At 48.0% G+C, this 216371-nt stretch overlaps 8 protein-coding genes and 1 long non-coding RNA gene across 15 annotated transcripts in view; 2 read left to right on the forward strand and 7 right to left on the reverse strand.

Annotated features, from left to right (window-relative positions):
• The window catches only part of LOC114680767 (prostatic spermine-binding protein-like), a 4002-nt gene extending 735 nt beyond the window's left edge, over nucleotides 1–3267 (reverse strand). The window contains exons 1-2 of the mRNA XM_028853924.2: nucleotides 3201–3267; nucleotides 2987–3092 (exon numbers count right to left, since the gene is read on the reverse strand). Of these exons, the coding sequence (XP_028709757.2) occupies nucleotides 2987–3092; nucleotides 3201–3255 (161 nt within the window). The 5' untranslated portion in view covers nucleotides 3256–3267. The remainder of the gene's footprint in view (nucleotides 1–2986; nucleotides 3093–3200) is intronic.
• Nucleotides 3268–23221: 19954 nt separating this feature from the next.
• LOC114680813 (serine protease 30-like) lies at nucleotides 23222–26961 on the reverse strand. Its single transcript, XM_028853990.2, has 6 exons — nucleotides 26524–26961; nucleotides 25587–25613; nucleotides 25308–25473; nucleotides 24943–25214; nucleotides 24405–24565; nucleotides 23222–24228 (listed from the first exon to the last, which is right to left on the reverse strand). Exons 1-6 carry the CDS (start codon nucleotides 26570–26572, stop codon nucleotides 23974–23976), a joined length of 930 nt encoding a protein of 309 aa, XP_028709823.1. The 5' UTR covers nucleotides 26573–26961; the 3' UTR covers nucleotides 23222–23973.
• Nucleotides 26962–47936: 20975 nt separating this feature from the next.
• Nucleotides 47937–52291, reverse strand: LOC114680768 (brain-specific serine protease 4). Of its 2 annotated transcripts, none has more exons than XM_037201244.1 (6): nucleotides 52090–52291; nucleotides 51365–51391; nucleotides 50722–50893; nucleotides 50295–50569; nucleotides 48911–49068; nucleotides 47937–48366 (listed from the first exon to the last, which is right to left on the reverse strand). In XM_037201244.1, exons 1-6 carry the CDS (start codon nucleotides 52208–52210, stop codon nucleotides 48160–48162), a joined length of 960 nt encoding a protein of 319 aa, XP_037057139.1. In that variant the 5' UTR covers nucleotides 52211–52291; the 3' UTR covers nucleotides 47937–48159. The 2 variants fall into 2 exon arrangements, with proteins under 2 accessions (XP_037057139.1, XP_028709758.1); XM_028853925.2 differs by having other exon boundaries at nucleotides 50295–50572; nucleotides 52090–52289.
• A 30440-nt stretch (nucleotides 52292–82731) lies between these two features.
• Nucleotides 82732–93483, forward strand: Prss27 (serine protease 27). Its single transcript, XM_028853927.2, has 6 exons — nucleotides 82732–83001; nucleotides 87030–87056; nucleotides 87667–87829; nucleotides 89049–89320; nucleotides 89573–89742; nucleotides 90226–93483. Exons 1-6 carry the CDS (start codon nucleotides 82857–82859, stop codon nucleotides 90517–90519), a joined length of 1071 nt encoding a protein of 356 aa, XP_028709760.1. The 5' UTR covers nucleotides 82732–82856; the 3' UTR covers nucleotides 90520–93483.
• Nucleotides 92493–118396, reverse strand: Kctd5 (potassium channel tetramerization domain containing 5). Its single transcript, XM_028853960.2, has 6 exons — nucleotides 118100–118396; nucleotides 105147–105255; nucleotides 104149–104240; nucleotides 102277–102372; nucleotides 100390–100515; nucleotides 92493–94219 (listed from the first exon to the last, which is right to left on the reverse strand). The coding sequence occupies exons 1-6, from the start codon at nucleotides 118349–118351 to the stop codon at nucleotides 94190–94192; spliced, it is 705 nt and encodes a 234-aa protein (XP_028709793.1). The 5' UTR covers nucleotides 118352–118396; the 3' UTR covers nucleotides 92493–94189.
• A 219-nt stretch (nucleotides 118397–118615) lies between these two features.
• On the reverse strand, nucleotides 118616–192965 carry Pdpk1 (3-phosphoinositide dependent protein kinase 1). Of its 2 annotated transcripts, none has more exons than XM_037200906.1 (14): nucleotides 192872–192965; nucleotides 153862–154131; nucleotides 149562–149604; nucleotides 149183–149320; nucleotides 145323–145467; nucleotides 144522–144619; nucleotides 142170–142245; nucleotides 138440–138508; nucleotides 138081–138177; nucleotides 136890–137063; nucleotides 134328–134545; nucleotides 125604–125661; nucleotides 124560–124712; nucleotides 118616–124211 (listed from the first exon to the last, which is right to left on the reverse strand). In XM_037200906.1, exons 2-14 carry the CDS (start codon nucleotides 154072–154074, stop codon nucleotides 124095–124097), a joined length of 1599 nt encoding a protein of 532 aa, XP_037056801.1. In that variant the 5' UTR covers nucleotides 154075–154131; nucleotides 192872–192965; the 3' UTR covers nucleotides 118616–124094. The 2 variants fall into 2 exon arrangements, with proteins under 2 accessions (XP_037056801.1, XP_028709792.1); XM_028853959.2 differs by lacking the exon at nucleotides 192872–192965 and adding an exon at nucleotides 184046–184197.
• Nucleotides 184337–187197, forward strand: LOC119086937. Its single transcript, XR_005090347.1, has 3 exons — nucleotides 184337–184446; nucleotides 184552–184652; nucleotides 187032–187197. It is a non-coding gene; the product is annotated as an uncharacterized LOC119086937 (long non-coding RNA).
• Nucleotides 192966–198390: 5425 nt separating the features above from the next.
• Nucleotides 198391–207959, reverse strand: Amdhd2 (amidohydrolase domain containing 2). 5 transcript variants are annotated; one of them, XM_028853874.1, is made up of 11 exons: nucleotides 207713–207895; nucleotides 207342–207478; nucleotides 207124–207263; nucleotides 201316–201370; nucleotides 200985–201197; nucleotides 200819–200907; nucleotides 200592–200736; nucleotides 200414–200521; nucleotides 200202–200270; nucleotides 199231–199332; nucleotides 198391–198641 (listed from the first exon to the last, which is right to left on the reverse strand). In XM_028853874.1, the coding sequence occupies exons 1-11, from the start codon at nucleotides 207793–207795 to the stop codon at nucleotides 198553–198555; spliced, it is 1230 nt and encodes a 409-aa protein (XP_028709707.1). In that variant the 5' UTR covers nucleotides 207796–207895; the 3' UTR covers nucleotides 198391–198552. The 5 variants fall into 5 exon arrangements, with proteins under 5 accessions (XP_028709707.1, XP_028709708.1, XP_028709706.1 ...); XM_028853875.1 differs by lacking the exon at nucleotides 207342–207478 and having other exon boundaries at nucleotides 200985–201119; nucleotides 207713–207959; XM_028853873.1 differs by lacking the exon at nucleotides 207342–207478 and having other exon boundaries at nucleotides 207713–207959.
• A 36-nt stretch (nucleotides 207960–207995) lies between these two features.
• Nucleotides 207996–213220, reverse strand: Atp6v0c (ATPase H+ transporting V0 subunit c). The gene is made up of 3 exons (XM_028853878.2): nucleotides 212965–213220; nucleotides 208832–209015; nucleotides 207996–208741 (listed from the first exon to the last, which is right to left on the reverse strand). Exons 1-3 carry the CDS (start codon nucleotides 213041–213043, stop codon nucleotides 208537–208539), a joined length of 468 nt encoding a protein of 155 aa, XP_028709711.1. The 5' UTR covers nucleotides 213044–213220; the 3' UTR covers nucleotides 207996–208536.
• Nucleotides 213221–216371: the final 3151 nt, after the last annotated feature.

Here is a 216371-nt window from a genome sequence, read left to right on the forward strand (position 1 = left end):
ACATTCTGAGCCTGAATGCTTTGCAGGTCTGCCCAAGTCACAGTTTCCCATCGGGAGCCTCCTCCTCTGTCTGACCCAAATGAGTCAACAGCCACAATGAGACCCCTCTGCTCAGGTCAGCAGACCTTACAGGCAGAGACCAGGGAGACAGGGTCATCTCTCCTAGTGTTGGCAGGAGGGAACAGGAGAGCCCTGGGAGCTGTCTACAGAGCAAAGAAGTTTTCTAAATTATTGCTAATGTGAACTTCCTTCTCTTGCAATATAAAATACATACCAAATCACACCACAGGTAACACTCAGGAAGGATATCCAATTCAACTAGAAATTCAGAAAATCATGAGTAATTTCCTTTGTAAGCAGATTTTGTGTTGCATGGTTTATTTGCCTATTTCTGACATTGATTTATTATTTATTTTGTGTGTGTGTGTGTATGTGTGTCTCCATGCAGGCTCACATGTGCCAAGGCCTTCGTGGAGGTGAGAGAAGAACCATTGGGATGTTGTTTTCTCCTTCCACTGTGTGGGTTCCATGGTTCAAACTCAGTTCAGATTGGCCAGCAAGCACCTGTATCTGCCAGAGCCATCTTGCCAGCTTTAACTTCTTTAGTGGTCCTGGAGACCGAACATAGGGTCACACATGTACTAGGCAAGCCACTAAACTATAGTACCTTTCCTCTATCCAATCTTTCTTTCTTTTTTCTTGATTTGAAACAGGATCACACTCTGTGGCCAGGATTTCCTTGAACTTCTTTCATGGTGGAAATCCTCCTGCCTCAGCCTCCTGAGTTATGACATTATTATCATGATCATCCTAGCTGGCCTCCAACCCTCTGTCTGCTTTCTATTATGAGACAGGGTTTACTAAGTTGTCCAGGTTGACCCTGATGGGCTCTGTAGCACAATTTGGCCTCACATTTGATATTCTCTAGCATCAGCATCCTGGGTCACTGAGATTATAGGATTGTACCACCAGGCCAGCCTCCAATATTGCATTAAAAACATAGCCATAGACTCTCCAGCAGTTGTGAGAATGTGGATAGAGGATTCTAAGCTTAAAACCAGCCTGGGATCCAAATGAAACCCAGTCTCATAAAATTAATGGCTAAGACAAAACACAGTGGTATGTCTTGATTTCAACCTCCAATAGCACAAAAGTGGTAGGGGAAGAATAACCCATGTAGTCTGTTCTGAATTGTTTGTGTAGGCCATGTATACATGTCTGTTTACCTGTGTTGTGGAGGTCAAAGTTAGGTGTTGGAAACATTCCCGGATCACTGCCCGTGTGTGTGTGTGTGTGTGTGTGTGTGTGTGTGTGTGTGTGTGTGTGTGTGTTGTGGTGGTGGTGTGTGTGAAGTGGTGGTGTGTGGGTTGTGGTGGGGTGTGTGTAGTGGTGGTGTGTGGGTTGTGGTGGTATGTGTTGTCTGGTGGTGTGTGTAGTGTGGTGATGGTGTGGTGTGTGGTGGTGGTGGTGTGTGTGTGTCTGTCTGTCTGTCTGTCTGGGATGCATGTTTTGAGCATGCAGTGGCTTACAGGGAAATGACTATCTTGCTCTCTGGATATCTGTCTTATTGCTTGGAGACAAACTCTCTCACTGAACGCAAGGTCAGTGTTGCAGCTAGACTGGCTGCCCAAGAGCTCCTGAGATGTTCCTGTTGCTGCCCCAGTGCTTAACTCACAGTCCCCCTCCATCTTGCCAGGCTACTCCTTCCTTTTACATGGGTTGTGGGGATGCAACTCAGGTCTTTGTGTTTGCAGAGCAAATGTTCTTTCTTACTTTCTCTGCCATTTTCCCAGGTATGCCACCTTATTTTTCCTGGGCAGAGTCTCCAAGTGACCCTGGAATTGCATTTTGGGTAAGATTCTGGCCAGCCAAGTCATCAGGATCTCCCTGTCTCTGCTCCCACAGCTTGAGGTTTACAGACTTGTGCTGCAGTTCTCAGCTTTCACACAGGTCCTGGGGACCCAAACTTTAGGCCTCGTACTTGAACAGCAAACAGTTTTTCTCCTCAGCCTTCTCCCTGTCTCCCAACCTCGAATGTTTAAAGGATTAAGATGACCTCAATATTACACAGGACACATAGTAAAAGGATAGTCATTGATCATCTGTGCTGTGGGATGTCTTTCCGTATGCTGTGAATATGGGTTGCTACCATTGGTTAATAAAGAGACTGCTTCAGCCTGTGGTAAGACAGGTTATAGCCAGGCAGGAAATCCAAGCTGAGATACAGGGAGAAGAAAGTGAGGGGAGATGCTCCAAGCCGCCAAGGGACCAAGAATTACCAGAACACAGTAAAGACACCAGATTCAAGGCTATACATAGATGAACAGAAATAGATTGATTTAAGATTTAATAGTATCTAGCAATAAACATTAGCCATAGACCAAACAGTTTGTAATTAATGTTCAGCCTCTGAATGATTATTATAAAATTGGCTCCTGCATATCTCGAGCAGACCCAAGAAACTTCCATCTATACAACTGAAATTCTATTAACCTTGGGGACTGTGCTTGCATTTAACAAGCTTGGCAACAGTAGCACAAGGCATTTCAGGCACTCTAGGTGCACAGCAGACCTCATGAAGAAGAAGCTGGTGAGGACAGTCAAGCTCTGGCCTGTCCCTAGGGAATGGTTGACTTTCCTAGAGCAGAGCAAAAGTCCAGAATAAGAGAGTGAACCTCACATCATTTCATATCCTGTGAAGGCAGGGACGTTTCTCAGACCATGTAAGCAGTTCCTGTGACTGCCAAGGAGCACTAGGACCACCAGAACTATGTGGAGGAGGGACCCTTCAGCCTCTATGATCCTTTCTGAATCACAAAGTCGGAGGTACCTCTCCACCTGCCTCCCTGAGGATTGTCTAGTCCTACCCGAGCCTGGGCATTCCAGCTCTGAGTGGGCTAGCTCAGGTGAGGGTTCTAGACAAGCCACAGGAGCAGGCACAGCTGGGGAGTACTACAGGAAGCCAAGGAGGATGAAAACTACTCACCCCTTGAGGAGTCTGGCCCCTGTATAGAAGATCCGAATGGACTTGATTTCCCCCTTCCCTTCATCAACAATGTAGAAATAGGTGCCGATATTATTGCCCTGTATATCTGGGGAAAGTGAGGCAGAAAACACTCAGGGCCACTCTCACACTCGAGACCCTTATGCCAAGAGAGGACACAGGAGGTGAAGGCCACAAAGGAGGCTCAGGTACTCACTCTGGGCTCTGCAGGTGGCACCAGCAAGGAGAGCCAAGGTCAGCAACAGCAGCATGGCTCCTGAGGGTTTGGGGCACAAGTGTGGTGCTTAGAACCACAGGGAGATGACAAGACTTTCAAAAAGGCTCTGAGGAATAGAAACCAGATTTGGGATTACAACACCCCAGATTGAGACAAGGGAACATTTGGGAACCATCTTTTTTCACAGTCTCTGAAGGCTTCAGAAGGGCCCTGGAAGGGTTTCACCCACATGCCCACACTGCAACCCCCCAATGTCACGGTGCTTCCATTCCAACTCAGCTCTTAGCAAGAGATCCCATGATGTCATATCACACTGGGCTCCCCAAAGTCTAAAGCTACTCCAGGAGAAACCCCACATTGCAAACCCCTACGTCTGTCCCTTATGGTTCAGTCTCTATCTGGCTCAACACATCCTCTGTTTCCCCTCTGGCCTCTCCTGCTCCACCTCCTGCCTTACCTGTGCTGTGTGGTCTGAGCCCCTTGGGTGGTTCCTTTATACCCTGACACCACTTAACTATAGTACCTGTGGGACCTCCACAGTCCCGCCCTTCGCAGGGTTTCCTGCAAGAATATGTGTATATTTCCGGAACATCCTGGGACTCTATTTGTGTTCCTCATCTCTGTTTTTGAACAAATGAACCTCACAGTCCATGCTGTCCTCTGCAATTCTGTTGAATCCCACCAGGGCACAAAGGTTTCAGAACTGAAAGAGGGAGAATGTGGTCACACTGTTGATTTCTATAAATCCAGACCAAGCAGGTTCCTACAGTCAAGAAATAAGATTGTCCCCAGTACACGAGATGTGCAGAGTCCTGAGCATGTGTGAGGGGAAATCAGATGCATCCTGCTCATGGCTTGTCAGGGAAAAAGTGTCCAGGTCTGTACTGGCAGAATGTGCCACATAGGTCCCACCTCCCATCCTTTTATGGCTTGTTACCTGAGATCTTTTCAGAGTTTTCACTTAAAACACCTGTGTCATGCATATCCCTTCCAGACACTGCTCATAGCAGCTCCCACCAACTGAGCAGACAGAGTTCTCAACATAGCCCTCAGTCCTCCAGGCAGCCCTGAGGCTGGCCTCACTACAGTGCCCATTTTATAACCCAAGAAAAGGAGGTACCAAGTGGTATAACCCTGGTGTATCAACCTCTCCTTGGGACCCACAGATTCTTTCTGCCTCCACCCCTCTGGGACACATGCCTATCCTCTAGTTCCCAGGAAGTCTGGTCCAGGTGGACAGTTGTATCGAGGTGGCCAACTCTACCCTAGCACTCATCCTAGCTTGAATCTTTTGCAGGGTCTGTCCAGCTCACCGTTTCCCATCTGGGGCCTCTTCCCCTTTCACCCCGAGGAGGCAGCAGCCACATTGAGACCCCTCTGCTCAGGCAAATTGACCAGAGATGGACCTTGACATTAGTGGGCGTTCTCTGTGACCAGCAAGACAGAACCTACTCTACTGGTGTTGTCCAGGGGAGTTGGAGGTCCCTGGCAGCTGTTGTACTAAGCAAAGAGGAGAAGTCCCCTCTCCACGTCTTCTAGACTATTCTTAAGCCCAGGTTTGTTGTTCTGACTTGCTAAACTGCATCCCAAATTGGCCAGCCTCCAAGGAAATGTAGAAAGGATATCCAATTCAATTTGAGTTTTAGATAACCAATGCATAATATTTTTTGTGGAAGTATAACCCAAGCATTTACCAATTTTTTACTTGTTGCACATTGTTTATTGAATGGGGGTACCTTGTGCCATGGCATGCTTGCAGAGGTCAGAGAACAGTTTGTTAAGTCAGTTCTCTCTTTCCATTGGGTAAGCTCAGGGACCAACCTCAGACTGCCAAGCTTGGCAGCAAGACCCTTACCTGCAGAACCACTCCAGGCCATGAACTACTTATTTTGAAGTTCAGAGAGTTGAATAGAGCCTGACATAGGTTGTCTGTCTGTCTGTCTGTCTTTCAATCTGTCTTTCATTGTCTTTCAGTCTGTCTTTCAGTCTATCTATCTATCTATCTATCTATCTATCTATCTATCTACCTACCTACCTACCTACCTACCTACCTATCTATGTACCTACTTGTTTTTTAAACAGGATCTCACAGATTGAGATTAAACAGATTGGCCTTGAACTTCTTCATGGTGGAAACCTTCCTGCCTCAGCCTCCTGAGGGCTAACATTATGGGCATGAGCCTCCATGCCAGGCTCAACCCACTTTTTACTTTATATTTTGAGACAAGATTTCCACTAAGTTGTCCAAGTTGACCTTGAAGTGACTCTGTAGGCAGATTGGTCTGGATTTGTGATCCTCCTGTGCCAACCTCCTGGGATTACAGGATTGCACCACAAACCAGGCTCTAAACATTTCGTTTTTAAAGTATAACTATAGCTGAGCGTGGTGTTGCCTGCCTGTAATCTCCAGCAGTTGTGAGGCGGAGATGGAACAATCCAGGCTGAAGGCTAGCCTGGGTTACATAGTGAGACCCTGTAGACATAGCACAAAATTAAATATGCTTCTGTTGTCATTACTGAAGTGTGTGCATGCATGCATGTGTTCGAGCATGTGTGGGAGCACATGCATGCTACATATGCATGTCACTATGCAGAGGTCAGAACAGGACACAGAGTTTCTTCTTTTATCTCTGTCTACCTTAGTGCCTGGTGACATGTCTCTTACTGGCCTTCCAGTTTTTCCCCTGGGCTGGCCGGCTGGCCAAAGGGCTCTTGATATCTGTCTGTCTGTTTGCCTACCATGTCCCATGGTGAGGGTATAGACACTCATAGCCATTCAGGAATTTTTTTAACCTGAGTGCTGGGTGTCCCAACTCAGGTCCTCGGGGTTGTGGAGGAAGTGCTCTTACTCGTGGGGCCTTCTCACCAGCTCCCCAACCTTGTTTTTTGAGGCAGGGTCACTGAACCTGACGCTTTGTATTTGGGCTAGAATTATGTGGGTGCCGGGAATGCAAACTTGAGGCCGTACACTGCCCAACAAGCATGTTTACTCACTGAACTATCTCCTCAGTACCCCAATATTCAGATTTTAAAGAATAAGGATATGCTAAACACTGTACATGCCAAGATACCTTTCAAGAGTGTTCATTGTTTGTCTGCAATTTGATTAACCTGGGGGCTGTGCTTGTATTTGCCAAACTTGGCAATAGTAACCCAAAATCCCAAAATCCTTAGGGTGCTGTAGGAAAAAGGCAGAGCCCTAGAGGTGGACACTGATGAGGACAGTCAAAATCTGGCCTGTCCCAAGAGACTGGTTGGCCTTCTGGAGCAGAGCAAAGGTCCAAAGAAGGGGTCTGCATGCCTGGGGTCTGCAAAGCTCTCAGCTCACATGAGCAGTTTCTGTCACTACCAAGAAGCCCTAAGGCCACCAGACTTAACAGGAAGAGAGACCTTCCAGCTTCTATGATCACTACTGATCCCCAAGTCCCTCCCCATGTCCCTCACTGATGAGGGGTTGCAGCCCTTCCCAAGCCTGGGCATTCCGCCCTGAGTGGGTTAGCTCAGACCAAAGTGAAGAGCAAGAGGCATGGGTGAGGAAAATCAGTGAATCTGCTAAGTAGATAAGCCACAGGAGGTGGGCACAGCCAGGACATGCTAAGGAAGCCCAGGAGCCTTAACCCTCCTCACCCCTGATGATGTCCTGGATTTCCACCCTGCTCATAACATCTGATTGCCTTGTGTCTCTGAAGAAAGGGAGACAAAATGGAAGGCATTAAGAGAGAGCTCAGAGCCAGTTCCTCACCTCCAGAGTTGACCAGGTAGCCGTGTGGAGGCCTGCGAATTGTGGAGACAATGAAGAAGACAGAACAGAGTCAAGGGGATGGCCAGTCAATGCCGGACAGTGCCTGAGTTTATTTCACAGGCAGCTTATATATAAACTTGAAGGGCAGAAGTAGAACAGTGCATAGCATAGGCATTCAACCATTGTCTATCCTGTCCTTGGGTCAAGGAGCAGGCCATTTCATTTTCTATCTTGATGTACCTCCCAGCTGGATGTCAGCAGCCTGAGGCCAGCAGCAGCCTGTGTCTAACTAGACAGTGTGTTCCTTCCCATGGGCTAATCAGGACTTTCTCACAGCCCTGGAGCAAGCAAGCCTGAAGAACACTATTGACTCATAATAGACTTCAGATTCAAACTTGGAAACTGAGTCACCGGCTCCCACAATTCCTCTTTTTTTAATATTTGAGTTGAAGCAGTAGTAGTCTAGATTGTATATCCTTTTTTTTTTATTGATTACATAGGCTGATTTTCCATTAGATGAGCCATTAGTAAAAATCAAAGCAGCATCTTTTATTGGAATTTCTATATTATTTTAGGAAAATTTAAAGAATTATCCATGCAAAGTGTAATAATTTACCAGCAGGAAAATGATTATCAATTTGACCTAAAACTTGAACAAAAACAATTGCTCAAGAATCATTATTTTGAAATAGCCAATCAATTTGTTGTTGAGTGAATGGCATATTAATAATCTCAGGCTCTTTGCCAAAATATTTTTTAGATTTAATTTGACTCTTTTGTATTAGACATGTTACATGTTCTTAATATGTATTTAACATTTTAACTGATGAAAGAGGAAGATGTAACCATAAAGGAGGACTGTTTTGTTATAATATTGCTGAAGGAGTAAGTCTAGTGGCCAGGATATGTGTTTGTCAAGGTTGATCCTAATCAATGAAATGTATTTGTTGACACTGAATAGCATTTTCAACCTGTGAAAGAACCTGTCTTTTTTTTTAGTTAATAGTCTAGGAGAATTAGCATCATTATCTCCTTTTAAAATATCATTTAAAGGTTCTAAATCATCAGTAGATAATTTTTAAATAAGATTGCAATCCTTGTTCCACATCTAGTATCCTCCTATGAGTGAGTACATACCATATTTGTCTTTCTGAGTCTGGGTTTCCTCACTCGGGATGATTTTTTTCTAGATCCATCCATTTGCCTGCAAACCTCATGATGTCATTGTTTTTCTCTACTGAGTAGTATTCCATTGTGTATATGTGCCACAATTTATTTATCCATTCTTCAGTTGAAGGGCATCTAGGTTGTTTCCAGGTTTTGGCTATTACAAGCAATGCTGATATGAACATAGCTGAGCAAGTGCTCTTGTGGTATGATTGAGCATTCCTTGGGTATATGCCCAAAAGTGGTATAGCTGGATCTTGGGGGAGATTGATTCCCAATTTTCTAAGAAAGCGCCATATTGATTTCCTAAGTTTTTGTACAAGCTTGCATTCCCACCAGCAGTGGAGGAGAGTTCCCCTAGTTCCACATCCTCTCCAGCATAAAGTGTCTTCAGTGTTTTTGATCTTAGCCATTCTGACAGGCGTAAGGTGGTATCTCAGAGTTGTTTTGATTTGCATTTCCCTGATGATTAGGGATGTTGAGCAATTCCTTAAGTATCTTTCAGCCATTTGAGTTTCCTCTGTTGAGAATTCTCTGTTTAGTTCTATAGCCCATTTCTTAATTGTACTGTTGGTCATTTTGATGTCTAATTTCTTGAGTTCCTTATATATTCTAGACATCAGTCCTCACATCACCAGTGAGGCTACCAGGAAAACAGGACCCCAAGAAAGACACGAGGATTGCCCAATGACGGAGAAATGACTGAGATCTACATGAACAACCTGGACATGAGTGGGAGCAATGAAGGGCGAGGGTCGAGGGAAAGAGAGCGGGAGATCCAAGCTGGATCAACAACAGAGAGGGAGAACAAGGAATAGGAGACCATGGTAAATGAAGACCACATGAGAAAAGGAAGAAGCAAAGTGCTAGAGAGGCCCACAGAAATCCACAAAGATACCCCCACAAAAGATTACTGGCAATGGTCGAGAGACAGCCGGGACTCACCTACTCTGGTGATGGGATGGCCAAACACCCTAATAGTTGTGCCAGAAACCCCATCCAAGGACTGAGGAATCTGGATGCAGACATCCATGGCTAGGCCCCAGGTGGAGCGCCGGGAGTCTAATTAGCGAGAAAGAGGAGAGTTTATATGAGCAAGAATTGTTGAAACCAAGGTTGGATAAAGCACAGGGACAAATAGCCAAACAAATGAAAACACGTGAGCTATGAACCAAAGGCTGAGGGGCACCCAGCTGGATTAGGCCCTCTGAATAGGTGAGACAGTTGATTGGCTTGATCTGTTTGGGAGGCAACTAGGCAGTGGTACCAGGTCCTGTGCTCATTGCATGAGTTAGCTGTTTGAAACCTGGGACTTATACAGGGACGCTTGGTTCAATCTGGGAGGAGGGGACTGGACCTGCCTGGACTGAGTCTACCAGGTTGATCGCAGTCCTCGGGGGAGGATTTGCCCTGGAGGAGGTGGGAATGGGTGGTGGGCTGGGGGGCAGGGGAGGGGGGCAGGAAGGGGAAGAACAAGGGATTGTTATATAGAACTGAATGGTATTGTAAAATAAAATAAAAGGAAAAAATAAAGATTATAAAATAAAAAAAAGATTGCAATCATTGAATATCCCCTAATAACTTCTGAAATTTATTTAAAGTTTTTAATCTTTTTTTTAATTTTTGATGCTTTAGTTTTTCAGGATATAATATATATTCTAAATATTGAAAAGGCAGAATCTTCAACTATTTTTGGAATTAAAAACCAATCAGAATTAACCTAATATGGTTAAATCTCCCACATATCTTATAGTTTTCCTTTTAAGTTAGTATAGTTTATATCTCCTTTGGCCTTCTGTAATTTTCATGTACCTTTAGGCTAGGCCTTTTTCCATGTCCTTTTGGATCAGCCAGACATAAACAATTTTTTTTAATTTTAGTCTTTGACTTCACTTGCTTTTTAGAATACATGCAAATTTCCATCAAAGTCCTTTTTCTTGTGGTTTCTTTCCAGCACTTTAGAACATTGTATAGGTATAACATTTCGTGCATATATAGGTATGCATATATCATAATAAAAACTTATATTTGCATGAATATATAAAAACCTGAATCAGTGTGAAACATTTGATATCAGTAGCTGGTTTTTTTTTTAAATCAATGAAGAGGCTCAACACTGTTTTAATATGGGGAAGAGGGCATGTTTATGTTTTTTTCACAGGAAGAAAATAAACACTCATTGCCTGAGTGTTTAATGTGATATATGGAACAGAGAAATCCTGGTCCTGATGTTGCTGATGGACAGCTAGAGGTGCCAGAGTGAGACCTATTGGGCCTGTGTTCCTGATCCACCTGTGTTACATCCTGTGATTTGGGAAGGAAGGGAGACTGTGGTCTCAGTCAATGGTACCCGGCTATTAGATTAACCTGCCATTCAAGAATTCCTTATTGCTCAAAATTTTTGTTATTTTGGATATGATGAAATAATTCATTTATGTTTTGCAAACGAAATATTTCTTTAGAGGGATTTTTAGGATGTTTTCAAAACAAATAATGGGGCATGATAAACTATGTACCCATTATACAAAGTTTTTGCTTCCCCAAAGTAATTAGGTAAGTAATATTTCACCACCTCAATGATTTCCTCTATGCACAAAATAATTATGAGAGTCTAACAGAACTTTGTAATGGAGGTGATGTACTGGCATTGTTCCTTTAAAGTACAACATCACAGGGACACAGCAATATATTCTTGATTGGTCTGGAAATCAAGATGATTATAATGACTCTTATCCTATGTCTACAGCTGAATCTTGGGACCAAGGACTGTCAGATGGAATTTGGTATTCCAGTACAGTGTTTTCACAAACTTATGTTGGAAACTTGCTCCTGCCATGGGGACAATGGCAGGACATTCCAATTCATCAAAATCCATTTGTCACCAGGCAGCAGTGGTTCATGCCTTTAGTCCTAGCACTAGGGAGGCGGAGCCAGGTGGATCTCTGTGAGTTTGAGGCCAGCCTGATCTATAGGGTGAGATCCAGAACAGGCACCAAAAGTATATAGAAAAACCCTGTCTCAAAAAACAAAAACAAAAACACAAAACAAAAAAACCTGTTTGTCTTTTGATTGAGACTGTTTTAGCTTATGTAGATTGCCCTATGTCCTTTTAGTTGGAGAGGTAAATGTTTTTATAAATAGTTCTATGTTTACTATATCATGTTTTAATTGCATTTTGACTAATTATATTTCTCAAATAGACATTCATACTCATATAATAATGTTAAAACAACCTTCTTTTATAATAAAGACAATATATATAAATGATCCATGATTTGATGATAAATGGTTACAAATGATTAAAAAAGCTTTAGATAGATAAGAGCATGTTGTTGGATTAGTTTTAGCAGAAATTGCAGCCCTTGTTACCATGCTTGCTACTACTATGATGGCTTTGTCTCAGTCCTTTCAGACAGTGGGTTTTGTTAATCAGTTATCTAAGAATGTTTCTATGACATTAAAAACACAAAAAGATATAGATATAAGAATGGAACATAAATTGAATGCTTTATATGAGATGGCACAATTTTAGGGAGATGAGCTCCACAGCCTAAAACTAGAATACTTTTAAAATGTTATGATAATGATGAATGGATTTATATTACATCTTCTATATATAATGAAAATGATGTTGGATGGGAAAGGGTTACGGCACATATTAAAGGAATTTGGCATGATTGTAATGAATCTTGAAATTTGGCTAAATTACATCAAGAGATTACAAAAATAAAAAAGGCTAAATTAGATTTTGATATGGCTAAAACAGGTGAAAAAATGTTGCAACAATTTAAAAAGCCTATTCCATCATGCTAATCATTTACTTCACTCTCAAGTTACATTTTAATTATTGGGATATGTGTCTTGATAGGATTAATTTGTTTGCCTATGGTTTCCAAGCTGATTACAAACTTGCTATAAAATTGGGCTCAGAACTTCATGTAGTAAAACTCCACATATTCCCTTGATTTATGATACCAGAGGATGATAACCAAAGACAGGTAAGTTTTCTTTGCCTCCTTTCAACCTAAGACAAGACATGAATTATGGAATTCATGCTCCCATAACAGGTAAGATTGGAGTGTGGTAAGGAAACACCTAACACAGGCATGGTCATCTGGGAGTCTTAAAATAAATAAAAAAGGAGGAATTGTGGGAGCCCATAACTGACTCAGTTTCCCAGTTTGAATCTGAAGTCTATTCTGAGTCAATAGAGTTCAGACTTACTTGCTCCAAGACTGTGAGAAAGTCCTGAGTAGCCCATAAAGTCTCCTTGAAGGGCTGTGAGAAAGTCCCAATTAGCCCATGGAAAGGAACACACTGTCTATCTAGACACAGGCTGCTGCTGCTGCTGGCCTCAGGCTGCTGACATCCAGCTGGGAGGTACATCAAGATAGAAAATGAAATGGCCTGCTCCTTGACCCAAGGACAGGGTAGACAATGGTTGAATGCCTGTGCTATGCATTATTCTACTTTTGCCCTTCAAGTTTATATGTAAGCTGCCTGTGAAATAAACTCAGGCACTGTCCGGCATTGACTGGCTGTCCTTTCCACTCTTGTTCTGTCTTCTGCGTATCCGCATGCCTCCACTCAGCTACCTGGTCAATTTGTCAGCTAGCTCTGACAGATCAGGACGTGGGAAATCAGGGTTGTACACCAAGTGTAAGAATTCATCCTGGGCTCTGCAGAAGAGACTAGCAAGGAGATCCAAGGTCAGCAACAGTAGCATGGCTCCTGAGGATCCAGGAGCCACAGGGAGGCGGCAAGACTTTAAAGAAGCTCTGAGGGAAAGACATGATTTTAAGAGGTCTCCAGGACCCAGATTGAGACAAGGGAACTTTCGAGAATTCTCTTTTTCCACAGTATCAAAAGGCTTCAGAAGAGCCAGGGATGGTTTTATCCACATGACCACACTGCATGACCCCCAGTGCCACTGTGCTACCATTCTGACAAAGCCCTCAGCAACAGGTCCCATGTTGTCAAATCACATTGGGCTCCCCAAAGTCTAAAGCTACTCCTGAAGAAACCCCACATTCCAAACCCCTCCATCCATTCTTGCCACCCCCTTTTAGGAGGACGGGCTCCTGCAAACCCATCTGGGAGGCCCCATATGGGAGAGGGAATCTGAATTTGAACTTGTCCAGGGAATTGGAGATTTCACAGAGCATGGGACTTTGGCCTGGGAACAACCACCTAGGATGTTTTGGGCCATGTGAAGTGTTTCTGCCCTCTAGTGTACAAAGTCAGAGATGCGGCTGCGCACTAAGGAAAAGCCAAGCTCAGGCCCCTTCTCGAGAACCCCTTACCTCTTTCCTTACATTTCTTTAAGTCAAGGACTAGAATCGCTGGCCTAGAGGGTGAGCTAGGACAGAGGTAAGCACAGAGCCATGGCAAGACTGAGCTTAGTAAAAATTTGACTCTACAGAGTATGACTGGGGCTCTTCAACCTGCCCAATTCCACTCCCATCCTGCTCAGGAGTGTTAGGGCAGGGTCTGTTTCCTAGGGCTCCAAACCTAAGAGTCTGTACTCCCCATAGACTTTATGTCCATGCTCCCTAGTCACTCTGAGGTCTTCAATTCCATTTATACATTGTGAGAGTTTAACAAATATATTTTTATTGTAGTAAACGTGCCAGTAAATTCATTATTTAAAAAAAAGAAAATTTACTATTTAACTCGTCCTATTTTGTATTTAGTTAACTTAAAATATACTTTTATCTTATGTGTATGAGTGTTTTGCATACACATATGTGCATGCATTGTGCCCTTAGATGTCAGACTAGGCCATCAGATCCCCTGGAGTTACAAATGGTTGTGAATGTGGGTGCTGGGAACTGGACTTGGTTCTCTGCAAGAGCAACAAGTGCTCTTAGCCAATAGGCCATAGCTCCAGCCTCTATTTAATTCACTTTATTTGTTTATTCTTTTTTTGAAACAGTGTCACTATGTAGCCCAGGCTAACCTAAAACTCATGGCAATCCTTCTGCCTCAACTTCCCAAATACTGGAATTACAGGTGTGAAGTCCCAGGCCTAGATCATTTAAACCATCTTAAAGTATACATTGCAGTGCTGTGCCACCTTCCACAGGGCTGGAGCTTTTCACTATCCCATGCGGAGCACAGTAGCCTCCTCAACACTTCTCATTTATGTTTAATGAGGTATTTTTATTTTACGTGTATTTGAGCTCTTATCTGTCTGACCTTTCCAGAGCGATGTCTTCTGCCTTATTGCACACTGCTGTTCATGTTTGGTTTGTGGCTTTGTCTAGCTCTCTAGGACTTAATTGCCCTACCCTTCTTTAGACTTCATTACTCAGTTGTATTTTCCTGTTCAGAGTTAATCAACTTCATTGAGGTTATAACTTGTCAGCAATAAAAAGCATGTGTGAGTCAGGTGTGGTGAGCACACCTGTAATCCCAGCACTCAGTGGGCCACAGTGGGAGGGTCTGAGTTCAAGAGGAGCCTGAGCTACAGAGTGAGACCCTGGGTCAAGATGACAAAAACAAAAACAAACAAACAAACAAACAAAAAACAGCAGCTATGATGACAGTGAAGTTAGACAATGTTTAGCAAATCTGCACCGCCCCCCCCATATCCTCTGCTACCATTAAAAGTGGAAAGTTTACCTCCCAAAGTTTCCCCAGGCATTCAATGTCCCCCATCCTGAGTTCCAAGCAACCACCAACCTGTTTTCTATGACTGCTGACTGGTTTTGCCACCTCTAAGATGCATGTAAAAGGAGTCACCAGGAGGCACTCTTGCATCTGGATTCCTTCACTTGATAATGCATTTCTGAAATTCATCTGTGTTTTGTAGCTCAGTAGTGTCCTACCTACCTTTCCTGCTGCTGTGACAAAATATTCTGACAAAAGCAACTTGGAAGAAGGGTTTATTGTCACTCAGAGATCAAGGTACAGTCTATTGTGAGGAAGTCAAGGCATCAGGTATTTGAATCAGCTAGTCAATTCCCATCCACATAAAGAAGCAGAGAGCTATGAATATAAGCTGCTTCTCAGTGCCCTATCTCCGTTATATAGACTGGAAAACCTATGCCCAGGGAATGGCAATCCTTCCCACATCAATTAACATGATGAAGATCATCTCCAGAGGCTTGTCCCCCATCTCCCTGGTGATACTAGATTTCATTAAGATGTCAGTAGAGATTAACCAGCATATGTAGACTGTAGGTTTTTTTGTTGTTTTTTTTTTTTTTTTGATGGGGGGGGGGATGTTTTGTTTTATTTTATTTTATAACCCAGTTTTTAAATAATTTGCCAAGTGATGAACATTTAGGCTATTTGTTGAAGACTGTTAACTCTTGGGGGCAGAAGCTTTTATTCATCTTAAAGTGAAGTTGATACCTCATAATGTAAGTGAAAACATTTCAAACAAACTGCCAGCAGGGCATGATGGCACACACCTTTGGAGGTAGAAGCTATTGGTCAACCTCAGCTACATGGCAATTTCAAGGCCAGCCTGGGTACATGAAGGAAAGAAACTGCCAACCAGCTCTCAAAGTGGCAGGAGCTGGGGTGTTCCCCCCAGAGTGTAAATTCTCCACTCTCTGTCCTTGCTAACAGTTGGTGATGCTAGTCTCTTTCATATGGACTCTCTTACTCATTTTCCCAGAGTTGTGCCCAAAACACTGGAGAGAAGGACCAGCAAGTGACTGGGCAGATAGAGCTGCTTGCTGCCAAGCCTGAACGACTTTGATCCACGGGACTCATGTGGTGGGAAGAAAGAATCAGTTCCCAAAATGTTTCCTCTGACTTCCAAACAAACACACATGCATATACAAATTGATCCATCAATAGATAAATATATATATATGTATAACTTTAAAGTACTAAAAAAAGGAGAGGGAACAAAAGGAAGACCTCTCCCTTCCAGGTTCTGCCTGCTTCTACCCATTGCTTTCACGGGATATCTGCACACCTGTGCACATAAATAAAAATAGACACAATAGAGCTGGGCATGGTGGTACACACCTTTAATCCAGCACTGAGGAGGCAGAGGCAGGCGGATCTCTGTGAGTCTCAGTCCAACCTGGTCTACAGAGTGAGATCCAGGACAGTTAGGGCACTGTCAAAAAAAAAAAAAAAAAAAAAAAAAGATAAATTAGTAAACATATAACAAAAAGAAAAGTTTAGAAAAACAGAAAAAGACATTTTGGCAATGAGCGAAAGGGAGTTGGAATAGAAAAGTCTATGAAAAGCCAAGAGCTGGGGCTGTAATCAGCTGGCAGAGCGCTTGCCTACTATGCAAGAAGCCCTGGGTTCAATTTCTACCACTGCATATATCAGATCTGGTTATAAACATCTGTGATCCCAGCATTTGGAAGGTGGAAGCAGGAGAAACAGAAGTTCGAGATCATCCTTTGCTGCATAGCAAGTTCAAGGCCAGCCTGAGATAGAAAAGACTCTATCTCATAATAAACAAATAAGTAAAAGTTCAACAAGAAGTGATGGTTTAGCCGGTGGTGGTGGTGGTGGTGGTGGCGGCGGTGGCGGCGGCGGCGGCAGTGGTGGCGCACGCCTTTAATCCCAGCACTCGGGAGGCAGAGGCAGGCAGATCTTTGTAAGTTCAAGGCCAGCCTGGTCTATGGAGTGAGATCCAGGAAAGGCACAAAGCTGCACAGAGAAACCCTGTCTCAAAAAAAAAAAAAAATGATGGTTTATACCTGTAATCCCAGTATTCCGAAGGCTGCAACAGGAGGATTACCACATGTTCAAGACCAGATTGGGCTACAAAATGAAACACTGTCTCAAAATTAAATAAGTTCCATTAGCCACAAAGTCACTGGTGTGTGTGTGTGTGTGTGTGTGTGTGTGTGTGTGTGTGTGTGTGTGTGTGTTCATGCAGGCATGTGGAAACCAGAGGACAGCCTTAGGAGCTATCTTGCTCTTTCACACTGTTTCTCGTTGGCCTGGAGCTTGCCAATTCAGCTAGGCTGGCCAGGATCCTCCTCTCCTGCCTTCCCAGAGCTGGGATTACAAGTGCAGGCTACCTTGTCTATTTTTATTTGTTTGTTTGTTTGTTTTGTTTTGTTTTTATGTTTTTAAGCACAGATTCTAAGGATTGAACTCAGGTCCTTGTGTATGCAAGGCAAGAACTTTACTGACTGAGCCCATCTCCCTAACACCCATTTTGTTTTTGGTCGGGTTCTCAATAGCTCAGGCTGGCATTGTACACAAGACAATCCTCTTGCCTCAGTCTCCCGAGTGCTAGGATTATAGGTATAAGCTAACATGCTGGTAGAATTTGAAAGACACAAGGAAAACCAGGACCTGTGTCCCTGATGGCTGGGATGGGGACCAGAAGGGCTCAGTCCTCAGCTGTGTTTCCCACCCTTATTGAGGAAGCTTCCGGCAGGCTCTGCATCACACACTGGCACCATTGATGCCTCCTGCTTCCTCCAAAGTCTGCAAAGGGACTTTCCTATAGCTTTGTGCTCTGAGTGCCTGGCTTGACTGCTACCTGACCTTCCTGGTCAAGCATCCAAGTTCCAGCAGTATGTACTTTAGGTCAGCCTTAGTGCAGGCAGACTTTGAGCATGAGTAGACCCCCTGTGCTATGCTCTGTCCTCCTGCCAAGATTAAAGTTATGGTGCATGCATTGCCTTTTGCCTGCACAAACCACTTGGAGGACAATCGAGGCTTCCTGGGAGAGTAGACCCGGACTGTATCCCATGAGTCATCATATGTTTGAGTGCAAGTCCTCAATAAAGCCTTCTTCCGATGCTATCGTTGGCCTTTTTGTGATTTTTATCTCTCTGAGTGAAAAGCCCAGAGCTGAGCCAGTAATACTCAGCAGTAGGAAGGAGGAAGGGGGTTGAGACAATGGTGAGGAAACCTGTGGACACAGAGCTCAGGAGGCTGCCTCCTGCTGCAGGGTCTGGGCCTGGGCAAGAAAGTATCCTATGAGTTTTGTTTTTGTTTTTTTGTTTTTGTTTTGTTTTGGTTTGGTTTTTTTTTTGTTTGTTTTTTTTAATGAGAGGATCAATGGATGGATGGTTAAGTGGATGTGTATGTAGATAGATAAATGGATAGGTAGATGGACAGATGGATGGACAAACAAATAGTAAGATGAATGATGGATAGATTGATAAATAGATGGATGCAGAGACGTATAGGTTAATAGGTAAGTGGGTGGATGGATGGATGGATGTACAAATAGGTGGCTGGCTGATGGATAGGTGGATGGAAGTATGGATAGATTAAAGAACAGACCAGCATTCAACATGTACCAGTTTTGGAGCACACATTTTATATTTTTACAACATGTACCACGTTACCTACTCATTTAATTGTCATAAACACCCTGTTGGGGAGATTAATTCTGATTTTTACAGATAAGGATGACAAGGCCAAGAGAGTGGAAGTAATATTCTGGAGAGGCATGATACTGAAACCCAAATCCTGTTCCTTCTATCACCTCCTTTGCAGGTACCAGCCCAGCCCAGAATCATGAGGAGAATGGCCTTTCCGAAGCCTCCTATATCCCCTGTGCCGGAGGCCTCAGCCTCTATATCCTGGAGTGCCTTGCTTGGAAACCTGGAGCCAGCCACACATGGTACCACTGGCACAGCCCACGTGTCCGAGAATCACTTCTCACCAACTCACTCCCTGTTCAGGGAGGAGGCCATGCTAGCCTCGGCCATGGACTCCTGCTGGGAAAGGCCCCACCGTTTCCGGACTTGGCTCCTGGTTCAGTTCCTCATCTCAGCCAGTCATTCCCTGGTTTGACCTTTGGACAGAAATCTTGGGTCTTCTGGAACATTTGAGTAAATTGTACCCATTTCCTTATTCTTGTTCTGGCTTGACCCTGAGGGTGTGTCTCTGTGCTGTCTGTGTTGGCCATGACTATCTCCTCTTGCACAACGCAGAACTGGACAGTTCTGTTACAGACTGTCCAAGAAGGAAGCTGTCACTAGGTCTGTGTCTGAGGGAGGCCACCTAGATTATATGGACAGTGCAGCTAGCAGAGGACTCCTGAGAGGAGTCCCTGTGTAGACAAGGATGGGAACAGCCACCTGGGTGCCACACACAGCCCAACTCCCCCCCTGGGTTCCCAGCTCTTATATCCTTGACCTCCATCCCAACCCAGCCCCTCCTTGCCTGCTACCATAGCAGAAATGTCCATTTTCAAAATCCTCTGGCAGGATCACCCTGGGAGGGAAGCCGGACTAAGAGAAGACAAAGGGACTCGGGTTTGCACGCAGCCAATCCCAGGCTGCAGAAACTGTGTTTCCCTGGGTGGCTTTAGGCTCTTTTCTGTAACCTGTTGTTGGGGTGAGGGGTGGAGATGAGGAGCAGCCCTTGGAGGGTGGGGTGGAATATGCCACCAGGAAATGAAGGTTGGGCTACAGAACTCGGGCCCATGGAGCCACACACAGGCACACACAGATGCGTGGAGACACACTTAGCCTGGGTAGAGGGGATCTTAGAACCAGGCTGTGTGGTCATCTGAGGAGCTAAGTACTGTCTAAGGAAGGCTCCCCTGTGGAGACTTCCGAGGGTTGACTGATGCAGGGGTAGGGTTGCCTGTTGTCATGCATTAAGCAGGAATGCAGATTTGAAACCGGACTTAGTGGTGCACCCCTGTAACCCCAGAAGTGAAAGTGGGGTTGTTAGGATTCCAGCCACTCCTCCAGCTGTATGACTGCACGTGCACAGTTCAGTAGCCAAGTAAGGGGTCTTACATCCTACATCATCTGTGCGCTGCGTGATTGCCATGCAGTCATGCGATCTGTGCATGCATGGCATAGCTCCATAAGCCCACATGCGCATGCGCAGGGGAACCCTTAAAAAATCGGTCACAAACTCCTCCCCTCTCTTCTGCTCTCTCCTCCTCCCCCTCTCTCTCTTCTCCTCACATGTCTTTCCAACAGGCCTGGCCACGCTCTCTTCGGTCCCCCCCCCCCCCCCGTCTCCTAATAAAGCTCTGATACTGGGTTTTGTCGTGCCTCGTGGCTTTTCTCGCACAATAACAGCGCCGCTTAATAACACTGTGCCACCACACCACTAAAACCAAGAGGGATGATCTGGAGTTCAAAATCATCATCGGCTACATAGTAAGCTGGCTCTAGTACGAGCTATACAAGATCCTGCTTAGAAAATAAATTTTAAAAAAAAATCTGGAAGGCACAATCGAGGCCTTTTCTTTTGTTCTACTCCATGGTTGTCTTGTTTACTTATGGAAGGTAGTTATCGTGAGGCATGAGGAGACAGAGAATTTATTAACAAGACACTTGACCCTTGACATCAAGAGAAAAGGAGGGGGAAAGTAGACACTGAAAAGCCAAATCCTTCACCAGACATGAGCCCTTCATCCTGGAAGGACAAATGGGATAGAGCTGAGTGCAGGAAGGGGACACCCAGAGAAGAGTTCTGATCTCTCCCTCTGACCTGGGTAGCTGTGTGTGTGTGTGTGTGTGTGTGTGTGTGTGTGTGTGTGTGTGTGTGTCTGTGTGTGTGTGTCTGTGTGTGTGTGTGTGTGTCTGTGTTCAATGTGCATATGCACATATGTACGTGTGTGTGGAGGCCAGGAGTGAAGCTTGAGTCTTTTACTCCAGGGCTAGCAACTATTTTTGAGACAGGGTCTCTCACAGGTCATCTCTTTAGGCTAGGCTGGCTGGCCAGGGAGCCCCAGAGGTTCTTCTCCCCTCCTCCACACCACTCAGATCACTGGTGCTTGCTGCTGCATGTCGCATCTTCACACGGGTGCTGGGGTTCAAGCTCAGGTCCTCATGCTTGTGTGGCAAGCACTTCCCAACTAAGCCATTCCCCTGCCTTTGGCATTGGCCCTGGGCCAGCCTTACTGTGGCGCATTACAGGCAGCCACCTGGAGTGGGCAATGTTTCCAGAAATGGAGGGTTGACCTTGGGGAGCATGGATAGTCCTCTCAAAGAGGGCAGCCATCCCCTCCATGCCCCTAGCAGCCCAGCCAACTCATGTCACACAGACAGTGTGAGTTTCTCAGACTTCCAAGGAAAGGGTTCAACTTTCGAATGTCTCTCTGCCTGAAAATGATTATGTGTTCTATCAGGTGACCTTTTGTACATCTACTAAACCCAGGCAGAGGACACTCACCACCAAGTAGGTAATGGCACCCAAAGCTGTTGTGAGCAGTACCTACAGTTGCCAGCAGGTTAGGAGAGTGTGGGAGATGTTCCACAGGCCAGAGTTGGCAAAACAAAGACTCTCGTGGCCATGGCAACTACATGCCAAGGCTGACGCCAAAAGTATCAAATGGTTCCCGGTTCTCAGCTTTACTGAGTCGTGATGAATATGTGTATATTATATATATACTTTTGAGACACTTTGAAGAAAGAATGGGGGTTTTGCTAGTAACCACACAGGAGGGTTGACAGGACAGCAGTGATTCTAACTGTGAAGACAGGATAGATGCAGGCAACTTCCAGGCCTGGACTTCAAAAACCTTCTGGGGCAAAGGACTTTTTTTTTTAATTTTTAAAGACTTTATTTTTATTTTATGAATATTGGTGTTTTGCCTACATACATGCAGTGGCCATAGAGGCCAGAAGAGGGTGTCAGATCCTCTGAAACCATAATTACAAACAATAGTGAGCTACAACGTGGTTGCTGGGAATTGAACCCTGGCCCTCTGGAAGAGCAGCCAGTCCTCTAGACCACAAAGCCGTCTCTGCAGCCTCTAAAGGATTATTTTTATTAAATCTACCATTGTGTTCTTTGCACTTTGGAGAATGATCTATGGTAACCGTGCCTTTAGTTTTAAGTGAGTTAGATCATTATGTATATAGTAAGCCAAAGTAAGTGAATAAATAACAAGTGATTGAAAGCAAAACATCATCAAGTTGGGTGCTCAACACATCCCATCCAGGGGAGCCCTGTTGAGGGGCTGGAGTCCCCAATAGAGAGTCCTGGCAGAGCAGAGTATTCCCTCTGGTAAAGCCTCCAAGTAAAAGAACAAACAGCAACGGAGAGATGACATCATGAAACAGGTCTTCACAACATCCAATAGGAACTGGGTAAGTTAAGGCAGACGCTGGATTCCCAGTGTGCTCTCCCTCCATGGCTGAACTTCCTGCTGCTCTTTCCCATGCCAGGCACTTTCATGTCACGAGATAAGCAAGAGAAACCATTGCTGAAAATGCTCCACTTTCCAGCTGTTCCCAAGGGCACAGGTTTGCACTGTTTGCTATGGTATCCTGCCTGTCCCGGAGCTAGAGGGGCCAGCTCATTCCTAGACAAGGAGGTTTGCAGGACATTTAAACATGTTTGGGTTTTGAAGTGGGGTTCAGTTGTCCCCAGGCAACTCTGTTCCCAGAGCCAGCTTCTCAGTGAGCTCAAACAGCACATGACAACTTATCAGTTTGATGTACATTGCATATGGTCAGATACTTTTGAAAAAGACAATGCAAATGAATTTATAGAAAAAACATGAGAGAAAGGCAGTGCCGTCTGATGCATACCCCTGCATCTTGTGATCAGACCCAGCAGATGGAAAGCTACTCTGTCAAAGGATTTCTTAAAAATAGGTATCTTATTTTGGGGGCTGGAGAGGCGGCTCAGTGGTTAAGAACACCAGCTGTTACTCCAAAGGACTTAGGTTCAATTCCCAGCACCCACATGGCAACTCACAACTGTCTATAACTTGAATCTGTGACTCTAGTTTCAAGATATTTGAACAGAGCCAAGTGGTTGTGGTGCACACCTTTAATCCCAGCACTCAGGAGGCAGAGGCAGGTGGATCTCTTAGTTTGAGGTCAGCCTGGTCTACAGAGTGAATTCCAGGACAGCCAGGGCTACACAGAGAAACCGTGTCTCAAAAAACAAAACAAAATACACACACACACACACACACATACACACACGCACACGCACACGTGCACACACACAGAGACAGAGGCAGAGATCTGAATGGACACTGGCACTGCACATGCAGACAAACCTCTCATCAAGTCTTGTTAATAATGATTTATTTTGCCGGGTGGTAGAGGTGCATGCCTTTAATCCCAGCACTTGGGAGGCCGAGGCAGGCAGATTTCTGGTCACAGAGTGAGTTCCAAGACAGCCAGGGCTACAGAGAAACCTCATCTCGAAAAACCATAATAATAATAATAATAATAATAATAATAATAATAATAATAATAATTTATTTTATGTGTTTGTGTATCACCATGTGTATGTCCTCGGAGGCCAGAAGCAGGACCTCCTGCAGTGGTAAGCTGCATGATGTGGGTTCTAGGAATCAAATTCTGGTCCTCTGGAAGTCCCTTAACTGCTAGGCCACCTTTCCAGCTCCATGGTAAAGGATTTCTATTTATTTATTTTGTCAGAACAAAGATGCGTTATGAGCGAAGAATAAGAGCCAAGTGTGGTGGTTCATGCCTCTGGTACATTCACTTACATGGCTGAGGCCAGCGTGGGGTACATAGAGAGACTACCTACGGTGCAGAAGCACAGGTTCTGATCCACACCTGTTGGACGGAGATTTTATCCCGGGCAGCTGGTTGTGTGACCTCAGGAAGTCCACACACCCTCTCTGAAGGAAGCTTCAGGAAGCTTCCCTACTTCCCCACGGCCGCACTGTGTGTGACTGACAGGGTTAACACATGTAGAGCTGAACCAGGACCAGGCCTGTGGTAAGTGACACGTGAGCGGCTGCCTGTGTTTGATGGGATGGGTGTCTGTGTTCCAGATTACTGTGTCCTTAAAACTCTTCATGTCACTTCAGCCTCTGACCCCTCCCCGCCTGTCACCTGCAAACCCACCATTTGAGACTTACTTTCTCAGTGTCCCCTCTGAGCTTCCAAGTCTCCCGTCCCACCAGGAGAGGATCCAGAACTCTAGAACTGTAGTTCACATGGCCCCTGGCAAGGCTAAGGCCAGCAAGACTAGCATCAATAGTGGCTGAGCCTCAGAGGCTCTGGAGTGGCATCCGCAGGTGTCAGAGGGGGTCTCTGCCATGGTTCTCTGAATCCAGTCTACATAAGCTGGCACCCGAGTGTAGACACCAGGCCTGTATGGCCGAGCACAGCCAAATCCCCAGCTGGTGATCCCAACCTGGATCCAGGAACTATTGATGACACAGACCAGTGGTCCCCCAGAGTCACCCTGAGGGAGAAGGAGGAGAGTCCGGTCAAAAACAAAAACACTTTATAAAAACACTCTCTGCCAAGGTCACAGAGGCTGAGTGAGCGCCCTGGTCTTCCTCGAGTCCCTGGGATGTGGGGCATGGATATGACTGTGAGGTGGGGATGCCAGGGAGGGAAGCAAGGGGCTCCTGTCACCTGGCAAGCGTCTCTCTGGCCCTCTGCAAAGCCTGCACAGAGCATGTCTGCCTGGATGAGTCGCTTCCCTGACAGGCTGCTCTCTGGGAGGTGGTACATCTTCTCACACTCCTCTGAGTCCAAGAGAGGCACGGCTAACTCCTGGAGGACACTGGACAGGTCTGTACCAGAGAAAGGCCTGGCCTGAGTACACCCAGACCCACTGGAACCCCTCCCACCACGCAGACAGCACGGACCTCCCGCCATTTTTCTGTTCTCTAGTCCCTCCCATGTCCCAAAGCCAGGAAGCGGAGTCTGGGAGCAGAGTCCAAGTCCAGTCTGGCCCGTGAGTTGTGCCAGCTTCCATAATCTCATGGCTGCTAGGCCCCAGCTTACCCATTTCTGCAGTAGGCAGAATCCTGGACCCTGAATGGAGTTTCCCAAATCTGCCATGAATGGGCACCGTGGCCAAGGCAAAGCTCACAATTTGGAAGTACATCCCCTAGTCAAGCCTTCCCATGGGCAGGAGTAGGGACTGGGGATAGACATATTCCCTCACCTCTTTCATGGGTGGACCCCCAGCCTGTTACCCAGCATAGAGTCCCGGGGGTGAGAGGCGCGTGGGCTTCTGGGAGGCAGACAGCAGTGAACTGAGAGGACTTCAGAGGAGTGTTCAGCTGTACCAACGCAATATCTCCACTAGACGTGTCTTCCCAGAGGTAGCTGGGGTGCACAAAGATGCTCCTCACAGCCGCCAAGGTTATGGGGGTCTCCAGAAGAGAGAGTGTCAGTCCTCCGACCTTCACACTGTAGAAGCTGGGATTCTGAGACCTAGGGAGAGATAGCCCCAGCCTGTTGAGGCGTCTGTTGAAGAGGGACAAGGTGAGGAGAGGGGCAGCCACTCTGCACCCCTACTCCACTTACCTACGGAAGCAGTGGGCAGCTGTGAGCACCCACCCTGGGTGGATGAGGGAGCCCCCACATATGTGGCCCTCTCCAGCTATCCACAGGCTGACCTGCCAAGGCCACTGTCCTTCCTGAGCATCTTGGCCACCCACGATCTTCTCAGCATCTCTGGAACGGCCACACACTGCAGAAGGACCTTCTCAGAAAGCCAATCCCACCTGGGACCCACTATCTCCAACATCTCCTTCCATCCCCTGCCCTGGACTCTTCCCTGGGACAGTCAGGGCCGATCATTACCTGAGGGCAACACGTCCCCTCGTCCTCCTAGAAAACAAGAGAAAGTTTCTCAGTGGGCTCTGGTTAATGCAAGACACTCACACTGAGAACAAGCGACTGAGTGCTTGGCCCTAAATGGGACATCCGTCTCTACAGGAACACCCTCCCAAGCTCCAGACTGTCTCAGAAGAGCAGGCAGGAAGAAGGAAAGCTGTAGGGTGAGGAAGAGTACTGGGAAATGCTGTCTTCTGGACATGCTGCGGCTGAGGCTCTCCGACAGCCCCTCCCAGCAGCTGTAGTAACCTGCATAGGACCTGCCCAAGAGCAGGCAGTCAACACTCCCAAGGCCACTCCAGCTGAAGGACTCAGTTGACGGCTGACAGGTGAGGGAGAGTAATTTTTCTTTGGGGAGGTGTGGCCACTGGTAGGTGGCCTGTGCTCCTGTGGATGACCCCACACCCATGCCCACATGGACAGCAGTGTCTGGACTCGGTGTGGACAACCAAAGAAGAAGGGGGGGAGGAAGGGATGATGACGGTGGGTTAGAAGAGTTCCTTATTGGAGAGTGCCCAGGGGAACTGAAGAGAGGAGGATAAGAGACGGATATGATCAAGATAAATTACGAACACATGAAACTCTCATCGAACTTTTAAAAAAGAAAACAAGAGAAGGGGTCTGGGGTCAGCATTCCATCCTCAAAGTCATCACCCCCATGAGACGAGGCTCAGGGACGTCGCCCCACTCAGGAATAGCCACCCAGGCCCTTTGGTTCTCTCTCCTCTTGCCTCCCTCACAGGGTCAATGGACATATGGGTTTTCGCCTCCTACTTTGAGCCCTCTCCTGGTTGTCCAGGGAGAGCAGCTGAGGATCATAAGGAAGCAGGATGGTGGAGGAAGAGTCCTGAGGCCATCCTGGGGGAAAGGAGCCGGGGATGGCTGAAGAACGAACACTCCTTACCTGGTAGCAGCAGCAGCAGCAGAAGGATGCACCTTGCCCAGGACTTCATGGCTCCTCTCCAGTCCTCAGCACAGTGGGGTCAGAGTCCTTGGCTCACTCTAGGGGAGTGATGTCAGAGTTTAGAGGGAATCAACCTGGAAGCTAATTACCTGACCAGGCCTGCCCATTCAGGCTCCCATCCTGCAGTCGCGGGGATGTGGTTTGGCGAAGGCCAAGGAACTCGTGGCTCATCGGGAGCCAGAGGCGATAGGAGCTGTGTGTCCGTCCACCTGTGTGGTTAGCATAGGGAAGTCTCACCTATCCTCAGGAGGGTGGGGGGACCCCCACTGCCCACTTTGTTTAGGAAACCCAGGACTCTGCCTACGGCTGCCAGCGGATGCCAGCCCTCTCTGCCCCTCACTGGACTCATAGAGATGAGCCAGGAACACCTAACTCCGGACTCCCCTCTCACCACGGTAGCTCATGACTCTCTCTTGGCCAACCCTATTTAAGAAGTAGGAACCCCTGGGAGGCCTGGTTGGTCACTATGGAAACAAATGTAGCCAGGGTTTGCCCTCCAGTCCAGGAAGTATCAACTCAGAAATACTTGCTGTTTTCCAGGAAGTTAATTCCTGCGCTGCTATGGATATTTCAGATCTCCTTCCCCAATTCTACAGTCAAAAGTGACACTCAGGTCAGTCTCCAACCTTGCTGAGGACACTGGCATGCCCTTGGTGCCTCACAAGGTCACAAGCCAGGGTTCCAATGAACCCTCGGTGGAATGTGACTAGTTCAGGGATCCTACATCTCCATTTCTGAGGCGTCTTTTGCTTTGACAGCCCTCCTGTGGCGCTGGCCTCTTAATCCTGATGGCCACGGAGTCTCCTGGCCTCCAGTTTTCCCAAACTTCCAGGGCAAACTTGGCCCGGCCTCATCTCAAATACAGAGACAGGCAGCTTTAGCATCTCAGGCTCACGCCGCCCACTGGCTTCTCAGATCTCAGAATTCTACTCCATGGGGCCCTTATGCATCTATCTCTAAATGTCAACAGTTTCCAGATCTCCCTAGTCTCTTAGCTGTAGTTAACTTGCCAAACATTTAAAATCTTTTTGCCTTTTCAGGTATCTAGTGAACTTTAGACCAAGCTGATTTTCCTTGCATAAAATTCATTGTTCATGTAACACAGGGTTTCGGTGACCTTATGGCCCCTGCTAGACACACCTGGGTTTGCAGTGTAGGGCTGTGTCCTGCTTTTCTACATTTGTTCCTAAGTTCTTACCTCTGAGCCTTACGCACTCACTCATCTGTGAAATGAATGCTTCCCCCAGGAGCCCAAAGATGGTAACCTCATTTTGAGCCTCAGTACAGGAAATGATGTCAAGTGATGAAATATATTGAATAAAATATGAAACAATGAGTTCCTAATGATGCTACAAAAAAAAGACCTGATTTGTCTTTCTTGTACCATGTTAGGAAAATAACTCATTATGTTGAAGATAGTCAAATAATAAAGAGCATTGGATCCTGTGGAAGAATTCTGTCTATCAAGTGAATGAGGCACATTAACATGTTGCAATCTAATGAATTCCTTGATCAAAGCCACAAACTTCAGCAAGTGCTCTCATGACCTCACGTGTTAGCCACATTTCATCACTGGGACAAAATGCCAGAGCAAATCAACTCAAAGAGGAAAGAGTTCTTGTAGGAGACCTGGAGATCTCCATGCTCACAGGTAAGCACTAGGGGAAGCTGGAATGTTAAGCTCACAGATTGGTTCCTTCCAGGGAAGGAATGAAGACCCTGGTGTCCACCCAGAAGGCTGGGAGTGGCTGTGCTCTCTAGTCTGGTGACCTCTGCTCTATCTGTAAGGTCAGAGACTTTTCCCGAACTGGACCCTCCCCCAGACCCTTAGCATAAATTTGTTTTTCTCAGTCATTCTGCAGAACCTATTTTACAAAGGGGTGGGGTTTGTTTTTTTGTTTGTTTGCTGGCTTTTGGAGACAGGGTCTCACTATGTAGCTCTTGCTGACCTGGAACTTATTATGTAGACCAGGCTGGCCTCAAACTCACAGAGATCTCCTTGCCTCTGCCTCCCAAATGCTGGGATTAAATATGTACCTCACCATGTCCAGTTTACAAAGAGTTTCAATGTAGTGTTAATCCCACTGGCTGAGACTAAGGCACTACCACAATATTTTAGCCAAATTTGAAACAAGCTTTATTAATACAGGCCAGAACAATGGACACTGGCCAGGTCCATACCTGGGATTCCCAGAGTATAGCCATGAATTACGTTAGTCAGCTGCTTGTAAAAGCAAACCCAAGCCGAGTGGTGGTGGCACACATCTTTAATCCCAGCACTCGGTGTTGGTTAAACAACAGCACTCATGGCTGGCCGCTGCCGGAAGAGGCCATGCCGACAGAGGAGAGTGCCGGTTGGTGGAAGAATCACAACCATGGTTACCTTTCTAGAGCTTTATTGGAAAAGAGGGGGAGGAGAGAGACAGAGAGAAACAGAGACAGAGAGAGACAGAGAGAGAGAAAGAGAGAGAGAGAGAGAGAGAGAGAGAGAGAGAGAGAGAGAGAGAGAGAGAGAGAAGCAGAGAGAAAGAGAAACAGAGATACTGCGTGGAGGCAAGAGAACGGAAGGAGAGAATGCAGAAAGAGAGAGTGTGGAAAGAGAGAGCGCACAGAGGGCACTCCTGCTTTTTAGGCTGGGATGCCATCGCAGGCTGGTGACGAAATTAGGGACATAATCCTTACATCCGGGAGGCAGAGGGAGGTGGATCTTTGTGAGTTTGAGGCCAGCCTGGTCTTCAGAGCGAGTTCCAGGACAGGCTCCAAAGCTACACAGAGAAACCCTATCTGGAGAAAAAAAAAAAAAAGCAAAACCCACAAGGCTACAATACTTCCTGCCTTGGTCCAATTGGGCCAAGTATACATCTTGATGTACTTCCTGCCTGTGAACAGGTTGGTTGTCTCATCTACATGTGATGAGACAACCAACCTTTATAGAAATGATATGTGGCTTGTTATCTTACAAGAACAGCCCCTGGCATTTTAGGAAGTTATCTGTCCTTGAGCAAGTGGGGTTGACAGGTTTATATTTCCTTGGGCAAGTGAGACTTAGAGATAAGAGGCATTTTTGTTTTATAGAAGTCTTAAGCACATAATGTAAACCTAAAACAACTTTAGCCCTCACAGTAACCATGTCTGCTCTGTATCTCACTTTGTTCCTCAGGGAGATTTATGTATGCTTTGTCATACACATGGAATTGAATTATCAGCAGAAAAGTTTTCACCAAATTGTTCTGTGCTTAAATATGCCTAAAATAAACCAGACAGTGGTGGCACATGCCTTTATTCCCAACACTCGGGAGGCAAAGGCAGGCGGATCTCTGTGAGTTTGAGGCCAACCCAAGTCTACAGAGCAAGTTCCAGGACAGCCAGGGCTACACAGAGAAACCCTGTCTTAAAAAACAAACAAACAAGCCTAAAATAAACTACTTGGGGTCAGATTCTCAAAGTCTGAACCAACACCAGCTACTGAGTTGTGTTGAACTGAACTGACTTCTTGCTTCCTGTGGATCATCTCTCTGCAGGCCTGGGAAGGTCACAGAGGACACCCTCAAGTTCTAAATCCAGGGCTCCAGGAAGTTGGCTCCACTGTACTCAGCCTGTGCAGACAGAGCATCCTGGTAGAAGGGTGTGTCAGAAGCAAGCTTCTCTCAGTGAGTAAGAGTGTTTGCCGTGCAAACATGAGCACCTTAGTTGTGGGTATAACGAAACAGCTCTCGAGAGGCCTTGGTGGGTTGTGGACCAAGGTGCCCTGAGGCGGATGAGACATGCCAGGTGGGCACAGCAGACAGTGCAAAGTTACATGGCAGACGCAATATCCATGTGGCAAGTTTATTTGGGAGAGGGTAGAGAGAATGGAGGGAAGGAGAAGGGGAGAGAGAGAGAGAGAGAGAGAGAGAGAGAGAGAGAGAGAGAGAGAGAGAGAGAGAGAGCACGCTACCTCTGGCAAGGTGGGTTTAAATGTAAGATGACATCAGGACCTAGGCGGGTCTCCAAGGGGTGGGTCAGAATACTAACAGGAGGTCTCACACAAGTGTCTGTAACCACAGTGTGCCCCTCCCTGCTGGAAGAAGGAGACCAAGGCGTCTTCAGAAGCATAAGTCTGTAAGTCTGGCCTACCCAGTGGGAAGAGACCGTCTCAAAAAGGACAGGCCAGAACCAACCCACAAAAGTTGACCTCTGATCTCAACAGGAGTGTCATAGTGGCACACGTGTGCCTACACCTCCCACAACACACACACACACACACACACACACACACACACACACACACACACACAGCCGGGCATGTGGGGAATGAAGATGAAAGGGTCTCTAGGGTTTGTTGCCAGCCTAGCTTTGGGTTTAGTGAGAGACCCTGTTTTACCTGTGTGCACACGTGCCTTCTCCCTCTTTAAAAAAAGAAAAAAGAAGAAGAAAAGGCTATGGACCTTTTCATTCTGTTTGTCCATTTTACAGATAAAAATGAACAACAAAATCCTAAAGATGCAGAGTAAGGACTGGGGATGTAGCTCAATTAGCAGGGTGTTTGCCCAGGTTCGGATTCTGTACCACATGAACTCGTGGTGGCCGTGCAAGCTTGCAATCTCAGCGTCTGGGAGGAAGAGACAGGAGGACTAGGAGTTTAATGTCATTTGCCACACAGAGAATTCGAGGCCCGCCCAAACAATAAATAAAGCTTGACTTAAAAAAACAACCAAACAAAAATCCTCAGAGTGGAAACAGCCAGTCTCTGAGTCACGGTCAAAGGGAAATGTGAGGTAAGGCACGAGAGACGGCCAGGTGTTCGTTTCGAAACTGAGGTGATCTCGTGAGGTCAGCTGTATGACCGTGCCGGCTCCTCCAAGGTTTGCAAGTGGAGACTTTTGTCCCTAGGGAGGGGGTAGTCCCTATTCCTTCCCAGCAGTCAACAGCCCATGGAGCTCACGCCTTTCCTGCCTCCCCCGGAACCCTAACTCACAGCTGCCCCACCAGAGTCCTGAGACTCCAAGTTATGTCCTTTTTACGTCAACAGTTTCTGAGCACCAATCGATAAAGCAACCAGTCCCACAGGAGGGACGGAGGGACACCGGGCAGGTCTGGCCGTGAATGAGTAGAGCAAGAGAAGAATTGAAATGACATTTGATCCAAAGCTATGAACATACAGGTCAGCTGGAGCTGAGGCTGCTGCTCTGAATAATGAGAGGGGCAGGCTTTTATTAGTTTGGGGGATGGGTAGATTCTTGTAATTCTCTGCTGGCCAAGGCACAATGTCAAAAGATGTCTTCCTTCTTGTGGGAGGCACAGGTCAATTGGAAGAATGGTCAGCTCATTCGAGAATCTGCTGAGTTCCTCTTGCTGCTGGTGCCATGGTCCTGTGCAAACATCCTGGCCCTGTGGTTCAGCTGGGCCTGATGACAGGTAAGAAGCAGCTGAATGATTACACACAAGGGTGGGGTAGAAGATACACGCTAGCCCCGACATGCAGCAGACCAAGTTCACCGTGTGTCACAGCCTTGGACAAAACATTCCTCCAATGATCCACACATCCACACAGACTCAAAAGTTTAGGCTGGGAAGGGGGAAGACACAACGTGGAGCCAGAGATGTCACCATCAGATCTCTGAAAACCAAAGCGAAGTCAGTGCTTTCAGGAAAAAATGGATTCAGGTCAATGAGAAGGAAGCAAAGCAACCGTTACCATAAGCCATCCGCCACAGGCGTGCGGTCTCCACAGCAAAGCCAGTGGGAGGCTGGCAACGGGATTCCTCGCTTGTGACTTGTCACTTTTTTTTTAAATAAGGTTTGAGACAGGAACTCATACCTAGGCTGGCCTCAAACTTGCTGTGTAGCTCAGGCTGGCCTTGAACGTTAGTCCTCCCGTCTCCACAGCCTGAGTATGAGGGTACAGGCATGCTCTGCCACACCTGGCTCGGAAGGAGAAGAGGTTTTAAGGTTGATGGAGGGCAAGTGAAGCTAATGGGTTTGGGGTTCACTTTTCCCTTGGTAACTAACACTAAGTTGATGTGTTTCTAGGGGGCCTTTTATGGGTGGGTTTTTTTATTGCAAGCACACAGAGACCAGACATTGACCAAAATAATCAAACCAAACTAAAAGAATAGCTTTGTGGGCTGAGCATGCAATGTACTCACAGGTTCATGTTTCACTAGCTCTGTGTGTGTGTGTGTGTGTGTGTGTGTGTGTGTGTATGTTTGTGTTGTGTCTGTGTGTGTTTGTGTGTGGTGTGTATGTTTGTGTGTTGTGTCTGTGTGTTTGTGTGTATGGGGATATGTTTGTGTGTCTGTGTGTATGTATGTTGTCTGTATGCATGTTTGTGTGTCTGTGTGTATGTCTGCGTGTTTGTGTGTATGTTTGTGTGTCTGTGTGTATGTCTGGGTGTGTCTGGGTGTATGTTTGTGTGTCTAGTGTCTATGTGTATGTTTGTGTGTTATGTCTGTGTGTTTGTGTGTCTGTGTGTATGTTTGTGTGTCTGTATGTATGTTTGTGTGTTGTGTCTGTGTGTGTGTCTGTGTGTATGTTTGTGTGTCTGTGTGTATGTTTTTATGTTGTCTGTGTGCATGTTTGTGTGTTGTGTCTATATGTGTGTGTCCGTTCCTGAGCACACATATGCCACAGTGTACACTGGAGGACAGAGAACATCAGATGTCACTTGAACCTTGTGGGTCCCAAGGATCTAACTCAGGTCAGCAGATGCCTTTAGCTGGTGATTCTCCCCACTCAGCTCTAGAATCCCTAGGAAGTGAGGCTTAGATGGAGGGAGAGGGTCACAAGGGGTGGGTCCTGGGGAGTGCACTGTCCTTGACTCCTTCCTGTCATGTTTTCTCAGCTTCATGGCGAGTCTGGGTTACATGGTCCTGCTACCATGATCTCTGCCGTGAAACTTGGAAACTATGAACCGTATCAAGTACTTCTTTCCTTAAGGTGCTTCTGTCTGGTATATTGTCGTGGTGAACAAGAAAGGGAACCGGCACAGAAGGGTTCCCCAGTTCCCACCAGGAACCCACTCCTCCCTGGGTATCTGGACCTGGCCTAGGACACTCTTCTGATCCCTGGAGAAGGTAGGGAGGTCTCAGTAGAGAATGAACTTCTGCTAATGAGAGAAAGTGAGGCTCAACTGAGAAATGAGAAAAAAGGAGAGAGAGAGAGAGAGAGAGAGAGAGAGAGAGAGAGAGAGAGAGAGAGGGAGGGAGGGAGAGGGAGAGAGAGAGGGAGAGAGAGGTAAGCCACATGATCTGCCAAACAAACAAACATGCCATAGCAACCACCGATAACTAACAACACCACTAACATTTATAACCATGCAAGGACATTTTTGGGGATACCAATTACACCAAAATGAAAAGATAAAAACTGAACCCCAACAAGCTAAGAATAGTTCTTCAGAAAGACAGTCAGGGCTGACGACAGCTCCACAGGTGAAGTGCATGCTGCCTGAGTTAGAGCAGCAGGACGCGCAAGAGAGGACAGACTGCAGCGAGTTGTCCTCTGACTTCCTGTGTCTGCCGTAACTCACGCCTCACTACCCCAACACACAAAATGAACATATGCTTGTGAATTTTAAAGAGCTATTTTTTAAAGGTTTATTTATTTATTTATTATACAGTGTCCTGTTTACGTGTATGCCTGCAGGCCAAAAGAGGGAGCCAGATCTCATTACAGATGGTTGTGAGCCACCATGTGGTTGCTGGGAATTGAACTCAGGCCCTCTGGAAGAACAGCCAGTGCTCTTAACTTCTGAGCCATCTCTCCAGCCCCCTAAAAAACTATTTTTTATGGGGAGTGCACTGTCCTTGACTCCTTCCTGTCATGTTATCTCAGGCATGGTGGTGCATGCCTTTAACCCCAGCACTCAGGAGACAGAGGCAGGTGTATCTCTGTGAGTTCTAGGCCAGCCAAAAGCTACATGGTAAAACCATATCTTAAAACAAACAAACAAACAAACAAAATCACCATACCACCATTACCACCAAACAAACAAAACAAGGAATCTAGAACATGTTAAATAGTAATAATTGTTCTGAGAGAAAGAGAAAGCAGGGAAAAAGTGAGGCGGTGGGCTCAGGGTGAGGTGGTGGGATTGGGAGCTACACCATTATAAATATCAATGACCTGTGATCAGGAGTAGGAAGTGAGGAAGTGGACCACAGGTCATGGAGGGAGGAGAAGCTATGAGTGCAAAGGCCCAGAGGCAAGGGCTTGCCTATTGTGTTCCGGGAAATAGGTAGGAAACCATGGGGCAGCAGTGAGGTGGTGGTCAGGAGAGAGGCGGGTCTGGGGTCATGCAATAATGGGGGACAGACCACCAAAGTCTATTAAACCAGAAGTAGACTTTATTCCAGAAGAAAGAAAGAAAAGAGAGAGAGAGAGAGAGAGAGAGAGAGAGAGAGAGAGAGAGAGAGAGACAGAAAGAAAGAAAGAAAGAAAGAAAGAAAGAAAGAAAGAAAGAAAGAAAGAAAGAAAGAAAGAAAGAAAGAAAGAAAGAAAGAAAGAAAGAAAGAAAGAAAGAAAGAAAGAAAGAAGAAAGAAGGAAAGAAAGAACAGAAAATCACCACAGGGCACAAAAGCTTATCGGCTAGCTGAGACCACAGCCAGTGTTCAGGATTCTGAGGCTGTGGTGAAGGCGTGGGTTCCAAGCCCCTTTTTATAGGAAAGTGAGCATCAGGCATGGGATGCATGCTAGGTGTCATGTAGAAACATCTATTAAAAGTTAACTTTGGTCCAGGCAGTTGTTGGCTATAAGGGGTAAGGGGGTTAAAAGTTAACCCCTGGCTGTTGACAGAGGAGCTGGCTGTAAGCAGAACCACTGTTAGAAGTTTTTTGTTATTTTTTTTCACTGCTGTACAGTTTAATCTTTAAAAAAAAAAAAAAGAGCTTTTCACGTCTGCTGCATGGCATTCTCAGCAGTAAGGCAGTAAGGGCAGTGCACACGTTAGTCCTGAACCGACTGTCCTAATTCTGCCCTGTTTTAGAGTTCTCAGCAGGATCCCACCCTTGATGCAGGCAGAAAGTGCAGAGGCATTTGAATGGCTCGTTTTCTTCATTTCTATTTCCATTATGACTTCTTAGTTTCCTTTCAATCCACATAAATCTTTTCATCCTTGCTACAGGATCTTTCTGCACAGTCAGTAGTGTGTGGAGTCTTCTCCTGGGAAAGGCACTTTGGACCTCTCTCAAGATCTTTTCACTATTGTTCTCCACCAGTCTCAACTTCACTGGGGGGTGGCGAGAAAAGAGAATGGAAGAACTAAATGGGTAAGAACTTGAGAGGAACAAACTGAGATGGGGAAGAACTAGATTGAAGGGCTAAAAGAGAGGACTATAAGAACGAGATGGAAGATGAGGTAGAGCCAGATGGGAAAGAACAAGATGAGGAAGAGCCAGATGAGAAAGAAGAAGACAGGAGAGGAGCTGATAGGGGAAAGAACTAAATAGATGAGAACCTAGAAGGGACAGAACTAGATGAAGGAATTAAGATAGAACCTAGAGGGGACAGTAGATAAGTATAGAGAGAAATCAGGCAAGAAAGGAGCTAGACATGAGAGCAGAATAGAAGCTGTGTAGAGAGAGAACTATCATAGAATTAATAAAGTGTATGAACTAAGGAGTCTCATGTACATAGATTCATTTCTTTTCATCAAAGATTAATTATCAGCTGGTTGTAGATTCTTCCCAGACCCTGGGAGGGGACTATCAAGGGACTGGACCCCCATAGTGCCCGATACAAAGGAAACTCCATTTCCCCAAATTCTGGTGGTTAAGCAGAAGCCAGCATTCCTCAGGAACTTGAGAAGCCAGTTGCACTCTACCAAAAGGAGCCATTTTTGGTATGATGGGACAAATGACTACCTCTTAGCATACCAAAGCACATGGTGGCCTCCAGGCTCCCTCAGCATCTCAAGTACCTGTTACACATTTCAGAGTCCAGGCTAGCATCCAAGCTCTTCTCACCTCTGAAAGAATAAGTGGTGCTGATGGCGGTGCTGGTTACCACACGAAAAGGTCACGAGGCACTGCCACAACTACCTAGTAGCAGAGCTTTATTTGGAGGAAGAGGGGTCAGGAGAGAAGAACCAGGCCTGCGGGAGACAGAACAGAACAGAGAGAGAGGGTGGGGTCTGCGTCCGGCTTTTTAAGGGTTCCTGGTGAACATGCACAGGCTGACTTACAGAGCTACACCACGCATGCACTGATTGGATGATTATGCCGTGCACACCAGCCCAGATTGATGATGTAAGTTGCAAGCCCCTTTGCTTAACTCCTGAACTGCGCATGTGTGGTCATGCAGCTGGAGTGAGGGCAGAATTCTAACAACCTCCTCCTCTACCTGTAAGGATTCTGTCCTTAATTATGTCACCATCCTGCAACGGCATCCCAGCCTAAAAAGCGGTGGGCCCTCTGTGGTGTGCCTCTCTCTCTCTCTCTCTCTCTCTCTCTCTCTCTCTCTCTCTCTCTCTCTCTCTCTCTCTCTCTCTCTCTCCTCTGCCCCAATAAAGCTCTAAGAGGTAACCATGGCTCTTGATTCTTCCGATCAGCACTCTCCTCCGCTGGCATGGCTGCCACCAGTGGCAGCCAGCCATGAGCGGTTTAACCAACACTACCCTCAACTCCCCCAGCTCATTGGCTTCCCTCTTCCAGCTACTCATTCTCCTTATAACCCTGCTATGTCTTTGTCTTCATCTCTCACTCCACCCCACCCCATTCTGCTCCTGCTTCTCCCCTGGCCATGTTCAGTCCTAGTGTGGACGACATGGTAACCACCATTGCTACTTGAAAAGTTCCAGCATTTCAAGTTTGCGGATCACAATTCTCCAACACCCTTTTACTTTTGTTTTTAAAGATTCTACTATGTGTTATGGGAGTTCCCTTTTACCTTTTCCTTTGGGAAATTTTGTGTGGGCTTTGAAGAATGAAAATGTATCAAATGGCAGCCTCTCTAAACAAAATTATTTTTTTGGAAAAAAATCCCTGCCATTGTGAAACCGTATATTGTGATAACTCTACCCACACAAGTTAACACCAAGCTGCTAGAAATTTTAGATAAGTAACATATGCATAATAAAATAAGGTATACTTGATAATCGTGATTTATAAATTCATAAAGTCTCATGTTCAAGTAATATTTGTCTAGCTTTGTCTTTGCTCACTTTAAGCTTTAGCTATATGGATAAAGACATATAAAATGCTGCAATATTCTATAATGGAATGTCTGGTCACCCTGAGAAAGTCCTTTTGCCAAGGTCAGATGTTTAGAGAGAAGTCCTCATTGCCTCAGGGGCTTGAAGAAAGTTCCTGCTTGCTACAAAGGGAGTCATTCTCCTCTGGCCAGAGGAACTTGTGGCCCTTCCATTAACACATGACTGTGGTGCCTCCTAACTTGTCAAGGTCAATGCTAGCTTCCTCAGTCTCTGATCACAAGCCACACCTTAGCTCCCTGCCTGCTTCCTCCCACTTAATCTCTTGTGTAATTACCCAGGATAAAATGTGTGTCCTTTTCTCACTAAAACTGCAGACATCCCCACTCACCCTCAGATCGTATCAGTCTCCTCCTTCCCTTTGCGGACTCCACACCTCCTCTTTGGGACCTGAACCCCCTGGAGATGGTCTCCAGAACAGTCTACTGTTCTCCCTCTGCTCTGGACTCTTGCAGATGCCTCTGGCTGTTCTCTGTCTCCTCGTTAACCATGTCTTGGAGCGGTCATGCTGATGGTTCATACACCAACAACTGGGAGTAGCTAAGGAAAGGCAGGCAGAGTCCAGGGAGCTCCCCAGGGTAAAGGCTGCATCCAACTCTATCATCTCACCCATGGCTTTGGAGTCTGTTCGCACGCAGCCACTGGGTTGTTGGATTAGTCACTTTCTGCTTTGTGGCAAATTACCTGGTCAAAAAAATTCAAGGCAGAAAGGGCGTATCTTCTGTCCTGGTTTGAGGGTGAAGGGTGCAGGAATATAGAAATATAAAATTGTAAACCTAAAAACATAAATAAATAAAAGCTGACAGTCATCAGCTCTAAAGGTTAACTTCTAACAATGGCTCTCTGCTTATGGCTAACTCCTCTGTCAACAGACAGGGGTTAACTTTTAACCCCCTTGCCCATTATAGCCAACAGCTGCCTGGACCAAAGTTAGCTTTTAATAGATGTTTCTACGTGACTCCTACCATGCACCTCATGCCTGATGCTTTCCCCCTTACTATAAAAAGGGGGCAGAACCGTTGCCACAGCCTCAGGATTCCAAAAACTGGCTGTGGTCTGTGGTCTCAGCTAGCTGATAAGCTTTTGTGTTCCGAGGTGATATTTTTTGTTTGGTTGGTTGGTTGGTTGGTTGGTTTTTTCAAGATAGGGTTTCTCTGTAGTTTTGGAGCCTGTCCTGGAACTCGCTCTGTAGACCAGGCTGGCTTTAAACTCACAGAGATCCGCCTGCCTCTGCCTCCCAAGTGCTGGGATTAAAGGTGTGCACCACCACCACCTGGCGACATTTTTTTATTTTTTTTTTCTTTTGAATAAAGTTTGCTTCTGGTTTAATAGACTTTGGTGGTCTGTCCCCCATTATTGTGTGACCCCAGACCCAACAAGGTTACAGTCCATCTTGGTGGAGGGAGTCATGACAGGGGGCACTTGAAGCAGCTGGTCACATCGTAAAGAGCACAAAGCAATAAATGTCAAGTGCTCAGCTCACTTGTTCCATTATACCGTCCAGGAGCCCAAGCCAGGTAGACTAGTGCCACCCACAACAGGCAGGCCTTCCCACCTCATTCCCCCAGACGCATGCTCAGCAGCCCATCTCCCGGGTGATTCTAGAGTTCATCAAATTCACAGTTGAGATTAACGTTACAGATGTCAACTTGTAGCCTCATGGTCATAAGGCGATGGCTGACATTTAGGCATTGAGAGGATGACAGGGTGACAGCCATCTTAGAGAAGGGGCAGACAGGGGGCAGCAGGCCCTGGACAAATTATTCTAAAAAAAACAGCAGAGGATGCGCTGCCCTTCCGCCTCTAGACCCAGACAATTAGGAGTTACACAAAAATGAGTTCCAGATACTTCCTGCCATAACCTAAAGGATGTGATATAGCCTAACTGGCATAATAAACAAAGCACCAGATATGTCCTGTGAGATGTTTTCTACTGTTATAGATTGTATACTATAGCGGTCAGAGGGAACTAGTTTCCTGCAGATAAAAATGGGATGTCTAAACGTGGTGATTTTATTTGTCCTTTAACAAATAAAGCTTGCCTGGGGATCAGAGGAAAAAGCCAGCCACTATATTAAACATAGAGGTCAGGCGGTGGTAGCACATGCCTTTAATCCTAGCATTCAGAAGGCAGAGATTCATCCGGACCTCTATGAGTTCAAGAACACACTGGGGCCGGGCGGTGGTGGCGCACGCCTTTAATCCCAGCACTCGGGAGGCAGAGCCAGGCAGATCTCTGTGAGTTCGAGGCCAGCCTGGGCTACCAAGTGAGCTCCAGGAAAGGCGCAAAGCTACACAGAGAAACCCTGTCTCGAAAAACCAAAAAAAAAAAAAAAAAAAAAAGAAAAAGAAAAAAAAGAAGAACACACTGGGAACAGAGCCAGGTATGGTGGCACATGCCTTTAATCTCAGCACTAGTTAACCACAGAGGTCTGGAAGTCTGTACAGACAGACAGGAAGCTATAGAGCTGGGTGGAAAGAGGAAGTGATGTAGTTGGGCAGAAAGAGGAAGTAAGATGGTAGGCATATAAGGCATAAGTATACAGGAGGTAGCTCTCTTGGGCTGAGGATTTCCTAGCGGTAGGAACTTGTGGCAAGCCTGTTCTATCCCTCTGATCTTTCAGCTTTCACCCCAATATCTGGCTCTGATTTTTTTTTTTTTAATTAATAAGACCGTTTAGCAATTCAAGTTACAAACTATCAGAGGAAACGGTCTGCTGGTGATATGATGGCAGGACATAAACTGCTGGAGGAGATGGCGATTTCCTTGTGTTGTGCCCTCGTCGCAAGACCCCCAAGCAAGACACCACAGAGCCAATATCCGATGCAAGCACACAGAGGGCTTTTTTTTTTTAATGCCCTGGGGCTTGGTCTGTATTCCAAATACTGGACAGCCCGAGCACTCACTTCAAGGGGTTTATATAGGACAGGTTTACATGCAGAGAGTTACATATCTTGGGATTGGATGGGAGGCTAGGGGTGAGGCAGTTCTTTGAAGTTACTGCTGAACTATGAGCATGAGGTTACTGATGGCTGACAGGATTCAGGGTATCTGCAGAGACATACATTTTTACTCCCTATGTCCTGCTTTTGCTGAACCCAGGATAGATACATTCAGATTTATTGTTCCAGTCCTATTTTCCCATAAGTTCAATTTCTGGTCAGTTGAGTCCATTATTCCCCATATCCTGTTTTACCAAGTCCAGGATATATAGATTTATTGTTTCAGCCTTATCTTCCCATGAGTTCAACTTCTGGTCAGTTCTAAAACTGCTGGTCAGTAAATACCTTTGCATCGGGCAGGGAGGGGGGGAGGAGGGGGAGTTGTCTCTCAAGATGGCCACCGATTTTTCCCTTTCACTTGCAGCTGCAACTCTCCAATCAGTTCAGACCAAGGGTCTCCAAACTGAAGTAAGCACCAATCCTGAGCTTGTGACTATATAGAGCTGGGATTCCCCCAGACCCCTGACCCTAACCACTATAAAAATCCTATCCTGTTACTGCCTGAGGTCCTTCTCACTCCGCCACTGCGACGGATGGACAAGAGGCCCAAGTTTAAACTCTTGAAATAGACTCTTTGCTTTTGCATTTGGATCGGGCTCTTGGTGGTTTTCTGGGGACTTCGGATTTTAGGTGCAACAGGCATTACATGTGCATCCATGACTGATGGGAATGGATGCCCCCAGCTGAGTGTGTTCCTTTTATCAGAGAAAAACAGTCTTACTAAGAAGCCACTCATCTCATTGGTCAACAGTCCCATAGAACATGTGACCTAGTGACCTTGAGAGACATTTGGAAAACGTAGTGTCTGGGGTGGGAGAAGCGAAGGAGAAGGATTGGGAGAGGTGTTGGCTTAGCAACAGTGGAAAAGTGCTGTGGCTAAGTGTGTGTTTTAAAATCCTTGTCCTGGCCGGGTGGTGGCGGCGGCGGTGCACGCCTTTAATCCCAGCACTTGGGAGGTAGAGGCAGGATGATCTTTGTGAGTTAGAGGACAGCCTGGTCTACAGAGAAAGTTTCAGGACAGCCAGGGCTACAGAGAAACTTTATCTCAAAAAAACTAAAATAAATAAATAAATGAATGAATAAATGAATGAATAAATGAATGAATGAATACCCTTGTCCTGTATGTGGAGTGGAGGAGAGCTGAGGACTCAGTGAAAGGCTCCTGAGAGACTAGGAGACAAACAGACTCCCTGGCAGACAGACAGGGAGGGAGAGGGGGCCATGGTTAGGCAATAAAGGCAGTAAACTCCAAGGTGGCCTGCTTCTTCTTCACCCTCTGGACCCGACTGGAGACAAAAGCCTGGCAGCTTGAAACTAAGGCCTTGTGGGCTTTTGTCTCTCACCAGCAGGTGCCCCCTGCAGGTGGACTGGCTGATCTCGGTCAAGGCCAGAGCAGAAAGTGTCAACCAACCACCCTGTCTTTCCTCCAACTGACCAACCTTAAATTAGGGGAGGGAAACACTTAGAGACTTTAAGATCCCAGGCCTCAAGAAGAGCTGGATGTTTTGGGCTTCCTGAGTTCCCCTTCTGCAGAGGGTCTTTTTCTCTGTGTCTGCGTGCGTGCGTGAGCTTCCTCACCCCAGAACATGTTGTGCCCAGGTTGCAAGGCCCCCAAGCAAGACCACCACAGATCCATTATCCGATGCAAGCACACAGAGGTTTTTATTAACAATACAAGCAAGCTTGGTCCAACATCCGACACAGCAGGTGGAGGAGAACGGCCCCGAGCACTCACTGTAAGGGGTTTATATAGGAAGTTTACATGCAGCTTGGGATTGGATGAGGGGGCTGGGGTGAGGCAGTTCTTTGAAGTTACTGCTGAACTATAAGCATGAGGTTACAGATGGCTGACAGGACTCAGGGTATCTGCAGAGACATACATTTTTACTCCCTATGTCCTGCTTTTGTTGAACCCAGGATACATACATTCAGATTTATTGTTCCAGTCTTACTCTCCTCTAAGGTCAACTTCTGGTCAGTTGAGCCCATTACTCCCCATATCTTGTTTTGCCAAGTCCAGGATACATAGATTTATTATCCCAGCCTTATAAGTTCAATTTCTGATCACTTTTAAAACTGCTGGTCAGCAAATACCTTCGGAGGAGGGGAGGGGGAAGCGTCTCCCAAGATGGCTACTGATTTTCCCTTCACCACCACTGCCTCTGTCTGTTTGCTGTACCCAAGATTTCTCTTCTGTAGACAGATTTTTCTTTGGGCCACCAGCTCACAAATAATGACACAGAGACATTAATTACGAAAGTTTGGCCTTAGTTGGGTTTTCCCCAACTAGCTCTTATAATTTAACTAACCTATATTTTTTGAATAAATATGGAGAGAGTGCACAGCCTTGTCTTGTTCCTGATTTTAGTAGAATCGCTTTGAGTTTCTCTCCATTTAATTTGATGGTGGCTGTTGGCTTGCTGTAAATTGCCTTTATTATGTTTAGGAATGTTCCTTGTATTCCTGATCTCTCTAAGACCTTTGTCATGAAGGGGTGTTGGATTTTGTCAAAGGCTTTTTTAGCATCTAATGAGATGATCATGTGTTTTTTTTCTTTCAGTTTGTTTATATAGTGGATTACATTGACAGATTTTGGTATGTTGAACCATCCTTGCATCCCTGGGATGAAACCTACTTGGTCATGGTGGGTAATTTTTTTTTTTTTTGATGTGTTCTTGGATTCGGTCTGCCAATATTTTGTTGAGTATTTTTGCATCACTGTTCATGAGGGAGATTGGTCTGTAATTCTCTTTCTTTGTTGCATCTTTGTGTTAACCTATATCAATGGTTTGCCTCATGGCTCAGGTTATCGCTGATCTGTACCCTGTGTCTGACTTCTTTAGAGTCTCACTGGCATCTCTCTGCCTCTCTTCTTCCCAGAGTCCTCTCTGTCCCCAGAAATCCTGCCTAACCTCTTCCTGCCCAGCTATTGGCCATGCAGCTCTTTATTAAGCCAATCACAGCAATACATCTTCACACAGTGCACAAATATCCCACAACACCTTGCTGCCGACTGTTGTGTTCCAGAGTTTTCCTGCCTTTTCATCCTTTAACTGGGAAAATGAACCCAATCATGACCCCTACCTAGACTAACATTTCCCACATTGGATGCAAGATACCAAGATAAACTGTGGGGAACTCATCCAGAATGTGTCCCCTTTAAACCTTGCAACCAAAACTTTGCACTGGGTTGGAGGGAAGGTCCCCTCAAGAGTTCATAATTCAAGGAAAGAACCAGGAGAGAAGGGGGTAGCGGGGGCACCTAGACCTCAGGGCCACAGCAGGCAGCGTTCTTACTGTGTCAACTTCTGTCACAGGCCAGAAGGTCCCCACCCAACACCAGAGAGGATGTCAGAGCTCTGCAAGCGGGGTGAAGGCTGAAGGAAAGGCACATTTGCTAGTCAGGGGGGTCAATCCTCCAAGACTGCCCGGTAGTCCAAGGGCTCCATCTGCAGCCCCCAGCGAGTTTTATGGCCCTTTATCCAGAGCAGGACATGTTCAGGGCAAGTTCTTCTTGGGCCAGAGTCCCATGTGTACAGGGAGGCCTGGAGATATGGCCTCGCACCCTGAACTGGGCATGCACCCAGGAGTAAGAGCCATGGAACTGTCGGACTGTGTAGGACATGGGACACGTGCTAGAGAGTCCCCCATGTGGGGAGGAGTCTAGAAGATCCCGGTGCACTCAACTCCCCCTTCCCATGCTGGCCTTCCCTGGAGCCCTGGACCCCCAAGGCCCTCCTGCTGTCGCCGTCTTGGCAGAAATGAAGAAACTCTAAAGAAACTTGCACCCTTCCCTCTGACAGTCAGACCACTGAGACAATGGGCTTCAGAAATGGGGCTTTTGCCAGGAATCCCACTCTGGCACAGGCAAAAGGCAAAAGCCCTGTGCCAGCCAGGCATGTCTCTGGAAAAGAGAATTCGTTCACACAGCTTTTCCAGTTGGTCAGGCCATCTTGATGGAGAGACTGGAGCTGAGCTGGTGATGGGCAGGACTGAAAGCACAGAGATTCTGGGGTTCATGAGGAGAGAGAGGAGCCCCTCTTCCTGGAAGCTAGATGAAGTCTCTTGCCAGGTGGAACACAAGAAACCAGCACAATTGAGAACCAACTGCTTGAATCCTCTCCCCTTCCCAGCTGTAAACCCGCAGTTCTCTGGGAATTTCTCCAGAAACCCCATTCAGTGAAGGCCATGTCCTAAACCTCTAGGGCTTATTATTACAATTCCATCTGAGGCATCTATAATTTCCGTTATCAAAAGAGATTAAGGGCTGGAGAGATGGCTCAGCAGTTAAGAGCACTGGTTGTTCTTTCCAAGGTCCTGAGTTCAATTCCCAGCAACCACATGGCGGCTCACAACCATCTGTAATGAGATCTGGCGCCCTCTTCTGGCCTGCAAGGACACATGCAGGCAGAACACCGTACACAAAATAAATAAATAAATCTTTTAAAAAAGAAATTTTTTTAAAAAAGAGAGAGAGAGATTAAAAGTGCATACAGGGGCCTGGGGGGAGGAGGGTCTTAGCAATCTTTTGATTTAAGTTGAAAATGGCCAAAATTGAACATGTGGCCAACACTAAGACAGCCAGTTGCAACTGTCCCTAGGGAAGAAAGTTGGACACTCATGAGCATGCTACTTTCCTGTGACTCTTCTCTAGAGGCCTACATTCTTACTTTCTTCTGAGGAATTCTCTTAACACACATTTAAAGTCTATATTAAAATATCTTTAATAAAGTCCCTGGGGCTAGAGAGATGGCTCACTGGTTAAGAGCTCTTGTTTCAGGGCTGGAGAGATGGCTCAGAGGTTAAGAGCACCGACTGCTCTTCCAGAGGTCTTGAGTTCAATTCCCAGCAACCACATGGTGGCTCACGACCATCTGTAATGAGATCTGGCACCCCTCTTCTATATACTAAATAAATAAATAAATCTTTTAAGAAAAAAAAAAAAGAGCTCTTGTTTCCCAGCATCCACATGGTGGTTCACAGTCATCTGCAACTCCAGTTCCAGAGGATTTAGTGTCCTCTTCTGGCCTCCATGGGCACTGCATGTATGTGGTACACATATATGCAAACAAACATACACATAAAATAAACATAAATAAATCTTTTTTGAAATCTCCAACTCTGTTTCATTAATACCATCTAGTTCTGAAATTACTTTCAGCATTGAAACCATGAATCCTGGTTTGGCATCAAGGTCCCTAAAAGATGAGGGGAACTCAGGCCAGTGAGACGAATCAGTGGACAGAAAATTGCCCTTTGACCTTCATGCGCCTACATACATATACGTACACAATTAATTAATTAGCTAGTTATTTAATTTGAGAAAGATTAGGGGAATTCCTCAGGCTGCTGAAGAGGACAATATGGAGTTGGGTCTATGTTCCCTCACCACTGCCAGCACATTTGGACCAGGAAAGCATATCTCTTTCCCTCTATCTAAACCTAAACTTCACGCCAGTACCCCAAAGATGACCTTAGCGGGGCACCAGCTCTCCTTATTTTTTGTTATTCTCAGTGAGGCCACATTGAAAGAGATCTCCACTCTCTTGTTTGTTTACTTGACCTATTGAAGACTGGCGGCCAAGCTTCGCCTGCTGGAGTCACTGGCGACTCTGTACTATGCTTTGGGAACAGCTGAAGACTGACTTCCCACCCTACCTGAACAGCCATTGACTGGGGGCCCCGGGTAGCTGTCGAGGGGACTTCAGCGAGGGTGATATTGGAGGGAGGACGGACGGACGGACAGACGGACAGACGTGAGGGATGGACACACAGGCCTGGGGAAAACAGGGCCAGAGTAAAGGTGTGAAGGGCAGAAACAGACAGAAGGGGAAAACTAGAGAAAGAGAAGAATAAAAGAGTGGGCAAGAACCAAGGCAGCGGGGAGGGGCTGAGGGCTCCGGCAAGAAGACCACCCCAGCTCTGCAGATGGAGGAGGGCAGAGTAGAGAGGGCTAAGAGCTTGGGGACAGGAGCAGGAGTTAGCAGCAGGGGAGAGCGACTGAGGGAAGGAGAGCAGCCAACAAGGGAGGGCTGGGAGATGGGGTGGGGGGCGGGGGTAAGGGGACGGTGCAGATCGGTCCCTCAGCTGGGCATGTGCTGGCACCCGGGGCACCTGAAGCACCGAGCACTCCCAGCTGCGTCCCTGACAAGCAGGTGGCCGGTTTGGGCTGTTTGTTTTTAAACAACATTTATTACTTTCTAACAATGGAAGAGCAGAAGTCAAAACAACACCGGGAGGGTGTGGCTGGTGTGTGGAGGGGGGCGGGACTTGCCTCAGCTGAAGAGGCCCTGGTGCCACCAATGACGTGTGTGGATGGAGCATTGGGAGCAAGTGTTTCCGAATTGGACTCTACAAAGCACACAGCACCCACAGACCTGGACAGCGTTGTTCTCCTGGACATGTCACCTCTGCCATTCCTGGTGGGAGACATTGTTTAGCAAAGCTGTCTCGGTCACCTGTTGGAGCTGGCCCTTGTTTTGGGTGGCTCTCCAGGTACCAACCACTATCAAGTCCACACTCATCCAGCCTGTGACCCAGCCACCTCACAGAGCAGCTGTGAGAAATCCAAAGCCCAGGCCGGGGGAGGGACTCGGGCCCCGGCTGCAGGGCTGAGGGGCCACAGACTTTAGTCCAGGACGTTTTGGAAGCCACACAGCCTCTCACAGCCTGGATCATTCTGTCATCTGCTCCATCCTCCAGGAAGACAGGTGAGGAGACTCAAGCCTGTTGCCTCACTGTTTTTCACCTCCTTGGTGGAGAGGAATTTACAGCCTCCGTGGAGAGTCATTCTGAGTCAGCGATGGACAGGTGGAGCGGCTCCCCCAGGTCAGGGAGACAAGGGCTGACAGAGGCTGGCGGGGACAGTTGCTTCAAGTGGGGAGGGGCCCGGATCTGGCCAATCCCCATTCTCACAGAGATAAGCTTCTGCTTCATCCCGCACTCCTCAGGACAGCACAGGCAAGTCCTCCGGCCACAGTCTCCCGCCTCCTTCCCACCTGCTGCCTCAGAGAAAAGGCGAACAAGAGCAAGGAGAGGCCAGGGGTCGAGCTGGAGCTGTGGCCAGGCCCAGATACAACTGCCGACATTTTTGTTCCAAGTGGATTCTTGTGTCAGCGTCCCCATACATGGGAAGAGTAAAAAAAAAAAAAAACAAACAAGAACTGAGAATAAATAATTTATTGAAACTAGAATAAATATGTGGGCATGGTTACAAATAACTGTAAAAAATTATCATTAACGCACACACACACACACACACACACACACACAGAGTCCTCGACTGAGGGGTGGGGCCTCGCTGTGGGCGGGACCGAGACTTCGGAGGTAGAAAACATATTTACAGCAGAGACCACCTAGAGGCTGTTCGTCTCCAGATCCCAGCTTAGGAGCTCCCGGGGTCCCCTTTGCTCGCCAAGTGCCCGCGCAGCTGCACTCCTTGCACAATCCTCTGCACCCAGAAGCGGTGAGCTAGCAGGCTGGTGTAGACACCGGGTCGGTTGCGCTCCGCACAGCCCTCTCCCCAGCTGATGATGCCCGTTAGTAGCCAGGAGTCATCCACCTGGCACATCAGAGGACCCCCAGAATCGCCCTGAAGAAAAAAAAGAGAAATCAGGCACCCACACCGGCAGGCCGTGTGCAGAGCCCGGGTGTCCTTGGAGGCTGCAGTACTGAGTCTGTGGAGGCCCTGGCAGAACAGACCTTCCGAACAGAACCGCTTCTGGTGGCATGTCCTCCCCACCACGACGAGAAGGAGGACATGAGGCCACTTCCGTTTTACAGGTTTAGAAAGTCCTTACACTAATTGGCAATGTGGACACTGCAGCCGGCCGTAGGCTGGCTCCCTGGGGGTAACTGCTCCACCATACATACTACCGTTCTCTTTTAGTCACAGGACTGGCCCTAGAGGACAAGGGTTCTGAACCACAGGGCCCTCCTCAGAACACCAGCAGCCAAGGTGCTCTGAGGATTGTACACAATCCACGTGTAAACAAGAAAATGAACAGCCCAACCAGACTAAAGGGGGCCCAGGCAGAGGTGGGAGAGAATGTCCCTCAGGAGATTGAGGGAGGAGGCGTAGAAGTGATGGAGCTTTTGGGCCTCCCAGTTGGGGTGGACAAAGGGTAGGTGCTCACCAGACAAGCATCCCGCTCCCCTTCCAGGTAACCAGCACACAGCATGTCCTCAGTGATGGCTTCCTGCCCGGCACCCCGCCAGTATAAGCGTTTGCAGATTTCTGAGTCAATGATGGGCACCTTCAGCTTCTGAAGGGTCTGAGGTTCGGGCAGGGGCACTGGGAACAGAAGGAGAGAGTTGGCCCAGTGTGTATATCTAGTCCCTCTATTCACCCAGCAGCGTTTCTCAAAGGTAAACAGATCCGCTCTACTGAGCTTTCCCAAGGTATTTTCAGGAAATCCTAATCCCAGGCTCTCTACCTCTTGACCCAGGGAATTCAAACATGGATGTGTAGCTCTAGATTCTGTGTCTTCAATAATCTCCCTGATACCCACAGAGGGCTGCACAACAGAATGGTGTTTCTTGACTAGGACTCTTGTTTTTCCTGCAAAGGCAGTGTGCTCAGTATCCCCTGGGTTCCGAATCCCATCAGCCCCACAGCCTCTTGGAATTAAGGTGCAGACCCCAAGGAAAGGCTGCAGCTGCAGGCAGGGTCCAAGCATCTGCCCAGGCCTGAGCAATTCTCTGGACTCTGGTTAAGGCTCTGTCTTTCTTCGCTGTCATCTATGCGCAGTTTCCCATTCCTGGTCTCTGCTATGTTATCTTTCATAGATCATTTCTGTTTGTTTGGGCTTCCCCCAGGCTCTGTCTATCTAGCTACCATCTGCTTTCTCTTGCTTCTCTCTACCTCTATATTTCATCTGGTTTGTGATTCTAGATGGTATTTTCTAAACCTCCAGAACTGGTTTAAAAATTGTGTTTTATGGTGATGAAGACTACATTTTCTTCTGGGAATTTTGCTTGCAAGAGATGCTGCCACCAGAGGGTGACGTTTCCCACTTGGAAAACAGTGCTGATTACATTTCCATTTTCCCTCCCTCCATTTCTACCCATTCTTGTGTCAATGACTTTGCAAATCCCCCCCTCTCTTCTCTCTCGATAGGGTCTTTCTATGTATCCCTGGCTGTCCTGGAACTCACTCTGTAGACCAGGCCAGCCTTGAACCCACAGAGTTCTACCTGCCTCTGCCTCCCGAGTTCTGGCATTAAGGCCTGGGATACCGTGCACAGGTTTTTCTTTGTTCTTTCCTTTGTTGTTGTTGTTGGTGGTGGTGCAGATCTCTATTGTTGCTTTAAAAGATAGCCAAAGATTCCTTTCAACTAGAGATGGCCTACAATTGGCGGTTGAGTTCTTGTGACTTCCCTTCCCCCAACGCATCTTTTCTTGTCTCTGTAGTGTACATGCGGCCTCCACCCTCTCCTGCTCCTGGTATCTGTATCTGGGTGGCACCCACCCTCTGTCCCCAACTATCTCTGACTCTGAGTTAGAGGGAACCACACGCACCTCCGTCACGGATGCTTCCCCAGCCTGCAATCCAGCAGTCAGTGTTGGGAGGGAGCCGGACAGAGGAGTCAGGCAGGCAGATGGGCAGGATCCGCTCAGAGAACTGGATGGAGTGTTCTAGACGCACGAGAGCAATGTCTGCACGGGTTCCCTCCTTCCAAGAATACCTGGGGTGGGGCAGCACCCAAGCAATCCCCACTTGCTGGGACCTTGGGCCTGGGTTTCCCAACTGCCAGGCCCCCAACAATACTGAGAACAGAGACGGCTTGTCCACGCTGCTGCAAGAAAAGGAAAGGGGGAAATGTCAGAGAGACCATGCCTGGTAGGAGGGCGATCATGATCCCTGAAGAGCCTGGACAGCCCCAAGCCTGGGGCAAGAAACAAGAATGGGTCCTGGAGAGTCAAGAGCAGGCCTGTTTTCACATACCTCTTGAAGCAGTGGGCAGCCGTGACCACCCAGCGGTTGGTGAGCAAGGAGCCTGCACAGTGGTGGGAACCATTCTTGAGGATGCTAACAATCCAGGGCCACTGGGCATCCATGCTGTCCTCACCACCCACGACCCGGTTCAGCTGCTGAGGCTTCCCGCAGTCTGGGGGCACTGGCAGAAGGGATGGAGTTTCCCGTCATCTCAGCAGACACAGTTGTCTTCTGACTTGCCAACCCACCTCCAAGCCCTCCAAGATCTCAAGCCTGTGTCCCAGCCCAGTGTGTGTCCAGCACAGTGTCTACTGCTGGGTGAGTCCCTGCCCTGTCCCTGTCCCCTTTAGTTACCGGAGAGGGGGGTGGGAATGGCCCTTTCCTCCCCTTCTCCAGCCCTGTAGCTGGCCTTCCCTCCCACTTCCCTTAAAGATCTATTTGGTTCTCTTGGCTCTTACCCTTCTGCTCTTCCAGCCTTTTCTCCTCTAGATCCATCATCTTTTCTATGCCCCGCCCCATGCTCTTCATCCTTGTGTTCCTTCCTCTTCACCTTTGTGCTCCCCTCTGACTGCAGTCCCCACGTCTGACCCACCCCGTAGAGTGACATACAGAGACTGCCCATGCCACCCCCACCCAGCCCGCTCACACTCACCAGGGATGTGGGCAGCACTGAGGGTAGCTGAGGGCAGAGAGAATAAAGAGAGTCAGGCCCAGTGGTGAGGAGCCCTGTGCCCCATGCCTAGGGGACCGCGGGGGGGCCCCCCCCCCCGTCCTCTCAGACTCATCCAGGGTCCTCAGTACCTTCACACACACACACACACACACACCACAGGTGCCTCCTGAAGCCCTGCTTGGGCCAAACATCCTCAGACCCCTGCCTCCCAGTCCAGCAGTATTTTTTTCCACCTTCCCGAGAGTGGGAAGAGAGCTTAGGACGGACACACACAGCATCCAGGTTTCCTCCTCAGCCCCCATGAAAGCCTGGGCAGTTTTTCTATTCCAAAACAGAAGGAGTAGACCCAAGATGGAAACCATGGAGGGGGAAACAGAAGACGGAGGACACAGGGAAGGCACACAGACAGGTAAAGACCCACAAGGACGAGAGGAGTTCCTGAGCACTGCGACCAGAGCACTCACCCACATTCAACCCTCATAGCTGCTAGGGAAACTGAGGCACAGAGCATGGAGGTAAACAACATGCCAGAGGAAGGGGACGGAGATGGAGGCACAGGGAGCTGAAAGGAGATAATGGACAGAGGAGAGAGCAGATTCAAAGGAAGGTGCTAAGCCAAGAGGCAAGCAAGGAGGAGGGACTGTGGGCAGGGAGGAGGCGGGAAGAGAAGAGGTGAGGAGGAGCAGCAGGTCCTTGGGGCTCACCTGTGGAAGTCAGCAGTACCAGAAGGGTTAAGATCCTGAGCTGGTCCCCACCCAGTGCTGGGGGAGGCCTGGAGATCACCACAGCTGGTAGGGGTGGAGCCGTGGCAAGGCTGCTGGCCATCTCAGAGGACCTAAGGGCTGTGCGGGTTGGGGCTGGCAGGACAGGTGGCAGCAGTATGTAGGGTTCCCTACAGGTCGCCCCAGGTTTTATCCTGTGAGGAGGAATGCTGTCAGACCAGTCCCCCAGCTGGTGACTGGGCCACCCAGACTGTGGATTAGGGAGGAGGTGGGGCTGCCAGGAGGAAGCGACCGGTTACTGGGGCTAGGGGCAGTAACTGGATGGGGGACTCAGGCTCAGGCTCCAGATGTGTGCCCAGGATGCACCCTGTAGTGGGGCAGTAGAGACTTGTTGACTGTCTAGGGCATGGCTTTATCATTGACCATCCAGGTAAACAGAGATCTCTGTAGCTTACAGAGCGTTTGGGGGTGTCTCAACCTGGAGTGGCCACAGCCGGGGTAGAGAGTGTTGGGAGCCCCTGAGGCCTTTGGCTGGGCCTTGCCAGGGGGACCTTGCTCCTTAACGGCCCATGTCCAGCACCCTGGCTGCTTCCATGACTCAGTCCAAACACTTGGGGCCCTGGAATCCCGTTAGCCCACTTCCCTGAAAGCTGTGACTCAGACCCCACGGGGGAGGGCATGATGGCCTCTTGGCCATTTGGCCAAGCTGTCCCTGGTGCTTCCTCCCAGTTGTCACTGCAGGTGAACCTCAGGTGACTCACTTCTTACCTGAACTCCAGGGAGCAGACCAACCCTAGAGCAGGATCCGTGGCCTATGCCCCACCCCCCACACACGCCTGGGGAGAACTCACATCCTGGGACCCCCACAAAGGGCTGTGGAGCTGAGTTTGGGAAGCTGGGTTGCTGTGGGCTGATGTGGATTGTCCTCGACTCAGCGTCCTGCATTATTAGTACCACCCTCACCTCAAGCCGGAACCTGCAACATCCTCTCAGACAAACAGGTCCCTCTGCCCAGTGTGAGTTTCTGGGACCAGACCTGGTTGTAAGAGGAAATAAGGCTGAATGGAAACAATACGGAAGTCTGAGGGTCTGTACCTCTCTTTGTGCTGTCCCCAAGTCCCCCTCCCCCCAAGATTTAAAAAAAAAAATTGAGCTGGCTCAGGGAAGTCAGTAGACTGGCCTCTTGGTCCACTTGGGAGCTCAGGGTCCCCCGAAGGCTCAGAGGTGCCTGACCCTCCTGGGTGCAGGTCACATGCTCTGAAGAAAAGACCCTGAATTAGCTGCCTGAGATCAAGTGTGGGAACAGCGACAGTACTGCTGCTCCCAGGGAAAGAAAGAGAGGTTGATCTTTTTCTACCCGTGGGCCAGCCACAGCTCTCTTGGAAGTTCCCTGTCGTGTGTCTCCAAGCTGCCCGGAGCTGGCCCTGCGGGACCATGTGCTGCCCACCTCGGTTGTTTGGGACTAAGGTGGCAGCAGGCCCGGTTAGCACAGGGATGCCCCCTCTCTGGCAAGGTGATGCCCTGCATCGCCTTACCTGGGCACCGTGGGCTGCAAAGAGACTGGGGTGTGTGCTGTGGGCCATTGTGTGGTGAAGGAGGCGCAGGGCAGGTTAGGGTTAACCTCAGGCAAGGTGAGGTGGAGAGCCCCTGCCCCACCCCATGCCAACCATGCAAAATGTGTGGCCTCAAGAAGCCCAGGGGTACATTCTTCTCCCTCCTATGATTGTGGGCGTCACTGCAGGAGCAGCCAAGAAGAGGCCGGCTTCTCTAGACCCCCCCAAGGCTACAGAACAAAAATGTAGGGACACTTGCCTCATCATGTATCCCTCTCGGGGCTGCTTCTGCGCCCCCAGCTGCTCCCACACTTCTCTAACTCACCCCCTTGTGACACAGAGGGCCTCGGCCACCCCAGTTCATCCCACAGACATTTCTCGGGTCCCTGTTGTTTGGCAAGCCCTGTGGCAGGTCACTGGGACATCCAGTGAGGAATGGGGCTTGGGTCCTTCACCCAGGAAACTCACATCTCCTGGGGTGAGGGGCAGATGAGTAATAACAGTGAGATGGGCAGTAGCATGGACCTTGAAATGTGCTGTGACTCCTTGAGGGGAGGGTGTCTCCCCCCGCCGTTCTCAGATCCAAGCCTGTTGCCCACTGCACACGGGGGATCAGTAGATGTTTGTTGAGTGAATAAGTGGTTGTAGAAGATAAGAGCTGGAGACCAATAGCTGCAGCCTCCTGCCTCTGCGGTTCCTCTGGAGTCATTGCCCTGGGGACCTAAGAGGCATGTCCCCAGTATGTTGTCTTCTTTGAGATGGGTGGCCAGGAAGAAGCCCCGAGCACAAGGGCTCTGTGGGAGTCAGAGGAAGTTCAAGAAGCTAGATGGAGATTTCCTGATACATGCTCTGGGAGACACACCCCCTCTTCCTGCCCAGGGGTCAGCTCCCCAATTCCTGGGATGTGAAGAGCCAGTCCCTGAAGAACAGAGATGGAGCCCCTGGCATGATTCAACATTCAGCAAAATATTTACGGAGGGCCTCCATGTGCCAGACTCACACCCAGCCTCCCAGCTGGGCATCTTCACGCTGTGCAAGAGATGGATGAGGTGCCCAGCCCTGCCACCCACACCACCCTCCCTGCCAGCCTGCTCAGGGATAGCAGCCAGTTCACACTGAGGTGTCGGATGACTGATAGGGCTGCGGGAGCATTTCCATGTTAAGAACAGCTGCAGCCGGCAGTCCTGAAGCCAGAAGCATGACTCACCAGTGGTGGCGGGTCAGACGTGGGCATGGGAGTCAGGGGACATACTCTGAGCAAGGTTATCCACGCTTGCTCTACCCAACCAAAGGCTACAGGGCACCGCCTCCGCCTGCTGGGGCTTGTATGAAGTCTCAGAATCATCAAAGTGAGTCAGCAGGCATCACCGAGCACCTGGGGTCGGGGGTCAGGGAGGGGGACACTGCCCTTAGTGACAAACCAAAACAACACCTGCTCTGGTGGCTGAAATGGAACTGAAAAGTAAGTGAATCCACCGGGGTGGCCCCTCACACCTGCAATCCCAGCACAGGGAGGCTACAGCCAGAAGATCTCTGTAAATACGAGACCAGCCTAGGGTACGTAGTAAGTTCTAGACAAGTCTGGGCTACAGTGTGAGAACCTGTCTCCAAAGCGTATGATGGTGGAGATATAGCTCGGTTCATAGAATGCTTAGCTTGCACAAAGGCCTGCGTCAACCCCCAGCACCACATGAAACAGGACATGGTGTCACATGCCTGCCATCACTTGGGAGGTGAAGGCAGGAGGGTCAGAGACTCAGGGTGATCCTTGGCTACATGGTGAGGTCAAGGCCCATCCTGGGCTATATGAGACCCTGATTCAAAAAACGCACCAAAGCAAAATAACAAGTTACTTGTTCTAGTGGATGTCGGGCACTTCCCAGATGATTTAAGTTTCATTATACCACCAACCTGAGCCTCAGTCCATCCACCTGTGAAAAGAATCAGCCAACTGCATCATGGCCTCAGAAGAAAAGGCTGAAATGGCTAGGAAGGACTGAAGGCCTTGCAGGATGTGATGGTTAATCTTCATTGGCTAGGCTTGGAACCACCTAGGAGACACACCTCTGGGTAAGTTTGTGAGGTGTTTCCAGAGAGAATGGATGAATCAAAGGGGAAAGGAGGAAGCCAGCTGATGGTCAGTATCCATCTCGCTCTGTTTCCTCATGTTCCCGCTGCCGGGCCTTCCCAGCCATGAGGGACCGTTTGTCCTCAAATCGTGGGCCAAAATAAACCTCTTCCACAAGTTAATTTGTAGGGGTTGCTGCCAGAACTCTTTTTTTTCCCCCCCCATGGGGCTGGAGAGATGGCTCAGCAGTTAAGAGCAGTGGCTGCTCTTCCAGAGGTCCTGAGTTCAATTCCCAGCAACCACACGGTGGCTCACAGCCATCTGTAATGGGATCTGGTGCCCTCTTCTGGCATGCAGGCGAACACTGTATACATAATAAATAAATCTTTTAAAAAAGATATTTTTAGCCGGGCAGCGGTGGTGCACACCTTTAATCCCAGCACTTAGGAGGCAGAGCCAGGCTGATCTCTGTGAGTTCGAGGCCAGCCTGGGCTACCAAGTGAGTCCCAGGAAAGGTGCAAAGCTACACAGAGAAACCCTGTCTCGGATTAAATATATATATATATTTTAAACAACCCTTTTTTTTTTCTAGAGAGATGTAAAAAATATCTATCCCCTCCTTACAGGGTTCCAGTGACGATGTACAATCCCACTACAGTCCGAGTTGTGGAACCAATGAGTTCACCAGGTTTCCTTACAGATCAAGGATGATGCTTACTCCACAGGAACATGGATGGTTCTAAAGCAGCCACGCCTCTGGAAAGTCTAACCCTGCATGGATGAGGACTACCTTACAGCTTCGTAGATAGAATGCGCCCTCTTAGTAAAGCTTCCTGGTCTGTATATTCTAGCACCAAAGGCCACAGGCAATTAGAGCAAAATTACATAGAAATGGCCGGGCAGTGCTGGAGGGAATGGCTGGACTCTGGGTGCTCACCCCTCCTTCTGTAAGGGGACATCAGCAGTCATCAGGCCTGACCTCAGAGCCTCCTACAAACAGTCACAGCTGTGTTGATGAGGATGGTGGCTGACATACCCAGAAGGTAGCATTCTGCAGCATGGGCATTTTGTCAGAGTAATAAAAAAAAAAAAAAAAGGAACTAATGCAGAAAGTTGGAACCAATAAGAGGGCCATTGCTGTGATGAATCTGACCATGTGGTCTGCAGGCCTTTGGACTGGTTTGTGAGAGGAATGTGGAAGACTTTGGTCCTGCCACCTAGAGAAGCTTTAGAATGCTGTAATCAATCTAATGGTCCATTCTGGTGAGAGTCAGAAAGACCAGACAGCCAAGAAAAACGTGAATCGTAAAGGCTGGGCTCGTGAGATTCCAGAGGAAAATATGACTCTTCAGAACTGGACTCGTGTTATCTTCTGGCAGAGGATGGCTGCATTCTTGAGTAATGAACTAAGTTGTTTAGTAGGATGGACACAGCATCCAAGCTGCAGCATGCTTGCTGCTCGCTGCTCTTAGTCAGTTCTGCCAGGAGAAACTTCTAAATGCGAGGGAAAGGTGCAGTTTGGTAAGGAAAGGAAGGGGAGTTTGAAGACGCAGGAAAGATGGCTCAGAAAGCAGCTGTGAGTGCGAATAGATGAGCACCATTATAGAGAAACTCGGAACTCTGTCCAGAGACAACGGAACAGGTGCCCGGGAGACGAGGCAAGGCTCCCACTTATAAAAATGAAGATTCACATGAAAGAGGAGAGCCTGGATTGAGGACGCCACTGAAAGGGTCCCCTGCTAGAAAGCTGCCTAGGCAAGTGTTTTCTCAGGTTCAGCTGATAAGGCTCACAGAGCCCAGACTACACTACGAGCTGGGAGCAGAACATCACAATGGCATCCACTTAATGCCCAGATCATGGAAGCTTGCACCAAGGTTCCAGAAAAAAAATCACTGAGGCCAGCTAGTATGTGGCAAGGTTGACTTCCCTGCAAGGAGGCTATTCTGTAAAGCTATGAAAACGAACCCTAAATTGTAGTGGGGACCCTAGGGCGGTGGTTCTCAAACTGTGGGTCGCAACCCCTTTGGGCCCAACAACCCTTTCACAAGGGTCACTGATCTGATATCCTGCATGTCAGATAGGTACATTACAGTTCACAACAGTGGAAAATTACAGTTACGAAGGAGCAACAGAATAACTTTATGGTTGGGGGTCAGCACAACACAAGGAACTGTATTAAGGGTTTACAGCATTAGGAAGGTTAAAAACCACTGCTCCAGGGTGTTGGCTGTGCCAGGGCTGGGACATCCACCAAAGAAAACTGCAGGCACAGAATAAAGCTGACCTGAGAGAGGCTAAATGTGCTACAGGCTGCAGAACTGGAGAAGACTACCCAAACCTGCTGGAACCAGATGAGGCCACCACAAGCCTCATGCCACACACGGAGCTGCGGGGTTTTCCCTCAAAAATCTTGATCTTGCTTTGGTCCAGTTTTCCCTGGCTACCCCCACATTTCTCCCCTTATGGAATGGGACTATTTACTCTGTGCCATTCTCTGTCTCTGTCTCTGTCTCTGTCTCTGTCTCTCTCTCTCTCTCTCTGTCTCTCTCTCTCTCTCTCTGTGCAGATTTATGTAAGCACAAATACAACACGCGTGTGAGCCTACCCACTTTCTTCACTGTGCAGCCTGGTGTTGGCATCAGTGACTCTGACCCCAGCTCTGCTGCTCTTTCGATTCAAGCCTATGAGGGAAAGGGGTGAAATGGTACGGATAAAAATGACGGGTTCGGGGATCAAATTCAGTAAGAGTGGGCTTCTGATTTGTGATTGTTGGTAGGGTTTGGAATCTCCTAGCAGACATACTTTGTGGCCTGCCTAGGGTATTTCCAGAGAGGTTTAGCTGAAGGTGGAAGACACAGTTTGATGTGGGCAGCACCATTCCGTGACCTGGGGGCCCAGACGGAATAAAAGGGGGGACAGGAGAAAGCCTGATGGGTACCATCATTCTCTTCTCTCCGCTTTCTGACTGCCAACTTGATGCAACCAACCTCCTCACATGGTCATGGCTGTGAGCCCTCTGGACTCCGTGCCTTCATGCTGTGAGGAGCAGTATCCCCGACCCACCCCCCAAACTGTGAGCCTTTCTTATGTTGTTTTTGTTAGATGTGCTGACACTGTGATTAGACAGGGAGTGAGGAGCACAGACTGACCCACTGGGACATGAATGCTTGGGGAGCCTAGTCTGGTTAGCCCTGGGGATACTGGGTTACCACTGAGGGGACACTGATCTCAGATGACCTTTTATCACCTTCCTGTGAGGATGTCCTACCTTCTGCTTGATCACACTCCCAGCTGTCCTGAGAACTGTTGCTCTGGGAAACTGCAAAACATTGGGCTTCTCTGCCTTTCAGAATCACAGGTCTATCAGGACTCCAACCCAGTCCTGGGTTGGGGTCCCCCCCTGAGAGCCCTCCCAAAGTCCATCCCCTCATGCCCTTGACCTCACATTTTCTTTGTCTTCATGTAGGCTCCTCTAAGTCCTTCCCAGGTCGTCCCCAAACCTCTGTCCCTCCTCCCCTTCCATGAGAAGCCAACTGGGTTAGTTACTTCGCTGATGCTGTGATGAGACACCGTGACCACTTGTAGAAGAGTTTATTTAGGGCTTACAGTTCCAGAGGGTCGGAGTCCATGGTGGCGGAGCGGAAGTAGCAGGGCAAAAGGTGGTGGGAGCAGCAGCCGAGAGCTCACTCGAGTCTTGATCCACAAACAGGAAGCCAAGAGAGCTCACTTGAAACTGCAGGAGTCTTTTTGAAACCTCAAAGCCCGCCCCAAATAGCATACTTCCTCCAGCCAGGACACACCTCTAATCCTCTTCAAGCAACCATTGGGGGCCAAGTGTTCAGAGACTTAGGGAGCCATGTCATTCAAACCACTGCACCAACCACGCCCGACTCTACACTGCCCCACAGCTCTCCTGAAGGGTGGGGATGCCAGGATGGGGGCTGGCACACCATGCAATCCTTCTTCCATTCCCTCTTTCCAGTGTTGAGCAGTGCAATCTGGGAACTTCCGGAGAATAAAGCTTTCTCTCCTACAACATGACCTTCTCAGCACTTCCTACAGGTGGAGATTAAGCATCGCTCTCCGTGCTCAGCCTGCCTTCCTGTCCTCTCAGGGATCCCTCCTGGTGGGGCCTTTAAACTCCAACATACCATCTCACACCTTCTAGACACAGGGCTTAGTTATCTGACTCTCTGGGCTTCTAAGAGCTCCATGATAATCACGTGACTGCCAGAGCATGGGGCTGAGAATGTCTTCCTGGAATATACAGCATGGCTGGTTCTTGTGTTCCACCAAGGGCTTCAGGCATTTTTCCTAGCTGCATTTATCCCTGCCTTTGGGGCTCCCTGGAGCCCTTACTTTCTCTGTCTTCCCTCGGTGTTCTTCCCTTCTAGAAGTTGCCTCAAAGGTGTGTTTACAGCCTTTGTATCTCTGACAAGTTGGCTGAAGTCTCCAGTGTGATGATACACACCTGCTGTCCCTACACTTGGGAGGCTGAGGCAGAAGGATCTGGAGTTACAACCGAAGCTAAGTAGAGGAGCCCTATCATGAGAAAAAATAATAATAATTTTAATAATAAAATAAAAGCTTTATAAAAGAAAAGAGAAGTTGGCTGTTGGAGTTCTGAGATGTTAATCGCCTCTTCCACTTTGACTTCCTGGTTCTCATGGACAATGTCTAACAGCCTGGAAGCGGGTCTGGGGGCGAAAGCGACCAGCCCTCCCACAAGAGTATTCCTGGGCTGTCCACTCTGGGCTCCAGGAGACCCCACCCCCACTCCCTGCTCCCAGCCTGCTCCCCTGCTTGAGAGAGGAACATCTTTCCACGACTTCTTCATAGGTGACTCATGTGCTCTCAGGTGAGCTTGGAGTTCCCTTTTCTCTCTGTTTGTCCTTAAATTCACAGGCCAATTAAAGGAACACATCTGCCTGAGGGTGGAGCTCAGTGATCGATAACTTGTCTGCTATGAGGAAAGCCCCAGATCCCAGCCTCAGAACAAGATTAAATCTAAATACAGACCGATAGACAGACGTGGTGGTAACATCTGCTCCCACAAGACCAAGACAAGCGGACTGCCGCTGGTTGGAGGCGGTGTGGACTTCACAGGGTCCAGTCAAGGCAGGATCTGGACTCAGTAACATGGAATAATGATGCTGCAGATGGGTTTGCTAATGTTGGCCCTGCTTGCTGACAGGAACTGACAACTAAATATCCAAATAATCTGCAGACTTCAAGTGACTTACATCACATTAGCATCTTGATATCAGTTGTGCTCAGTAAGGCAGCAAATGCCACGAAACAGCTCATCCCCTGGACGAGATGGTCCAGAGGGAGCCAGGCACAGAATCCAGCTGGGGACATGACCCAGAGAGAATGGGCTATGGGGCACACAGGGGTGCCCTTGGCCAAGCTGAACTGTTCCTCACACTCCTGATGACTCATCCTGACTCATTGGACAAGATGTAGGACCTCTGAGTTCCGAGATAGAGGTCATGGCTGGGGTTATCTCTTGGTCAGTGCCTTTGAGACTCACAGGGGAGTGAGAGACTGGCCACATCAGGTTTTAGCCTGGCTTGAGGCTGGGTGCAAGGTAATGGCCCCGCTTTAGTTCCAGGGTGAGCTGTATATATAGCTGGGAACTGCATGTCTCTGCCTTGGGGGGCATCTCTGAGCCATGGCCCAGCTGCCCCCCACCCCAGGTGTGACTTGGGCAGCCACGTCATGCCTGCCACAGAGGAAACATGGAGAAACTAGCTTGGGCCTCCCCCGCAGGGTGGGAACCACTTCCCAGCCTGTTCCTCCTCCCCATCTTCCCTCCAGGGAAATGAGTGGTTCTGCTAATTGCTGCTAATGAGCAACTTGGGGCCAGTCAGTGTGGCTGCTTCTGCAGCCAGGAGGCTGACAGCGAGGGTGGGGAGCTGCAGGTGTGTGAGAAGAGAGCAGCAGTGAGTGGTCACCCTGTGTGCTGGGAGTCACTGACCCCCCTTCCCTTCCACACCTGTCCCTTCGAGCCAGGACCTGGGCACTGGAGCCTGACCTTTGACCAGATGTCTCAGAGAGAGACCTGCGAATCAGATGCACTCTGGGGCTTTCCTGGCTCAGATATTGGCACCATGGTTCCCCAGTTGCTCAAGACTTGGGTTGGGGAATCATCCTTGATTCATTTCTTCCTCCCACCTACCTGTCTCCCACATTGCACGAACACCATGAAGGCCTGGCAGATGCCAGTGAAACCGGGCACTGTGATCCATGGGCACAGGCCCCACAGGTAAACCCAGACCCTGCAACGGCCTTCCACCCCAGGCTGTTCTGATGGAGTGTGGATAAGCTTCACGAAATAGATCGGATGCAGAGACCCACAGCCAGACATTAGGCAGAGCTCTGGCACCCCACAGAAGGTGGGGGGATTGTAGAAACCAGAGGGGTCGAAGAACAGCAGAGAACACGGCCCACAGGATCCACTAAGCGGGGCTCGTGGGGGCTCCCAGAGACTGAAGGGACAGTCACAGAGCCTGTAAGGGTCTGAGCTAGGTCCTCTGCATACATGCGGTGACTGTTTAGCTGGTTTTGGTTTTGTTTTGTTTCGGGTGTTGTTGTTGTTGTTTGTTTTTTTGAGATAGGGTCTCCCTGTGTAGCCTTGGCTGTCCTGGATCTCACTCTGTAGACCAGGCTGCCCTCGAACTCAGAGATCCACCTGCCTCTGCCTCCTAAATGCTGGGATTAAAGGTGTGTGCCATCACCACCTGGCTTTAGTTGGGGGGGGTGGGTTGTGGGACTCCTAACAGTGGGGGTGGGAGTGCCTCTGACTTTTTTTTTTTTTTTTTTTGAGACAGGGTTTCTCTGTGTAGTTTTGATGCCTGTCCTGGAACTCGCTCTGTGGACTAGGCTGGCCTCAAACTTACAGAGAGCTGCCTGGTTCTGCCTCCCCGGTGCTGGGATTAAAGGCGTGCGCCTGCTCTTGGGACCCATTTCCTCCTACTGGGTTGCCTTGTCCAAGCTTAATACAAGGGTTTGTGACTAGTCTTATTACATCTTGATATGCCATGTTTGGTTGATATCCCTGGGAGGCCTGCTCTTTTCTGAAGAGACATGGAGGGGGAGTGGATCTGGGGAGAGGAGAGATGGGTGTGGGGGCACTGGGAAGAGTGGAGGGAGGGGAAGCTGCAATCTAGATGTATTGTATGAGAGAAGAAAAATGAAAAAGAAAAAAAAAAGATATGCATTAGGGCCAGTGCAACGGTTCAGCTAGTACAGGGCGGCACTTGCTGCCAGGGGGTCTACCCCAGAGGTTCTACCCCAGGGGTTCTACCCCAGGGATTCTACCCCAGAGATTCTACCCAAGAGGTTCTACCCCAGGGGTTCTACCCCAAGGGTTCTACCCCAGGGGTTCTACCCCAGAGGTTCTACCCCAGGGGTTCTACCCCAGAGGTTCTACCCCAGAGGTTCTACCCCAGGGGTTCTACCCCAGAGGTTCTACCCCAGGGGTTCTACCCTGGGGGTTCTACCCCGGGGGTTCTACCCCAGGACTCACATGGTGGAAGGAGAGAACCAACTCCTGTGACTTGTCCTCTGACTTCTACATACATGCTGTGGCACATGCATGAACACACACACACACACACACACACACACACACATACACACACACGTAATAATAACAAAAATTCAAGGTCATCCTCAGCTATATAGCAAGTTCCAGGCCAATCTAGGCTACTCGAGACTGCCTCAAACAAACTTAAGCAACCACTGAATCTAGGCATTTCCAATGAAAAGCCTCTAACAGCTGCTTTAGGCTGGGGAGGGTCCCAAGCCCTCTCAGCCTGCTGACCCCTCTGACCCCGCTGACCCCGCTGACCCTGCTGACCCCGCTGCCTGCTCTGCCTGCTCTGTGTGCACTGCTCTGGGCTCCTTCCTCGGCCGCCACACTGATGCCCTATCTCTGCTCTGCCCCTTTCATCCCAAAGCCTTTGCACATGGCTATGTGCCTGAAGAGGCCCCGCCACATCCAGAGTTGGCATCCTCTCTATTACTCACCCCTGTGCGGAAAGGGAAGGCAGGCTGGAGGTGGCCAAGGAAACCACTGAGGATGGGCGGCAACGTCTGCTTTCCAAGTCTCTGGTTAGAGACGAGCGAGGCACGGGAGACAGTTGACCAGCACGCAGCTGACACGGAAGCACACAAGTCCTGTGCGCAGGAACGTAAGCCGGGGCGCCAACTTCCCAAACTCATGCCCCTCCTTTGACTGGAAACACGGGTGATTTTGAGCATGTCACAAAATACCTTTCAATTTTATGTGTCTGAGTATTTTGTGTACATATATGTACGTGTACCGTGTGTGTGTGCCTGGCGCCTGGGAAGGTCAGAAGAGGGCATTAGGTCCCTTGGAACTGGAGTTACAGATAGTTGGGAGCCACCATCTAGGTACTGGAAACCGAACCTGGGTCCTTAGGAACAGCAATAAGTGCTCTTAACCGCCCGCCATCTCTCCACACCAGGCTGAAGTATCTTGACTGGGTCCTTCACTGACTGATGAGACACATCTTTGAGATGATCCTAGGAAAGCCATCACTTTGCCTGTGGAACCTTTTGTGGAGCACTCATTTCTCTCGTTAAAGCTTGTTTGTTTGTTTGTGTGTTTGTTTGTTTGTTTGAGACAGGGTCTCACTATGCAGTTCTGGCTGTCCTGGAACTCACTCTGTAGACAGGCTGGCCACTAACTCAGAGATCTGCCTGCCTCTGACTCCTGAATGCTGGGACCAAAGGTGTGCACCACCACCTCCAGCTCATTAAGGTAGTCTTAAACTTGTTTATTGTGATTTTTTTTTAATTTTTTTTTGAGACAGGGTCTTGCACTGTAGTAAAGGCTTACATATATCTCACCATGTAGCCCAAGCTAGCCTTGAATTGCAGCAATCCTCCTGCCTCCGCCTCCTGAGTACTGGAATTGCGGGCGTGAATTAACAGGCCCATATTAATATGTTAACAAATTGTTCCAATTATGATCCCAGTGGCGTGACTACGAGAAATGACTTTGAAAGATCTTGAAATGGACACAGAGCTGCTGGGCATCATCCTTGGGAATAATCTCATCCGTGGGGTTGTGTGGGCCTGTCTTCTGCTTGGCTTTTGTCCCCTCCATTTGACAATGAAAATGACTTCAGGGTCCAGCAAGATGGCTTAGCAGGCACAGGTACTTGCTACACAAGCCTTACCATCTGAGTTTGATCCCTAGAGCCCACATGAAAGCAGAAAGAACCAACTCCTCTAAGTTGTATACACACACACACACACACACACACACACACACACACACATTTTGTGATTCCAAATACTGTATTTGATTGCTCTGTAAGATAACAATTATTAAGATTTATTTTTATTATTTGTTGTTTATGTGTATGTGCGTGTCTATAAGCATATACCTAAGGTATGTATGGATACCCGAGGAGGTCAGAAGACAGCATTGGAGCCTCAGATGCTGGAGTTAGAGATGGTTGCCAGCTGCCCAATATGAATGCTGAGAACTGAACTTGAGTCCTCTGAAAGAGCAGCAAGCACCCTTAATCAAGCCCATGCCATGCCCAGTGTCTGTCTGTCTGTCTGTCTATGCTCGTGGATCAGATGTGTTCTCTCAGCTACTGCCCCAACACCATGCCTGCCTGTCTGCTGCCATGCTCTCTACCAGGATGGTCATAGACCTACCCTCTGCAACTGTAAGCAAGCCCCCAAAATTAAATGTTTTCTGTTATAAGTGGCCTTGGTCATGATGTTCCTTCACAATAATAGAATAGCAACTAAGACAAACAAAACACTCGTGCACATAAAAAATAAAAAAATATTAAAAATCACTGATCAACCAATTAAAAGTCTCACATTTTTTACTTAATTAAACAAGCTATAGATGATATATTTTTCTTTTTATATTACTGGAATCATACTGCTACACTAATTGGATTTTAAGTTGTAATATAGTCTGGCACCTCCACATGTCCACAAGCCATTCATAAGATGGTTATTAATATCTCTATAATATTCCATTGTAAAATGCAACAGCATTTGCTTAAGCTTGTATCTTCTCAGACTGGACACTCATTCCTTTTAACTGTTACACATAATGTCTCAACAAAACCTGCTTTAAAAAAATCTTTGAAAGCATCTCTAATTACTTCCTCAAGTTGGATTCCTAGAAGGGAATAGCTAGGTCAAACAAAGGCTGTAAATTAATTTACAGCTGCCAATGACGTAACGTATCAGATCATGCGTGAGGAAAAAAGTGATTTTCCTCTCTCTCTCTCTCTCTCTCTCTCTCTCTCTCTCTCTCTCTCTCACACACACACACACACACACACACACACACACACACACACATACACACACAAATAAATAAATAAATAACTCTTTAAAACATAAGAACAAAAAGAGCCACTGCCCCGAACCTCCCAGGGTTGCTCAGTGCCTGCTGCTTTGGTTTCACACTAGGCTTTGCTCAGATTTGCCAAAAGGGTAAATACAGCTGCAGTGTGTGGTGCAAGCCTTAAATCCAAGCACTTGGGAGGCAGAGACAAGCAGATAGTTCTGTGAGTTCTGGGCCAGCCAGGGTTACAAAATGAGACCCTGTCTCAAACTAACTAGGTGATAGGTAGTTGGTGCCTGCTCAGACAGGGGACTTCTGGGGTCTCCTGCAAACTTGTTCTGATAGCTCCAGGTGTAGTTGTTTTAACTCTTGACTCTTTTGGGGGTCCCTCCACCTAGCTCACAAATAAATCACACAGAGGCTTATTCTTTCTTATAAATGCCTGGCCTTAGCTTGACTTATTTCTAGCCAGCTTTTCTTAACTTAAATTATCCTGTTTATCTTTTGCCTCTGGGTTTTTACCTTTCTCTTACTTCTGTATATTTTACTTTCACTCTTACTCGGTGGCTGGCTGTGTGGCAGTGTGGCTGGGTGGCCCCTATTGTCCTCCTCTCCTTGTTCTCTTGTTCCTCGATCTTCTCCTCCCAGATTTCTTCTTCTATTTATTCTCTCTTTCTGCCAGCCCTGTCTATACTTTCTTCTGCCTCACTATTGGCCGTTCAGATCTTTATTAGACTAATCAGGTGTTTTAGACAGCTTCAAGAGTTAAAATGCAACATATAAGGATGCAACACATCTTTGTATCATTAAAACAAATGTTCCACAGCACAAACAAAGGAAACACATATTAATATAATATTCTACAACTTCCAGGCGTGTTAAGAACTGCTTGCTAGGTGGGCAGTGGTGATGCACGCCTTTAATCCCAGCCCTCAGGAGGCAGAGGCAGGTGGATCTCTGTGAGTTCAAGCCCAGACTGGTCTACAGAGTGAGTTCCAGGACAGCTAGGGCTACACAGAGAAACCCTGTCTCCAAAAACAAAATAAAAACAAAACTACTACTACTAATAATAATACTAATAATATAGAACTACTTGCTAAATACTGAGTACAGGAAGTAACTCAAAGGAGTCCCAGGCATCCTGGGCTTGGATAGTGGTTAGTTTTTCTAATTTCTTCTGCTTCTTCTCAATCTGAATAACTCCAAGTCTTCCCAAAGTTGCCTCCTTTGGACCCATAATTTCTCATGATGCTTGTTGTTCCAGATTCACAGTTTGCAGGACTGAAGTGCCCCCAGAATCTTCTGGAACTTTGTCCAAAACAACTGCAATAGCTATGGGGACTGGAGAGATGGCTCAGTGGTTAAGAGCACTGGCTGCTCTTCCAGAGGTCCTGAGTTCAAATCCCAGCAACCATATGGTGGCTCACAACTATCTATAGTGGGATCTGATGCCCTCTTCTGGCGTGCAGGCGGACATGCAGACAGAGCACTCAGAAAACTGAGGTCGCTATGCTCACTGGCTTCCCCACTTCACTCTCCTACCCACGTCTGAGGTGGCCCCAGCTCACACAGCTTCCTAGTAGGAAGGCCAGGACTCAAGCGTCACAGGGCCTTTTTCAGATCTTGACAAGCTTGTAGCATTTCTAGTTTTGAAGTACTCACCAAGTAGGCCTGTACATTTCCCCTACAAAGGGGGCAATGAACTCCTGATCACATGCTTTGTGTTGCAGTTCACAGGTGGACACATTATGTTCGGAAGACATTTAATAACAACTGATTCATTACTTTGACACAGGAGTAAGTTTGAGTCTCAGCCCTTTACCTCAGCCCTTCTTTGTTCTCATAATCAGAAAAACACACCCAAACATTAGCCCTCTCCATGAATGCCCTTACTCCCCCTCCCCAAATATAACCCCACACTAAACTGGGATAACTAACAGGATGTCTCTGGGTACAAATAACAGAGTCCACCCCATAGCATTCCCCATAACTTCAATAAATAGATAACATAGTTGAGTGTAGTGGTATACACCCGTGTCTCTGCCCTAGGGAGATGAAGGAGGATCAGGAATTCAAGCTTAAACTGGGTGTCTCGTCACTTTTCTGTTGCTGTGACAAGACACCATGACCAAGGCAACTTAGAGAAGAAAGGGTTTATTTGGGGCTTACAGTTTCAGAGGTTAGAGTCCATGACCATCATGGTGGGGAGCGAGGCAGCAGGCACTGGAGCAGAAGCCGAGAGCTCACGTCTCAAGACAACCACTGAGGCTGAGAGAGCTAACTGGGAATGACCCTGGCTTTTGAAACCTCACAGCTACCCCCAGTGACACACCTCCCCCTGAAAGTCACACCCCCTAATCCTTCCCCAAACAGTTCCACCAAGTGGGGACGGTATTCAAATCTATAAGTCTATGGGATCCAGTCTCATCCAAACCACCACACCGGACTACATAACAAGTTTGAGGTTAACATGGGCTACATGAGACTGTTAAAAGAATAAAATAAACCACAGAATTCCAGCTCACACTAGGTGAAGCTATGCACGTATCGTGACTTGACTATTTTAGGGAACACATGTCCAGGAGGGCAAACTTTGTAAATAACCTCACTGCTGAGTTCAGGAAAATCCACTGAATCACAAGATTCTCCCAAGGCTCTGTGAAACCCTCCTACCATGACACACTAAAACAATCTTGAACTACTAGAGTTTACTCGTGTCCTCACATGATCCTAGCCAAACCTTACCAGGTCTTGTAGCAAAAGGCCCGCAAATCTCAGTACCCCGTTTCTGCCCTCTCTATCTGCATTCTAGGATTCTTAGAAGACAGAGCTCTTCCTTACCCCTGTGTACAACAAACTGTTACTGTACCAGTTAGTTGTTCTGGAAGCTAGTCACCTGACAAGGAGAAAGAGGCTAACAGGGCCTGGATGTCAAGGAAGCAGGCATGTCTCCTGAGGAAACCTTGGCCCAGCAAGTTAAACGCTCTGACCAAGGCCATGCAATGGTGGAGTTACAGAAGAGCCCAGGCTTCCTTCTCTACACCTCCGGCCTCAGCTAAGCAGGGCCCTGTCCTGTGTGGCCCAGGTGTTGTCCACCAGGGTGACTCAGGGGAAGTGCTCCTCCCAAATTATCCAGCTGGGCGAAAATATAAACCAAGAGACCGGCAGTTAATTAACTCCAGTCAATTAGTGTCTGGACTTCTGCGGATGCCCGGACAGGGAAGTATGGTTACCACTCATGCACCGGATGCCTGGAAGGAGAGTGGGCCGTCTTCCAGCAATAGGGGCAGCCGGGTGCCTTACAGTGGCTGTCGGGGCTTACTCGAATGCGGGGGTGCTTAGCACAATGCTCACAGACAGCCTGATGACCAGGCTGTGAATGAGGCCACAAACAGCCTTTGGACGTCCTAGGATCCTGCCACCCCGGTTCGTGAGCCGGAAAGAACAGGAGCGAAGACCCAATTTGCCACTTCTCAGGTTTCCAGCTGCAAATCTCTGTGTCTGTTGCCCCCTAGCGGCCGGACGCAGCGCCTCAGGCTTCGATGCTCTGGTGACTGAACCCATATGCATAGCAGAGCCTCTAGAGCCGATGCTGAAATTCTCGTTAATTTTGCAAAATGAATATTAAAAACATTTTAGGAGAATTAGCCTAGCATACTCAAGGCTCTGAGTTTAATTCCCAACAAACACACATACACACACAAGCCTACACATTTGGAGGTTCGGGATATAGCTCATTTGCCTACAGCCTGCAGGAAGCCCTGGGATCTATCCTCACTACTGCAAATATAATTGCGTGTGTGTTTGTTAAATATTGAATTAGGAGGCTGGAGAGTAGGCTGGGCTGATTGCTTTCCAGAGGGCCGGTTCAATCCCCACCACCCACATGGCCACTCACAAGTACCTGGAAGACCCAGGAAATCCGATGCCTGTTCAGGCCCCTTGTGCACCAGGCACATGGGTGATGAGTAGATACCGAGCAGAACACCCATTCACATAAGTCAAATTTCCCAAATTTTTACATTTCATTAGAAGCCCGGCATGAGGCCTTCATGAGGCTAAGGCAAGGTGATTGCTGTGAGTTTGAGGCCAGTCTGTGTTCTAGGCCAACCTGAGCTACAGAGTAAGACTCTATCTCAAAAAAAAAAAAAAAAAAAAAAAAAAAGTTTTGGGGGGACATAGATGTTTCCAAGCAGAGGAAGAGAAGAATGGTTTGAAACGTCTGAAAACTTGGGAACGGAAAGTGAAGGCAGGAGGTGTGGTGGAGAGGAGCCGGGGTGGGCGGCAGGAGCCGGGGTGGGCGGCAGGAGCTGGGGTGTGGCAGGATCAGGTCTTCACTGTCATCATCACCTTCTCATGACTGCCATGTGTCGCAGTGAGGCTTTGGCAAGAGGCCTGTTCCTCCTCCTCCAATGTTAGAGAATCCAGGAACACCGCATTTGCTGACTCTGTGCGCCCTGAACACTGGGACCTGCACCAGATACCAGGCGGCAGCCAGTGGAAACAATGATAGCCTGCAGCTGCCCTGTGCGGGACCAAGACCCATCTGGGCCCCCATCTGGGCCCCCGTCTGGGCCCCCGTCTGGGCCCCCGTCTGTCCTTACCTGTGTGTCCCTCTCCTGCACTTCTTTCCTGCTAAGAAGCCACCAGCTTGTCTGTGGGTGTGTGGAGGCACTGAAGGAGGTTTGGGGAGCCCATGTACTGTATGGGGGTGGGGGGGTTGATGAGATAAAAAAAAAAAAAAGAATTTCAGCTTCACAGAAAACAAGGATGGCTGCAGGAGTTTATTATCTAAGTCAAACTTTTAATCATGGGGGGGGGAGCTCCCTGAGACAGCAGATGTGAACCAAGAAACCCTAGGTAAGTGTAGAGCTTCAGGTAAATCAAGGAACTCATTAAGTGTAAATGCACCACAGGCGGACATGGCTCCGGACACAGCATCTGAAAGGCAAACTTACCAGGGTATCTCGTTTTATTTTACTTTTAAGTCTGGCCACTTCAGAGCAGCGTGTCCAAGAACTCCGTGGGACAAAGGCTAAGTGCTGACCCAGGTAATTCGGCCCCAGCGCTGACATGGGGAATGTTAGCAAAGGACTAAATGCTTGGACTCCAAGGATCTGCCCTCCAAGCTCTCTGTCCAGCAAGAGAGAACGGTAGAAAGACAGTGTCTGCACAAATCGACTTGGCTGTAAGCTGTGGGGAGACAGGCATGGGAGCTCCAGGAGAACCCACAGGAAGACACTCATCAGCTTGCCAACCACGGAGGCTTTTTTTCTAGAGGGGTGGGGGTGTCCAGCTATGTCTAGAAAGACAAGCACAAGTTAACCCTGAGAAGGCAGCTGAGTTAGGGTTACCATTGCTGATAAATCATCATGACCAAAACTTGGGGGGAAAGGGTTTATTCCAGCTTATATTTCTACATCACAGTGTATCTTCGAAGGAAGTCAGGGCAGGAACTCAAACAGGCCAGAAATCTGGAGGCAGGAGCCGATGCCGACGCCTAGGCGGAGTGCTGATTACCTGCCTGCTCCCCCAGCTTGTTCTGCCTGCTTTTTCCTAGCACTCTCAGACCACCTGCCCAGGAATGACACCGCCCACGAGGGGCTGGGCCCTCCCACACCGACTGGTAACTGAGAAAATGCACTACAGACTTGCGAGCAGGTAACTCATATGGTGGCATCTTTTCAATTGCGAGTCCCTCTTCTCAGATGACTCTAGCTGGTGTCAAGTTAACATAAAACTAGACAGTAAAAGTGGCCCCTTGTCAACGTGACACACTAACACAGCACTATGTAAAAATAGCCTTTCTTTCCTTCATCCCCAAGAGCTCAGATTAATATCACGATATAGACATAGTATATACAACTTTAAAAGCTTCACGCTTTCTAAATTTTCAATACTTCAAAAACTCAGTCTCTTTAAAAATATCCAAAGTTTCTTTAAAAATCCAAAGTCTCGTGGGGCATGGTGGCACACACCTTTAATCCCAGCACCGGGGAGGCAGATCTCTGCATTTAAGGCCAGCCTGATCTACATAGAGTGTTCCAGGACAGCCAGAGCTACATAGTGAGTCCCTGCCCCTGCCCTTTGAAAAAAAATCCAAAGTCTCTCTGAAAATTCAGTCTTTAAAAGGTCAAAGTCTCTCAACTGTGAACTCCTGCTTAAAAAAAAAAAATCAGTTACATAGTTTCTTATTTCAAGAGAAAAGGCATTGCTACAATCTGACCAAACCAAATCCAAAGTCTAAATAACTCAGGGCCCAGTGTCTGGGATTCACTCACCATCTTCTGGGCTCCTCTAAGGAGTTTGGGTCACTCCTCTGGCTCCACCCTCTGCAGCACACTCAGCTTGTCTTCTAGGCTCAGACTAACTCCTCTGCTGTTCTTGGTGGTCGTCCCATGGTACTGGCATCTCCCAAATTCTGGGATCTCCTGCTGCAACTGAGGTGTAACATGCCCCCAGACCTTAGCACAATAGACTCCATGATGGAAGTGCCATTCAGGCTATAAAACTCAGCATGTAGACAGCACCACCTTCCAAAACTAAAACAAAGACATAATAATACAATACTAATAATAATTGTAATAATAATACCATATAGTTCTGGGAAGGTCTCTACATGTGCTAACCTTGCTTTTTGGCTTCTGTAATTCCACTTCTGGCTAACTGGGCTTGTTAATCAATTATGCCAAGCCAGAACATGGTTTTTGTGTTTAAAATCTCACACTGAGAAAGGCTCAACACTACACTGGGATCCCAAACACCCAGTATAGTCACGGGCCAGCTAATAAAGTCTTTCTATTGGTTTAAACCCATGTTGGAGCAGCCTTCCCTGGGGAATACCCCACAGCACAGGTTGTACCTTCACCAGTGGCCTCCGCTGGCCTCTTGTCAGGGACTCCCGCCCTGCCACACAGTCCCAAGCCTCAGCTGCTCTCCATGACCCCTTCATGCCTTCAAAACCAGCATCACCCAGGTGACTCTTACACATCACCAAATTTGGCTGCCAACAGGAGATGCAGCCTTGGCCCCCTTCAGGCCACAGCTTCTATGTGCCAACCCTGAGGAAACACTTCCCAGAAGATTTCACCGAAGTGAGGCTGCTCTCTTAATCACAGCTGATTCTCCAGCCCCAGCTGACCAGATATTCTTAATTCAAAATATCAAGTAGTCCCAATAATCTTTAAGGAGCTCTCAAATTTCCCTCTGAAGCTTCACAAGACAGGCCTCCATCATCTGTGTTTCTCTCAATACTCTTTATCTTCCACAGCACCCACAGAATAGTCCACAGCGCTCTGAGCAGAACTCAAGCCAGGCAGGAGCTGATGCAGAGGCAGGTGCTGCTTACTGGCTTGCCCCACCCCTTGCTTGCCCAACCTGCTTTCTTATAGCATCCCAGGACCACCTGCCCAGGAATAGCACCACCCACAATGGCTGGGCCCTCCCACATCCCTTAGTAATTTAGAAAATGCACTATGCCATTGGTGGTGGCACTCAGGAGACAGAGCCAGGTGGATCTCTGTGAGTTCGAGGCCAGTTTAGTGTACAGAGCGAGATACAGGATAGGCACCAAAATACACGAAAAAACCCTGTCTTGAAAAGAAGAAAGAAAAAAAATTCACTACAGACCTGCCTAAGGTAAATCTTACAGAGTTTGTTTGTTTGTTTTTGTTTTTCCAAATAATTGAGTGTCCCTGTGGTGATATACTGTGTACCCTAATAAACTTGCCTGAGGATCAGAGGACAGAGCCAGCCACTAGATAAGACATAGAGGTCAGGCAGTGGTGGCACACAACTTTAATCCCAGCACTTGAGATCTCATGCCTTTGCTTGGGAAGCACACACGCCTTTAATCCCAGGAAGTGATATGGCAGGGCAGAGAAAGGTATATAAGGCGTAAGGAAACAAGAACTCACCCTCTTTAGGCTGAGGATTTCTTAGCGGTAAGAACTTGTGGCTGGTTGCTCTGCTTCTCTGATCGTTCACCTTTCACCCTGATATCTGGCTCTGGGTTTGTTTATTTTTTTTATTAAAAGACCATCTAATATTCGAGCAACGTGTCCCTCTTCTTAGCATGGCTCTAGCTTAGTGATTGTCAACCTGTGGGTTTGGAACCCATCTGGGGGTTCAAGCAATCCTTTCACAGGGGTCACCTAAGACCATCCTACATATCAGAAAATTTACATTATGGATCATAACAGTGGCAAAATTACAATTATAAAGTAGCAATGAAAATAATTTTATGGTTGGGGTCACCACACATGAGGAACTGTTTTAAAGGGTCACAGCGTCAGGAAAGTTGAGGACCATTGCTCTAGCTTGTGTCAAGTTGACATAAAACTAACCGGGACAAAGCCTGAGACTCTGATACAGAGTGCCTTAGCAGAGAGGAGCAAGCCATGGCCAGAAGTCAGAGCTGGTGTACAAGTTGATTCCTGAAAACCGAGAAATCCACAGAGTCTATTTAATGAGCAAAGGATGCCGAGCGGTGGTGGCGCACGCCTTTAATCCCAGCACTCGGGAGGCAGAGGCAGGCAGATGTCTGTGAGTTCGAGGCCAGCCTGGGCTACCAAGTGAGTTCCAGGAAAGGCGCAAAGCTACACAGAGAAACCCTGTCTCGGAAAACCAAAAAAAAAAAATTAGGGGGTAACTCACTACAGCATGGGAGATTTACCAGAGGGTCCAGGAAAGCTGAGCTATGTCCCACGCTGATCTTCTGTCTGGTCCAAGCTCTGCTGGTCAGTCCCAGCATCTGAACCACGAGGGAACCAAGAGAGCACTGTGTACGTGCATCCCAGGTCTTAAGGGTCCCTAGCAGCCACATCCCAGGGGCAGGTACTTCAAGGTCATAGGCAGGTGGAGCAGTTACAGCTGCCTCTCTAGGGGCAGTGCTTCAAGGTCACAGACAGAACAGCTCCCCACCACACTACAGTAAGTGGAAGGACTGTGGGGAGCTATGTGAGGGAGACCTGCGGAGGCCAGGGAGGGGCTGCAGAGGTGAGCTCGAGCCATAGCCCAGGGCTCTGGAAGTGCCAACAGGAGATGGTGAGCGATTACTATGTGCTTGATAAATGTATTAAAAGAGGAGGCCATCAAAAATTAACTAACAATCATGTTCTTTTAAAAGAGGAAGCCACGGCTAGGGATGTACCTCAGAGTGCTTAGCTACCATGTTCAAGGCCCTGGGGGTTCCAGCCTCGGTACCGCAGAAGAATAGGAGTAATGTAGAGAAGCAGGAGGAGGAAAAGGAAATGGGGAAGGAGGAAGAGGGGACTGCTAAGGAGGTCAAGATCTGGGTCTGTGAAACCATGGATTGGAAGCTCGCCGGGGAAACTGAGGAAAGCTGACACTGGAAAAGGCTGAGACTGAACAAGAAGCCCGCAGCAGGGCTGGGTCCTTAGTGAAGCCGAGGGTGCGCTTGAGGCCCTCGGGTTTGAAACTCCCAACTCGGATTGGTTTCTCCCACCTTCCTTCTGTGTTCTGGCCAGAGCAGGAGTCTGAGTCTCTAGTATGGGAAGTGTGTCTGACTCTACATTGACACACACGATAGTGTTGTGCCCACGTCTGGAGACCCCTGAGCAAGACCACCACAGAGCCGATATCCGATGTAAAACACACAGGGGTTTATTGATAACAAGCAAGCCTGGGCTTGGTCTGTGTCCAACATCCAACACAGCGGGTGGAGGAGGACGGCCCTGAGCTCTCATGGTGGGGGGTTTTTAAAGGGAAAAGATGCAAGCAGGGTGGTACAAGCCTTTGTGTCATATGATTGGATGAGAGTGTGTAATCTTTGAATTTACTGGTTGGGGGTTACAGTTATCATTTTTGGACAGGCCTGGACAAGTCCCAGGCTTTGTCCTTAAGCTGCTATGGAGGCTGGCTGGCCTAGCACGTACTAACTGTAGGGGCTGACTCAGTGGTCCAGGTTCTGTCCTTGACTCATGCACATAGCTCTACGTTGGTGAGGGGTCCCAGACAGTAAACAACTGGCTGAACCTTGAGCAGTCAGAGTATATGCAGAAAGGGAGCTACTGCAAGGTAGCTACTGAAGTATGTCTTTTATTCACAGCCCTCCCAGAAACTGCTTGCTCAAGTCTCAGGAAACTGAAATTGAGGCCTGATCTCTGAGAGAAGACTGAGCAGCCTGTTATGGAGTCTGCTTGGTCCTCTCAATAGACAGACAGACTTTAACCAGGTGTGGTGGCATATACCTCTAGTCCTAGCACTAGAGAGACTGGGGCGGAAGGAGCCAGAGTTTGAAGCCAGGCTAGACTATATAGGGAGACCCTGCCATGATAGATAAGACACCTTTCTCCAACTTAAAATTAGATCAGCGTAAGACATCTCTGTACATATCTGGCTGTCGGGGTTTGAACAGGAAAGTAATCTGGAACAGGAGTTATGTGTAAGGATTTGTTTTGGTGTGACTTTTTCAGGGAAGAGAGGGGAGATGTCCCCTCACAGACTTCTGGCACCAACATGGACTGAAATTTACGGTAGCCAAGAGGACTGGCGAGGAAACATTTAGCATGATTCTGGGGCAGAGGGAGGGGACGAGGGACTGAAGCCACATCGAATTCCACATCTCCAGCCTTGGTGTCATGGGTGACCTGAGGCAGAGCTGGTGACCCCACCCTTGCTGGGCCTGGACTCTGAACAGTTCTGGTGGAGGAGAGCTGGTGAGGACTGAGAAGTGAGACTACTTCTAAAGAACAGTAAGAGTTTTAAAGGGGCTGAGGGAAGAGCTCAGTGGAGTGCTACTTCCCAAGCTTGATGTGGGGGTGTGAATTAAATTCCTAAGAGAGAGAGAGAGAGAAAGAGAGAGAGAGAGAGAAAGATATCCAATATCAATTTCTGGCCTCCACAGGCTCGCGCGCGCGCACACACACGTACCCACCCAACATATACATACACATTCACATACTTTTTTTTAATAGAAGAAAGAATGGAGTCGGGTGGTGGTGGCGGCGGCGGCAGCGGAGGCGGCGGCGGCGGCGGCGGCGGCGGCGGCGGCGGCGGCGCACGCCTTTAATCCGAGCACTCAGGAGACCGAGGCAGGCGGATCTGAGTTCAAGGCCAGCCTGGTCTACAGAGTGAGTTCAAGGACAGCCAGGGATACACAGAGAAACACTGTATTGAAAACAAAACAAAAAAAGAAAGAAAAGAAAAAAATGAATGGAAGTGAAGAGAAGAAAGAGGACATTTCAGGCAGTACTCATCTGAAGCAAGCTACACATAACAGAACTTGGAGCAGCTCTGGGATCCCAGGCAGCTTTTCACTGCCCTATGCCACGTCCCTCCAGGAACTGCCACTGCTTCCTCTCCAGGCTACTATCACTACCGGGTCCCAGTTAACTCCCCAGTCTTTCGGATTCCTCGCCTTGCATCTCAGGTTTTCCTCAGCTGAAGTCTTGCTGTGCAGGAGCACATCCTTGGTAGCCGAATCAGTTAAAGAGACAGTGTAGCAGCCCAGTGCATGATGATGCCAATCCTCCCAAATCAGTGCTCCAACCATGACCTGTGCCCTCCAGAGTCCAGCACTTTGCCATTCTGGAATCCCCTTTGCCATCATGGTGGGAGCCTTCTGCTCCTCTGGTTAGGCTGTTTTCTATAGCCCACCTCTTCCGCTTCCTGGGCTCGTTCCTTTGGTTGGAGTCTGCCTTTCTCAATAGTTCCAAGTTCAATGGCTTTCAAGAGTAGCGTGTAGAGGAGGGGCAGAGTTGTGGGGAGCTTCATGCAGGAAGCAGTCTCATGCATGCCTGAGAGAGTGGCGTCACCATTTCTCGCTTCCCAGACCCCTCCTCTCCCTTCCATTAAGAACTCCTGCCCTGTGGCCATGTGCCAGTCACAGCGCAGGAGTGAAGTAGAGTCAGGCATTCCTACCTTGGGCTTGTCCACAGCAACAGGGTAGAAGAGCTTTGGTCCTCTAAGATGGGGTTCCCTGAGGAGAGTCCAGGCAGCAGCATAGTCCCAACTGGGGTAGTCATCTCAGAGTCCTGAGCTTGCAGGTACCCCAGAGATAGGCAGTGACCCTGGGGAGGATAGGCAGGCAGTGCCACCGTGGCCTGCAACTCAAGTCCCAGGATTCCCCTACCATGACAACCCGCCATGTCCCCAAGTCTGGGTTGGTTTCCTGTCACTTGCTCTTGAAAGGGAAACACATGACTTCAGAACTGCTAGGAAGGGCCAGATACAGTGCAGAATTCCTTTTGAGGTGATTTTGCTACTCATGTTATGAAATTAAATTTTCCTGGTCAGGTATGGTGATGCACATCTGTAATGCTAGTACTCAAGAAGCTGAGGCAGGGGGATGGCAAGTTCCAGGTCAGCCAGAGCTACACAGAGAAACACTGTCTGGGGAAAAAAAAAAGACATTTGTTTCAAAGTCAGAGAAAAAGAGAGAAGAAAAGAAGGAGGAAATGGAAGTGGAAAAGAGGGAAAAAAGGGAGGAGAGAGGGAGGGAAGGAGGGAGGGAGGGAGGGAGGGAGGGAGGGAGGGGGAAGGTGCTGGAGAAATGGCTCAGCAGTTAAGAGCACCTGTTGCTCTTTTGGTTTGGTTCCCAGCACCCACATCTGGTGTAACTGCCTGTAACTCCAGTTCCAGGGAATCTAGCTCCCTCTTCTGGCCTGAGCACTTGCACACATGTGGCACACACACACAAACACAGACACACACATATAAAATAAAAATAAAATCTAATCTTCCTACAGTTGTACTTTCTGCAATTCTTTGTTTTTCCTTTCTTTTTTTCCTTCCTTCTTTCCTTTTTTTCTCTCCCTTTTGGCTTTTTGTTTGAGACAAGGTCTCTCTAGTCTATGTATCCCTGGCTGTCCTGAAACTCACTCTATAGACCAGGCTGGCCTCAAACTCAGATGCACCTGCCTGTGGTGATGTATTGTGTACCCTAATAAACTTGCCTGAGGATCAGAGGACAGAGCAAACTACTAGATTAAAAACAGAGCCAGGCAGTGGTGGCACTCACCTTTAATCCCAGCACTTGAGATCTCGTGCCTTTGCTTGGGAAGCACACACGCCTTTAATCCTAGGAGGTGATATGGCAGGGCAGAGAAAGGTGTTTAAGGCGTGAGGAAACAGGAACTCACTCTCTTTAGACTGAGGATTTTGTAGAGGTGAGAACTAGTGGCTGGCTGCTCTGTTTCTCTGATCCTCAGGCAAGTTTATTAGGGCACACAGTACATCACCATACCTGCCTCCTGAGTGCTGGAATTAAAGGTGTGCTCCTCCACACTGGTTTGGTTTTGTTTTGGAGATAGGGTTTCAGGTACCCAAGGCTGGCCTTGAGCTCCATGTGTAAATTAGAATTACCTTAAGTGTCTAGTCCTCCTGTGTTTCTGCCTCCCCAGCGCTATGGTCTGTGCCAGGGCTTTATACATGCTAATCAAGAACTACCAACCAGCTCCATTCCCAGCCTCTCTGCTTTCCATTTCCCCTGTATCACAAGTATTTCCATATTTATGCACTCTTCATAGAAATATCATTTTTATAAATCTAATTCAGAGGTTGTATTTATTTTATGATTTATTTATTTTATGCGTATGAGTGCTCTGTCAACTTTGTGCCAGAAGAGGGCACCAGATCTCATTACAGATGCTTGTGAGCCACCTTGTGGTTGCTGGGAATTGAACTCCGGACCTCTGGAAGGGCAGCCAGTGCTCTTGACCACTGAGACATCTCTCCAGTCCTCCAGAGGTTGTATTTAAAACAAAACAATTTGTTTATTTGTTTGAGTCAAGGAAGGTCTCATTATGTAGCAGGAAAAAAAAAACTTGCTTTTTTTTTTTTTTTTTTTAATTTTCTGCCTCAGCCTCCCAACTGCTAGAACTACAAGCAGGTTTAGTTTTGCAAATGTAACATCTTTAGTCAAAATACGTTTTCACAGCCTGGAATACATAGTGAGTTCAAGGCTGGTTTGGGCTATATAACATAACCCTTTCTCAGGATAAAAAACAACTCCCCAAGGCCAGTTCTGTGCTCACCCTCTGACCCACTTCCCTGTGGCCTTGCCTAGCAGCATTCTTCCAGGCTTTGCTGACCTGCAAGTGACAACCCAGGGCCCTTTACTGTGGCTTTGATTTGCATTCATTTAATTACTAAGGCAAACATTTCCCAGCACATGTGTTAGCCAAATGAGTTTCCTCTTCGTCACCCGTCTATGTGCTTTACCCACTTTACCTTTAGGATTCAGCGGGGTTTGTTTTGTTTTGTCTCGTTTTCTGACTAATTTCTTTGAGCACTCTGAGTAACAATGGTGCCATTATCCAACCATGTTTCCCACGCTGATTTTTCTTATTGTTTGCCTTTCTATTTGTAACCGATGTTTGTGTTGTTAGCTTGTGAGCCACAGCTCTTTTCTTTTGGGATAGCTACCATGACCTCTAACCTTGGAAGGTGCTCCAGAGGACGAGTGAGCTAGCTCGTGCTCTCTGCCAAGCCCATGGCCCTGAGTGCTGTCCCTGGAATCCACACGGCGGAAGGAACAAGTTGATTTTTTCAAGCTGCCCTCTGGCTGCCTACACACACACACACACACACACACACACACACACACACACAAACACACACACCTTCTTGAACACATACTAAATTAATAAATGTAATGACATTTAAAAAAAAAAGTCAAAATGCTCCAAAGGGCTCTTAATGTTAGGAGAGATTTGATAACAACCTTTCATTTCTCTTGTCTGGTGGTGGTCCGCGTGGAGACGGCGTCTAGCTTTCTGCTGCTGCCCGCCTCACCTGCTTTGTGCTCTTAGCCTCTGGTCCAGGACATTCTAGTCCAAGGCCACGCAGGGGCAGCTGGGGACTAGCCCACTGATAATGGGAGGGACCCACATGTCTTCTCACGTTTTCTCACCAGCCCAGCTTCCTCTGGACCCACACACTCACTCCTGTTGCCCGCCTCACTTCAAGGCAGAGTTGTATGTAAAGTAACTGCTTTTAGAAGAGAGAAGAGGGAGAGGAAAAACTAGGAAGGCTCCAAGAGGAAGCGTTTCGCTTCAAGGGGTCTGAGACTGCCTCAGAGGTAGGGCGGCTTGATCACTGGATAGCTGGCTGATGTGTGGCTGCCCAGTTGCTTTGAAACATTTAATACAATTTATTATTAGAACTGTCCCCTCAATCTTGTCTCCCTGCCATGTGCATGATGCAGAGTGAGCCCTTTATCTGCCTCTGCGCCCTGTTCCTAAAACTACTGGGCATCTAGGTGCCCCTTATCCAACACTTTCATGAGCAAATGCTGGAAAGAAGGAACAAATAAATATAAATGGTTATACACGCTTTTAATTCCAGCACTCGGGAGGCAGAAACAAGTGGATCTCTGTGAGTTCGAGGCTAGCCAGGTCTACACAATGAGTTCCAGACCAGCCAATCTAAAAAAAAAAAAAAAAAAAAAGCAAATAAAAATAAACACAAATGAATGAATGAACAAACGAACGGATGTATGAGTCTGGAGTCCCCTCTCTTTCCACAGCTTGGTCTTCTAGCATCAGAGGAGCCCCATTCCTGAGCTGCCACCCCGGGACTGCGGGGACCTGGTTGTATTGGAGCTCCTCTCCGGAAGGGTCACCTCTCCGGAGGGGACCCTCTGTATTGAGAAGGTGGCATCCTCTGGGGAAGTCCTGGAAATGGATGCCGCCACCTCCAGGGAACAGGGGTTCCGGAAGAGCAGACACTTGTTGCGCAGGGACAGGCAGAGCAGACAGGGACCACACAGGAGTGGCGACGGCCACCAGAGGGCAGCACTGCACAGCAAGCCCGGGAGACTGAGACCACAGCACTCTGTGACCCTGCGCTGCCCTGTTGACCTTCCGACCGCCCCTGGCTCACACCAACAGGGTGCGACGCTGCACATCCTCCTCACCAGCGGGGAAACTGAGGCAGGCAGGGCTCGACCCCGCTGTCCAGCGCCGTTCCCTGGCCTGGCGGGATCTGCTGTGAGACATCCAGGATCTGGTTCTGTACCCAGTTCGTGGCTTGGAGGGAGTGGCCTCCTGAACCTCGAGTCCAGCTAGGACTGATGTCAGTCTCGTGCCCCAAATAACTTCCTCCTAGGGACACTTCCGCCGCGGCCTCACGTCCTGGAGCCCGGCGGGCGCACCCAGGGCAGGAACTGGACAGCCACCCTGCCAGTCACAATGCGGCCTTCCCAGAACAGCTCTTGTCACGCCCAGAAGGTGCACCTCCAGACTTGGGGGGGGGGGCGGTCCTATGCCCTGAGCCAATCCGCAGATGCGTGTGCGTGGTCCAGGAGCGTGGGCGGGCGGGGGGGGGGGTGCACAGGGGCCAGTCGAGGTCCCCCTTTCTTGGTTGAACAGGCAACCTGACCTTGGTTCTTCAATGTCAACGTTTATACTCACGCGTCCGGATATAAACCCCAACTTTAGGTCACTGATGTCAGGTAAAAAGTAGGTGAACAGGTATCAAACGAACGAACGAATGAATGAATGAATGAAATGGAAAGCCTCTGGATGGAGTAGACTCCGCCAGTTTAGGTGGATCCTGTGGTCAGCTGAGGGAGGCAGCCAACAGCCTTTGTGGTCAGCTCACATGGGGAGAGGGGGGGGCGATATCTTGCTACCAGAATCCTGAAGTGTGCAGAGTAAGGGGTCTGGCCCCTGGGGTTCAGGGCCAGGTCATGGAGCTGGTGTTCTGGGCACCTCCTTCCTCCTGAAGAGGCACTGGGCAGGCAGGGTTGACAGGTTGGGCGGCATAGCGAGCTGACTGACACTCACCTCCAGCATAAAACCTCGCTTCATGGAGCCTGCCCCTCCGCAGCAGGACGGACAACTCCTGCCGCCGCTGCCCAGGGCTCAACCAACCCCCAAGCCAGAGAACATGAGGCGGCCCCGCACCCCTGGCCTGCTGCTGCTGCTGCTGCCGCTGCTGCTGCTGATAGCCGGTGAGTTGCAACCCAAGGGTAGCTCCTCTGCCACCTCTCTGGAGGGGACCCTCTGTGCTGCTCTGAGCTCCAGTTGAGCCCCCCGCCCCCACCCCACAGTAATCCCTGGGCCTGAGTCTGAAAGGAACCTCCTCAGTGATGGGGTTCCCAGAGAATATACTCAGGTTCCAAATATTCCACCTGGGGGAGCTGGCTGGGGGCCTGTGGGGGGATCTGACAGAGCATGTGGCCACGGCCCCTCAAGGCCTCTCAAGGACTTCAAGACAGTGGTTTGGCTAGAGCCGCACCCCCATCCTCCTGGGGCTCTCAGTGTGCCATGCTCTGAGCTTGTGACTCCCCTAGAGGCCTAGTGTCCCATTCTTCAGATGAAGAGACAAAGCCTCCATGCCTCTAGGATTTGAACCCGAGCCTGCAGGCTTCCATGTCCCCGGGCTTATGTGAACTGGGGTTGCCATCTGAGCCAGGGAGCCTTCGGAATCTGCTGAGGCTCAACAGGGAGCTGGGGGCAAGAGCTGTAGGCCGCAGAGGGTCCCAGCTCCTGCTACAGAGACAGAGGCCCTGCCCATCCCGAGCAGGGGTCAGCAGGTTCTAGGCAGGTGCTCTGCCCGTCAGCCCTTCCCTGGGAGGCGGACTCCTCTCTACCAGGGAAACTCTCCCACATTCCTAGGCCAGATGGGCCAGCCCAGCAGCCACCACACTTCCCTGTCCTCAGTTCACCTCCCCGGGACAGGCCAAGTCACCTCAGGCCACGTCTCAGCTAGGGCTCAGGGGTAGGAGGGCATACGTGGGCATCTCTACAGGGATGCCCCTAGCTCCCCCAGTGTCATGGAAGGTTTCTGTCCATGTCTCTAGCAGCAAGGACAACGGCTTTGAAAGCCATTTCCACTGGGTGTGACATTGCAGTAGCTCCCGTGGGTGGACCAATTGAGGTCATTGCCAAAGTAGAAACAGCAGACTGCCTGTGGCTCACAAACAGCTGCAACCTGAGGCTGGACCCCTGCGTGACTTGCTCACTTCAGCCCAGGGTGACCAGCACCCCAACAGTCCTCTGGATGGTCTTGCCTAGTTTCTTAGACCTCAGTCACTCCCATCAGCATCAGGGGCCTGGAGGCCAGATGGGCATAGACTACGACCCTGGCTGTGCCTTCCACCACTGACAGGATGTCTCTCTATCCCTCCACACGGTTTCCGTGCTCAGGTCCCTAGAAGCAGGCTCTGTGTTTGCAGATCTCCGAGGCCTGAGCTCTGGGTGCGATCACATGCCCTGGTGAAGGACAGAGAGCCCAGAGAAGCAGGGGAGGCACCCAAGACAGTACAAGAGGGGAAGAAAGGCTTCTGTTGGCGTCCGCACTCGAGTGGACCCGCAGTAGGACTTGTCGAGACTGGGAGCCTCGGCCTGAAAGGACTAAGCTGTGGCTGAGACCATGGGTACCGGGTCAGGAGATTGGCAGGAGGGAAACTCACAGAAGGCTCCTGCAAGCTCCTCTGGGGACGAGAAGGGGGAGGCTCGCACACACCTGTGCCCTTGGGGACAGAGGGCAGCTAGGCTGGGCAGCATTGCAAGCTGGCTCTTCAGGCCTGGAGATCAGGCCCCAATGGAGTTCTAGCAAGTGTGCCTGGAGGGCCTCTCTCTGGTCACATTTGCACTTTATTTTTTATTTTTATTTATTTATTTTGGTCTTTCAAGACAAGGTTTCTCTATGTAGCCTTAGCTGTCCTGGAACTCTCTTGGTAGACCAGGCTGGCCTCGAACTCACAGAGATCCACTTGCCTCTGCCTCCTGAGTGCTGGGGTTAAAGGCATGCACTACCACCACCCAGCTTCATTTTGTTCTAATGTATCGCTCTGTCTCTCTGTCCCCCCACCCCGTGTGTGTGTGTGTGTGTGTGTGTGTGTGTGTGTGTGTGTGTGTGTGTGTGTGTAACTGTAGGCAGACCAGAAGGGGTTGTTGGAACCCCTGGGTGCTGGGAACTGAACTGGGATCCTCTATAAAACCAGTAAATGTTCTTATACAAGGAGCCACCTCTCCAGGCTTTTATTTATATTTTATTTTATTTATATGAATGTTTTATTTGCATGTATGTATGTGTATCATGTGCACATAACGTCGATGGAGGCCAGAAAAGTGTGTTGGATTCACTGGAACTGGAATTAGAGACAGCTGTGAATCACCACATGGGTGCTGGGACCTGAACTCAGGTCCTCTGTGAGAACACTAAGTGCTCTCAACTGCTGAGACAGTTTATTTATTTTGAGACAACATAGCTTCAACTGACCCATAGTCATTGTGTAGCTCAGTCTGGCCTTAAACTCCATGCAACCCTCCTGCCTCAGCCTCTTGAGGGGGGCATGCTGGGATAACAGGTATGAGCCACATCACTCCATGCATTTGCAATGTAAAAGGGCACCTTGTGAAAAGAAGCTCCCAAGCCAGAGGTCCAGAGCACAGCTCTTGTCTCCTGTGACCACGACATGTGCTCCTCTCTGCTTGATGTCCTGCTCTGAAAAGAATCTGGTCCTGCCCTGAGCAGTAGCTACTTCCTGTTCCTCTATATCTGGCACTGTGATAAAGTATCATGAAAAAAAAGTAACTCCAGGGAGAAAGGGTTTATTTTAGCTAACTACTCCAGGTGATAATCCATCATTTCAGGGCAACGAGACTTGGAACAGCTGATCACATCCAGAGTCAAGAGTCAGAGAAATGAATGCATGCTTACTCGCTTGTGTTTAGCTCAGTTTTTTTTTTCACTCTTACACAGTTCAGGACCAACATCCGCTGTGCTTAGGAACTGGTGCCACCCACAGTGGGCTGGGTCTTCCCACAACTTAAGACAATCCCCTGCCAATATACCCACAGGCCAACCCAATGTAGACAATCCTTTATTGAGACTCTGTTCCCAGGGGGATTCTAGCTTGTAACAACCACACACACAACTAAGACACATCTACACCCTACCCCGTTGTCAAGCCCACATTCTGCATTTTGTCCCCCAGTAGCATTGAGACTTGCACAACTGGGAGCTCCACAAGGAAGAGGAGAGTCCTGTGACATCCTTAAGGACTCTGGGCACCATTGGCCATGTGTGGCTCAGCATGGCCATTTGCTGTCCCTGTGACATTCAGCATCCTGAAGTGGTTTTTCTTTTCATCCTTCCCTCTGGGTTCAAGTGTTGGGGCTTAGATAAAAATGTGACCATCAAGGTGGAGGGCCTGACTGTGCACACACACACACACACACACACACACACACACACACACACACACACACACACACCCGGTTCTGATAGGCCCGCCCAAGGGAGCAGTAACTAGGAAAGTACTAGCTAAAAGTCTAGGGTGCCTGGGCTCAAACCTGAGTCTGGATTGGAGCTTAGGGGGCCTGGGTGAAAGGCTGAGGAGTAAGTAGGTGTGAGTGATGGACCCCGCTCCTGGTGCTCTCAGACCTGCTCTACTTGTCCCTCACTTTGATGGTGGTCCAGGAGAGGGTCATGGTTGGCAAGAGGGCTCAGTTCTCAGGAAGAGAGTCTTGAGAGGTTGACCCTTGGCCTTTGCTAGGCCAACTCTACTCCCATGAGAGCAGAGTGGCCATGGGTGTCTGGACCTCAGTTGGATTGGGGAGAAGCTGAAGGAGACTTGCTCATTCTGGAAGACTTCAAGGAGGCCCTGATGGATAATGTGTGGAAGCAGCCTCCAGGGTTTCCTGTCGTCCAGAGCTGAGCCATTAGTGGGGGAGGAGAGGGAGATAGACTCTAGACTCAAGCTCTAGAACTTGAGGTCCAGGCACTGTTCCCACTCCATATTGCAAGACAAGAACTGGGGTGAAGGGTGCAGGAAGAGATCCCTGTGTGGGGGACAAGGGGGGACAACCTGACCCAGGCAGGGAGGTCAACCCACTTGGCCACAGTGCTAGCTTTCCTGGTTGTCCTCTCTGTCCTCAGTGGACAGGGACCTCTGAGGAGGCAGAAGCAGGGAGGAACAGACCTTGGCTTGGCAAAGTTGCCCTGATGATCCGCTCTGCTCACTTTCAGGAACTGAAGGGGCCAGAGCTCCGAGAGGTAAGTGGGATCAGCTGAGATGCAGGAGGGACTGGACACATACAGAAAGAGAGAAGGAGCGGGGGGAGGGAGGGAGGGAAAAGGAGAGATGCACGGGGCAGCAGAAAAGCCAGCCAGAAGTGGCTGAGCAGAACTTCCAGAAGGCAGAGGAAGAAGAGATCTCCCATATGATCAGCAAAATAGGACATGGTGGAAGCATCAGGGGCAAGTACCAGGATAGGGGACACCTTCCCTGCTGTACCATGACTGTCCCCCTGGTCTACCAGCCGTGTGGAAGACATGACATACAGACATCCTTCAGGGACCCACGTGTCCAGATCTGGGATGGCAATCTCCCATGTTATTTCAACCTTCCTGACCCCAAGTTGGGTCCTGTCACCTTGACATAAGTGAGGGGACCAAGGTTCCTGGGAAGGCAGAACTAGAAAGGATTAGCCTGTATCAAAACCAACTACACTTGGGCCTCTGACCTGCCAATGTTCTGAGTAGCTCAGGAGCCAGAAAGGCCTGAAAACTGACAGGAAGTGAGAGCTGGCATGTGGGGTTGGGGAAGGAGTGGAAGCCATGGAGCCAGGCCCCTCCCCCAGAGAGTGACTCCATGTTTCTCCAGCCTGCGGGCACCCAAGGATGTTCAATCGGATGGTAGGAGGGGAGAACGCCTTAGAAGGTGAGTGGCCCTGGCAGGTCAGCATCCAGCGAAACGGGACCCACTTCTGCGGGGGCAGTCTCATCGCACCAACATGGGTCCTCACCGCTGCACACTGCTTCTCCAAGTAAGTGACCCTGGCCCTTTCTGTGTCGCCAGTGGCTGGGACAAGACAGCTCTGCATGACTGTTCAGCACCGAGGACAGCACTGGCGTGAACCCCGACCGTCTTGTCCAGTAACACCCAGTCTTCCAAATTTTTCCTTTAGGGAACTGCAGAGATGGCTCAGTGGTTAAGAGCACTGGCTGTTCTTGCAGAGGACCAGGGTTCAACTCCCCACACCCACGTGGTGGCTCACACTGTCTACACTTCAAGTTCCGGGAGATCCAACACCCTCTTTTGGCTTTAGCAGGCTCCAAGCCTGTACACAGTTCACTGACGTACATGCAGGCAAAACATCATACATGTAGATATTTAAAATTTTCCTTTAGGTCCAACCCTAGGCCTCGAAGCTGCGACCACTGCTGCAGCTCTTGTTCCGCCCGTGATACCTGGGGTCCTGTCCCTACAAATGCTGCAGGCACCCCTGACACACACCTCCCTCTCCCCATGCTCCCCCTACCTCAAATCCAGAACTCTCTGGCTCTTGGGTATCGAACAAGCCCAAGATGTGAAACACACTCTCCCTCTCCCTCCCTAAGATCACCTAAGAAGACTCACCACTCACACATCCATGTGAGACACTTGGCCCTAGGATTTCAGGGTCCCCAGACATAGTTACCTCTTTCCTCATAGATCTGCAATTCTTTTCCTCCTTTACTTATTATTGTGGGTTTGGGGGGGGGTCATGCGTCATGGTGTGCATGTGGAGGTCAGAAGACAACTTTTGGGTTTTCTCCTTTCCCCCACGGGTTTTACTAATAACACTCAGGTTTTTAGGGATGTGGGAAGCACTTCCACTCGTGGATCCATCTGGCCAGCCCCTGCGGTTATTCCCAAAAGCCGGTGTTTCATTTAGAACCTCGAGCTCAGAGGTGGCCTACGTAGGGCTCAGAGGCAGGGCTTGGCCTCACCGCTCTCCATAGGTGTAGGTGTATTACCACAGGTGTTTCGAATAGTGTCCCCATCTTACAAACGAGGAAACTGAATCACAGAGAACTTGTTAGGTCACTGACCAAGGTCACCTGGTAGCCAGGGAGAGCTGGGAATCAAAGGTGGGAGGGCTTCGGTTTCTACAGCCTTAAACATGGAGATGACATTGTTGAAGGTAGAGCAGTGTCAGACTCTGCCGTGGGCGCTCTCCTCCCGGGGGAGGGCGCTCACACCAGCTCTGCTCTTCCCATCAGCACTTCAGACATCTCCATATACCAAGTCCTGCTGGGGGCACTTCAGCTGCAGCAGCCGGGACCACACGCCTTGTATGTCCGTGTGAAGCGGGTGGAAAGTAACCCCCAGTACCAAGGCATGGCCTCCAGTGCTGACGTGGCTCTGGTCGAGCTGCAGGTGCCTGTGACCTTTACCAATTACATCCTTCCTGTGTGTCTGCCGGACCCCTCCATCGTCTTTGAGTCGGGCATGAACTGCTGGGTCACTGGCTGGGGCAGCCCCAGTGAACAAGGTGAGGGGACTGAGCTAGGGGAAGACAAGGGATAGGATGGTTTTCCTGTTGATGCTGGTATACACACATGATCGCTTCTCGCTTGGGTGGGGCAGGTATATGGATCAGGCGCTGAGGAGGGAGGGAACAGTCCCATCAAGTTCTGAGGAAACCCAGGGAGGGAGAGAGCCAGCTGTGGTTCTTGAGAACCCAGAACCTCGGGGTCCTGGTTAAGACTGTCCACTGAGCTGCAGGCTTCCTTTCCCTCCCCAGACCGACTACCCAACCCACGAGTCCTGCAGAAGCTTGCTGTACCTATCATTGACACACCCAGGTGCAACCTGCTGTACAGCAGAGACACCGAGTCTGACTTCCAGCTCCAAACCATCAAGGATGACATGCTCTGTGCAGGGTTTGCAGAGGGCAAGAAGGACGCCTGTAAGGTAGGGTGGTAGGGCCAAGCCGCTGGAGTGGCGGTTCTCAGCCATCCTAACGCTGTGACCCTCTAATACAGTTCCTCGTGGTGTGCGACCCCCAATCACACACTTTCCATTGCTATTAATAGCTGTAATTATGCTAGTCATGAATCATAATGTAAATATCTGATATGCAGGATGGTCTTAGGCGACCCCTGTGGAAGGATTGTTTGACTCCTAAAGGGGTCGCCACCCACAGGTTAAGAACCACTAGAGGGAGCTAGGCCCAGTTCGAGAGGTAGGCTGTGGTTCCATTACCCGAAATGAGATGAGCCAGTCTTGGCTCTGCATTTTGAACACACACCACACTGGGTGTATACCGCAGACAGGCAAGCTGGGACATTACAGCAATGAGCAGGCTTGTCCGAGAGGACCGCTGCGGAAGTGCCTGGGCTCCCGGGGCTGTGGCGAGCCCCGGGTGGGCTCTGACGGCCCTCTGCTTCCCCACAGGGTGACTCTGGAGGCCCCTTGGTGTGCCTTGTGGACCAGTCGTGGGTGCAGGCTGGGGTGATCAGCTGGGGAGAGGGCTGTGCCCGCCGGAACCGCCCAGGCGTCTACATCCGTGTCACTTCCCATCACCAGTGGATCCACCAAATCATCCCAGAACTGAAGTTTCAGGGGAGGGCCGACAGCCCGCAGCAGCAAAGAGGCCCCCGAGGCTGGCAGCACTTGGAGAACTCTGCCCCCTGCCTGGCTGCCCATGCAGTCATGCTGGTCCTGGTAACACTGCTCACCATCCTCTGAGCCTGCCCAGGCCAGGCAGCGGAGACCCACCCACTGTACATTTGTAAATAGCTCGATCCCCCATCTTACACGCTAGCTACTTTTGTTTATGTTCACTTCCAGAAAAAAGAGCGTCATGGCCTAGGTGGGGATCCTTGCTGGGCTCTAGGCGCCACGCTTTGAGTTGGGAAGATTTAGAGAGCTTGGTTCCTGGTGAGAGGAGACCCTTGCAGGCACACCCAAGTAGGACGTTCCTGACCCAGTTTCCCTGTTTCCAACCCACGACTCTCACCACCTTGAATACCAATGCTGTTCCCCTTCCTGCACTGTGGACGGTGACAGACACTGGTGGGAAGCAGGTCACAAGATGCCAAGTGCTTCAGGAGGGGCCATGCAGATGGGTGGAGGGCATCCTGGGGGCACAGCCTCCTTTCCCAATCCCACACTTCTCTAACACCATCACACAGATCTGAGGGCCACCAAGAACCTGTGCGTTCTCCTAACACTTGAGGAGCCCCTTCCAGGGGGCAACCTGTACCTCGTGTTCTTCCCTTTCCTACTGATCCAGCCCCTAACCTTCAACTTCGCCCTCTAGTGACAGAGTGGGGGAGAGAAAGGGACAGGGCACACACAAACCGTGCTCTGCTCACACCTAGTCACACGTGTATTCACGGCATATCCATCCACATGCTCACACAGGCAAACCCGTCTTGCCTCAGATAGACCAGGCACTGTTACGTACTAAATGGGTGACCGTATGGGTGTGATGATGCTGATGCGTGGCCGTTAGTCTCAGCACTCGGGAGGCAGAGGCAGGGAGATCTCTATGAATTTGAGGCCAGCCTGGTTAGCTTGAGTTCCAGGACAGACAGTGAGATCTATCTCAGAGAAGAAAATAAAATAAAACCCCGAATGGATCACTGAGCACTAGCAGTATACCAAACCAACATGAGGAACCCCCTAGGGTCCCACTCCCACCGGCCACTCAGTGGCCTCTGTGGATGGGCTGTTTGCCGAGTGCCTTCTCTAGACCAGACTGAGTATCTGGTCTAAGAAGGGTTAGTTACTCTTCTACTCTATAGAAGAAAACTGGAGCCCAGACAAGGGGACAGGACAAATTGTGGGGATGCTGAGGACACCCCAAGGCCAAGCTCTGGGACATCATGGTTGCTAAGCATTGGCCTGAGGCTCAGAGGCTTGGAAACTGACCTGGCATCTTTGTGATTTGCCTCAGGAAGCATGGCTCTGTCCAAAGGTGCGGGGTGAGGCCTGTTCCCACCCACAGATTCCGAAAGCTGCCACCTGGGCCTTGGCCTTTGTGCCTTTGTCTGGGCCTTGGCCTTTGTGCCTTTGTCTGGGCCTATGGGCACCAGCCAACCAGAGGTGTGGTCCTGCCCCAAGCAGCACCTTGGCAGGAGCCCAGGAAATGGGCTCTGCAGAATCGAGTAGCTGTGGACTCACTTCAGGATGTCCCCTCTCCTTCCCCAACTGCTCCTTTCACAGAATCGGCAGGACTGCCCGAGCTGTCCTCACAGCTGGCAGCCTGTCTAAGGCTGAGACTAAATGGCCTCCGTTTCTCGTTTTCTGCTCAGACATCCCATGTTCTAAGCTGTGTCAGCACAGAGAGACCTCTCAGAACAGAGTCTAGACCCCCTCCCCCATCCATGTTCCCAGGCTATTCCCAGAGGAGCTCGTGGCCCAGACACCTGAGCGCTGTACAGGAGCCCCTTATCTCAACCTGGGCAACGGGACAGCCTTGTTGTACCCTTGGGTCAGTGAGCCACCAGCCCGGCTGCATCGGCTACACAAAAGGACACAGGCTACACAAGGCTCAGGGAACAGTCTGTGGACAGCAGACAAAAACAAGCCCTCAGGGAAGCAGGAAAAGGTTGCTTTCTACAAGAGCGAGGACATCATTCTGGTCTACCAAGACACACTGCACAGGAGGAACAGCCCTTCTCCACACTCCAAGGCATGAACAGTCGCTGAACGCATTCATAAATACACAATTTTATTTACTATTTTCAGGGGAAACTTAGGCATTAAACGATAAGCTGATAAAATACGGATACCTAAAAAAGTATAAAAGTATAAATATCCCCTTAGAATTTTAGTGAATTAAGTTTTAATATCATTAAATTAAAAAACAAAAACAAAACCCCCCACAAGTCTATCTACTGTCAAAGTCATAAATCAAACAATGCTAAGTATCCAGCAACTCCCCAGAGTATTCCCCATGGCCAACAGCAGAGCCACTGCCTCCAGGGCTGCTGAGGCCCAACCAACCCAATAGAAAGGTTTTCATGAATCATTTAAGCCAAACATTTAACAACATACAACAGACCTTAGGAAAGGACGAGGTCAGTCCTAGATGCTAGAGAACTTAATTCATCAGTTACTGGCAGAGGAGAAGGAAGAGGGCCTAGGCAAGAAGTTTCCGGAAGCATTTGAAACAGTGTTAGAGGCTCTGACTTGCACTTGGCAGCCATGGCGGTCGGGTTGCACAGCTCCCTTGAGAAGCCAGGGGTCAAGAAGCACAGAGCTTGCTTGCTTGGGCCAAGTCTGTGGCTTGCTACATCCCTAACCAGCTGAGAAAGATGGGTTTCCAAGCTGCAGGCGCAGCCCCTGCAGGGACCTTAGCAGCTGCAATGTCATGTCGGGTGTACAGAGCCCATGCAGGCCGCGCAGTCTCAAACACTCCCGAAACCCAAGAAGAACTGCATAGTTAGACAAGGAAATGAGAGCCAGTGAGGAGACATGTTTGCGCTGTAAACATCCTGAATGTTCAACATGACCTGGAGTGTCAGCTCCAGAAGCCAGGTGGACAGGCCTCCTGCCCCAGCCTCCGTCCCAGGCACAACAAAGGCACTGGTAGGCGCCAGCCCCCCATGAGCCCACAGGTGGGGCGTATGAGGCAAAACATCTACCTCCCTTAAATGATTTAACAGATCAATCCAAAATGTAGCAACACTTTTAGGCATTTCTAAAGAGTATAAACACCGGGTGGTCTATCCACACTTTAAAAAAGGGATACAAAGTCCTCTTGCCTGGAAAATACAAATGGAGAAGCCTTGATGATCCTGGGCTAGCCTATAGGCCATTAGGAGAGCCTGCCTCTGAAAGGGTGCAGTCCGGGGGCGGTGCCCAGAAGTAGTGATAATGTGGAGGCTGCCTCTGTCAGGAGCCTCAGCAGAGGTCAAGAGAAACCAACCAATCATGCCTGGAGGCATAGCGGCCTCCCTGACCCAAGGATGAGGGCCCGGCGCTCACCAGAGATGAGCCACGCCCTACGCCACAGTGCACTGGACAGGAGTCGTGGCATCCGCCCCCCTCCTGGCAAGGCCCAGGCTGCTTGTTGCAGACTGTGTGTAGCACCAAGGACCTTGTCCTTCAGATCATCTTCAGGAATGCGTGGGCTGGTCAGCAGCATTCAGTCCCACGGAGCACTCGGAAAGAACAGAGTGAGGCCACAGAGACTGCCAACCCAGCCCCAGCTGCCTCCCTGTGGGGACGACCGGCGTGACAGCTGGGCTGTCTCTCGCCACCCACATCTGAGGCAAAAAAGGATCCACACCCAGATCTCTAGAGAAATGATCAAAAGCAGGTTTCTTCTCACTGCCACGCTTTCTGCACATGGCGATTCACTTTATCTTGGGGAAAAGAAAATCATTTCTTCAGCTGTCAGTACTCCTCACATCCTTGAGCCCCGTTCTTGCAAAATCTGAAAAATATGAAACATGGAGTGAGGATGTAGGCCCTGACCAAGAGCCCTGTTCAAAGTGCAGAGTTCAAAGGAACCTCACTTGAGGCCAGGACCTCAGCTAGGTAACAGGGAGATTTGTACAGTGGGTGGCTGACATGAGCCTCCAGACCCCTCATGTCCAGTAGATCAACCCCATCCCCCTTCCTTTATGAGAAGGTCTGCACCCCTTCACTGGCCCCAGACCTCTTCCTGACCGCAGAAACCCTTCCAAGCAAGGTCACGCTGGAGGCCTCCATACCCAGTCTGCTCACTGCAGCCTCTGCTGCCTCCTCACCCTCTGCTCCCACTCTGGCTGAAAAGCAGGGCACTGGCTGCCCAGCCTCCTTAACTACTACACCGTAGTCAGCTGTAGACTCAGCTGGGACGGAAGTCCCTGGCGGCCTTCAAAACATGCTGGGGCTGGGCAAATGCTGCTGAACCAAACCCATAAAACGAGCCTCTAGTAGCCTCTAGGGCTGGGACAGGACACGACTCCAGGCAGAGCTTCAGACCAGAGGAGCCTCACAGGAAGCCATTTGGCATCGACTGCCACTGTGAGCAACCCTACTACCGGTCTGGTGCAGTGGGAAGAGCTGACTCTGGGAGGCTATGATGAAGGGCTCAAGAGAAGGCCAAGTTCTCTCAAGCTGCTCCTGCAAACCCACCAGCACCCCAAACACCATGCCTGCCCCTAGGCCAGCCCCACAAAGAGCTGTGGGAGGCAGAAATCACCACTCTAGCACCTCAAGGGGGAGCTTCACAGGTCTATGAGATAATGCTGTTCCCTAGTCTGACAATGGCAAGCTCCACTCGGTGGACAATTTCTGAATTCTCCAGGACATCTGGAGGTGACCCTAGGTGCCACCATCTTACTGGGGAGCCACGGTCTCAGTCCCCACCAGCCCTGAGCAGAGCAGAGCCAGCACAGGTGAGGGTGTGGCTGGCAGAAGTGGTCATGGGAGTGCCTCTCCAGAACAGTACGAAATCCTGAAGGGGCTGGGGCTGAGCTCGTCAGGACCTACAGCAGCAAGACCAGCATCCTACACGCTGAGGCCAGGCAGCACTGTCTGCCTGGGGTAGTGCAAGACTACCCTATGCATGTCCTGCCTTCCCCAGGGAGGCCCGGCCACATGGTTTCACCCTGCCATCTGGTGTCGCTCCAGGTGTGCCTTGTGGGCGCCACTATTTTGTTTCCACAAGCCCAGAATCCCAGAGCTAGAGCCATCAAAACACATTCTCTAAAGACTCTCAAGAAGTCTGGGGCCACTGAAAGACATCTCCCCTCCCTCCAGGGCTCTTTCGAAACCTCTAAAGCCTGGGCACCACCACCACCCCACCCCCCCCTGACCTTCTTCTCCAACAACAGAAGGCAGGTATGGCTCCCTGGGCTTCTGTCAGCCCCACCATGCCTCAGGTTGAGTGCCTGTCACAGCTGAGAGTCTTCCTACCCTGGTGGTGGCAGAACCCCTCCAAAGGGATGTCACAACTGAGGTGCTGAGACATAAACCATGTCCCCATTTCAGACACTGAAAAGTGAACAGGGGAACGGAACATTTATCTCAGTATGGCTGGAATGATTATCCTTTCAGCCAGGTATGATGATACACGCCTAGAGTCCCAGCTACTGAGGAGCCTGACACAGGATACTGACCTAGGAGTTTGGGAGCAACCAGACTGGGCAACAGAGCCAGACCCTATCTCTTAAATTTCATGTTTCCTTTTACCTTTTAAATGTATTTATTTATAGACAGGGTCTCACTGTGTAGCCCAGGCTGGCCTGAAACTCACATAGAGCTACCTACCTCTGCCTCCAAGTGCTAGGATTAAGAGTGTGTGCCACGGTATCTGGCCCTCTTACCTTCTTATAAGAAAGTTTAAACACTTACTTTGTTGTTGTTGTTATTATTATTAGTGTATATGTACGTACACATGCCACACCGTGTGGAGGCAGACGACATTCCAGAATTAGTGCCATCCTTATATGGTCCTGGGGAGTCACAGCTGGGCCAGCAGGCTTGCAAGGCTTTACCCACTGAGCCGTCCCATCAGGCCCTTGTTCTGTTTGGTTTGGAGGAAGGGTTTCACTGCACAGCTTAGGCTGCTCTGGCACTCGGAACCCTCCTGCCTTAGCCTCCTAATCCTAAGTATTGGGATCACAGCTGTTTCACCATGACCGCTTCACAGTGAATTCTCTTGAAGGGCTAGATCATAAATACGCTGAGTATCAAGATGCCTCTGTGACATAAAGGTACAACTCCAGATGGCTGGGGGTGGTGGCACACGCCTTTAATCCCAGGATTCAGGAGGCAGAGGCAGGTGGATCTCTGTGAGTTCAAGACCAGCCTGGTCTCCATAGTGAGTTCCAAGCCAGTCAGAACTATACATAATAAAACTGTCTCCAAATAGACAAAAAAAAAAAGTACAACTCCAAATGGAAAAAGCCATTCTTAGTTCCAGGGCTGAGAGCACTCCTTGCTAGATTCTCATTGCTTCCAAAATGCCCGCCCAGATGCCTGCTGGCCAGGAGCCTCCCCACATTCCCCATGTGCTGAGAGCTGCTCTCAGGGGACCAGGGGGGGTCCCCGGCTGCGGGCCCACTACCAAGGAGCAACGCTGGTCTTGGGCAATGCTCCCGTTCCTAGGGCTGGTCTTGCTCCCTCCTACTCTCTGGCAATGTTCCCGGCACAGGGGCCATCAGGTGAGCCCTGCTGAGGTGACAAGGCACTCAGCTTTAGCACAGGTCTGCTCTTCAAGACGCAGATGGTAAGCACAGGCTGAGAGGCCTGGATGGAGGAGGATGTGGAGCTGAGGGCCTGTCCAACCCTAGGGGAGATGGAGGCAAGGAGAGTGCAGCCTGGAGAACCCGAGATGAGAACAAAACCTGAGCTTTGATCTTTGATCTTTGTTGTATCATGGGAGGCTCTGAGCTGACTGACAGTAAGGCCACCCAGAGGCTCAGCCCCAGGAACACTCCTGTGGCCACACCCACAGCCTCACAAGACACAAAGCCCCACCCCGGCACATGGCACCCATGGAGGGACACATTTTAAATAATTAAAATAACAGAGCAGCAGCCAGCATTCAAGCAACAGTCCCCTGTCCCTCCTACAGGGAGCTCTATTGCAGACACACAGGCAAACGTCAGAGCTTCTGTCCACTCCAGGATGTACAGAAGCAAGAGGAGGGGTGGAGGCAAAAGTCACCAGGGCTCATGGGCAAGGAGACTATGGTGTTGGGTCTACCTAAAGGGCGCAGAGCTCACCGTGACATTTACACTTAATCTGAGTCACTGCCTTGGTGCCTCGTCTCCTCGTCCTCGGCGCTCTGGTGTGAACAACAGGAAGTAAGGAAGACAGCTGTCAGCCCAGCTTGAGCAATGCAGGCCTGCAGGGGGACTAACCAGTACATCACCCAGGAAGAGAACCTGGGGGAACCCTAGGGTGGGCTGAACTGTGTAGTCCTTCACCTGCACCGACACCTGCCCTCACGGCTCTCAGGCAGGCAAGGAGCCGAGTCCTGTCCAATCGGCTTTTGTTGTACCCTAGCTCCTGGGAAGTGACTTAGAGGACCATGGACCCAGCTCCATCAAAGGCCCACTGCATGACAGAGGTGGGACCTTGATCACAGAGGCTGAGACTGACCAGACAGTGGGCAGACGTTGACCAGCCCATCAATAACTCATGGCTGTAGGAGGGAGTCTCAGAGTCACACTGGACCCATGGATCCAGAGGGGTTCCCTCACAGGTGGTACTCTGCACACAGGAGGACTGTACCTCATTACAGAGGGCTCTCTTGCTTTTGGCCCCAGAAATCTCCTCTGGTAGGTATACTTTTGAGACAAAAGGAGGCCCTAAGCCCAGCCACTCTCATGGCATTCTGAGCCAGGGCTAGATGGCAGTTCAGAGCGGTTAAGGAAGGCTTTGTACTCACGGCTGGCACCAAAAGCAAGGAACTCACCTAGGGCTTAACTCCTCACACAAGCTACAGTCTTGCGGCCCTAACATTCCCACTTGAAACAGGAAAAGACTGTGGCAGTACCAGGTGGCCACCAGATGCTCAGGGAACACGGTGGACAGAGCTCAGTGTGAACATGGTGGCTGCTGACCATAGAGGACACAACTCTCAAGGGGATCCATTGCTCTCAGAGGGGTGGCCCGGTGTATAGGGTGTTTCCAAACTCCTGTCCTCTAGATCTGGCTCCCATGGTTCCCACAGCTTTGGCGACCATGGGACCTGCTGCTGTCAAGTGCAGTCAGAAACTGCTTTACTTCAGAGCCAGGTGGTTTTGGTTTTGTTGTTGTCTGTTGCTTGTTTTGGTTTTGGTTTTTCAAGACAGGATTTCTCTGTGTAGCCTTGGTTATCCTGGAACTCACTCTGTAGACCAGGCTAGCCTCGAACCCAGAACTCTGCCTGCCTCTGCCTCTGCCTCCTGAGTGCTAGGACTAAAGGCATTCACCACCACCACCACCTGGGCCAGAGTCAGGTATTTTTGAAGACAGAAATAGAGACAAATTTTCAAAAGCAAAGGGACTTGGGCCCATGCCTAAAGTCTCCTCACAATATAGAGTAAGTCCTGTTGGCAGCTGTAAAGCCATGAAGGAGATGAGCTCTGCTGGAGAAAGATGAACTCTTGTGAGCTTCATTATGAAAACCAAAAGTTTGGGGGGGCAGGGGGAGCGTCTAAAAATAAATGTATGGAAGAGTCCTGTCATTGTGATTGGGCTACAGGCTCTTGAAGGTAGGGATGCCTGCTAGATCTAAGACCCAAGCGTAAGTTTGCCCTAGGCCGGGTGTTGGGACCCTGGCTTCCTCTAATCTGCCACGCTGAGCCCTTACACAACTCAGGTCATCCTGTGCTTGGGGCAGCAGTGGCAGAGGGTCGGCCCCTGCCTCACCTCTCCTGACCACACGGAGGCTGAGGATGGGAACCCGGGGGTTCTTGAAGGTGTACTCTATCAGCCAATGGCAAAGACTCTGTCACATCATGATGGAGGGAACGTGGGAGCACGACTGAGATCCAGCTAGTGTGGCTTCCTAGAGATCCTCTGAGGAACTCTGCCCCTCAGATCCTAAGTCCTCACCGTAAAGACCAGGAAAGGCTAAATGGGAAGCTCTAAGGGTGATCAAAGCCACCTGGGGCCACTGACTAAGGGTCAGGTTGCTATCAAGTCCCTCGTTAAAGCCCACCACATCCGGCCTCCTCTTACCCAAACTCAAGAGCAGCCCCCTGCCCTACCTCCAGCCCAGAATTGCCCTGGGACTTACCATGGTCACCATGACCTTAGACTCAGCCTAAGCAAGGTCCTGGCTCCTCCTGAGCTGGCTGCAAGGCTCTGCAAGCCACCACAATAATGTCCCTAAGGCCCAAGAATCCTCCAGTTCAGGCCCACAATGTACACTGCAGGGGCACGTGAATTTGTCTGCCTAAGCTCCAGGCATAAGGCAGTCAAGGGAAAGGTCACCAAAGCTGGTCACTTGAGGGCAATCTAAATGAGACAGTGGTGGCGCATGCCTTTAATCCCAGCACTTGGGAGGTAGAGGCAGCGGATCTCTGTAAGTTCAAGGCCAGCCTGGTCTACAAATTGAGTTCCAGGAAAGGTACAAAGCTACACAGAGAAACCCTGGCTCGAAAAAATAAATAAAAATAAATAAATAAATAAATAAATAAATAAATAAATAAATAAACAAACAAACAAAAGTAAATGAGGCAGGCTGCACTCTCAGCATTGGCTAGTACTGCTTTCCACGCGAGACGGAAGAGCCCAGTGCCCTGTAGGTTAGGACTGAAGGACACACGAGACCGCATGTGAGAGAGCAACTGTGTGCAGCTGAGGGGCTGTGGTGCTAAACCTGAGCCCTGGGGAGCTGCTCTCGACCTGTGTCCCAAGTCCTCCTGAGTAAGCAGCCAGTTCTGAGGCCCAACTGCTCAGGACTGAGGTCTAGACACTTGTAGGAACACCGGCTGGGGAATGTGCTGCAAAGGCGCCTGCGTTCAGGCACACTGGGTTGCTTCATGGGAAGAGCTCCAGCCACCGAGAAACCCAACAACTAAGAGTCTTGAGAAAACAGCAAAAACCAGTGAGGCGAAAAGAAGAAAAAGGCAGCCCAGTGTCTGCCCTAGGCACCAGAAGCATCCTGCTGGCACTCACCTTGGCTTTCTCGCTCGGCTCACTGGTTGTGCCATACGGGGTGTTGTGCAGTTCCTTGGAAACCACGCAGAGGAACTCAGCCTGGTCTTCACTTCCATAGTTGTAGGAGGAGCCGATGCTGACCAGCTAAAAGGAGACACAGCCTGTGACAGTGTGCAGCGGCTCAGGTGCATCTATCTGCCCTCAGGAGGGAGACCGGGGCACAAACTCTGCAAGCTCGGGGACAGGAGAGCTAGCTCTGGCCAGGAGGTTTTTCCATAGGACTATCAGGAAGCAAACTCCCAGCGCACTGGGGAGCCAGCACCTGCACCCCACATAATTGCACAACATGCTGGAACAGGCTCTCTCTGCAGACTCTGGGCCTCTCTTGGTGCTGCAGGCTGGACCCTAGGGGATGCCGACTGGCTACCTTGTGGAGGGAGGAGGGTAGTAGTACAAAGGTTGAGGCAAGGGAGAGAGCCAAGATCAGAGTTCATGTACAAGCCCCATTGGAGGACCTACTGCCGGCTGGCCTCATCTTTGATGGCAGCCAGAAACCCTCTTGGGGTGAGGAGGGCCTTTACAGACTAACTCTAGTGCCCACTTAGGGCAGAGAACCCCAGGGCTGGACTAGGGAGTTCAGGGAAGCAGAACAGAGGTCAAGAGCACTAGAAGCCTGGAGTGTAAGTGAGAGCCTAGCCTGACTCTGACAGACACTGAAGGCGATGTCGCGTACTTCTGCATACTCTGGCCTGGTCTAACAAGCCTCATAAGCCTCCAGGTCACCAAGTATGCCACCTGGGCCAAGACCATGCTCATTACTCCAGCCATGAGTCGGAGACAAAGCTGAACACAGACACCAAGGCTTTTGCTCTTTTAAACACAAAAATAACTCCAGGGGAATCACTGTGGCCACAGCAAGGATGTCAGTGGCACAGTGAGTAAGCAGTAGTGGCTCAAAAGGCCACCAGCCACTGTGATCCCTGCTCGGGAGTCTACACATCAGAAACAGGTCAGGAGAGAAATCTACGACAGGGCAAGCTACCACTGCCCTCGGCAATGGGGGACAGTGCTTGAAAGGAGTGCAGCCCACCAGGTCAGACCGATGGCAGAGGTGCTGGCCTGCATCAGGTAGTTATGGGACGTCCCACTGACCCCTAGGTGACCCTAGGTTGGACTGACCACCTCAAAGGGACTGGGTCTCACCCTGCTTCTCTGAAAGCTTGTCAATCTAGTACTAGTCCTGCCTTGGGGAAGCAGAGTGCACCTTACTAGCCAGCATGACTCAGGCTCTCTGGGTTTCAGCAGAAAGAATGGAGGTCCCCAGGGTGACTGCACAAAGGTCAGAACCGAGGGCAAGAGGGGTGCCTGTGCTACGTGTCTGGATCACCTCGGACAGCCGAGGTCAAAGTCTTCATGTTGGTTATGGGAGGAGATTCTCCTCCAGCCAGAAGTCATAAGACAACAGAGCAAAAGGCACTTGGCTCCAAATTAGGCGACCCAGTTCACAGATCCAGAAACGGTGACAGCCACTTTCCAGGGTACAGCCTTCCTTGGGCCACATGCCAGGGATATGAGGGGCAGGCTCTGCCATGGTGACATCTGCTCCTGCCCAACCCTCTGATGTGATTCTAACAGGGTTTGGGTACAAAGCACACACATATGCAGTCCATATGACCCTCCAGACCCCTAGGAGGGCAGAGCCCAGCCAGCACTGATGTGTGTGTGGGGGAAGGAAGCACTCAGGCGCTGAGCTCCGCACAGGGAGGAAGTGCTGGACATGGCACACAACAGCCTCAAGGGAAGAGCTCCACTAGAAAGGCGCCACAAAGAGAGCCTGGGAGGATAAGGACTAGGGAATGGCCCCTGCGATGGATCTACAGGGTTCCCACGGGCCGCATCCATCACCTGCTCAAACTTCCAGCCGTCCGACATGGTGGAGACCATCTGCGTAAGCTCCTCCTCCTGGCACTGCAGAACACGGTACACGTGCTTCACTGGCATCTACAAGGACAAACACCCCAGAGGTCAGGCCCCACCACGCACCCAAGCAACTCTAACCTCATCCTGCCACAGGTCAGTCAGTACCCAAAGCAACCCTGAGCAAGTCCACACATCCAACCTACGCCTCAGCAGCGGCTGTTGCAGCTTTCCTGTTGACCTTCAAAAATATTTCTACTTCTAAATTCCAAAATGAAATGAGTCATGTTCCTGAAATCCTCAGGGCACCTGTGGCTAGATAGGAATACACAGAAAACCTTTTTTATTTTGTTTTTTTGAGTCAAGGTTTCTCTGTGCAGCCCTGGCTGTCCTGGAACTCACTCTGTAGACCAGGCTGGCCTCGAACTCAGAGATTAGTCTGCCTCTGCCTCCCGAGGGCTGGGATTAAAGACGTGTACCACCACGCCTGGCCAGAAAAATCTTTATATGTTCCATGTGGGGATACACAATCTTTTGCTCACTATTCCTGTCCAACAGAGCGTCCCTGGGCAGTTCCAGGCAGACTGTGGTCTTAGGTGTGGGGTGGGAGCAACCAGAAGACAAGTGTGCCCTTCTAGAGCCCCCAGTACACACAGGACATGAGGGTCCCGAGTTGCTGCTGCTCGGGTTGTGTTTCATGCTAGCGGGGAACAGTCACACACTGGCCATCCAATGGCAGTGGCTATGAGGCTTCCTTCCGTGAGGCCAGGCCTGCCAGGAGGGTCCCTTCTCCCCCCCAATGCAGACAGAGACTGGAGGAGCACAGATCACATGGTCGTGAGTGGGACTGGGATAAAGGGGAAAGAGGAGGCAAACCGAGGAGGATGGGGAACCCTCAGGACCTTTCTAAGCCATGATGATGAGAAGTTTCCTCCTCAAAGCCCTCCTGCTCCTGAGCGGGCCCAGTGGAGGGCAGAAGGCTCAGTCAGGTCGTCAGTGAGCCAGAGGGAAGAGGGAGGTTGTGCGGTGCGGAAGTGCCCAAGAGAAGCCCGCCAGGAAGGCTGATCACGGGGCGAGGCCGTGAGAGGTGCTAAGTAGACCAGGGTGTTGGCAGCATTCACTTCATGAGGTGGGTGAGGGCGTAACCACTTCAGTGCAGAGCTAGCTTGCTGATTAGACCAATGCTGAAACCCACTGAGACCTTCTTCACAGCCTACCTCACAGAGCACTCACCCCCACACACACTCACCCCCACACTCACGCACACACACTCACAACACACACACACACACACACACTCACCCCCACACTCACGCACACACACTCACAACACACACACACACACACACTCACCCCCACACTCACGCACACACTAACACACACACACACACACTCACAACACACACACACACACACACACACACACACACACACACACACCCCGATGGGCAGCAGAGGGCCTAGGAAGCCCAGCTCCTCCCAGGAACCGCACAGATCCTCAGTCTCTGTGCCACCTACCTCCCAGCTCAGCCAGGCTCTCTTTCTCTGCCATGCTAGCCACAGGCCTTCGAACTTGCAGACTAGGTCTGGACACCCACCTAACAGAGGGCCTCTGCTCTCCAGCATCCCACTGCCTCACACGGCCTCCCCTCCTCCATGCCTTCACCACACACCCTCCATACAACTGCCTGTCTCCACTGACTGCAGTGGGCCCTTCATGGCACATGAGGAAGAAGAGGGCAAGACCCAGGACACCAGGCTGAGGATGGTCCCGTTCTGGTCCAAGACCACACAGGGAAACTAAACCCGCTTATCCACCTCAGGCCCCAGAAGCTGCTGGTAGATCGGTCCCCGTCTCACCTGTGATGTCTTGCTGTCTCGCTCTCTAATCTTGTCCTTTACAAGTTTTATTAGTGAGGTGATATTGTAAAACTCAGCTTCCTCCAACACGCCTGAAATAGAGGTAACAACTGTGATTTCTACTAGGTCAGACCGACGCAAGTAAGGCCTTCATCCCTGCACCCACCCGCTCCCCAGCCTGAAGTCCTTGTGTCCAGCCTAACATCCTCACAGTCCTCTCAGTTCTCAGCACCCGGCAGAGGCAGAGGACTGAAGGAAGGTCAGTTTACTGGACATACTTACGGCCCTGTCACTACAGGTGACACATGGCAGCTGAACACCTGCTCTGAGCCCACAGACACTGGAAATAACTGGCATTTTTTTCTCGGTAGCCTGGAAGCTGTCTGGTTGTGCTACTGGCTCTTCCTGTTGGGAACTGAAGATGCCAGGACAATGTGGAAGCCATGGAGTCCTGCATGTCACATACAGCACATTTTACCCTGCTCAAATGAAACTACAACTGACTGGAGTCACTCCTGGCTCCAAGGCTTTCCCCACAGCCTGCCATCTAATGTCCCACACTCAGGACTCGAAATTCCCAGAAACTAAAAACTAGAATGCCAGGGCCCTGCTTTCAGGCTTCCTCACTTTTACGGACCTCTCTCCTCTCTTTAGGTCTCCCACTCCTAACAGATAGCTCAGGATAACATCCGACATGGGAACTCTGGGAAGGGCCGAGTTCAGGCAAGCAGGCAGGAAAGGCTGCAGGGTACCAAGCACAGCACTCAACTCCAGACGGAACCAGATCCCGGTAACAATCCACACAGTAACACAGTAATCAGAGATTTAATGACACCCCAAAGAAAAAAGCCAGGCGCTTCCAGAAGCAGCTCCACAATCCAGCTCAGACCAACCAATGCGACAGCAGCAGTTCTCCACCTGCAGCTTCATGGGACCAACCAGCACTCTACCAGGTCCCAGTGCAGAGCTCACGTGTCCGTTGAAAACGGACACCTTACCTTCCTCTGCGAGGTCTTTGTTAATAACCAGCTTCCCATGTCTCAAGTAGTTCAGTACAGGTCCAAAGTAGGTGGGATCTCTGTCGATTAAATAGGCACCCGTTTCATCCTAAAAGAACAAAATGCTGTCAGTTCCTGTGTAGAAAGAAGCAGTCCTGCAGTCCGAGTTAGGCCAGACCTAATTCCACACCAGCACACCACTAGTGCAGGATCCACAACTGCTCATGCACCTATCTTAGGGAACTTCAGAGCAGTCTCTGATCCTGTCGGCCTCCATTTTGATCTAAAACAGGTCTTCCTGTGTCTCCTGATCTGAGCCAACCAGATACTGTTCCAGCTTCCAAAGATTCTGAGAAACCGCTGAGCAGCTTTGATACCCACAAGTCAGTCCCCCATCCCCATCATAGGACAGGGCAGCTGTGTAGACCAGGATGGCTTTTGACCCTGCCATGTAACCTCGGCTGGCCTTGAATTCATAATTCTCCTGCCTCAGCCTCCCAAGTAAAGTGCTAGGGTTGTGGGTGTGCACCACACCTTGCTCCATGGCTCAGTTTCTGAAACTCTGGAGACTCAGGCCTTGGCAGCCCACTCTCCTTGTTCAGGGCATCCTGAAGCACAAAGCTAAGACCTGGGAGTCAAGTACACTGGAGAAAGCACCCTCCACTGCTGAGCCCGAAGCCTCCTGTCAGGAGGCTCCTACGGCAACAAGTGAAGCCTGAGGTAGTGGTAATGTGACCACAGGGTACCCTCATTTCCTGATGAACCACAGCCCTTGGGCTTTCCCGGTGACTATGATCACTAAGGAAACCCTTGCTCTGTGGTCAGTGGTTTGGGGAATCTGAACCATCTACAGGACAACCTATACATCTTCCTACTGACTCGGACAGGGCAGTAGCTCCACTTCAGGACTGCTCTCCTCACGTGCTCACCATAGCTATCTCCATGGAGGACATCCTCCTCCAGTATGGGGCACATTCAGCTCCACATGACATCTCACACCATACAGACCTGCTGGAAACAGATGTCCAGTATGAGAGCCACAGGTCTGGCTGGGGTCAGAGGAGGTGTAGCGTTGGGGGACTACCAAAGGGGCGATGCACAAAAGCTACAAGGACACCCCTCCACCCAGGGTGTGGGTCAGTGAGTTTCTGTCACACCCTACTCCAGACCTGTCACAGATTGGCTGCATGTAATTTGGAGGTTGCCAAGTCAACAGGGATGCAGACCTTCTGGTATGGACTCACACAAGCTGATAAAAGGTGGGCCTTCTTCCACTGATGCAGCCTGATACCTGCTTCTACAGCTATCCAGGGACAGCAATTCCAAGAGATGCAGTGGGTTCCAAGGTCTCTGCTAAGGGGAGGCCACCACCCCAGCTTTCCAATCAAAAAGGACATGCCCAGTACCAGGGAAAGAAGCTGAGTCCATAAATCAATAGTGCACATTGGCTTCCCTGATCAGACACAGGTCCCATGAAATTCCTGTAGGTGCAGACCATTGAAAAAAAATGCTGTACTTGCTACCCAGTGAGAGCAGCTGACTAGTCAAGGTGCAGAGGACAGCATGGAGCCTAGGGCAGTGTGTGGGGTTCCCTGAACCCCTTGGATGTATGTGCCCATGAGTAGCGGAGCTCACAGAGGCCTCAGTCACAAAGCAATGAGCCTTCAGAGGCTGTCTTCATAGACATCCAGTTCTGTATTTGGGGCAATAAAAACTGGTGCTTTCAAGGGTTCCTTCCAACATCCACAGGCTCATATCAAAGTGAGAAACCTGAGCTGTGGCTGACATCAAATCAGTAAGGTCTGGGAGGCAGGGACGATGGAAGCCAGTTGCTCACCCTAAGTGCATTTCTCTTCCCATGGTCCCTGTTCCACCCAACAGGAATGTCTAACTCCCTAGCCCTCCCAACTTCCTCCTCCTCACTTCATTGAAGGACAACATACAGGTCAAACTACCCCAAAGCTCTCCATTTTGTCACATGACCTTTAGTCCTTAAGGCCACCTGGGGCCCTGCTTTCCAGTCTCTCAGTCTTCTGGACCCCAGTCATCCAAGCAAAGCCAAGAAATCAAGGAGAGCAATGTCAATTATTGCCACATTACAGAGTCACAAGCAGGCTGAAGTCTGGACAAAGAAATGGCACCACCCGAGTTCTCCCCTCTGCTCATGTGGAAGTGCCCCCTGGAGTGTGACATTTCCACAGCACCATGCTTAGGAATATTCATGGCTCAATGCCCCCTTGACAGACCACTGATAGGTCAAGAAAAAAAAAATCAAGAGGGTGACGGGTTCATCCCTACCCAGGATACTCTCGGGGGCTTCTCTTGTCATGATGGCCATGGCTTCGGAGCCTAGTCTCCCCTGGCAATAAGAAGACTAAAGTCCTGCAGAGTAGAAGGGGGAGGGAGGATGGGGGGAGGAAGGAAAGGGAGAACTGGGAAGAAGCTGTTTATTGAGTAGCCTCACTCAGCAGCTTCCTGGAGACTTCCAGAATGACAAGTGGCACAAGACTACACAAAAGTGACCTAGGCCTCCCAAAGCCTGACAGATGAGGGCACAGGCCATTTTGGCAGATCAAAGGAGCCATTAGCATTGGATGAGCTGGCATTGGCCCTTGGCCTGAAAACCTGAAGGGTGCTGAGCCTCAGCCCAGCCATGTTTACTTGCAGAGTCTGGCCAGTTCACGTGCTGGGTGTAGCTGGCTCTCACTGAAAATGCCCTGTGCGAGGCAGCTTCTGAAAGATCTCCCCTCTAGATCTGCACTCTAGTCCAAAGCTCCTCTGGCCTGGAAAAGAACACACATGGTCAGGTGGCAGCGGCGCATTTTAATCGCAGCACTTGGGGGCAGAGACAGAGGCAGGTGGATCTCTACAAGTCTGAGGCCAGCCTGGTCTACAAAGCAAGTGCCAGGACAGCCAGGACTGTTACACAGAGAAACCCTGTCTCCAAAACCAAAACAAAAGAACACAGGTGAATAGAGGCCTCTTCCAGGCAGATGGTCAGTTGGAATGACAATACTTCCTCAGAGTACTTGAAGTGAGAGCCTGGCCACATGTGAATGTCTAACAGCAAAGGGCTGGCCTCTGCCCAGTGTCTCGCCATCTCAGAGCTGAGGCTCACCACCACAAACTAAAGCTTAGCTACAAGCTCTAGAAGTGGCAACATGGGGACAGCAGCCCAAGTAACCTTAGAAGAATTTTGTTTGGAGACAGGGTTTCTCTGTGTAGCCCTTGCTGTCCTGGAACTCACTCTGTAGACCAGGCTGGCCTCGAACTTGGAGATCCCCCCGCCTGTGCCTCCTGAGTGCTGGGATTAAAGGTGTGTGCCACCACCGACCAGCCCAAGGAACCTTCTTACAGCTTCAGACTCTTCTAGGCAGTATTCTGTGCTTGGAGCCCAATGTCCTGTTTGCCTAAAATACAGTCACAAAGGAAGGGCAAGATATGTACTTTATGGGGACCCTCTATCTGCATCCAGTTAAGAAGCACTTGAGATTTGGAGACTTCCAGAAAAACAAGATCAAAGTAGTTCAAAAACTTTGCTGAGCCAGGCTGGAGGGTGGGAAGAATAACAGAACCTGAACACATATGTAGCCTTATGTGACATATGTAGCCTTATGTGTGAAGGCCCCAGCATCAGCACTCCTGGCCACCCAGAGAAGGTAGCATGTGCTAAGAACGGCAGGACAGAACACCTTGGAAATGAAAACAGGGAGGTACCAGGCAAGGAGTCTCCTACATACACCTAGGGACAGGAATGGCACAGGCTGGAAAGCAAAGCTGTGGCAGCAGGCAGGGCAGCGATCCTCACTGGGCTATGTCCAGAGGTGGTAGGGTGAATTTCCCTGTCTTAGCTGGGTTTCTACTGCTGTGACACAGCACCATAACCAAAGGTGAGTTGGGGAGAAAAGGGTTTATTTCAGTTTACAGTTCCACACCACAGTCCATCATGAAGGAAGTCAGAGAAGAAACTCAAGCTGGACAGGAACCTGGAAGCAAGAACTGATGTAGAGGCTATGGAGGAGTGCTGCTTACTTGCTTGCTCTCCATGGCTTGCTCACCTCCTTCTTATAGCTCCCTGGACCACCAGCCCAGGAGTGGCACCATACAGTGAGCTGGGCTGTCCCACAGGCCAATCTGGTGGGAGTATTTTCTCAAATGAGGTTCCCTCTTCCCAAATGATTCTATATGCAGCAATCTGACAAAAATTAATCAGCACAACTGACCAGTTATCAATTTGACACACAAACACATCACTGTTAAGCCATAACCTTTCCTTTCTTGTTGTCCCCAAGATGTCATTAATATCAATATCAAAATACAAAACATATTCCAAACTTTGAAAGTCCCAGTTTTTAAAAATTCCAACTTTAAAAGTCCAGTCTCCAGCACTTAGGAGACAGAGGTAGGCATATCTCTTGTGAGTTTGAGGCCAGCCTGGTTTACAAAGCAAAGTTCCAGGACAGCTAGGGTTGTTATACAGAGAAACCCTGTTTCAGGGGAGGAAAAAAAAGTCCAGTTTCTAAAATATTGATAATCTCTCAAAACTCCAGAGTCTGGGCTCACACTCAGACACTCACAAGAATCAAGGGAAAGTGGAGTATCACTTCCTCTGTGCATGCTGTCCCAGCTCTCTGGCCAGTCTCCTCCGGTGGCTACTTCCTTAAAGCAGGGCTTCCTTAAAGCAGGTCAGGTGCCTGGGCAGCCATGAAGGCCAGAGTCTGGAGAAAGAGGTAGTGAACTATGAGCATCACTCATATCAAATCCTTTAGGAGCTGTCTGTGGGAGATCTCAACTCCACAGTAAGGGCCAAAGTCCAAGGCCAAGCCCTCTATCCCACATATTTCCACCATGATGCGTATGGCAGTGCCGCTTAGGGTCCACTGTGGGAGCATTCTAGGCTGTGCTCATGTTTGCAAGGGTGTGTTGGAAGACCGACAAGAATGAGCCTCCAGCACTGCATATCCTAGTGTTGGGAATGCAGCTCAGGCCTCTATCCTAACACAGAAATAGAGAAAAACAGAACACACAAATCCAAATACAAGCCAGTCATGGTAGTTTACACCTTTAATCCCAGTACTAGTGAGGCAGAGCTACATGGATCTCTGTGAGTTTGGGGCCTGCCTGGTTTACCAAGTGAGTTCCAGGATGCGTAGGGCTGTTACACAGAAACCCTGGTTTCAAAAACAAAAATAAAAGAAACAAAAACCCAAAATCAAAATACAAGCCTCAATTCACTCATAAAATCAGTAAGATGACTTTTTACTATTTTTTTGAGACACTATCTTATTATACAGGCTTAGCTGGCCTTGAGATCCACCTGTCTCTGCCTCCTGAGTGCTGGGATTAAAAGCATGCACCTCCATATCAGGCCCCCAGGAGGCCTATCAAGATGTTGACTACAGCAATTGGGGCTGAATGAGGCTGGGCCCACAGTGTCACCTGTGCCAAGAGCACTCAAGATGTGGAAGGAGGCTACTTCTGAACCCCAGCAGATTCAAAGAGCAGCCAGGGAGCAGCCAAGACCCAGCATGGGAGTCTCTTTTTCTCTTCTTCTCTTTAGTCCGATCATGACTTAGGAAAAGCCTGTGCTGGGTTGTGTGGTGGGAAGGTTGTGTTTTCCATAAAAGCCTGAGAATGAAGACTGCTTCCTCGACAACCACGTGTCTCTGCCAGCCCTTCCTTCCTTCCCCACTTCTCAGGGAATCTGGGTCTGACCTACTTGTGGCAGCACTGGCTGGAAACATGTCCCTTTCTCTCCAAAGGCATAAAAAGGATCACTGGACTTAGCTCTGAACATTACATGAAAGCCAACTCCCCCCACGCATACACGCCATCAGTCCACATATGTGGGACAGGTTGCTGCTGCCCAAGTTGGCACTGAGTGGGCATAATGTGGAGGCTGAGCCCCAAGCCTGCAGCAGGAAGGAACCCTGTGCCAGAGCTATTGGTCACTGAGCTAGGCAGGGCAGCTTTCAGGCCTCTGAGGTGGCTGCCTTGGCCTTGCCAAGTCAAACATGCTCCCAGGAGGCCTAACTCCACAAATCTGTTTTCAAAGGAGTGGGAGACAACCTCCAGAAACAAACTTGTCTCAAGCCTGTCTCTGTGATGGGGAAAGACCTAGTATAGCTGGTCATTAGTCAATAGTGACACCATCCTGTGCTGTTGCTGTCCTCTAGGGCGTGACCCTAACTCAGCCTCAGGATTCTGGAAATAGCATGCAGACCAGGGTCAAATCATGATGCCTCAGGCAAGACCCTAAGGTCTAAGATGCAGCTGCAGAGAGTCACTCTCAAGGTTCAGATGCACCTGCTTCTATCCCCGTGGGAGAAGAGGAGAGAAAGGCCCAGCACTAGGAGAGAACCAGGATGAAGTGCAGTGTTGTGACCCGAAGACTAAAAGACTAATGCACTGACTTCTGTGTGCACCAGCATGCACCATCACCCTAAACACAAATGCTGAGAGTCTACCCTGAAATTACCCAACTCAAGTGACAGGGCCACACACGAACTTTCTTGCTTTGTTTTATGCATATTTGTGACATCTTTGATCCAGAAGAGGTCTTAGATATCATCAAATGCAGTGACGATACTGAGGCCCAGGAGGCCTGTAAGAGACACAGATCTGTGGCGTGAGGCCAGACTCTAGACTCCTGCTTCCCCGGCCTGCCGTTTGTGCACCGGCCCCTCCGCACACCTCGGCCTCTTCCTGCCAGCAAAATGGGGTTCAGCAGAGCCGAGCACTCAGTTCACTTTTCTTGTGGCACCCATGCTGCCAGTTCACCTGACCACCCAAGCCACCCTGGAACCGGGGACACAGCACCCACACCTCTAGGTGAGACTGTGGGGTAAGGGGTGTTAGGGCTCTTGATCACTGTGACCCTTCGTATGGCCTCGACACCCCCCCCCCCCCCCCCCCCGAGAGCTCTCAGAGACATGACTTGAGGAAAGTATCCCTGCCACAGATGGCGCTTTCCTTACTCCCGCCTCTAGTTGGAAACTAGAATTGAGGGCACCAGTGAAGCTTGCAAGATGTGAGATTTGTGAACCGGACCCCACAATTGAGGCTCCCAGCATGTTTGGAATTCACCCAGGGCAGGTTCCTTGAGCTGAGGTCCACTGTAGTGTCCTACTGATTTAGTAGACAGGGACCTTTCTAGGGAGAGAGACTTCCCAATGGCACCAGAGCCCAGCACCTGTGTAAATGAAAATACCATGAATATCTGCATCACCACAGAAGGGGTTATCCATCCCCCAGGTTTTCTCAGGTGGTTTCCCTGCTAGGTACATTAAATACAGAAGACCCCCACACAATCTCCAGTACATACTGCCTCCTTTCTGACAGAGCGTGTATCTAACAGGCTACTGCCATCAGCAGCTAGGCAGGAGAAAAGAGAAACAGGAAATAAATGTAAGCATTGAGAAGGATCTGGACCAGTGTGCCTAAAGGGAAGCCTTTCCTGGCACCATAGTCTTCAAGGCCTGAACACCAGTCTCTCCACTCTGGCTAATAGGTTGGCAGTCCAGGGCATTCTGGCCAGGTCAGCCAAATCAGAGGTTCACACTTGACCTGTGAAATCCCCTCCCTAATCTCCAAGGCGCGAACAGGTGGCCTCTACTCTCCCCACACGTGGCCATAGGGTAAATAGCATCAAACTCTTCTTTACCTTCTTGCTCAGCTCAAAGAGCAGGCCCTCAGCTTCTCCTCTTCTTCCCTCTCATTAAATATTATCCAGCACCCCATGGCACTTACCTTTCCTCATGTGCTTGGGAAAATCTACCTCAGGCCACAGACAGTAAGGAGCTGGCCACCCAGGCCTGATTTGCAAAGCTAGAACAACAGTGTAGAGCCCAATGCCAAGGAAGAAAGGACCCCCCAGAACAAGGGCAGTGGGAATGCTGGGGCACATCCTACCCTAAGACATTTTGTGGGTTATCTCAAAGCCATCTCCATGGGTACGGGGTGCTGCACTAAAGCTCCATGGCTGCATTTCCTAAGCTTGAAGGCATCAAGCATCTTCTAAGAAAATGCAGTGCCCAACCAGGCAGCTCTGCTCCTTCCCACAGCAAGCTCAAAGTGAGCAAGCTCAAAGTGAGCTGCCCCTAATCAAGGCCTAATGAGAGCCAGCGTGCACCTGAACAGGGGCAGCCTACTGGCATTTAGCCATACAGACCCTCCCATTGGCTAGTAGCCCAGAGTATGCAGAGGAGGGAATCACTGAGAAAGCAAAGAGCAGAAAGAGCTCTGAAAAGGGACCGCCATGACGCCTCCATTGCTGCCTGGGAAGCAGTAGACACCTCCCACCCCTAAGCCTCTGCTCCTGGGACCAGGAGGCACACTCTCTGAGAAGAGCTGGTTGGTAAGTACCTTGGCCCTATGGTTTTCTTCTCCTGAACTTTCAGAGCCAAAGCACCCATCCCCCATCCACAGGGGAATGAGCAGCTCCAAGCTCCAAGCACATGTGATGTGGGAAAACTGGCAGGTGGCCAGAGTTTTCTGACCCCTGTGCAAAACCAAAGCCAGGCACTGTCATGCTGGACAAGCACAAGTGAACTACACTAGTGGTGGACAGAAAGAATGTCTTTGTACCTGCCAGCCACCTCCCTGCTGCCTCAGGATACCCTGAGACAAGCTCTCCTCAGAAAGATCCAAGTCCTCACGTGATGACAAGTCCACTGACCTGCTCAGGACCAAGGGGCTTCTGAATGAGGCACACCAAGAGAGGTGAGCAGACAAAATGAGGACAAGCACCCACTGCAAAGGGGGCAAGGGCACACCACCGGGGTGCACCATCGGGCCGAGAATATACTAAGAGCCACATCCATTATGCACTACACAAGTACACACCTGTGCCTTAGACGCCCACTCACAGCCTGTGGCCGATGCAACTCTGCCCAGTGCACGGGATGCTCATGGCTAGTTTCTCTGATTTAGTTACACAGAACAACATCTGCCATTTATACCCTAAGTAATCCCCACTTCTCTTGCCAAGCAACAAATTCAAAGATGGTTCTCCCACCTACATCCCATCCTTTGGCCCTGGCTTAAAATTCCTTTCATACCTTTCTAACCTTAAAACTCACTAGCACCAACTGCAGTCAAAGTGGATACAGAGAACTGTAGGGCCTGGCTGTGGTAAACATACTTTCCAAAGACCCACCTGGGGTAACTATATCTACAACCTCAAAGCTGAGACAGTGGCCCCATTCCAAGGCAGAAGTTCACGTGCAAGTAGCAGTTTTCTCTAGATCTGGCTCAGCTGGAGAGAGAACACTCTAGTTCAGGATAGCTTCCAACCATACAGTATTTGCTATTTCCCTTTTCCTCCTGAAGCATCATCTCACTAAATCAGGGGCCAGATGAGTGACAAACAGCAACTCTGTTTTCAACATACCATGGATGCAGAAACATACTCAAAATGGATCAAATATCAAGCCTTTGCAAAGCATTTCCCATGGGCAGCTTAGAAGTTTCACGCCTGGCCTGCCCCCAAAGACAACACTGGAGAGAAATTGACACACAACGGCAGATGCTCAAATGCACAACACAGCACAGTCCCACTGGAGGATGTCCCAAGAGGAAGCGAGAATTCACTCAGGCTGTCTAGAAAAAGAACTTTCACGGCAGCAGTGGACTAAAAGTTGGCCCCTAAAATAGGTCAAAGGCCTATGGATACAAGGTATGGTGGGTAATTAAGTCCCACCCTGAGCTTTGAGGACATGAGGAGACAGGTACAGCACAGAGGACTGGACATGAGGCTGAGAGGGCTGTCAAGCAAGCCTTGAATGTGTTTGCATTCTCTACTATCCCTAGCAATCTTGCTGTCAACAACTCTGGAAAGTGTCTTCCAGAAACTTACTTCCCTGTAGTAGCTCACAGCCCTGGCACCCCTGACAATAGTCTGCCTTTGATGCTCTCCCATAATCAATAAACCCAGAAGGTTCCTAAAAGGTTTCTTGGGAACTACTTCTCTTAAATTTCCTAACACAAGTCTCATCTTGGCATCACATTCTGCAAAGCTAAGCTCAATAAACACCAGTCAAACACCAGAAAAGGAATCTTCCACCAGGTCCCGGCTGAAGTTCAGCTCTAAGAGTATTTGCCAGGTATCCTTTCTTTGATCTTAACTATGAGGTCAGAGCCTTGAGATCTTTCCACATGAATCAACATCCTGTTTATCTTCCATCATGTAATTAATGGCCTCCATCTGTTAACGCCCCTTCCTTCTACCCTTCTCCTTAGTAGGATTTAATTAAGGTGGAATCTCTTGGGATACTCTTTCATCAGAACCTGGTGTGTGTGGTGGTACCAAGAACACAGAACATTTATAGATTTTTATTTGAATACTCTAGTAACATGACTAATGTGAATTAGAATTACTCTTCTAGCAACCTATGACTAAAACAAACACTATCAACCATGGTACCAAGATTGCATCCACCATATTTTTCTGGAGATAGGGTCCTTGTAGCCTAGGCTAGCCTCAAACTCATTATGTACCTGAGGATGACCTCAAACTCCAAATTCTTTTACTTCTATCTCCCAAAATGCTGGGATTACAGTTGCTTTCTATCATACCTGGTGCTGTTATATTATTTTTATGTTCTGAATTGAATTTTATAATTTAGAAATCAAATGTAATTTAAAACAAATAAATTTTAGATTTTACTTTATGCGTATGAGTGTTTTTCATATACACATGTATGTGCACCATGTATTCAAAGGGGTCAAAAGAGGGTTTCAGACTCCCTAGAACTGGATGGCTGTGAGCCACCATGAGGGGTTCTGGGAACCCAATCTGGGCTCTCCGTAAGAGCAATCAGTGTTCTTAACCACTGGACCAAGTAACTCTCTAGCTCTGAAATAATAAATTTTTAAAAAACTAAAACATAATCTGATAGAGAATCTCCCACTGCAGTAAAGGAAATACAAACACACATACACACACAATGTAAATGTGTGTGTGTATGTGTGTTGGCACACAAGTACCATAATGTGCACTTGGAGGTCGGAGTACAACTTTTTAAAAAAATTTTTAATGACTTGTTTTTATTTTTTATTTTATGTGCATTGGTGTTTTGCTTGCATATATGTCTGTTGAGTGTGTCAGACCTCTTGAAAATGGAGTTACAGAGAGTTGTGAGCTGCCATGTGGGTGATGGGAACTGAGCCTGAGTCTCCTGGAAGGGCAGTCAATGCTTCTAACTACTGAGCCATCTCTCCAGCCCCCCCCCCTTTTTTTTTTTTGGTTAATTTGAGACAGGGATTCTCTGTGTAGCCCTGGCTGTCCTGGAACTCACTCTGTAGACCAAATTGGACTCAAACTCATAAAGATCTGCTTGCCTCTGTCTCACCAGTTCTGGGATTAAAGGTGTGCGCCACCACTGCCCAGTTCAAAGTACAACTTTCAAGAGTCAGTTTTTTCCTTCCACCATGTGGGTCCCAGAGACTCAAATCTGCCCAGTTCAAAGTACAACTTTCAAGAGTCAGTTTTTTCCTTCCACCATGTGGGTCCCAGAGACTCAAATCAAATTGGGCCACCTCACTGGCCCAATAAAAGGTAGTTTATAAAGTACTCTTAAGAGGCAGTGAAACAAAGAGATGTATTTGACTTTATGCTAAAGTGAAACAGTTCTAAACCCATTGTTCCAGTGCTAAAATTAGGCAGACACTAGAAGCCAATGGATAAGGCCAATTTAAAAACTGATTTAATAGACAAGGCAGGGATGCTTGAGTAGAAAGACAAGAATGGTTATAAACACTCACTGTTTGAAAAACCAACAATAAAACATACACCCTCACTATAAAAAGAAAACCCAGCTGACAAAAGCCTATTTCTATCCTGGAAACTTTTGTCATTGTCTGGAAGGTCAGTTCTGTAAGAGTAAAGAGATTTGGTTAACTCAGAAATGGGGAAAGCTGGGAGAAGGCTTGGGAGGGACTAAAACGCTATTATCTAAAACCCTAACTTCTTGGTTATTTTGCAGTAACTCAAGAATTCTTACTTTCTGGTCACACTGAGATATTGTTCTGTCGGCCTTGTGAAGTGAACAGGCTCCCAATCATTCTAGAAAGCCTTCTGAGCAGCAGCTTTCAGGCTGGCAAGGCACAAAGTGGAGTGCCATTGTGTAGGCTCAACCCGAGAACTCACAAAGTTAGTATAAGGCTCGGAAACCGCCAATGGGGAAAAGGGAGAAAACTACTTTTCTTTCTAAGTTTCAATACTGCACTATGCCACACAACTCTTGTAATCCAAACACATTTTGTTACCACAGGTGTAACAGTACTAGTATTTAATTAAATGTAAGATATACTACAAACTAACCTGGAAATTCTACCTGTTTGCAAAGGCAGCGGGGAAACCAAGTTTGGAAAGCAGAGCGAAAAGAATTCTATACCTGGTCTCTCTTAGACATCCCTAAGATTTTTCTACATGTGGCCCCAAACATGAATTCAATACAAATAATTCATATATTAGAAGTAAAATGACACCTTTGGACATTCTTGCTCAGGAGGTACCTACTAAGAGCTTCAAAGCCCGTTCATATTATGGATGAGAAGGATGGAGCACAAACTCTGCAAGTCACTGGGAAAAGGGCAGACACTGTGGCAACCCTCATGGCCTACGTTAATTTAAACGTAGATGAATGCAAAGGGTTCTCAGGTTCCAAAGTCAGCAAATAACTGGGGCGGTGGAGTTCACACACCCTGGGCAAAAGAATCTAGGGAGGAGAAATAAACCAGAGCCACAGCAATGAGAAGAAAGACAAGGCGAGCGAGAGAGGCACTATTAATCAGAGGGCTGAGGTAGATGGGCACAAGAGTGCCATCCTCGCTCCGGCCCAGGACGCTGGGCTCAGAGTGCCCGCTCCGCTGAGTGCCCTCGGTGTGGAGAGGTGGGTGGCGCGGAGGGAGACCAGGGCAACAGGCCCCCCGCCGACCCACGAGGGCCTCACCTTGTCTGAGTCTAGGTCGGGGTCCGCCTGGCACAAGCGGTACAGGAAAGACTTCGGGTCCCGGCACAGCGTCTGCCGGGTGGTGAGGAAGTAGGTGCCGCCGACGTTCAGCCGGACCCACTTGGACACACCACTGGGGCGGTGTGCCAGGGCGCCGAGCCCAGCGCTGCAGCGACGGCACAGGCCGCCCCCCAGCCCCGCCCCGAGGCCGCTCGGAGCCGGTGGCAGCAGCTCGCAGTGATTCTCCGCCATGATCCCAACAAGCACCGCCACAGTGCCCCTTCGCCGGAAGCGTCCGTTCTTTAATACAGTCCTCTCAGTTGTCCCGCCCCTAGGTCCACCCCAGTAAAGTGCCCTCCCAGACATGATGTGCAAGGCGGAAGTTCCGACCCGAAAAGCAGGTCGGGGACAACCGCTTCCGGCCACAGCGAACCTCCGGAACTCACAGGGATCTTGGGCTACAGCTCCGCCCCCGCCCCCGCCCGGGCCAAAAGAAGAGCCAGAATGGCGAACGTGTATACACTCTACATGCTTTTATTACAAGACTACCGAGCATACGAGGGAAATCCATCATCTGGTAATTACATCTAAAGCACAGATATTTGAAAAAAAGAGAAAAAATTGTTTCATTAAATTATATGATTAAACCATGACCAAATAGAAAATTTATATAATAAAGCCAGGAAAAAAGTTGTAAAATATAGTTTACAATAATTATTCACATTCAAGGCTGTACATCAATACATACAACAACGTGGCCCCAAACATGAATTCAATCCAAATAATTCATATATTAGAATTTAAATAACAGACTGAACTAGAGGCCGACAATAGCCAGCAAATAACCTTATATAAGAATAAAAATACAAAAGTGTATATCCTAGTATCATTGCATTATCTGTTTTCATAAGTATTTTTAATTTTTGCTTTGCCTGTACATCACAGTTACAGCTACAGACCAGGTAGAGAATATTACACATGTTCTAACTGACTGCCACCAACCTGAACGACAGCAATAGACTGATTCATCCTACTGTATGTGACTATGGAACAGCTGCAGCAGCTCTAAATACCATTAACAGGTGAATTTGCCAATGTCCAATCAAACTATGGTCATAATGGAGGCTTATCACCTGCACAAGGACTCACTTGTAGTCGTTAACCCAGAAGATTAAACTAGGGTGGACTACATGAGGAAGGGAAAATTTGCCTTTTGTAAAAAAAATCTTCTGTACAGTTTGAATTCTTCATACAGAAGTAGAGAATTACAGGGAATTTTCAGGTATTCACATTGGTCAATTCATTTGCTCATCACTGCAAAGGTGCTTTGACATAAACAGCTTCCTTCCTAGGCCACTTCCCCACAAACATTGTGATTCTAACCTTTAAGTATTATATTAGGCCAGAAGCCAGTTATCTTCAGGGTTCAAAGAGTGGTCCCAGCCCCGTCTAATCTGCCAGGGCCTTTGTCCTACATTCTACCTAAGAGGTGCTACACCCACTGGAGTCAGTTTACATTGGGTCTTTGCAATAAAACAAGATGGAAAAGGTGTACGGCAGCATCTCTTGGAACATGGTATCTTCACCACACTCAGTTGCTACAGTCTCCCAAGTCTCAGCTATGAGCATTCTGGGTCTATGGAGCAATAGGGAGAAGCCTTGAGGCATCAGAAAGCAGGGAGCTGATTTCTGCACATCTCAAGCCCTAGGCTCTGATAGAGTAGAGTAACACTGAGTATGGTGCCCAGAAAATCTCTGCTGCATGTTTCCAAGTGGAACCAACAGGCCTCACCCAACAAAGTTAAAGATACAATCCAATTTGGGTGAGTGGGCTATATGCAAAGACCTTAATTACCTGCAGCACACAGGAAGGTTTACGTGAGCACAGCTGGGATACCCATCCTCTGCAATGAAAAGGTCTGGCCACTGTGCCATCCTGAACCGCTAACTTCAGGAGGGATGGAGCAAGGACAATCACAACTGTACTTTTATAAAACCCAATCATCTACATGGTTTCTTTTTCAATTAGAGCTTTGCTACTCTGCTTTGCTACTGATCCCAAAATGGCCCAAATGCACTTTCTGAGTCTATAAACTTAATTATGAATTACCCATTAAGTATGTGGCAAGGTCAGTTCAACACTTTATCTCTGCTGACTGTGCAGAAGCAGATTCAGTACCATTGTGGACACAAAGTACAAGATTCTGAAAACATCACCAAGCACTTGGAAGCCATAGCAGCAAGGATGGAAGAGAAGTAACATGCATGACCAGATTCTTGCAAACTGGCTTTTGGAAAAATCTGTCACAAATGGATCTGCAGTAATGACATTTTAGCATTTTTTTTCTTTATAAAAAAAAAAAAAAAGAGCAGTCATAGTCAAACTTTCTTGGGAATACACAGCTTAGCAGGAACTGATGTGTTCAAAATCTGTAGGATATGAGGAAGAAGGGGTTGTTACTCAGAGCATCTAAACATCAGACCAAGCAGGAGGAACAGCTGTGAAATGAACAAATTCTTTGACCCAAAAATACCACTTGCAGGCATATGAGGGAGAGAAAAAAAATCAGAGTAAAAATCAAAGACTTAAAAGTATATTCACCACAGCATTATTTAAATAGCAACAAACAAACAAACAAACAAACCAAAAGCATCTGAATGTTTTACAACAGGGAAACAGTTGGATAACTTATAAATTTACAACCATTTGAGTCCACAATTATTGAAAACATGCTTTTGAAGAACTGCTCATGGTATGGAGAAATGTTTAAGGAAAAAAAAGTCAAGTGAAAAGGCTGGATGCAAAATGATGTATGTCGTATGTTCCCAGTTTGGTTTAAAAAGCAAACAAGGGCTAAGGATGTAGCTCAGTGGTAGAGCACTTGCTTAGCACTTCTGAGTGCCCTGATTCAACTCCCAGTACTGGGACAACAAAAAGTTGGGGAAGGAAGAGCAGGATCTACATCAAAATGCTCACAGTGGTCTCTGAATGATTGCCTTTCTTTTACTTTCAGAAAACAATACTCTGGTTTCTCTTCAGATCGTATAAATCTTTCGCCTTTTACTTTCAGAAAACAGATATTACTTGAAAGCACACAATCACCTATGGCCCCCTTTGCTGGCACTGGGAGTCTGTGCCACACTTGACTATCTGCAAGGTTACTTCAAACATGGATCATAAACACTAGGGTGGCCCAAAGAGGGCTGCAGCAGGTGAAGTTTCTACCAGTCTGACACAAGCCATCTTTCTCAAAGTGGTTTTTACTGCATCTACCAGGTCAGAGCTTAAAATGATAGCTGAGTCATGATGCCACTCCCTGGAGTGCGGAGACTCAGCTACATGGGGATGCCCACTGCCCAGCCAGAGTGCAGAAAAACAGGTGAAATGACCCACTCAAGTTCAGCTTCATCTGTGACACCAAGAAAAGACAGGGCTAGTGGGCTGTGGGGTACAGTCCACTACACCTAGGTAGGAGAAGCCAGAGGACAGTCTTCAACTTTCTGTTCATCCTTGCCATTCTTAGGACACATGACGTCTGGAGCTACTAATGGGGCACTTCTTTCTCTTCTTAGCTAGATTCCCCATTTACTGTTTTACACACACACACACACACACACACACACACACACACACACACACACATCCTGTCCTACAGTGTAAGGCACCTGCACACTGGGTGACGGCTCTAAGGATGACTGGAAAAAACTGAAAGTGATCTAAGTCAGGGTAAAAAAAGAATATGCATGGTTCTCTAAGGGGAAAAAAAAAATCAAGGAAAAGGGGGCAGTAAGGATAAAGGTGACCTGGGAAGAGCTCAGCTATTGGAGCACAGGGCAGTCATGGTGACCACCCACTACCAGCTCAGCTACACCCTGATTTTGGAGGTTAGGATGGCGCTTGGTAAAAGCCCAGGAGGTAGTGTTGCTCTCCAGGGGAGGAAGCAACAGAGGACTCTCCCATAAGCCAGCTGGGTGTTCTAATTCAAGCCACGCCTCAGCCCCACGTGGTCCCCTGTAGTTAAGTGCCCTCAGAGATGCATTCCCTGGGTCTGCATACACGCAACAGCCAGGAAGCCACTCTTTACATGCAAACACAGGGTATAGGACACTCTGAGGACTAAATAGCCACAAGGCATGAGCAAGAACAGGACTCTAAGGAGGAGACAGCCAAGTGTAACTAGTATGGGTTCTTCAAAAACCAGGAAAAAGAGTGCCCACTTTCACTCACAGGCTGACAGTGTGCTGGGCTATCTGTTCCCTGGGTCCTAGGGGCAAGTGAGGTCCTGACACCTGCTCCTTGGTCACTTGAAGCTCTTATCACACAATCGAGTAAAGTCTGAAGAAGACCTGTGTTCCCATCAAGCACTCCTACCAAGGCATGATGGTGAGCTCTTCATCTACACTCCACCCCAGTTGAAAAGAACCACTCTTACTGTTCAAAGTCTGAGAACAGAATCTTTCTTCTCTTAGTTCGGGTGGCCTGGCCCACAGGTGGTCACTGTGGACAGAACTGGGATAATTTCTGTGTGGGCATTTTTAGAGTGCATTTATGAAAGTCAAAAGAAATGGCAAAATTGTTGCTGCCTTCGGGACATGGGAGTCAGAGGTGTTGCTGTGAGAAGTCTATGAAGGCAGGTGCCTACTTTTTCCCACTAGGGACCAAGGGCCACCCTTCAGGGACATCCTAGTCAGAGAGAGGTACAACCAAGTCCCTCAGAAGCATTCAGCAAGAGCGCTGACATATCCCAGGCCATCTGTATTATAAAAAAAGCATTGTCACCTCAGCATCAGAGAAGTGTCCCAATACTGGCAAAGAACACCAGCACAGGCAGGCTCAGGTTTAAGTGGGCTATTCCTGTGAGCATTGGTAACATTCTTTCCAGGCAAGGTCTATGCTCTATGATATCAGGTGACCAGGCAACATGAGAAGGCTTTCAGATTTTCAACAGAGATGTAAAAACTGAGCTAGCTGAGAAGTGTTTACCCACAGCACCAATAGGTACATGTGAGGCTGGGCAGGAGACTGGCACACACCCTGGGATTTTTCTCAGTCCCTGCCTCATAGAGCATGTGGCCTACACATTTAAAACTACGCAGAAACCCCCAGGAAGGCCTGCTACCCCACTCCTCCACATGGGAGCTGTGGCCCAGGCTGGATTCTCCATGGTACTTCCAGCCTTGCCCAGGTTCAGGATAGGATTCTGTATCCGATAGCGACCTAGTTGGGGTTATCTAGGTGCTGGAATGACAGCACCCCTCCTGGACACATGCTTGGCTGGGTGTCTAATTCCCTGCATGAACTGCTAGAAGTGGAATGCTGGAGTAGAGCCCAATGAGGGCAGCCTGTGACGACAGCAGCCTGAACACTTCTCACCATACAACCTACCTGCTGTTAAGACAGGAACCACAGAAATCCTGCTGCCAGAAACACACCTGACCACATCTCTAGGGCCATATAAGGGACTCAAGGAAGGGAGTACACAACAAGCTAAGAGCCCTGTACCTACAGTAAACTGGTGATCACCCCAGTGGAGGAGTGAAGAGGCTCCCTGGTGAAGAAGAGCCAGATACACCCAGTCCCTCAGTCACAGCAAGAGCTGTGTTTATCAGGTGGGGAGGAGGAGAAGTAGGCATGCAGTTCCTGTGGATGCTAGGAGGGGCTGGTGATGCCAAATCTGGCCACTTGTCTGGGCAGAAGCTGGGCTACCGTGCAAGGAACTGGGTCTCCATGGCCACAGCAGCACATGGAAGCCACCACAAAGCACAGAGAGCAAGCAAAGCGACCCTGAATTCCTGTTTGTTGGTTATTTGTTTTGTTCTTTGTGTGGCTGGGTTCTTTTTTTTCTTTTCTTTTAAATAAAAAAGCTGCAAGGTTTCCGCCATCCATGTTCTCCTTGAGATGGCTGGCAGGTGGTCTGGAAGCGTCCTGGGTGGCGGCCGAGCCGCGCTGGGGCAGGTGTCCTGGCAGCGATAGGCAGCCCGGCCGCAGGCCACGTCACTGCACAGCAGCATCTGGATGGCTCTGGTACCGCTGCCGCCAAACTTCCTGAATCTTTCTGCACCACTTGTGAGCATTCCCGCTTGGATCCATCAGGTAATACGTCCTGTTAGGCTGCAAAGACAGAGCATCTGATGTCCTCCAGAGAGTCCCGTCCCCACCCAGCCTGTCTTGCTGTCAATGCTGCCAGCATCTTTTTGAAGCCTTTGTGCACAGTGGGCTTCTTCTTTCTATAAGCACACAAACTAAGGACATGGGCAGCTGACCTACCAAAAGCAAAGATTAAGTAAGCAGAGTATCTCCTGGCCCAATTCTGGCCTAAGTTGTTCATACAGGTCTCTGAGACACAGGAAGCTGACCTGACCCTAGATGCTTCCTTGGCCAAAGCAAAGGACACTTCCAACCGAGATGCAGAAGCCTGTGGTGACACTAGAATCAGAGGCCTTGCAGGGACAGACTCACCGTGTGGACAAAGAAAGTTTTAAAATTCTTGGCCTCTGGTCGGAGTTCTTGTGACCATGGAATTTCACCTTTCAAGACTTTGTTGACAGGATCAACGTAATATAAATGTGGCCCTTCTGTGAGTAATAACTGTCGTCGTCTTGCAAATAAACCCTGGTACAAATAAATAAATAAACAAACTGTATGATCAAGGCACAGATGGGACTAACTTGTAAGTAGTTCATGGCATAGTGACTGCCAGCTATCCAGACACCTCTTCCTCAACCTAGGCCCAGCATCTTACATCAAGAAAACATAAGCACTGGTCTCTGCTGTTTAGCTCACAATGTGCCCATCAATGGCTAGCTTGTAGTCCCCTGGCCCCTCAGCTTCTCTAAGGCACAGAGTCTGCCCTTGGCAGGCCAGGCCTCAGTCCACCTTCATGGAGATTCTCACTTCCAGAGTACATACAGCCAAGAAGGATGTTAGGAAGCCCCTGATAGCAGACTCTGATATATTCTGCATTATCTGCTGCCCATAAAATGTAATAAACAGCAGGACAGTGGTGGCCCACACCTTTAATCTCAGTACTCAGGAGGCAGAGGCATGTGGATCTCTGTTGAGTTCCAGGCCAGCCTGGTCTATAGAGCCAGATCCAGGACAGCCAGGGCTACACAGAGAAACCCTGTCTGGGAAACAAACAAGCAAACAAAAATAAACAAATGCAATAAACAATAACTCGTGCATTTTCAAATCTTCTAATGAAAGACTCTCAGAAATGATATATCCTTCTCAATGTGACAGAAACCTTAGCATAGTGAGAAGGGCCTTGTGCAACCATGAGAAAGCATGCCCTGTAGACAGAGCTGGCTTCCCACACCCCCACTGCTTCCCTGAGAGTCTGAGTGTTCCTGGTTATAAAATCTAGAGATTTTATAATCATAACCAAAGATCATGTCAAAATGCCATATCCGACAACTCATTGCAGGACCCAGGGATGAAGAATGATCTGAGCTAGAAGCAGTAAGAAGACATAGGATAAAGAGCATCAGGAACTCGACTCACCTTTCGCTTATCCACTGGGCCCATTTTTAATATTAGATTATTTTCTACAAACTGGTGCCTAAAAGAGAAAGAAAGAAGAATGAGACAGCAGTTCTCCAAACTCTCTCCTTTGGGCAAACTCCTCAGGGCCTCTGTAGACTTTACATTAGTCAAGTCTGTCCCGACCCCACAGATGCAGACCCTCTTCAGGTCCTGGAGATAGCCCAGATGCAATGATCAATGTGTACAGATTTTATCTGCACAGAGAGGCCAAACCTACATTCCTGGGGTCATCTTCCAGTTGGAGATAGCTGCAAAGCAGAGGAGGGCTGGGAGACAAGGCCACAGACACAAGGTAACACACAGCATCAACATCACCAGAAGTACCATCATGTTAAAAACCTGCAGTGGAGCTGGGTGTGTGGCACACAACTCACAGCACTCGGGAGACAGAGGCAAGAGCATCTCACAGGATTGGATGCCACTGTGAATCAATATTGGAATCTGTAAATTATCTCCCAAGCCAGGACACCTAAAAGTGCCTAGAATCCAAAGCTCTATAGAAGCACAAATCCTTAAAAGATGGCTTCAGAATATCTTTTCTGGGTTGAGGTGTATTGCTTAGTGGTATAGAGGGTATTTAATATGTACCAGGTGCTAAGGCCCTGGGGTTTCAATTCCCAAGATGGTGATGAGGGTGGGAGCATGTTTTTTCCAATATTTCTACCATATTGATAAAAGATATTTATTCAAATATGTCAAGAATTTGGTCTGACCAGAGGCCTCAACCCAGACCAATGACTCTTTGCAATGAACATTTGCAAGTAGAGATGTATAGACCAAAGAGTATACGGCATGACTTGTTAGGTTGCACTGCAACTTCCAGGACAAGATTTTTAATTCCTTCCCCTTTTTTTCATTTTATAAAAAAAATTTTTCATTTTTTTTTCTCTTGAATTTTGTTTTATGGGGGGGGTTACAGGGGTAGAGGGTGGATGCCAAGGGACAGAGATTGAATGGGATCAAGATACATGATGTGAAAAACACAGAATAAATAAATTTTATTAATTAAAAAAAAAAAAGAATTTGGTCTGAGGCTCTGCAGGTAAAGGCACCTGATGGCCAAGGTCAATCCCTGGGAACCACACAGTGGAAGGAAAAACCTTACTCCCGTAAGTTATCCTATGACTTTTACACATGGACTAGAGCATGAACATGTGGAAGGAGAGAACTAACTCCTCCAAGTTGTCTTCTGACTTACATGTGCACAAACAATAAATAAATAATGTTAAAAATTCTTTTGAAGAATTTGGTTTGACTACTACATGAGCAGCATGTGTACTTCACTTTGTCTCCTCAGAGTCAAAGACAATTTAACATCTAAGGTCACTCTAGTGGGCTAAAGCTACCTTTAAAATACCTGCACATGGCACTTTTTCTAAGATACTCTAATAGAACCCATTGCTTTGTGTGTCCAGGCAAGCACTCTACCCACTGAGCTAGAGCTCAGCCCAGTATGTCCTGTCTGATGGCATTTCTACTATTTAAAAAAAAAGAAAAGAAAAACACACACACACACACATTTTCTGTCTGAAAATTGTCTAAGTCAAGCATGTAGATACTCTTGATACCTTCCTGAGGAGCCAGAGCACTTATGAGAACAACCTTCTAGGCCCCACTACCTGACCCACAGAAAACCAACCAGAATGCCTTTCTAAGGCATGCTACATAACCAACTCTTGGTCTCAAATCACACACAATATAGTCCTGTGTAGGACTTTAAGAACAACTGAGACTCTGAACAAGGACAGGACAGTGACCCATGAGAAAGAGTGAAATATGCATTCTTTGAAAGGTATTTACTAACCAAACAGCCAACTTGAAACACGGGGGAAAGGCTGGTTCTGAAAAGAACTTTAGTGAGGAAGACCTACTGCCACACAGAAGGTACAAAGCACAAAGATGTGCAGGTAATCCTGTACGGCCTGCCACAAACAAACAAGCAGACTCTGTAATATTTTAACATAAGCAAAGACTTAGGTAAAGAAAGGAAAGACTTACTAATTTAATTGGAGGGGAGCAAACAACACAGGAAGCAGAGTCAACAGCCAAGGAAGCAAACACGCTTCCAGACAAGCACCAGCCTATCCTTGGTTCACTCTGCACACAGAGAATGTACTCACACCCCAGCGTCCTGTAAGTCTTCGTTGTGTGTGTGTGTGTGTGTGTGTGTGTGTGTGTGTGTGAGAGAGAGAGAGAGAGAGAGAGACAGAGACAGAGACAGAGACAGAGAGACAGAGACAGAGACTTGCCTACAGCCCAGGATTCAGAGGCACAGGAAACAGAAGCCAATGAAGCTCCATTAGCAGCAGCACCACAATCCACTACTTAACAAGCCACTTGCAACAGGTTACTGCTATTATCTGCCTGCTTTCTTTCTCTTTCTTTTTTTCTTCCTTTCTTCTCTCTGGTGGTATTAGGGGTTGAACCTAAGGAAAACATTCTATCATTGAGCCACATCCCCAGCTCTGTTTATCTACTTTGAAAAGATTACTTCAAAGACTCATCTGGACTTTTAAAAAAAAATTTATAGGCCAGTGGTGGCACATACCTTTAATCTTGGCACCTGGAAGGCAGAGGCAGATGGATCTCTGTGAGGTTCAAGGCCAGCCTGGTCAACAAACCAAGTTCCATGACAGTCAAGAAACCCTGTTACACAGAGAAGCCCTGTCTCCAAAAAAAAAAAAAAAAAGTGTGAGTGTTTTGCCTGCATCTGCAGAGGCTAGAGGGATGATGGATCCGCTGGAACTGGAGTTACAGATAGTTTTGAGCTGTCATATGGGTGTTGGGAATCAAACCCTGGTCCTCTTCTCGGCTGAGCCATCTCTCCAGCCCTATTGATTTTTTACTGCAAAGTCAATCCCCACTCCTGGAGCAGCCCCGGGCACACTTTAAGCACCTTTCTCCCGGAAAGATTCATAGCTACAACTATACCTGAAATAGAGCCACAGATAACAACGCAGTTCATGGGCAGCCTCCCATTCACACATAGCAATGTGGCCCTCGCAAAACAAGCAAATTCTGTCATTGATGCCAAAGAGATGAAGACACCGAGGCTGAGGAGTTCATGTTTCACCCATGGTCAACTCACAATAATAGTCATGCAAAACTCCAAAGCCTGGTCCTCCCCTCTGCTACCCATACAGATACAGACTCCAAGCCTATCTCCAAGGACCCGAGCCTACGGCCCCAGAATAGCTTCACTGTTTCTTGGAGAGCACAGTGCAGTTGTAGATTGGAGTACCCCTGACACCTGAGATGTCTCTACAGAGCTGGCTGTACTTGGGTAAGAACACCTGTGGTGCTGGATAGCTGGCACTAACCTGTTTCCAATGTCAGCAATCTAGCCCTCAGGTCTCATTTTTATCTTATTTTACTTTTTATTAGACTTATATTCATTTTTTAAGATTAATTTATTTATTATGTATACAGTGTTTTGTCTGCATATACGCCTGCAGGCCAGAAGAGGGCACTAGATCGCATTACAGATGGTTGTGAGCCACCATGTGGTTGCTGGGACTTGAACTCGGGACCTCTGGAAGAGCAGTCAGTGTTCTTAATCTCTGAGCCATCTCTCCAGTCCCACACTTATTCATTTTATGCATGATTGTTTTGTCTGCATGTATGTTTGTGCACAACCTGTGTGCCTGGTGCCAATGAAGGTCAGAAGAGACATGGAATCTCTGGGAATTAGTTATGTATGGTTGTGAACCACCACTTACTGAAAACTGAGCCTGTGTCCTCTGCAAGTGCTCCTAGCCACTGAGCCATCCCTCCAGCCCAGGCCACATGAACTTTATACTCCACTCCAACATTCAAAGAAGCCCCCATTAGCATTACTCTCTCTGGACTTTAACTTCCAATATGCAGTTAAGGAAATTTCACACAAGCTTTCAAGTATTTATCATCTTTGTTTTATTGTTTTGTTTTGCCTGGAACGTTGATAGTGTTGGCTGGCCTCAACCCTCTTGCCTCTGCTTTCTATGTGCTAGGATTACAGACAAATATCACCATTCCCAGCTTCAAATATTTATTTAATTAAAAATAATAAACCGCCAGGCGGTGGTGGCGCACGCCTTTAATCCCAGCACTCAGGAGGCAGAGCCAGGCAGATCTCTGTGAGTTCGAGGCCAGCCTGGGCTACCAAGTGAGCTCCAGGAAAGGCACAAAGCTATGCAGAGAAACCCTGTCTCGGGAAAAAAAAAAAAAAAAAAAATTAAAAAAAAAAAAAAAACCTGCGAGGTGGAGAGATGACTTAGTGGTGAAGAGCTCTGGCAGCTCTTCCAGAGGTCCTGAATTCAGTTCCCAGCAACTACAATGGAGGTTCACAACCATCTGCAAGGGATCTGATGCCCTCTTCTGGCATATAGGCATACATGCAGATAGAGAACCATATATATAAAATAAATCTTTGGCTCAGTGGTTAAGAGCACCGACTGCTCTTCCAGAGGTCCTGAGTTCAATTCCCAGCAACCACATGGTAGCTCACAACCACTTATAATGAGATCTGGCGCCCTCTTCTGGCCTTCAGGGATACATGCAGGCAGAATACTGTATACATAATAAATCAATCTATAAATAAATAAATAAATAGATGAAATAAATCTTTAAAAAATTATTTAAGCCGGACAGTGGTGGCACATGCCTTGTTGAAAGAAGTATGGCACTAGAGGTGGGCTGAGGTTTCAAAAGTCCATGACAGACCCAGTCGGTCTGTCTGTCTGTCTGTCTGTCTCTATCTCTCTCTCTGCCTGCAGTTCAGGATATAAAGTTCCCAGTTATTACTCTAATCCTTTTCTTCATGCAGCCATGCTCCCTCCCACCATGATGATAATAGACTAAGCCTCTAATTAAATGCTTTCTCTTATAAACTAAAGATACCACTTATTTTTCCTTCTATTTATTTATTTGTTTGTTTGTGTGTTTGTTTGTTGTTTTTTGAGACAGGGTTTCTCTGTGTAGTTTTTGGTGCCTGTTCTAGATCTCATTCTGTAGACCAGGCTGGCCTCGAACTTACAGAGAGCCGCCTGGCTCTGCCTCTCAAGTGCTGGGATTAAAGGTGTGCGCCACTGCCACTCAACTTATATATTTATTTTATGTATATGAGCCTACATGTATATATGTGCACTACATGTATGCCTGGTATCTGAGAAGGTAAGAAAAGGGTACTGGATCTCCTAAAACGAAAGTTATGGATGATTGTGAGCCATCACATGGTGTTGAGAATTGAACCTGGTTTCTCTGCAAGAACAACAAGCATTCTTGGCCCCTGAGCCATTTCTCCAGGCCCTCTCCACCAAACCTGGAGTTCACCAATTTGGCTAGACTAGCTGGTCAGCCAGCCGTTGATCACAGATCATACTATTTTCCTCCCCAGCAATGAGAATGCAGGTGTGCATTTCCACACCTAATTCTTTATGTGGTTGCTGGGTACTGAATTCAGGTCCTCAAGCTTACATAGCAAGGACTTTACTGACTCAGCCATCTCCACAGCCCCTTACACCTTTTTAGACTTATATGGTGCTGCTGGGGCTGAAAAAAAAAAAACCTTTAAGTCAATAATCTTTTTTTGTATTATAAATGTTCTTTTACTTTACAAAAGTATTAATATCAAAAGTAACTGTTTTAGATAAACTTTACAGAACTATATAGTATTTTTAATATTTTTTAATACTATCACAAAACAGGTCAACAAAGTTTACTTGTATTTCTATATAGGTACATGATCATGATTTTAAAGTAATGACTTAGTAGACAATTAAAATTACAAAGTAATTATAGCAGGTATAACTGAAGATTGCTCATGAGAGTATAGTATAAATATTAGAATAATCTAAAATCTTTTTTTTTTTTTTTTTTTTTGGTTTTTCGAGACAGGGTTTCTCTATGTAGCTTTGTGCCTTTCCTGGATCTCACTCTGTAGACCAGGCTGGCCTCGAACTCACAGAGATCTGCCTGCCTCTGCCTCCCAAGTGCTGGGATTAAAGGCGTGCGCCACCACCGCCCGGCTTAATCTAAAATCTTTAAGCCATAAACTTACTACAGAAAATAACATACATACATTCATTCTATGTACTGTTAAGACAATGTCCATCCTCCAGTATGTAGCCACTGAAAAACACCACTGCATACTAGCAGCAAATAACAGTGAGAAAAGGTAAATATTATCTTAGCCTTAACATACTAATTTTGTCACAGGAAAGATAGGAAATCCATGAAGCTCTCTACAGAGGCATCACTTTCCACACACCTCCCTGAAAATAGTGCTTCTGACCAGGTCCTGAGAGGAAGAGCTCCTGCACGAGACTCTAGAAAGCAGGACAGCTGGGGACTCAGCATTCACAAGCCTAGGAAGCATACACACTGTAGCTAGGACTGCTCAAATGATTTTCATTAAAAATCTTCCTTAGATTACAGAATGGGAGAAAATATTGACTAGCTACACTTCACATAGGAGATTAACATCTAGAATATATTAAGAACTATAAACACTTAAAAAACCCAAACTGCCAATCAATAAATGAGTTAAGAAACTAAACAGACAGTTCTCAAAAGGAGAAACACAAATGGCTAACACACATTTTAAAAAGTGTTCAACATCCTTAGCCACTAGGGAAATGTAAATTAACACTATTTTGAGATCCTATATCATCCCAGTCCTAACAGCCACCATCAAGGAAACAAGCCAGGTATGGTGGCAAATGCCTTTAATTCCAGCACTCAGGCAGAAGGATCTATGTGAGTTCGAGGCCAACTTGGTCTACAAAGTGTGCTGTGGGATGTTCTGTATGCTGTAAATGTGTTGCTCTGATTGGTTAATAAATAAAGTGCTGATTGGCCAGTAGCCAGGCAGGCAGTATAGGCGGGACAAGCAGAGAACAGAATTCTGGGAACAGGAAGGCCGAGTCAGGAGTCACCAGCCACACACAGAGGAAGTGAGATGTAAAAGTACCAGTAAGCCACAAGCCAAGTGGCAACTTATAGATTAATAGAAATGGGTTAATTTAAGATGTAAGAGCTAGTCAATAGTTAGCCTGAGCTAATGGCCGAGCAATTTTAATTAATATGAGCTTCTGAGTGATTATTTTATAAGTGGGCTGCAGAACTGCTGGGGCTGGAGTGGGACTGGAGAAAACTTCAGCTACAAGAGTGAGTTCCAGGACAGCCAGAGCTACACAGAGAAACCCTGTGTTGAAAAACAAAACCAAAGAAAGGAAGGAAGGGAGAGAAGAAAGAGAGGGAGGGAGAGGGAGGGAGGGGGGGGGAAGGAAAGGAAGGAAGGAGGGAGGGAGGGAGGGAGGAAGGAGAGAGAGAGAGAGAGAGAGAGAGAGAGAGAGAGAGAAAGAAAGAAAGAAAGAAAGAAAGAAAGAAAGAAAGAAAGAAAGAAAGAAAGAAAGAAAGAAAGAAAAGAAAGAGTACATGTGATCTGAAATATTAGAGGTAGGATGGGTACAGGAGTACAGACCTGGGGGTGGCAAGGGAATGAGAGGGAGAATCAGCAAAAACAAAGTACATACAGTAATACCATAATGAAACCATGCTAATTAAAAAAACAAATAAGGAGCTGGAGCCATTGCTCAGCTTTCCAAGATGGCTCAGCTTTCCAAAGGACCCAAGTTTAGTTCCCAGCACCCACAATAGGTGGCACATCACAACCATCAGTCATTCATGCTCTAGGGGACCCAACACCTCTGGCTCCTCAGGTACCTGCACTCATGTGCACAGACCCACACATACACATAATTTATAATAAAAAAAGAAATAAAATTAAAATAAAGCAGAAACAAAAATTCTTTCTATCCCTGATAGTAATACTACCTTAGGAAAGAGTGAGTTAAGGGACAAATTTAAACTCTCCAGAATTGTAGGTTATTTTCTAGGAGCAGCATCTATATTTAATTTTTCTAGAGAAAGGAAGTATTGGCAGTAAGCCGTTCTAGTCTTAGCCATCTGCATGTCACTGGAAAAGCTATTAAGGGTTCTCCTCCCTTTTCATAAAGTCTCCTGAGTCTTGTGCATTCTCCCTCCTGCCTTAACAAGACCTCAATTTTCCTCCTCCCATTGCACCCAAATACATATTCCTGAGAGACCCCTCTGCCACAAAAAAGGCCTAAGTGTCATGGAAGTAGATATGCTCAAAACATATTATACACGTGTATAGAGCATAAAACAGTACAAGAAAATAAAGGCAGTCAGGCGTTGTGGCACACATCTTTAACCCGTGCACTTGGGAGAGAGAGGCAAGTAGATCTGTATCAGTTTGAGGCCATCATAGTCTACATGGCAAGTTCTAGACCAAGGTAAGACCTTGTCTCAAAAACAACAACAATATAAAGGGAGTGGGAGTGCCACTTTCACACTGAAACCCTTTCAGTAGACTTGGATAGAAAACAAGATTATAACAGGAACAGGTTAGATGGACATCATAAAAATTTACAACTATAAAACAGTATCCACAAATAGACTGAGAGGTAAGCTGAAGAAAATGTTGGCAAAATACAGAGAATAGCTTTCATATATATGAGTCTTAAAATCAATTTATAAAGAATACAATGTAATTCAAGCCCCATCTCTGAGGTCTCCCAATAACTTCTGAGAACATGCGTCAAGGACAAGCAACCAGCCCATGTCTGTTCCCATGCACCCTGTATTTCTACATGGGGTGCTGATGCCTACAGTTCTTACCAAGGGTTTCCACTGGCTTGCTTCTCCAATAACAACCTTTTTTCATCTTCTGAAAACTGTAAGTCTAGTTCAAAAGAGTTAGTGTCCAAATCATGGATGTACTGCTCTATGTTGCTGCCTGACCTCTGGGGCAGGCTGGTATCCACCGCAGACAGGGAGTGGGAAGAGGAGGAGGATGACACCTGCATGCAGCCAAACTGACTCAGGAGATTGTCGTACTGCAAGGAAAAAGGAAAGGAAAGGAGAGATGTACTTTAATTTGTCTGTAAGGTCAAAGACACCCACACCCACACACACACACACACATCGCCTGGCCCCACAGCCGCTCACAATCTGGTAAGCTTACACACACACACACTTCAAAGGCAGATGGACTGCCTGTCCCTTTTTGGAATATATAGACAGATCCTCTTCCAATGGCCGTTTGGCCACTAAACCAAGACAAGGCTGGACCTTCCTGCTACAGGTTCCTCTTCTGATAGAAACAGAGGTCAGAGAAGGGCTACACCCCATCCTTCCTCTCCAGGGAGAAAGAGCCTGGGACCCTCGCCCAGCACAGCACCCTAAGGCAGGAACCTCTAGAGCAGCTACCTTCGAGCATGAAACTCAGTGCTTGGGTACACTTCTCCTTTAGTCCTGGGATCTTAGGTTTCAGTCACTGCATAGTCTGACTTAGCTTACATTTGTTTTTTGTTTTTTAAATATTCTTTAATCTTAGCAATGATTCTAGGGGAAAAAATATACAAGCCAATGTTGACACAGAAAGCAGAACTATTCACAACGTGCCACATGGGCAGCTCACATTCTAGCATATTCCCAGACAATGACAAGGCCAAAGATCTTTGAACACAGGTGAAGGTAGGTACGGCCACCTTGGGCAGACAACTATGCTGGCGCAGGCCTCACACTCCTGAGTCCTGCCTTCCATACCCTGAGTCCTCCAGAGAGTCCTGGCTACTACTCCACAGAGGTCAGCTCCTACCTCCTGCAGATTCTACACGTCCTAAGCCCACCTCCTTGCTGTTGCCCAGTGGCACTCTGCAGAATTTATGCTTGCACAGCCCCTCAGCAGTCACAGCTCCATCTTGCTGACTCCAGATTCATACCCTAACACTGTCTCCACTTGTTCCTATAGGTTCCCCAATGAGAGGAATGATGTCCTTGCATCAGTTTATAGAAATTACTACTATACTTCTACTGGGGAGGGTATCCCCACAAAAAATTTTAGAACCAGTAAAGTGGCTTCAACTCAGAGTCACATTCCTCTGGCCAACACTGAATTTAAAAGCAGCACAAATTCGCCTTTCCATATCACGGAGCTGCTCCACCCATGAAAAAGGAATACCTACAGAGCTGACTTCCTCTGCCCCAGCATTCCCCAGGCCCAACTCAGTCTGTCTAAAAGTGAACTTTGACACAGGAAGCTCTCTGCCTAGATGTTTACAAAGCCCTTACAACACACTGGAAGACCTAAGCAGCTACCCACAAAACCAAGTTGCTGCCACTCAGATCCAGATTATATAGGTAGAAGTCAAAGCTTCCCATAAAAAAGCCCTGTCCTCAACAGTGCAGAGCAGGCCTTCAGAGATGCTTAGGAGTATATCCATGTACAAATATACATAAAGAAGGGAAGAGACAGAGCCCATAGGCTGAAGTCCTGGTTAACTTCTGCAGGAATGACAGTTCTAGTAAAGAGGACACCAAGGCTTCCACCAGCACCCATTCATGAGCATTTAGGAGGCAAGTGGGGCAAGGGCAGAACTCCTGGCTCAGGGCCTGAGTTCTCTGCAATGGGCATGTGCAGAAACTGGCCAACACTAGCATAGATATACTTGAGTTTCACTGCCTACAAGTCTGGGCATAAAGAGCATTTTAGGAGAAAATGGGGATATGCCAAACAGCACTTGCTCTAAGAGGCAAAACAGCAATAGTTTTAATTTATCTTTAGAAGACCTTCTTTGTTTGGGTTTTTTGCTTGTTTTGTTCTGAGACAGTGCCTAACTTTAGTAGCCAGACTGACCATGAACTTTCAATCTTTGTATTTATTATTTTATGTACTTGAGACTTTTGCTTGTGTGTGTGTGTGTGTGTGTGTGTGTGCGCGCGCGCGCGCGCACTTTCTGTGAACCTAGTACTCCCAGAGGCCAGAAAAGGTGTCTGTAACTGGAATTACAGATACTTGTGAGCCAATACATGGGTGCTGAGAGTCAAACTCACAACCCATGGAAGGATGAAAAGTTCTCTTAACCACCGAGTGATCTCTAGCCCCAACTTTCTCTTTTGTTGTTATTGTTTTGTTTTTTGACAGAAGATTTCTTTGTGTAACAGCCCTAGCTGTCCTGGATCTCACTCTGTAGACCAGGCTGGCCTTGAACTCACAGAGATCCACCTGCCTCTGCCTCCCGAGTGCTGGGGTTAAAGGTGTGCGCCACCACTGCAGCCTGGCTCACTCACACATTTTAACTAGTAATCGCACAAATTATGGTCCCAAGGAATCGTGTTCATACAGCGTGGCAAGCAGAGCATCTCTGCCTCAACTACTCCCCATAGATGCCAGCTTACGTTGCCATAGCAGTCTTCATCATCCTCTGACATGGCCGGCAAGTAAGCTGTGAGCTTCGGAGGCGTCTGCTGGTGCAGATTCTCCCATGTGATGGACTCAAAGAATGGATGAGCTTTGAGAGGCTCGTACCCTTCCATCTCTTCACAGCCTAAACGCTTTGTGGCATCTAAAACCTTAAATGATAGCCAAGACATGTCACTGTCAGGGTTGAAACATAATTATTTGTTGATTTATTTTATGCAAGTGTTTTCAAGTCCTGAGACCTTCTAGAAAGAGTAGGGACACTATGGTCCATACCGAGGTCTGCCCATGCCATCGTAGAAAAAGCCAAGATTGACTAGGACTCTTACTTACCTCAACCCAAGGCTCTGCCCTTTTCTTCCCACAGGTAAAACAAATCTCAGCCTCAAAATACAGAGGGCAGCAGCAAACATCTTTTTAAAGCCTGCAGCTAAAAATGTTATAAAATGATGTGAGCCCTGGTAGGTTGACCAAACACCAGGGCAGGTCCCACTCCCAAGACTAGCTGGGCAGTACAAACTAGACTCGAAGAAGAAATTCTGAAGCTGGAAAGGGAGCTGGGGAGTGTATATGTTGAAAACACAATGCCTGAAATTCTCAAAGACTAAAAATATTGTTTAAGAAAGAGAGAGACGCTGGACTGTGGTGGCGCACACCTTTGATCCCAGCACTCGGAAGGCAGAGCCAGGCAGATCTCTGAGTTCGAGGCCAGCCTGGTCTGCAGAGTGAGATCCAGGACAGGCACCAAAACAACACAGAGAAACCCTGTCTCAAAAAATGAGAGAGAGAGAGAGAGAGAGAGAGAGAGAGAGAGAGAGAGAGAGAGAGAGAGAGAGAGAGAGAGATATGCTTACTATTGAAAACAAAAATGTTGCCAGGTGGGTGTAGTGGCCCACACCTTTAATCCCAGCATGTGGGAGGTAGAGGCAGGTGGATCTCTGTGAGTTTGAGGTCAGCCTAGTCTACAGAGCAAGTTCTAGGACAGCCAAGGCTGTTACACAGAGAAATCTTGTTTCAAAAAACCAAAAAACAGAAAAAAGAAAAAAAAATTTAACTATCTGTAATCACTGTCTACCTTAAACATATCTTTCAAAAGAATGCCCATGAGTGCGACAGAAGTCAGAGGTAGCTATGTTGATCCCTCACCACAGAAAATTCAAAATACTTACCAAGAGTTTTTCCACAAGATCTCTTGCCTTAGGAAAGAATTTCTCTGGGAAATCATATTCCAACTTAATAATCTTCTGAAATATAAGATATTCATTTCTGTGAATTTAAAAAAATGCTGTTATTTGAGCAAGGGTTTTTCAAATCTCTAGTACTAGGTGTACTTTTACAGAACAACCCAATGTCACTCTCACCTCCCAGGCCAGCTCTTACTAAAGACCTCAAGCACCGCCTATTCCTAAGTTATGGTGGAAGTTCCTCCCTACTGGGCACAACCTTTGTCCAGATCTCCCAGAAGCTGCTGGCAGTGGGGTATTCTATGATAGGCTCAAAAGCCTAAGATGTACAGAATTCCTCTTACCCGGCTCTGAACGGTGGGAGTCCTGCCACAAGCTGATAGATTATACATCCAAGAGCCCAAAGGTCTGAACTTTAAGGTAGGGAAAAGACAAAGAAAAATGGCATTGGTATAATTTAAATGATAAATAAGGTTCATTTTACAGTCTCTGTCTATACCATCCTACCTTCAGCCTCCAATGTACGCCTGCCTATCCCTTAAGACCAGGTATGTGGGAAGTTTGAATTTGCTTTTCTGGGCATCTCCCTGTGACCTGAGTCAAATGGTACCATACTTGGCAGGAACAACTACCAAGAGGTTCAGCTCCCCTGAAGATGTCTATTGCAGGTTAACAACTTCTACACATGTCCTTGTCTCATTCTGAAAGGAGAACATAGTTCACTGCCAAGATCATGCCACACCAGGCTGCTACCTATCAGTTAAGGTGGGAGTTGAAGAATGCTAACCAATGTTAACAACTTGTAGTTGCAACTTCAGGAGGCCTGAGGGAGAAGCTCCCGGTGCTAGGGAGTGGAGCTGGGAGAGATAGCTTTGTCACTGTAGGGTGATATTGCTATGATTAACTCAAATGCTCTCTGGGCAAGACTTGTGCTCACCTAAGAAAAGATGCAAAAGCCGGATGCATGTGGGGCCTAAAAGGACCTTCCTAGAATATACACAATACATGTTCTGTCCTTTGTCCTTCCCTTTTTTGACTCTGTCAAGAAAGTACTGCCCCTCTTTTAAAAACATTCAGACTATCCATTTTATTTGTATTTTTTTTTCTTTTTGAGACAGGGTCTCACTGTGCTGCCCAAGCTAACCCTAAACTCAAAAGATTCCCAGTCCACCCTCCTGTGCACCATTACACGTGCACCATTCTGGATGTCTCTAAGTAGCTTCTACAATGCACCTAGATGTGTCCCAGGTGCCCAGCTATCAGGAGCCCTGAGGTTGGCCCCTCTCCTGTCACAATACTCTCCTAGCACGTCTGGCTTTCCTGTGGTCTCTTGGGTCACTGGGATGTTGTGATACACCTGATTTTGCTTCCCGTTTCCAGCTGTCTCCAAGGACTAGGTGCATGCAGGTTTTGTGGGATGCCAGCAGAGATTTGTCATCACAGGATATGAACAGCCACCACTCAGGACAGCAGTGCAGCCACAAAGGCCAATCTGAGAGCCAGGCTGTCTCTGCCCTGGTGTCACTAGCGCCTTCAGGCCAGGACAGGCAAGGCACGGAGATGGAGCATAATTCTAAAACTTAGCAATTGGAGTTAGAGATTTGACAGTGTGGCAAAATAAAACATTATTTTACATATAACTAGTTGGTAACTACTTTGGGGATTTGCTTGAATTCAGATTTTGAGACAAAGTCTTATGCAGCCCAAGACAGCCTAGAACTACCTCTAGAGCCAAAGACTGACTTTAACTCCTGATTGTCCTGCTTCTACCTCAACTGCTATAAGTAAGAGGAATGTTATCATGCCCACCTCACTATTTTATCTTTTTAATATGTTTTATTTTCTGTGCTTGAGTGCCTTGACTGTATGTATGCATATATGTGCACTATATATATGCAGTGCTCTCATGGGCCAGAAGAAGGCTTCCTACCCAATGACTGGAGTTACAAATGGTTGTGAGCCACCATGTGGGTGCTAAGAATTGAACACGGACCTTCTGGAAGAACAACCAGTGCTCTTAACCACTGAGCTGTCTCTCTAGTATAGAGCTTACCATTTTCTATACCTGGTTTTCTTTAGTGCTTTATCTAAGTAAAACAGGGAGTAAAGCAAAAAAAAAAAAAAAAAAAAAAAAAAAAAAAAAAATCAAGTAGCAAACAGAAGCAGAAGGGCCAGGGTATAAGAAGGCCAAACCGCCCAGACCTCTCAAGGTTCTCTCTAGAATGTGGGAACTCAAGCAGTTAAGGGTTTAGGTTAGCTTCTCCTCTGAACTATCTCAGCATTCTGTCATTTGCATTTTGGCTCTGGAAGCAGCATATAAAGGCTTTCTAAAGTCTCAGATGGGGCAAGTCTTGAAACCTTGAAGCAGGAACTCCATGCCCCTTCTGTCTGTTTTATCAGAGGGATGAGAGGGTAACCCTGAGGCCAAGTGCCTGTATCTCTATATATAGGCAAATCAGCACCACCCATGGAACAGGACAGCTCAATAAATTAACTCTCATGCAACAGAAAAAAAATGTATGCGGATACTTTTAATGAATCGGTGATTTAATTATCATGAAAGCAAGAGAACTCATACTGGGTATACTGTATGACCGCACATGTGTGAAAACTTCAAACGTTCATAAATGCACCAAGAAAATGACAAGAAAAATACAAATTATCTGGGAACATATATAGAGAGACTATTTTCTATAGTTCATTACAATTTATAGGCATTCCATTTAAAAGATCCTTAATATTCTAGTGACTTCACAAGATTTAAAAATCAAAATCCAGAGACACAGTGATGGCTCCCTCAAAACACTGTTCTGACTCCACTCACATTTTATATATCCTAGAGAACAGGAACTACATAGAGCAAACATGTATGTGCATCCTCCCTGCTTTTCCTATCAGTGCTGACACACTCACCACACTAGGAAGAGGTGACAGTAAGAAAAGCCTTGTTCTTCAGCAACAATATACATTGGAAAACTGGAAAAGAGCACCCAACCATTTGGCACTGCTGACACTGGCCAGATCATCTTCTTCACAATAAAGGATGCTAAGTGACATCCCTGGCCTTCATTCACTATAGGCCAACATACTCCACCCCCAGTTGCAACAGTTAAAAGCTTCAGGTACTGGAGAGATGGCTCAGTGGTTAAGAGCACTGATTGTTCTTCAAAAGGACCTTGGTTCCATTCCCAGAACCTACATGGTGGTTTACAACCATCCATAACTCCAGTTCCAGGTTATCTGACACCCTCTTCTAGTCTCCAGGGATATCACACATGCACATGGTACACAGACATACACGTAGGTGAAACACTCACATACACTAAAAACAAACAAACAAACAAACAAAAAAAAAACCTGTTCCAGTGCCGGTCTCTAGATCACTCTACACACTCCATGCTTCTGATATTCATGGCTAAGGCCACCACTAAGATTCAGTTGCATCTGTCAAACAAACCTCAATGCTAGGATCACTGCCAAGCCTACCCCAGGACTATAAGCCCTGGGCTAGAAATTTCTTCCTTCTGTCTCTCCAGGGCTTCTATTCACCTCCAAAGAACCCATGACCTACAGCAGCCATACTAGTCCATTGGACAGCTTCCCTAAATAAAGATGACCAGCATTCTATCCAAAACAACAACCAGCAAGGAACTATAAATTATAAAAGTAGAATGCATACATGTCAAAGGAAAAGTACATGTTTAAAAATTAAGCAGAAGACTACCTTCTTTGGGTCTCACTGTGTAGCCCCAGCTGGTCTGGGAACTTGCTATATAGACTAAGATGACTTTGAACTCAGAGATCTACCTGCCTCTGATTGAGTATTACGATTAAAAGAATGAACCACCATGCCCAATCATTTTTGTTTGTTTTGAGGCAAGGTTTCACCATGTATCCCTGACTGGATTTGTACTCATGATTCTACTAATTCATCCTTTGGGATTATAAGGGATGTATCACTGTACCAGGCTCATACTCAGCTATTTAAGACTTACTAAAGTCTCTCTTTCAAATAGCAATTCCTCATGACATCACAGAGAGAAGAGAGGGGCAGTTGTATTAAAAACAGGTTACCTCTTACACGCCGACTTCTCTGTGAGCAGCTCTGGAGAAACATACTGTGCTGTTCCTACAAATGAGTTGGCCCTGGCTAAGAAGTGGGGGGAGGAAAAAAGAAAAGGTCACACTTGAAAATGTAATCCTTGGCCCCCCAACCACTCTGTGGCCCTCTTGTGTATCCTTCAGAGTATCAACCTCTAACTAAAGAAGATGGGAGCTGGTTGTCAGCTCAGTTGGTCACCTGGACTAGATTGAGCAACCAAAGGACCCTACTAAGGATACCTGTTACATACACCCTATCCACCTGGCACCTCCTACCTAAAACCCAACTGTAGGAGGTACTCATCACATTCATCCATCATCTTTCCACTAGAGCAAAACAATGTAAGGACAGAGGTCCTGTCTGTGGTGCTCATTGCTGGACCTGTGGCACCTAAATACACAATGAACACACAGCAGGCACAAATAAATAGCTGCAGATCAGGAACTACCCTCTTTTCAGTCATCACTAACTTGGGAATTCAGGATATAGGGCAAAAAGACTTAGGCTTCCAGCCCAGGGACCATCTACATTCCACTGCCTATGGTCCTGGCCCATGAGACACTCATCTGCAAGCTGCAGGGTGGACACCAGATGCTTTGAACCCACATCGGGGGTCCACCTTCCCATTCACTCCAGGCCCCTGAAGAGCATGAGAACTCAGCTTCCATGTGGCAGATAGAGCAGGGTTATATTTTTCTATGTTTAATGGTTAGAACTGTGCTGAATTATCAGGTTCTGAAGAAAAGCTACACAAAGAAGAAAATGTCTAAAGCACAGCCCAGCTGAACAGCTCTTAAGACTGATTCAGGATCACAGCCACATCTTAGCTTCAGGTTTCGGGCAGGAAAAGTCAGCACAGGCATGATGGGAAAACAGACAGACTCTTCCCACTAGAAAGAGTTAAAGAGACAGAGTGGCTATTTGGTTCAACTTTAAAATGGACAATGTTCAAGGCTATAATATGAGGTTATACCAAGTCTATAAAATCAGCATTGCTGGACAGAAAGATGACTACTACTTACTAGGAATGCGTCAATCAGATGGAGGTATCAGGGCATTTCAGCAATGACAGAAGGGGCAGCAAGGGCACAATATTTACTACACCACCCAAGAAAGTCTCTTTCCTCAAAGGCAAGGCTTGCCATCCCCAGAGGGCAGTGTAGATATGTTATGTTACCAGTACAGGAGGACTGTACAAAGGCAAAGAACATGTATGGGATCAGCAGAAAGAAATGCAAGGTTCCATGAAGGGAAACCAACAGGCCATCTCCTACAGCACCACGGAACAGAACTTGTTTCCTTACCTAGACTCTCTATTTCAGCCCCAGCTGTAATCCTCTCTGGTTCCCATGTACTGGCTTCCTGTTTGTGGAGACATGTCAGAAGCCTACTGCACTGTGCTCTTGCATGCTCTTTTCCAAAAAGTAGCCAAAGCCACAAAATCACTTATTACAAAGTGCTTATCAAACTCCTTCTTCCACTAACACAACTGTGCTCTAAACCTGTGGCCAACCATATCCCATAATGCCTTCCCTAATGGTCTTTTTCTTTCTCAGAGACCCCAAAAATAGGCAAAAAGGCTAGGCAGCTCAGAAGAATCACATGCATCTCAGAATCAAGGATCCTTTGCAAGGTCATTTATTAACCTACCAGACAGCTTTCCTTCTCTCAAGACAGCATCAGCAGTAGATTATTGTCTTTCTACTCAGTGTTGTGGTAGAGTCCTCAGGAGTCTAATTATTCTTTTTTTTATATCTCCAGAGTGGCCAGTTTCTATCCACCAAGGATGTTAGTGACAGAAGGACAGCAAGCCATCCCACTTTTCTGGCCCAAATAAACTCTCAGCAGCACCTCCCCGACAGTAAAGGTAGCACAATGGGAGCCAAGACTATGTGCTAACTCTGAACAAAACTTGGAATAAATAGGCAAAATTAACCCTTGCTCGTATAGTTTTCCTAGAGTCTTTCTGAGGATACATGGGCCATCACAGGCAGCTATATACATCAGATGGGAAGACAGAAGGATGGGTGAGAGGAAGGCAGTGGAGTCCAGGGATGTGCTCTCAAGACACACCTGCAGTACATATAGATGCCACCAACTCTACCCCTAGTTCACAAGTGACCTGACATACATTCTATGGAGCAAGAACAAGAACTAGCAGAGCTACTTTTGGTTCTTCCCCTACTACTAGACTTCACACACTTGGAGGAGCCAAAAGGAATCTCTGTATTAGTGATAATAACCATAAAATGAAACATGTTGCTCAAAGCTGCTCTCAGCCTTAAACCCAGAACAAGGTTCTGCTGAAAATCAAGCAAGCATACCTTGTTTGCTCTCTGGAGATAACACTTTTGCTGTTCCAAAATCTGTGATCTGGATGTGCATGTCTTCATTTAACAAAATGTTTTCTGGTTTAAGGTCTCTGTAAAAGTAGAATTTTACCTTTGAGAAGAAATGTTTAAAAGTAGCAGCATTATTACATACTGCACATTTTGATGGAAACACAACATAGTGATGAATCTTTTCCTTTACAGACTAAAAACCAAGAATACAAGCCCAAAGTTCACATCAAATAAGTATCAACAGCATAGGATATAGGCATCCAAAAAATCATTTTATAACTATCACTTTATCTTTAAGCAGGTGAGTTGTTACAAACATCTTAACACCTCTGGCTTCCATGGCCACCCTTTCCACTTCATCTACCACTTTTAGTAACATTTTATTTAAATTTTTTTTTTTAGTTCTTAAACCACAGTTATAACTTGCCTTTATCAAAACAAAGAAATAAAAAATGTGACCACAATGAAATAGATACAAGAGTTACAACTGACAAAATAAAAACCACCAGATAACTGATCTGCTAGTGTCACAGGAAGACACCTCACCCAAGTTGAACTGATGACTTATAACATGAGCTTTCAAAGTGCAGGTTCCTTTCATTTCCAGCCTGTTTTCAGCTTTCTCTGTGAGCCACCACCTGGAAATACCCACATCATAACTTGTAGAAAGCCAGCCAATGCTGGCCCCAGAGAGCTGGTGTGGATTACTTGTGTGCCTCAGAGCCACTGCCCCTGTCATGACCAGGACCCTGCTGTACACGCCATCTGGAGCAGTGTCTGTACCTGTGGATGATGCCCTTGCCGTGCAAGTACTCCAAAGCAGACACGATCTCCGCCGTGTAAAACCGGGTACAGGTCTCATCAAATGAACCGATTTTGCGGATGTACTTAAGTAACTCTCCATTTTTGGCATAACTAAGGCCAAAATCTGAACATTTGTGGTTAAGGAAGAATGGAAAAATATATTGTTGTTGTTGTTTTCTAAAAGTTAAACTTAAAAGCCCCATAAGAACTTTCTTTTCATCAAATGCAAACTGAAGGTACTTATGCATCAAGATAGTTGCCCTTTCATGGCAGATCCAGGCCCCAGCTCCAAGACCAGGTGCCAGCACAGAATTTCTAAGACAATGACACAGTCCCTGAAAACACATGGACAACACCTCAGCCCAGGTGCCCTTCTAGACACGTAGTACTCAGAGGCTTCTGTGGCCTATGAAAGGAAGCCTCTAGATGGCTGTTGGACCAATAAGCCATGGTCAAGGTACTAAAAACACGTGGGACAGCTTTAAAGTGCAGGAGAACCAGCTCTGAAGACAGAGTCCTACGAGAGCCCCAGTGACTTCCACTGTGACCCTTGCCTGAATTTGCTGCATTCCGTGGGCTGTGCTAACAGACCTGTGCATGAGAGTGGCATGCTTTATAACAACTTTAATTTTCTGATTCATTTGATCTATTTCAGAAATACCTGCTGGGGAGATGAGAAATAGACAGCCTCTCGCCACACACACCCTGCTCCATGCTGCAATATGTTCTTGCTTATGCTGTTTTCTTCGAAGGGGACTGAACACTGACAAGAAACAGCTCCAAATGACTGCTTTCCTCCAAAGCACTAAACATTCCTGCTTCTTACTGGAAATCTCCAGGTACCACACCTCTCTAGCAGCCTGGGACAAAAGGGGCAAAATGCTGACTAAACTAAGCAGCAGTTCTGAAGCCAAGTTTGAAGTTCATACAAGAAGCCAAGGTAGACTTCTTGTTCTGTTCTGGCTTTTGTCTGCCAAAGCACTCCTGTCAACCACCAAGGAGGGAGCCTGAAGCTCTGGGGATGGAGACAAACCCAGAAGAGACAGGGCTTCAACCAAAGCTGGTAAAGATGCTCCCGGCCAGGCCCACCTCTGACTACCTGTGCCTTTCAACTCAGACCAAGTCTGACAGATCTGCAAGCCCAGCTGCATCCTGTCTCCCTCAAAAGGGAGACTGATGCCATGTCTTGGCTAGTTTTATGTCAACTTGACACAAGTCAGAATCATCTAAGAAGAAAGACTCTTAATTAAGAAACTCCTTCCTAAGATTTGCCTGTAGGTAAGACTGTAGTGCATTTTCTTAGTGATTGGTGTGGGAAGGACCAGCCCACTATGGGAAGGTGATCCTCGGATGTACAATAAAGTAGGCTGAAAAAGCCATGGGGAGCAAGTCAGTAAGCAGCACTCCTCTACAGCCTCTGCAACAGCTCCTGTCTTGAGATTCCTGCCCTGACATCCCTCAGTGATACAGACTATAATGTGGAACTCTAAGCTGAAATAAACCCTTTTCTTCCCAAGTTGTTCATAGTCATGGTGTTTTATCACGTCAGCAGACACCCTAGGACATGCCATAGAGCCACCAATTCTAGCCTGACACTGGCTGGCAGCAGGGCCTCACGAGTTAGGAGCCCAGATATAAGGCCACAGCCATGGGGTATGGGTACAAGGAGTAACTTCTCTTTCTGGCTTCATGGTTTTATCCTTTAACTGACCCTTCACTGGTTCCTGGTTCCTGTGAGAGGGACACCTATGAGTCTCTGCTCAAGAGAGAATCAGAGACAAGTTGTCTTAAACATAGAAGGTGCCTGGGATTATTTCTCAGGCTGCAGTTCTCTGCAATCACATCCTTCCCTATTCCAGAATGTTCTTTTTAGGCTTTATCCATCTAGTGTACATCCTAAGAACCCTCTACCAGCTTGGAAATAGTCAAGGGCAGCAAAAGCTGTCACGGACTGGGTGAGCCCCTGGGAGGGCAGACACAAACCAAGTGCCTTCACAGAGCCAGGGAGCCTAAGTGCCCAATGTGTGCAATTTGCAGAGGAGGAACCTGGTCGAGAGATTAAGCAACTGACTCAAGTTCACAAAGCAAACAATGTACAGGACTAGAACCCAGTCCTGTGGTCCTGACTCCATGCTGCACTGGTCTGGTGGGAGTTTAAAGATGATGGGGTGCAAAGCACCTATGTCTGAGAACTTTTTGGTCTTCATCTGTGTATGAAGAGGAAGGTTCCCCCACTGGCTCTGATCAAGCCAGGACTACAAGATAGGGAAACCTTAAACTTGATCAAGCCTCTGGACTCCCTTTCCCAGGCCCCTGTATTAAATCTGATGAAGAACCCTCAGTAGTCCCTGTGTGATCCATCTGTCTGTTTTCAGTCTATGGCGGAGGTGTCCCCAAGCTCTGCCTCATCTCACCTGTCCTGAATAGATGTGGGTTCATCCTGCGTCTCTTGAGTAATGAAAAGTGAATATACAAGGACTAGTTCCTCTCCTCCACTTGAAATTATGACTAAATGAAGAACAGTACCATATCTGGGCATTTCTTTGTGCAAAAAGTTTCATTTTTCTTTCTCAATACAATGTATAGTGAGGATTAACAGTGAGGCAGAAGCCACTGGATCTCATTCTCATGATAGATGGGGGAGCCGTTATGACCTTTTGGGTCTTATACCAAGAACAGTATTGCCATTAGACAAAGACCTAGAGTTCTTTCCACCTGAACCGAAATGGCCAGTCTCATTTAGAAATCACACAGCAAGGACATTCTGGTCTAGCTTCTGAGCTCTGATCCTACCACTATGACCCTGACAGAAGATGAAGTCAAGCATGTGTGATTCTGTCTTGGCTATCCACAGTCTTGATACAATCTGGTGTCTCCTCAAGGATGCATGTGACTAGATGCTTGGTCTCCAGATGGTAGACTATTGAGGTGGGGAGGGGTGTTTAAGAAGCAGGGTCATTGGGCTCCTGAAACTCACTGGTAATTGGAAATTCTCCAAAAAATATTGCCATGAAAGAAGCAAGTCCAACCACACCTACTTATTCTGCCTCCTGGCTTGAGATGTGATCCTTCCTTCACACATCCCAGCATTAGGGAGTTAGAGGCGGAAGGAGCTTGAGGCCAATCTGGTCTATATAGTGAGTTCCAGGACAGCCAGCACTATGTAGAGAAACCTTTTCTCAAAACAATAAATAATAAAAAGTAGGAAAAAGAAGAGAGATGTGGATGAACAACAGTGAACATATATGCAAGGTGAATCTGCTGAAGAGGCAGTCTAAACAGGCCTAAGGAGTTGGAGGGGCTGAGCAGGCCCAGTAGACAGAGCTCCAGAAGGACAGCACTCTGAGTTCCTGAGCTTCTCAAATGCCCAGTCAAGTTGTTCTTCGGACTGAACTCAGTAACTCAGGATGGAAGAGGGTATTGAGAAGTTGATGACAACTCTAGGAGCCTGAGGAGGCCCAAAATCATTTTTCCTCTCAGGCCCTCACTTTCCAAAAGCAGGAGTCAATAATGTCTAACAGATACTCTGGGGCATTGGCTAGGGGAATGAGGGGACATTTCTGCATCAATGTCCAGCAACCACGGCTAAAACAACAGTCTATTAGGTACAATATTTATCGATAAACACCAACACTGTGGGATGGTTTTCCCTTCAGAAACAGCACATTGGTAAGAGTCTCAGCCATGTGCTGGTACTGTCTGCTGCCTCCAGGGATATCAATCTCCACAGGGACCCATGCTGTGCCCTTTCCTTTCAAGGAACAAACAATGTAGTCACTAATCTAAAGCACAAAGTGGTTTTTTTTTTTTTCAGACAGCACTGACGATGCAAAGGATACACAACTTTTCGTCGTCCTGAAATGTAAAGTAAAGTTTCACAAAGAATGGGTGATCCAGGCGTGACATCACATCTCTCTCTCTAGTTACGTACGGGACTTTGTTCTCTTTTATAATATGACGTTTCTCCAGAATTTTAACTTAAGAGAGAAGTGAGTTTACTAACATTAGAAAATGTGAAAAATAGTAAATTTATAAAGATAACTGACATAAACGCTAGTTTTCCCAAAACCACCCACTCAAGCTTTCATGGTCTAGAAGACTAACCTTTGTCATTGACTAAGATCAGCATAGGCCCTACCACTATCCAGGCTGCCATATGTACAAAAGTGGCCCTGCCCCCGAATCCCAGACACACAGCTCATTGGAGTTAGTACTTACTAGCATATTCTCTGGAAGTAGCTAGTTCTCGGGCCAGAACAACCTGGTTTGGAGGTAAAAAAAACAAAAAACAAAAAAACACAGTGTAATAATGAGGTGAGTCTGGTAAGTCACTGTCACCCTGCACAAGCTGCCCAGTCCATACACGCAATTTGAAGTTACATTGGATCCTGTACTAACAAACACATCAGAAAGCCAATGTTGGTGTTAGTATGTTCTAATAGTTAACAGCAACATGACAGCAAAGATTAAATGGTAAACAGTAACTGTTCCATCATTTTCGAAAGTTCATAATCAGTTAGCTACCAGAAGTTCTCATGGTACAGTCAAAGTATAAACTCAAGAACCAATAGTGCACACCTATAATCGTAACACTTGGAAGCCAGAGGCAAGAGGATTCCAAGCGCCAAGCAACCCTATTACACAGTAAGACCCTGTCTCAACACCCCCTAACACAGACGAAAAACAATTTTATTGACTGACAAGTCAAAATACCACTACAAGTGGATACTGAAAATGTCTTCAAGCCGGGTGGTGGTGGCACACGCCTTTAATCTCAGCACTCTGGAGGCAGAGCCAGGCGGATCTCTGTGAGTTTAAGGCTGGTCTACAGAGCGAGATCCAGGACAGGCACCAAAACTATATGGAAAAACCCTGTCCCAAAAAACCAAAAAAAAAAAGAAGAAGAAGAAGGAGGAGGAGGAGGAGGAGGAGGAGGAGGAGGAGGAGGAGGGGAGGAGGAGGAGAAAAGAAAAGAAAAGAAAAGAAAAGAAAAGAAAAGAAAAGAAAAGAAAAGAAAAGAAAAGAAAAGGGCCTTCAAGAATATGTCTTGCCAGGTGGTGATGGCACACACCTTTAACCCCAGCACTTGGGAGGCAAATCACTGTGAGTTCCAGGCTAGCCTGGTCTACAAAGTGAATTCCAGGACAGCCAGAGCTCTTACACAGAAAAACCTTGACTTGAAAAACCAAAAAGAAAGAAAAGGCAGGCAGATCTCTGTGAGTTTGAGGCCAGCCTGGTCTACAGAGCTAGTCCAGGACAGGCTCCAAAGCTACAGAGAAACCCTGTCTCAAAAAGAAAAAAAAAGAGAAAAGAAAAGAAAAAACATGTCTTTTCAGCTGGGCAGTGGTGGCCCATGGCTTTAATCCCAGCACTTGGGGGACAGAGGCAGATGGATCGCTTGAGTTCAAAGTCAGCCTGGTCTACAGAGCGAGTTCCAGAATAGCCAGGGCTACACAGAGAAACCCTGTCTTTTTTGTTGTTGTTGTTGTTTTGTTTTTGTTTTTGTTTTTGTTTTTCGAGACAGGGTTTCTCTGTGTAGCTTTGCGCCTTTCCTGGAGCTCACTTGGTAGCCCAGGTTGGCCTCGAACTCACAGAGATCCGCCTGCCTCTGCCTCCCGAGTGCTGGGATTAAAGGCGTGTGCCACCACCGCCCCGGCGAGAAACCCTGTCTTAAAAAAACAAAACAACAAAAGAAAGACAGGCAGAGAGAGAGAGAGAGAGAGAACATGACTTTCCAATATACATCCTGGTAAAAAGCTGCCCTTGACTTAGGCTTCTCCAAATAATTGTTCTCATATATTTCATTTACTAGCATGAACATAGTTATGTGTACTATATACTGTGTACTAAGAACTAAAATGTCACAGAACAAACCATCTTTACAGAATGCTCTCCATACAGAGCACCCCCTCTGCCTGTCAGACTCTGCTTCAGGGATAGCGTACCAGCAAATCCTGGGCACACCTGTGGCACCAGACTGAAAGGGAGTGACAGGTCCAAGGTTTAGCCAGAGCCCGTAGAGGGGCAGCTTTGCCAAAGATGCTTTGTCCCAACATGGCTGATAAATGCATATGAATGTGTTTGGTTTTTTTTCTAGACACCTGCAATTATAGACTGAGAATCAAAGAGCAAATGAAACATACCCCGAGAAATCACTGGGCCCGGTGAAAAACCTTTAGAAGGCCACAGGGCAGGGTCACCTGGCTCCTGTTGCTAGTCATATCCTGTGACAGAACTCCCTAGACACAGTCCTGGAAAAGCATTATGAGATCCCACAGACACCAGGAACAATGTAGGATTGAATGTATTTAAGTAAAAAGATCTCAAAGAACTTTCTGGAGGAACATGCTGTATATACATGACTCACAGCCACTAGAGTGAGGGGAGCAGAAGGCTGGAGTAGTGTATTCCCCCTTAGGAATGGAGGAAAAAATACACACACACACACACACACACACACACACACACAACACGAGTGTGCTTAGCTCCCTATGTATGAAAAGAGAAGGAGGAACTGTTGGAAAGTACTTTGGTTTACTGGAATCCCTTCTGAGGAGGTAGTTATTTATTTGTTTGTTTTCTGGGAGCAGGGTCTCATTATGTATCCTTGGCTGGTGTGGAGCTCACAGTGCAGACCAGACTGGCCTTGAACTCATAGAGATCCATCTGTCTTAGACTGTTGAGTGCTAGGATTAAATGCATGTGCCATCATGCCCAGTTTGTGAGCTGATTTCTAAACTTAGCATTTCATAAGCAGGTTTCTCACAGAACAGAGAGAGTCTTCAAGAGAAGTGCATGGAACATGTTGCTCCATGTCACTAGGGGTGATGTCATTACTATCTTGGATGTGATGGTGTACTTTGGAGTCTGTCTGCTCTCTAGTATCAATTTCAGGCTCTGCCAAGTGAATATCCTACTCAATCTGGTTAACTGCATGCCCTTTATTCCTCCCCTGGAAATCTAATTTAGGTGCTCACTATTTCAGGAATAGAGAGATGAATCAGTGCAACACCTCATTTGAGATCCAGGACTACAGATTTCAAAGAGCCAGGAAGGAGGAGCCTTTGGCTTGCAGTGCTTTCCCAAGTGCCTCATGGCATGAGTTCAAAATGGCACTGAGTAAGAAGGATGACTGCGCCACCCAGGAAGGATGGTGCCTAATTTACATCCTTGTCAAGAAAAATACAAAGGAGTAAACTGAAAAAAAAGGAAGAACTTCACTAGAATGTCATCTGTAGCTGAGTGCAACACCCAGGGAATCTCAGAGCGGTTTCTTCTTCCTGCAGGGTACAGAGAGTGGCCCTCATGGTTGAAGGCTTTTTCCATAAGGCCACAATCCTTCTGTAAACAAAGTTGCTTCACCAAGTTGCTACTTAAGATCTAAAACTTGCTGGGCAGTGGTGGCCCACGCCTTTAATCCCAGCACTCAGGAGGCAGAGGCAGAGGCAGGTGGATCTCTGTGAGTTCAAGGCCAGCCTGGTCTACAGAGCAAGTTTCTCAAAAAAACAAACAAACAAAAAAAGATCTAAACTTTACAGTCTAAGAGCTACCAAGGTTAATTTAAGATGAGATGTTGGGAATATAAGTAAGCTATATTTTATGTTCTTTGTATTTTAGAATCTTTCATAAATATATAAAAAAGAGTAATAAAAAAACTCAGCCAGTCATGGTAGCACTCATCTTTAATGTGTGCACTCAAGAGGCAGAGCCAGGCAAATCTCTGTGAGTTCAAGGCCAGCCAGGAAGTTCTGGGCTAGTTAGGGCTAGGTAGTAAGACCTTGTCTCAATCAATCAATCAACCAATAAAGACATGGCCCCTCTGGAACTATTCTGGAATGCCTATTTCAGCCTGGAGATGGAGACAGAAATTTGTTTCATTAGAGGCTGTTTGGAATTGAGAGTGACTCCTGCACCACTCTGCAGAAACACCCACTTGGCCTGGGAGTTAGGGAAAAAAATATGGAGGTCAACTCTTCAGCAAACACTTAAGTGTTATAGTTCAGGTTCTAAAGCAAACAAACAAAAAACAGGCGTAAAAAAGGTCACTGAATGTTACCAACAGTCTCTAAAAAGATACTAACGCTGATACTAACTTTCAACCTAAGGAACTAAAAACTTCCTGTGGCCTGTCCAGTAAGACAGGAAGACACAATATACATGCCCATGCTTAAAGCAACATAAATCAACAGCTGCTTTTGTTTGTTTTTGAGACAGGCATTCAATACCAAGAGGCCTTGAAACTTCCAGGTTTAAACTCCTCTGCCTTATCCTCCTGGAGTATATGGAGTAAAGGTATGGGCCAAAACAGAAAAAATCCATTTTAACCATGCTTTCTTCAGATGGTCTGGCTGGGGGAGTCCACTCCCTCCAAGACTCTAGTGGCATTCACAGCAGAAGACAACCCACAAGGATATGAAGCCACCTCCTGGGGAGAGCAATGCCTGGTCAGGTGTTCTCAATAGTGATCCCAAGAAAACCCTGCACTCAATAAGCAACAGCAGCAGAGGCACATACTCACTGTTGAAAAAGAGCCCTCGCCAAGAATTTTCCCAAACTTGAAGTCTTCTGGTCGTTTCTTGCGAGGCTGTGGTGGCAGCTGGGCAGGGTGCTGCTGCAAGGGGTTGGTATTTGGTCGGGCTTCCGCTGTGGTGCCATCCATGGTGGGTCCCTGCCTGCTAACACCACTAGGAATGCCAGGGGCCGCGCTGGACTCAGTCTGGGACCTCACCATTGATGGGGACGGGCAGGAACATAGCACCACACTGGACTGAATGGGAACAGCATCATACTGCAAACACAGAGGAAAGAGGTAAGAGTCAAGTAGCTCTCTTGTCCTGGAGCAGATGAGCCCAAATACAAGCACTTTATGATGACACTGCAGAAGGCAGGATAGCACATCTATCTGGCTCTGGGTGCCCACTGGAGCCAAAGTCCTTCTCTCCCTCTCCCTGTTCACATCCAGGCATGTCCTCCCATCTTCCTCAGCACTATTCTAACCAGCTCCAAGGCCAGGGTAAGGTAAGCAGACATAATATTGTGCATCTGCAATTCTGGAGTATGTTTACTTTATGCAGAGACACCCAATGCTGGCAAGACTTATGATAAAGCAAGAATATTCATACAATTATGGCTAGTACCCAAAACTAGTGTTACTATTAAAATGGTTTTGAAAAGCAATTGGACAATTGTTAACAAAATGATGATAGAACAACTATCAATGAAACAGAAATATGAAAGATGAGAAGAAACACATAGTTAAAAATGGAAGCATAAGCAAAGTGTGGTGGTGCACATCTGTAACCCTAGCATGCAGAAGAATCATAGCTTCTGGGCCAGCCTGAGCTACATAGCAAGATCCTGCACCCAAAAAAGGAGGTGGGGTAGGGGTAGAAAAGAGGCAAACTGAGAAAGGAATTAAGTACTCAGAGTAAACTTGCAGTAAAAATTGTACCCACATCCATATAGCCTTCTCTTCAGCTCTGCTCTTGGTATATCCTCATAGTGGTGACACTACCCTGACTATGACTGGGAAGATATAGCACAGTCAGTAAACTACCTGATTTGTAAGCATGGGACCTAAATTCAATCTGCAGAATTAAAACAAACAAATTTGGACTGCGAATATAGTCAGTAGTAGAACAGGTGCCTAGCATGCATAAGGCCCTGGGCTCAACAACTAGTACTCCCCTCCCCAAAAAAATCACTAAAAACAACATAAAGCCAAACCTGGTCGTCCACCTTTAATCTCAGCACTGGGAAAGTGGAGATAAGCGATTGCTGGGAGGCTAACTGGCCAGCCAGCTTAAGTCTAATTGTCAAGTCCTAGACCAGTAAGACCCTGTTATTTAAAAAATAAAAATAAAAATTCAAAGACAAACTAAAAGCTAAAAAGAAAAGGTAGAGCCGAACAATGGTGGCCCGTGCTTTTAATTCCAGTACTCCAAAGGCAGAGGCAGGAGGATATCTGTGATTTCGAGGCCAGCCTGGTCTACAGAGCGAGTTCCAAGATATCCAGGGCTACACAGAGAGACCCTGTCTCAAAAAGAGAGGGAGAGGAGAAAAGGGTAGATGGAATACTGTTCAAGTACATGCACCACACACCCTACCCAACCAGGATAAAATGAACTCAGTATGCCCAAGTTACTTTAGGTGCTGGTCTCTAACAGTCCTCCTCACTCAAGAACTCCAGCAAACTTATATAACCCAGCTCTAGAGTGCTTACTTAACATTCATGAGGCCCTAGGTTCAATTCCCAGCACTTCCCAAAAGAAAATTTAAAAGCACACAACTCAGTGGCGTCAGGTCCTGAAATCACAGTATCTCTGAAACCACCTGCCTGTTCTGTAAGACAGCAGCACACCAGGGGCTGACCAAATGTGACCATTCAAAAACTGATAGCTGTCTGCTCAGAAAGAATAAGCTGAACCTCAGAAAAGGCCATGAGTCCAGAATGATACACAAAGACAGGTTGTTTCTTCTTCTTCTTCTTCTTCTTCTTCTTCTTCTTCTTCTTCTTCTTCTTCTTCTTCTTCTTCTTCTTCTTCTTCTTCTTCTTCTTCTTCTTCTTCTTTTTTTCCATTTTTTTTTTAAACATAACAATAAAACTCTATGGGCTAAGTAAACTGAATGGTTAATTTTTAATTTTTGTAAACAAGGCAGTATGTCGGTGTATGAGTTTATTAGGACAGACAAGGATGCTTGCTTTCTAGATAAACAAGGAAGAAAAAGGGAAATACAGAGCCATAAAGAAGCCAGGGCTCTAGAAACACAGTAGGACAGGCGGCACACAGTAGTCAAGAGTGAGCAAAGGAAAGCTCAGCTACCAAGAAGACCTAAAGGAGATGCTCATCTTGAGATTGCAAAATGCATAACAAATCTAGAAAGAACATCTTGTGACCTGAACATGATGAATACCAAGGTGGAGAAGAGAACAGCAGATGGTAACACAGGAGGATGTCTTGGCTATCCTCACAGTGCAGCGTTTGAGCCTGGGCTCCTAGGAGCAGCCTCCTCAGAAGGCCAAGGCAGCAGAAGCAAGGGTTCCAGCTAAGCAACCACTATCAGTAACCTTGTATCTGCTCCTCAGCAGGAGGAAATGACTTTTTCTTTCGGATAGATCTGTTGAACCCACTATCATGCCAGGTAAAGTATAAGAATATGCATAAAAATATGAAGGAGCTAACCAAACACATTACCAATGAAATCTGGCCGTCTGACTGCAATAAAGGTCTAAGAATCTCAGCAGGAAATTAAGTTTTCACTTTTCTGTGTGTGGAGCAGTGTTCAAAGTCTAAGTGAAATCATCAGCAAATGTAGAGTTTAATAAATTGAATAAAAAGAAACACAATAATACTAACCAAGTATTTCTCCTACACAAACCCCTTAGACAAGAAATGTCCTTTGCTTAGTGAGTAAAAGCTTGTACTGTTCAAGCCTGATGACCCGAATCCAGATTCTTGGAACCCCAGGTAAAAACCAGATGCATACCCTTGTGTGTGTGATGCATCTATAATCTCAGCATTTCTATGGAGAGATGAGAGATAGACAGGAGAAATCTCCAGAAGCCTTTGGATCAGCTAGCCTAGAGTATGTATCACAGTAGCAAACAATGAAACTCTGCCTCAAACAAGGTGGAAAACGATACTGATGCTTGAGGCTGTCCTTTGAACACCCCATGCACATCATGGATGGCACAAACACACCTTCACACATGAACACTTAAACACACACTACATATGCACACAAAAAATAAAAATAAATTTTAAAAAATCTTGGACATATTTACTCTTTCGAAATCTTAGAAATCCAACCTAAGAAAATGAGGTAACAGTAAGAGTAGATTCATAAACTATTACAAAAGAAAAACATAGTGGCCAGGGGTATGGCTTTATGGTAACACACTTGCCTAGAATGTACGAGGCCCAGTACCACTAGGGGAAAAATTTTATAATCTACTGTAGCTTCGGATATTTCAGCAAAAGCTGAGACCTGCTTAGATGCTCAAAACAAAGGTGATGAGTAAGCCAAGCTATGCACACTTAGTGGAACACTATGCATCCTTAGAAATAGATATAAAGGGTGTAGAAACATAGTTATACTGGAGGAGCTGCTTATAGTTACATTAGAATCATCTATACTGTCCTGGAATTTTTTTTTTGGGGGGGGGGGTTTCGAGACAGTTTCTCTGTGTAACCCTGGCTGTCCTGGAACTCGCTTTGGAGACCAGGCTGGCCTCAAACTCACAGAGATCCACCTGCCTCTGCCTCCCAAGTGCTGGGATTAAAGGTGTGAGCCACCACTGCTCAGCACAAACATAAGCTTTTGGTGTTGTTTTTGAGATAGGATTTCATGTAGATTAGGATGGCCTTGATCTCCAAATGCTACTGCCTCCATCTCCTGAGTTACTGAGATTACACATGTGACCCACTACACAGGCAAGATATAATTTTCTTTCTTTTGAGAGATAAGGCCTGTATAGCCCTGGCTGGCCTGGAATTCTCTATATAGACCAGGCTGGCCTCAAACTCAGAGAGATCCACCAGATCCACCTACCTCTGCTTCCCAAGTGCTGGGGTTAAAGGTGTGTGCCATCGCCCGGTGGTGGTGGCACATGCCTTTAATCCCAGCACTTGGGAGGCAGAGGCAGGAGGATCTCTGAGAGTTCGAGGCCAGCCTGGGCTACAGAGTGAGTTCCAGGAAAGGCTCCAAAACCACAAAGAGAAACCCTGTCTCAAAAAAAATAAATAAATAAAAAAAAGGGGGGGGGTGCCATCAAGATATAAATTCTTAAGAAATAGATTATGACAAGCTGACTCAGGCCCTGGAAGACCTAACTGTGCACCAACACACTTCTTGACCCAAAAAATCCAGGAAAGGAGACAATGAAGCTCCTTGAGAGCTAACACAGGGACCGAACACATGCTAAATATGCACTCTACCACTGAGTTACAACCCAGCCCACACAGAAGCCCAAATAGGGGTTAACACTGTTCCTTCATAGTAGTCATGACCTAAGTCCACAAGGTTTTGAGTGACGTGCAAGAACGAGGGATTTCAAAGAACTTGCCACAATGGCTGCACAGACAATAGCACAGGCTGCAGGCATTCTCCTGAGCCTGACAGTCCCCATCACACTGGTTATTTTGAGACAGATGACCTTGATATCAAACACCATTTGGGGGACACAAACAATAAATGCTTATACTGCCCTCAGGAACATTTACTAAAAAAGCTATCTTCAGCTCATGCTTCCTGACTGCTAATTTTACAGTTCTGGCCCTTGGAGAGCCCACTGGGAGCAGGTATGTGAGCCCATGGATTTTAGGCATGTGTCTAGAGAACCTTCTTTACCATCTGAGTGGCTTTCATGGTTACAACAAAAGCCTCCAGAACAGAAGCTCAAAGAAGAGCACTGGTGTCCCAAGACAGAGTCTGTACCTTAACTCGGTTCTACTGACCCCTTGTCCAAGCACCTACCTAAAGCAGTGTGGCCAATAGCTGTTGGTCCCTTTGGCCACACACAAGACAGCACGTGCCACAGAAAACACCCAGATCACCTAAAGCAAATATGAGAGGTTAGGACGTGCACGAGAGCTGAGATCTGAAGGACAGGAAGTGTGTGCTGTTACTGGTAGTGTTGATTGTGGGGGTGGGGGTCAAGAGTGAAACTCAAAAACAGAGTCAGTCAGAAAGCCACACAGGGCCTTTCAGAGCGGCCATTTTCACTGCAGACTATAGCGTCTGATGCGTTCTTGTCATGGACCAATGCAAAAGACATCGAGCCTCACCCCAATATCCGGTCAGCTCAGGTGTGCCACCAAAGCTACTTTCCCAAGAAGAGCGCACATATCTAGTCTACAAGCAATTGGCTGGCCAGACACAGACACAATCTTAAGGCTGCCTCTCACAGAGCCCATTATAAGAGCTATCAGGTGCAGGACCACATCTAAAGCCCAGTCCTTCAAGAGGGACAGATGGATGCTACTAATACAAGTTAAACCTGAGAAACTGGCAAATATTCTCTCCCAGAGGCTCTCAACTAGGGCAAAATCTGGCTTGTACTAGGGACATTTAGGGTTCTCATACATGGGAGAAAGTGTTACTGGCACCCAGGGGATGGAGGCAGTGACCCCATTAAACACCCTAGAATGAAGAGGATACCGATACAACAAAGAAAGACCAGGCCCAAAGTCAACAATCCATTCTGTTAAGAACCTACTCTGGGGGCTGGAGAGATGGCTCAGAGGTTAAGAGCACTGGCTGTTCTTCCAGAGGTCCAGAGTTCAATTCCCAGCAACCACATATATTTATAGTGAGATCTGGTGCCCTCTTCTGGTGTGCAGGCAGAACACTATATATAATAAATAAATCTTAAAAACACAAACACACACGCAAAAAAAAAACCAAACATGCCGGGCATGGGCCTTTGATCCCAGCACTTGGGGCAGGGCGGCAGAGGTAGGCAGATTTCTGTGAGTTCAAGGCCAGCCTGGTCCACAGAGCGAGATTTAGGACAGGCACCAAAGCTACACAGAGAAACCCTGTCTCGAAAAACCAAAAAATAAAAATAAAATAAAATTTTATTTACTACTGATGGAGTGAACTGTTAGGATAAAACTGAGGAGCCAGAAGGTGGTGGCACTCGCCTTTAATCCCAGCACTCTGGAGGCAGAGGCAGGTGGATCTCTGTGAGTTCGAGGCCAGCCTGGGCTACAGAGTGAGTTCCAGGAAAGGTGCAAAGCTACACAGAGAAACCCTGTCTCAAAAACAAAACAAAACAAACAAACAAACAAACAAAAAGGTGAAGAAACACCTAAGAACACTTTCGTTGCTATGAAAAACACCCTGTTTCTTTATGGTATAGGCAAGTCACTCCAGAATACAAACGAGACCAGCCAGAAACCTGAATAGAAGTCTGGCTGAGCCCAGTTATTGTCTTATACTTCCCAGAGCCCATCAGAGAGAAAGATTTCAACCCAAGTTTTTCCTAGCTGTGAACACAAGACATGTAATGCTGGTACTTTCCTTTAAGATGCCTGACAGTATCACTCAAGCCTAAAATAAAATGCCATTGAAAAGTTCAGAGGGGTCAGAGATATGGCTTAGCAGTTAAGAGCATCGGCTGCTCTTCCAGAGGACCTTGGTTCAATTTATAGTATCCAATGATAGTCTTCAACAGTCTATAACTTCAGTTCCAGGGTATCTTCTGGCCTCCACTGGTACTAGGCACACATATGGTACACAGACACATGCAGGAAAAACACTCATATACATAAAATAGCAAATTTTAATTTAGAAAATTATTTTATGTGTATGGGTGTTTTGCCTGTATGTATGCCTGTGTACCACATGCATGCAGTGCCGGTGGAGGTCAGAAGAGGGTGTCAAATACTCTAGAACTGGAGTTAAAAAACTGTTGTGAGCAGCCATGTGGATTCTGGGAACCAAATTCAGGTCCTCTGGAAGAGCAACGAGTGAGCCTCTTAAACTGGTAGGCCATATCTCCAGCCCCTATTTTTTTTTTTTCTTTTTTTAAGTTTAAAGCTACTTGGGAGACAGGCAAGCAAATCTCTGTATGAGTTCAAGGCCGGCCTGGACTGCATAGCAATTTCCAAGCCAGCCAGGGATACACAGCAAAACCATGACTCAATTAAAAAAAAAAAAGAGACAGAAAATACTCAAAGTAAAACTAAACTCTTCTTTGAAGGTACATTTAACACGAACACAAACTAGATGTCTCTGCCGATGACGCCTGTCTGAAGCCATCAGCATGTCATGGGCAGGTACAAAATGCTCTGGAGCCCGAGCTAAGCCAAACTGGCTTCAGATTTTTTGTTTTATTTTTTCAAGACAGGGTTTCTCTATGTAACAGTCCTAGTTGTCCTAAATCCTAGACCAGGCTGGCCTCGAATTCAGAGATCCGCCTGCCTCTGCCTCCAGAGCCTGGGATTAAAGGCGTGCGCCACCATCGCCCAGCTCTGGCTTCAGTTTTGTAGGCATGAAATAGGAGGCTCAAGCAAAGTCAGAGGCATATTAATGAGATTGATACATATTAATGAGATGGATATATTAATGAGATGCAGAATACAATGGGGTAGCCCTCGAAGAACAGGGGGGTGACATTCTATGTAGAAGCATACCATGGAACAGCACCTTTAGCACACACCACCATCTACTTTCAACCTAAGAGCCCCAGGATTATGCTGCCCTCACCCTTGTGAACCTCTCTCAGCAAGCACTGCACTGTTTGCACAGCCCACGGCGTATCACCAACTCCACAGTCCCAGAAAACGTAAGAGCCAGGATCTTTAGCATACCCCGCTGCAAACAGCACAGGACAAGAAGCAACTTCGAAAGTATGCTGCATTCCTCCCAGGCACTTCTATGGTTTCACAAGCACATATTCACTCACTTTGTTCATTAGTTTCTCTAAGAACTATAAATTAACTGTATTATTTATCTTATTACTCAGCAAACACAGCTGTTGTACTAGCAAGGCTCTGGGGCCATGCTAACAGACAGATGTGTCTCCTTGTTCTAGAACCACCCAGTTATAGTAGTGGGGTAGCTACATAAAATATGGAGAGTGCAGGAAGAGCCAGGATAGGCCTGGCTACTATGTGGCTAGACCATGTTTGGGCAAGTATTTGGACAGAGTAAAAGAAGGGACCAGGGAGGGTAAAGCAACTTAAGACAGTACTGCAATGGTCATGTTCAGAATGTGACCTGTAACAGCAAAACACATCTCACACATTTTAAAGTTTTGTTTTCCTCTAAGGTTTGAAATCTAAATATAACAAGCAGTCTCCACATAGCTAAAAGAAAAAACTTCATTTGGAAATCAAAACCAAAGTGATATAGATAATGGACACTAGATTTCTGAAGTAGCAACAACAGATAATACACAGTCTCAGAGCCCAGCTTGCTTAGCACAAGCACTGTGTAAGACTACAGAATCCGGTCTAGTACTCTAAAGCAGTTTCAACTACCAAAGATCCAAAGCCCCTTAGGCAACTCCACCCACTAAGTACCTAGTATCGATTCTGCATTGTTGCAGCACTTTGACAGAACAACAAAAAAGGAAAAAAAAAAAAAAAAAAAAAAACGAGGCCCCCAAGAAGCTACACAGAAAGTCAGTAAGTACTATTTGGATGGGGATAGTACACTTTCAAACAATCAAGAAGCTCTTACTAGGGAATGGAGAGATGGTTCAGCAGTTAAAAGTACTTGTTGCTCTTGCAGAAAACCTGGGATTTGGTTTATAACCATCTGTAACTCCAGCTCTGGGCAATCTGATGCCTTCTTCTGACCTCCAATCGCACCAGACATGCATGTGGTGTACATACATACATACATACATGCAGGAAAAACACTCATACACTATACATATACATATACATATAAAAGCAGCAGCAGCTCTTACTAGGATGAGGACATTTAACCAAACACTCAATGAATGCAAAAACTCAAAAGATATCTGTCTAGCTGGGCAATGGTGGAGCACACCTTTAATCCCAGCACTCAAGAGGTAGAGGCAGGCAGATTTCTGTGAGTTTGAGACCTGGTCTACAGAGCGAGTTCCAGGACAGGTTCCAAAGCTACACAGAGAAACTCTGTCTTAAAAGCCCGTCTTCCAACAAAGGACCTGCCAGTGTAAAGTCTTGGAGGCAGAGGCAACTCTCAACTCAGCAGTCTAGGCAGGATAGGCACTCCAAACAGAGCCCCTAGGGTACCATACAGGGACCTCTACACCCTTACATCCTTTCTGGAGTAACTTCAGGCACCCTCTAGAATCCTAAAAAGACAAGCTTAAGACATACCACCACCCATAAGAACCCAAGTGCCTCTAGGATAGGCCCACATGATTATGCACCAACCCTGGGTTCTTGACACTGACCATCAGAAGTGCCACTCGTATGAGCATAAGAACATCATCTCCTGGCAACCTAATGCTTCCATAGAATTCTGTAATTTCTTCCTGCCTTGGCTATAGTACACTAGCCAAACTCCTCTCAAGGCCTCTCCCCAGCTGGATAATGTTCACAAGGTCGATATGGTTGTGCCTCCCTCAATGCAGTCCTAACTTGCAACCGTCACTATGATTTAATGACTGATTTTACTTGTGTAGTAAAAAGCAATGATAGCTGCAATCTTACCTTTTAAAGCATCAATTGTGAAATGAAATGCCTTAGAAAAAAAGCCCTCAAGTGTAAAGTCTACATGCTTATTGTACTACAGCTGTTATTAGATACACATTGCCCAAAGGGCCACATGCCAAGGAGGGCCCTGCTGTCTCTTCTAACCTGTGGCCTTGAAGAGGCCCCACAGCCAAAGAACCCAGCTGATTGGGGTTTGGGGGTGAGTCACTACCTTGAGGCACAGCCCCATCACTTTGCCACCCACATGGTAACCCAAAATTATGGTAAGCAAATGTTTTTGGTTACTCAACAGATTCTGAAATTTAAATTTCTGGAGAAATTTAAAGCAACAAGAAGCCAGTCTACCATCCCTCTTCTCTTTGGATGTCAGAGCACATCATTTAATTAATTTACTACGGCTGGATATAATGACACACACTTATGACCCCAGTACTTAACAGGATCACCAGGAGTTTGAGGAAGTCGCCTGGGCTATACAGTAAGTTCAGCCTGGGTAAAACTGCATCTCAAAGACAAGCAGCAACAACAGAAAACCTCTGACTAATCTCAGCAATCTGGAGGCAGAAGCATATGAAACAGGGCCAGCCTGGTCTACATACAGAGTTCCATGCCAGTCAGGCTATATGGAAAAATCTCATCAAAAACAAACAAAACTAACAAAAATCACCTCTGTTTCAGGGCTGGCTGCTCTTCCAGATGACCCCAGTTTGATTCCCAGCATCCATATTGTGGCTTACAATAATCTGTAACCCCAGTTCAGGGAATCCAACAGACATGCACATGGGCACATATACATGCAGGCAAAACATTTATACACATAAAAATAAATCTAAAACATTTTTTAAAAACTCTACCTGTCCTATAGACACCTTGTTATGTCAAGAACTACATCCTCTCCCCCAGTCACAAACTGACCACTAGCCTTTCCTACATATACATACACCTATACCCTAAATCCTAGTCACTCTCACTTGTGATTAAGACTGGAAGCTTCAGCCAGGGATGGGGGTGCACATCTTTAGTCCCAGCACTCAGGAGGCAGAAGCAGATGGATTTCTGAGTTCTAGGCCAGCTTGGTCTACAGAGTGAGTTCTAGGATAGCCAGAGCTACACAGAGAAGCCCTGCATGACACCCCGCCCCCACCAGCCTCTGCCTCCAGAGTGGTGGGATTAAAGGTATGCACCACTACCGCCCAGCTCTGGCTTCAGTTTTACGGGCATGAAGTAGGAGACTCAGGCAAAGTGAGAGGCAGGGTATATATTAATGAGATGCAGAAAACAATGGAGTAGCCCTCAAAGAACAGGGGGATGGCACTGCATGTAGAAGCATACCATGGAGCAGCACCTTCTCTCAAGGCCCACATCAGACATCTTGAGTCTTCCATAGCTACAGACAATAGCTTCACTGACCCTCAGGAGACTAATAGCCAGGTACATATGGCTTATTTTTGCTAAATGTGGAGCTATACACTTTTTAAAAACTGCACAGTCCCTAATTCCCTGACACCAAGTTGTCCTTGCAATGGGGCTAAGGATAAAGCAGAATGATATAACTGGCTTAGCTTACAAGGGGAGCTACAGCTTGTGGTGGGGCAGCCTGGTCTACGCATGGACAGAGGCCAGCTAAACAGTGATGTTCCTGTCCAAGATGATTCTCAGGTATTAAAAAACAAACAAAACCAAAATCAGGTCCACCATGATACCCCATGCCTTTAATGCCAGTACTCAGGAAGAAGAGGCAAGTAGATCTCTGAGTTCAAAACTAGCCTGGTCTAAATAGAGAGTTCCAGTCAAGCCAAGGGTTACACCATGAGGTCCTTTCTCAAAGGGAGGAAGGGTGCATGAATTATGCACCACTATAAGGAGAATTTTAAAGAAATGCATGTGCAACTTTTAGAGGAAAGTAAGACAAGACATCTGGTACACAACAGGAATCCATCAATGAGTTAACAGGGATGACTTCTGAGAGAAGGACAGACTGTTAACCTTGACAGCTGCAAAGGACAGAGTATTCTGGACTAGAGCAGCAGGAGCAGCAACCAGGACCAGCTCTGGAAAGGAAAAGATGTGGGCAGTAGGTCTTGGTGGGGGACAGGCATGAGCTTCTGAAGAACTTTATCAATGAGACCATATGAGGTCCCTAAAGCCTTTTGGACTTCATTCATTCACTCATTTGTTCATTAATTTCTTTTGGAATGAGTGACTAAATACTAAGGGATATTTGCTAAAAAACAGATAAATGAACTAGTACCTTCAGAATGCAGATTTGTGTACAGGACAAGAAGAAATCAGTAACTACAAGAGCTGTATTAGAAATAAGATGCAGAGCGAGATCCAGGACAGGCACCAAAACTACACAGAGAAACCCTGTCTCAAGAAAAGCCAAAAAAGAAAGAAAGAAAGAAAGAAAGAGAGAGAGAGAGAGAGAGAGAGAGAGAGAGAGAGAGAGAGAGGAAGAAAGGAAGGAAGGAAGGAAGGAAGGAAGGAAGGAAGGAAGGAAGGAAGGAAGGAAGGAAGGAAGGAAGGGAGAGAGAGAGAGAGAGAGAGAAAGAAAGAAAGAAAGAAAGAAAGAAAGAAAGAAAGAAAGAAAGAAAGAAAGAAAGAAAGAAAGAAAGAAAGAAAGAAAGAAAGAAAGAAAGAAAGAAAGAAAGAAAGAAAGAAAGAAAGAAAGAAAGAAAGAAGAAAGGAAATTTGCAGGCAAATGGATGGAACTAGAAAAAATCATCCTGAGTGAGGTAACCCAATCTCAGAAAGACAGTCATGGTATGTACTCACTCATAAGTGGATTCTAGATATAAAATAAAGAACAATCAGACCACAACCCATAGAACCATAGAGGCTATATATATATATAGCATGGAGGTCCCTAGGACGACTGTGGCTTATAATAAATTTTGGTTTTACTCAATTATTGAAAAAAAATAGCCAAATGAATGGAAACACATGAACTATGAACCAAAGGCTGAGGGGCCCCCAGCTGGATCAGGCCCTCTGAATAGGTGAGACAGTTGATTGGCTTGATCAGTTTGGGAGGCAACTAGGCAGTGGGACCAAGTCCTGTGCTTATTGCATGAGTTGGCTGTTTGAAACCTGGAGCTTATGCAGGGACACTTGGCTCAGTCTGGGAAGGGACTGGACCTGCCTGGACTGAGTTTACCAGGTTGAACGCAGTCCTCAGGGGAGGACTTGCCCTGGAGGAGGTGGGAAAGGGGGGTAGACTGGGGGTAAGTGGAGGGAGTCGGAGGGGGGAGAATAGGGGAACCCGTGGCTGATATGTAGAACTGAATGGTATTGTAAAATAAAATAAAAGAAAAAAATTTAAAAAAAGGAAAAAAGAAATAGCATGAATTGCGCGGTGGTGGCACACGCCTTTGATCCCAGCACTCGGGAGGCAGAGGCAGGTGGATCTCTGTGAGTTTGAGGCCAGCCTGGTCTACAGAGTGAGTTCCAGAACAGCCAAGGCTACACAGAGAAACCCTGTCTTGAAAAACCAAAAAAAAAAAAAAAAAAAAAAAAACAAAAAACAAACATTAGAAATAGCATGATACTTGGGGGCTGGAGAGATGGCTCAGTGGTTAAAAGAACTGGCTGCTCTTCCAGAGTTCAATTCCCAGCACCCACGTGGTGGCTCACAGCCATCTATCTATAATGGGATCTGATGTCCTCTTCTGGCATGCAAGGGTACATGCAGATAGAACAGCATATACGGGGGGCTGGAGAGATGGCTCAGAGGTTAAGAGCACTGACTGTTCTTCCAGAGGTCCTGAGTTCAATTCCCAGCAGCCACACGATGGCTCACAACCATCTGTAATGAGATCTGGTGCCCTCTTCTGGCCTGCAGTCATACATGCTGTATACATAATAAATAAATAAATAAAATCTTTAAAAAAAAAAAAAAAAAAAAAAGAACACCATATACAGAAAATAAATAAATCCTAGAAATAACAGGATACTTAAAGATAATCCAGCCTATGGACTAATTCCATCTCAAGGCCCAGAGAGATGGATCAGGGACTAAGAGCACTTGCTGTTGCTGAGAACCCATATTCAGTTCCCAGCATGGCTGGGTGGCTCATAACCATCTGCAACATCAGTTCCAGGGATCTAAAGCCGCCTTCTGGCCTCTGGAGGCTAGAGGCACACATGTGGTACATATACACACATGCAGGCACACAGTCATACACATAAAATAAACTTTTACAAAAATTCCATGTTACTGCCAAAAACTCCTAGGTAAAATCTGGAATAAATATCTATTAAAAGCTTTACTAAGTGTAATCTATTCTTAGCCAGCAAACAATAATAACAATAAGTTCTTGCTTTTGCTTTGCTAAAATTAATTTAACATATTAAAGTTGACAACCAAGAATAATTGTGTTTCTAATCTGAAATTATATTATACACCACTTAACCATGAATCTTTCCTTGGGAATTAAACTCATTCAACAAATGTTTCTCCCCACAATCTAGTCAGAAAATTAGAATGATGGTTCAGAGCCTGTAGGCACAGAGCTCTGACCCTGGCACCTTGTAATCAGTTTCCAGCTTCAGTGCCAGCTCCTTATAAGCACTTGGCCTCAAGCCGGGCAGCGGTGGCACAACTCTTTAATCCCAGCACTCGGGAGGCAGAACCAGGCGGATCTCTGTGAGTTCGAGGCCAGCCTGTCCTACGGAGCGAGATCAGGACAGGCAACAAAACTACAAAGAGAAACCCTGTCTCAAACAAAACAAAACAAAAAAAGAACCTTGGCCTCCAGGACTCCAGTCAAATGCTGAGATGAAATCTTACATATGAATATTTGTCATATAGAAAGAACCTTTCTCCAGGGCTGCAAGGGGGGGGGCAGCAAAAGGGAGAGGAGAGAGAGACAGAGAGAGAGAAGAGAGAGAGACAGAGAGAGAGAGAGAGAGAGAGAGAGAGAGAGAGAGAGAGAGAGAGAGAGAGAGAACACAACCCATGCACATACTCCCGAGTGCAGGCATTCCTCTGGAGTTGCAGCCTTATCAAAGCACTCCCCTCCGCGCAGCCTGTGACCTGACAAGCTAAGGTCTCTGCTCCTCCAGCCGTGCCACTGCTGCAGTCACACTGCTTGTGTTCACTCACACTAACGTACTGCGTCTTCTCCTTCCACTGTCCTTCAACTCTATCTATTACCCATGTAATAGGTAAAGCATCTCTCCAGGCAAGGTGCAAGATCCCTTGGAAGCTGAACAGGGGCCTATCAGAAAGTCCCAGACTCCTGAAGACACTGTGTTTACCCAATATTTTCCGTGTACCACCTTAGTAATATGACTACTACAACTGAGAGACCCTAAAGGAAAATGCAGGATTCATGGGTCAAATTTTTGTTTTTAATCCTTAGAAGCTATTCTCTGCTTGAAATAGGAGAATAACAAAACCAGTCCCTAGGATACTGCTTACCACATGAGTAACAGTCATCAGGCAGGAATTCCCTCCAGCAGGCTCGAGAACTCAGTTTATCCCTAACCATCTTCCTGCTGGGCTCCCTAGCTACACATTCTTAATAAAGAGCTTCTTACTGAAATCAATAATGATCAAGCAAAACACAGAGAGTCTGTACCACTATTCATGACTTAACTCCAAAGGAAATTTTCAAAACAACCTCAACATGTACAGAAATATCTGTACATCTTTCTGTTCGTCTTTCTAAACAAGCATGACATTCACACGTCTACCAATTTAGAATTGTTGCCAGAAACAGGAAGAAAAGGGAGGGAAGGCACTAGGCCAGCCTGAGATTCCACATTCTTGCAGCTAATTCTTGAGCACCTAACCACAGGTTTCAACAGGCCAGAGGTCCTTTGGCCCTCCACCTATCAGCCACTGTTGTAGAGGCCCAGAAACAATGAACATCCAGAAAACAATGTCACCCTTTTCTCAAAGTACCTCTCATTATATGCAGTGCTAGTCTATCTTGTCCATTCTACCTTTATTTATTGTGTGTTGAGTGCATGTTGAGTATACATGGAAGCCAGAGGTTGTCATCAGGGGTCTTCCTCAATTACTTCTCAACAGCTTTTTTTTTTTTTTTTTGAGACAGTCTCTCACTAAACCTGGAGCTCACCAACAGGTTACTGGCTGACCAATGAGCTACAGGGATTGGCCTGTCTCCATCTTCTGAGCACTGGGGATACTTACCTGACTTTTTGGTCAGTTGGTTGGTTTTTTGTTTGTTTTTGCTTTTGAGACAGGGTTTCTCTGTGTAGCCCTGGCTGTCCTGGAACTCATTTTGTAGACCAGGCCTGGCCTCAAACTCACAGAGATCCGCCTGCCTCTGCCTCCCGAGAACTGGGATTAAAGGCATTCGTCACCACGACCAGCCTTACCTGGCTTTTACATGAATGCTAGGGATCAGAACTCAAGTCCTTATGTTTGATTGGCAGACACTTTCCTGCCTGAGCCATCATCACTCCAACCCCTAATTTCTACCTTCCTACCATCTACTGACGCTATATGGAGAAAAGGCTGTATGTACATTAATGGTTCTCAATCTGTGGGTCATGACCCCTTTGGGGGTTAAATGACACACAGGGGTCACATATCAGATATTTACATTAGGATTCATAACAGTATCAAAATTACAGTTATGAAGTAGCAATGAAATAATTTTATGGTTGGGGGTCACACAACATGAGGAACTGTAGTAAAGGGTCACAGCATTGGGAAGGTTGAGAACCACTGCTGCAGACTGAGGCAAACAAACCAAAGTCCTGGCTTTTCTGAAATGCCTATCTCCCAAGTTCTGCACTTGAAGAAATTCCACACTTGGTTCAATCTTTAAAAAAAAAAAAAAAAAAAAAAACCCTACAAAAAGGTGGACATAGTGGCATGTGCCTGTAATTCCAGCTCCTGAAAGGCTGAGGCAGCACAACGGTGAGTTTAAGGCAATATGGACAACACAGAAAGATCAAAGTCTGAAAACAAAAACTGAAGTTAGACATGGTGCACACTAACTCAGGAGGCTGAGGAAGAGGATCTTAAGGTTACACCAGCTTGGACTACAATAGTGAATCTAAGTTTAACCTTCTCTACTTAGCAAAACTATCTTTAAAAAATTTTTCTAATTAAAAGCCTCAAATTGCCACTAGATTTATATGTGACTCAAGGCAAAGGCCATACAATAAATAGTACTGCAGTTTTACCTGAAAACAGATTTGAGGGGTTTCAACACTAATCACAATGATCACAAAAGGCAGGATGCAGACTCCTGAGAAAGCAGCAAGAATTGAAGTGTGTAGAAGTAAACTGATACAAAGTGCCATCTCCAAAAGCAGCAGGAGACAAGGATCTGGCCCTGATTTAAAGGAAAAAAAAAAAAAAAAAAAAGGACAGTCTCAGGCTAGTGAGATGGGTCAGCATGGGTCAGCAGGTAAAGGCACTTTAGCTTTTCCTTTCAACTGAGTTCAATTCCTGGGATACATTTGGTAGAAGAAAAGAAATGATTCCCAGAAGTTGTCCTCTGACTCCCAGAGTTGTCCTTTGACCTCTACATATGTCCTGTGGCAAACAAGTGTTCATACCCACATAAAGCAAACAAATAAATAAATGTAACTTAAATTTTAATTTTTGTTTGTTTTTTTGAGACAGGGTCTCTCTTCATAGCCCTGGCATCCTGGAACTCATGATGTAGGCCAGGCTGGCCTTGAACTTAAGAGAAACACTTGCCTCTCTCTGCCTCCCAAGTGCTAGGATTAAAAGCATATGCTATCATTCCCGGCTCTTTTTCTTTGTTCCTTCCTTCCTTCCTTCTTTCCAAGAAATCAGTCCTATCAAGGAACTCACAACTCACTGTACTATTGGGATGTCTCTGTTCCTACACAGTGTCCTAGAAGTGTATAGTCCTGCAGATAGTGATTGTCTGGAGAGTCTGTACTCAGGCCAGCTCCCACCTTCACCAATCAGGAACTCTCCAAATCACCAGTGTCTTCATCTAGAAGGACTTGACTGGATAAGCAGAATAGTCCCTTCCAAAATATCTACAATAAATGACACACACTCCAAGCATCATTGACCACAGGCTTAATTTTAATAAGTACAATGAACTTCATCTAACACCATCAGTTATGTGAACAACATGAACCCCAAAAGGATGTAGAAGGTATCTCAGTTCCATAGGGTTCCTTATAACCATCACAAGAAAATATTAGGCCGGGCAGTGGTGGCGCAAGCCTTTAATCCAGCACTCAGGAGGTAGAGGCAGGCAGATCTCTGAGTTCGAGGCCAGCCTGGTCTACAAAGCGAGTTCCAGGAAAGGCGCAAAGCTACACAGAGAAACCCTGTCTCGAAAAAACAAAAAAAGAAAAAGAAAAAAGAAAGAAAATATTAGACAAAGGGCTGGAAAGATGGCTCAGAGTTTAACAGCACTAGTTGCTCTGTTCTTCTAGAGGTCCTGAGTTAAATTCCAAACAACCACATGGTGGCTTATGACCATCTATAGTGGATCTGATGCCCTCTTCTGGTATGCAGGCATACATGCAGACAAAATACTCATACATAAACAAACATTTAAAAAGAAAGGAAACATCAGACACATCCAAATTATGGGTTATTCTATAAAATACCTGACCAGTATTCTTTCCAAAAAGAATAAAAGGTCATGAAAAATAAGGAAAGCCACAGGATCAGAGGTGGTGGAGGCATCATAGCTAAATGCAGTATGGTAACCTTGGACAGAAAAAATGATCTTATAGAGGAAAGTAAAGAGATTCCAAATATGTCCTAAGTCCTATCAGCAGTGTTGTCCTATGCTAACATCAGGGTTTGGAAAGGTGTTCACATTAGGCAAGCTGAGGCAGGGGTGTTTATTGTAACTCTTAAGTATTTCAAAAGAAAGTTTACTCATATATTTTTTGAGACAGGGTCTCTCTGTAGCCCTAGCTGTCCCGGAACTTATGTATATACCAGGCTGCCCTTGAACCTAGAGAGATCTGTCTGCCTCTGCCTCCCTGCTAGGATTAGGGACATGCACCTCCAATGCCCATCCCTATTTTTAATTTCTATTTATATGGTGTGTTGCAGCAGGGGGGAAATGCCACACAATACATGTAGAGATCAGAGGATAACTTTGTGGAGTCTGTTCTCTCCTTCAAACTTTACATGTTGTTCCAGGGATCAAACACACATGCACAAAATAAATAAATGTAATTTAAAATTAAAATAATATTGATTTTGTGTGGAAACTATCTTGATAACTTTGCTCAAATTTATAGAACTTGAAAAAACTTAGGGTCAATATTCAATAACTAATTTGAATATAGGAAAATAATATACTTGAAAAAAAAAAAAAAAGCCAGGCAGTGGAACACACCTTTAATCCCAGCACTTGGGAGACAGAGCCAGGCAGATCTCTGTCAGCCTGGTCTATGGAGCACCAAAACTACACAGAGAACCCCTGTCTTGAAAAACCAAAAGAAAAGAAAAAGTTTAGTATGAATTTTTCTTTTTGTAGTATCTCTCAATGTAGCAAAAAAAAAAAAAATGAGCTGACTAATAGAAGAAACATGCAATAATTGCTATGGATTCCTGTGACAGAAGAAGCAATACATTTTCTCTATCTGGGTCCAGAATAAACTACAGGAGACGTAGGATGGGTTAAGTGTCCACATTCAATGGGAAGTTTGAAACAGAGATCAGGTCAGGAATGAGCAGCTATCATGCTTCTAAGATTCTAACTTCCCTAGAATCTGGCTGCTGTAGCTGTACAGAGCAAGCCTTCCTAAGGAAGGACTGAACAAAGCCAGGGCTCAGGCAATTCTCCCAAGGTGGTTCTGCTCCCATGAGTATCTAAAGTAAAAGTCCATGTGATGGTACTGCATAACAGCCAATGTTAACATGCTAGCTCTGACATCCGACATAGCCTGCCTAGGATGATGGAGGAGCTCGCAGCACCCACTCATGCACATCATGCATGAGCACACAGCAGAAAACCCTGAACTAGATAGAGTGAGCTGCTCTGAAACTTAAGTGCTAGGACACAACCACCACCACTACCAGCACCCCTACACCATGACCACCAAGAGCACAAGTATCCTGGGAACGTAGCTGTGGTTCTGTAGGTAACTGCACCCACCCACAGAGCATTTACTCCTCTTGCTACCACAGAACTCACTCTGGAAATCAAGCCGAGCCAAGCCCAGGGAAAAGACCGTTTGGACCCTGCCCAAAGTAGGAGAGTCCAGAGCAAGCCCTATACTATTAAGGAAGGTAGCTTCAGGGGATACAGGGTAAACCAATCCTAAGGATCTTAACGGAAATGGCCTTTCTCTGAGAGTAGAGAGATTGGACTAGCATCTCTGAGGCTCTGAGGGTGAAGTTGTGTGAGGACAGTGATCCAGCTACACCTCACCAATTAAGACTGAAGATTCAGCTCATGACACTGGTGCTGGGCAGTAATATCAGCTTAATATAGATTTTTATCTAACATTTGATGATCAGAACTTCCTAGGGAGAACTTTAGTGTACAAAGTAAACAACAGCTTTGAAATACCACTTTTCATGGGTTAGGGAATTGGGTGGGGAACAAACAAACAAAAACAACAACCACGATGATAGAAAGGTACTAAAATGACCATGTCATCTGGTGGCTCAGAATTTAGTTCTGGATTTAATTAAGATCTAGTTCTTTGAGTGTTGCTCTACATGTCCAGGACACTCTTATGTTGAGGAAGGGAACTACAAAGACTGATATGGACATGACCCAGCAAGAGAGCTGTCTGGGGGCAAAGTTTGCATTGATATTCTAAGCAGAAGATACATCCCTTTCAGTCCCAGAGCTGGGCTGTCAAGCACTGTCCACAAAGGACATGCACCCTAGGATCACTGCAGCCAAAGCTCTGCTCAGATGCAGCTGACCCAAGGCTAACCTCCCATACATAATCAAGGAGCCAAAACCCAAACCCTCTGTGCTGGCGTGTGCACGCTATCACCCTGCCATCACCTTACTTTTCAACTTCAATACAACCAAAAGTTCTGTCAGTTATGCAAATGCCTAGTCATCTTTCTTTTCCAAGGTGAAACTTGAAAAACAAGCTAAAAATACCATTTTTTCTTCATTTATGATCTTCAGTAATCCTAACCAGGTTGGGGAGATGGCTAAGTAGATAAAGCACTTGCCAACCAGAGTTTGGATCCCCAGCACCAACATAAAAAGCTGAGCAGATGTGGTAGAAAACATGTAATACCACCCACCACTCAGAAGGCAGAGACAAGGGACCTCCAGGGCAAGCTGCCTAGCTAAACTAACTGGAAGTGGCAAGTTCAGTAAGAGACACTGCCTCAATAAATGAGTGAGAAGACACCCATCAACTTAGAGCCTCCATACACATGCACATGTACTCATTCACACATGCAAACACACACATTATGCACAGACACCATACATACAAAGTACATAAAAAATTTTAAGCCGGGCGGTGGTGGCGCACGCCTTTAATCCCAGCACTCGGGAGGCAGAGCCAGGCGGATCTCTGTGAGTTCGAGGCCAGCCTGGGCTACCAAGTGAGTTCCAGGAAAAGGCGCAAAGCTACACAGAGAAACCCTGTCTCGAAAAACCAAAAAAAAAAAAAAAAAAAAAAAATTTAAATGCCCTAACTCTATAAAGAATCTATATTCCAACACTATTTAGAAGTTCATTTTTGCTCTGTTTTTGCTGCTGTTGTTGTCTGGCAGTCCTGGAAGGCAAAGTAGTTCTCTTGCCCCAGCCTCCTGAATGCTGGGATTAGAGGCATATACCACCACATCCACAGCTTTGTGCTGAAACTAAGTTATTTGTGATTAGCAAACATTTTCAGAGTATAAAAATATCAAACCGGAGGTGGAGGGGGTTGAGGGGCTGGAGAGATGGCTCAATGAATGGCTAAGAGCACCGACTGCTCTTCCAGAGGACCTGGGTTCAATTCCCAGCACCCACATGGCAGCTCACAACTGTCTGTGACTACAGTTCCAGAGGATCCAACAACCTCATACATACAGACATACATGCAGGCAAAACACCAATGCAAATGACATAAAAATAAATATTTAAAAAAAAAATCAAACAGGCCAGGTGGTGGTGGTGGTGGTGGTGGTGGTGGTGGTGGTGGTGGTGGTGGTGGTGGTGGCGGCGGCACACTCCTTTAATCCCAGCACTCAGGAGGCAGAGGCAGGTGAATCTCTGAGTTTGAGGCCAGCCTGGTCTACATAGTGAGTTCCAAGGCCAGAGCTTGGGAAACCCTGTCTCAAAAAAACAAAAGCAAACAAACAAAAAAAAACCAAATTGATACCCCATTCACTAGAGGTGTGCTGTACATTGGGGGAAGGGGGATACTTCACACTAGAGAAAGCTGAGAAAAGACTTTGACAGCATGCACCCTTGATGTAATTTGATGAAAATGATACTTAATCCCATGTATTCTCCCCAAGACCCATAACCCCAGTCTAATCACAAGGACATATACACCAACATTGAGCATCCAACAGTACCTGATCATTGTTCTTCAAAACTAAGGTAAGCAGGAGGTGGTGGAGAATGCAGAGATGGCAGAGGCAAGCAGATCTTTGTGAGTTCAAGGCCAGCCTGGTCTATACAGTGAGTTCCAGGACAATCAGAACTACATAGAAAGATCGTCTCCAAAAAAAAAAAAAAAACTGCTAAGGTCATCAAAAACAATGACATATGAGAAACTGTCACAGCCAAAGAGCCTAAGGAGGCATAAAGGTGAATATGTCCACAGCAGACTCTGGGAAAAGAAAAAGGATATTAAGTAAAAATTAGGGATTCCTCCATACTTGGGAGGCTGAGACAGGCTGATAGTAAATTGAAGTCTAGTCTGAGCCACATAGCAAGACCCGTGCTTTAAAAAAAAAAAAAAAAAAAAAAAACCCACAGAGAGGGGAGGTGTAGAGCATATTGTCTAGTTAGTAAGTACTGAGTGCAGATCGATAGCACCCACGTAAAAAGTGAGGTGTAACACCATGTCAGTCAGTCTTGCTGAACTGGTGAGCTCCAGGTTCAGTGAAAAGACCCTGTCTCAAAAATAAGGTAGAGGGTAAGGTGCTGTTATATGAGGAGAGGACCTGAATCAGATCCCTGGCAACCAAGTAAAATGCCAGGCACAGTAATGCATTCCAATAATCTCAGCACTGGCCAGTCATTCTAACCAAAACAATGAACCTAGCAAACCTCCTGTTCCATGCTTAGGCACATATACACATACACATGTAAATACACATGTATATACACACATGTAAAAAAGAGGAGGAATGAGGAGAGGGAAAAGAGAAGAAAAAGAGGGAGAGGGAGGGAAAGGAGAAAGAAGAGAAAGAGATGAACTGATGAGATTTAAAAAAAGTCAGTAAAGTGCTTGTCATGCAAAGGACCTGAGTTCAATTCTCAGAATGCACATAAAAAGCTGGGTGTGGTGCTGATTCTCTCGTTATCTCAGCACTCAGAAGGACAGACATGTGGACATCTTGCTGCCAGTCAGTCTAGTTGGTAAGCCCCAACTGAGAGACTCTGTCTCAAAATACAAGGGTGGGTGACTCAAAAAAATGATACTAGGAGTTGAGTACACACACACACACACACACACACACACACACACACACACACACACACACACGAAGAGAGAGACAGACAGAAAACAAGGTGTGATGCATACCAGAATTCCAGCACTAGGAAGGTTAAGGCTGGAGGATCTGGAGTTCCAGGTTAGCCTAAAATACATGGCAAGGTCCTGTCTTAAGAGAGGGATTGGAGGAGCAAGACACAGTACATAAACCTATTTATGTCACTGGACATAAACCCAGGTATCAGAACCAAGAGGACTGAGTGAGAAAAGAACAACAGGAGTCACCTAGAGGCTGGAAGCTCTGAAAGCCAAGGGTACAACAGAGTTTACCTTAGAGAAGTAGACAAAACACAAATAGATGTGGTATAGAACCAAGGCTTGGGGAAAGGGCAGCCACCATGGAGTAGACTGGTCAGACAAGGCTGTACAGCCATGGGAAATGTTTATGAGGGGCCTTCCACAGAGGGGAATTTCTTCAGGCAAAGAGGAAGAACATGAAAAAGACAAGAGGCCACTGAGAACCTGCCAGGCACAAACATCCTGGACATTTGTCTGGGCATGGGTGCATGTGAGTGTAGGAGTATAGGGGTGTAGGGGTGTAGGGGTGTAGGGGTGTAGGGGCGCGCACGCACGCACGCACGCACGCAAGCACGCACGCAAGCACGCACGCACGCACGCAGTGTCTGAGGCATAGCCCCTGGGAGAAACAAAATGACAAACAGGAGAGAAGAGGAGGAGGCACCTGGGGACCCATCCAGCAAGTCACTGGAGTGCTCTTAACCAGGAGAGGAAGCCAGCAGGAAAGGGGGTAAGAACACTAAAGCAGCAGTGGCAGTCACAAGCATGATAATATGCAAGAGACAGCAACCCTGAGTGAACTCCAGACTCCCTCCTATTCAGAGAATGGTGCACAGGTGCCACACCTACAACTCAGGTTCCACAGGCTTCCCTTTGTAGGCTCTGTCCCTCACACCCAGTTTAGGTCTCCCAAAAACATTAAGGAAAAACTAAAAATTAGCTCAAGACCCTTCTCACATTTCTTTCTTTCTTTCCTTTTTATTTTCAAGACAAGGTTTCCCTGTAGTCCTGGCTGTCGTGGAACTGACTCTGTAAACTAGGCTGGTCTCGAACTCACAGATCTGCCTTCCTCTGCCTCCCAAGTGCTGGGATTAAAAGCATGTGCTACCACCATCCAGCTCCTTCTCACATTTCTACTGCAGGTCAAAGCACTTGGTGAGACTTTTCAGATAATTTTCTCTGAAAATCTTACTAGCCTTCTCTAACAGTATCCAATACACAGCTGCTACTTAGAGCTACAACTCCTTCCTACTGCAAAAACTCAAGCTTCAAAAGAGAAAACAGTTGAAGAATGATGCATTAACAACAATCTCGCTGTAAAAGCTATGTCTCTGGTGGAGTGCATTTTGACCAAAACCTGCTGAGACCTGAGACTTCTGAAATGGGAAGACCAGCTGTAGTTTCTCCAGGCACACACAAGACACACACCTCCAAAAGGAACATCCTTGGCATCTAGACAGACCTTCAAACAAGGTCTCTACTATGACTCCCTTCAGAAAGACTTGAAACACAGACTGGCACAAAGGGTACGATCTATCTGTGAAATGAGGGAAATCACCTGGCCACATAAAAACCATTTGCCCACCTTCAACTGACCTCTTGACAAAACTGCAGGCAGAAACCACATATTCATGTTCAGCAATGAGCAGAACCTTTTAGCACTGGCTGTTCTAGCTTTTGTGGCTTCTGTATAATCCAGCAATCTAAAAACACAACCCTGAATCAACCCCTTGATAAGGAATCAATCCTTCCCAGTGTGGTCTGCACAAACCTGTAACCTCAGCACTTGGAAAGTGGAGGCAGGACCAGAAGTTCAAGGTCATCATCAGCTACATACTATATCAAATCCAGCCCATTATATGAGATCCTATCTTTAAAAAGGAAAAGGGAAAGCCGGGCGGCGGCAGCGGCAGCGGCAGCGCACGCCTTTAATCCCAGCACTCGGGAGGCAGAGGCAGGCGGATCTCGGTGAGTTCGAGGCCAGCCTGGTCTACAAAGCGAGTTCCAGGAAAGGCGCAAAGCTACACAGAGAAACCCTGTCTCGAAAAACCAAAAAAAAAAAAAAAAAAAGGAAAAGGGAGGTGGTCAGGTGGGGTGTTGCACACCTTTAAATCTCAGCATCCAGAGTGCATCTCTGTGAGTTCTAGGCCAATCTGATCTACAGAGTGAGTTCCACGCCAGCCAGGGCTGCCGAGTGGGAGTGGGACCCTTTCTCAATGGATAATAAATATTTTAAAAGCCAATCCTTTATAACAAATTGAGTAGCTGTTTTTTGTTTCTTAAAAGACAAGCTCTCTCATTATGTTGCCCAAGCTTTCCTCAAACTTGTGAATTCAGGGATTCTCCTGCCTTAGCCTTCCAAGTAGCTGGGACAATAAGCATGCACCAGCATACTTGACAAATTTATTCCCCACCCCACCCCCAAGACAGGATTTCTCTGTGTAGCTTTGTGCCTTTCCTGGAACTCACCCTGTAGACAAGACTGGCCTCAAACTCACAGAGATCCACCTGGCTCTGCCCCACCACCACCACCACCCAATGCTGGGATTAAAGGTGCACACCACCACCAACCACCTGGCTACCACCCAGCTTTTAAGTATCTTTCTTAACACATTTAAAAACAACTTGCAATTTCTTAGAGTGAAAAAAATCAACTTTAATGTCAAAAAGTTTTCCTGGATTAACAATAAAAACAGACTTTCTATGACTATATAATGCAAACAAAGGTCAGGTACCAAAGCAGAACCCATCAGCTATCGCAATCCCAAAAACCCTTTCTCATGACAGAGAGCATACATCCCTACGACTCTAAGAAAGTGCTCACTGCTCTGATCTAACAGCTGGAGACTGAACATACAACCTGTTCACAACATTCAAGTAACTTTAAAAAGGTCTGGCATCACACCAAACAAGTGAACAACATGATCCAGTCCCAGAAGAATGCATGACTGAGAAGATCTGACTGATACATGTCCCAAACTTACAGTTTCCACACAACACCTCCTCCCCCATTGGTTTGCCCTTTGAACCTGCCTTCAAAACAACTGCACTGCATACCCCATTGCCACCTGTCATCCCACAGACAGGCCCGGGGCACACTCGCACCTGCTGAGGGAGTCATTTCTGTACCAGTGTTCCTCTGCGATGACTTGCTCTCCTCATAGAACTGAAAAACCACACGGGATTCCCTGTCCACTCCACAGAAGACACTACTTGGAAAGAGGAAAACACATTCTAAGGACTATTCTCCAAACACATCACCCCAGACAGCCTCATCTCTACAGCACTCCAGCTCATCACTTACATGCCCATCACTGACTCCTACCAGGATCAATCAGCTACCTAGGAGTACCTTAACTCCAGCTCAAGTAGAGATGAGGACACAAGCTGAAAAGGGAGACACGTCCCCAGGAGCCACCTGTTCCTCTTCCCCAAAACTGTACTGAAAGCAGCCTGAAGGCCAAGACCTGCCTTCAGCCCTACATCTCTACAGACAGCTGCTAGCTAAGATAAAATCCTCCTCATAAAATCCATGTCAGAAAGATTTTTTAAAAAGTGCTCAATCAGCTACCTAGGAGTACCTTAAGAGGTTAAGAGCACTTCCTGCTTTTCCTTGGAACCCAAATTTGGTTCCTGACACATCTATCAGGTGGCTTTTAACCACCTGTAACTCAAGCTCCAGGGGATCTGAGACCCTCCCCTGGCCTTTGAGGGCACCCACGAACACATGGGATTTACTCACACACACATATAAATATGTTTTGAAAAGAAACATAAAACAAGCTCTGATTCCATCTCTTATGGGGACCTTGCCTTGCCTGCATCACTGAAGATTGAAATGCATCCTGTTCCATGACAGGAAGAGCACCTAAGCACTAACTCAAGAAATGTGGCACAGCCTGAAGTTAAGCTCTGCAGTTAAGAACACTTCTTTCTTCTGCAGAGGACAGGGGTCAGGTTCCCAGCACTCACATGGTGGCTAACAGCCATCTACATCTACAGTTCCAGAGGATCTGATGCCCTCTTTTGGCCTCCAAGGGCACTGCACACACATGATGTACAGACAAGCATGCACCCATACACATAAAATAAAAATAATTTTGTTTTTTCAGACAGGGTTTCTCTGCATAGCCCTGGCGTGTGTCACCATGGCCCAGTTAAAAATAAATCTTAAAAAAAGCCAGGTGGTGGTACACATCTTTAATCCCAGCATTTGCGAGGTAGAAGCAGGTGGATCTCTAAGCGTTCCAGGTCAGCCAACACTACACAGAGAAACCCTGTGGGGGTGAAGGAAGGAAATGTATCAAGGCCTGGTTGTGGCACACACTTTTAATCCCAGCACAAGGGAAACAAGCAGGTAGATCTCTGAGTTCAAGGCCATCCTGGTCTATATAGCAAGCTCCAGGACAGCTAGGGGCTATATATCGAAATCCTTATCTTTAAAAAAAATATTTTTCGATGATTTGATAATCTGAAGGCACTTTTTTGCATGCTTTCTGAATTTCCCTGACAGATGCAGCACCTTTGGAAAATCTAAAGCACCTTAAATTCTCAAGTCCCCATGTCTTCCTCTGACCAAACCACATCTCTTTTTTCCAAAGGGGGATGGGGGTGGTGGGGCTCCACGCCTCACCCCAGCAGAGCACCAGTCCTCAATGAGGGCAAACCACACACATCTTCTTCCAAGCAGGTGTTTTCCGACAGGACACAAGTGAAATGAGCCCCAGGGCCTGGTTCAAAGAATGTGATCATCTATGCAAAGAAATATAATGTCCCTCTTCCTCCAATATGGCACAGTTAAAATACTTAGGAGGCTCAAGCTCCAGGAAGACATCCTGGGCAGTTGCATTGGGGACGACCTTACTCCCTAAGATGCCCACAGAGCCTCCCCCTGGGAGATCCTCACATGACAGAAAAGTGACACTAGATTCTCTGATCAAACCCAATGTTATGAGTCAATTACTTGACCTCACCTGTAAAATGGGAACAATATCTACCTCACAACACAATATGAATGAAGTATATATCTAAATATCTGCCTTGAAATAAGAGCTCAATAAATGGTACTTAAAACCTCTGGCCCACCTTAACGGCAGACTAAACTAGACCTATTTCCACAGCCTCAGGTCATACTGCTGGCTTTACAAGTGTAAAGGGGAAAGGCTTTGAGGAAAGTTAATTGAGACAGTGTCAGGATGCAAGGTTAAAGTTCAAATGCAAATACACTTTAACCATGCAAATCTTCCAGTCCTCAGATGAAAATCCATCACCGGAGCCATCTCTGTCATTCCTAACAGGAAACAAGGCATATTCCCACATGTGTGTGTGTGTGGGGGGGGGACTCTCAATGACTCTCAAAGTTCTTCTCATTTCTTTACAGAGAAGTCTACTATTTATTCTGTAATTCTCTTCTGCTCACTGAAAAAGCTGCCTGATGACAAGAAAATTGCAGATATCAGATGCCCATCATGGAAGTGTCAAGACTATGTGAGAAAACACTCTTCCTCTTCACATCAAATACACACCTTATACACTGCAACAGCACCACTGTGTAAAAGTCCACTTCATAAGCATCAACAATACTGTCACTCTGACTTCCACGATTCCTGTTTTTGCGTGCTAGCCCAAGCACCCCGGGGTAAAGACACAAATGTTGCAACACCCTTTTGCCTTTCACCATTTTTCTCAACTGGATAGGTCCTCCTCCTTTTAGAACTTGGATTAATTATCACCCATCTCTACAATGGAAGGCTATAACTTGGAAGTCCACAGATGAGCTGCAGAAGGCTCAAGAGCCTCCAGTAGCAACAAAATTCAGAGCAGCTATGCATGCTTCTCAACGGGAGCCCATACTTTCAGATTCTCAAAGGGGCTCATGACCCTCCAAAAACATCTAAAAACCACTACCACAGCCGCATCCCAGACCAAACTGGATCAAGTGAGTCTCTTGAGTCTGCCTGAGTAAAGGGACCTACAACCCTCTTCCCACGCCACCCACAAAGGTAGGGGTAAAAGATCGAACCCAAGAGCTCTGAACCTATGAGACCAGCAGATCACCACTGAACTACAGCCCTAGCCCAAGGGGGTCTGCCTTCTGAACCAAATTTTGCTAGGCATCTGACATCATTCCATCACCTACTTTATTTTGCATACAAGGTAGACACGCTGATTTACCTTGATCCTAAGAACTCTAAAACTTGACAGAAAATACAAGACAACTATGGATACTTTTAACAACACAGAGAAAACAAAAACATTTCACCCAACAAGTGGTTGGTTTGGGTTTGGGTTTTGTTTTGTTTTTCCCCTAAAACCCCTCCTCCCTGTCAAACTTAGGCTGCCCTCACTGGGGCCTCTCAGCCCGGCCTCCCAGAGCTTCCCACCTCACTGAACGCAGAACCACAGGCAAGAGGAGCACCGAAATGCCCCGCTGACCAAGAATCTGGAAAGGAGCTGCCAGCATCAGGTGCTACAAGCAGAAACTCGCATCTCCTGCTTCCCAAGATCCTCCTTTAGGTAAAGGCCAGAGGTTTCTCCTCCGCAGGCAAGACCTCAAGGTAAGCCCAGAGGCTCGGCTCCAGGCTGCGCGGAGCCGAAAACAAACTTTCCAGGCACTTCCACCCCGCCCGGCCGGGTGACACCTCCCGGCCTCCCCCGCCCTCCGCGCCCTGTCAGCGCCCCCGGCTGCCGCCGCCAGCCCCAGCCGGGGCCTGCGTTCCCCGCCGCAGCCGAGAGGCACCCTCGGACGGCGCCAGCAGTCCTGCCCGCCACCCAGCCGCAGGTGAGGCGCCGCCCGGCCCGCGGCACCGGGCCGCCCCGCCTCGCCTAGCAGAACCCGGGCGACCGCCACGCTCCCGGGTAACGGACCGGCGCGCCCTGTAGCCGCCGCGCGCTCACCAGCTGGCTGGTGGTCCTGGCCATGAGCCCCGCGTCGGCGCGGGCGCCTCCCCCGCAGCGTTGCGCTGCTCGGCGCCTCCTCAGCGTCCTCCTCCCCGCGGCGGAGCCCCAGCAATGGCCGCCCTCATCCTGCGCCCGCCCCGCTGCCTGCCGCCCCCAGCGCCACCCCGCCCCCGCGCGACGCTGGGTGGGACTTCCGCGACGCAGCCGCCGCTGCCCACGTCCATTGGTCAGTATGCCTATCACTCGCCGCGGGCCGTGAGTGCCCCGCCCCCGCCCAGGAACCGCATTTCCGGGTTGGGTCCCGGCGCGCCTGTAGAGGGAGACCGAGCGAGCCAATCCGGGGCGGCGGGGAGGGGCTGGGTCTAGAGCGCCGAGCTGTCATCCGCGTTCCTTGTCAGGTAAACTGAGGCTGGGCGGCCGGCCGACCAAGGTCACGCCTGGGGCAGCAGCAAGGCTGAGCTTGAACCCGCTGCCTGGACTACTTGAATGTCTTTGATTCACAGCTCACGAGTGATCCGGGAGAGAGATTGGGCTATCCTATTATTTGAAGCAGAAAACAAGCCGTCCTGTCACTGACAGCCTCGGAAACTGTGCCTCTGTGTTGGTGGGTGTCGTTTTTCTCTTTGGGTGTCTTTGTGAGCTTGCTTTTATTATTTTTATTTCCTTTCCCCTCAACAAGATCTCACTATGTAGCCCAGACTGGCCCCATACTTGCAGCAATCCTTCCGTCTCGGCCTCCCAACTGCTGAAATTACAGGTGTGAGCCGCCACACCCTGCTTTAGTTGGTGAATGACAACGCTGTTGTTGGTTTTTTTTAATTGTGGTGAAACGAATACAAATTTTACAATCTTTACTTTAAGAAAAAACTTTTGGTGCTTTGTGTATAATATATGTGTATGTCCACTTGTGTGTGGATGCCAGGTATCTTCAATACCATTCTCCACCTGGAGCTTGCTGATTCCTCTAGGCTGGCTGGCCAATGAGATGCAGTGATCCTCCCGTCTCTACTTTCCCAGGGGTGAAATTACAGGCATGCCCACCAGCCGCAACTTTTACGTGAGTGCTGAGGATCCGAACTCAGAACTTCATGTTCACATGGCAAGCACTTTACTAAGCCATCTCCCCCGCCCTTACCCATTTATTTCAGCGGTGGGAATTGAACTCAGGACCTCACACATGCTACATTTCTCTAAATTAAAATATCTAAATACACTCCTACCTCTTACCACCTTTGTTTTTGTGGTGGTTTTGAGACAGGGTCTCAACATGTAGCCCTGGATAACCTGGGCTATGTAGACCAGGCTTGCCTTCAGTTTTTGAACTTCCTGCCCTAGCTTCCCAGGTGCTTGGATTACAGGTATTCATTACCCTCTCCAGATACCTGTTGTTATTTTTTTAAGTAATTTAAAGTCGGCTGAAAATGACTGAGTGTTCAGCCTTAAATGGGGCATCTAGAGACAGATGGTAATAGTGCACACTTTTAGTCCCAGCACTTGGGAGGCAGAGGCAGGTGGAGCTCTGTGAATTTGAGGCCAGCCTGGTCCACAAAGTGAATAGCTAGGACTACACAGAGAAAACAAAACGGGGAGGAATGCTGAGAAATTGTTTCCTGAACATATATGTCCATGGTACTGATGCACTCAAAGCACCTGTGGTTACCTGCACAAGACCACGCCAGTCACAACTCCAGCATGGATAGGAGAGGGCCTTACAAGGCCCCACAGCTGTCTGAGTAGTCACTGCAACTGATGGCTGCTGGGGAAGAGCCTTTTCTCTGTGACGGCGTGGCCACTGCAAGGTTGTCCATGCTCAAGTGGATGACCCCATACACATTCATACACACACACAGCACTAACCAAACGAGGTAGGTTACTAAAAATTCTACTGCTACCTGCCCCACTCAAAAAATGGCTTAAAGTCAGATGAAGTGGAATGTTCCTGTAGAGACTTCTAACCTGGTAGGCAAATCAATTGAGTCCAGGAGTTCAAAGTCAACCTGAGCAATAAATAACAAGACTGTCTCCAAAAAAAAATTGGATGATATAGAGCAGCCAACATTCATGGGATAAATTCATAATCCCATGCAGGCAGAATGAATTGCCAAACAAGCACTAAAGGCCATTAACAGGTACTTCCTATTGACTCTAAAGTGAGGAATTTTCATCCTAAATCTCATTTATTCTGAAGCATCCCTAACATTGTGGCCCCAATTTTCAGATGAGGAAACTGAGGCACAAGAGTGGCAATTCCACAGTTTGCAGTGCCAGAATGGGGACCCAGGCAGCCACATTCTAGAACCTGTATGTCAACCCCTAAAGACACTGTCCATATCTATCCATTCTTCCAGTCTGCCATGTATTTATAGGCCTTAAAAACAACAAACGGGACGGTGGTGGTGGTGGTGGTGGTGGTGGTGGTGGTGGTGGTGGTGCACAGCTTTAATCCCAGCGCTCGGGAGACAGAGGCAGGTGGATTTCCATGAGTTCAAGGCCAGCCTGGTCTACAGAGTTACGGCAGCCAAAGCTATACAAAGAAACCCTGTTTCAAAACAAAACTAAACACCAAGAGAGGCTCGGTGGGTAAAGTACTTGCTATAAAGGCATGAAAACCTGAGTTTGGATCCTCATAGTCCATATAAAGCCATCCACGATTAAGTTCATCCCATAAACTCAGCATTCCTGTGAAAAGAGAATCCCTAGAAGCTTGAGAATCCCAGTCATCCCAAACCCTGAACAACAGACCTGACATGGCTCAGCAGGCAAAACACTGCTGTGCAAGCTTCACAGCCTGAGTTTAACCCAACCGAAGCCAAGATGGGTGATAACTGACACCATGTCTGTGCTATGATACGTGTATGCCCCCATCGCACACACACAATACAGTAAGTTTCTTAAAGTTTGATTAGGTTTATTTACTTTTATGTTGTATGTTTTTCTTGCATGTATATCTGTCTTGCTCCACATGTGTGCTTGGTGCCCACAGAGGTCAGAAGAGGGTATCAAATTCCCTGGAACTGGAGATGGTTGTTATCAACAGGTGGGTGCTCAGAACAAGAGCAACACGTGCCCTTAACCTCTGCCATCTCTCCAGCCCTATAATAAGTTTCTGTGAGTTTGAGGCCACCTTGGCCTCTATGGTGAGTCCCAGGCCAGCCAAGGTTACATAGTGAGATCCTGTCTCAAACCAAGAAACTAAAAATAAATGAATAAGAAGAAACCTTGTGTCAAATAAGGTGGCAGATAAGGACTAAGGCCTGAAGCTGTCCTTGACCTCCATATATGTGCCTACACACACACACACACACACACACACACACACACGGTGGGTTGACTTAAAGCAGCATGGACTGTAACCCCCAGTGCCCAGAAGTCTCCTGTGGGGTGACCCATCCTTCCTTTGACACCAAACACTGTTTCCCTGTGTCCTGTGTGCCCTTCTCCTGGTGGCCATCTGCCTCAGCTGCAGAGGATTCCAGTGCAGGACCATTCCATTTACAGATGGGTATTTAGAGATCCATATATTGATAAATCTCTACTAACATACCAAACATTAAAATGGTTCCCAGGCTGAGTGGTGGTGGCCCACACCTTTAATCACAGCACTTGGGAGGCAGAAGCAGGTGGATCTCTATGAGTTCAAGGCCAGCCTGGTCTACACAGTTAGTTCTAGGGCAGCCAAAGCTACAAAAAGAAACCCTGTTTCAAACAAACAAACAAACAAAAACAACAACAAAATAGTTCCCAGTTTTGTTTTGTTCTCATGAACCAGGTCCTACACCAAAATCCAGACACAGCCTTACTTGCTTTCTTGGATAAATTTGTAGTCTATGAAATTAGTAGGTCAAAGTGCAGTCCATTACTGCTAAATTGCCTGCCATGTCCCACAAAGGCTACACTGTCATTCCCTCTATGAGGAGGGGATGGGGGTGGGGGTGGGGAGGAGGGAGGGAGTGGGAGAAGGGGAGGGAGGGGAGCAGGCTTGGTATGTAAAAGGAAAGGAATTTTTTTCTTTCTTTTCTTTTTTCTTTTTTTAAAGATTTATTTATTTATTTATTTATTTATTTATTTATTTATTTATTTATTTATTTATTTATTATACAGTGTTCTGCTTGCATGTATGCCTGCAGGCCAGAAGAGGGCACCAGATCTCACTACAGATGGTTGTGACCCACCATGTGGTTGTTGGGAAATGAACTCAGGACCTCTTGAAGAGCAGCCAGTGCTCTTAACTGCTGAGCCATCTCTCCAGCTCCAGAAAGAAAAAAAAAAATTAAATAAAAAAAAAAAGAAAGAAGATATGAGAATACACAGGAATAGAGTATACCCAGGCCCTGTGTATCCTTTCAACGATCATTGGGCCTCCCCGTGCCAAGCACTGTGCTTGGAAATTCACCAGTGAACAAAACACAAAAAGGTTTCCTGTGGAATTCTGGTACTAATATAGGAGTGGAAACCTAATAGGCAAATTTTATAGCATATTAGAAGGCGAAAAGTCTTGTTGGGGAGAAAGAAACTCCTATCAATGGGGTTGCAGAAGTGCACAGGGAGGAGGTAAAAGTTTAAATGGAGAAAATCCAAGATCAGAGCTGTGGGCAGGAAGCACCCAGACCATTGGTAAGCAGGCTTCCCGAGTAATTCATAAAAAATACTTAAAAAGGTAGGTTCTCAACACATAGAAAGTTGAGTTGAGAAGCTGACATAGAGATGGAAAAAATCAGGAAAAATAAACCCAACAACCAAAAACTCTACTAGAGAGCCAGCACGGCCACAGTGTGAGTCTCTCTTCAGTGCCTCTCCTGCCGAGTGTGATATTTACAGACATGATCAGGTACTGACTCAACCCTGAATCATCAGACTCCCTTGACATGAGGCTGGAGCTGTGGCAGGGTATTCAGCACAAAAGCAATATATAGTCACAAATGATGACTCAAGATATAAAGATGGACATAAAAAGCAGGAAGACAGGGAGGTTACTGATTTTATCACAGCCTTTTCAGAACTATTTGGCTTTTTTTAAAAAAAAATGTTATGTGTATGGGTGTTTTGCCTGCGTGTATGTCTGAGTACTATTTGTGTGCAGTGCCAGGAAGGTCAGAAGAGAGCATAAAATCCCTGAAACTGGAGTTAAAGACAGTTTAAGTTGTCGTGTGGCTGTGGGAATTGAACCTGGTCCTCAAGAAAAGCAGACAGTGCTTTTAATTGCTGAGCCATCTCTCCAGGCCCACTATTTGGTCTTTTATCTACTGACAAAAATAAAAATTGATAAAATGGGGCTGGGCATGGTGACTAACTTCTGTAATTCCAGTACTCAGGAGTCTGAGGCAGGAGGATCACCAACCACAGTTCAGAACTTCTCACTAATGGATGTAAAGCTGGTCAAAATATATTTGTGACCCCAGAGCTTACTGTGTTTTGTGTTGCTGAGCATTAGGGCCACAGCCTCCCTCCTTCCAAGCAAACAATCTACCATTGAGCAGGATCCTTAGTCCCGACAGCACAAATGAGAGAAGGAGCCATAAGCTTAAAGAGCAAGGGGTAAGGCACATGGAAGGCTGAGAGGGAGGGAAGGAAGAGGGAGGTTATGCGCCTATATTATAGTCTTCAAGAAATATATTTAAAGCCAGGTGGTGGTGGCTGCGCCACAAGCCTTTAATCCCAGTACTTGGAAGGCGGAAGTAGATGAATCCCTGAGTTCAAGGCTAGCCTGGTCTACAGAGCTGTTCCAGGACAGCTAGGGCTACACAGGGAAATACTGTCTTGTAAAGGAAGGGAGGGAAGGAGGGAGGAAGGAAGGAAGAACAGACAAACAGACAAACCAAAAAATATTTTAAAAAAAGAAAAAAAGCAGTGTCTTATTTGTTTCAAGGGATTGTAAAATAAATGAGGAGGGCTGGAGAGATGGCTCAGTGGTTAAGAACATTGGCTCCTCTTCCGGAGGACCCAGGTCAGTTCTCAGCACCCACATGGCAGCTCACAACTGTCTGTAACTCCAGTTCCAGAGGCTCTGACACCCTCACACAGACATACATGCTGGCAAAACACCAACCAATGCTTATGAAAATAAATTTAAAAAAAAAAAAAACATGAGGGCTGGAGACGTAGTTCAAAGGGAGAATGCTTGCCTAGTATGTGTGAGGCTCTGAGTTTAATCCCCAGTAGCACTAAAATAAAAATGAGATCAAAAGGGTGAGGAAATGGCTTAGTGGACACAGCCCTTACCACACAAACATGAGGACTGGAGTTTGGATCTCATGAACCTACTTCATGGTCAGGCAGGTACTCAACACTCAAGAGGTAGAGACTGGAGATCCTTGGGGTAAGCAGCTAGCTGTCCTAGCCTATCGGTAAGCTCTGGGTTCATTTGAGAGAGCCTGCCTCAATAACTAAAGTGGAGAGCCATCAAGGGAGACACCCAATGTCAACTTCAGGCCTCCACATGCATACACATACCACACACACATACCAACGGCCTCCTGTTGATCCTGGAGATTGGTGTGCACTTACTACAAGGAACAGAGCAAAGTTCTAACAGAAAAAAGAGTAAAGTTAATGAAGTAAGCCAAAGCAGGTGTGGTGGTTCCGGCCTTTAACTCCAGCAGTCCGGAAGCAGACAGGCAGATCTCTGTTGAGTTCAGGACAGCCTGGTCTATGAAGTGAGTACCAGACCAGTCAGGGCCACACAGTGAAACCCTTTTCAAAAAGTTAAACAATTTTTTTTTCAAAATAATAAAAAAAAATCAAGTTAAAGAATAAAAAAAAAAACTTACAAGGCAGTGGTGGCACACACTTTTAATCCCAGCACTCGGGAGACATATACAGCCTGATCTCTGAGTTTGAGGTTAGTCTGGTCTGCAGAGTGAGTTCCAGGACAGCCAGGGATACACAGAGAAACACTATCTCAAAAAAAAAAAAAAATACAAAATTTAAAATCCAACAATGGCCAGCAAGATGGTTCAGCAGGTCAAGGTACATCACCTGATGACTTGAATTCAATCCCTGGGACCCACATGATGAGAGAGAACTGACTCCAAAACGTTGTCCTCTAACTACCACATACAGGCTGCAGCACACACACCGCATACATACATACATACATACATACATACATACATACATACATACACACATGTAAAATGTTTAAAGATCCGTTGAACGTGAGCTGCGCTGCTGGGAGACAAAGAGCAGTGTCAGAGTGACTGGATGCATGAAGTCCAAGGTTTCTTCTCTGGTAGAGGCAAAAAATGAGATGTGGTGGCACACTCCTTTCATTTTAGCATTCTGATGGCTAAGGTAGGAGGATCTCAAGTTCAAGGCCAGCCTTGGTCATGGAGTGAACCCCTGCCACAAGTGGGGGAAATACAGTGGATATTTTTCCTGCTATAAGTATGTGACTGGCCAACAGAAGGCTGAGCTGGTATAAAGACACCTGCTGCCAATCATGAGAGCCTGAGTTATGTGATGACCTGTGTGATAACCATACACAGCAGAGAACCAACTGCTTGCTCCTGGTTTTCAGCTCCACATTTGCACCATGGCACACATGTACCCAAACACATACATATACACAAAATAAAATATCTTTTTTAGGTAAAGACTATCTAGACTTTGTCAGCCTAGAACTCACTATGTAGGCCAGGCTGGGCTTGAACTCATAGAGACCTGCCTGCCTTTGCTTCCTGAGTGCTGGAATTAAAGGCCTGAGCCACCATGTAAGGCCTGTTAAAATATTTTTAAGTGTATATAAAGTATTTTTTGTGCATGTCCTGGTGTTGGGAATCAAATTTAGGAACTTGAACATGCTAGGCAAATGCTCTACCTCTGAAGTACAAATTCAGATCCCAATAAATTGATGTAAAATTAAAATTAAAATAAAGCCTAAGATGAGCCAGGAAATGGTTTAGTTGGTAAAATGATTGCCTTGCAAACATAAGAACCTAAGTTGATTCCCCAGAGTCCACATAAAAAAAGTTGGGCATGGTAGTATGCTGGTTGAAATAAAAAGGTGTTGGGCTGGAGAGATGGCCCAGCAGTTAAGAGCATCTATTGGTCTTGCAGAGGACCCAAGTTCAGTTCCCAGCACCTGTGGAAGAGAATATTTGTTTAACTATATAAAGATGTGTTGCATTTGTTTATGTTATGGAATGTTTGTTTAACTATGTAAAGATGTGTTGCTGTTTCACCTTGCCTGCCTAAGGCACCTGATAGGTCTAATCAAAAAGCTTAATGGCCAATAGCTAGGGTCCAGCCAGTCAGACATGGAGGAAGCAGGAAAGCAGGATGGACAGTACATAGATGAGGTAAATGTGCCTGAGGGCAGCACATAGATTAAAATGGGTTGATTTAAGTTAAAAAAAAAAAAACTAGGTAGAAACAAGCCTAAGCTAAGGCCAAGTATTTATAATTAGCAATAAGTCTCCACGTTATGATTTGGAAGCTGGTGGTCCAAGAAAGCCTCCTACAGTAAAAGAAGGCCAGCTGCCTCTCCTCAGACAAGGGGTCCCTAATTTGACAACAGGTTGCTCACAATGGCCTCTAGCTTCAGGGAGACCCGCGCGCGCGCGCGCACACACACACACACACACACACACACACACACACACACACACACACACGGTTTAAAGGCAACTGAGCAGGTGACAGGAACAAGGTAGGAAGGGCAGGAGAAAGAGGTTCTGTCTCTAGGACCTTCATGGCAGCCAACAGGCAAGACTCAAGCCAGCCTTGGCCAGCGAGCTCCTCTTACTTCTGCAAAGACAGGGCACCTGTGTAGGTAGGTCTGGCTGCCCACCTCAGGACAATGGACAGAAGGGGAGATGGTCTTACCCAGTCTGGTACAGTTCAGTTCATTCGTACCCAAGGCCAAGGAGAGGGACTCTCTGTCCCTTCTGTGCCCAGAATCTCTTGTGTCTGCAGAGTATCCCTGAGCCAAGTATGTAGTGGCTTGGGGTGACATTATGAGGTCATGGACCGGCAAGAGGATGATGAGAACCATCTTAGAAGGGGCTGGGAGGTGTCTGGTGTGCTCATGGCTCACGCTGTTTTACTCTCTTCAGCCAGCCCTCATGGTGTGAGTGAGGAAACCGGTTCAGAGGCCACATCTGGACTGTTAAATACTTCCTGCTGTGCAACGTATTACCCCTAAAACATGACCTCATAGTGTTTTGGAGTTAGGAGCCCAGAAGTGGCCTGGACCTGCGGCTAGGCTCTGGTTTCTCCAGACTGCCCCCAAGATGCTGCTGGAACTGGGTGTGGTACCCTGTGTCTTTAATCCCAACACTTGTGAGGTAGAGGCAGGAGGATCAGAGTTCAAGGCCAGCCTCCAATACATAGCAAGCTTGAGGCTGAACTGTGCTAAATAAGACTTTACCTGATCACCGCTTCCTCAAACCCCCAAACAAAACAAAGCAAAATTCTCACAGCCATAGTTGAGAGGTCTGGAAGCTTGTGTGGGGCTGAAAGGCTTACTGCTACCGCCGTGGGCTGCGGACCTCAGCTCCTACCACATGGGCGACCCCATGCAGCTGTCCACCTGCCAGGCCAGCTCCTCTCCTCAGACAAGGGCTCCCTAATTTGACAACAGAATTGCCAAGCAGTACTAAAAGAAAAAATGCAATCTGGCTCACTAAAACAAGCGCAGCACCCTGTCTGCGAATACAGGGGGAAAGACAGGTCCGCCTGGAGCCCCTCACTGGACTCCTTACAAAAGCCACCCGGGCAATCCAGAGGGCGAGCCAGGGGATCCTGAGGGGAGGAAAGGATTCAGTGGTGCCGCAGGTCGGGCTCGGTGCTGCACTCGTGCTGACAGAGCGTCCGTGTGGATTCTGCCTACGTTCGCTCTTTTAGCTGGGTTCAAGGGTTCCAAGCGTCCTACAGCTCCGTGCCTTGGACTGTGAAGGACATTGCAGTCCCTTGCAGAAGCCGCCCTCCAGCGGTGGGCGTGGCCACCGCGGCACCCTGCAGCACCCACCCGCTGGCCTGAGCCACTCCTGCAGCCTGCCGGTGCCCGTGGTTAACGTCGCCTGCCACACCCGACTCCAAGCTGAGGGTAACCTCTGCCACGGACGACCCCTCTTCACGAATCACCAGCTGGCCTTGAGAACATCATCTTGCCTCAACACCCGAGGTAAAAAGACCCAAGTCGTCTGACTCGGGACTAGAACCCGAGTTCCGGTGAGCCCCGCAGGCTGCTGCCCAGTGCCGGCCGCCAGATGGCACCCGTGCTTTTCGAAGTACTCCCTTCAGGTTTGCCTTCCGGGCACACTGGGTAAAACTGGCCACCTCCACCAGGTGTCTCAGGAGCACTAGCTCCCAACCTGTTCAGCACCCACCACTACCGTGACTCAGCTGACCTCAGGGAGGGGCTGTCTCCCAGTCCACACCTACACCACAGGCATGCCTGATGCGGCACCACTGTTACCAACAGCCGGGCGGCATCGGTGCCCCAGAACCCCAGGCTGAAGTAACCGGCACACCTTTCTATGAAAGCCCTCCAGCTCTGAGCCAGGGCAGTGTGGTTGTGGTAGGAGACTAATGCCAATGACAGACTATGTCTGGAAAGTAATAGTTCCTGAGGTGATGGCGGTGAAGACTGTGCGACACGAGTGTGCTTAGTTACAGATGTACACTCAAGAGTGGTTAAAGTGGGGACACAGTTAGCTCGGTGGTTAAGGGCACTGGCTGCTCTTCCAGAGGACCTGGGTTCAGTTCCCATCACCCACCAACATGACAGCTAATACCTGACCTGTATGTAACTCCAGTCCCCCAGGGGATCGGATTCCTTCCTGGGCACTGTACTTATGTGGTACAATGACATGAATGTAGGCAAAATACCCACACATGTGAAATAAAATCTTTTTTTAAAAAAAAAAATAAGAATGGTGGTTAAAGTTGGCTGGAGAACCGGCTCAGAGGTTAAAAGCACTGCTTTATTAGAGCAGGGCTCAGTTCCTAGCATCTTACACCAGGCGGCTCCCAACCACCTTAACCACAGCGCTTCTGGCCTCCAGTGGCACATGCGCTCATGTGCACACACCTACACACATACACACACACCTACACACATACACATGTATACGTAAGTAAAGAGAACTTTTATTAGTTAAGGGACCAGAGAGACGGCTTGGTGGTCACCAGGACCTAGTTCTGTTCTCAGCACCACCCTATGCTCCAGCGGGTCTGACATTCTCTTCTGGCCTTCTTGGACACCTTGATGCACATAAATGAACACACATAAATAAAAATCAAGAAATCGAGAAAAGGTCTCTCTACACAGCCCTGGAACTCACTATGTAGACCCAGTTGGCCTCAAACTCAGTGACCCACCTGCCTTGGTCTCCCAAGTGCTGGGATTAAAAACACGTTAAAAATTTTAAGTGGCTAAAGTGATAAATTTTGGGTCTAAGGATACAGTTGGTTGTTGGGCTCAACCTCCAGCACCAAAGACACCAGGTGTGGTGCACAGCTGTAAATCCAGCCCTCAGAAGGTGGAGAGAGGAGGATTGGGTTCTCAACTACACATAGAATTAGAGGCTAGCCTTGGCTACAAGATACATCTCGCAGTTTGCTGAGATTAAGCAGCCTAGGCTGGCCTCCAACTTAATACACAGCCAAGGAGAACCTTGGACTCCTGGTCCTCCTGCCTTTACCTTCCAGAGGATTACAAACATGACTACAAGCTGAGCAATTTCATACTTTAGGATTTGTTTTTACTTTTTTGTTTGTTTGTTTGTTTGTTTTTCGAGACAGAGTTTCTCGTGTAGCTTTGCACCTTTCCTGGATCTCGCTCTGTAGACCAGGCTGGCCCCAAACTAACAAAGATCTGCCTGCCTCCGCCTCCCAAGTGCTGGGATTAAAGGTGTGCGCCACCACCACCTGGCTTGTTTTTATTTTATTATTTACTTATTTATGGTTTTTCAAGACAGTCTCTCTGTGTAACAGCCCTAACTGTCCTGTAACTTGCTCTGTAGACCAGGTTGGCCTCAAACTCAAGAGATCCTCCTACCTCTGCCTCCCAAGTGCTGGGATTAAAGGGGTGTGCCAGCACCACCCAGCTTAAAATTTGTTTTTATTATTTATAATTATACATATGTGTGCATGTCTGTGTGGACGAATGTGCAGATGCCCTCACAGGCCAGAAGAGTCAGATCCCCCTGCAGCTAGTCACAAGTGGCTGCAAGCCGCCTGGCGTGGGTGCTGGGACTAGAATCCAGGTCCTCTGGAAGAACAGTAAGTGTGCTCTCAAACACTGAAGCCATCTCTCTAGCCCTGTTCTGTTTTTTTAATAAAAAATAATTCAGCCAGGTGGTGGAGGTGTATGCCAACAGAGGCAGGACAATCTCTGTGAGTTCAAGGCCAGCCTGGTCTACAGAGTGAGTTCCAGGACTGAGAAATCCTGTCTCAACACCCTCCCCCCCCCAAAAAAAAAAACCCTAATAATCCAAATCCCTCCAGCAGCCTCAGAGCCAGCGACTCCCCTCCCAGCTGTGTTCTAACACGAGAACCTGCCTGCCTGTCCTCTACTTCCACACCTTCCCAGGGCTAGTTCCCATCATTTCTGGGTAGCCCCAAACACACAGCTCACTCATCTGAGCCCCCCAGATGTCCACCCAGGACAGCAGCATGAATCCAGTGAAGCTGGATCTGGGCAGGTCAGGGACAGTTCTGTACTAGAAATGGAACCCAGGACCTTATATGCATGTCAGTAAGCTCTCTACTACCAGGATCTACCTCCTCTCTACCTCTCTACCTCTCCTACCAGCTCTCTACACCAGGCTGAGCCCTGGTCCCCAGGACTGTGCAGCAGCAGAACTCCATTCCTGGTTCCCTCCTGTGAGAAATGAAGGTGCCAGACAGGCAGGCCTGCCATTGGGTTTCTGGTAAATGGGTGGAATGAGTCAACACTTCACCAAGTTTGGGAGTGAGGTCTCCTACCAGCAGAGGGAGATTTCCACAGACAGCTGGTGAGTCCTGATGGACTGGCCCCATGTGACTCATGCTAGCCCTGTCCTTTGTCATATGGAGGGGTGTGGCGATGGGGCAGGTCCAGGCTCCCTTGCTTGCCTTTCTCCCATAGAGGCTGGGATACCTCATGATGGCTTACTTGGGTCGACAGAGTCCAATCGACAAGTGGGCTGTGCCCACCAGCTACACTCTCCAGGCTCTTGCTCTCAAACAGTAGGTCTAAGAGCATTTTATTTATTTATTTTTTTTTTTGGGGGGGGGGGGGTTTCGAGACAGGGTTTCTCTGTGTAGCTTTGCGCCTTTTCCTGGAACTCACTTGGTAGCCCAGGCTGGCCTCGAACTCACAGAAATCCGCCTGCCTCTGCCTCCCGAGTGCTGGGATTAAAGGCATGCACCACCACAGCCCGGCTGAGCATTTTATTTTGATTGCCTCATTTTCTTTTTCTCTCTTTCCTTAAATATTTGTCAAATGTTGGCCTTGAAAACAGTTCCTTCAATGGTATCTATAATATAAGTGACCCGAGACATGTTTGCAACTTCCTATCCCAAGGCATAAAGTAACACATGGGGGGGGGGGTCACCTACCCCAAGAACCCAAATGCAAAGTGTAGACATTCCAAGACCTGACCTCCAACCTCTGGCACATACTCCTACATCACAGCCATCCTTAAAATCAGAGCAACCCCCAAAGAAAGCCTGTGCAGTGATGTTTCCGGGGAGCCCGACGAACCACATTCCCCAGGAGGGAGGAAGGCTGGGGAACTCTTGTATGCCCTGCCCAGGTGGTACTAACAGAACCAACGGAGCAAAGAGAGCCACAAGGCCCAGAACCCCCCCCCCCCCCGCACCAGGCAGGCTGTGCCACAGCCACCAGACATGGAAATGAGGGAGGATTTGTCAGTTGTTGGGGTCTTTGAAAGAAGATACCACAGGGAATGGAACTTCTGATTATCCAAGAAGGTGCTGGGCAGGTCTGGCAGGTCAGGGAACAGTGGGTGGAGTCCTAGGCTCAAATCGGAGGCCCTGAAGGCACCCAATCCTGCTAAGTAACCCTGGGCCCCAAGGCCAGCATGCGGACACTCTCCTAATGTTGCAGCAGAGCGCCTGGAGCCATGGCTTCCACTTTGCCCATCTAGCTCAGGGTCTGTCTCCAGTCTCCCCAGTGCTTCCCTCCAAACTCACTCCACTCACGTCCAACCCTAACATCTTCCTGGGGGTCTACAGGCCTCAAAACACATCTGGCCGACAGAGGAGGTGCCATATAGTATATCCAACCCTTCCTGGTCCCAAGCTAAACCCCATCCCAGAAGGTCCCAGGGCAACAGTGAACATCAGCAGCCCTGCTGAACATTAAGTATAACTCAAAGTACAACTCAGACAAGTCAAGTCCTACTGTCTGTATTTATGCCTCCAGTGGAGTGATGAGGTTGTGCGTGAGACCGGGGCATGGCTCCCAGCTTGCTCGCTGGAAACCAGCTCCCTGGACTGCCTGGGCTGTCAGTGTCCAGCTGGAACCACGTGTCCTTTCCAGCCAAGATCCTCAGTCACGGCCCAGCTTCCTCTGCCTGCCACACCAGTTCACCCGAGATGTAAGTGGCTTGGACATGGAGGGAGTCGTCGAGCACCACAAAGTCTGCGGCAGAACCAGAAGGTGAGGGGAAACATAGTAGGACCACCCATACCCCTACTGTGGTCATCCCTTACAACTGAGTGGGGAAACTGAGGCCCAAGAACAGGATTTGGATTCCTAGAGGAGCTGGAGCCAAGAGCATCAACTTGTCACAGCTGGGCACAAGTGATCCCTGAACCTCACCTGGCCTGATCTTAGATGCCAGAAGCCAATGTGTGATAGCACATGCCAATAATCCGAGAACTCAGGAGGCTGAGGCAGGAGGATTACCATGAATTTGAAGCTAGCCTGGTCTACACAGTGGGTTGCAGGCCAGCCAGGGCTACAGAATAAGACCCTGTCTCAAAAGAAAACAAACCCGAGCCAGCCGGGAGACGGCTGAGTGGGTAAAGGGACTTGCCTCCAAGACTGACTTGTGTTTGAACCCTGGCACTCACGTGGTAGGAGAGAACCAACTATAGCAAGCTGTCCTCTGACCTTACAAGTGAGTGGTGATACACACAGAAATAAAGGTAAAAGTCCACGGTGGGACCGCCCCTGAGGAGCAGGGGCAGAGAAGACCCACCCCCTTGAGCCCTATATGGGGCCTCACCTGCATCAGCACCAAAGTCCAGGTTCCCCTTGGTCTTCTCCAGCCCTAGCAGCTGGGCAGGGTGGAGGGATGCAGCTTCCAGAGCCGACTCCACACTACAGCCTGCTCAGGAACACACCGTGGTGAGCAGCCACAGCCCTTCCTACAAGCAACTCCAAGCAAGTCCAGGAATGGCCTTGGACTCTGCAGCAGCTCAGGAAGGACCCTCACTCCCCTAGCCTTAGGAGACACTGCCCACCACTCTCTTCCCAGCCCACTCATGATCCCAGCTCTACAGGGAACCTATTCTCTCAACAGACTAGACATGGGGCGTTAGAGTGTGTTCACTGGTGTGTGGTCCTAGACTCTCCTGCCTACTTCTAGCAAAAAAGTCATACCTGAGTCACCATGTCACCAATCCAGATGCCAAATGGGACCCTGCACTCTGAGCAGGGCCTAACCTGAGGCCCAGTGACCATATTCACTTTACTGGAACACTTCTTGCCAGGATACAGTTATCTCCTTTGTCCCAGGCCATCTCCAGCCTATTTGCTCTACCATTTCCCACATTTAGAACGACACTCAACCCTGACATGCTGACAGATATTTGGGGGCAGAACCTGCTCCAGGCTCCAGAATACCACTTTCACTCCACCCCATGGATACCGCCCCTGCAGCTTTCCACTATCCCATGGGCCTAGGGCCTTGGTCCTTCTATGATCAATGTGACCCTGCTCCTCCATGGGGTCACAGCTTCACACTGTTCATCATCCTGGTCCTAGTGACTGGCTGTTCACCATTCTTCCATAGCCTGAGCTCTATTTGGGAGTGACCATGGTCATTTCCATCTGCCAGAAATCACAGCTCCCCAGCTCCTAGTTTATAGGTAGTTAGAGGATGTCAGCACAGAACTCCAATTTCTCTACCTCCCTTCTAGTTTTGCCCAGATATAGCCTCTGCCCTCAGACACCTAGGAACACCAGCCTACTGACCTGTGGCCTGCAGGAAATGCCGGATGCAGACATCCATGGGGGCTATGCTGCCACATAGTGTCTTGGTGCCTTGAGAGCAGAAAGGCCAGGATTGGAGGAGGGAGTTTCTGTGGGCCTGGTAGCCCAGTGGACAAACAGGGCATACCCAAGTTCTGCCCCACTCCAGGGAAGAGCCAAGAGACTCTACGTATGTGAGTACAGGAGTCACTCACCTGCAATGTGGGCTATTAGCCCATCTACCTCCACCTCCTGCTGTCCCAGCGTATGGCGGCCATTGCCCAAGCCCAGAGCAGGGACAGCGTCAGTGACCAGCACCAGCCCTGGGGGAGGAGATGGCTCAGGACCTGGCCAGCTGTTATCCTACTTGCCCTACCCTGCCCAGCTACTCACCCTGGGGATGAGCCCGGTGAGCAATGCGCAGAGCTGCAGGGTTAGTGTGTATGCCATCAGCAATCATCCCATAGAAGATGCAGTGGCCTGGGGGCAGCTGGTCACTGGTGAGAAGCCCTACTATGCCTGGGTCACGGTGGTGGAACTAAGTAGGGCAGGAGGGAATGACTGAGTGATGGCAGTGGCCACTGAGTCCCCTTCCACCCACAGGTCGGGGTGGCACTCACAGGCAACATGGCATTGAAGAGGTGGGTGATGAAGGTGGCCCCATTCTGCACTGCTTCTTCTGCAGCCGCCAGGTCAGCCACTGAATGCCCTGCACGGGGGACCTAAGATCAGCTTCTGCAGCAGCTGAGCACCTTGAGCAGGCAACCCTGACAAGTGGCCTCTCACCTAAAGACACACAGATGCCTTGGGCTGCCAATGCCTGGATCACTTCAAGGCTCCGGTCTAATTCAGGGGCAAGTGTCACAATGCGGACGTTGTCCAGGGACCCATAAGTGGCCAGCACATCATGAAAAGCATTGGCTTCAAAGGAGCGAAGGTAGGCCTCAGGGTGTGCACCCCGCTTCTCCCGGCTGATGAATGGGCCCTCCAAATGCACCCCTGAGGGAAGGGGCAAGGGTGGTTCCAGCAGGCACTCCCACCTAGCAGTCCCACCCCAGTCCCTCTCAACCTGCCCTCCCTTCCCAACTGGACATTCTGAAGGATGTTAAGCACTCACCAAGGACCCCTGCCCCATGGGGACCTCCACTCTTCACAGGGATCTGAGGAAGGACCTAGGGGAAACCAGCTGTTAAAGCTCTGCCCCCCACAACTCAGCACCCAGAAGCCACAGCTAAACCAAGGTCAGATCTTCAGGTCAGGGTTTAAGCCCCTGGCTGCTGCTGCAGCCCAGCCCAGCCCAGCCCAGCCCAGCCTTACTGTCCTTCCCCACTGGGGCTGGGAGAAGGATGAAGGCCCCCCCAGTGGTCAGGAGCAGAAAGAAATGGCAACAGGGAATACTTGATAACCTGCCCTGAGGACCAGGAGGTGAAAGCATCCTCAGGCCACAGAAGCACCAAGGGCTGCTCCAACCTGCTCTGGTCTTCAAAGTGCCTTCTGCCAAACAGCCAGGATACAGTGGTCAAAGCCCTGGAAAAATGACTGCAGCCTCCCTAAGCTGCAGGGCAAGGAAGCCGGGATGGGGTGGCAGGAGGAAGGCAGGGCAGAAGCAGAGGGCTGGAGGCTGGGGAACTCAGTGTAGGTGGGGATGGCTCAGCACCACAGGCCAGCCCACTCTGACCAGGAAGTTCACAGCCTCAGGAAAGAGTGACCAGCACTCACTTGGTCTTGGAGACGACCAAGTACAGCCATAACCCTTCCTCCAGACCCTTCAGCTAGGAAGTCCCCAGACAAAACAGTGATACCCTCCCTCGGAATTACTCATTCCCAAGAGAAATAAAGGACATTTAAGACCCTTAAGCTGGGTATGGTAGTGCACACCTACAATCCCAAGCACTTGGCAGGTAGAGGCAGGCCAGCAGGCTGGCGTCAGCTATGTATAAGTTCATGGCCAGCCTAGGATACATGATACCCTGTCTCAAATTAACCAAAACCAAACCCACACTTAAATCTGAGACAAAAAATGAGAGAAGGGCAGTTAGTCAAACTCTGAGAAACAAACAGGTGGACTCGGGACACATCTTGGTTGGAGAGGACTCAGGAAATTCAGAACTCACAGAACCTGGTACCATGAAAAACAACGGGCTGGGGGAAGGACTGGAAAGGGGGCCTCAGTAGAGGCAAGTGAGGTGGAATATAAATATTGAGGTTTATGTCCTAAAAGGGTCTCATAATAGCTCCCTCTGAACAAAACAAGACACTTCCCAGGGAATCTCACAAGTCCCAGAGACGGGACCTTGACAGCACAAAGTACCTCACAAAGCTCCCCTCAAAGGGTAGGTGTTTCTTGTGGCCTGGTAGTGCTAGCCACTAAACAGCCCACACTGAGTTCCCCAAGGAGCAGAGGAAGGAACACCAAGATGACCAAGCCAGCAGAGAGAAGATGCCAAGACAGGACACAGGAAAAAGCCAACCCTGATACCCTCAGGCAAAGACATGAATAGCTGGAACAGGATGTCAGAGAGCAACACTCGCTCATCCAAACTCAAAGGTATGCAAGAATCCCATGGGATGAACTCAAGATAGAAGCTAAGGAAATGTCTAGAAAGTGGTGCCAAGAAGAAAGGAGGTGAGAAGAAATGAGAACAGACCTAGAAAGTCCAACAGTAGACTCCGTCTCCCACAGAGGGAGAGTGAAATGGGAAAACAGTCACCAAGGAAACAATCCAACAGAAGCTTGGAAAGCCTCAAGCTGGTGGGCCCGAGAGATGTCTCAGCCGTTAGGAGTACTGGCTGCTCTTCCAGAGGTCCTGAGTTCAATTCTCAGCAACCACATGGTGGCTCACAACCATCTAAATAAGATCTGGTGCCCTCTTCAGGCAGAACACTGTGTACATAATAAATAAATAAATCTTAAAAAAAAAAGCCTCAAGCAAAACTTTCCATTATGTCCAGCAGGCAGCAAAATGTGATAGACACCTCATCCCCACAGCATGACACCATGAGATGTCAGGTCTAGGGTGACATCTTCTAAGCGTCTGAAGAGAGAGAGTAGTCCTCACAAAGGGTCAAGGAGCAAACAGGTGTCTTCCTACTTCTTAGCTACAATATGAGAAGTCTAGAGAGTAGACACAGGCCAGGCACGATGTCACACTCCTTCAGTCCCTGGCAGCTCTCTGTGAGTTCAAGGTTAGCTTGATCTGTGTGGAGTTCCAGGACTGACAGGACCACAGAGAGACCTTGTCTTAAAACACACAAACAAGACAGTAGACACAGCACTGCTTTTAACGTTCTCGAGACACTGGTGCAATGCTGTCTTATTTGTTGTCCCCATACTCGGGAGACCAACTGAGTCCAAGAGTTTGAGACCTGTATACAACATAGCAAGACCCCCCCATCAAAGCAAAGAGGGTTGGGCTGGAGGGATGGCTCAGAGGTTAAGAGCACTGTCTGCTCTTCCAAGGGTCCTGAGTTCAAGTCCCAGCAACCACATGGTGACTCAAAACCACCTGTGATGAGATCTGTGTCCTCTTCTGGCCTGCAGGCATACATGCAGGCAGAACACTGTATACATAATAAATAAATTTAATCTTAAAACAGCAAAAACAACAACAAAAAGGGTAAAGTGAGGCTGGGTACACCCCAGTAGTTTTTTGCTTGGAGATGCAGGGCACTGGCAGAGCACTGCTTAGCATGTGCAAGGTCCTGGGTTCAATCCTCAGTACCACAGGCATATGTTTATTTTATGAGTACCTGTATATATATGCTTGCAAGCTACATGCATGCCCTCCTGGTGCCTGTAGGAGCCAAAGAGAGCGACAAATCCCCTGGAACTGGAATTACAGAGTAGTTATGAGCCACGTGATGTGGGTGCTAGGAACCAAACCTAAATCCTCTGCAAGAGCAAGTAAGTGTACCTCGATATTTGTCAGCCCGAACACAAATTTTCTTCCTAAACCTCTAACCAAAACCATGGCTCAGGGGAATACAGGTACAGCCAGGGGTGGTGGTGCACGCCTTTAGTCCCTGCCCTGGGAGACAGAAGCAGGCTGATCTCTGGGTTCCAGGCTAGCTTGGTCTACACAGTGAGTTCCAGGACAGCCAGGACAACCCAGAGAGACTGTCTCAAAAACAAACAAACAAAAGAGAATCAAGGTAGGGATAGGCCACGGCTCAGTGCTTAAGAGCGTGTACTGCTTTGCAGGAGAGGACTAGGTTCGGTTCTCAGTGCCCACATTGGGTGGGGCACAGCCATCTGTAACTCCAGCCCCAGGGGAATCTGATACCTCTAGTCTTTGAGGGCACCTGCACTCACATACTCACATGCACACATACATACCTATACATAATTGAAAATGATAAATCTTCAAAGAAGCAGCAGCTGCTGCTGCCACCACCTGCAGGTGACTTAGCAGCTTAAAAAAATAAGGAAAGAGCAAGGAATGATAACGTGGGGGTCTGAGCCTCAACTACAAAGTGAATTCATTCTAGAATTGAGTCCTTGGCTCAAAAAAAAAGGAAAGGTGGAACGGCTCATAGGGTAAAGGCACTTGCTGCTGAGCCACCTGATGACCTGAGTTCAGCTTTCAGCTGCCAGGATCCACATGATGGAAGGAGAGCATCGATTGCCATAAGCTGTCCTGACTTCCGCTTGCATACCATGGAGTGCGTGAATGCGGGTACAGGTACACAGACACCCACTACCTTCTAGAAAAGCACTTTGAAAGACAAAGAGAGCACATCAGAGAGGACAGGGTAAACAGAGGCAGATGCTGGGGTGAAGGGAATGAGAGGAATACAGGGGTGGGCAGGGTGGCAGACATCCATCCCTCCCAAGGTGCCTGACCTTCATCAGCTAACAGACTGAAGCAGAAAACAATGTCCTCAGATCTGCCTTCTTTGTTTGTTTGTTTTGGTTTTTCGAGACAGGGTTTCTCTGTGTAGCTTTGCGCCTTTCCTGCAACTCACTCCGTAGCCCAGGCTGGCCTCAAACTCAGAGATCCGCCTGGCTCTGCCTCCCGAGTGCTGAGATTAAAGGCGTGCGCCAACACCACCTGGCTCTCTCTCTCTCTCTCTCTCTCTCTCTCTCTCTCTCTCTCTCTCTCTTTTAAAGATTTATTATGTGTACAGTGTTCTGTCTGCATGTATGCATGCAGGCCAGAAGAGGGCGCCAGATCTCATTATAGATGGTTGTGAGCCACCATGTGATAGGTGGGAATTGAACTCAGGACCTCTGGAAAAACAGCTAGAGATCTTAACTGTTGAGCCATCTCTCCAGCCCCAGATCTGCCTTCTTGAAGCGTAGCTAGAAGAGCAAACCTCAGGAAAAGAGGGGGTACTTTCAATGAACCAGACCTTGATGGAGATACTGGAGTGGACAAGTGGACAAGCCCCTCGGTGAGAAGGGGCCCTGGAGGAAGTTAAGGAACACAGGGTGTGTGTGTGTGGGGGGGGGATGTGTGGGGTGGGGAGTGGTTGAGGGTAGAGTCTCTTGGTTTCTAATACAATGGGGCATTATGTTTTTATACTCAAAGCTACCCACTCTCTGCCATCACTTCCTACCCGCCTCCCAAGGCCTTCATCCTGAAAGTGTTTCCCGAGGTCTGCAGTGGGGTGCCAGAAAGAAAACTTGAGGAATGTTAGCCACTACTCCTACTGAGGGAGAGCCACTGCCTTGCACCTCATGCCAGTCAAACCTGCTGCAAGAGGGAAGCTCGGTGGTGTCGGGGCAGGGCTAACAGGAGACCGAGGCCTTCCTGGAAGAGCTGGGGAGGGGATGCCTGAGCCTGCTGGGATGTGCCTGGGGAGAGAAGCAGCTTGACTGGCAGGAAGGGAATGTGGTGGTGAAGGGGACCATCCTGGTACCTATCACCGTGAAAGGTTACTCTGGCAAGACCCAGAGTCTGTGAGGTCGGCAGACAGAACCAAGTGCCTATCTGCACTTTTGACAACAGGGTGGGAGAGCTGCAGGAAAACTTCCAGAAAGACCTTTCTGGTTAACATTCAAGGAATGCTTAGCTTAGTATGTGTCAAGCACCCACTGACTGTTCTCACTCTAGGTTTAATGAAATTGAGGCTCAGAAGTGAGTACGGTTGTCCCAAGTCTTCCAAGGGTTGCAAGTCAGGAGGCCAGAGTGAAGCCTATGGAAGCAAGGCATAGCCCAGTCAGTACTCACGGCTTCCTACTCTGATTCTGTGTCTACACACCCAGAAGGGGAACCGCAGGCAGTCACACACTCCTGACCCCATAATGGATCCTGTACTGAGACAACAGAGCAGGAACAGAAAGAGCCTGTTCAAGTACCGTAACAGCATTAATTTACTAAACTCATCAGCTGCGCCACACTGCAGACGAGAGAGCCGCATTTTAAAGCAAGAGTTCAGGACTAAGGGATAAATGGGCGGAATGCACACAAACTGCTCTGGAACGGCGCCGAAGACAACACGCTAAACAAGCCCGGGAAACGTGGGAAAGCCTTCACAGGAACACTGAGCAAAGACAACAGCCCTCTGGATGGAAGGCGGAGGGAGAGGGATGCAGGACAGTAGGCAGTACATAGGAAGAGCAGCTTCTTCGTGTGAGTCATGTAATACAGGCAGGTTAGGGAGGAAGAGCCTGACTAGAGACAATGGCTGTGGCAGAATTCCAGGCAACCTTAATTCAGGAGGCCCAGGGGCTGCCTCCAGGGCGTTGGGAGGGTGTGGCAGATGAGGACGGTGAGAGAATATATGTGGTAACTGCACTGGCAGCCGCAGAGACCAGGCAGCACACAACAGAACGAGAGGGGGGGGAGGGGGGGAGAGGGAGGGGGGGTCCCCTCACAACCAAGTGGAGGGCGGCCAGAGGCTAGGCCTGATTCAGAAGGAAATGCGACTGCCCCTGGGGGGAGGGGTCCCTTTGCTCAGGGGCAGAGCAGCCTCATCTCACCTTGTGATAAACCTCTGGTGGGGAAGTGACCAGGGTGGGGCAGAAGGAGGTGACACCGTGGGACAGGATCCTCTGGGCCACTAGGGCGATCCCAGAACCCACGTCCTCCGTGGCCCTGGAGAAGTCAACACCAAATCCACCTGTGGCCACAGAAAACAAGGGGTAGCACAATGCTCAGAGCTCCTCCCCTAGGCTCCCTGGCCCAAGCCAGGCCGCACCGTTCATCTGCACATCGATAAAGCCGGGAGCCAGGATGTGGCCTCCGCAGTCCCGCTGCTCATCAGCCATGCGCCTCTCCTCAAAAAACAGCTTCTCTGGGTCCAGGATGCGGCCCCCGCGCACCCACAGATCCTCCCTGAGGGCAGAGCAGTCGGCACTGGGTCACCACCAGGCCCTGGGACCGTCCCCTAGTTCTCTCTCGCTCCCAGCTTGTCCCCAGCCACACTCCCAGGTTAGTCCTGCCCTCCACATTCCTGGTTCCCACACCCGACCCAGCCCTACCGCTCCTCGGCCCTACACTCGGCCCCTCCCTGAAGCCCACACTGCGGTTTCACCAGTCCTACACCGGGGCAAACCCCGCAGCCCAGACCTGAGCAGCGTGCCGCCGCGCAGGATGCGGCAGTTGGTGAACTGGCGCACCGGGGCCACCGCTGCAAATTGGCCGCCACGCATTCTGAGCTGTGCCGAACCCAGCAGGCTTTGGGCGAAAGCCCGCAGTTCCCGGTGCACTGGCAATCGGAAGCAGGGACAGGCCGCACCACGTGACTCTCAACAGCAAGGCTGTCACGTGGGCTCCGTGCCCACGTGACCACAGACCACATGATCTAGCAACCCGCCCACACAGCCCAGAGAGGCGCCAGAACACAAGCCAGTCACATCCAAGAAGTTTTATTGGACACAGCTGGGAGCCAGCCCTGATGAGCAGTTAACACTCTGCCCTCCATCCTGGCCGTCCAGGGCTGGGGGGAGGGTGGCTCCATCCAAGGAGTCTCAGCAACAGGAACCCCACAAGGCAACACTTTACTAATGATTACTATATAGTTGGGAGACAGGGCTGCTCCACAGACGCATGAATAGGTCAAATCTTTTATAAATAAACATCCAGTGAAGAGAAAAATGACAACTCTAGTTTATCCTTATACACAGAGCACTCTAGGGCGGTGGGTGGGGTAGCCAGAGGCTGACATCCTCACTGGTCAGGGGCCTGGATGGGAGATGAGTGGGCCCAGATGTCCACAGCACGGGGCGGCAGGGGCCAGGCGGGGGCAACAGACAATGGGCACTAGGACACTGCGCATTTACAAGACCAACTACTGAGGGGGCAGCTGCCCGTGCGTGTGTGTCAGGCTGTTCGTTCTGGAATGAGGAGGGGTGGTCTTTACATCCTATCCTGTGACTGGTGGTGGGAAAGGGCTACTTTGTGGAAAGGATTAGGGCCACGATGAGACCGTAGAGGCCGAGCACCTCCGCGAAGATGAGGATCAGGATCATGCCCACGAACAGTCGTGGCTGCTGGGCAGTGCCCCGAACACCGGCATCCCCCACGATGCCAATGGCAAAGCCAGCAGCCAGGCCACTCAGCCCCACACTCAGGCCAGCACCCAGCTGAAGAAAACTCCTGGGAAGAGAAGAGATACAGGCTGTCAGCAATCTGCCTGTCCACAGGGAAATGATGCCCTTCGCCTGCCGGTCCAGGCCCTGCACTCACCTGTAGAGGGTGATGCCGTCAGTCAGGGAGTTGGCGATAAGTACTGCCACCACCAGGCCATAGATGGCGATGATCCCAGCCATAACCACTGGGATGATGGACTTCATGATCATCTCTGGCCTCATGACCGACATAGCCGCGATGCCGGTGCCACTCTTGGCTGTGCCATAGGCGGCTCCCATGGCTGTGGAGGGAGAGATGAAGTGAGGCCAGAGCAGGCGGAAGCACACTGGGAAGGTTCCCCAAGTGACCACCCACTGGGGGAAGGAACTGAAGACAGGCATCTAGGCAGGCGCCCCCTGAGAGAATAACGACCACTGCAGCCACCTCCCTCTCCACTAGCAGAGCCCCAGCCTCGAGTCCACTTCTGCTGCAACAGTTCTGTGGTCATCAGGGCTCCTGGTCTGCTGTGAAACCAGCCTTTGTTCCCTAGCATCCCTTTTCTAGCTTGTGACCTCTGGCAACAGTCACAAGGAAAAGAGGCAGGGGGCCAACGAAAGCCTTGCTGGAGACTGAGCATCTGTCTCACACCCTAAGTTGCAGGCACTTCAAGCATAGGAGGACTACCTCTCAGCTGCCTTAGAGGCCAATCTAGGGTCAGTCAGCCCCTGCCTGCAGCGGGGCCTTCAAGCCTTCCACTACAGGACAACAGGGTGAGCTGTCTCCTCGGAAGGTGTTCCCCAACTCCAACCGCCCCAGGAGATGCTGCCTTCCTTTCAGGACTTTTCCCTCTCCTGTCTCAGGCCTTGAACTCCGATTTTCTCATCTCTGCCGCCTGTTCTCTCAAACAGGTGACACAGGCAGTCTCCAAACTGTCTGCCCAGGGCACCCATGCCTGGCCATTCTGGGAGCAGTCTATAACCCGCGCACAGAAACACAGGCCAGAGGGAAAAAGGACATAAACAGCCCCAGTCACTCTACATCATTCGTTGATCTCGATGGACCACAAATATTCCTACTGTGTGCCCAGTGCTGAGTAGGGCAAAGGTCAGAAGGGTTCTCCATCCTCTCAGAGCTCAGGGACCAGCAAGAAGACAGTGAGTCAACACAGTAACATATCCAGGAAGGGAAGAAAACGGAGCAGGGGAGCTCCACCAAGGGGAGAAGGGTTGAGAGAGGATCAGAGAGTGAGGAGATAAGGTAAGCAGCAGAGCAAAGGAAAACCAGGCACCAAGCAAGACAGTGCTAGATGAGATCACCTGTAAGAGGCAGGGACTAGGACAGACAGCCTGTCCCTTCTACAACACCTTTAGATGCCCAGACACTGCCTGACAGAGACTTGCATCACCTTAGGTTTCAAGTCCTGGGTCCATTTCAGAAGATACTTCCTGGAACTGTTCTGGTCACAATGCATTTCTTAGGCTCCTAGTGCAAGCCAAGTTCACACTCAGCTTCATCACAGTGCAAAAGGTGAGTGCCTCAAGGGCTCCCACTCCTGAGGACACGGTACTAAACATTGAGAATACAGGTTGCCATGGGGTACTGTGAAGGTGGGGACCGAACACAATGAATTCTGCACCCCAAAAGGTGGGACTCTGAAAAAAGCAAGGAGATGAGCTGGTCCTATCCCAGAGTACATAGGTACATCATGGGGCTGAAGAATGGGTGGCAAGAAGAGAGATGATGAGAAACAGGGACGCCATCAGGGGCCAAGGCAATAGGAGATAAAAATTAGCCTAGGCCCCGACAGTAGCAGGTATCCCGAAGGCTAAGCCTGATAGGCTGCAGAAGGGAGAGCTTCTGACAAGACCAATGCAATGGGGCAGAGAGAGAACAGGGTCTGAAGACATTTCCAGGAAACCAAGCAAATACAGGGGTGGGGGAGGGGAGTCACAGAAAAGAAGCATCTGGCAGTTTCATGGAGAACATGATGAAGAAAGAACCAACAGGATATTTGTCATGAGAAAAAAAGGGAAGCTAAAATGTGAGCAGGGAATGGAGGCCTCAAAAATGTTTGCAGACTTCATTTAGTTAAAGAACAATGGTCTTTAAACTTGGTTAGTTAAGTCTGAGAGGCCATGGGGCCAGTCACTGAGACTAAGCTTCAAGTGAGTCCCCCAGCAGCAACACCAGAGGCCAGAGAGATTTCTTTCTTTCTTTTTTTCCTTTTTGGTTTTTCGAGACAGGGTTTCTCTGGTGAGAGATTTTTTTGGTAGTGGCAGGACAAAGACATGCTATAGAATAGCAAGCTTGGAAGGAAAAAAATGAAGGTGATTCAACTGGCCAAGAAAGAGGCTAACCTCCACAGGACTGTGAGAGGCTTGTGTGAAGGAATGGTATGGACAGCATGTAGGTTTCAGTGCCCAGAAGCTAGGGTCAGGAAGGAAAGCCTAGACCAGCAATACTCAGTTTTCAATAGTGCAGAGACACCTGTTGGCCAGATTTGGCACATGCAAATGATAGAACAGGTTCAAGAAGCTGGGTGCAGAAAAGAACTCTGGACAAATTTGGAGTTGCAGGAGCCATCGAGACAGCTAGACATCATGAGCTCCACAGGTCAGGGGTATTGTTTCGTTCACTGAGGTTCCCCCAGTATCTGGGACACAGTAAGAACTCAAGAAAGATTTGCTGAATTAATGTATGAATGAGTGACAACCACAAAAAGCAATCACAGGTGGCCAAATTGGGGGAACCTATGGACATACTCTGGGGCAAAGGGCAGAAGGAAATGCTTGGCAACCTTCTCTAAGGAGCCCTCAAGTGTGGGGAAAGCAGGCATGGTCTGGAGGAGGAAAGGAGAAGTCCAGACCACATCTCCCACCACAAATGATCCCTTAAGCCAGTGATGTGGGAAGAGCAAGGCCTTCTCAGCAGCGCCTGACAGGCCCAGGCAGGGGAGGTCACCAAGACAGACAATCTCCTACCCCAATCTGTACCCTAGAGGTGTTTACAGTCAACAGGCACTGTTTGGGGTTCAAACTCTCCATGTACCTGCATGGAGGGCCAGCCTCTCCATCTGCCAGATAGGGTGGGGCAGGGCGAGGTCATTTAAGCCAAAGACCAGACCTTCCAGAGGAGGCCCAGACCAGGCCAGACCAGTCCCTGGGGGCTGTGACTTACCTCCCTCAATCCCACATTCTTGGGTCTGGCCCAAAGGCTTTTCTCCCAGGAAGGCCAATTTTCACTAAATTTGACACCGTACAACTGTCAAGGCCCAACTTCATAAGCAAGGTGCCATCAAGAACCTTGCCAGGCTCTTCCTTCTCTGAGCAAGGCAGCATCCACCAGTTCCAGCCCCTCACCCCCCTAGAAGAGGAAGGTCATTCATTCACTCATCCATTCATTAGGGCCAGGACTGAAGATCAAAGACCTAATCACATAAATGCTGAACTCCAATGCCACATTTCACCTACCTCAAAACACACTCTCAGCAAGCATCCACTCAAGCAAGCATCCACTCAAGCAAGCATCCACTCAGGTGCTCCTTCCTAGACGAACCCCACTTCCCCAGGCTCTAACCTGAGTCCTTGCAGGTTCCCAGGACCAACCCCTCAGCCCAGTTTTCCCAACCAACCCACACCGATGACAGAACTATTGGGAAACCAAGACAAGCCTCAACCGGAAACACCTGCCTCACCCAGGGTACAGACCCACCTGACCCCCAGCTGCTCGGCCGCCATCAAAGCCGGGTTTTTGGACCTTAGCGGGGACATAGGCTCGTTCTGGTCAAGAGGCCAAGGACTTCCCTGTACAGGGCCCGCCGCAGCCTACGAACGGGCGCCTTTCAAGATGTGATGTCACACCTGCCCGCAGAATGCGGGGTGCGGAGCAGGCGCAGCAGCCAGCACAGGATCGTGCGCCGGCCCCCCCCCCCGCGCCCCCACCCCACCCTCATGCCTACTTGCCGGGGCTAAAATGGCAGCCACACCACCGCCCCACCCCCGCACCAACGAGGCTCGGCCGGCGGGCTGATGGAACCCGCACCCCGATCCGGCCCGCCAGCCCTGGTGCGCCTCCCATTCCACCGTCCCCGCCGCCATGGGGCTGACCCCCCACCCGCCAGGCCCGACACCCACGGCCCGGGTGACGTCACGGTGACGTCACGCCCAGCCCCCAGCGAGCAGCGGGCTCGAGTCCCGCACCGCTTCGGGGCGCCCCCCACGGCTCCTCCTGCTGCGGCGACCGATGCTCACCGCTAAAGACCATGGCGGCCGAAGCGCCCACGACGGCGAAAAACGCGGCATATTCGGGGCTGTTCTTGATGTCAGCCATGTCTGCAAGCGGGGAGAGGGCAAGCTCGGCCGGCGGCGGGGGTAGGACGGCGGGAGAGCGAGCGGGCAAGCGAGCGGAGATCCTCGAGGCGGCTGGTGCGAGGGCGACGCCGCCAGTCAGCCGCTGCGCTCTAAATACCAGCACCGCAGAGCAAGATGGCGGCCGCGCTCGCGTCACATGATCCGGGCCCCGCCCCTACGGGTTGTACCACTCGGCGCCGGTGGGGGGCGAGGTTGCAGGCTCGCCCGCGAGCCCTTGGACAGCGTCTGGGCCCTGCCGCCAGCTCGCTGGGCCCGGGGCCCAGCGCTCGGCCTTGCCTGGGCCTTCGCAGGCTCCCTGCTCCGTGCCAACGTCTTCTCAGACCCTCCCGAGTTGTGCCCGCCGGCCCTCGGGGCGGGACCGTCGCTCGCCGTATTAGCATACGAGGTGGAGCCTATGCTAGCCCGCCTTCTCTGCGGCTGCGCGGCGCAAGCTGGTGTTCGAGTACCCGGTGGCGTTTTCCCTGCGTTCCCTGCCCAAGAGTCCTAGGCACTCCTGTACAGGGCTCAGGTTCTCACTTTGCCCGGAGAGCTAGGTTAAAGTAGTGGCACTACAGCATCCCATAACAGAGGAATTCCCTAGTGTGGGGCTTCGCTCTCTCCCCCGGCCCCCAGGAATGCCACGCCCCAACCCGCCGGGTTTAAAGTGCAACAACCCTAGGTGTTGACCTCCTTCCATTCCATACCCAGGCTCCTGCAGATCCAGGCCCACTGTCTTCCCTTTGATTCCAAGGGGTGGAAAAAAAAAGATTCCTTCACCTGTCCCCTCCCCCTCCTCTTGCACTAGGGACCCTCACATCAGTTGAGAGGTGCCTGCCCATTAAGACGTAGGCATGACTGATTTTTTTGTTTTATTTTATTTGTTGTTTTTGTTTTTTGAGACAGGGTTTCTCTGCATGGCCTGGCTGTCCTGGAACTTGCTCTGTAAACCAGGCTGGCCTCGAGCTCACAGAGATCCACCTGCCTCTGCCTTCTGAGTGCTGGGATTAAAGGCGTGCGCCACCACCAGGCTATTATTTTATTTTTTAATAGATTTATTTATTTACATATTTTATATATATGAGGGTTCTGTTTGCGTGAATGCCTGCATGACAGATGAAGGCATCAGACGGTTGGGAGCCACCATGTGGTTGCCGGGAATTGAACTCAGGACCTCTGGAAGAGCAGCCAGTACTGTTTTATTTTTGAAACAGGGTCTCACTGTGTAGCTCTGGCTAACCTGGGATTGTCCATGTAGACCAGGCCCGTCTGCTTCTGCCTCTTGAGTACTTAGCATAACTTTTTTTTTTTTGACAGCATGTCAGCACTAACAACGGTGAAAGGCGACTCGGGTTTCTGAAAGTCTCAGCAAGCTCTGCTTGTCCTTCTAGCGCCCCTGCAAGGCCCACCTGCAGGGCCTCCTTTCTGGACGGCTGATGGAGGACTGGGTTCCCTAGCAATGGAGTGGCTGAGGCTGCCTCTGCCCTACTGACACCCCTGTAGCAGCCTAGGCACCCCAGCTACCTGCCTTCCCCCACCTGCCAACTCTGGCTGCCTCTTTTCCTTTTCCCTCCCCTTGAGGCTCAAGCGCACCTTCCAAGGCCGGGGCTCTCCAAGTGGTGTGTGTGTTAGTCCCTTAGCTTTCCATGGAGGCAACGGAGACACCTTCCCATCCTGACCCTCCTGCTACACTCTTAGCCCCACTTCTCACAACAGAAACCTCCCTGTGCCCCTCCCCCACTTAGCGGAGCTGGGTCTACCACTCTTTAAACTTGCCGGTGGGAGAGGTCTGTTTCTGTTTGAGAGAGGCGGCTACAGAGAGCCGTTCCTAGGGCTCCCTCCACCCGTGTCTCCACCACTTCACCCCTCCCTCTCCAGCTTCTGGCCCTTGCCAAAGTCACACTGACTGTTATTTCTCCTCCGATCCTCCAAGCTGAGCCACTAGTAATGCTGACTGGGCCTCCGTACTGGCTGTCTCCAATGCTTCCCCTCTCCCTGCTCTTTTTCCTGTGTGTCTAGTGCTGGAGAAGTCAGAGAGGGTGCCAGGCCTCCTGGAACTGGAGTTACAGATGGTTGTGAGATGTCGTGTGGGTGCTGGGAACTGAACCCAGGCCCTCTGCAAGAGCAGGGAGTGTTCTTAACCACTGAGCCATCATCTCTCCAGCCCTGACAGTTTTGTTTTGTTTTGTTTTGTTTTCTAATCATCACTGACTATCCTACAATTCTTTGGTGCTTGATCACATGCTAGACCCTTCTTGGTGTGCTCCCCCTTGCTGCCTCTGATCCTCCAGCACCAGTTCCCTCTTCTCCTTACGTATTCCTCAGAGTCCATTTCCTGCAGAAAGCCCTCCTGCCATCTCTAAATGTCCTCCTCACACCCCCTCAGTGGAGGTTGTTTGACTCTTTAGTTTTTGTATTCCAGACCCCAGCAGGGTGCCCAGCCGATTTAGGAAACACAGCTAAGAGCACCTATGTGCTGAGGCACCTGAGGCCATTGCTACACCTACTCTTATTCAGTAGGGAAACAAACCTAGGAAGGTTAAGAGCCTCACTCTAGTCACCAACTAGCAAGTGATGGGATTAGAATTCTGATCTAGGGTCTGGGCTAGTGGGCTAAACCACCAGTTCAGCCACCATCTTTCACTTGATTCCATCTCATACTTCCCACCTGGATCTCCAGGCACTGTTCAGGGCCCTTACTTTGAGTGGACTCTAGGAAAGAAACTGTAGGGGCATCCCTGCCTTCTCCCTCACTGTTACTTCCCCCTTGGCATGAAATCATAGGTCATGAGTTCTGGCCTGTCACTGTCAGTGGGGATTTCCAGACACTGAGAGGGAGGGGATTTGGAAATGCAAGTTGGAGAGCCATGAGAGGAACAGAGACGGAACTTGGGACCCTCAGCCGATGGCCCTTTCCAGAAATCCCAGAAAAGGAGGCAGAGAAAGTTAATAACATCCCAAACAGCCTTAACCTAGAAAGATGAACTTACTCCAGGGAAGCAATTCCAAGGAAGGCAAGACCAGGTTTGGTAGTCCACAGCTGTCATTCAGCACTTTGGACTGAGGCAGAAATAGTGTAAATTCAAGGCCAGCCTGGATTACACAGTACTGTCTCAAAACAAACAAACAAAAAGAAAGGGGGCGGAAGGAAGAAAAGCAGGAGAAGAGAAAAATAGGAGGAAGGAGATGAAGTCGAGGGAAGGAAGAGGAGGGCAGGAAGCAGGGGGAAGGAGAAGCAGCAGCCTTTCAGGAACATCGAGAACTGTGTGTCTCAGGAGGAACCTTGCCAGCAGCCTCCTTCCAAGGCACCA

Source organism: Peromyscus leucopus, chromosome 8b, assembly GCF_004664715.2.
Source record: "Peromyscus leucopus breed LL Stock chromosome 8b, UCI_PerLeu_2.1, whole genome shotgun sequence".
Lineage (NCBI taxonomy): Eukaryota > Metazoa > Chordata > Mammalia > Rodentia > Cricetidae > Peromyscus > Peromyscus leucopus.

Excerpts from the sequence above, each read along its gene's own strand:
- LOC114680813 (XM_028853990.2), bottom strand. The coding sequence starts at position 26,572 with ATGAAGTCCTGGGCAAGGTGCATCCTTCTGCTGCTGCTGCTGCTACCA. Across the intron at positions 25,614-26,523 it reads GCTGCTGCTGCTGCTACCAG|GAGGACGAGGGGACGTGTTG; the intron begins GTAAGGAGTGTT and ends CTTGTTTTCTAG. Across the intron at positions 25,474-25,586 it reads AGGGGACGTGTTGCCCTCAG|TGTGTGGCCGTTCCAGAGAT; the intron begins GTAATGATCGGC and ends GTCCTTCTGCAG.
- Kctd5 (XM_028853960.2), bottom strand. The coding sequence starts at position 118,351 with ATGGCGGAGAATCACTGCGAGCTGCTGCCACCGGCTCCGAGCGGCCTC. Across the intron at positions 104,241-105,146 it reads CAAAGACCTCGCAGAGGAAG|GCGTGTTGGAGGAAGCTGAG; the intron begins GTAAGGTGTCCG and ends CCTCTATTTCAG. Across the intron at positions 94,220-100,389 it reads AGCCGAGCGAGAAAGCCAAG|ATTTTGCAAGAACGGGGCTC; the intron begins GTGAGTGCCAGC and ends CATATTTTTCAG.
- Atp6v0c (XM_028853878.2), bottom strand. The coding sequence starts at position 213,043 with ATGGCTGACATCAAGAACAGCCCCGAATATGCCGCGTTTTTCGCCGTC. Across the intron at positions 209,016-212,964 it reads GGCCGCCATGGTCTTTAGCG|CCATGGGAGCCGCCTATGGC; the intron begins GTGAGCATCGGT and ends CTCCCTCCACAG. Across the intron at positions 208,742-208,831 it reads GACGGCATCACCCTCTACAG|GAGTTTTCTTCAGCTGGGTG; the intron begins GTGAGTGCAGGG and ends TTCTCTTCCCAG.
- Prss27 (XM_028853927.2), top strand. The coding sequence starts at position 82,857 with ATGGAGCCTGCCCCTCCGCAGCAGGACGGACAACTCCTGCCGCCGCTG. Across the intron at positions 83,002-87,029 it reads GCTGCTGCTGCTGATAGCCG|GAACTGAAGGGGCCAGAGCT; the intron begins GTGAGTTGCAAC and ends GCTCACTTTCAG. Across the intron at positions 89,321-89,572 it reads GGGCAGCCCCAGTGAACAAG|ACCGACTACCCAACCCACGA; the intron begins GTGAGGGGACTG and ends TTCCCTCCCCAG.
- LOC114680768 (XM_028853925.2), bottom strand. The coding sequence starts at position 52,210 with ATGGCCAGCAGCCTTGCCACGGCTCCACCCCTACCAGCTGTGGTGATC. Across the intron at positions 51,392-52,089 it reads GGTACTGCTGACTTCCACAG|CTACCCTCAGTGCTGCCCAC; the intron begins GTGAGCCCCAAG and ends CTCTGCCCTCAG. Across the intron at positions 50,573-50,721 it reads GCTGCCCACTGCTTCAAGAG|CAGCGTGGACAAGCCGTCTC; the intron begins GTATGTGAAAAC and ends CTTTTCTTGCAG.
- Pdpk1 (XM_028853959.2), bottom strand. The coding sequence starts at position 184,069 with ATGGCCAGGACCACCAGCCAGCTG. Across the intron at positions 125,662-134,327 it reads CAAGCCAGTGGAAACCCTTG|GCACCAGTTTGTAGAAAATA; the intron begins GTAAGAACTGTA and ends TTTCTCTTTTAG. Across the intron at positions 124,713-125,603 it reads GCCCAGTGGATAAGCGAAAG|GGTTTATTTGCAAGACGACG; the intron begins GTGAGTCGAGTT and ends TATTTGTACCAG.
- Amdhd2 (XM_028853873.1), bottom strand. The coding sequence starts at position 207,944 with ATGTGGTCTGTGGTCACGTGGGCACGGAGCCCACGTGACAGCCTTGCT. Across the intron at positions 207,264-207,712 it reads CGCGGCGGCACGCTGCTCAG|GTGGATTTGGTGTTGACTTC; the intron begins GTCTGGGCTGCG and ends CTGTGGCCACAG. Across the intron at positions 201,371-207,123 it reads CACCAGAGGTTTATCACAAG|GTCCTTCCTCAGATCCCTGT; the intron begins GTGAGATGAGGC and ends GGTTTCCCCTAG.